General features: G+C 47.2%; 2 protein-coding genes and 2 long non-coding RNA genes across 6 annotated transcripts; all 4 read right to left on the bottom strand.

Moving 5' to 3' along the window:
- Positions 1 to 3715: 3715 nt before the first annotated feature.
- LOC125329861 lies at positions 3716 to 9840 on the bottom strand. Of its 2 annotated transcripts, XR_007205298.1 has the most exons (3): positions 9709 to 9840; positions 8860 to 8910; positions 3716 to 7703 (listed from the first exon to the last, which is right to left on the bottom strand). It is a non-coding gene; the product is annotated as an uncharacterized LOC125329861 (long non-coding RNA). The 2 variants fall into 2 exon arrangements; XR_007205297.1 differs by lacking the exon at positions 3716 to 7703 and having other exon boundaries at positions 8773 to 8910.
- A 38113-nt stretch (positions 9841 to 47953) lies between these two features.
- ROR1 (receptor tyrosine kinase like orphan receptor 1) lies at positions 47954 to 202553 on the bottom strand. Of its 2 annotated transcripts, XM_048313260.1 has the most exons (9): positions 202384 to 202553; positions 102871 to 102942; positions 83750 to 84037; positions 82273 to 82303; positions 60099 to 60226; positions 58748 to 59065; positions 57683 to 57928; positions 53729 to 53940; positions 47954 to 50904 (listed from the first exon to the last, which is right to left on the bottom strand). In XM_048313260.1, exons 1-9 carry the CDS (start codon positions 202484 to 202486, stop codon positions 49480 to 49482), a joined length of 2823 nt encoding a protein of 940 aa, XP_048169217.1. In that variant the 5' UTR covers positions 202487 to 202553; the 3' UTR covers positions 47954 to 49479. The 2 variants fall into 2 exon arrangements, with proteins under 2 accessions (XP_048169217.1, XP_048169218.1); XM_048313261.1 differs by lacking the exons at positions 82273 to 82303; positions 83750 to 84037; positions 102871 to 102942; positions 202384 to 202553 and adding an exon at positions 78297 to 78395.
- Positions 202554 to 204696: 2143 nt separating this feature from the next.
- Positions 204697 to 212097, bottom strand: LOC125330329. The gene is made up of 2 exons (XR_007205464.1): positions 209757 to 212097; positions 204697 to 209443 (listed from the first exon to the last, which is right to left on the bottom strand). It is a non-coding gene; the product is annotated as an uncharacterized LOC125330329 (long non-coding RNA).
- Positions 212098 to 216060: 3963 nt separating this feature from the next.
- Positions 216061 to 235651, bottom strand: PGM1 (phosphoglucomutase 1). The gene is made up of 11 exons (XM_048312302.1): positions 235368 to 235651; positions 226174 to 226336; positions 225744 to 225890; positions 224629 to 224754; positions 223892 to 224082; positions 223367 to 223521; positions 222766 to 222881; positions 219444 to 219579; positions 217746 to 217929; positions 217304 to 217438; positions 216061 to 216303 (listed from the first exon to the last, which is right to left on the bottom strand). The coding sequence occupies exons 1-11, from the start codon at positions 235611 to 235613 to the stop codon at positions 216214 to 216216; spliced, it is 1689 nt and encodes a 562-aa protein (XP_048168259.1). The 5' UTR covers positions 235614 to 235651; the 3' UTR covers positions 216061 to 216213.
- Positions 235652 to 240866: the final 5215 nt, after the last annotated feature.

Below are 240866 nucleotides of genomic sequence, written 5' to 3'. Positions count from 1 at the left end.
AACCCCGAGCACGAAGCCATCCGTCCCCGGCACCGCCCAGCACGGCCTCGTGTCGAGCCTTGGGGAAATGTTTGTCGTGCAACTGACACGGGCAATAAACAAGTAAATGAATGAAAGGAACGGCGGCAAAGCCGAACCCACCCCATGGCACACACAGCTGCACTCCCCGGAAGAGCGGCATGGATAAGACAGCATGCCAAGATACCTGGAGAAACATCCCCTTTGGGGCAGGAAATCAAAGAATCACAGAATGGGTTGGATGGAAGGACCTTAAAATTCATCCTGTTCCATCCCTGCCATGGGCAGGGACATCTTCCACTATCCCAGGTCACTCCAAGCCCCAATGTCCAGCCTGGCCTTGGGCACTGCCAGGGATCCAGGGGCAGCCACAGCTGCTCTGGGCACCCTGTGCCAGGGCCTGCCCACCCTCCCAGGGAACAATTCCTTCCTAATTTCTAATCTAAACCTAATCTTCAGTTTAAAGACATTCCCCCTTGTCCTAACACTATACCCTTGTAAAAAGCTGTATTGATGCCATGTGGACAAGCACACCACAAGCCCTGCATCCAGTGACACGCAGCAGCATACTGAAATCCCAGAATCACAGAAGCAGTAAGTTGGAAAAGACCTCCAAGATCATCAAATCCAACTATGAACCCAGCACTACTAAGCCATGTCCCCAGGTGCCACCTCCACACACCTTCTGAACAGTTCCAATGGTGATTCCTTAGCTGGCCTTATCTTCCTCACCCCTTCCCTCCTGACTGTTAGGAGCAGAAGCTACAGCCTCGGGCTGTATTAGGAAAACTCATACAAGGAATAAATTTTGGGAGTGAAAGCCGAATTTCCGTTGTGCAGCACCTGGAAGTGCTGCCCAGCAACCAGCAATCAAGAAGCCCAAGAAGCCAAACACCAGGCACATAGAAAACACCCTCTAGATTTACTCTTCATTAATTAACACTTTATAATTGTTCTGGTGTAGATAATGTTTAAATAAATCTGGCCTGTAGAGACACAATGGCTCCAATGAGCCACATCCACAGTTAAATTTTTAAGAGTCCTACCAGAGTCACTTGTGTCCTGTAGCAGTAAATTCCAGGAGTTAACAATTCATCCAAGCATTAATGCAATGTGTTATTTACTACCAAGCTTTAATATAACATATTATTTACTATAATCATATCCTATTTCCTTGAAATGTGGTTTCTCTCTGCTTTAATGGTTGATTTTTTGACTTCTCCCAGGTGCTGGTGCCCACAGCAATTCCCCATCCCACTTTGTCAAGGATGGCATGTGGGAACTCATGCCTTCTGACCAACGAATCAATCTGATTACACAGAAGCATCTTATTGTTTAAAACACCCCTGTGCTCACACATCTCACAACTTTGACATAATACCTTACTTATGCACTTTGCTTACTTATACATTCTACCTACTTATACATTTCACTTGCTTATCTTATACTACTTATACAGATACACATCACTCTACTTACACATTTTCTTACTTGCTTATACTTTTTACAACTTCTACATAACACAGTACTTAATGCATTTTACTTACACATTCTACCTACTCTTACAGACTACTCTACTTACACATTTTACAACTTTTACATAATACAGTACATATACATTTTGCAGCTGCTGTGCATGAGAGCTCACATTGCTGGATTGGTTTCTCTATTTCATCCATGAGCTCCACACGCACTTTTCTGAAAATATGATTGGTTCTAACCCAGTGCAGCACAGTCCTTTTTTATCTATTCCCTGCTGTCTTGGTATTTAGTTTTTCAGCTTCTCCTTTCCCAATTCTTTTCCAATTTAGCACAGCTTACCTTTCAGTCCTTGATGAATTCCTGAGGGCTCTAACAGGTGGGGCTCCTGATCCAGGCAAGCAGCATCGAGATGGTGACAGCAACAAAACCCATCCTGAAATCAGCAGCCAAGTTAGTCCAGGAAATGCAAACAACAAGAGAACAAAGGACAGGGAGCAGAAATAAACCTGTCCCACCTCTCCCCTCGAACCTTCAGACTGGAGCTGAAACCGCTCCTGGGGCTGATGTGCTGCAGCTGAAGGTGGAAAGGCCAGGTGAAGCCAGTGAGGATAATTCCAGCCTGGCCCCACTCTGAGGGCTCTGGTAAAAATAACTAAAAATGGTTTGGCTGGGGCACACTATCAAGGTTCAAATACTTTACAACAATGGCTGCTGGGTCAGACCTGAAATTCTCCTCCTGCAGGACAGAGCTATGGCCCTGCAGCACCTGCTGGCATCTCTGAGGGACATCAGCAAAACTCTGTCTCATTGGATTTTAATAAATGAAATGTAATTCTTCCTATGAAAAGCTGCATCAGCTTATCCTTGGCTTTTGTTCATTTAGGTGATTTATGACTCTAATATAATTTTTATTTTTATATATGTATTTTTATTCAGTATTCCTGAGAATACTGGCGTAGCCAAAGCAATCCGAACCCAAAGGATGCCTCTCAAAGCTGCCCTAATTGCTACCTTGTATTTCCATTGCTGAAGCAGCATTTGCTGCCTGAAAGTCAATGATTTTTCTTTCCATCATGCTGAAGCTTCTGGACATCTGTTGGAATATTTCCCTGGGCCCAAATGAGAGGCAAAACCCAGCCAAATTCACTCTTAGCAGTGGTCATTTTCAGATTACATTTTATGTTATTTTATTTGATTCACCAGCGCAGGACAGACAGGTTTTAAATTATCCTGAGAAGCCAAATGGTTTTTCAATACCTTGGCTAAACTGCAATTTTTAAAAATTTTATTTTATTTCTAATGATTGCTGCATGTTTGAAAACTTCATATCTAAACTTTGTTACACAATTAATTATCAAATCAAGGTCACAGCTGGAGCTCAGTCAGTCTCCAGTTGCATTCGGAGCTCCAAGGATTTCCAAGTCATCCCATTCCTGCACCCCATCACAAGGTTAACACTACCAATAGACTTCTTTTTTAATAAACTAACCCCAGGAAATGAATGAGGCAATTGTCCTTCTGCTTCCAAAGCCCCGGGATGCTGCTGGTGGCGAGGGAACCGACTGAACAGGTTTCACATTTTCGTGTACAACCAAAACTCATTGACTGCACAGCCCTGGAGGCAAACCCGGGCTCCTCCTGGAGTTCCCACGTGCTTCCTGCCTCCTCTCTGCCTCCCTGGAGGAGCAATCCAGCCTCCAGCACGGCAGCAGGGAGCAGCGCTCCCCTCCAGCCTGCACGGAGGAGCTGCTCCGGGATGTGGGAATCAGACCTGACGTGGAATTCCAAGCCAGGGATCCACCAGTGGGGCGTTGCTAAATCAGTTGTGCTCGTGCTCGGGGTCACATGACAAAATGTTGAGGGAAAGAGAGGAAAAATCTCCCTCCAAAATGCCATGGGGGAAGAGATAAAGAAAAGACTCCAAAATTCAGACTCTGTGGTCTTTGGATGCGAGTTAAAGCTGCCGATTCAGACAACCTGATGTTTGTCACTTCTCAAACCAGGGCTGGTCTTTCAGGGCTGTGGATTAAATCTGTCTCCTCATTTCATAGAACCATGGAATTGTTAAGGTTGGAAAGGCCTTAACCCTAAGATCATCAAATCCAACCATCAACCAACACCACCTCCATGTTCACCATTAAACCATGTCCTCCAGTGCCACATCCACACGTTTTTTGGACAATTCCAGGGATGCTGACTCCACCACTGCCCTGAACAAGCCTCATCCATGAAGAAATTTTCCCTGCTATCTAATCTAACCTCCCCTGGTGCAACTTGAGGCCATTCCTTCTCATCCTGTTATTTTGCTTTGGAATAAGCCCTGGAGAAGAGGAGGATCGCCCTTGCTTGGCTTGTGGCATCCCAAAATTGGAGTGTGTGCATGCTGCAGGCTGGAGGGGGAAAGGACCCGCAGGATGAAGAGCTGAAGGCTCCGCTCTGCTAAAAGCATCAATAATGCAGCCAGTCCGATTTGCAAAATCGAGGCCACGCTTGGAAAACATCCTTTTTCTGTTAGAAAACATGGAAAGAAAGCTGGAGTGTCAGTGCTGGAGGATGGGAAGAGGAGGAACATATGTCAGATATAAATCCCAGCCCCATGGTGGGAGTAAACTCGCTCTGACAGCAGCACAGGCAGATGCTGACCGGGTCAGTCGGGAAACAGAACAAGTGGGATGGCTCTGGAATAGCTGCAGCGCGCCGTGACCCCGGAGAAAAGCACCATTCCTGTAGGGCATGACTCAGCGTGGCTTATTAATGGTGTATCCCCCCTGTAGGGATCAGGATGTTACTGACAGATCTTCTCCAGTTGGTCTGCAGATAAATATTTCACTTCTAGTCTGAAAACTGGGATGTGACTGTAAGTACGGATCCACGTGGATGCAGAGGTCTCTTGTCTCCCCAGGCTGCTGCGCTTCCTTCACTCCCTGGCACATCCCTGCACTCTCCCAGCAAGTTGGGAGCACCACACATTTCCAATGGTCTGGCCATTGGAAAATCCCCTTAAAAGTGGCACTTCTTTTATGACACTGATCCTCAGGCCTGCAAGCCATACAATAAACACTCCAGAAGGCTATAAGGTAGTTATAAGACAGTTTGGAATAATAAAATAGTTTGGAAGCCTCATAGTTCCAGCCCAATCCTCCTCCCTAACTGGTCATGTGCAAACTGCACATCCAGAAACCCTCGTAGGGATAGAGCAACTCCCAGGCCCTCACCAAGAAAGGAACTGAGGAACTCTTTGTGGCTCTCATCTCTAACCTCAAAGCAAAGACTAACTTTAATCCTTTGGTATAAATCCAGAATAAAAATAGAGAAAATGAACGTTTGCATGAGGCTCCTACTTCTTGCTTTGCTGCAATTCCTGCTCTGTATCATCTCCCAGTTCATGTGCTTGATTTTATTTTCTCATCTGACCCCTTTTCAATTTGCCTTAATTTGATTGTGGTCATCAGCATACAGGCCAAGTCTGAGGGCTTCATTTCCCCATGTTGATTTCCATGTTTAGTTTCCCATCCCTCTCATTATGCCTCTGAATATTTCCTCTGGAAGTTACAGTTTTGTGTTAGTTTTGGCTGCAATTCTTGCTTTCCCAATAAGTTTGATCTTTGCTCACTCCTGAGAGCTACAAGTTGCACGCTGGATTGAACCAAGGATAGCAACTCTCATTCTTGGATTTAGGGTGGAATTTTTTGAGTAGCAATTGATTAATGCATCTGGGAACTGCTCCTCTAAACCTTGTTTTCTTCTGTGCAGATGACAAACCGTGTTATACATCAGAAATAACAGTTCCTTGAACACATTTCATTAATTCCTGATTGGGAGAGCATCTGTATAACCCTGGTTTTAGGTCTGCACTCTCACAAGCACCCATTTTCACAAGTATCAGTGCGAGGACCTTTAAGACTCGAAACTCCAAGTTTTATCTCCTAGAGCAACATCTACCCACTTAATCAGTCATTCCCCTGCAGATTACAGCCAGCAATGAAAATGGAAAAAATGCCTTGGTCTCCTCCCTCTGCAGTGAGTTTGCCTGTGAGAGCGTTCTTTCCACAGCACCATCATCACCAGATAATATATTTAATGAAAGCCATCACGTGTGTGGTGTGGGATTTCAAAGTGAGCATTGTGCCCAGCTGCACAGCTCAGCACTGCGACAGCCTGATGTGAGCACAGAATCACTGCTGTGGTCTCTCATTTTACGTTGAATTTTATCCTAAATATCCCAGGGATGATGGAAGGGAGAAAACAAACTTGGAGGCTTCAAACTCTCGGCATTGCAGGGCTGAAATGTTTAAGCAAGTGTTAAACACGGGGAGGGAGAGGCAGAGGCATCCCTGCCATGAGGAAAAGGCAGGCAGAGGAAAGGGTGGGGTGGGTGCTGGAAGCTGATGAAAGGGCCTGAGGGTCTTGGTTTGCTGCTCCTGCAGATCCCAGAGGGAGAAAGTGGGAGACAAAGCCAGAAACTTTGGAGCCTACTGGTATTCCAGTCAGGAATTTACTGGTATTTTCTTATCTGTCAGTTATTTGGGGTCTGGGCACATCTCTTTCTCCTGGAAAAACACCAGTGTGGGAGCATGGTGTTAAAGCAGAGATTCATGATACAGGAAAAATAATCCTAGGATGGCACAATGATACAATCATATCACAAACAGCATTTATCCCAGTGCAGGAAAGCTGTAGTCCAGCAGTTTGGGATGATTACAACCATAAAAGCAGATGGCATTTTTTAACCACTTGTCCTGCAGTCCTGGCAATTTCTAAGTCATGACCTTTAAATAATGCCATGATTGCCTGAGAGAGAGCCTGTTTGGCTGTGAACAGTTTGCCTGGCACATGTCAGGGTGTTCATCCTGTTCTCACTATACACACCTGAGCTTTGGCTGTGCTTTCCCAGGCAGCAGGAAAGGGTGCTGGAGCCTCTTCCTGAAGCTGTGGTTCCACAGGCTCACCACCTCATCCTAGTTCTAGGCTGGGGAACTTTCCTTACTTCAGCACATCTTCTTTGTCCATAAAATATCTGGGATAACCCCTTTTAGCAGCACAGCCCCCAGTTTAGTGGGAATTCTGTTAGAGCCTGGCAGTTCACCAGGAATGACCCCAAAAAAATTGTGAAGGAGAAGCAAACTCTGCTTGAAACAAGGCTGAGGGAATTCTTGGAATACCCCTGGTTCTGTCCTGAATCAAGGGCATATGAATTATTAAGCATTTTTTCATGGTTATGGGTGAAAGGACAGGTCAATGCTGTGAAACAAAGGATACAAATTTCTAATTCCCATTTCTTCATCTCTTCATTCCTCCATGGTTCTTCTCATTCAGAGTTATATTTTAGCTACTAATGGGTACTTATAAAAAGTACAGACCTAAAAACAGGTACTGGAAAGAGCAAACATGATCAGGAAGGTGCTGTCAGTGAGGTTATTGCTCAAATCAAAGCATTGGTTACTTGCACTTCTTTAATTTTAGGATAATTTGAAAAATGTTTCTAAAAATAGCATTATATACCTTCTTTAAAAAAAACCAACCCAAACTTGTTTTCCATTTCACTGTCATTTTGTACCCTGCACTGGACTGAGGGCACATTTCCCTCAGCAGCAGATGCTCAGGAACCACACATGAACCCTGATTATATATGAGCAATAGTTTTCTGGAGACTCATAATTTGGCTAAATTTGGATTTTCACAGGTGTTTCACAGGACACATTCTTGGCCAGTGTGGCAAAACTTAACCAATCTCAGCTTCTCTCTTTTCTCAACAGAACAGCTTTGTCTTTTTTGTTTTCTATAACCTCCGTTGTAGAAATGGCTGAACCTTTCAGCACAAATATCTCGGAGCCTGAAGTGAAAAATAGCTCGGAGCTTTCCAGCACAAACAGGAGAAAAAGAAACACTACCCAGCCTGGAAAACCTGGATCTTATCGTTGGGAAATGGCAGGCAGCCTTGGGAACAGGCACTGCTACGGGCAAGATTTGTAATCATTCTGATACTCTAATCTCTTTATCTTCCTGCTGCATCTCTGCTTTTATCTTCACGTTGATGCCATGGAATTCCTGGCACCTTGTTTTTCCCTTTTGCTTCATGCTGGAAATTGGAATCACTTCATTTTTATTATTTGGATCAAGCTTGGTGTGCCTTCTGTGCTGTCCCGGGCTCAGGGCTTGGGATGAGGTGTGGTTATCCTTTCCCTGGGCTGGGGGACCACGTCCTGCCGGAGGATGGAACACAAACAGAGCAGTGGGAACCTTCTGAGGACATGAGGGGACAGGAGTGTCACTTTGTCACTGCAAGACGGAGTGGATGGAGACATTTGTGGTGGCAGGGAGAACGTGAGAGCCACCCATCCCTCTCCTGGCTCCTAGGAAACTGTATCTATCCCAGCTGTCCCTGGCATGGGAATTCCTTGAGGTCCCTCATCTGAATGTCCCTCCGCTTGCTGAGCAGACACTTGAATCACGATACAGCAGCTATTAATATCCCTGGCACCCAGGGCCTGGCTCCTAGGGACAGGGAGTAGCTTCTGGACACCTCCTGATATGGATTGTGGAGCACTAGGGAAGCAGGCTGGCAGATCTTTGTCTCCTAGAGCTCCCTCTCTAATTAGGCAGAGGAGGCAGCGTTCCCTGGGAGCGCAGCGCTGTGCCCCCAGAGCCGTCCCCACGCACTTGGAATTCAAATCTCCCAGCTCCAGCATGCAAACAAAGCTTGGGAAGAGCTGTCAGCGAGCAGGGAGAGCGTGTGGTCTGACAGGTTCCACCAGCCTGGCTGGCTGAGGGATGAGGCTGGGCATGGAGGAGGTTGGTGAGGAGCATTCCAGCAGCCAGGGTTGGGTGTTCAGCATCACCTGGGTCTCTCTTTCTCCATCTTTTGCTGTCCTGGGAAGTCCTTTCTGAAGTTATGGCAGGTGGAGCTCCCCTCACCATGCTGGGGCATCACCATCTTCCCAGGAGACACCTCTGGCCACTGGGTGCATCCGCCCAGCAGCCACATTTCCAAACCTGGACACCCAGCTCTGCTTCCCTCCTCTGCATTTTCCATTCAACAGCATCACTTCAGACATAATCCCAAAAAACACGGGCCAAAATCCAGGGCTCTCTCCTGCCTCAGGAATACCCTGCCCTGTGCCTGGCATCACACCCTCCCCATCCTCCTCCTCCTCCTCTGCCCCAGCACATCTGGAATTCCTTAGCCTTTAGCAGCCAGGCTGCAACAGGATCCACACCAGAGCCTTGGGAACACCTTGAGCTGGTTATGGCCTCTGAAATTAGGCAGCCAAGAAGAGGAATTTTCTTTTATTACCTTTTTAGGAGTACCTAATGTGCACCTAAGTAAATGCTTGAATGACACAATCTGCAGGTAGTTACCTTTTCAGCATATCCAGCTCGATGGTTTGGAATTTCACCTCTCATTAGGACCTGCAGAAGTAAAGAAAATGCATATTAGCCAAAAAAAAAAAAAAAGGACTGAATACCTCTATCTTGCAAAATCTGACTGTAAATGTAGGGTTTGCCTTATTCTGGGGGATGCTATCAGAGTGGATCGGTGACAGGCTCTAAACAAGTACCCAAATTTTTTTAAAAATCAATATATTTGTCTTTTTTGGTCATTATTTCTAAGACCACATTGCTCTTTTGTTTTGTGACAGCTTTTACTGCATTTTTGGTACCCCTTTCCTTTAAACCCCTCTAAAAACTATCCCCTATAATATCATCACTCTACTGTGAGTATATGTGACACCTACTTTTCTTAGCTGAAATTATTCCTGCTAATTTTCAGTCCTGTGTTATCCCCCCTAAACTATCCTGTGGCCAGGACTGCAAACTTGATGGAATAAGGGCCACTTTTAAGCACAGTAATTAATTTTATTACCAGATCTGCTAATGGAAAGGTTGGAATGCACCTGAATCCGTGATTTTTGTCATGTTACAAGGTAAATAAGAGAGATTTTCCAGCTGGGTGGAAAATATGAGATAAGAACATGCTCACTTCAGACTTAACATTTTTTAACTGATCAAATAAATGAATATCCCTGAACTGGAAAAAAAACCAACCCAGCCATAGGAGAAAGTGGTTTTTACATCTGTATTCAAACTCTAATTGTATATTCGAAATTGCTTGGCCTGGCTGCTAATTAAGCAGCTCATTTACAGGCTGGTTAAATAACAGTCCCAACATGCCTCTCTGGGATGAATCCAGGGGATCCTGTCTCTTACCTGCTCCAGAAAGATTTCTCCAAAAAGCCAGCAAATGTCCCTGTCTGTCTGTTGGCGTTGGAGACAGACGGCACCTGCGGCCACGCTCCTCCAAAATCATTCCTGGTTCCTTGGGTGTTGTTTTAAGTGCTGCAGCTAATGAGGGAGTAGAGAGAAGAGTAAACCCTGAGTATCTGATGAACAGTTTGTTACTCCACGCCTCCAGAGGTGGTTTTGGCTCGCTCTTTGCCCATTGCTATTTCTGCTTTGCTTTGGAGCAAGGGCCGACAGCAAACTCCAGTCCTGCTGCCGGGACAGGGCAGATCCTCAGCTGGAATTCTGCTCCGACCTCAAGTTAGGCACAGGCAGAAGTCATCAGAGGCTTGAAGCCTCAGTTATTTTGTTAAAGAAAGAGTGGAAAGGAAAATATATAGGAATAAACTGAAATTGTGGACAATCTGCAAGGACTAAAATCTCAGACCAGAGACCATAAAACTTTGTAGTTTTAAAGAGATAAAGGTAGATTTTAAGTAGATAAAGAGATTAGAGCATCAGAACGATTACAAAACTGTTTGAGATTTGCTGAAGAAATCCTCTGGAAGGCTGAAATGGGTATTCTGGGTTTTAAACAGGAAGCCAAAAGGGCAAGAAATGAAATCTCCTCACCCCCATCACTTCTCTGGAGTCAGGGATGTAAAATTCTTCTTTCCTGGCGACCACAGGTGCTGGTGAGAATAACTTTTACAAACTGGGAGGAAAGAACGTTTCTGTCCTTGAAGCTCAGTGCTGCTCTCTTAAGCAACACAGAGCTGCAAATCAAGAGACTTCTTTTCTTTCCTAAATTAAGTCTCTGCTCCTTCTTTTCACTTGATTATTGACATCATAATCAGAACACAATTTGGTAAATATTTCCAGATATTTCCGAGCAGCACAACACGTAGAGTCTAGACTTAATTAAAGAAACAAAGAGAGAAAAATCCCAGCCGGTTTTCTTTTTCCATCATCAGGATTACAATATTTATCAGTTTGGCTCTGCCTTCTGATCCTTATCACAGAGTTCTGCTCCTCCACCACCTAACAAACAGCTGGATGTGGTAAAGAAATAGAACTTTTTTTCCCCAGTTATTCATCATGGAGGTTGGAAAAAAAAACCCTGATGAAAATGCAAAGGTCCTCCATGGCATTAAGGAGAAAACTGAACCTTTATAAGGAATCCTCAGTTAATAAGTGACTGAACTCATCTGAAGGTTTTCCGTGTCTCTGTTGCAGCAAGAGGAAGTTTAAAGGAAAGTTGTACAAGGATAGGTCTGGAATAATGAGGTCAAACTCCACGTGGAGTACTTCAGTGTAGGGGCACCTTTAGCATTCCTGGAAAGGATCGTCTCTGAATTTTCCCATGTTCTGGGATCCTCAGCACAGGGAGGATGTGGAGAGAGTCCAGAGGAGGCCCTGGAGCTGCTCCAGGGCTGGAGCCCCTCTGCTCTGGAGCCAGGCTGGGAGAGCTGGGGGTGCTCACCTGGAGAGGAGAAGGATCCAGGGAGAGCTCCGAGCCCCTGGCAGGGCCTGAAGGGGCTCCAGGAGAGCTGCAGAGGGACTGCGGACAAGGCCTGGAGGGACAGGACACAGGGAATGGCTTCCCAGTGCCAGAGGGCAGGGCTGGATGGGATCTTGGGCAGGAATTGTTCCCTGGGAGGGTGGGCAGGCCCTGGCACAGGGTGCCCAGAGCAGCTGGGGCTGCCCCTGGATCCCTGGCAGTGCCCAAGGCCAGGCAGGACATTGGGGCTTGGAGCAGCCTGGGACAGTGGAAGGTGTCCCTGCCCATGCACTTTTAAAGGTCCTTTCCAACCCAAACCATCCCACAGTTCTACATAAGCTCACTGTGTCCTGCAATCACCAAAGCATCCCAGTGACAATATTCCACATTTTGCAGCCCAGAGGGTTGATCTGCAGAGCGTGGCCACCACAGCCGTGGAGTGGCCTTGTGGCAACCATGAAATCCAGAATGGCCGTGGGTTTGTCTCAAACCCCACATGAAAATAACCTGATTTCATGCTGGGAATGATGAGCTGAATAATGCCGTGTTCTCCATCCCTTCCTGGAGATGATTTTTATCCCAATCCAAACAGAAAAAAGGGGTGGCTGCTGTGTGAGTTACGAGGAGTGGACAGTGTCCAGGGCCTGCCTCTGCCTACCAACAGCAAATAAATGTTCCTGCAGTGGGAGAACTGGTGGGGACTTGCCCCAAAGCCTCCTGCAAATTGGCTGCTAATGATTCATCAGAGATACGAGGAATACGTGTCATGGATAGAATTCCTGACCCCTTTATCAGTGAAACACCCAACCACGCTGCAGAATCTGTCTGTACGCATCAGCCTTATTGGAAATGACACTGCATTTAAAACGAGGGAAAAGCAGAACGCTCTGTTTGTTGTCCTGGGTGGATACAGCTCGTTGGACTCGAGGGTTGTAAGGATTCTGCCTTTCTTTGATCATCTTATCACCAGTGGCCCTCTCCAATCTGCCAGCCATGTGCAGCCCTCCCTCCTGCTGGCAGAAACAAGGCAGAGACAAATGGCTTGCAAGGAAAATGCCCTTTTTGAACAGCAGCAATGAAAAGATCTCCCAGCAGAGCCTTTGGTTGCTTTCCAGTGGGAATGACAAATTAAGATGGGGCACAGATAGCACAGCCTCAGATCCATCAGAGCAGAGCCACAGATCACAGCCCATATTTCAGCTGGCTCTTCTTTGAGCCTGGGTCTATGAAGCCATTAATTCTTTCATTTTTCTTATCTGTTATTCAGCAATTAAGCAAATTGCAATTGCACGTCTCTCTCATGGGAAAGGTAGCTGGCAAAATAGACCCTCGAGCCAAAGGTGCTCAGACAGCAGTGAAAATATTTTCTTTAATTCTGAACAGACCCAAATGATCCCAGGTGAAAAAAAGAAGTCTTCCATAGGAGAAAAGTTTTAGCTTGTGCAAAGTGAGTATATTTTAAATAATTGTGTGAAAAAGAATTAAGTGCTTATCACTGTCTTAAGGATTTGCCACAGATATATCAAATTTACTTTACATTGGCCAAATTATACCAGTGCAAACTCATTAATATTCATAATATCAAAAGCCAAACTGGGTTATTCCTCCTTCACATCACTGATCTCAAAAACCCCTCAGTCAGATTAACTACTCCAAGGCACCTTTGCACTCACTTTGAAATGATTATAAATTAGGTTAAATTACCCCAGAGCTGTGATTTTCTTCCATCAGTTTTGACTTATGAGTCAAATTAGTTCGAACTCAGCAGTAGAAAAGTTCCTCTTTTGATTTTTTGGTGGATTTATTGGAACACTTTGCTTATTTTTCATTTCTCTTTTGGGGTGTCCATGTCAAATACATTTAAAAAAACAACAGGAAAGAGAAGTGTTGAGAGCAAATCCAGCACAGTCTGGGAAATGAGTGGTGATGGTGATATGGGAAAATCACCTGGAATTCAGAGCTGCTGAGAAATGACAGCAAGACAGAATCACCTCAAACACTCTCCGCCAGCAGGAGCAGCCTTCATTTATTCCTTTACAGAATCTCAGGATGATTTGGGTTGGGAGGGACCTTAAAACCCATCCCATTCCACGGGCAGGGACACCTTCCACTATCCCAGATTGCTCCAACCTGGCCCTGGGCACTTCCAGGGATGGGGAGCCACAGCCTGTGCCAGTTTTTCACCCTTAAATGAACAGGTTATCCTTAGTTTTACCCCAACAGATTAAATTAAGCAGACAAGACATTGGAAAAATTGAAGAAATGCATAGAAATGCTCCAAAGGGTCTTCAAAAAGGTTTTGTTCTAGTCATTAAAGGTGAGGAAACACGAACTGGCACAAATATTTAAATAATTTTTACTCCAGTCAAGGGAGACGGAGGTGTAGCCACGCAATTAAACGCTGCCCTGACTTGCTCGGCAGCAACACTTTAGAAATTGAAAATGTGCTTTTTGGCACATGCAGCTGTACACAACTGCAGGAGTCAACCTGGGAGAGAGCCTGGGTGTACATGCAAACAGATGATTCACTTAAAAGGGATGCTTCCCGAAAATACGTACCCAAAGTGGAGCGATGTTCCCAAATCCAGCCCTCCTGGGCAGCTCAGGAGGTTTAAGGAACGGGAATTTGTCCCTGTGATGTCCAAGGGACACTTTATGTAACTGGGATGATGGACAACAGGCTATCACATCCCTCTGGGTATGCTTTTGGGACTGGAATAAGAATTCGTAGGAGGAACAGACACAACAGGGCAGGTGGAAACGTGCCAGGCTGGGTCAAGGAGGATATTGTGTCTGAAGGAGCAAGGAATGCGATACAATATAGAGCTTGGCAAGAGAGGGAGAAATGGTTTGGATTGAAATAAAAGATAAAAAAGACCAAAGAAGGAAGATAGGGAACTATTGTAGCCCATCTGGAGGAAATCAAACAGCAGCCAGGAATATTGATGCAGATGGAAAAGCCTCGTGTTGGCAAAGGGATGTGGTGAGGAGAGTTGGGATGGTGCACGAGGCACAGGGCTCTCCCACCTGCTGGATTTCACTTATTCCCTGATTTTTTAGGCTTTTTGAAAAGTTTCTGACCCCCAGCCAATGTTTCTCCTGCTCTCTGCAGCTCTTGAGGCCACCAGCCCAGAGGACATCGGGCCACCCTCCTCCTCCTTGGCCCTGCCCTGAGGTCACCTCAGTGATCCAGATCCAGCTTAAAACAACCCCTCTGGGTTAAACTTTAAAAAAAAAAAGTGATTAAAATCCTGGTGAATTCCCCAGGATGGTTCAAAGGAGGTGGGAAAGGGAAGGAGCGGCCAGGGATGGAGGTGGTGGGATCACCTTTCTGTGGGGCTGTGGATGATGATCATCTAATCCCACTGAAAATACAACACAGCGTTTTTCCAGAGGAACAGGATCCCTGCTCCCTCCTGGACATCTGGAGGCAATATGGGAGGGGAGGTCAGCAGCCCCACACAGGGGGGAAAAAATTCATTTAAAAATACATGAATAAAGTCCCAACATTTAAAGGTATGTAGCACACAGGATGATACAATTTCATTAAAATGAACTCTGCATTTGGAGCTTTGGCAGCTTCAAAGCCCTGGCCCTGCTCTGTTTTGGGAATAAAAAAGCCCCCCTGGGGTCACCTCCGTGCTGTGGTCAGGTTGGCCAGGCCTCCAGTGCAGCAGGTGCCAGAGGCTCCCACATGTTCCTGGCTCCTCTGGTTGGACTGGAGTCGACTGGGAAGATTTCTGGGTCCTGGCGCAAACAGAGCCGTGGGACTGAGCAAGGCAAAGCCAGCGAGCTGAGCAGGAATTGGATGGGGATGGTTGTCCAGAGCAGCTGTGGCTGCCCCTGGATCCCTGGAAGTGTCCAAGGCCAGGTTGGACAGGGCTTGGAGCATCCTGGGACACTGGAAGGTGTCCCATGTCAGGGGTGGAATGGGATCATCTTTAAGATCCTTTCCAATCCAAACCTCCCCAGCCCAGCCTGAGGCCGTTCCCTCTCCTCCTGTCCCTGTTCCCTGCGAGCAGAGCCCGACCCCCCCGGCTGCCCCCTCCTGTCAGGGACTTGTGCAGAGCCACAAGGTCCCCCCTGAGCCTCCTTTGCTCCAGCCTGAGCCCCTTTCCAGCTCCCTCATGACAATTCCTCCTCATCATCTTCCTGGTTATAGGAAAACACATCCTGCAGAGACACTGAAAACAAGCAGGATCAAAAAAAGGTGCCTGGATCACCCACGGGCCATCTGCTGACCGAGATGGCACCACTGCATGAGGTGACAGTGAGAACCAGCACTTAGAAATTAATTTGTCCCATTTTCAGACAAATTGGTACCATTTTCAAATGGAAAAAAGCCCCACAAGCTTTAAATGATGGAAAGAAGCTGACAGTGCCATGGGAAGGCAGCAAAGCTGCAGACGTGCTTCTCATCAGGATCAGGTCAGGCCCTCTCCAAAAGAGCCTCAAAATTCCCAAAACCTCACAGGCAGGTGCTGCAGATGCATTGAAAATACTCAGCTCTGACTGGCAGGAGGTCAAGAGATAAAAATAGGGAGAGCATCCGGAAGGAGCCACCCCAGGGAGGGAGCAGGAGCAGGAGGGAAGAGCTGTTTGTGTTCGGGAACAAGGCTGGCACAAAGATCATGGGCAAAAACTGGCCAGAGGCATCTGGGACAGGAGGACAAGGCTCAGAGACGGGGGTGGGATATTTATCCAAAAGAATGGATGCTGGGAGAAAAGCTGGATGAGGTGGGCCTTACAGAACCAGGGATTTGGCCTTCCTGAGCCGTGAGGGAACCTCAACCCTCATGGTCCAGCCTCTCATTCCTGTGTTTCCATGGTCCTGGCAACAAATAGCAGGACAACTAAAAAAAATGTACATGAAAATAAAATAAAATCATCCACACAAATAAAATAAAATCATCCAGATAAAAAAACCCACACAGATAAAAAAATAATATATTAAAAGTAAAATAAAATAAAATCATCCATACAAATAAAATAAAATCATCCAGATAAAAAAACCCCACACAGATAAAAAAATAATATATTAAAAGTAAAATAAAATAAAATCATCCACACAAAATAATACAGATAAAAAACCCCACACAGATAAAAAAATAATATATTAAAAGTAAAATAAAATAAAATCATCCACACAAAATAAAATACAGATAAAAAATCCCACACAGATAAAAAAAATAATATATTAAAAGTAAAATAAAATAAAATCATCCACACAAATAAAATCATCCAGATTAAAAAAAATCACAGATAAAAAAATCATACAATAAAATAAAATCAAATAATCCACACAAATGAAAAAAAATCACAGATAAAAAAATGATAAAATAAAATAAACCCATGCACACTTATAAAAATATCATACACCATCCCAAGGCAGCCCCAGTGCAGAGCTGGGGTGTGGAGAACTTTGGGGAATTCCAATCCAAGCCTGTGTGTGGATGGAAACCACGAGCTGGGGCAGAGCAGTGGCTGGGGTGGGTTTGGGTGCAGTTTATGATTATGGGGGAGGAGGATGGGGTTTATTTCTGTCTTGTTTTGGCTGGGTTTGGTGTTGTGGGTTTTGGACTGCCCTATTCCCAGGAGCTCCAAACTGCTTATTTGGGGTTTTGTCAGCTGGGGCAACACCTTCTTTAAGAAATGCCTTTGGAAAGCAGAGCCAATCCATTTCTGAATCCCGAATATGAGCTGACACCACAAAGCCAGAATATTCCATATCCATAATATTCCAGGCTTTGCTCTTAACACCACAAGGAAAGGTCTGGTGGAGGGTTCCCAGGTGGGAATCCACAACAAGGAAAGTCCCTGGGTCAAAATTTGAATTTTGAGAGGGGCAATCCCATGCAGCTCTAAACTCCATCAGTAGGAATTTTTGTTCCTCAGCATGTTGATGCTCTGTTCCTTTCCCTTCCCTGTCTGGTAACCAAACCATGGCTCTATTCCAGTGCCAGGGAAGTTTGCTGCTGCTTTACCCCCTCATCCACCTGCCAGGTGAGTTGTCACACACAATCAGGTAATGTTTTAAAAACACTTTTAGATCTTCAGACATGAGGTGCCATAAAAGTGCAAAATGCTGTTGCTGGTCGGCAGAAAGCTTGAAACGCCCATGCCACGAGGAATCATTACCAACAGCAAGGAAAAATCCACCTTTGTAAGATGGAAAGGTCTCCTGAATTTCCTCGCTGGGGATGCAAATCATCCCTGCAGTGCCTGTACTGAGGGGCTGGAGTGGGTCCAGGGCAGGGAACGGAGCTGGGGAAGGGGCTGGAGCCCCAGGAGAGGCTGAGGGAGCTGGGGAAGGGGCTGGAGCCCCAGGAGAGGCTGAGGGAGCTGGGAAGGGGCTGGAGCCCCAGGAGAGGCTGAGGGAGCTGGGAAGGGGCTGGAGCCCCAGGAGAGGCTGAGGGAGCTGGGAAGGGGCTGGAGCCCCAGGAGAATTCCTGAGGGAGCTGGGAAGGGGCTGGAGCCCCAGGAGAATTGCTGAGGGAGCTGGGAAGGGGCTGGAGCCCCAGGAGAATTCCTGAGGGAGCTGGGGAAGGGGCTGGAGCCCCAGGAGAATTCCTGAGGGAGCTGGGAAAGGGGCTCAGGCTGGAGCAAAGGAGGCTCAGGGGGGACCTTGTGGCTCTGCACAAGTCCCTGACAGGAGGGGGCAGCCGGAGGGGGATGTCGGGCTCTGCTCCCAAGGACAGAGGAGGCAGCTGAGGGTCTGAGCTCTCCTGCTGTGCTCGGCTGGGAGGGAGGGATGGATCCAAACCCTGCAATTACTGCCTGGCCTCTGGAAAAAGCTCAGAATCTCTCCGTCCCTCAGGCTCCCCCTGCTTTACGAACTGCCTGTGACACACCATCAGGCTGCTCCAAAGGCTGGGGTCTGCACTTCTGGCTCGGGCAGCACTGCCAGAGGTCACAGGGAATATTGCCCCTGTGATGAGGGCCCTCTGCTCCTCTGTTTCCCAGCACCAGTGAGGCAAAAACTTCTATTAACACTCACGAGGGTGACAGCACCCACTGGGGATGTGCAAAGCCCCAACATTGGTTTATAAAGTGAAAATTTCGGTGGTGCATAGGGGAAAAAAAAAAAAAAAAGCCATTAATGCAAACGCCATTTGCATTTCCACGCAAATCATCCCTCAAACCCGATTTGAAAAAGGTCTGCACCCCCTCTGCTGGGCTGCTCCTGATGCGCAAACATTTACCCGAAGGCAAATGCCGGAGGGAGAGCCCGGGAGCGGCTCTGAGCGTCCTGGAGAGAAGGAGGAGAAGGAGGAGGAGGAGGAGGAACTTTGCACCAGGGAGCAGCTCCTCGCTGTCCTGCGTTGGACACGAGCACGGGGTGCGGAACGTTCCCAGGGGAGCTTGGCCTGCCGGACACGGGGAGCATCGAGAGCTCTTGTGCACCCACCCCGGGGAAAACAACGGGGAAAAAGGTTCAGAGGAATGGGAACAGACTCCTGAAATAAAGATGGATGAGGAAAGCTGGGAAGCGTTGGCTTTGCTGTGTACAGAAAACACAAGGATAAAGGCAGTAAAAATCCCCAAAGGTTATTCTGCATACGACCATTATCCACTGTTTTCCGTGCCCATGAAGAATAAAAGTAGAAGAAATCCGCTCAGTTCACAGCAAGAGGGATTTCTGTCAGATACTTAGAAAAAACAAGGTAATTTTATACTCAAATACCCCAGAGTCTCCTCCCTAAAAGCCAGTGTGGGATGGAGAACAAACCAGAGGGGTGGACATGGAAAAGAAGGCAGTTCCAGGGCAGTGTTTCCCTAACAAACCTTCCCGTTTTAGTTGAAATTCAAAGCCAAATTTCTGCTTTTAAGATTAAGAATTAAAAATGGGTAAAACCAGGTTTTGCTGAATTGCTTGTACTAGCAATCTAGTGGAAGTATAAAATAGTATAAAATCTAATTTCCACTGGAAAATATTTTTATCAATTGACTTTGCCAACTGAAGTAAAAAAAAAACAAAACCCCAACCCAAAAATCCTATAAACCTCAACCAGTAAGTCCCACTCTGCTCTCCACATCTCATTTGCCCAGAGTCAAACTGATGTCCCCGGGCTGTCAGTGCCATCACTGGGTGTGACCCACACGGGACCCCACTGTCCCTGCTCCAACCCACACCCAGCATTTCCTCACTGCTGTCTTGTTCTTCACCTTACTCCAAATTATTCCAGCCACAACATCTGAAAGGGAAACTCTCAACCTGTTTTTTTTCCCATAGTTTGAATATTCATGGACTTTTTCCCCCCATTTAAATTCAACTACCTTTTGGGGATTTTTCCCCCAGTCCTCACATATTAAATCTTCCAGACCACATGGGTGAGGACCACGGAATGATGTCCCGCAGATGTGCCAGAGGAGGGAGAAGCTGGGATGTGGCTGAGCCTGTCCCAGGACCTCAGAATATGCAGGAAAGGGAGGCGGAGTTGGCTGGAAACAACCTGAGCTTGGCCAGCCAGACCTTCACAAACTCCAGGCAACACACTGGGGTGTCTTAGGTCGTTTTTTGTCCATTGAAATAGTGATTATTTATCCAAGTAGATACACAGCAGTTACAGTCGAGCTACAGTTGCTGGAATTTTAAACTGACCTAAGAGAAATCACCCTCTACATCCACCAAGGGTTTGGAAGCTCGCGCTTGCCCCTTTAGTGACACTTGTGTGACACTTTAATGACACTTGGAGCTTGTATGTCAACCCAGCCTCTAATACAGATCATAACAGGAATATTTTGGAGCTCACACAGCGACACAACCCCCTCTGAACATTTACAGCCTCTTTTAGCAAATGTCTTTGTTAGAAGGAAGAAACGAAGCTCTTTTGTTTGCTGGGCTGAGGAGCCCTGGGTTGCTGACAGACGTGCAGCTGAAGAGCTTTTCTGCTCCACAGAAGTTATTATGTGCAAGAAAACAACTCTGGGTGATGAATCACAACTGTCAGGGATGATGACAAAAATAATTGAGCTCACATTTGGGCTTGGGTGCATCTGCAGAAAAGCTGCAGAGAAGCAGCATAACGCAGAGCCCTCGATGTTTGGCTGCACTCGGGGAGTGGGGCTCAGGATGGGACCAGGGGCTGCGGCAGAGCAGGGATCAGCCAGGCTTCCCTGTGGGGAACGGGATTGCTCCGTGAGGTGGGAATAAGGCAATCTCCAGCCCACGATCCCAGCTCTCAGTGAGGCAGTGCCTGTGGAGAGATCAAATCACTGCCAGGGCACTGAGCTGTGACCGCACAGACTCTGCTGGGGGAGGGCAGCAGCACCTGGAAACACCAGGGGAGCTCAGTGAACACCTTAGGGATCACAGGATAAACTGAGTGGGAAGGGACCCACTGGATTATGGATCCAGCTCCTGCCCTGCACTGACACCCCATCAATCCCACCCTGGGCATCCCTGGCAGCGCTGTCCAAACGCTCCTGGAGCTCCGGCAGCCTCGGGGCTGTGCCCATTCCCTGGGGAGCCTGGGCAGTGCCCAGCACCCTGTGGGGGAAGAGCCTTTCCCAATATCCAACCTAAACGTCCCTGGCACAGCTCCAGCCACTCCCTCTTACCTTGTTCCTGTCACAGAGAGCAGAGATCAGTGTCTGCTCTTCCTCTTGTGAGGAAGTTGTAGGATGCAGCCCCCCATTCGCAGGCACGGCTGCTGACATGCTTCCCATGCCATCCCTCAGCTCCGGGAGCAGAATTCCGTGTGCACCAGCAAACCTCTTGTGTGACAGCATTTGAAGTGCAGACTTAGAAATGGGGATGCTGCAGGTCAGCCTGGGATGAGTTGGATCAGAAGGGAAACATCATTCAGGATTCAGTAGTCGGGGAAAAGGAAAAAAAATCCTAAAATCATAAAGTGGTTTGGGATGGAAGGGACCTTAAAGCCCATCCAGTTCCACCTCTGCCAGGGGCAGAGACACCTCCCACTATCCAAGGTCACTCCAAGCCCCAATGTCCAGCCTGGCCTGGGGCACTGCCAGGGATCCAGGGGCAGCCCCAGCTGCTCTGGGCACCCTGTGCCAGGGCCTGCCCACCCTCCCAGGGAACAATTCCTTCCTAGAAATACGTATAGACATGCTGGCCTATAATATCCCATAATCCATTGATCCAAACCCGACGTATGACACGAGCAGCTACATGTGCATGCCTGTAAAATTCAATTTGCATCATTTATAAATGCAGCCCTTTGTTGTAGCAACTGCTGCTGCATATGTCATGGAAAAATATAAATCAACAAAATAATAGGATTGACTCCCATTCCAAGCTTTCCTATTACCCCCTCATGAGGAGCTAAGCCCTTCCCAAGGGATTTGGGAGGCCCTTTGGCCAGCAAGGCCCTACCATAAAACCTCCAAGAACAGCCTCAAATTAAAGGACAATTTCCCCATTCCAGCACTGCTCCGACCTGCTTGGAAGATGCCAAGCAGCCCCCTAAACCTCTGATTATTATTTCTTCCAGATGCTCCCCTCATGCAGGGGCTGTCTGGATGCCTTTGATCCATTAAAATTCCAGCTCTGGCCATGGCTGAGGGCTGGATCTCTCCCTTTGCTGCTCCCTTCCCTGTCAACATCCATTATGGAGAGCCCAGTGCTCCCCTGGCCACGGGCACCACCTCCAGCAGCAGCAGGATGAAAGGGCTGAGGAATGGGAAGGACAGGAGATGGGGAAGGATGGCAGAACATCTGGGAGAAGTTAAATTTTCATTCATCATGGCTGTGGCCTGCTGACAACAGCTGGGTTCCTGCCTCACATTCAGCTCTTCCCTTGCAGGGACAGCCTTCCAAGGCTGCCTTTGGAAATGGTGTTAACAGATGGATGGAGCTGGAAAAGCCACCAGGGCAGCAGCAAAGTGAAAAGGACCAGGTTAGGATTAATCCTGATGGATTCCTACTGGATCCAGGCTTTACAAACGAGGCCTCGTGGCCCAGGTAATCAATATTGCAGATCCAGCACTCGCCCAGCGCTGGAGCGGTGGGAGAGGAGCTGCTTCAGGAACCAAAGGAAGCTGCAAGACTCCCGGGGTTTTATTCCTCACACTCCTACTGCAAACCATCCTCTCCCAGCATTTCTGTGCTTGGAGGGAAACGTTCTCCGTGGATTCCTGGCAAATGGAATTGCAACGTGTGTGTACCCAATAAAGGATCTTATATCAGCTGCAGCTCCAGCTCTTTTCCCTGACACACTTGCCTTTGCTAATTCCAAGCAATCCAATATAAAATATATCCTGCTCCACTGCTGGGCTGATGGAATAGCCTAGAGAAAGCTTCAGAAAGCCACAGGGCAGGTGGCTGCAGCACTATTTTTTCCCAGGTATTTCATTAATCCAAGAGAAAGCAAGGAGATTTACTGGATTTTAAACAGTTCCTTCAGATATTCCCTAAAATCAAGCAGTGCTTCACAACTAGCAGCGACTCCTGGATTGCAGCTAGCTGTCATCCTCAAAATCTGCTTAAAGGTCCGGGAAGTCTCTTTCTGGGGAGGAACCAAAAGATGACAGGAGAGTATTTCTCAACCTAGTTAGGTTCCACAGGGATTATAAATAATCCAGACATTTTTGGTATCTTTGGGCTCAGGGACTCACTGATAGAGCCAAATCACTTCTCTGACTGTAGCCAAGTACATTTTCTGTGTCCGGCTTTTCCTAGGGATATTCAGGAATGACCTTTAAGCTTTCAGGCTGTATTTCTGTGACCTAGAAAAATCAAGGTATAGCAGAGACTTGACATGTTTGCTCTTTGCAGCAGAACACTGTGGTTGTTTTGTGCTGGGTTCTCCCAGGGTCATTCCAAAACAGATATTCATTCCGAACTGCCTTTTTTCTTCCCAAACTTCACCAAAAATAAAACGTATTTCAGTCTCTGAGGATGGATTTGACTTCCTCACATCGTCCCAACGATCAGGATGTTACCAGCAGCTGTGAAGAGGGGAAAATAAATCCAAGCCCTGTGCATGGATCATCATCACCCCATCAGGATAATCCGCAGGTGCTGGGGGAGAGTGGAGCAGCCTGACATGCCCTGCTGGAGCTTTGGGTTTCTCCTGCCCGGGAACAAAGGATTTCTTGTTTGGTCAGACCTTGCACTGAACTCTTCCACCCCGAAGCAGCCCTGCTCCTCTCCCTCCCACTTTCACCCTTTCCCTGGGGCATCCTCCTTGTGCAGGGAGTCAGCCCTGCTCTGGAAGCAGGCGGGGATTTGGTTTCTCACAAGACATCCATGGTGGATTTTTCCAGACTTGGCTCGATCCTGCTTGGAATAAACATCCAGGGTTGGATTTGGAGCCTGCAGGTATATCCCACGCGTGCCCCTGTGCAGCCTGGGGTCTCAGCAGGTTTGTTTCAGCTTCTGCAGGGCTCCCAGGGCTTGGAATTTTCACATCTCATTGAAACAATCTTTGCTTTTTGCTTTCTTCCTCCACTCGTGAAAACCAAGATAAATTCACAGACCTCACTGCCAGCCTGGGGGGGGGTTTTCCCCCTAAGGATGAACCCGACCTGTGCATTTCCAGCTCTGATATTTCTGACTATTTACATTCCTACAGCCTCCAAAATCAGCTCCTTGCCCTGTCTGGCAGCACTTCAGGTTGAAATTATAATGTTGGGGAAGCTGGTTAATGTCAGGGGCTGCTCCAGGGCACAGTCCCCGTTTCAGGCCATCCCACTAAATTAAAGTTTGTGGGATTTTAGTGGGAGCCCAAGCCAGCATCCTTAAGCTTCAGAAAATGAACATGCCACTGTAACCAAAACCAATTCCCAGGGAAACTCCTCTGACAGCAATGCTGGATACAGAAATCCCAACTGATTTTTGGGGAAGTTGTACCTTTCCAGAGCTGGAGCTCCCAGGCAGTTTGTGCTCCTCATCCAGCCTCTCCAGCTCCCAAAACCCCACAAAATCCCACCGGCAGAGGATTCTGTGAATCTGCCCTGCTCCGTACCTGCTGCTATTCCCAACCTGCAGCACAAAGTGTTTTCCACTCCTGGGATGCAAGTAGAATATCCAGGAATTCTTGATCTGCTGGAGATGGGAATGCACGGATTTTATTTCCTAAATCAGCTGAATTAAATGCCTAATTCCTGGCTGATTAGAGGCACGTGAAGTGAGGAAAGGAAATCGTGCTACTGACAGCAAGGGGTGAGCAGGGCTTTGGAAGGAGACTCCCAGGGGAAAAAGGCTTCATTTGATTCCAGAGTGCAAAGGAGCACATGATAGATTTAGTGTCTGATTATTACAAATTAACCATAAATTGAAAGCCAGACAGTTTCCTGTTAACGGGGAGGAGATGGAATATTAAGCACTTCATGCAATTATGAGGAATTGTTTCCATTTGGCATAAATCATTCTCCAGCCCCCATTATCTGCCTGGAAAAAGCACAAGTGTCTTGGCTTCTCCACATAAATAACTGCCTTGAAAATTCTTCTTGCAGGGTCTGTGAGTGATGGGCTAATCCTGTTATGAGATTTTAATGCCAAATTACATATTCAGCCTGGAATGATATTATTTAAACTCCTTCCCAGACGAGCAGCACAATCAGAGTTTTTCACTGCAGACATTTTTTCCCTAATATCCCTTCCACAGACAGGGCTGTCAGTGGCAGACAATGCCAGCAGTAATCCATGGACAAAGCTCCAGGAGCATCAAACTGCCCTCAGATATTCCTGATTATGTTTTGATATCTCTGCACAAACGGAGCAGGATCTGAAGGAGTGAGTAACTCATCCCCAAGCACAGAAGGGACTTCACCAAAGGGTGATTTCTGTACTGCTTTTGCAAAAAAAAGCCAAAATATTCTTCATTTCCCAGGCATATTCCATTTAGGAATAGCAATGGATCAGAGAGGGGAACTTTTAAAACTGACAATGAAATGTTGAACAGCTGCTCTTGGGTAAAGGCTAAAGGCAGTAAGATAAAACTGATAACCCTGACTTGATCCAACTATTATGCCATGACCTAATCTACCTTTACATTAGTTGCTAACAAATTATTCTTGTCATATTTGACTATTTATGACAACAAACTTCGATTTACAAGTGAGAAAACCCACAGAAATCAGTTTGCTTTACAGCTAATAATAATATTGTAATTTATTAATTAAGTACAACTCTGTATAATCAGTAACATCTGAAAGGTGCAGCTACAGAAGATCTACTTCACCACAAGACCTGATAATTTTTAATAACTCTTTAAATTAAATATTATTTAATAAATAAATTAAATAAGATCCCTAATTTTAAAAAATTTTTGCTCCATAGTTAAAAATAAAACACAGCAAAATGTATAAAACTGGATATAGATTTCTATAAACGTGGCTTTATAATTAAAGCTGGTTAAACCTAGTCCTAGCATTAGCTGGGACAAGATGAATGGCAATTTCCCAGCTCCCTGGCTTCCCATGGGTTTCTCTTATGCCAATCCAGAGCTCAGCTCCCACAGAAGATGATAAATCTCCTCAGCAAAGCCAAAATGCTCCCAGATCTGCCATGGGAAGGAAGGTGCAGCCAGAGCAGTCTGGGGGATCTGTGCAGTGACAGGCGATGGACCATGACAAAGGGTTTCCTTTGGTCCCACACAGATGGGAACCACTGGAAATTCTGATTGCTCCCAAATTCCTGGTTCAGGAGGGGGAGTGGCAGCTCTGGCTTTAATCAAGAGAGCCAGGCGGCCACGGCGAACTCGATCAAAACCGATGGATATTTGAACTGCCAGAGGGCAGGCTTGGATTAGGGATTGGGAAGGAATTCCTGGCTGGGAGGGTGGGCAGGCCCTGGCACAGGGTGCCCAGAGCAGCTGGGGCTGCCCCTGGATCCTTGGCAGTGCCCAAGGCCAGGCTGGACATTGGGGCTTGGAGCAGCCTGGGACAGTGGGAGGTGTCCCTGCCACGGCACGGGTGGAATGGGATGGGATGGTTTGGGCTGTAAGGTCCCTCCCAACCCGGTGTGGGATTCTTGTCTCTGATAATGACAATTAAAGGCACCGAGGCAGCTGAGCTCACCTGGATCCAGAGCCCAGGTGAGGTGGAATAAAGCCCGAGCCTGTCCTTCCCGATGGAAAGCACCCGATGCCGGCTGTGGCAGCAGGGGAGCGCTGAGGGAGCTGCCCACTGCTGCCAGGCTGGGGGACAAAAGCCAAGGGCTGGGGGGGGTGGCTGCCCCAAAATTCTGGTGTTCAGCTCGCAGGACACTGCCCCTGCCCTGCAGGAGGGGAATGAGGGGACCTTTCCCACTTCCAGCCGCACACCTGGGCACAATCTGGCTCCCACTTCAACCAATTTTCCTTCAGCTGCTGATTGCAAAAAGAAAAGGCCTGTGCTTTGTTATTTACTGTTGAGCGTGGGCAGACACGGCAGGAGGGGTGGAGCTGAGTGATCCTGAAGGTCCCTTCCAGGACCTTTTTATTCTGCTGTCCTTAAGAGCCACAGGTGAATCTCCCAAAGCAGAGGCCCAGAGCTGGCACTGCTCCATCAGCTGATGCAGTAACACCAATTAGGGTCCAGTCACTGCAACAGAAATTAATTTTAAAATATCTACCGTGGTGTAGAATCGGGGTTTGCCTGTGTCAGTATCACTGCACAGCAAAAAAAGATGGAAAGATTTAAACATTTAATTTCCTCATTTCTTTTTAGCCTTACACAGGGAGGGAGAAGTTACTGGGAAACTCTTTGGTTTTCTTCTTTAAGGAATTAAGCTGCTGTGGTAAATCAAAACCACGTACCTTGAAATAATTGAATTAAAACAGATAAACGTTAAAAGTGAATCAAAATCTTGGAATTAAATGCTTAATAAAATCAACTTGCACCGAAAGCAGCAGCAGAATAACAGAGTTTTGTAGCAGGTTTGTGTCTATGGCCCCAACTTTCCACCCTGAGCCCTGTTCCCAGTTCCTCCTCCAACACCAGCACTTCCCTCCCAGCATCCTTTGACCCTGCTCAGCTTCACTTCCACATTAAAACTCATGGACAAGGGGACGGAGCCTGTGAGAGGTGCCAGGAGGGTTACCAAGTCTCCACCCAAGGCACTTCCAAGCGTCGCCTAGTGTCGGGAGGTTTTAGATCAATTTTGGGATTATTTTCCTTGCACTTCATCCAAGCCAGGCAGTCTCCAAAGCTGGAGCATGGGAAAAAAAGCCGTGGAATCAGTGGGGATGAAGAGGATTTGCCACCAAGAGCCTGAAGGCTCTGGGCAGGATGATTTTATTCCATTTACCTACAGCTGGAGTATGGCAACCCCTCAACACCACAGCAGCAAACTGGCAGCTCTCACCCCATTTAATGCAGATTTCCCGACCCTCTGGGTTAAGCTGAAACGCCATTTTTCAGCACATAAATTGGTTGTACTGGAATTTCCCTTCACCTTTATTTTCACTGCAGGTAAGAATATTATCTCCTACAATAACACTGAATTGTGAGATGTTTTGAAACCACATGTGAGGCTCTGTGACAAACCCTGATCCCTCCTGTGAGGACTCAGCAGCAGCTCCAGAGCCCTTCTTGTCCTGCCAGACACGAACTCTTTGGAGAAAGAGGAAGATGCTGCCACGTTGGTCTCTACTCTTGATTTACTCCACATCTTATTTGTTGTATTTTTAGGATCACAGCCTGGCAGCTCCTCCCCTCCACTTGCTGTCACCCCAAAAGCAATTCTCTTGCTCTGAAGGGTTCCTTTGGGTTTTACATGGACAATTTTGGCACAGCCCATTCCTGCAGGATTTATGGGATAGTTGCTATTTTTCCAGTCAACATAAATTAACTCCCCTCCTCTGGCTCCAGCTTTGGAGATTATATTTTCCTTAGCAAAGCACCCAGTGTTTTCCTGCGTGTTGCCATTGGAAATTCCAGCTTTCCCTTTCATTTGAGGCTTGCAGGAATTAATAAAGCTTCACTTAAAATCAGTTTAGAACGGCGGGCAAGGCCAAACCGTGCTGGATTCAGCAGCAAATACCTGCCCTGAGGAGATGCTTCTCCTCGCCCCCAACTCCTGCATTTTGCCTTTTCATTTCGCTAATTAATCAGAGTGGTCATTTTGCCAGCCTGGCTCTTCCTGGGGAAATTCCCAGGATGGATGCGAATGGCCGTGGAAGGATCAGGGTGTTTTCTTTCTTTCTTTCTTTCCCATTGTCTTTTCCTTCCTCCCTGGCTGCCAGCTGATCACAGGGAGTGGAGTGTGCTCTTTAATTTCTCTGCAGTGACTCCACCAGCTCTGCCCTGTCACTGCCATTGGTCACAGCCCCTCAGAGCTGGATAATCCTCACAGATCACATTCCCAGGCATTCCTACAGTGCTGGGAACAAAGCTCAAGCACCAAGAAGTGTCCAGAGGAAGTGACTGCCGGGCAGAGAGCACCAGGAATGGAGAATTCAGGCTGACATTGACCTACAAATAAACATTAAAGTTATGGTGGTGCCTTTCGTGCCTCGGAGGTGGGAATAAACCTCCCACTGCCTGCCCTGAGCGAGGCACGAGGCTTGACTTGGCCTTGAGTGGCAGGAGAGGCTCGTGTGCCTCCTTCCAGAGGGAAGGAACGGTGTGAGCACAAATTCCACATTGGAATATCCCCAGCTGGGCCTCACTGGGCAGAGCTGATCCACAGTGCAGCACTCAAGGGAAGAACAGTCCAAATGAAAGCTGACCTCAGCACACAGAGACTTCCCTCTCCAAAAGCTGCCTGGAGAAACTGGGGATGCCCCTGGATCCCTGGAAGTGTCCAAGGCCAGGCTGGAGCACCCTGGGATAGTGGAAGGCATCCCTAACCATGGCAGGGGTGGAACAGGATGAGCTTTAGATTCCCTTCCATCCCAAACCATTCCAGGACTCTGCAGTTGGATCCACTCCCACCCTTGGTTGTGCTTCCAAGGCAGTTTCATTCCTCAATCCTCAACAACACCTTAAGTACTGCTCCATTATTCACTCTACGTCTCCTCTAAACTTTAATACCTCCTCATGTGACCCCTGGCAGCAGGGAAATTAGCATCTGCTCCTTGTGGGAATGTAGCTCATGATCCATCACAGAGTTCTAGCCCAGGAACGACAAGGGGAAGAGTCCTCACAAACCACCACAGGGTGATGACAGACAGCTGCTGTGGTAACGAGAGCCCAATCAATAATTCACTTGATATTGCTGCTGCAATTAATCAGGAGAAATTAGCAGGGCTTTAATGTGGCACTAACACACGTTTCCTGGCACATAAATTGTCATTTAGCAATGAATGCACCGTGGTTTTACCTCACAGCTGCCCCGGCTCTGCAGGCACACGGGATCCATCAGAGCTGCAGCATCCAGCAGGGCTGGAAAGATTTCAAAGGGAGCTGGGAGACTCATCTGCCCAGCTTGGGCTGGTCCCTCACCCTCTCCCCAGGTTACTCAGGGCTGTTCTGACTTCAGGACAAAATATCTGTACGAGATTTGCTGATTCTCCTTTTTCATTCTCCACAAGAAGCTTGTGATTGTTCAAATTCCTGCACCCAAATACACTGGAAAGGCAGCATTATCCCCACTCAGGGGCTGGTTAAATACAGATAACAAGCTGAAGAAGTTGTAAAATTACTCTGAACTCACCCATCACACCAAAAATATTTTCATGACCAGCAAGCTCCACAGAGAAAAGCACTTCTACCTTCTGTGCTCAGAGATGCTAAACTGGGCAGATTTAAAGGCTCAGGGCATCTCCTGCAGAAGGGACCCACCTGTGGAAGGTGTTTGGGGTGGGTGGGGCCCTAAAATCCTAATTCAGGGTGCCCTATGGGGTATCAGTAAATTGTTGCTGTCAGGAGAACAGGGAATTATTCTCAGGAAAACAAAATAAAACCTCAAACTGCTTCCCTGTCATGCCCCAAAATCTGGGGCGTTATACGATGCCCCGTGGAGCATCTAAGGAGAATTCCTGGTTATCTCAGAGCCATAGGAGATCCCAAACTCCCTGACAGTGCTCCAACTTCACATGGTGGTGCTGGCAGAGCCCCCACAGCCCCTCCGGGCTCCACTTCCAGGCAAACCCTCAGGGCTGTTCACGCCAGCAAAACAAGGGAGCTGACCTCGGGATTTCGAGATCGTTCCTTGTTTTATTTTTTATTTAAATTTTTAAAAAATTAAAAAAAAAAAAAAGGAAGAGAAAAAAAAAGAAATCCAAACACAAAAGAGCCAGAGAATGCACTTTGCCTCGGGCATCGATCTCATTAAGAATTGCCTCACACCTCTTTCTCATGCTCAGAGTCAAATGAAAGATTTGTTTGATTTCCTCGCTCTGCAAACAGCCCTCATAAAACTCGTGCCGTTCTCTCACCTCCCTTTCAAGTGCTGTCTTTTTGTCCTTGGATGCTCTAAATTATTAACATATTTTACAGCGTGCCCGAGATAAAAGAGATCTTCCAGCCTGAGTTCTCTCACCCCTGGTGGAGGTTGTTGCTCGCTGGGTACCTTTGATCACCCTCCTTGTCGGATGTGGAGCCACAGGACACCCCTGGTGAGAAAAGGAGCAGGAGGAAGGAGCCTTGCAGCCACCCCTGGCCACCAGCATTTTCAGGCAGCGCTTTGAAGTCACCTACGTGGCCAGGCTCTGGGAGGGGTCATCCTCAGTGCTGGGAAAAGCAGGATTTATGGAAAGGAGTGAACAGCTCCTGAGTGAGTTACGAGGGCAGTGCAGCACCTGTGTTACAGATACTCTGCAGTGGAAGCCGCTCCCAGGAGTAACAAACCTTTTATTGCCTTGTTTCACCGTGAATGAGGTCTTCTCTGCTTCATTAACTCCTCTAAACTGTTTTAAACCTGGCTTTAATAGGAAATGTCGCTGGTTTTTGATTTGGCTTCTTCTCAGGTGACACTATACCTGGTAACAAGCTGAGGAGATGTCTTAGGGGGAGGTTTAGGCGGGGCTTAAACTGGATTTTAGGGGAAATCTCGTCCTGGAAAGGGCTGTCCAGCCCTGGCACAGCTGCCCAGGGCAGAGGTGCAGTCCCCATCCCTGGAGGGTTTTAAAATCCATGTGGATGTGGCACTTGGGAACATGGGCAGTGGTGGCCTTGGCAGTGCTGGAGGACTCGATGGTCCTAAAGATCTTTTCCCACCGAAACAATTCCGTGATTTTGTCATCCCAGAGACTGCTAAAAGCTGAACTAAACCCTTTTGGCAGCTGACACTCCAAGAAGGAGCGGGGAGCATCCATCCCTCCTTCCCTCCCTCCTGCCGGGAGCAGCGGCGTCTCCCAGGCAGGGCCACAGGGCCATCTAGAGGAGAGAGAAGAGGAAAAGGAGGAGGAGAAAAGGAGGAGAAAAGGAGGAGGAGCTGGAGTTTCCCCAGCAGCCATCCTCGGGCAGCCCCGGTGGCACCCGCAGCACCTGGAGAGGTTCCAGCCCTCTCCTGGAATCGCAGCGACTAAACCAGAGCCAGGTCCAGAGGGAAGCTGCGGCTGGGAGGCTTTTCCACAGGTGTTGGATAATCTCCCTGGATGCCACCCCGCGGGACACAGGCTGCCCTTCCCGGAGCAGGGACAGGTTCCACAGATCGAAGGGCGAAGATAAGAGCTCATAAAGAGCTGTGGAATTTAAAGTTCAGTTCCGTGTCCCATCTCCCTGTGCAGGCGAAAATCCGGAGCTGGATTTTCCCTGGAAAAGGTGCGGGGCGTTGGCAGCCGGGGGTGGTTTCCATCGGATGAATGGGATCTCAGCTGCCCCCGGCTTCCCTCGGCCCGGGACTGTTCGCATTCCTGGCTGGGAGCTGTTCCTGAAGAGCTCCATCCGAGGTGTCCTTCCCTCCTGCAGAGCTCCGACCTGCTCAGAGCTGGCTCCTGCTCTGTTTATTCCTTTCTCCAGATGCACGGGCCCAGCTCAGGATGCAGCTCATCCCCTGCTCCTCGCCCAACCTACGGTGTCACAGCCCGGCAGAGATGAGAAAACACACAAAACGTTAACGACTCCTCAAGTATTCCTCATCCTAACGTGGGAATTTTCTTAGGAAAGTGAATTCATTGGTAAATTCCGAGGCTCCTGCCTTGCCTCAGAAACAGCGCAACATTTCCATAGCACGATCCTCATCAGATCTTTGCCTTCCCAAGAGGATCTCAGGCATATCCCACTGGTTGAAACCAGGAAGATCAACAGTGACTGAAGGAAACCAGGAAAAAGGAGAAAGGACCACCCTAAACCGAGCCAAACCACCTTCCTCATTTTAAATGCAGCCCCAAATTTGTCCTGATCTGTGAAACTGCATCTGCTGGGAGCACCCAGGGAACATCAGCTTCACAGGGCTATAAACAGGGAATTATTCGTGCCACAAGTTGCAGAATAATGTCATAAAGTCCATTTTTCATCTACCTGACAGCTCTGCCTCAAGTCTGCCCATGAATCTGAACTCTTTTCCCAAACTCCTCTGGACAGCTGCTTTTGAACCTGTCCCAAATCGAGCTCTGGCCGGCACTGCTGTGCTCCAGGAGGATGGAATGTCCCTCCCAGCCCTGCCGGCGTTATCAGCATTAACAATTCTGTCAGCAGCATCCCCGTTTGCTCCTTTCCAGCTGCAGGGCTCTGCTGTGTGAGCAGGGCTGCCTTTTGCTTTTGTTGGCTAAGCCAGCCCAGATGCTCCAATGCAAACAAGGCCCAGATCTATTGAGAGAAGGGGGCTATTTTTAAATGGGGTTTCTGACTAATTTGCAGCCAGTCACTGATGTCATGGGCCTCGGATGGCAGAAGATCCCAGTGCTCCAAACCACTAAACTCTTGTTTTGTGTACCAAAGTGGGGGAAAAGAAGGGCCTTAGAAAATTTGGATTTTTCACGTGTGGCTGAAATGGTTCAGGTTATGAAACAACAGCCCAAGGAGTTGTGGGGAACTCTGTAGGTTTGGGTTGGAAGGGATCTCAAAGATCATTTAGTTCCAACCTCCTCCTTCAGGTACTGACAAAATCATTCTCATTGTCACCTATTTTCTGACAAAACCAGGATTTTAAGGGGAAAAAGCAGTGGTGGGACAGCGGAACCAAGTGTGGGGTGCTCTCCGTGAACAGCCCCCCTCTCCTGGCCTGCCAACCCCAAATCCTGCTCCTGTTCCAGAGCATGAAGGGATTTTCTGGGCAGGATTTTTCACTTTTCAGTCTTTTCAGCCCATTTTTTTCAGGAGACCACTCAAGTGGCTGCAGGTCCCTGAAGCTGCAGCTCGGTGGTGGCTCCTGGGCTCCTCCAGTTACCCCCGTCCCACCTCAGCTCTGCTGGGTTGGGATCTCCCTCAGAGCCACAGATATCCCACATTCCTGATGATTGCTTGGATTTGGCAGCAAAAAGGGGAAGATTTTCCCCTCACTGTGCTGAGGTTCAAGTTCTCCTCCAGGTCTAACTCTTGAGAAGAAAATCTGCCCCCAATAGTCTCCTTTTAAAATCTTTCCCCTCCCTGATTTAGACATCGAGCCATTTGAAACAAACCAACATGAAGCTATTTGGGTTTATATTTGATCCATTGAGGAAGGGTTGGTTTGGGTCAAAGTAAATTCCATCAGGAATACCAGGAGAATTCCCCTCTCAGGAGACAAGGATGAACTTTGGGGAGCCATTAACAGAGTTCCCATGAGGAAATAAATATTTAAAATCAATGTGTACCAGCGATATTCCAACAGTTTCTCTACATAACTTTATATCTGTTATTTCTTCTACTTCGAAAAAAAATGAAATAAAATTTCAAAGTAAATGATAGAAGTGTGTCAATCACCTCCTGAATTATATAGAACCCAATTCTCCTCCCATTTAAATAACTTCTATGTAGGTAGAGCTTCTACATTTTTGAGCTGATCCCAATTTCTTTTGTTATTAGGGAACAATCCAACCTACAAACCCCAGCCAAATCAAGGTGTAGTGCCTGGGGTGGAGCAGGCCAATTCTCACTGCAGAAAAGGTAATAAATGGTTCACATTTACCCTTCTGAACAGGTCAAAAATAACCTGGGACCCTTAGGATTATCCTGGGGAGCTGCACATGGATTTGTAACATCGCTGAGCTTCCTTCCACAGCATCTGGTTCTGCCCATAATTTCCAAGAGGATTTTTTCCCTGGGTGCAGCACATTAAAATCCACAAATGACAACATTGAAACAGTCGGTTCGAGCCTCCCAACAGCATGAAAAGACAATGAGGTTGTGGCAGATTTACAGTGCTGAAAGAAAGAGGAGGGAATCATGACATGCATATTCATGGAAGAGATTAATTGATGCAGCACTGGCTCTGCCCGGGGATGGGTGCTTTTCCAGCCCTGTTCTCCTCATTTCCCAATCCTGGCAGTGCTGTTTTCCTGGAAAATGGGAGCAGCTGTAAGTAAAACCACGGCCTGATGGGCAAAATCCATTTAGCAGACACTGCTTTCAGGGAATTCTATGTAATGCCCACTCCAGGTGCCGCTGGAAATTCCAAAGCCAGGTTGGAATTGAAGCAGCCTGGGACAGTGGAAGGTGTCCCTGCCCATGGCAGGGGTGGCACTGGATGGGTTTAAGGTCCCTCCCAACCCAAACCCTTCTGGGATTCAAGAGCTGTCACTGCCTGGGCTTTAAGAGGGCATTTTCCTGCTTCCTGGGATATTAATTTTTCCAGCGGAGGAAACACTTCCTAAACTTCCCGTTGTTAATGAGATGTTTAATTTACACCTCCCGAAGGAAATCGGGGAATCCTCGGGACAGAGCAGCCGCTCCCTCTCTTCCCTCAGCAGCCACGAGATGGCAAAAGAGCTTCGAATATGTGATAAAACACCACAGCTCCGGGGTTTTTCAGCAAAACCCACGGCAAATCCTACCTGGCTGTGTTTCCCAAACTTCTGTGGGGTCAGGGAGCACAGGGAGGTGCCCCAGCTGCTGAGAGGGGCTGTTGCATCCAAGAGGGAAAAGGGAAAATCCAGCCTGGCCTTGGGCACTGCCAGGGATCCAGGGGCAGCCCCAGCTGCTCTGGGCACCCTGTGCCAGGGCCTGCCCACCCTCCCAGGGAACAATTCCTGCCCAAGATCCCATCCATCCCTGCCCTCTGGCAATGGGAAGCCATTCCCTGGGTCCTGTCCCTCCAGGCCCTCCCATGTGCTCAAGGAGCTCTCTGGAAATGTGGTTTTCAGTCCCATTTCTGTCCCTCACCATCAAGCCCCAAATTCCCAGTCCATGCTGTAACAGCATCAGTGCCGCTTCCAGACCCACCCCGCTCCCATCCCGTGGTTCTGGGAGCTCACTGAGGGATCATTCCTGGCACCCCCCCAGTTCCCTGTGCTTCACCATCATTTCTTTCACAATTCCCAAGGAAGATGTGCAGCAAACTGCTCCTCACACCAGGACAAATCCCTTGTCCCTGGAGCCTGGCACTAATTAAAAACTGAGTTGGTGCCACTGTAATTAGTGAAGATGTGTGAACTCCACAGGGCCCAGCGCTCTCAGTAAGGTGAGCAGTGTTTTACACCAAGCCGAGCTGGATTTCAAACCTCCTTCACAGAAATTATTGAACTTAGAGACTTCATTTCCCGAGGAAAACGCTCTGGGGTACAAACATTTGCCTTCCTGCACTCCTGAAATGAGGATTGCTGCTGCTGCTGCCCTTCTGTCAGCACATTTTTGGCCTCTCTGCTCTCTTATCCCCTGCCAGGCGTTAAGAGCAGCCTGTGAGCTTTGACCAGCCCGGCGCGTTTCGTGAGCTGCTTGTGATGGAGGAAACAAAACCAACGCAAAAACACGAGGCCCCCCCGTGTTTGAACCTGCAGCCAGTGCCTGTGATGCCTTAGGTTTTAACTTTTCTATTTTCAAATCCTGCACTGCCCAGTGTGTGACTCTGAAGTTTCTTGTGGCCTGTTCATTTCTGCTCTCTCGTGCCAGGCAGACACAACAAAGCCTCTCCGGGCCTGCTCTCCAAGGACACCCAGACCGTCCTAGGCCCAAAATTATAAACCAAAAGCCTCTAAAGGGGGGCAAGCTGAGGGGAAATTACATCATTAAACAGAAGCTTTAACTGGAGAATTAACCCTGCTGTGCAAATGAACCAAACCTATAAAAGTGTGAAGAACTCGTGACCTGTTGTCCATCTTAGGGCCCATCTTGGCTCCCCAGGGGTACCTTTGAAGGCCTTTCAGATAAACACCTGCCTTATTCCCTCACTCCCGTCCAGTCTCTGCTTTTAGGTGGCCTCTTAAGGCATCACCTGGACTTGCCCTTCATCCCGCAGTGATTCAAAGGCGAGGAGGAATCTCCCCAAATCCCGGGATCTGCTGCCGCCAGGTGGCACCGGGATGTTCCCATTCCCCAGCGCCAGGGAACAGCCTCGCCCCCCCTCCCCAAATTCAGAAATTCCCAATTTCCTCTCTGGTTCTTATGAACTGAGTGTGGGGAAAGAAAGTAATCCCTGCCAGGGGAGCGGGCCCAGGCTTCCCGAGCTGCTGGGCACAAAAAGGGACATCCCAGAGGATTTGGGCCACTGCATCATGAAACAATTACCAAAGACATCAAACAAAGGGGTTCTGTTAAAGGACACGAGCCCATGGCAAAGGAAAATTAACCCTCTGTTCTGGGGGCTTTAGGGGGAGGGAAAAAATACCCTGAATTTCAACTCAGGGTTGCTGCCCTTCAACTCCAATGAAATGGTCCCTTCCTTCCTAATTGATGTTGAAAACAAATGGGATTCCAAGGGAAAAGAGACTTTTTAAACTGGTACAGAGTTACCACATTAGAAATAAAGAGGAGGGAAACTCCCCTCCGAGACACGAGGCGGCCTCCTGGCTTTGCAAATTCCCTGATTTTTTTCCCACTTGCTAAGCTACGGGAGAATCCAGGAGTAAAATGTCAGAGCCTTTATCACATCCTCAGCTGGAGGGAGGAGTTTCTGGCCCAGAATAAAGAGAATTTATTAGTTAACACAGGCTCTGGTGTAATTTTCGCTAAAGATAATAATCAGTGAAGGTGATGCAAACCCCTGAATAGTTTAAATATTAACATTATTAAGAGTTGGGAAGCGGCAGAAAGAAAAGGGAGCACAAAGCTCCCTAAGCCCAAGGGGAAGGACTTCCACAAGGACGTGCTCTGTCTGTTCATTACCGCTGTGAAAAGCACAAGCAAAGATTATTTTAATATTCTGCCCTTCCCTCCTCCTCCAAGGAAAATAAAATTCTGTTTAAAATCATTCACAAAGCCAAGCAGAGCCAGGGGAAGACATATTTTAGCCATGAGGTCGAGGTTTGTGAGATCCATTTGGTCCTTTTGCAGGAGCTTTCTGCCTGGGTTTGGAAGTGACTGCACAAACATGGGAAATGAATGAAGAAAAGCGCCTGTCCCACCTTGATTCCTTTGTGGTTCATCCCATCCCACCTGGATCCTGCCTTGGATATGCTCCACCCCTGTGTTGTCTTGTACTAAAACAGGAGAGAGGAAGCACAGCCTGAGTGAGGTAAAGCAATTCCCAGTTCCCTGACAGCCTGAAATAGCCCAACTGGAGCTGCTGTGACCCCACATCCCTCCTGCTTTTATCCACACATTCCTTTCCCTCCCCAGGCTCCACCTGATCCTGCTGGGAACCAAGGGAAGCCATCAGCAAAACCAAAAAATGAAATTTAAAAAGGAGGCCTCCTTGGGCTGCTGTTGGGCTCTTCTCCAGGCTGGAAAACCCTGGGGAAGAGAAGGTTCCAGGGACACATTAGGGCTCTTTCCAGTCTTTGAAGGGGAATTTTAAAAGGGGGAGAACTTTTTACACAGGCAGAGAGTGACAGGAAAAGGGGGAATGGATTTAAACTGAAAGAGGTGGGATTGAGATGGGATATTGGGAAGGAATTGTTCCTTGGGAGGGAGGGCAGGCCCTGGCACAGGGTGCCCAGAGCAGCTGGGGCTGCCCCTGGATCCCTGGCAGTGCCCAAGGCCAGGCTGGACATTGGGGCTGGGAGCAGCCTGGGACAGTGGGAGGTGTCCCTGCCATGGCAGAGGTGAGGCTGAGTGGGATTTAAGATCCCTCCCAACCCAAACCAGTCTGGGATTCCAGGATTCTCCTTTCTGACAGGAGCCACGCTGGCTCATCTCATCCCACCTGGGAGCTCCGACCACCTTCCTCAATCCCACCTGAGAACACTTCTGAACAGAATCCAGAACATTTCTTTAGCAGGATGTTTTTATGGGAAGGAGGAAAATTAAAGATTTTCCCTTTGCCAGCCCCCCCCCCCCCCCCCCCCAAACCTGGCAAATTCCCACAGGATTCATCTCCACAGGGACAACCGGGACCATCCAACCCAGAGCTCTGCCTCCATAAAAATCTTGGGCTGGGGGGACAGATTGAAGAGAAAACAAAACATTTGGGGCCAACACAATTTTATAGATAACAAAGCCTTGAATCACCCCCTGGCTGAGTTCTGACATCCCTGTGATCCCTCTGCTGTCTCATCCTTCGGGAAGTCCCAATGGAAGGCAGAGGGAGACTCCAGGTATGGACAAACGTGGTCTCCTGAGCTCACTGATCAACACTGTGGTCTCTCTGATATCCTTCCACCCTGCCTTGTCATCCCTGTCCTGTGAAACATCAAAAGCTCTTTGCCAGAGGCCTTTTGCTTTTAGCAAAATTGAAATCTGTGCCCATAAAAGGAAACAATTCCATCACAGACCTCATTTTCCTTCCATTCCACACTTGGAATTTGTGGTGAAACCGCTGGAAGTTGTACCTGGGCATCAAAAACACATGAGGCCAACCAGGCTTTGAAGACAAACTGGAGATGTTTGGGGTTTGCAATGGATCTGATTCTCTACCTGAGCAAAAGTCCTGCACTGAAATCCTCATTCCACCAGTGGGAATCAGAATTTAACTCCAGCAGGGCCAAGGTTTTATCCTCCATGTCCCAGCCACATCCTCTTTTCTGAGTCTGGAAATAGCCTGGGTTAGGAACCCACTGCACTTGGATTACCAGGGCTGAGAACTTCTTGTCCTTAGGAAAACTGTCAGCAGGCCAAGGACTGCCAAATTCCAGAGGGAAGCAAAGGCAGCTGAACCAGGACGAGGAATCTGACTCCAGTCACTGATCTGAAAGTTAATTTCGAGAATATTTCACCAGTGATGCCACACACACAAAGAAATGCACCAGAGAAATGGCCCAGGATTTTGTTTTCCTTCGAGAGAATTCCCTGCTTTCCCCAGGCTCTTTATTAACCTGACAAATGCCCTTGGAATATGGATTGCCTGAAATAAATGTCATTGATTAGGGCAAATGAAAGTATCACTTGGCCCAACACTGACAAATTTGCTGGCTGTGCTCCCTCCAGGCCAAGAACTTGTTTCATTTAGGAACAAGAGCTGCTGGCAGGGGCTGGGGAGGGAGCTGCTTGCCAAATGTCTCCGTAGGAAATGAAATAATTGGGAATATTCACTACCAGGGAAAAGAAAATAATTGCTCTCTTCGGTCCATAGACCCAAAGCTCCTGGAGTTAGGCTGGGTTTTCTGAGATGGCGGCAGTGGAAGCAGGAATTTTGTTGGGATTTGTCCCCTGGCACAGCCAAGAGGACTTTTTAAGTGGCTGGTGATGCTTCAGTGGAGAAACACAGTCCTTCCCAATCCCAGGAAGTTCTGCAGTGGAAAACAGGGTCTTTTATAGGATTTCTCATCCAGATCCTACTGGCATGAACAAATTCTGCTCAGTGGAGCTGCACTGGCTCTGTCACACCGGAGGAACTTCCTAGGATCCTTCCTGTCAGAGGATGCTACAAAATTCAGGGACTGTTTTCCCCCACTAAAAAATTAAAGTTGCAGGAAACAGGAACATAAAAAATATCCTCTGCAGGCCAAGAGTGACAGCTTTGGGCTGCCTCATGAATCATAAAATCCTGGGCTGGGAGGGACCTCAAAGCCCACCCAGTGCCACCCCTGCCATGGGCAGGGGCACCTTCCACCGTCCCAGGCTGCTCCAAGCCCCAATGTCCAGCCTGGCCTTGGGCAGTCCCAGGGATCCAGGGGCAGCCCCAGCTGCTCTGGGAATTCCATTCCAGGGCCTCCCCACCCTCACAACATCACCAGACTCTGGACATTTTGTGCCACTGTAACAAAAACTGGGATCCATCCCTGCTTTCTCCCTCTTCCTGTTGGCACCTGCTGAGCAAACTGGGAAGTTCTGTCACCAGGTTTTCCCTCCAGGACATCCATTCTGGCAGCTGATCCCTGTAAAACAGAAGCTCTGGGATCCCTCAGCCCACACACATCCTTTAAAATGCCTGGAGAAGAGAAGGATTCACTGCTGGGAATCCCACGGAGGAACATTCCTGGCTGAAGGACTTCAGGGCTGGCCAGGAAGGAATGGCAGAAATGGGCTTCTCTGGAGGTGGGGGATTTTTAGGGACCTCCCTTTGGGAAAAAAAGGGGTTTTTTTCCTCCATTCCAGAAATACCTGAGCAGGAGGAGACTCTTGGATGAGGGGTTTTGAACTGGCAAAGTTTTGTTTTCTCTTTATTCCCTTAAAATCCAGCTGGTATTTTTGGATTTGTGCTGGGCTGGGACTGGAGAAAGCAGCTGGGGTGTCAGGGAGAAAACACCAGCACTTCCCAAATCCCTGTTTTATCCCAGCTGTGCCCTCCAGCACGCTGGCTCTCATTCCCCACTACAGCTTTCGCTTCCAAAACTCAACTTCTTGTTCATTACAATTAACTCAACATTCAAATTTACAGCCTCAGCAGGCTTTAGAATGGTTTGAGAAGTCTGAATAATTCTTGACATTGATTTAAAAATAATGAATGTGTTGATTTTGGTTCTTATAATATTTAAAATAATATTTAAATATTAATATTTATTAATAAAGAATAATTTTAAAAAGAGACACTGTTACCTTCTGGGTGCAGACTCTTTCAAACCCACTGTAAAACTATTTCCTAGATCAAGTTATGTCATTTTTTCCCCCCCATTTCTGCTCTGTCTGTTCCCTGTATTTTCTGCCAATGGATTTGAAACCATCCCCTAAAGAAACCAGAACACCCAAGGCTCTATAAACTCTCAAAGCCCTGATTTCTTTCTTAATTAGTACGATTACACAACTCTATCTGTTACACTGGCTGCTTTCTGCCCACAATAATCACAGTGGGCTCTTCATTTGGGCATGGCCACGATCTTCTCCCTCCTTTAATTTCCCCCTCATTCTGTTCTAATTCCCAGCAAAGAGCCAGGAGTGACACACAACTCCACAATTTGTTTCCCTCGTCATTAAAATGAAAAATCCTGCAGACACGGAGGGAAATCCTCAGGAGCGGAGAGGATCATTTCATGTGGTGGAAATGAGGACAGAAGGAAAGGCCAAGAGTGCTCCAAGAAAAAAATCTGGATTCCTTTGTCCTAAAAACCCCCAAACCCAACAAAACCAGAGGGCAGTAAAGAACAGAGACCCATGTGGCAAAATAAAACTTTATCACCGATCTTAGAACTCATCCCCACACGCCTGATCAAGACTGGCAATAGGAGAGCCCAGAAAACTTAAAAGTGAAATTATCAGCTGCCTTAAAGCCCTTTTTGAAGTGCAGAGAGCTGGTGGGGCCTTGCCTCTGGAGCAGCTGACTCCCAGGAGATAATGGAGTGTAAATCCCGAGGATCAAAGCAAGCCCTTCCCTGGTGTATCTGGAAATTAGCCCCGGTCACAGCTCCAGCCCAGCCATTCCTGTCATCATCTGTTCTCTGGGATGGAGGGAGCTGCCAGGGGTGCAGGAGGGAACGGGAGTGCTTCCTGTTTGCAAAGGGGAACAGCCACAGGCCCTGCTCATCCCAGCTCGGGAATTTGGATTTTAACACCCACAGCCATCACAGAAAGGAAATCAGTATTTTCTGCCAGAGAAGACACGGAAATCTCCATTTCCTCACCTGATCACAAATGAAATGTTCATTTTCTTCCTGCTTCTCAGAGTCATTGAGGAAGTCAATCCATGGCTTCCCAAACTGATCCATGGCATGAGAGGAAAACATCCAGATGCTGTGTAACTCCAAGATAAAACAGCTTTGTCACCAGGCACTAAGGGACCAGAGGTTGTTTGCCCTGCATCTCTTGTATTTTTAAACAACTCAAACTTTCTATCTCTGGGGTGTTTGCCTGGTTTCCCAGATAAATCCCAATTTTTCTGCCCAGAATAAATCTCTCCTGGCAGAAACTGTTAAAATGTCTCACTTTATCCAAGACTTTTGGACATTTGATGGCCAGGTTGGAACAACAGCTCCACAGTTCCCCCCAGCCTGTTGTACTTCAGCCAACGCTGATGACAAATTCCCTGATAAAATGAACAGCAACATGGAGCAAATCCTACCTGGAAGGTGCCCCTGGGTTCTTATCCTGGAGGGAGACACGGCAGCGCCACCCAGATGACCCAGGGCTTGTTATTCCCAGGGCTTGTTATTCTCCTGCTCTCCTCTGCTCTGATTCTTCAAGAATTCACAAATTCCTCCCTGAGGTTCCAGCTCAGCCCGGAGCAAAGGAGGCTCAGGGGGGACCTTGTGGCTCTGCACAACTCCCTGACAGGAGGGGGCAGCCGGGGGGGTCGGGCTCTGCTCGCAGGGAACAGGGACAGGAGGAGAGGGAACGGCCTCAGGCTGGATATTGGGAAAATTTCCTCATGGAAAGGGCTGTTGCTCGGGGCAGTGGTGGAGTCCCCATCCCTGGGGGGACTTAAAATCCCTCTGGATGTGGCACTTGGGGACATGGGGCAGTGCTGGGGAACAGCTGTGTTTGATGATCCTGGAGGGCTTTTCCAGCCCCAGTGGTTCCCTGATTCTCTCTGGCCTTCACCGAGGCAATGTGCCAAGTCTGGCCTCTCCTCCCTGCTGAGGAGCTTCCACCTCGTGTTAACATCAACCAAAGCGCTCAGAATCCCTGCAGGATCAGACCAACACCTGGATACTCCCAATGTCTGCATTCCTGTCACCCTCTACAGGCTGCTTGGAAAAGTTTTAGGAGCTGCACAAACCCAGCAGGGAATAAACCCCAGAGCCTTCATCAGCAGGAGGGAAAACAGTGGGAGCAAAGCTGGCTCACTCCAAATCCCTGCCAGCTGCTGCAGCAGCAGAACGTGGGAGAAGCAGGACATGACCCATCCTTGAGCACCAGCCTGGGATGATCCAGCATTGCCCCAGAGCAGCTTTTGTAGGATCAGAGCAATCCCAGTGCTGATCCTCCTCTGCAACTTCTCAGGGCTGAGAGGAACCTCAAGATAAGGAAATCAAGACATAAATTACATCCCAAAGGACTTGCCCACACGGCGCTGCTGGAAAGGAGCAGCATTTCTGGGGCAGTGCTGAGCTCAGGAATTGGGACAGGCCGGATTTATGGCTCCTTGTGCAATCCCATGGCTTGGCTGCTGAGGAGGGCGTTTCCTTAGGACCAGAGATTTTGTCAGCAGAACCTAACTCTGCCCAACACAAGCTAAAATTAACTTTTATCCAGTATCTCATCCATTTTATACCAACTACATTTGGGGAAAATATCCCCAATATCTTTCAGGTTTTGACTTATGCAAAGCTATTTTGGAATAATTATTCCATTTCTGCCACTGGTTCCTGCTATGCCATAATTTAGTGTCCAGACCATTTGAATTTTTATTTATCCTGCACTTCCAAGCTGCTTTTCCCTGGATCTGACCCCCAAAACTCCAGCACACAGGACACAGAGTTTTCCAGCTGGGATGAGAGTGGTTCCACACAGTCAGCATCCCACAGCCCACAGGGCTTTTCCTGCTCCCGCTGGGACCTGCTGCCCTCTGAGCAGCCTGAACTCCTCCTGGGAGTTCCTGGAATGATCCAGCTTCACAAGCAGCTCCCAGTGCCGTGGGAGAAGAGGGAATGACCCATTTCACAGGGACAGGGCAGCATCACTGTGTGGAGTCATGGTAAAAATCCAGTTACTCCATTTCCTTCTCCTCCTTGTCCAGCAATGTCCTTAATGCCTTGGCACAGGTATTTTCCAAGGCCGAACAGCTGCCCAAAGGTGTGGAAAAGCAGATTGAGAGCAGAGGTGGAGCAGCAAAGGTTTAGATACGGATCTGTGGGATGGTCATTCTAGCAGCAACCTGGAGCTCAGCATTAAAGCCATTCCCTGTGTCCTGTCCCTCCATACCTTGTCCCCAGTCCCTCTGCAGCTCTCCTGGAGCCCCTTCAGGCCCTGCAAGGGGCTCTGAGCTCCCCTGGAGCCTTCTCCTCTCCAGGCTGAGCAATCCCAGCTCTCCCAGCCTGGCTCCAGAGCAGAGGAGCTCCAGGGCTTCCTCTGGACTGGCTTCAGCAACTCCAACTCCTCTCCGCCCTTTGTTCTGGGATTGCCCCATCCCAGGTGCAGGAATTTGTGAGCAAAGGCAGCTGAGCTCCCATTAAAGGTATTTTTTCCATGGATGGGATGTTTTGCCCATTCCCCAATGGCTGCAGCCACCTGAAGCCAGGGACTGACCTTCCCTTAGCTGTGCTGGGAGTGGCATCTAAATCCCAGCACTGCTCCTTCTATGGGGACCCATCCCATGGCTCTGCCTTCCACAGCTCGGGATGGACCCATCACTCCTTGAGGGGGATTGGGAATCGTTGTTATCCTTGCTCCTGTTAGTGACTGCTCCCAAATGTTATTGGAGTTTTAATAAACTCTGGGAATACCCCACAAACCCATTGGATTTACACAGCTATTCCCACAGCTCCAACAGATGCAGATCCTACTCCCAGCACCACTCGTGGTTTACAAACCCACGTGTTCCTTATAAACCTAACAGAGATTTCTGCTTTTAAGCTCCTCAGAAGAGCATAAAAATAACCCAAATTCTCCACACAGCTGAAGGTTGCAGCACTGGAGAATCTTCCTTTGTGTCTCAAGGTCAAAATTCATTTCCCAAGAGTTGCTGTTCCCTCTGCAGGAGCAGATAAACCACAGGTTTTAGGGTAAAACTCAGCAAATTAAGGCCCAGAACCAGCCCGACACCATTCCCAAATGTGCTGCGCTGTTAAATGGGAAATAAAGGACACCACAGATGCTTCCAATAATTCCAGTTTCGAGTCAATTTTCCTTCCTTTGTCTTAAGGAGCTTTTGATGTGCAGGCCCAATATTGTGCCTCTCTCTGGTTTTAATAATTTTCTATTACCTCAGCCACAGAAACTGCCCTGCAAAGGGCTGGACTTGAATCTGGGGGAGATCAAACAGGCAAAAGTACGAGGGGCTGGAGAGTGACCGACTCAGGGGCAATATTCTCTCTCCTCCTATCAAAGATAGCCCACAGCAAGATAAAAATTGCTGCTTGGATTCCACAGCCATCACATTTCTGAGAGGCTCCAGGCCCATGGATGGAGTTTTTCCATGGATGTTCTGCAGCAGAACCAGCTGCTCATTCCAGCTCCTGACCACAGAACCACGAACTCATAAAGAAACACTGGAATATTGTAACACACAAGAGAGATGCTGCCATATTTTTTCTGCAAATGAAAAAATCGACCTTTTTTTTTTTTTTTGTCCAGTGGAGTGGTTTTGGGAAAATATTGGGGCTTTTTGTGCAAAAATGTTCTTTAGAGCAACTGTGTTCAAATGTCTCTTTTTGCAGGACTGTGCTTTCTAAGTCCTGCGCTCACACCAGAACCACCTGGGAGCTTGGGCTGCACCATCAAATGGGATATTGGGAAGGAATTGCTCCCTGTGAGGGTGGGAAGGCCCTGGAACAGAATTCCCAGAGCAGCTGGGGCTGCCCCTGGATCCCTAGCAGTGTCCAAAGCCAGGCTGGATGGGGCTTGGAGCAGCCTGGGACAGTGGGAGGTGTCCCTGCCCGTGGAATGGGACGGGATTTAAGGTCCCTCCCAACTCAAACCATCTCCTTTGGATGCTCAACCTCCTTGGGAGGAGGCAAAGCCAAGGCTCAGACACCCTGAGGAGGCTGAATCCTGCCAAAAATAGCCAAATTCCTCCTGAAGGATGTGCAGGAACAAGAGCCAGTGGATGTGGAAGGTAAACACACATTCCAGAGCTTTGGATCCAGCACGGGTTTGTCCTTGGAGAGTTCTCCTGCTGTCAGGAGTGGTTGGAGCTGGGTGGGTGTTTCAGAGCTCTCCTGGTGAGCTCATGGGACAAGGAAATGGAATCGAGTATTTCCCAGCCTTCCTGGAAATCCTTGTTCCTGCAAAGCAAGGCACACATTCCCTTCTGACCATTCCTGAATAAACACATCCTGGTGAGTTCTGAGCTTTCCAGCCCCCATTTCTGCACAGGCAGCTCTGGCCTTTACCTCTCGATCCAGCCCAGTCACCCCTCGGTGGGAACAAAGGATCCAAATCCCCACTTCAGGCCCTGCATCGTGCTCTTTAAACCAGCAAATATTTATTCTCTTTCCCAGCAACACAACCAACCTGGAGGAGATGAGATGGTCCAGACTGAAGGCTCAGTTGTCGGGGTCTCCTCCGCCCGCCATGAAGCCCTGGGAGCGCGGCCCTGAGGGGACGCACGGGGTTTCCCAGCCCCTGCTCAGCCTCGCTCCCCTTGGCTGTTCCGTGCTCTCTGCGCGGGAAGGAGCCTGAGCCCGGGCTGTGAGGGCTCCCCGGCCCGGGCTGTGAGGGACCCTCGGCCCGGGCTGTGAGGGCTCCCCGGCCCGGGCTGTGAGGGCTCCCCGGCCCGGGCTGTGAGGGACCCTCGGCCCGGGCTGTGAGGGCTCCCCGGCCCGGGCTGTGAGGGACCCGCGGCCCGGACTGTGAGGGACCCGCGGCCCGGGCTGTGAGGGACCCGCGGCCCGGGCTGTGAGGGCTCCCCGGCCCGGGCTGTGAGGGACCCGCGGCCCGGGCTGTGAGGGACCCTCGGCCCGGGCTGTGAGGGACCCTCGGCCCGGGCTGTGAGGGCTCCCCGGCCCGGACTGTGAGGGCTCCTCGGCCCGGGCTGTGAGGGCTCCTCGGCCCGGGCTGTGAGGGACCCTCGGCCCGGACTGTGAGGGACCCTCGGCAGAGCCCCGGCCATGGCTGGGGAAATAAACATCTCTGAAACATCCACCAACAATCCGTCCATATATACTTCTTTCTACGGGCCTCCTGGTTTGATACACGTTGCAGTATCCCCGCTGTAACACTCAGTAAACAGTGTTTATCCAGAGTTTTATCCCAATCCTCCAGAGCTTCTCAATCCAGCCAAGACTGCTACATTTCCAACAGCCTTGGCAGTGCTCTCTCCTTGAAGAAAGAAGGGATCATGATTTAGCATCTGGAATATTCCCTCTCCCTTTGTTTGCCACAAAAGCAGCTTTCATCCTGTGCCTGCATCCCCACCTGAGGAGTGATTCCGTAATTTCTGGCAACATTTATTTTCCACATTACCTCATCAGTTTCTTTAGATTTTGCTCTCTCATCTCTCTCTGAGGAGTTCCTGCCTCTCTGTGTTACCTCCCTGTGCATCAGGTGTGAGGCCAGACTGTGATTTCAGCCTCAGAATTCCCAGATTTTCCCTGCTGAGAGGCAGGGCAGGGAGAGGTCCTTCCAAAGCTTTCCAGGTGTGTCGTTCAGAGCTGGTTCACATCTAAAAATACTTTAACCTTAAGGACCCAGCTTTGAAATAAAGGAAAAACCTCAAACTGAGCCGTGAGTGGTTTGAACATAAAACCACAAAGTGTGTGAGGGAATATTTTATGATCCCACTGCTGCTCCTTAAGGATTAGGTTATTCCTAATTCCTGATTAAAGCCAAGGATGCTTGGCTGATACCAACTCAGCTTCCCTGGTAACTGGGAGCCAGGGGAGGGAGATCATTCCATGTCCTTCAGCCATTTCAGGATGGAGGAAATGCCGGCGTGTTTATGGTAAAACAATGTTTTAATAAACAGCAGCATAAAATAATCAGTGTTTAATATCATCTCTGGCACGTGAAATACAAAAATGCACGTATCTCAATTATAAAATAGCCTTTGTTATTACATTTTTTTCATGCTTGCCTAATTGAAATGCCCATAATTAATAACTCAATCATCAAGTAATACAGTGATTAAACGCATGCAGTGAAAACAAAGAAAGGTATTTGTATAAGGTAGTGGCTGAGTATCACCATAATATATTTCAGGAACATCTACATCAGGGTAAAAATCAAAAGAAACAGCCCAAGATATAAAATGCAGAGATGTATTTTCACTTCTGCTGTACAAAAAACATCATCACACTTTTGTGCAAAAAGATAAAAATAAAGTCCTATTATACAACATTGTCAACTGAGCACAAGATTGGTTTTTGTGGACAATAAAAATATTATTCAGTACAAAAAAAGAGTCTGTGGAAAATGTACCGTACACAGCACGTGTGTAACTCATTAAAGTGGTTTCAAATGAAGAATCTCAACTGGTTCTACCTGAATGGGTATTTTAATGACACAAATGGTGCATTTCTAAGTGGAAAATCAGCACTAATTCACATTATTAGACACAATTGCTATCGATGGATTTGCTGCCTGATGGAATGTGAGTCTCCCTTTTTCCAGGGTTACTGGAGTCAGAGTCACTGAAATGACACAATAAATACTCCTGGGAAAACTGATTGTCATATACAAAACTGTGGTTTGGCGCTTTTCCATTACACAGTTGCATAGCAACAAAAGGATATAAAATTCCTGCTTGAGCGACTAGATCATGAAATGTTAGCTCTGAAGAAGTTGATTCAGGTTCTGAAATTAAAGCTCTTTAATTTCATTTCCTTTAAGGCAATTCCTTAAGAACTCCAGCTGTCCTTAGCAGCCAGCAGCAGATTGAGGTTTGTAGACTGCAAGCTGATAACTCGAGCATTTGTGCTGTCTCATAAATGACATTTTTTGGTCTGAATCTGAGCTCAGACTCCTGACTAAACCAGAGACCAAAATCCCACCTGAAGTAATTTATTCAGCTCTCAGATCACATATTTGACACACAACCCTCGACTGCAAAATTTACAGATATTTTCCCTATTGGCACTGAAATTGCACACCCAGATCTCCGAATCTTTGCATCTCCTAAAAAAAGAGACAAATATTAAAATATGGTTTTCAGTATTAAAAAAAAGTTCCTGTGATTTAAACCACGCCGGAGGTTTAAAAAGCTGTGAAAAAGTGTTGGATAAAATGTTTTTATTTTAAAAAAAACCCTCAAATTCCCTCTGAATTGTTGGTGGCACTTGGAGAAACGTGGCCAAGGCTGAGGATTCCCACCACGAGGATCTGTCTGGTTGTGCCTGCCCATCCTGGCGAGCAGTGCAACTTCACAGAAGACACTTTGCTGCAATGTCTGTCCAACAACCAGAAGGATCTTTAATAAAATATTTGAATAGAAAAAAAATCTTTCCTACCACTTCCGAGTCTGCGTCGCCAAGAGCGCTATTTACAAAGGCCTCGCCTATTTACAATTCCGCCGAAATCATGGAGTCGCTGGGTCCGTGGATGCTGGAGTCTCCCAACAGGGAGGACTGCTTGGAGTCAATTTTGTAGGGTTTTTGAGTTTTATTGCCAAACACTGTCATACCCATCCCCGCCGGGTGGCTGGGAATGGCCATGTGGGATAGCAAGGGAATATTGGCTTCCTGGTTGGATCCCGACGACGGCAAGCTGGTGACGTGACCCGTGCTGGTGGAGCCGCTGGCGCTGCTGGGGGAGCGGCTCTTGGGAGGGGGACAGTGCTGGATCACGCGGGGAGGGCCCTGCGGGGGGTAGTGGGCGGCGGGGAAGGCGGCGTATCCCGGCGGGATGGGGTATCCGTTGATGGGGATGTAGCGCTGGTTCTGAGGTAAGGGCGGCCCCATGAACCCCGCCATCTGGCCCTGGGGGATTCCCTGCGCCGGGAACATGTAGTTGGGATACCTGGGGTTGCTGAGGCTGCTGACGGGGCTGGCGCTCAGGGAGGTGGTCTGGGTGGTGGCGTTGCCGCCCGAGGGGGTTGTGGAGCTGGTGTGGCTGGAGAGGCCCTCCCAGGAGCGCAGCCGCGCGTGGATCTCCTTGAAGCGCGGCCTGCGGGAGGGCAGGTCGTGCCAGCACTCCGTCATCAGGCTGTACATCCTGGGGGGACAGTCCTCGGAGCACGGCAGCAGCTGGCGCTTCCGGATCATCTCGATCACCTCCTGGTTGCTGAATCCGTAATACGGCTGGAGGCCGAAGCTGAATATTTCCCACAAAACCACTCCGAAGGACCAAATGTCCGAGTCGGAGGAGAACTTGCCGTACATGATGGCCTCGGGGGGCATCCAGCGGATGGGCAGCAGGGACTTGTTCTGCACCCTGTAATAATCGGCCGAGTAGATCTCCCGGGACAGCCCCAGGTCGGAGATCTTCACGTGGAGCTGCTCCCCGATCAGGATGTTGCGGGCGGCGAGGTCCTTGTGGACGAAGAAGTGTCCGGCCAGGTACTCCATGCCGGCCGCGATCTGCACCGCGATGTGCAGGAAGTCGCCGTGGTCCAGGCTGGACTTGACCGTGCCGTCCTCGTCGCTGCTGCAGCCGACGTCGGAGTGCGGCGAGCGCATGACCAGGAACTCGTGCAGGTCGCCCTGGTTCATGTACTCGAACAGGAGGCACACGGGCTGCTCCTGCGTCACCACGCCCAGCAGGCACACGATGTTGGGGTGGTGCAGCTCGGCCATGAGGGACGCTTCCTGCTGGAATTCCGCCCACTGCTGGGGGTTGTTAAAGTCCTTCAGGGTCTTGATGGCCACGAGCTGGGCGTGGTCCATGCCCGGCAGGTAGAGGTGGCCCTTGTAGATCTTGCCAAAAGCGCATTCCCCCAGCTCCTCCATGAAGCGAACGGCAGAGAGGGGCAGCTCCTTGGCTTTACTCTGTGAGAGAAACACCAGTAACGTATCAGGACCGAAACCAGCCTTTTTTAAGTGAAATCTCTTGGTGCAGGATGTGTGGGAGCCAAGGAGACGGGCACAGGAGCAATGATCCCACCCGAGGGACACCAGGACCCAAACGGGATCACCATGCTCCAAAAAGTAACAAAAAGAATTCCTTTCCATCCTCTCCACAAGGTCAGATACAACAAGAACTGGAGCCAAATATACACAGGAGCCATCAGCATCTCGGCATTTGGCCTTGGGCATTTCTGTACTTCCAATTGAATGTGACTAATTTCAGGAATTGAGGCAATTCCCATGCTCTAAGAGGTCCATGCTGAAGTGTTTTATGGGCCAGGGCCTGGAATTTTAGCAGGAAAAAAATTATTTTGTTTTAAAGCCACGGCCTTGTAGCCAATTCTGCCTTGTCTTTGCTATTAACCCTTCCAGGTACAGCAGAGCCTGTTTCTGTTCCCACTATTTCTGTTCCATCCTAAAACCCCAAGAGTGGCCAAAGGAGAAAAGCAAACCTTTTAAACATTTATTGCCCTTCAGAGTGCAGATATTCACTCCTGGGCCATAAAGAACCCATATTATTCCCAACTTCCACTTGTGCTTGTAACACCCAAACCCACTCATTTAGGGCCCTCAGTAAAGCCACAGGTAGTAATTTAAGGTTAATGAGTTTGGGATCTAGGTTCTGTAAATGAGTGTAAACATTGGCATTGGCATTCCTGAAATCATGCGAGGGCAGCTTTCCAGTGGCAATGTGGGAAAAGAACTGACATTTCAAATAATCACGGAAAAAAGCCCTTTTAGCATGAATTAATTCTAACTGTATTGATCACTTCTGACTTTCAGACAAACACTGCATTAATAATCATAATAATGATTATGATAATAATAATAATAATACAGCCATTTAAGCAGGCAGCCCAGTAGACTGCCCAGTGATGGCAGGAAATTAGCTATATTGTTGAGGAACAGATGGTTTATATTACCCAAATCCTTTAGGCTAAAACTTGTTTAGGTCTGGCATATTGTAAATTATATTTTAGTAATGAAAGTGAAATGACCTCTGTCTGACCTGAGCCTGGGTCCGTCTGTTTGAATCAACAGAGTGGAAAACTGGGGAAGAAAATGAAGTCATAAAGTTTTGGCAGGAAGGGCTCGTTCGGAGTGAAGCAGTTGTAAATCTGCTCGGCTTTTGTTTGACAAGTATTTGTCACACACGGGTGTCCGAAAGGTAGGGAAGTGTAAAATACACAAGAGGCAGCAGGTCAGGGGAAAGGGAGAGGGAAACCCACCCCTTCCACCTCTTCTTCAGCTCCATGACAAGACATCCTTAATTTATTATATTTCTGAAGGCAATTAAAACCCCTTAAAACTGGAGGAAATGCTAACATTCCTGTTTATCCAAGCAAACAACTGCCTCAGTGGGAGCTTGAAGTTTAAATTTGTTTTCACCCAAAGCTGACATCATAACTGGCTACGTGATTTAAAAATAGGATTCCACTTCCTTTCCTTGAAAATATTGTTTGAAAGGCCATCAAAACACTGGGGACGGGGAGAGCTGGCTTTCCCAGTGGGAAAATCCCGAATTAGCAGAAATAAAATGAAAATATTCTTGCAGCACATGACTTTCAAATTGAAAGGAAGGAGAATGGTCAATATTTGCAACAATTTCCAGGCATTTCTGCTTCCCTGTGCTGTGTGTGCCAGCAGGAAAGGTGGGAATTGCATCCTCAATAAAAGGATGCTGAGATTCCCATTATCTCCAGTTTAGCCAGGATTGCACCCTTAAAATTCGCAGCAGAACAGGGAGCAAGAAGCAATCCCAAATTTAACAAAATATTCCAGGAGGCTGGATGCAAGATGTGGTTTGGACACTGACTTGTTAAATGTTTTTTGCACTGCTACCAACATTTTGAGATAAAGTTACTCCAAGCTTTACAGGAAAGTTGGAATTGGGAACTTCCAAGGAAAAGGAAGATAAAATCACCAGGCCAGTGTGTATGGGACTGAGACAGAGATTTTTCTCTCTGAAGTGCTTCAAAAGAACAAAACCCATCAAGTTCTTGAAGAGCCAGAAAATATCCTGAGTTGGAAGGCACCCACGAGGATCAAGAGCCTTGGCATGGTGTGAAACACAAGGGAAATGCTCTTCCAGGGCATTCCTGTGCCTGTGGATGGCAGGAGGAACTTCCAGCCCTGCCCTGGGTGACACAGCCAGGTCTGCACGTCCCACTCAGGAAATCAGGAGCACGAGGTTGATCATACTTAAATCTAAACTATTTTTTTTAATTCTTCCTGAATGTGGGGCTGTGGTGAAGCCAAACAGGAACTGGGCTGGCCAGAGCTGCAGGCAGAGCTTTGGGGCTGTTTTGGTCATTTCTCCTTTTAACTGAAAGGATAAACCTGAAAAAGCAAGGAACAAATCTTTCCAGAAGTGATGTCAGCTGAGCGAAAGGTGACAGATGAACAGAGCAGAGCCATGAGAAGCTCTCCTGGGGAAATGCTGAATCACATCTTTACCTACATTACTCTTTCACTTAAATGAGATGTTGTAAGAGATGCTTCAGGAAGGGGTTCCTTGCTTTATCACACAAAAACTCCATCATTTCTCCAGGGACATGGACACACAGGGAATTACCCCCTTGGTCCAGCACACGCTGCTGCTGCTGCTGCTGCTGCTGCTGCTGAGAAAACCCTCACAAAAATCACAGGCTGGAAACCACCTGAATATTTCAGTGCTGAGTTGTTTGACACATTTCCCTCCCTGCCTGTGGAGACAGCAAGTGTGGAGGCAGAAATCTGGGATTACCTTTGGCTTGTAGGCGTTGAGCATGGACATCTCCACGTTCTGCCCCCGGACGTGCTTCGGCTGCCTCTGGACCGGAGGGGATGAGGATTTCTGGTTGTTGCGACAGATGCAGATGAAGAAGAAGAGCAAGGCTATGGCCAGGGGAATGGTAACACTTGGCACCAGGATGTACAGGATTTCCATTTTATTCTTTTCCTTGGAATCCTTGTAATCTGGTTCAGAAAGAAAAAAAACCAACCATGAATGAAGCATCCCACAGAGACAAACACATCCCTGGGCCAACTAGAAGTGTTAAAAAGAATAAAACCTCCATTTTATCTTGCTGAAATCCACCTTGAATGCTGATTCATTTTATTAATATTAAAAGAAAGAATTATTTAGTGGAGTAACAAACTGTCCCTGTAAGGTCAAAGGTACTGATGGGCAGGAAACAGTGGAATGATGTGAGGTGGACTTTGCTTGGGGTGAAATGAAGTCATGGCCTAACACAGATCCACAGAAAAGTGAATTTCTAGAACACCTTATGGAAGAAGCTTGTGGGAGGTGCCCCTTCCCATGGCAGGGAGTTGGAACTAAATGATTTTGAAGGTCCCTTCCATGCCAGGCCATTCTATGTTTCCAAGAAAAGCTCTGGTGGGAACACAAACTCCTTATTTTGTGTCTTGATTTAAGACAATTTAAAGGAGAACACTCTGGGAGCTGCCTCCCTTTAAAGGTTCAACCAATCCCTTTCCAGCGAAAAGGAATGGATATGAGGAGATGGAGTGAAAAAAAGAACAGTTCCCTACAAGCAGAACAGCACCAGGGAAGCTGGAGCAGGGGTGAAAAGGAAGGATCCAGAAGAGCTGGGATGGAGGATGGTGTAACACAGTCCAAAGGCTCCCTGCAATCTTTGCTCCCTCCCAGGGCTCTTCCCAGCCATTAATTTCAGGAACATGATCCCCTCTTTGCCATTGCCTAGGATATCCAGCACTGCATCCCCCTGGCTGGCTCTGGCTTCCCAGGGAATGCTGCTCCGAGGGAAAAGCAGCAGGAGAGGGGAGAGGCTCTGGGAGGAGCTCGGGCAGAAGGACAGATCCTCCATCCTGAGTGCTCCGGGCACAGCGACACTGACGCCTGCCCTGCTCTGCCATTTCCCAGGAGCATTCCCAAGGTTTAGGCTGGAATTACACCCGGATTAACACACTCACTACAGGGGAACTTGGAGGATCCCGGGAGCCCAGGCCGCCCTGGCTGCTTCCGAGGGCATTGGCAATGCCTGAGGCAGCCTTAGGGAGTCTGGGAGGACGGGGGATGTTTTATTATCCCTGCAGGGTCACTCCAGTTTGTTTGTCTGTGTTTTCCAGGCTGGATTTGTACAAGTGCTTAGCGGCCCACACAGATCTCTTTTATGCACTTCATTAAACATGAACTTGATCTGGAGCTTGGGCTTGACTCAAATTGTGGCAGAGGCAAAGTTCAAATGGTTCGGCATGGCACTTTGCATAACCCCTCTCCTCTTTCAGGCTCACGCTGTCCTCTGCTCCCCCCACGCTCCTCTCTGATCATTCCTTTCAGATTAAGTCGTGCTATCGGGTTTTTAATTGAGAGGGGAGGTATCCCAAATATTCCTACAGCCTTTGGGAAACAGGAGACGACTAAAGCACCGTCCCCATGACATTTTCCCTGTTCCCAGAGAGGCAGGGATTCACACACTGCCCTTCCCCTGTCCTTCCAAACCGTCTTAGGCTTGGCTTTGCTAAGCCTCATGCTCGAATTACGCCGTGTTTCACATCTTCCCGCAATCAGGCTGACAAACTTTGATGAAACAAATCTCTCACAGCTTGTGAGATACAGTTGAAGAAAGGAAAAGAAAGCAGCAGCACGAGGCAGAGGGAGACCTGGGCACCAGTTCATCACCTGAGCTATTCCAGTCAAAGGCAATTATTATTCTTATTAAGTAGCAGCCCCCGCAGTGAAGCCTCATTAGGTTAATGGGCTTCTTGGGAGCCACCCTAATTAAATCCATTTCCCATCTAGGCATGTCCTGGTGAGGCAGAATGCACAATACTGATTAAACTGGGCCTCAAATGGCTCTTTCAGCCAGTGCAAAACCGGCAGAATGGGAGTCCCACACGGTATTCTGGTTTTAATATGCAGATTAGCACTTAACAATTCAATTACTGCTCACCTGATCCAGCTCTGTCTGTAGTTAGAATAATAAAGCCACGAACAACGGGTACCATTTAAGGCAGCAGTGAGAGGTTTTGGCAATTAAAACCTTTGTCAGGAATTCTCCAGGGCAGCCCGTATCTCAGTTATTACCAAGCAAAGCTTGAAAATCAGAGACTTAGGCTCCAAAAGTGTCCTGGTATCCCAGATCAGGAGCCTGAGGCCGGCTTGGCATCTCAGAGCCCATCTAGAGGGGACTGGCACAAGAATCTTCAGAATAGTTTTTGGTTATTTCTGTTGAAATAACAGCAGAAGAGATATAGGACTCAAAAAGTGTGGGGGAAATCACAGAATTGTTGAGGTTGGAAAAGCCCTCAGAGATCAGCAAGTCCAACTCTTAAACCAGCACTGCCAACACAGCTCAGGCCTTGTTTAAAAAACAGAGGTGACATTGCCAGGTGCTCTGAGCTGCAGCTGAAGTTTTTACAGAACTGCCCTGGCTGCATTTAGGGTTTGCAAAATGAACAAAAAGGGAGACTCAGCTCTCATTTGATTCTGCTTTTCAGAGACCCAGGGGAAGCAAGTGGAAGACCTGAACAAATGGGTCCTGATTGTTTTATCTGCATGTAGAAATAACAATATTGATAACAGGCCAAGAAAAAATGCAGCTATTTGTGTGGACATGCCAGAAATGTACTCAGAAATGTTATAGAAATTCAAAGTTTCACACAAAATTTCATGTTGCCCTTCAAGTTGTCACAGTAACATTTACCTTTCCCCTTGGAAAGGAGATACCTTTGATGTCCCTGCTCCATAGCCAGAACCAAATTAAATTTTTTCTGGTTATGGTTATGAACATTCCTGCAGTGAGACATGTTCTGAGTCTGCTCCAAAGTCTTTTTCAATTAATGGAAAGATGGGAATCGATGCCAAAATGGGATCTAAATTATGTTCTTACTGAAAGGGTAGATGAGGGGGAAGGCAGACAGTCTGGGCTCTATCATGTGCATCTCAAACCCTCTCCCTGTTTTTGGGCCCCTCACAAGAAGAAAGCCATGGAGGGGCTGGAGCGTGTCCAGGGAAGGGAACAGAGCTGGGGAAGGGGCTGGAGCAGCTGAGGGAGCTGGGAAAGGGGCTCAGGCTGGAGCAAAGGAGGCTCAGGGGGGACCTTGTGGCTCTGCACAAGTCCCTGACAGGAGGGGGCAGCCGGGGGGGTCGGGCTCTGCTCGCAGGGAACAGGGACAGGAGGAGAGGGAACGGCCTCAGGCTGGGCCAGGGCAGGGGCAGGGTGGACATCAGGGAAGATTTCTTCACTGAAAGGGGTGTCTGGCCCTGGCACAGCTGCCCAGGGCAGTGGTGGGGTCTTAAAAAGGACTTAAAAAGGGATTTAACAGCCGTGTGGATGTGGCACTTGGGGACGAGGGTCAGTGGTGGCCTTGGCAGTGCTGGGGGTGGTTGGACTTGATGACCTCGGAGGGCTTTTCCAACCTAAACATTTCTATGTTTCTACAATTTAATTTGGCCTAAGGAGTTGTATTGACTGGAACAACAACCTGGAAAGTCAGGAACACTTGAGCTGGCAGTGCACAGCCATTCCCCAGGAAATTATTTTCATGCCACCACTTTGTCACTGCAGGGGCAGCAAGTGCTCAAAGGTCTCCTCAGAGCAGGGCCAGCCAGCCTTTCCTACACCTCTGTTATTAGGGATTTACAGAAGACACTTTGTGCACTTTTCTCCCACGACGTGACCAAACCCTTCCCCTTTTTGCCCCCAGCTCAAACCCAACCCGGGTCAGGCATTACCGCAGGCCGGGACATCACAGAGCTCCGACTTGAAGTTCTCATCCAAGGTGAAGCACCACGGGGCATCCTTCTGGTTTCCAGGGTTCCTGCAGTAGGAGTGGCCCCCGTTGAGCTCGGGGTACCTGGCAGCAGTGAAGGTGTGGGTGTGGGGGTACTGCGAGTTCCAGGGCTGGCACTGCCGCCCCGAGCGCGTCACGCTCACCGTGCCCCGGTAATCCACGCCCGTGCTGTTGTAGCACTTGTGATCTGCAAAGACAACCAAAAGCCAAAGCCACGGTCGGTGGTGGATGCAGCATCCATGGGGATGAGCTGTTGGCATCTCCCAGCAAACTCCTGCTGGCCCAGTTGGGGAGCGTGGGCTCCCAGTTTGCTGCGGCTGCAAGGCTGGGCCTGCTTTGCATTCGCATTCCTGGGAGGATTTAAAGCTTATGCTCCTGGAATGAAAAGAGCTTCTGCCAAGCGTTTTTAATATAGGATACACAAAGGAAGTCAAAACTCCAGTGGGAACCTGAACTGCAGCCCTTATTTTCGTAGGAAGGTGGAGAACTTGTGGGAGCCATGTTTTATATTTGACTGTTCAGATGTGGAAGTGTTTGGAATAGGCTGCAGCCCAGCCTGATCAAAGAGTGGGCTTAGCCAGAGCCTAAAATTAGGCTGGCTTAGGCAGGACAGCCATGGATCCAGCCCTACAAATGTTCCTCCTGACAAGCATCCCTACACTGCAGCCGTGGTGCTGCTGGAGCATGTCAGGCTGAGGTGGGAGGAAGATGAAGGAGGCAGGGAGGATGAAGCCACCCATGTTCCTCAGCATCCAAACGCTTACACTCCATAGTTTTCTACCCCGTATTAATTAGAAAAGACCTGGAAAAATCCTTCAGAATTCCTGAAAAAATCCTTCAGAATTCCCACCCCTTCTGGACAAGCTGGGGGAAATGCTGGTGCTGGGAAATTCACCTGCGAGCTGTCAAAGCCCAGCACTGGCTCCAGCTGGGATGCACGAGCCCTTCCAGCCGATCTTGGCACAGCAGTACCTTTTCCATGGAGAACCAGACATTTTTCACTTACTTTTATTTATGGGATCAGCCATTGGAATCCCAATCCGGATACAGTTGACAGCCTCGGGGCTGTCAGGCTGGGGCAGATCTTCGCAGTTGGGCAGCTTCAACCTCATCAGGATCATGGGATTAGACCTGGCAAAAATGTACTCGGTCTGGCACAGGACGTTTTCCAGGATCTCACACTCATCCCGGCACAGATCCCGAGGTTTGGGAGCCGAGGAGGTCTCGTCACAGTAGGGGAAGGCGTAGTGGCACAGGGAAGGGATGGCAAACTGGGAGCACTTGTCCGACAAATGGCTGGAGGTGCCGATCATGGTGAAGGCAGCTGGAAAACACACACAAGGATTTGATTTGGGAATGTTATTCCCATGCTGTTGCCTTCCCAGTGTAACCCTCACTTCCCACTGCAGCTGTTCAGGTGATGAACAGGAATGCACAGCACTAATTACACTGGAAGTCATTAACGATGCTGATTCCACTGACAAGGAAAACACATCAGGTTTTCAACATGGGATTAATGCTAAGATCATTACCCAACCCCTAAACTTAGTTATTCCTTGAATTATTCCTTTTTTTCCTCCCAAATAACTTAGAATCATTTACAAATTCATGTAGTATTTGGAAGCCCAACAGGTAAACCCCAAATTCCTGCAGGGTGACAGCACCGGTTCCCTCGTGGAAGGTGACAACTTTCATACAATCCCAAATAACTTTTCTAACAAAATGCTGGAAGATTATGAACTGGTAGCCGCACATTGCCTTTGTTGGGGCAATGAAGAAGCCTTTTTTTGCAATGCTGACAGTATTTGGGGACAAAGGGAGAAGAGAAATTTGAGATATTCTGACAGCAAGGAAAAAAATCTGAATATAGAGATGCTTACCAGGGCTAGGATCAGGCAAAGTTAATTTATATAAAAACTAGAGAATATCATGATATCTATGATGTCTGTGAATTCAACGACCCCATCAGCACATCCCTCAAAAATAATGGTAACTGGTTCTTCCCTAAATCCAAAGGAAAACCTCTACCTGCTGGATTATTTATGCAGCCTTTCCCAGCACCTAAATTATTCCAGGCACCTAAAATCAACTAAGGCGGGCCCCCCTTTGCTTTCAAAACTTGCTGGGATAACAGCAGCCCTGAGTCTCCCAGGGGCTGTAAACACACAGCCCCTTCTCCTTGAAAAATCATTTTTTTAGGTGTTCTGGGGGCAGCTGGAGCAGCAGAGACACCCGGATGAGCTCGTGGCAAGAGGGAATAAAGACCAAAGAAAAATAACGTTATTGTTTATAAAACTCCAGCAGCTTTTTGGGAGCAGACAGCTCAGTGGGGAAGCAGCCAAGGTGTTTCTACCCACCTGTAATCTGATTTTCTATCTCCCCCTGCATGTGCAAGGACTCCATGTAGATGGTTCTGTTCCCAATGAAGCGGGCGCAGGCGATGCCCCTGTAAGGCTGGCAAAACCCATCCTCCTCATACTCATCCCTGAAATCAACCAGAAACATAAAGTTGTGATTGTAAAATATTGAAAACAATCAGGATTATTTCCTTCTATTAGACAAGATCTTGAATGTTTGTTTGTTTAAATACACCCCCTTCATCTGCCTGGTAAAAAGAGGCGTTTCAGCTTAGCCAAAATACACATGGATGTTGTATGAAATGAGTGCTCTCAAGGCTCTGCTCAGACCTACACCCAGCCTTGAGTAGAAGAGAAATATAAACGGCCTGGAAAAACGGGATTTATGTTTATTTAAAGCAGCTAACACATAGTTTTCTATTTTTGAACCAAGCTCCTCCTTAATATTGATAAACACAGCAGGAAGAGTCATGCAAGCAGAATTTAAGGTGTATATAGAAAATCCAACCTCTGCCAGCACCGATACCCTGGAAAGAGGAAATGTTTGCTCAATCTTCCATGTGTGGTAACATTTAGTGCTAAGACAGACCCAAAGCTGAGACAGGAGTTCAACAGACACATTTCTTTCATTAGGTGCTTTCTTTTAGGCAATATAGGAGATATTTAATACAGAAATCCAGATGGGAAATTATTTGCCAATGTTCTTCAAACAAAGCAAGGAAAGGAAATTACTGAAGCTCTGAAGACCAGGGCAGTCCCTGGGTATTTTGTATAATCAGCACTGAACAGGGAGTTTTTGGGGGGTTTGGAGGAGGGGTTTTAGTACATGATCCCTGAAATCCCAACTGCATGAATCAGCCCTTTAAACTCCTATATTTTGCACTGAGATTTTCGGGATGGATTTTCTGGACAGACACCTCGGCTCTGCTGAGGTCCCAGGAAAAGGAGGTGCTTAATGAAAATTTGCTGATATTTTCTTTGTTATTCATGCCCAGCCCGGACAGCTCCTCTATGGCTCTCAAATTCGGATAAATGATAGTGGAATATCCCTAGGGATGATGACAGCCGGGTAGGGAACAGGTTACTTCCTTTGTGTGTGGAATTCTCCCTCCCCCAGATGCCGAAAGCCCAACAGTGGAATCACACTACGCCTTAATAAGGGAAAAATCAGAGCTTTTTTTAATCAACTCTGCCATTAAGTTTAACAAAAGCCACTTTCATCCCCTCCTGAAGACCTTGGCTGTGAGAGCTTGGAAATGCAAATTCCATGGGGGCTCTTTGAAGTCGCCCGTTCATTGTGTGCTGCCTTAGAGAGCCAGGGCCGCTCCCAGTGCCCTGTCACCGGGGCCAGCGCCAGCTAATGGGATTAGTGGGAAGAAGCGCTGGGATCGCCTTCCAGGACGCCCCAGACACCTCCGGGCACTGCCGGGCTACCAGAGCAGCGTCCCGGGATTCACGCAGCGTTCACGGGGAGAAGCCAATCCCCAGGGATTAAGCGCATAATTTATGAGTGTGAAGACGAAGGGGTGGGAAAGAGGGGTGGGAGAGATGGAAACCTCCTCCATGGACATCCCACCATGGGGAAATCAGTGGGAAAGGGTCCAGGTTTCACTGGATGATGGTTCCAAGATGTTCCCAAGCACACTGGAAGCTGGGTTGCAAAAGCACGGCCTTGAACTGCCAATTAAACCCTTCATTAACAACAGCCCGAGGGAAGGTTGAGGTGCCTCAGGTGTTCAGCTGACAAAGAAACCCTGAGATGCAAGCAGGGACACTCAACCACATCCTTGGGTTCCTGCATGGAACCAGCTCTGGTGAAAATATTTTTATTCTGTTGGTTCTTGAACAGAAAAGCTGAAACCTGAGCTGAAAAAACCCAACAGCGACTGCAGGCTCTGGGGTTCAGTTCATCTCCTCATCACTAAATGCTCAGATAGGATATCATTAATTAATCATTTATAATTTTTATATAATTATAGCATCATAAAATCCTTTAAGGTTGGAAAAGCCCGCTAAGGTCGAGTCCAACCATTCCCCAGCATTGCCAAGGCCACCACTGCCCTATGTCCCCAAGAGCCACATCCACAGGGATTTTAAACCCCTTCAGGGATGGGGACTCAGCACTGTGCCAGTGTCTGAGCACCTTTTCTGTAAAGCAGATTTCCCAATGTCCACCCTGAGCCTCCCCTGGCCCAGCCTGAGGCCGTTCCCTCTCCTCCTGTCCCTGTTCCCTGCCAGCAGAGCCCGACCCCCCCGGCTGCCCCCTCCTGTCAGGGACTTGTGCAGAGCCACAAGGTCCCCCCGGAGCCTCCTTTGCTCCAGGCTAAATTTATTATGGAATTTCACTCTAGAAAGGCTCTCCTTTGAAGGGAAGGACGCGGAGCAAGGACTGGGAGTGAGCAGGGACACCAGCTCACCTGGCTGGGAATGCCCTGAGGAGCAGGATTGTGCAGATAATCTCAGGAGGGGAAGATTAGAGTAAAGAGGAAGGGCCAGGATGCCACCAGCTCTGCCCTGGGGCTGCATCCAGCGGAATTCACACAGGGAAAACGGGAGATTAGTAGCTCATAAGGAGCAGGAACTACTTAGGATTGTTTTGGAAATCAGCTCCGTAATGGGGCAGATGGGTGAAACAAATGAAAGGAACAGGAGCATCAGGGTATGACAGGAGGACCCTGAGACTCCGTGGTCCCCTGGACTCTGCTCCCAGAGCTGCTCCGGGGGTCACAGGGACAAAAGAAGGGCCGGGAGGTTCCTCTCTTGACCAGCAGCTCCCTGAGCCACTGCTTCCCACAACAGAGCGGTTTTGGGGTGCAGCCACAGCTCTCCGAGACCCTTTCCCACTGAACAGATGCCTGCCGAGGTGATCACCCTCTGCTTTCCAGACATTCCAGCCAAACCCATCCAGATCTAGAGCCCTGGCCTGACACGGGACCCACGAAAGCATGAAGGGCTCCTGCATCTTAAACACATTCCCCACCTCCTGCTGCCTCCTGGCAGCGCTTTGGCTTTGAGCTCAGCCATTACCAGGTTTGGCTTCAAACACAGCGATCAGGTTTTGGTTTTAAACACACCTATTGGTTTTCGGCTTTAAACACAGCTATTATCAGTTTTTGCCTTTAAACACAGTTCCAGTTTCTTGGGATCAAGGCTGAGCCCGCATTCCTTTCCCACAGTCCACGTTTGGCATCCCTCACCTGCTCTGTGTAAGGAATCACCGCATCCCTTCTCGGATGTGTATCTGCTTCTTGATCCTGATCCCGCGAAAGGAAGGGTCCCTCTGGCTCCGGCAGGACGTAAATTAGGTCTGATCCAGCAATGAATGTGTTAACATTTACAGACCAGCTTAAATCCTAATGATTAAATCCTAACGAACTGGAAGTCGGTCCAAGCCTGGAGGCGTTTCTGATTGTGGATGGGCTTAATCCCTTGTGCAAATTCTGGCTCAAGTGGGGAGAGCAGCAGCCAGCAGGTGGAAAACAGGGATGGCAGCCTGCAGGAACAATTCCAGCCTCACCACAGCACAGGATTTGGGGTCTGGGAGCTGCCCCACAACTCAGTGCTGCTCCTTGCACTGCCTGCACCCCACAAAGCCCCGGGCAGTGTTGGGTGAAGCTGCACAAGACAAAGGGCTGGATTTGAGTGACCAACAGATGATACAGCACCGTAGGGCTTTAAGATGATTTCTTTTCAGATTTGGTTTCCACTCTGTTTTCTGTTTCACTCTGTCAATATTTCCAGCCTGGATGTTTATCTTGGAGCTTGCCCATTGCCTTTGGATCTCGCTGCAGTTCCCCCCATGACAATACCTCTGGCTTGATGTAATAATAGCACCAAGGATTAAATTTACACCATCTTCAGGTGTCTTTGAGCATCTGACTGCTCACAGTTCACAGAAAACCGAGGAACAAAGAGCTTTGAAGGGTGTCCACAGCCCAAATCTCTTTAAGATCCCATTCTCTGATTCCATCTCTTTATCTCAGCTGCTCCTGGCGTGAGGCTCCAGTGAATCCAGAGGCTGATCCACTTCCCAGTGCAGCACCTTTCTGGAACTGGGCAGAATTTCTGCCTCTGCAGCTTTTTGGGCATCCCCACACAAAGCAGGCAGAGCAGAGAAACATTAACCATCAGCTTGCAGTATTTATTTTATTGGTTCCCACTAAGCCTGGAGGGGCTCTGTGGTACCACCTCCTCTGCAACTGGTTCCTAAACACAAACCATCTCTGCAGGGTTCTCTGTCAAACTTCCCAACATCCTGAATTTTCTTTGCCAGTCTTTTTCTAAATTACAAGAAATTGCCCCAATTTAAACAACATTTCCAGCAAATGCCAACAACGAGCCCAGGAACTCAGTTCAGCAAAGCTTTGTAACCGGGCTCTAACGTGAGTTCATTTAGAAGTATTTCGTATATTGACAGAAAAACTGAACCCATGAGATCATGCTGGATTTTTTTTTACAATCCAATATATTAAAAATGCATATTCCAGACATGGTGTCATTGTGTGGTCATTTCTACCACGCCCCATGGATCTTTCTTTTTTTCTTTCTTGTTTTCTTTCTTTCTTTCTTTCCCTCCCTCCCTCCTTCCTTCCTTCCTTCCTTCCTTTCCTTCCTTTCCTTCCTTCCTTTCCTTCCTTCCTTTCCTTCCTTCCTTTCCTTCCTTCCTTTCCTTCCTTCCTTTCCTTCCCCTTTTTGCTTTCAGAAGGATTTGAATGAGTACCTTTCAAGAAAGAATCATAAATACAGGACTAATTTGGATATCTTCAGCAGAAATAGCCAAAGGAGAGAACAGAACGAGGCAAGACAAAGTCCCAAATGCTTTGAGTGTCCCAAAAGCCAGCGTGGATAAAGGTGTAAATGCAGAGGAGGTTGATTTATGGGAATTAACCAAATTGAAGAGCAAAAGCAAATAAATGCTAGATTATCTCCCAGATGTACCAAGTGGAGATGGAAGAGTTTTGGCTCTGGGTGAGGACTGTGCAGACATTTTTTTCACTGACAAAGTGAAAGGCATTTTGTCGTGCTTTAAAAAAAAACAACCTCCTTGCATAGCACTGAACCAGTCAGAGCTGTTTATCCAAATAATTTCTATCCAACAGCAGAGTCCTGATGGGAAAAAAAATGGATTGATGGGAAAAAAAATGGATTGATGGGAAAAGGCAGTGCCTGGTTCAGACAACCAAGTGCTTTCTGCTCTTCTCTTGCAGGAAAAATCAGGAGTGCAGGACAGGAGTGGGATACCCTGGGTCTGGGGACACTCCTGTCCCTCTCCAGAGCTGCACCCAAAGGCTCCTGCTCAACACCGGAGTCTCACCCCTCCAAATTTCCAGCCTAAACCCGGGGTTCTGGAGGGTGCTGCTTTAGGGGAGTTGAGTCCATAATGATGCTGAGAGAAGAAACATGCTCAGGGAAGCTTTGCCATTAATTACTAGGTGCATCAATTAATTATTTTCATGGCTATGCACACACCCAGTGCCCCCTCTCTGGGTAAATTATTTGTACATCATTCAATAAATTCTGTTTTGTTCCCACCTCGTGTTCCAGCTTCGCACAGGATGAAATGAAAGGGTTTGGACTTGGCAGGTCTCCCTTAAAACAAACAGATGAATAAAATTCTCTCATACTTTCCAAAGAGCAAAACCCTTGTGCCTTGCTTAGAAAATGGGAACACGCTGGCTCTGGTTCATGATAATATTTCAGCAACGTGAGGGCTGCATTTCACTTTGCAAAAAGAAGAGAACTGCCCAGACTTCCACATCACTGCATAATATAGGGAAAAGTTCTGGGGAATAAAAGCTACTGCTGTTTGACACCCCTTTAAAGGCACGGGGCAGCCAGGGTTGAAATGGCTCCCTGGGAAAGCAGAGGCAGAAAAGGAAAAAATTCATTATGCTGTGCTTTGACAGAATGACATTTATAGAGTCCCACAGCACCTCTGGATAATAATAATAATAATAATAATAATAATAATAATAATAATAATGAGAGATAGTGGAAGGTGTCCCTGCTTATGGCAGGGGTTGGAATAAGATTATCTTTAATGTCCTCCCCAACCCAAACCATTCTAGGACCCTGTGATTAAAAAATACCAATAATTAAATAAGACCTGCCTAAGGAATTGCTTTTCTTAGTTCTTACCTCACTATTCAGACTGATGGCTGCTTTCAATGATGCCTCCAATCCAGATATGGATAAATAATCCAAAATTCCTGTGGGTTTGGGATGCTGGTTTGAAGGGATTAGCAATGGGACGGCATCAGGGAGCCCAGACTAGCACTGGGGCCACATTAGGGCCACGAAATGGAGCCAAATATTGATCAAAAATCAATAAATCAGCCCTGCGATTCCGATCCAGAGATGGTTTTCTCCTCCCAAACACCTGAAGCGTCCCTTTGCTAACACAACTCCTGCAAAGCCCAAGGGCATTCCCTGCAGGCTGGGGTGGCTCAGCAGCTGCAGCTGGTTAGGGAACAACCTTGGAAGCAGGGTTTGGATCTTTCCTGGCAGATTTCTGACATCGTTATTCAGGATGAACTGCAAATCATGTGCTTGAAGTTATGGGAATGGCAGGAAACTCCTGGCACTCATGTTTTGTTTGACAGAGCTATTTTAAGGTTACGTTTGGAAGGTCGGCTCGGCCAAGTTTCGAAATGCAGAGGGGGAAAAAACGTGAAATGTTTTTGAAGAGCAGTCAAGAGGGATAAGATTACACGTGCTCAACGCTGCCTCCTCTCTCGGAGCTTTGTGCTGCCCAGAAAATCCCCTCCCTCCTGCTGGATCGACTCCCGGAGCCGCAGGGGTCTCACACACCCTTATCCACCCGTCATCGGGAATCAAGCTCCAGATAAGGAGGTTTGGATGGAGGGATCATCAGCTCCACCCCATAAATCTGCAGCTGCTCTGCCCTGAGTGATCCCAGACCCCCTGGCTGTTGGTCTGAGGGGCCTTGGGAGGGGATGGATGGGGCTGGAGCACATCCCATCCACATCCGTGTCCTACACACCGGGCACTGGGCACCAAGACAAGCAAAGGGAAGAGACTTCCTTTAAGAGCTTGGCCACATCCCTCAGTATTTTTTGTTCAAATCCCTCCTAGCTGGGAGGGAATACTCAGAATTTAGGGCTGAATTTTGCACATTTTGGTTAGACTTGAGAAGGATGCCCAGCCCCAAATTCTGAAAATCCTGCTTTGAGGTAAGAACTGTGTAAAAATGGCAGTTTTCTACTCAGAAACGGGACAAATCCCTCCTAAAACACACATTTTATGAGTGCCCTCTGAGTTTATTCCAGCCTGGCGGATGCATCTCCATCAACCCCATTCCCAGCTCTGTACAATTCCCATCCAGCCCCCAGATCCCACGGAGCTCTGGCCTCAAACATCTCATGGCTTTCACAGGCACAAAAAGTGTTCAGGGACCTGTTGGACTGGGAAGCTGAAATTCCCCGGAGACTCTTCTCCATAGGGAAAAGCTCTCCACATTTGCTTGGTGCTGCATGAAGTGTTTTTCCAGTGTTTTTCCATGTAGGAATGGGAGCACAACACATCCTTCTGCCTCTCCGTGTCTGCCAGGAGATGCACAGATAAATCCCATCACCAAGGACATGCTGGAGATTGGAGTCAGTCTCTAGTCAGGGAAAAACCCCCCAAAAATATGGAATTTTTCATTTTTTAGTCACATGAAGGTACAGAGGTTGCTCAGGTTTCTTTGAGGTATTAAATAAATTGTGGATGGCACTGTGCATCTTCACAGATTTCCTCCCCCTCATACAGGAAGGTGAATTTCTGGGACATATTTTAAAAAATAAATTCATTTATATATATGAAAGAAATGCAGCCAAGGTTGAGCCACCTTTCCAATGGCTCAATCTGCACATTAAGAGCTTTATTCCCAAATATTTTCCTGTCCTCCCAGCAGCACTGGATTGAGAAACAGCACCACGAGGGTGCTTTGTACCCCAGTGGGAAGAGGATGGGAACAACAACAAGGTTTTAAGGAACACTTTTCTGTTTGCCTCATATTAAATCTCTTTTGTCAGGAGTCCTTTTTTTTTTTTTTTGTAAGGGGAAAGGAACATTTTAAATTTTGCAGTGATTCCTGTCTCTCCCAAGTGCTTATTCCTGGCTGAGACTGGGAATGCTCAAGCAAAAGAAAGTTTTGGAATTGCTTGCTCCTTGTGACACACTCCTACCTTGGCAAGAGGATTGTCACCTCCTCTGGAATACTGAGGGAAAACCACACGTTTATACATGAGAACATCAAAAATGGAAACATTCAGTGTGAAGCAAATGGTGGTTTTTTATGGCATTAATAAATCACATGGGAAATTATTTTCAAGCTATTTTTCCATCCTAAGCTTTATTTTTTTTCCTTTCTCTCCTATGGAAGAACATCCAACCTTCCCATTCTCCACCAATTACCAGGTTTATTCCCTGATAAAACTATTGCAGATTTTCTTTGCCTGGGAGGCAGTTTTTCCAGAAAGCAACATCCCACTCCTTCCTGGGTGTCAGGCCACTGCAAATACAGCTTTGAACTCTCCCAACCTGATAGAAAAACCTGTAATACTGAACCCCATAAAATGAGTTTCAGGCTTTCTGCAGCTCATTTTATCTCTCCCTAACTCCTTCCTGCTTTCCCTTATTTTCTGGAGTCACAGCTTTATTTCTGCTCCTCCCTCCCCTCTCCTTCCTCCTAACATTTAATTTGTCTTATGTGCCTCAAATAGTTCTTTCTTCTGGTGACCTAATATTTTAACCTTAAGCATGATGAGAAACAGACTTCACAAAGCTGACACGTGAATTAAAAGTGAAACACATGCCTCAGCACAAGTTAATTAAAAATAATACCTATAATGTTAGCTCGTTTCAGCTATTATTCGACCACAAATTTGCACCCATCAATAAAGGGAGTCCACAATTGCTGCAAAAATAACACTAAGCTCGAACTTACCAAAAATGGCTGGTTTAATTCTCTTTTTATTTCACAGATAAAAAGATCTCCCTGACAGGAGGGGGCAGCCGGGGGGGGGGTGGGGCCCTGCTCCCAGAGAACAGGATGAGAGGAAACGGCCTCAAGTTGTGCCAGCAGAGGTTTAGGTTGGATATTGGGAAGTTTTTTCATGGAAAGGGCGATCAGGCATTGGAATTGGGGCAGTGGTGGAGTCCCCATCCCGTGAGGGATTTAAAATCCCTGTGGATGCAGCTCTTGGGGACATGGGCCAGTGGTGGCCTTGGAAGTCCTGGGGATGGCTGGACTCGATCTCAGAGGGCTTTTCCAACCTAAATAATCCAATGGCTCTGTGAAATTCCAGAGTCCTTTAACAAAATGCAGCATGTTTTCCTCAAGAACCTTCCTAGGAGTTAGGCCCGGGCGGGAACACGGCGCTTTCCCCAGCAGTCTGGGATTGTCGGGTTTAGGAGCAAACTTGGGCTGGGGCTAAATCCAAACCCTTTTGAAGCAGCTGCTCTCACTGAATTAGCTGGTCAAGCCTAACAACTGTGAAAACATTGGGAGTTCACAAAAACTGCAGGTCCATCATAAATCCAGCCCCTGCCAGCCACACAGATTCCTCAGCTGGGAATTGCCAGGGCTTTAAAGGGCATCACCACTGGTATCAGACTGGGAATGGACTGTGGAAAAGATCCTTCTGGAGATAAGAAACTCCTTCTTAAGACAACAAACACAGGGAAAAGCTGCTCCAGTGGAAATGAAGAGCTGTCCCTCCGTGCCCTCATGGAAATGGGATAAGGCACGGGGAGAGAACCTGTTTGTTTTCCTTCAAAACATTTTCCCTCTCTCCGGGGGCTGCAGAGACCTGAGTGAAGCAGCCACACTCCAGAACCACCCTGGGACCAAACCACTCCTATTTCAGAAGCTAGGGCTGGAATATTCAAAATGTAGAGCCCAATTTTGCACATTTTGATCAGCCTTGAGAAGGATGCCCAGCCCTAAATTCTGATAATCATGCTTTGAGGAAAGAACTGTGTAAAAATGGCGTTTTTCTACTCAAAAATGGGACAAATTCCTCCCAAAACTTCAGTTTTTAGGAAAAAAAGCAGGCAGTTACTGCCTTTTCCTCCTGTTAAGAGTGAGTATGTTCCAACACACCTTCCTGCCTGTTTTCTGGAAGCTGCATTAAAAGAATTATTAAGTAAATTCTAACCCCTTTTTCTCTTTCTTTTCCTTTTCTCTTTTTTTTTTGTTGGAAACTTCTAATTTTTCAAGGCAAACCAGTTTGAAATTACAAATTTAAATTGTTTGTTTGCAGTTTGCAGAAAACACCTAAACCACTGTCCCTTCACAGCCTTTTTACAGCCAATAATTGGTATTCAAGGTGAAAAAAACCCACTTTTCACCCCTCATAACAAGCACATTTTAAAATTCATGTGGCTGAAAATGCACAAATTTTTCTGGACTTGTCTAAGTTTTAGGATATGGAATTTATTGGTATTTCCCAACACATAAAACGATCCCAATTGCTTTATTTAGTTGTGTTTTATTATTCCAGTGTGCCAGCAACTGAGAATAGGAATCCCCTTGAGGTTTGCATTAGAAGGAATTATGTTAATGTACCACTGGGACCAGATCACAAATTTGTAAGGCATTTTACACATGATTATTTGGGGTGCTTTGATGCAAATTATATTCAGGGTGCTGTTAACATCCAGTCTGCCAGACTTCCTACCTGTGCCACCAACATTTCAGCTGCAACTCTGAAATTAATTTGGATTGATAAGCTCCAGTGCATGGTATGTCTGATATTAATGCATTCCCCAACCAGAAAAATGTTATTTAAGATAACAGACCTGTTTCTAGAACTTTGTTTTAACAACATCTGTCCTGGCACACTCGAGCAGTTGTGCTGGATCAGATTTAAAAGCTGGGTTTTATCTCGGAGTAGGTGAGATGCTGGCTCAGATCAATACTCACTCTTATCGTGGTCTTGTAACACAAAACATGTATTTTGTAACTGCATAAAAAATTAAAGGAGGATTAAGCCAAACATCGTTTAAAAGGCAGGCCCAGCCCTCATCCATGCAGCAAAGCCATTTGGAGTTGAAAATCAAAGGCAACTCTGATATTCCTACCCCGCTGCTCCTTTGATCCAGCCAAGGAACTTTATTTTGGCAAGACCACAATTGCCTGTTTTGTCTGAAATGCCAAGGATGGAATAACAATCCATGTTATTCATGGAAAATACACAGCTGAAACCCATGGAGTTCCTCCAGTTTATCCCCACACAGCTGAGATCGGACCCTGAAACAGCTCCTGATGCCCCAAACAGCTCCCAGTGCAAAGCAAACACTCCCCAGATCCTTCCCTCACATTTAGCATTGCTGGAATAATAATTTTCTCTCATTATCTCTTGCTCCTTCCCAGTCTCCAAAAGATGGGATACTCCTGGAAGGGCAAATCCTCACTTGATACTTGTGCCTGGGCTGCTTTGTACCCATTGAGGAGGAAAAACTGACACCACCAAATTTTAAATAAATGCTGAAAAAATACCATGAGGGCCAGAAGTCAGACAAGGAGATCCCAAAACTATCAGAGCTGCCAGCAGTGCAAACGAGGCTTTGTGATGCTTTCAAGTCCAAGATGAAGAGTTTCTGCTGTAATTCATACTTGTTTATCACAAGAGGGAAATGGTGGAGCTGTCACCAATAACGCAGGGTTAAAGACATTTATTTATCATTTAAATGCAATAAAATAGTTTCTGTTCCAAAAGTAGCTAAAGAAGACACTCGAGAGGAATTACTGAAGCCAAAGCTTTTAAACACAGGCAGGTTGAGGCAATTTCCATCCCAGAACTGTAGAAGAAACCTCTCCATGATCTCTGCAGGGTATCCTGTGCTGTCCATACTCACACACATCCTGGGAAAGCCCAAATCACTCCACTCCTGTTTGCCTTACACCATCCAAGCCAAACCAGTGGAATGGCTGGAATGAAGCCCAAACAATGCAGGATTTGAGGTGGTGACAGAGCTGGGGGCAGTTCCCAGGAGTTTATGGAAAAGAGACCTCTCAGGGTCACTGTGGCAGAGTCAAGAGCTCGGCTGTCCAGGGAACAGTGATTGTGTGTTTAGGATCCTAAAGGGGGATTCTGACCTCACACAGCACGAGCATGATGAAATCAGATAAAATCAACATGAGACTTTTTGTTTTCCAAGGATGTGCCCCAGTTAACTGAAAATCACCAGAACTGAGCCATAACACACCCAGAAGAAGTTCTACAGCAGTGGGGACTGCCATGGTCTCTTCTCACTTTAAGCCCTCCCAATCTCTAAACCAGCTGGGACCCTTGAAAGGGGACTGGCTTGCAAAGTGCTCTTGGTGCTAATTGCTGGGCAGAACTGTGGCAAGAGAATGTGCCCATTCATCTGGAGCAAAATCAGGATGGAGAGAAAATGATTTGTTTAAAGTAAATTCACCGCCACAAGAAATTTGGCTGGAGAGCTATGGCAGGGTAACATTTGTGATTCATTTTTGCTGGGCTCAGGCACCAGTAACAGCATCCAAATACCAGCTCAGATGATAAGTGCTTTCCTTCCTCACCCAGGTAACCACACATGTTTTCCTGTTAACAAGATCAATAAACTTGACACACTCAGAAATGGATGATTAACTCCTTTTACAGTATTTGAGGTGGCCCGGGGTTATTGCTTTGAACAGCCAGAGCTGGAATGTCAGGAGTGGTTTTAATTATCAGGATAAATAATGTAACACCTTATAATCTTCTCCCTCGAACTGCAGGACTCTGTGATGGAGTTACACAGACTGGGAGTGAGTAGTGACTGCACACAGGCTGGCTGAACAGCGATGTTATCCTTGTAGGAAAATTCATTCCCATGGTTTTACACCCTGTTGAAGTCATGAAAGCCCCCTGGGTCAATACAGATTTATTCCTACTTTTAGTGGTCTTACTAGGCTGAATAAACACTTGTCCCAACACTGGTTCTCCTAAAGGCTGCAGAAGCCTGGAGTAAAACCTTAACTCAAGCTTGGGATGGGTTCAAATGGAAAAAGAACAGGTTTAGTGGTGGGATATTGGGCAGGAATTCCTCCCTGTGAGGGTGGGGAGGCCCTGGCACAGGGTGCCCAGAGAAGCTGTGGCTGCCCCTGGATCCCTGGAAGTGCCCAAGGCCAGGCTGGAGCAGCCTGGGACAGTGGAAGGTGTCCCTGCCCACGGGATGAGCTTTAAGGTCCCTTCCAACCCAAACCATTGCATGATCCTATGAGGGAAGGAAGCTCTGCAGCTGCCCAGCTCCCAGCTGGGACAGAGATTTCCAGGAACAAGCTGAGGTCCAGCACTTGGCTCTGGATCCCAGCCTGGGATGTCTCACCAGGCAAAAAGCAAAGGCTTGACACTGAGTCCGTCTGAAAGGGGAGGAGAATCCCAAACTGCCCACGGAAAGAAAGGATTTACATCGAGAGGGAGATGACTTTTCATGTGGGTGAAAGAACGCCGAGGACAGGAAACAAATCCATCCCACAGAGCCACAGACGCTGCCTCTCCCCCTCCCAGTGCCCTGTGCCTTCAAGGCTGTAATTATTATCATTATTCCTACTTTTTGTTCTCCTGAATAACTCCTACCACAAGCAACCGGAGCTTTCACTACTGCAATGTTTGAAATGTTTCATCTTAATTCATTTTCCAGCCCACTGGTAGCAAGGCTGGCAGATAAACCAAAAACCTGCTTGAAGCTGTGCCCAGAGCTGAGCTTTGGATCTGATGAATCTCCAGCAGATCCCTCAGTGCTCCTCCTTCCCTTGGTTCCCCCTCAACACAAAATCAAAAGAGCAGAAGAGGATCTGTTTAAGGAATATCAGCAACAACTGGGCACTGAAGTAAAAGAACAAAACGAGACAGAGATTGAGATTTGCCCACTGAGGTTTTATTGCTGGCTTGTGTGAGAGATTTTACTGCGACCACAGAAACATTATAGGCCTTTAAAGAGGATTTTCCTCATAATGAAAGGCCTTGTGGCACAGGGGTGCCTCGTGCACCTTGGAGATGACCTCAGATATTATAAGTGGGTTCTGAAAAGTGTGAGTAGTTCTTTACTCCACCCTTACACCCACCCACTTCCACGGCCCAGGAAGGTTCTGGAGCAGCATTCAGCCTCCAGATGCTGCAGGGTTGGAAATAAAACAAGGACTTGGAAACGTACTTGTTCCATGTGAGAGATGCCCCATTCCCTCTTTCAGAATATCATCATTAAGTCACCATTTCATTTGCCAGTGTTCTGACTCAGTTACACTGAACTCATGACAGCCAGGCACCATTTTACACCACAAGCACCCAGGTTAGAGAATCATTTCCCTTCTTTCCTCCTCCACCTACAGCCCTTCCCACCCCTTCCCAGGAGTAAAATGCAGGGCAGTAGAGGCAGTGGGGACCAGAGGAACTCAAGCCATGTGTTCTCCTGCAGCACTGAATCCTCAGAGGGACTGTGATCCCGCCACAAGCTGGTGGGCAGGGAAATCAAGGACCTTGCTTTCCAATCCTTTAGATTTTTGTTGTGCTTTGTTTTATAACTGCTTAAGGCAGGCCAGCAAACCCTCAGAACAGAATAGAAAGCTCCCAAAGCCTGGGGCTGAGGTGAATTTTCCATTAGAAAATACAATCCTTGTCCCCAAAACAACAGTCCCCACCTCTGTCTTAGCAACTCTGCAGTGAAAGGCCACTGAAGAAGGAACTGGGTTGGATTTACACACAAATAAAACAACAGATCAATAATTTTCACATCTTGTGTTGTCTGAATTACAACAAAAATCAGGTCTAATCCCACATGAATTAGAAACTCTCTAAAGCATCATTTTTCATTTGTCCTCTTTGAGGACAAGACACATATTCAGGCCAAGTCCTTCCAAACCCAAGCAGCACAAAGCCAGGCTCTGCTCAGCCAGGACTGAAACCTGACCCAGGCCAGGATGACTGAAATCCATTGTTACTGTAATATTGTCAGATCTTTCCTCACAGCCTTCAGGCTCAAAGAAATCCCACTAAGCCACTTAAAATGTCCTTCTGATTAGAGCTAAATGAGATTTTTTTTTGATTAAAACTGTCTTAAAGAGCAAACCTCGCCTCCTGAACGCTGGAATGCTTCACAGAAACCCAGTGGTTTGGCCCAAAGTGCTGCTGCAAGCTTTCAGCAGCTCCATAAGAGATTTTGGGGTTGGCTTCAAAAGAGCTGTTACCTGGAATGACCACATGAAATATGGGAAAACCAGATTATGCCTCTGCTCTGAAGCAGAGCCAGCATCTTCCTCCCCTCAAGTGTTGCTGGGTTAGGGGCTGTGCAGTTTTTATTTTCTGAGACAAATGCCTGATGGCCTGAGCTTTGTTTCAACAAGGAATAAAAGCAAAGTTTGGAAGCTCAGAATGTTTAATCGAATCCAAGAGTTTGTTTCCAAGCAGACTTAGCTGCAGCCTTAACGTGGAGCTTAGGAACACAGGTCCCCCGTCCTGGGGGGGTGAACTCCTACCCAGACAACTTCTGCAGGGAGAGCAGTGGGAAAAAGGCCTCTGGGTGACATTAAGGCATTAATGGGAACAATATTTGGCAGGTTGGACTGTTTGGTTTAACTCGCAAGACTGGGTTTATTATTAGTCAGACCCCGACTGCCAACTGGGCTCGATGATATTTATTATTTTTTACAACAGTTGAAGAATATCTCCATGAACACAACGGCCTGGAGGAAATGATCAGCAGAAGTAATGCAACTTTCCAGCCTTTCCTGATTTATTTTTTGCCTTTCTGTTGTCAAAAACTTCAAAATGATCCTCATGTTGCTCCTTTTTAAATAAATCAGGAAAGTGGGCACAGAGTCTGTAACTCGGGGTCAAATTATGTCATCCCAGGATTTCTTTAGTGCTGTGGAAAGACTGATAACTGGGATATTCAATTAGAGAAAGGAAAATTTATCCTATATCTGTACTTTACTTATCAGTCCCCTTGGAGTCATAGAATTATAAAGCTTGGGAAAAATCCTTGAGTCCAATGAATAACCAGGATCCTGTGAGGGATTTGAGAGTTTCCTGGATCCAGTGTTTAAAAGGGCAATAAGGTCTTGATGGACATATAAATATGAATATAAATAAAGTCATTGATATATAAATAAAGGCAATAAAGATAGAATGACAGCATAAATGCCTCTTTCAGTTTTATCCTCAGCTCTCAGCTCCCTCAGGCTCTGGGATCTGGCCACAAATCCCACGTGCCAGGCCCGGGAATACTGACAGTGCAACTGGGTGTGTGAAAGCCTGGTGGAAATAGAAGCCCCAGACTCCTCAAATACTGACTGCAGCATTGCACAGGGTCCCTTCCACACTGAACATTTATTCCCATGTGGAGCTGCTATGGGTGCTCCCGCACAGAAGGAAAACAAAGCCAGCTCTTCAACAGCACCCTGTCTTCCCTTTGTGCTGCAGAAATGCAGCAGGGAGCTCCAGCTCCCCAAGTCCCAATGCACCTCACTCCCTTCTCCCTCCCTGCTTAAAAAAATATTGACATCTCTGTAATTGATTTGTTTTCAGATAATTCAGCTCCGGCTCCACGTTGTGCTGGGCCTTTCCCCCGTGCCACGTGCACACAGGAGGGGTTTCTGTTTGCACTGCCCGTAGATAAGGGAACACTTCAGCTGAAATCTGCAAAAATATTTATCAGACACCGTTTTAAAAGTCAAAAGCACTTTCTGAGCTCAATCTTTCACCAAACTGCAGGCCAATTTCTTTTCTGTAGACTTGCCACAGCATAACAAAATGCAGTTCAGGCCGCTTCATGGCAAAGAACGTGGCTGTTTGCAGCACTGCTCACATGAAAACCAGTGGGTGATGCAGGGCCACAGCAGACAGGAACAGCTGGATATTGGGAAGGAATTGTTCCCTGGGAGGGTGCGGAGGCCCTGGCACAGGGTGCCCAGAGCAGCTGGGCAAGGCCAGGTTGGACACTGGGGCTGGGAGCAGCCTGGGACAGTGGAAGGTGTCCCTGCCCGTGGCAGGGGTGGGAATGGATGAACTTCAAGGTCCTTTCCAACCCACCCCACCCTGTGATTCCATCCCCTATTTTGTTTCAGGCCCCTCCTGCAATAGTTTGGGCTGATTCCCCCAGACCAGGTGTCCAGAGGCCCTTCAGCTGCACCAGCTCCAGTTCAGGCCCCTCAAACACACCTTAAATCTTACTGTGCCTCAGCTTCCCACATGTCTGGGAGATAAGAGGAGGTAAAGAGGCACAGGACCCTGGGATTCCCAGATAAGGTGTATATTTAGCTACCTAAGTACCCTGAGGTCGATAAAACACCCTGGAATAGGCTCTGTAGCCAATTGATTTCATACAAGACACAACTGTGACTTCCTAAATTCTGTATTACATTTACCCAGAGGTTTTCAGTTCTTTTTGCTTGCTCAGGAAAATCCAAGAACTTGACTCCCAAAAACCTGTGAACCCTGGTCCCTCAGCAGCCCCTCAGCAATCACCTCATTGTCCCCAGTGCCAGAGCAGAACAATCCAGGGAAAAGGTGAGACAGAGGCACAAGAGATAAGTGTGCAGCAGATCAAAGACCCAGTGGAGAGGACAAGGCCAGCTCTCCCTGGAAACATTCCCATTCCAGCCCTGGCATGCTCCCAGCAGATAACCTGCCTGAGCCCCTGGCAGACTGAGGGAGTATTATTTTCCCTGGGATGAAGTCATGCAGCAGGACGTAACATGGTTTGTGTCAGCATCAGCCACTCAGGCTCCAACCTTGCACCATGTGGGGTTTCTTTTTTTCCCCCAAATATATTTATATTGGCCTCTGCACGGAATATCCCACTTCAGGCTTGTGTCTCAGATCCCACAGGCTGTAGGAACGAGCTGTTGCACCAGCACACAGCGGGACTGTAAAAGATCCCGCACCAAAACGCCTGGGAATTGTGTCCAGTCCTCATTCAACATTTCCATCATTGAACAGCAGGAGGGAGTTTCTGAGACAGCCACAAAACGTGGGGCAGGCTGGAATTCCAAGATTCCAGGAGTCAAACCTGGCACCCAGAGTGCAGGGACATCGCTCTCAGGATGCTGCTGGAGCAGCAAATCTGTTTTGGCCTCTTTATTGGCGTTTTTTCCTCTCTAAACTTTACCTTCTGTGGCCAAGAGAGGAAAGTCTCTGTGTTCCTCTTTGAAATCCACAATCACACATGCAGTTGGCCGAGCCTCACCTGGATGCTGGCCAGTGGTTACACATTTTCTTGTTGCAGGAACCATGCTGGCACACAGAGCCACTGCACAAAAGATCTGTTTTACTCAAAAACCCAGATGTGTTTAGCTGAAAGGAAACAAATAAATAAATAAATAAATAAAAATCTCAGTCACTGAAAAAAGAGGATGGGAGAATCCAGGGGGGAGTTGTGGTTTCACAAGCCTTGCAAGCTATTTCTGGGAATTGCAAACCCCATTTCATTTCATGAATCAGATGCTCCTTAAAGTTACAGCCCTCTCGTCTCCTCTTCCCCCTCTCCTCGTTCCCAGTGGTTAAATAAAGAACAAAACAATGCCACATTTAGGATATTTATATATAGAAGAGGCTCCACAAAGAACAAAAGGACTGTTCCAGAGGAATATTGGCACCAGGATGTTCATATTCCACTTGGGAAGTGCCAGTCCCTGCCATACACATCCAGGTTAAACCTCTTCAGAACATGCTCATGACACAATAAATTAATAATAAATACAGAGCATTTTCCTGCACTCTTCCCACTGGGTGACACTCCAGCAGGGTTTTTCCAGCTCGTTTTTACACCAGCCCACATAAACTGACATTTTCCTTTTCTTTCTCACCACAGCTCTTGTGGAAGTTCCTGCTCCACCACCTCTAATTTCAGTGATTTGTGCCCAGGATTTCTCCTGCAGTGGGCAAAATTCGGGACAAGCACAAAGCCAAGGCTCCAGGTAATGGAAACAATAGAGAATGAGACAAAAAGAACAAAAAGATTGGGGACAGAACCCTTTCCCAGGCTTCCCTCATCCCCAGGAATCCGCTGAGCTCTGACCTCATTCTGTTCTGGTTCTGATCTCTGCAGCCAGACCTGAGGTGAAGACCTTAAGGAACCAACCTTGCCAAGGATGATGGATAAAAAGTGAGTTTCAAAGGGATGTGAAGCACAGGAACTTCAAAAATAATGTTAAAAATCGGGGGTTTTGGGAAATTTCGAGAAGCAAATTCCTGGTTTAGTGGAAGGTGCCCATGGCCAGGGGTTGGAATGAGATGATCTTTGAGGTCCCTTCCAAAATGAAACCCTTCTGGGACTCTGGGATGTGTGATACATTTGTGTGCACAATACACAGACACACGCAGAGCAGTGCACAAACACACTCTGCCACATGAGTTAACCACCAAAGCTCTCCCTTTGATCTTCCCAAAGTTATCCCATCCACCCAATCTGCGTTTGCATTGAGAGATCCCATGGATAAAAGACGGAGCTACATCAGCTGAGGGTGGCCTTTTCCAGCCAGAGCTCACTGACCTCCCTGCCCCTCCCAGACCCCTGCCTGCTGTGGAGGTGCCCTTGACACCATCCACGTTCTGGAAACTGTTCCAGAGCTCCAGCTGGAGAGCCTGGAGCTGGCTCCTGGAGGCACATCCGGATGTGGGACACTGGCATTCACACCCTCCCCACATTCCCTGAGCTGCCTGGAGCTGGCACTGCATCTGCAGCACCCAAAGATAAAAGAATGATTTATTTATGGAGCACGGCTTGGGGTTGTTGGGGTTTTTTTTTTTCTGAAAACAAAAGAAGCTTCTCCCAGCTAGGTCAGAGCAGTAAGGCAGGATCATGGAATGTGGTTCCAAGGGTTTTACAGCCGAGCCTTGTCCAGCACAGGAGAGTTAAAGGGAGGATGCTCAGGGCAGGCAGTGCTCCCCACCCCAGCAGTGCCTCGGGTTCCCAGTGTCCTCAGGGACAGCACTGCTGCCTTTGCTTTCCTTTGCCTCAAACTCATTTTCAAATCAGACTTTTGGCTCTAACAGAGCCTTAGGGAAAGCAGCAAGAACAACACACATGAATTGCTGTGTTATCTACCCCTGCCTGTCTCCTTTTCAAGAAATCATCGTTTCACCGTCCCATTTACACGTGGCCCATCTGTTTTGCTGCCATCACATCGGGGCAGAGCTCTGCACCTGTAAATTCTGGAAGGAAAAGTGCTGAGTGAGTGGGTATTTTTAAAAACACCATCCTCAAAGGAAATCTGTAAATGAACAGAACCTTCCACTCGTGGCTGACTGATAAAGACACGGGAAAAGCAGGCCCAGGTTCCGAATTTTATGACCCAGCTTCCAGACTATTCCCAAAGAAAGTGTTTCCCCAGAGGGAGGATGATGAGAGAGGTCAACCAGGTGCTTCATCTCTCACCCTGGAGCTTGAAACTGACACAGCTGGGCTTGGTTTTCACACAAAAAAGCAGAAAAATTAATTTCATTGCTACAAATTCATTTTTCAACTTGCACAGGGAGAAGACATGGGAGTCACACAATCCAATCCCCAGGATTTTCTTTGCATGGAAGGAGCAGCAAACACAAAGGACCAGAATTCGAGGCAATTTCCCTCCTGCATTTCACAACATTCAACTGAAGTGTGATTAAATATCTTTTTTGGTTACAAAATTATAAGGCACAGCTATAAAATCAGCTACTAAAGAGGACATTTCCCTTTCTTTTCCTTCTTTTCACCTTTTCACATCCTTTCTGTGTATTTTAGCTGGTTAAGTTGTGGTCTTTTTTTTTTTTTTTTTTTTGAAGGGCAGCAAAAAACCACCAAAACCCTGCCAGAAAGGAAAAATGGGAAAAAAGGCTCCCAAATATATTTTGTTTTAAAAAAGTGAGGCAATCCTGAGTGCTCTAGACAGTGGAACTCCAGCCCAGCTCTCTGCTTTCTGTGCTCACACTGCTCTCACACGGGTTCTGACCACCAAGGACATGTTGTTTAACCCCACAAATTTCAGAAACCCCAAACTAGGTGGGAGCAGCACAAAATCCCCATTTTCTCACCTCATTCATTAAGCCTCCAAACTGCTGAAGAGCCCAACAGCCCCCGAATCCCACAGCAGCAGGAAACCTCCCTCCCCAGAACACCACAACCACCAAAGAGAGCTGAAATCCCAGCAAAGAGCTCCCCTTCCAAAGCAAACTCCAGGATTCCATGGCAGGCACCTTCACAAGGGAAGATAAAACCACATTTTCGGCTGTTCCATTAGAGGGCATCCTACAACATCCTTTTGTGGTCAGAGGCTTCTCCTCATTTATATCCTCTGCAATAGCTCATGAAAGATCTTCCATAAGGAGCCAGGAAAATTCACATCCCCAGGTTTTTGCATCCTTTGTTATCACATTAATTGCATTAATAGATTAACTTTCTGCTTTAGTTGGTTCTGTGCTCCTCTCCCCTCACGAGGAGAGGTGGATTTTCAATATTCTTCCACAATGTGAGATGTGAATAAACTGGACACAGCACCACAGAACTGCTTCCAAACCTCAGGACAGCTGGAGATCACACTTGAAATAAGGATTAAGGGACTGCAACAGGTGAGCAGGTTTGATCAGGTAGTTTGAAATTAGAGATAAAAGTGAATATTCTCAAAAACTGCCCACGACAGAAGCTCCACTGCCAAAATACAACGTGGGAAGTGCTCAGACCCAGCAGCAGGGGCCAAACCTGAACTGCAGGACACAGGGAGTTGTGGTACAAACAGCCACTGCTCCCACCCACCTACTCAATCTTTAAAACCTCAGGTTTCAGACAGTTTACTAATGCAGGTACAGAGAGATACAGACACAGTTTACGACCCTTCAAATCAGCAAGAAGCCCCTGGGTAGTAAAATCTGCTTGCAGTGATAAATATTTTCCAGCTTGGGCTATGACATGGATGAAGTACCTGTAGGTGCACTGAAATCACTTCACAGACTGAAGGCACCAGAGGATCTAAAGGTAATAATATTGGAAATTAAGAAGTCTGGGGGAAGAAATAGGAGTTGACACGATAACATGAAAATGTAACTGTGAGACAGATAACTCAGTTATAATAAATTACTGACTTAAAGCAGAATGCAAAAGTGCTCCTGTCACACCAAATGACAAATGAACTTCTGACTGCTGAAATGCAAGATTAATGAATGCACACAAGAGACATGAAAGGACTTACGAGGATCCCGGGCTTGCTGTTGGCGGGGGACCTGGAAAAGTGACAGAAGAAAAACAGCGTGATGAGTTACGGCGAGGTAGCAAGCAGGGAGCTTTTGAAAACCTTTTAAAAGATAAAAGCGCCAGCCTGTCATGCTGGCTGTGGTTTATGCAGCTGAACAGAGGAGTGGCAGCCCCTCAGTACCAAAGACAAGCCTGTGTTGGCTGCAGAACACAACATGAGGACAATAAACAGGTGAGGAACTCACCCTCCTCTTGAAACTGCCTTAGGAGAACATCTAATGATGAATTTCTTACCAGAAATCAGAAAACATGGGAGATTTATGAAAAAAGACTACGAAACTCATCACATCCATCATCCTTTGTGTGTTATTTGTCCAGCTCCAAAGAGGATTAACCAGGACTGTGTGCAAATATCTTCATCTCAGTGAATTATTTCCCCCTGACCGTGGAGGAGGAGAAGACACACAAAACCTGTTTCTTGTTTGGAATCTTCTGAGTGGTAGGATCAGCTTTGAAGGCAGTTATCTCAATATAAACTTGCAAGAATGAGTGCTTATTTTCCCTGACAGGTATACATGTGTCTCATCACAGGCCCTCAGTCTGCAATGCCAGCTGAAATTTCTCACTCACCAGACACAGAGGTCACTCAGGCACTCCAGAATAAAGGAGTTTTTCTCCTCTGGTCTGAATCCACCCAGGTATTAATGGGGGGCTCAGCCTGGAGCGAAGGAGGCTCAGGGGGACCTTGTGGCTCTGCACAAGTCCCTGACAGGAGGGGGCAGCCCAGGGGAGGTCGGGCTCTGCTCCCAGGGAACAGGGACAGGAGGAGAGGAATTGGCCTCAAGTTGCACCAGGGGAGGTTAAGGTATGATACTGGGAGAATTTCTCCTCCAAAACTGTTGGAACAGCGTGCCCAAGGCAGTGGTGGAGTCACCATCCCTGCAACTGTTCAGAAAACATGGATGTGACACCCAGGACACGGTTTGATGGTGAACATGGAGGTTGTGCTGGTTGATGGTTGGACTTGATGATCTTAAAAGGTCTTTTCCAACCTGAACATCCCATGATTCTATGGAAGTACAGCTGTTCCTACACTCCCATGGATCCAATTATTTAGGAAATCTGTGGACGGGGTTAAAAGGGCAGAGATCCCAGCCCTTATAGGACAGACAACAGAGTCCAAAGTCTCTCTCAGGGGTTTCCAATGGCTCCTCAGCTCCCCAGACCACCTCTCCAAGCTCCATCCCAAGGAATGTTCCTGCCCTGCCATCCTAACACCCTCCCTGGGAAGCAGAGTTCCAGCCAGCCCACAGATTCCTGGGCTCTCTGCACAACCTGGGTTTAATAGGTTTAACAAATTTGGCTTTTCCATCCCGACCAATTCCATGATACCACTACAGCAGTGTGCTGATTTTCCCAGGACAAACTCTTTCTCCTAAGTAAGAGTTGGAACAGCTGAAGAGGAGAAAACTCACCAAACTTTACAAAGAGCACCCCGGTGGTGGAGACCGTCCTCCTGCCGTTGGTGGCCACGCATTGGAAGTAGCCGGTGTCGGTGGTGTCCAGGTTGCGGATCCGCAGGCGGGATCCATAGGGGGTGGCTCGGAAGGAGATCCTGCGAGGCTCCTGCACCACGGGAGCGTCGTTCTTCAGCCACCTGACCGTGGGAGGGGGGTTCCCAGAGACTTTGCAGTGCAGCTCCGCCGTCTGGCCAAGGGTGGTGGTGATGTTGTTCATGGGTTCATCCAGTGTCAGGAAATAATCTGGGATTGGAGAGAAAAGAAGGAGAATGACGAACTCCAGAGCAGGGAATGTCAGTGTGGAGAAAGTTCCTGCTTGTCTTTGGAAGGGACACAAAGGAAGTGGATGTCAGGCTTCCCTCTGCTGTTTTAACATCTCCTATTTGGCTTCATTCAGCACAGGAAAAACACTGCTTCCCTTTTTTCTTTTCTTTTTCCCAACCAATAAACATGAAGAACATCTCAGAACTCCAGTTGTTCATTTTGATGCTGACCTGCCTCTGCTCATGCTAGAATCCACAAAATATAGGAATATATGAAAGGAATCATTCAGAAGCGAAAATCCTGTTACCCAGAGAAGCTGTGGCTGCCCCTGGATCCCTGGAAGTGTCCAAGGCCAGGCTGGATGGGGCTTGGAGCAATCTGGGATAGTGGAAGGTGTTGGGGTTGGAATGGAATGAGCTTTCAGGTCTCTTCCAACCCACACCATTCCAGGATTCTGTGATCCTGTCTCCAAGCCATTTTCAGTGGCTCACAGAGCAGAGCAGACCATGTTATCCATGATTTTGTAAGCACCAACTGCAGAGATGAGGAATAAGGATCATACTGGGAAAAGGAGACTTTGTTCTCACTCAGTATTTCCAATACTAAGAGTACTGAAGATTACCTTCAATCTGAAATAGGGCTCATGACTGAAAAATCAAATTGAATTAAAATTACGAAGATGAATCTCTCCCAGTCCATTCCTGAGCATTGCCTTCTCCTGTCAAGGGCTATTTCACCGGGCATCCTTCAGGAAGAGGCCCATTCCCAGTTAACTGTATGCACCATTTCATTAAATTCTTTAAAGGCAGCGAGGGAGATGGATTGGGAATGGAATCCTCAGGCTTTCATCTCCATGTCAGAGGTTCAAACCTAATGGTGGTCATTAGTGCCCAGAGCCATTATCAGCTGCTGGCTGTCCCAGCAGGGTGGCCAAGGAATGAGAAATCCCAACTGCATCCGGCTCCTGAACTCTCAGAGCCAAACCAGGAGGTCAAGAAAAGCCAGAACCAGTAAGTGAACTCAGAATCACAGAATTACTTGGGTTGGAAGGGACCTTGGAGCTCATCCAGTTCCACCCCCTGCCATGGGCAGGGACACCTTCCACTATCCCAGGTTGCTCCAAACCCCATCCAACCTGGCCTTGGACACTTCCAGGGATGGGGGAATCCCCGAATTGGTGCTGTGCTGCTTTTGCTCCACCACTCTCAGGTCCATGTGGAGTTAACTCCAGCAAGAAGCCTTCCCAAAAGTGTGAAAAAACCCTCTAGCACGTTCCAAACCAGCTCAGCCACCCAGCCTGCCTGAGTAAGCCACTTCCCTAATTATTCCCGGTAATCTCGGCTTGCCCAGCTCCTCCCTTCATTATGGTTTGTGTGGAGCAGTATCTCTTGCCTTTGTTTTCAATCTGTTTAGCACACAGCTTACCCTGTATTTGCACAGCACTTTGAACAAGGCGTCCCTGTCCTCACCTGGTCCCAGGAGCCATTTGGGACAAACATTTGGCACAGAGGCCCTGCTCACAGATATTTTTTTTCCACATATATTTTTTCAATTAAGTTCGAATGTGCAGGTGTGAAACTGTGCTTCTCTCAGGGAACAAGGGGCAGGATGAGAGGGAACCACCTCAAGTTACACCAGGGGAGGTTTAGATTGGCTATCAGGGAAAAACTTTTCATGGGAAGAGTTGCAAAGCATTGGAACAGGCTGCCCAGGGCAGTGGTGGAGTCACCATCCCTGGAAAGGTTTAAAAAATGTGTGGAAGTGGCACCTGGGGACATGGTTTAGTGGTGAACATGGTGGTGGTTGGACTTGATGATCTTAAAAGGTCTTTTCCAACCTGAACATTCCATGATTCTATGGAAGTACAGCTGTTCCTACACTCCCATGGATCCAATTATTTAGGAAATCTGTGGATGGGGTTAAAAGGGCAGAGGACAGACAACAGGGTCAAAAGTCTCTCTCAGGGGTGTCCGGTGGCTCCTCGGCTCCCCAGACCACTTCTCCAAGCTCCATCCCAAGGAATGTTCCTGCCCTGCCATCCTAACACCCTCCCTGGGAAGCAGAGTTCCAGCCAGCTCATGGATTCCTGGGCTCTCTGCACAACCTGGGTTTAATAAAGCCCTGCTAACAGCCTGGGACTGCAGAACCACAGTTAATTACCCAATGTAACATTTCTGTACTGCAGCCGTTCATACAATTCCTGATAATGTTCTGGAGACTGCCTCCGACATCTCCAGCCTAACAGGGAGAGAAACACAGCCCTGGGATGGGTTGGCTGACAAACAGCACAGTGAGCAGAACGTTTTAAAGATCCTGAGGAATAAAGGAGAGGCAAATAAAGGAGTAAGGATGGAGGGCAGGTTTCCAAAGCCTGGATTTTGATGTATCAGTAGAAATCGTAAGTCAGTGAAAAAGTGTGGATATAACACAAGAGCTATGGGGCAACTTCTCTGTAGGGACCAAGAGAAGTGGCCTCAGCCTCAGCAGCTGCTGTCTCCTCTAATTGTTCTCCACCTTCCTCCATGAGCTGCTGCAGAAACACTAAAACAAAATCATCTGCTAAACTCACCCTAGATTAGTCCTCAAATCCATAAATTTAGCATCTGAATCATAAACCAGATCAAGCAGCTCACCTGAGATGAGATTTAAACAGGGCAGGTTTGAAGCCACTGGGAGCTGTGTGAGATGTTTCTCATGGATAAAGCAGTTCTGGAATGAAAAATGAACTCCCAAGAAACCTTGGATTGCTACAGAGGCACACAAAATGATGAGCATCCCTTCCCTGGCATGCACAAAACTCATCCATCGCTGCCCTTGCCTGGTGTGGAGGGGCTGGAGAGGAGCCTGGTTGTATTTTTATTGTCTCTGGCACCTTCCAAAGCCCATCAAAGGAGAAATTCTGTGTGAATTCTGTGATTCTTCCCTGGGAGGGTGGGGAGGCCCTGGCACGGTGTTCCCAGAGCAGCTGTGGCTGCCCCATCCCTGAAGTGTCCAAGGCCAGGTTGGAGCAACCTGGGATAGTGGAAAGTGTCCCATGGCAGGGACGGAACGGGATGAGCTTTAAGGTCCCTTCCAACCCAAACCATTTCCCCATAATTAATCTGACAGTCTCCTGCCATCCAGCAGCTCTCCAGATGGAGTTGACTCCCTCTGACCTAAAGAAGAATTTCTTAGAAAAAAGACAGTCCTTGTGTACTGGGAATGAACCAGGCTGGTGGCACCGGCCTTTGGAAAGTCTGAGTTTAATCCTGGCTCTGAGCAGTCTTGGGTGAATCAGCTCAGTTGTGATTTTTAGAAGAGCCAAAGGGAAGTAGACACCCAAAGCCAATCAAAGCTCACATGGGATTTGTGCAACTAAGGCCTTTTAAAAACACCCTTAAACCTTTTGGCTCGATGTCTCCAGCCATAAAGTGAGGATAATAATCCCTCTTACATCATGGGGAGGCTGCTGTGTACATTAATGAGATAATGCTCATAAAGCACTTTGAAGGTGAAAAGTGCTATGCTGGGATAAGCACTGTTATTATATTTTAAGTTAAATCTCAGGGTTTCAAGCACAGAACAAAAGCCTGTCCATACTTTAGAGTAGCACGCTATAAAAACATTTGGGAAACGTTTTAATTTACAGGAGTACGGGAGAATAGCCTGAAAGAGTTCTAAATAAAATTTAGCCCACCTATAATTTAATAATAGTCAAACTGATTTTTTTTTAATTTGTAAAAACAATTTACTGCTGGGCCTAGACCCTGAATGCCAAGTTTCAGCCCACAGAGAGGTTTTTTTTTAATGGCTGAGTTATAAACCCTTGAAAAATGCTGACAGCCCCTTTACTAGAGCAGCACTAGCGGGTGCCCTATAATGAACTTTTAAATGACTTGAGATAATATCTGGAAAGCCAAGCCTGAAATATATTTCTGGGTTTGAGCCGTTGCCAAGGCAAATACAACACATCATAAGTCATCCTCCTGATTCTGAGCGCATAAATTGGAGACACTGCATATAAAACCCAAATATTAGGTATTCTTCATGGCCAAACTTTGTGCTGGTTTGATGTTACAGAGCAGCAACAGCTGTGCAAGGACGAAATGTAGAGCGTTGCACGTCTCCAAAGAAGAAAAGTGTCTGTATTTCCACAGCTCTGCCTTGACATTGTTAAATAGGAGCCTGCCCAGTCCTAATAAATCCTCCACTATTCTACTGCTTTTAAGTGGAACCCAGGTGGCTTTCAAAATAAAAGCTCATCCTGGCCGGCCAAGGAATGTTAATCTGCTCTGTGACCACACAGTTACTCTATCCTAAATTACCACAGACACATCTTAGAGCAGTAACACCCTCTTGGCTTGCAGGAGGAGTTTGTTGGCCACAGCGAGACCTTTCCCCCCAGCACCGTGTGTGCTGCATGTTTCTGATTTCACAAGGTGTTTAAAGCACGATGGGGATGCAGGATTAGACCCTGGAAGGGTCATTTTATGAGAAGAGTTGTTGTTTCATTTTTCCTTCTCTTTCTGCCCTTCTGATCTTTCGGAATATTCAAAGAAAAGCTAAAATTAAAAGTCTCTGCTCAAGCCTAAACCAGCTTTAATCCAGGTGCACCAGAGAGGCTGGTGCGCCAAGTTCCTTCCATTACAGGTGGGAAACAACACAGCTCTCTGCAAAGGAACATCTCCAGACCTTTCCTCAAGCAGCTGTAGGGACACCTTTTCCAGCTGCTGGCCTGGAGAAGTCGTTTCATTCTGGATTTGAAGATTCAAACCTGCAGCAGAGAAAGCAGAACCTGACCTGGCTGGAGCAAGGCAGTGGGACGCCAATATTCCAGGCTGCTTGTTGCACTTACGGAACCCTGGAATGGTTTGGGCTGGGAGGGACCTCAATGATCAGCTCATTGGAAGGGACCCTTCCACTAGACCAGGCTGATCAAACCCTGTCCAACCTGGCCTTGAATTCTCTTTGTGAACTGAAAGGTTTGGCAGCTCCCTGGTTCTTTGTCAGTGCACGCACTGGAAAAATGCCCAAAAGTGTCTCTGTCAGTGACTGCAAAGAACGTTCAGTGATTGATAACAGAGTTGAAAACCTTTATCTAAAGGGAAGGAACTCTTGGCCACACCAGAGGGGCTGACACACTCTGTCCCATTTCATGTATTAGCCTGGAAAGCAGCATTTTCCTCCATCCAGAGCCTTGGATTGTCCACGAGTCCAGCGTGGTGCCACACCGGGACGTGCTCCATACTCACAAATATCAGCACCGGCACTGAGCTCAGTCCCTTGGAAATTTTCCACATGGAATAGTTGTCTTTGGAGAAGGCCAACAACACTGGGCCCACCCAGCCTGAAGATGCCAGAGGGGCTTGCTGGCTGCTCCATGAGAAAGAAGGAACCAGCAGGATTTGTGATGGAAGCGTGGCCACGCACAGGGCACGTGTTTCTCTGTTGGGAAAAGGATTCACCATGGATTGCTGGATCTGCCCATAGCTCACAAAGGAAAACAACTCCCCATGGGTCTGATCACCAGACCTTGTTATTAAAAGAGGGTAAAAGGAAAGTGACATTCCAAGGGGGAGTTTATTTTAAATGAATAAAAAAGAGGAGTGACTGTGGGAGGGAAGAGATGCCACACTCAACCCCTGATTTGGCAACTCTTGGAGAGTATCAGGGTTAAAGAAGTCCAGATAATCATGTGGAAATATCCAATGTCAACAGTCTTGAGACAAAAGGAAACCCTCTGCTGCCCTTGCTTGCCCAGATTAATTCCCAGTGGGTTTCCTCAGCGATGCGCAGGGTCAATCTGGGATGCACATGGAAGCTGTGTCCTGGACTTTCCCTTCCCAGACTCCATCCAGAGGGTTCAGTACCACCCAGGATAACTCCCTGAGCTCAACCAGGCAGGGCACAGCTCGATGGCTTTTCAGATCTCCCCATGTGACTGTCACTGGGATTCTCAGAATTAATTGTTATATTCTGATAATTAGCAGCTTAGAGACGGCGCTGGGCTTGTGGAGGGAAACCAGACTTCCAAAAAATTATCTGGAACCTGAATCCCACTGCTTTTAGATGGGAACTGGACAACTCACTGCCCTCCATGAACTCTTGAGATGCATTTGAGAGTCACATCTGCCCCTCCTTTCATGAGTCACCTCTGAGGTTTAAGGACAGATGTCTCAGAGGTCACCTTGAGGGGAAATGAAGATTTTCTTTACTCAGGAACTGGTTTTATAGCCCAAGTAGGAAACCTCTAAACTTTATCACCAAAAAAACCCATGATTTGGAATAGGTAAACAAATGTCCACATCCAGCTATAAAGCCAACTACTGAAAACCATCAAGGGATTTTGTTGTCACTTTGGAAGCTGCTCTGCAGTAAAGAGCCACAAAGAAAAACTCCAGCATTAAAGGGAGGGTGTATGGAAAGGTCTGTGCCTCAAGATTAATGCTGTGGAGTCAAAGAAAAGCTGTTATTTCTGACATCTTGACATAGCATCACTTTAGGATCTGGTTCTTATTAGCCCTTTCTGTGCCTTTTAAAGGTCTATTTTTTTTTTTCCACCAAAAATGTCAGGAAATTTGGAACAGAAATGTACAATAAAACACGTCCCTTGACCCTCTGATCTATCAATCTTTCAAATAAACAAAGATAGCTGGATGAGCCAGGAAAAGGTTATTATATATAGTTACCTTATGTATAATGGTCAATATTCACTGCACACACTCAGATTGTATAAAAAATCTGATGTAAGTGAAGCTTTTTGTGGAAGATTTTTGCCGTGAAAGCCCAAAGTTACTCAGGGTGGTTTCATTTTCAGGCCGCGTTCTGTGACCTTCGAATTTCACACCCTGTATTATTTATAAATGAGACATTCAAGAAACACAAATTCTCAAATAAAAACGTGCACTCTGTCAGTGGAAAAGCAAACAAAAGGAGCTAATGTACTGTGGCTAAAAAAATTTTCAAACAAAGTAGCAGCAATTTACTGCCCTGCTACTAACAGGACCCCACAAATCGAATCAGAACCCTGAGCCCCGTCGGGGGAGCTTGATTTACCCCATATCCCCCAGATAATAAAGGCAAATAAAAAGGTAAATTGTGCATGAATGTGAAAGCTGTAATTCTTCCCCTTTCAGCACATGTATCAAATTCGCATCCAGTGATTTCAAAGGAGAATCTGGAATCTCTAAAGGACCGGGGCCAAAGGCAGGAGGCCTCGATCCACCTGGTTTTCGCCACGTTTGGTTGTGTTGATGTTGTTTAGGATGTAGTTTGCCTAAGAGTCAAATTCTCCCTGGGAGATCACCAAGATTTTCCCTCTAAGAACTCCCAGCCAAGTCCTTTCCCTGCCTGGAAGGACATGTGTTGGGGTTTTAGTTTAGTCTTAGGTTTTCCTGTTAAAGGAATTTTCTCCCATATGCATGTTGCTAGGGGACAAATAGCTGTACTTAAGAAAGACAAAAAGGGGAGTGGGGCGGGCCTGGCTACTCCTTTGTCTACACCTGGGTGTGGGGACAGTTCGCTCTGAGCGTCCGGAGAGAGAAGCTGCAGAGAAAGGAGCTGCTGCTGCCTTCTTTTTGGCCGTTCTTTCTTCCTGCTGGAAGCAACGCCGGGACCCCAAAAGCCGCTTTTCCCTGCCCTGCTGGAGACCGAGCTGTGGCTGTCCTGCTCCGCTGCTGCTTCGAGCTTTCGCTAGGCTGTAGCCCTGCTCGCCCTGCCTGCCTGGGCCTCCGTGGTTTTTTCCCATCTGGATACATCTCGTCTGCCACCCGGGATTTGCGTTCGTCCCTGCCATTCCAGCCTGCTGTTCCTGAGAGTCCGGGATCGGCTGCCCAGCGGTTTGTGAAGCCTTTGTTCCATCCCTTCCCGGGATCCCAGGGCACCAGAGCCGCGGGTTTCCCGAGCTCGCTCCGGAGCGCCCCCTGCAGCCGCGGGGGAACCATCGCACCTGCCCTGCTCACCGGGAGCCGCCAGCGCCCCTGCCGGCTGCGAGCGGAACTGCACCCGAGGGGAAAGGGCCTGACAGCCGAGAAGGCTGGCACTGGGTTTGTGATTGCTGTTACTGCCATAGTTGTTGTTGTTTTGTTTGACTGGTTATATACATATATATATATAGTAAAGAACTGTTATTCCTATTTCCCACATCTTCGCCTAAAGGCTCTTGATTTCAAAATATAATAACTTGGAGGGAAAAGGGGTTATATCTGCCACTTCAAGGGGGGCCTCTGCCTTCCTTAGCAGACACCTGTCTTTCAAAACCGAGACAGATCTTGGCGCCCAACGTGGGGCCTGAGGGCATTAAGAGATAGAGGTGAAAAAGGAATAACAGTTCCTCGATAACTTTATTTTGTGTGCTGGATATTGGAACCTTGTTAGGCAGCACTATGTGGTCTAGTTTACCCTGGTTTGGGTGGCATGTAGCCGTGGCTATATTCTTCCCCTTTGCAGCTCCTTACTTGAATATGGGTCCTCTGACTAAGGCTACCATTGCTGTTATCCAGCTTGCGTTATGGGTCGAGAAGGTGAGGAATTCATGGGTTTTTAACTTCCTCCGGAATGTGGGCACATGGATAAACAGCTATCACACACTGAGCACATGTTTTTGGGGTTATGTTAACAATGGTACCTTCTGTGAGGAAATGACACCAGGGGAAGTTTTCTCCCAACCCCTCAACCAGTTCTTTGGGCCCACCCCATCAATTTTCGAAGGGTTTAAATTCCCTCTGAATACTAACCACCTGCTGCTGATAGGCCTACTCTATTTAGCATTCAAGGATAAGTTGAGATTGGCTTGGATATCTACCCGGACACCAGCCCCAGAGACTAGAGATCCTGCCCCAGAACCTGACATGGCCCCAGAGAGTAGAGTTCCTACCCCAGAGCCTGATCCTGCTCCAGAGCCTGACACGGCCCCAGACACTAGAGATCCTACCCCAGAACCTGACACGGCCCCAGACACTAGAGATCCTACCCCAGAGCCAGAGCCTGCCACAGCCCCAGACACTAGAGATCCCGCCCCACAGACTGATACTGCCCAACAGTCCACCTCAGAAATGGACTACCCAAACTGGGTGGGGGTACTGGCAAAAGGGATGCAGGAGATGTGCCAAGAGATGGGTCAGGTGCGCCAGGGGATATGCCAGGAGATGGGTCAGGTGCGCCAGGGGATATGCCAGGAGATGGGTCAGGTGCGCCAGGAGATATGCCAGGAGATGGGCCAGGTGTGCAAGGAGATGTGCCAGGAGATGGGCCAGGTGCGCCAGGAGATATGCCAATTGCTAAGGGAATACACCTCCTCAGCTAGTGAAAAACCCTCTCCCTGCCCCAAAGAGGGTGAGTCCGATGGTGCAGCAGTGGAACCCACGGATGTTACAACCGTCCAGGCTTCAGCTGAACCACAAGGACAACCACAGCCAGCAGCAGTCGCCCCTGTGCAAAGGAGGAAGTATAAGACCAAATCAGTACGACCAGTTAATGATGATGGGCAACCAGGGCCCTCACAACCAGCAGGAGAGCCAGAGCCAGAAATCATTACTGAGTCCCTGTCGCACGACAGTCTCCGTGCTATGCGAAACGACATTGTGCGAAGGGGGCGTGAGCCTTATACCACCTGGCTGCTTCGGGTTTGGGACCTTATGGGCACAAGTGTGCAACTGGATAGTGGTGAGGCAAGGTATCTGGGATCGTTGACCCAGGACCCAGGTGTGGACCAGATATTTGTGAGGGAGCCAGGGCCTCTCTCTCTCTGGGAGCGGCTCTTAATGAGTGTGAGAGAAAGGTTCATTCACAAAGAAAGAATGCAGGAGTATCATCATAGAATGCAGTGGAAGACACTCGAGCAAGGGATCCAACAGCTAAGAGAGGTGGCAATATTAGAGGTACTCTTTGGGAAGGATGGACAGCATGATAATGACCCCGATAAGGTCAGGTGCACAGGACAGATGATGTGGAACCTGGCAAGGCTAGGGCCATCGCAATACACCACCTTCATTGCAACGATTGATGCTGACAATACCCGAGAAACAGTGGGCTCTGTTGCCAACAGGCTCAGGCATTATGACAGCATGATCAATGGCCCGCTGAAAGCTCATGTCTCTGCTGTGGTCCAGGACCTCAAAGAGGAGATGAAGGAGAAGATGGAGGAGATGAGGGAGGAGATGAGGAGGGTCAGTGTGGCACCAGTGCGAGTCACAGGCCCCCAAGTCAGAGCCCGTCGTCCCCCTGCTAGAGAGAGAGGGTACACCCCACGAGCTGAGCTGTGGTTTTTCCTGTGTGAGCATGGGGAAGACATGAGAAGGTGGGATGGGAAACCCACCTCTGCCCTGGCAGCGCGGGTGCGTGAACTCAAGGAGGGAGGCACTAACCGAGGGGGTTCCGCTAAGGTGAAGGTAGCCTCAGCCTCCCGTGATCGAGCTGCCAGGCATTACAGAAGGGAGGATGATATGTCAGATCCCCTTGAAGGTACCTCGAGCATGTACGCCCAGGGAAAGAATGATAACCAGGGCTAGAGGGGCCCTGCCTCTAGCCAGGAAGAGGCACGGGAGAACCGAGTTTTCTGGACGGTGTGGATCCGATGGCCTGGCACATCAGAGCCACAAAAATATGATGCATTGGTTGATACTGGGGCACAGTGTACTTTAATGCCATCGGGACATGTGGGGGCAGAACCTGTATCCATCGCTGGGGTGACCGGGGGATCACAGCAGTTGACCCTTTTGGAAGCTGAGGTGAGCCTGACTGGGAAGGAGTGGCAAAAGCATCCGATTGTGACCGGCCCAGAGGCCCCGTGTATTCTGGGCATAGACTTCCTCCGGAATGGCTACTACAAAGACCCAAAAGGACTCAGGTGGGCATTTGGGATTGCTGCTGTGGAGGCAGAGGGCATTAGGCAATTGAACACCCTGCCTGGACTATCAGAGAATCCTTCTGCAGTTGGGCTCCTGAAAGTGGAAGAGCAACGAGTGCCAATTGCCACCTCGACAGTGCACCGCCGGCAGTATCGGACAAATCGAGATGCTGTGATCCCCATCCACAAGATGATCCGCGAGCTGGAGAGTCAAGGGGTGGTCAGCAAGACCCACTCACCCTTCAACAGCCCCATCTGGCCTGTGCGCAAGTCTGACGGGGAATGGAGATTGACTGTGGACTATCGTGCCTTGAATGAAGTGACTCCACCGCTGAGCGCTGCCGTGCCAGACATGTTGGAGCTCCAGTACGAGCTGGAGTCCAAAGCAGCAAAGTGGTACGCCACTATTGACATTGCCAATGCATTCTTCTCCATTCCTCTGGCAGCAGAGTGCAGGCCTCAGTTTGCCTTCACCTGGAGGGGCGTGCAGTACACCTGGAACCGACTGCCCCAGGGGTGGAAGCACAGTCCCACCATCTGTCATGGACTGATCCAGACTGCACTAGAAAAGAGTGAGGCTCCAGAACATCTGCAGTACATTGATGACATCATTGTGTGGGGGAACACTGCAACCGAAGTGTTTGAGAAAGGAGAGAGAATAATTCAAATTCTCCTGCAAGCTGGTTTTGCCATCAAGAAGAGCAAGGTCAAGGGACCTGCCCGAGAGATCCAGTTCCTGGGAGTAAAGTGGCAAGATGGACGACGTCAGATTCCCACTGAGGTCATCAATAAGATCACAGCAATGTCTCCGCCGACCAACAAGAAGGAAACACAAGCTTTCCTAGGTGCTATAGGTTTCTGGAGGATGCACATTCCCGAGTACAGCCAGATCGTGAGTCCTCTCTACCTGGTTACCCGCAAGAAGAATGATTTCCACTGGGGCCCTGAACAGCAGCAAGCCTTCGCCCAGATCAAACAGGAAATTGCTCACGCCGTAGCCCTTGGCCCAGTCAGGACAGGACCAGAGGTGAAGAACGTGCTCTACTCTGCAGCCGGGAACAATGGTCTGTCCTGGAGCCTCTGGCAGAAGGTGCCTGGTGAGACTCGGGGCCGACCACTGGGATTCTGGAGCCGAAGCTACAGAGGATCTGAAGCCAACTACACTCCCACCGAGAAGGAAATCCTGGCAGCTTATGAAGGAGTCCAGGCTGCCTCAGAAGTAATCGGCACTGAGGCACAACTCCTCCTGGCACCCCGACTACCGGTGCTGGGGTGGATGTTCAAAGGAAAGGTTCCCTCCACGCATCACGCCACCGACGCTACTTGGAGCAAATGGATTGCCCTCATCACGCAGCGCGCCCGAATTGGAAACCCAAGTCGCCCTGGGATCTTGGAAATAATTACAAACTGGCCAGAAGGTGAGACTTTTGGGTTATCTTCTGAAGAAGAAGAGGAGCAGGTGACACGTGCCGAAGAAGCCCCACCATATAACGAGCTACCAGAGAGTGAAAGACAATACGCCCTCTTCACTGATGGTTCCTGCCGAATTGTAGGCGCTAGCCGGAAATGGAAAGCCGCTGTATGGAGCCCCACACGACAAGTTGCACAGGCCACTGAAGGAGAAGGTGGATCGAGCCAATTTGCTGAGCTCAAAGCTGTCCAATTAGCTCTGGACATAGCTGAAAGAGAGAAGTGGCCAAAGCTCTACCTCTACACCGATTCATGGATGGTAGCCAATGCTCTGTGGGGTTGGCTGGAAAGGTGGAAGGCGGCAAACTGGCAGCGCAGAGGAAAACCAATCTGGGCTGCTGAAGAGTGGAAAGACATCGCCACTCGGGTAGAGAAGCTATCCGTGAAGGTCCGTCATGTAGATGCTCACATCCCCAAAAGCCGGGCTAATGAAGAACATCGTAACAACAAACAGGTAGATCAGGCTGCGAAAATAGAGGTGTCCCAGATAGACTTGGATTGGCAACATAAAGGAGAACTGTTCCTAGCTCGATGGGCCCATGATGCCTCAGGTCATCAGGGCAGAGATGCCACCTATAAGTGGGCACGAGACCGAGGGATGGATCTAACCATGGACAGTATCTCCCAGGTTATCCATGACTGTGAGACATGCGCTGCGATCAAGCAGGCCAAGCGGGTGAAGCCTCTGTGGTACGGCGGGCGATGGTCCAAATACAAGTATGGGGAGGCCTGGCAGATTGATTACATCACACTGCCTCAAACCCGCCAAGGCAAGCGCTATGTGCTCACAATGGTAGAAGCCACCACTGGGTGGCTGGAGACCTACCCTGTGCCTCATGCTACTGCCCGGAACACCATCCTGGGCCTGGAAAAGCAAGTCCTTTGGAGGCATGGCACCCCTGAGAGAATCGAGTCTGACAATGGGACTCATTTCAAGAACAGCCTTATAAACACCTGGGCTAGAGAACATGGCATAGAGTGGGTGTACCACATCCCTTACCATGCACCAGCAGCTGGGAAGGTTGAGCGGTGTAATGGACTGCTTAAAACCACCTTGAAGGCACTGGGTGGGGGGACTTTCAAAAACTGGGAGATGCATTTAGCAAGAGCCACCTGGTTAGTTAACACTCGAGGTTCCACCAGCCGAGCAGGCCCTGCCCAATCCGAACCCCTACAAACAACAGATGGAGATAAGGTTCCAGTAGTGCACATGAGAGGTATGCTTGGAAAAACTGTTTGGGTAAAGTCTGCCTTGAGCAAAGACAAACCCATCCGTGGGGTTGTTTTTGCTCAGGGACCAGGTTGCACCTGGTGGGTGATGCAAAAGGATGGAGAGACCCGATGCTTACCTCAAGAGGACCTTGTTTTAGGGTGAACTACCCATGGCTCTGCACTTGTATCAATATCAGCATGTATATTTGTATATAATTTGGGTAATGCATAGATTTATATGGTTAAAAAAAAAGTTAAGTTTCATGTAACATGTTAGTATGGGAAAAAATTCGGGGTGGATAATGTTGGGGTTTTAGTTTAGTCTTAGGTTTTCCTGTTAAAGGAATTTTCTCCCATATGCATGTTGCTAGGGGACAAATAGCTGTACTTAAGAAAGACAAAAAGGGGAGTGGGGCGGGCCTGGCTACTCCTTTGTCTACACCTGGGTGTGGGGACAGTTCGCTCTGAGCGTCCGGAGAGAGAAGCTGCAGAGAAAGGAGCTGCTGCTGCCTTCTTTTTGGCCGTTCTTTCTTCCTGCTGGAAGCAACGCCGGGACCCCAAAAGCCGCTTTTCCCTGCCCTGCTGGAGACCGAGCTGTGGCTGTCCTGCTCCGCTGCTGCTTCGAGCTTTCGCTACGCTGTAGCCCTGCTCACCCTGCCTGCCTGGGCCTCCGTGGTTTTTTCCCATCTGGATACATCTCGTCTGCCACCCGGGATTTGCGTTCGTCCCTGCCATTCCAGCCTGCTGTTCCTGAGAGTCCGGGATCGGCTGCCCAGCGGTTTGTGAAGCCTTTGTTCCATCCCTTCCCGGGATCCCAGGGCACCGGTGCCGCGGGTTTCCCGAGCTCGCTCCGGAGCGCCCCCTGCAGCTGCGGGGGAACCATCGCACCTGCCCTGCTCACCGGGAGCCGCCAGCGCCCCTGCCGGCTGCGAGCGGAACTGCACCCGAGGGGAAAGGGCCTGACAGCCGAGAAGGCTGGGACTGGGTTTGTGATTGCTGTTACTGCCAGAGTTGTTGTTGTTTTGTTTGACTGGTTATATACATATATATATATAGTAAAGAACTGTTATTCCTATTTCCCACATCTTCGCCTAAAGGCTCTTGATTTCAAAATATAATAACTTGGAGGGAAAAGGGGTTATATCTGCCACTTCAAGGGGGGCCTCTGCCTTCCTTAGCAGACACCTGTCTTTCAAAACCGAGACAACATGCCAAGGTGGCAGCTTCAGCATGGGTTTGTCAGTGAGGGTGGCACAGCTTCCCCTGGGGAAGGCCCCAGAGCTCCATGAGCAGCCAGGCTGCACCCCAGGATGTCCTGCAGACCTTCCACGGCCTCCTCCTGTGCTGCAGCTGTTGTCCAGCCCTTCCAGGGAATATTCTGCCCACACCAGGATCTCCAGGAAGTTCAGGACACGCAGTCCCAAATGCTGCACCTCTCCCATCTCTGGTTTTGACCCTCCACTGTCATTCTCTGCTGCGGATCCCCAGACCAGCCCAGGGAAGGGATCCTTGATATGCCTTTGAATGTTAAGGATAAATCCCAGCTGGACCTCAAACTGTAAAATCCTGACTCCTGCTGCCAAGCTCTCCAGGGAATGTGGAAGGAGCACCATGGGACTGGGAAGTGCTGCCACACAAGCTCTGTGCCCCACAGAGGCAGTGGGGAGCTCAAAGCCTGGGCTTGGGACCATGGATGTCTGGAAATGGAAATGGTTCCCAAGCTCTGACCCATTCCAAAGCTTAATACGTGTGTGCCAGAGCTGATAGGCCATGAAAGGAAAAGGAAAATAGGCAAAACCTCACAGTAATGGCTTTCTTTGGAAGCTGAAAGACCAAGCTCCTGGGAGGAGGAGGAACCAGCAACAGGAAATGTGCTGCATCCCAGTCCCAGTTGCCTCAGCTCCAGCTCAGCCACAGCCAGGACACATTCCTGTGCCTCTGGAGGAGGCTGCAGGTGGGAATGGGGGCACTGGGAGGGCTGGATCAGGGGAAGCTGCAGGGACAGCACCGTTCTCTTACCAGCCCTGCAGAATGAACGGCCACTGGAGCTGAGTCCTACCCACAGGTAAAATAATATTTCAAAGCTGACTCTTTCCTGGCAAAGACTCCAATACTACCTTTGCCTAAGGATGAAGAGTTCCCAAACAATTCCTCCAGTGTAGCAGATGTAAATAGGCTCTCATTCCAATCCAGGCCTATTTCTCTGTAAATAAACCAACATGGGATGGAAGGAGGAAGGAAAAGCCTCTCCTTCCATGATCCCTTTTGTGGGAGAGGAGCAGCTGAATGGAGGGCTCAACTTCACCTTCGTAAAGAAGGAAAAGAAGATGGGAAATTGGGAGCTTTCCCAAAACAAGAGCTGGAGCAGGAGCTTGTCCCTTGGTGTGAGGGGAGAGAAGTGGAGGCAACACACAGGGAAGGAGAAATCCAAGGAGAAATCCCTGTAGGAACGCACACGGAAGAGGCTTTCCCCAGCCTCTTGGAGCAATGAGCCACTGTCCCCGTGGGACATCTCCCACCTGGGGCTGCTCCAGGCTCCCCCAGCCCAAGGGCATCTCAACTGGAAGCTTGGGAGTGAGAAGCTTCACATGCTGCCACCAGCTCCCTGAAATGGGGCTTTTCCCACCACCAGAGCCCCCCTTTTCCCCCCAACTTCCCTTATTTCTCCTCATAGAATTATTTATGGGATCATATTTTCATTTCTCTTTCTCCCTCGTGGCATTCCCTCTGCACACCATGGTTTACCAGTAGGAAAAGAGAGAGAAATGCTCACAGCTAAATCTCCCCCGTTTTAAAAGTGATTATTTTTTATTTTTTATGCCCAGTTTGTTTGTTTTTTTAAGGTTTTGGTGAGAAACCACCTCCTCCCTCCCATCAATCGTTGCTTTCAACAGCTCTTCACGGGTGGCTGCGTCTCTTTTAAATTCATTTCCTGCTAAAAAGAATAAACAGGCAACTATTTAATGCTGTCGATTTAGCTTATTTAATAGAAACTGAAACCTGAATAGGGCTCAGTTGTAAGATAATCACTGCAGAACTCACCCAGCGAGGCAAAGCACCAGATTAAGTCATTATTTCAAAATGCAGAATATTATTATCAAGCTGTTCCTCCTTCCCCAACACAGGGCACACACTGGAGGAGGAGATGCTCATTTCCAAAAGGCAGCAGGTAGAGCTGGAGCCACTTAGAGCGGGCAGGGATTTAACTGGGAAATCTAGCTGGAAACCACTTTCATGTGGTGAACTTAACAGGCTTTCAAATGAGTTTTACTGGGACGCCGGCGTGACCTCCTGGCTGAGAGCAGCCAAGACAAGTGGATGTTGACTCCTTGAGATGCAAAAGAAATGGGAGCCGAGCGCACGCCTCATTTTCTCCTCTGAGGTTTCCACTGCCCAGCTCAGCGTGTGCTGCCGAGGGCTTGGCTTTATCCAAGCCGGAGTTTCCAAGGCTTTGAGGAGAAGCAGCAGCTCCCACATGAAAGCCCCTGTTGGTGCCTGGGACAAGACAAAACCTGCGTGCCTTTGCTGGCAGGAGCTCCGGGAGAAGCCGCCCCTCTGACTAAGCTTTTCGGGCACAAACGCCTTTTAATCCCGTATGTAAATCCGTGTTGAGGTGTGGGAGCTGCCAGCACTCTAAATGCTAATCAGCTCCAGCAAAGGGGCCGGTAATCCCCCAGGAATGCGGGATTCAGCCCAAGCCGTGCTAATTGCGGCATTCCAGGTGGATTAGAAGCCGGGAACTTCATTTTACCTGTTTCTGACAATAGCTCAGAACAGGTGCCGTGGAGTTGGTGGGAAATGGTTCAATCACCAAGGTCGGGGTCGGGCTCGGGCTCAGCGCTGGCACAGAAATCTCAGCTCTGCTGGGACTCTCCAAAGCCAAAGCTTTGCTCTCTCTGGCATTTCCAAACTTTTGAGTGGATTTCTGGCCTTTACTTTCATTTTCTAGGCCACTTAGTTATTTCCTACTTTCTGAAAAACCAAAGAAAGCTGCCAAACAAGGAAAGAAACAAGGAATGAGAGCAGGTTTAGACGGGATGTTGGGAAAATATCCTTCCCTGGGAGGGTGGGCAGGCCCTGGCACAGGGTGCCCAGAGCAGCTGTGGCTGCCCCTGGATCCCTGGCAGTGCCCAAGGTCAGGGTGAACATTGGGGCTTGGAGCAGCCTGGGATAGTGGGAGGTGGGGTGGGACTGGATGATCTTTAGGGTCCTTCCCAAGCCAAACCAGTCTGTGATTCCATGATCCTGCCTGGGGGAAGCACCAGCACTTCCCCACAGCTTTGGGATGTTCCCTGAGCACAGCCCAGGCCTGCCACGAGCACCTGGATGAAGCCCTGCAGTGGGATAAGACATCCCTTCTATCAGCGCCTTCCCGCAGCAATTTGCTGGGATTTGGGAATTCTCTGCTGAATGACCACAAGCTTTTCTCCCTTTCCCACCAACCCTTTGACTTTCATCTTCTCCACAGTGTCCTGGATCACCAGAAAGTCCTGCTCCTTCCCTGCTGGGAAGGCAGATTTGAAAGAATCAACCTAAAATCCTCAGAATTACATATTCTCCTCATCCTTAAGCACAGAAAACATATTTATGCATAAACATCAAACATTATGAACACATGTTCAACAAAACATTAACAAAACACAGCCAAAAACAGTTGGGAAAACCATCTGGGGCAGAATTCCACTATGGGAAATTTCCATCTCAATAGTTAATGGTTGGCAAATGAAAAGAGTGGTTGACAAATTGCCCCATGAGGGTGGCTAAGAGTATCCTCAAAGACAAGTTTGACTCAGGAGCTGCAGCCACTGCCTTGCAATGAGGGAATCTCAGCAATTTGCCTTAAATAATTAACAAGGCTTAATTTACAAAACGAAGGGGAATGAGAAATCTCTCCGTTTTTTACAATATACACCCTCTGGAGAGCTCCAAGTCACACATAATTACCACCTGCAAATATTTTGTATTATTAAAGCCTCAAAATTTCGTAATAAAACACATCAGGGCAAACTGAGTGCCTGATGCTTGTGAATTTTGAGTTCAAATCCCAAGCTCCACCACACAAAACGTGTGACAGAACATCTCGAAATATTTTTGCCCTGTGGAACATTTTCCTGGTACAAGGAATGAACGCAGCAATCTCCAGAAATCACAGAACCATGGAATTAAATGTTGAAGGATCCCGAGGTAAATGAGGTTTATCTTAAATACGTCGACCCCCTTTGTTTGCTGATTTGTTCAAGTCAAGAAAAATTGAGATTTTAAAATCTGATTTCAGGTGGTTTGGGTTTTTTTTCTGCCTTCTTACCTTTATCTAATTCACTTGAGATGTTCCATGACAATGTGGGCATGAAATCAGCAACAACTGAGGAATTCGCTCCTGGAAGGGGAAAAGAGAAAAACCAAGAGGTGCTGTTAATATATGGATTCTATATCATCAGGAATCGAGTTCCTGTCACAGGAATAAAATGATTTGATGCTCTGTGCTGGCAGGCTGACACATCTGGGCAGCAGAAGCAGCCAAGGGGGAAAAGGCAGCGGGCCAGGGCTGGAGTTTGTTTTGCAATGCTGTTCACTGGGAGGCCTCGTGCTAATTAAGCAGCCAATCTTTGGGATGGACTTGACCCACCCTAAAACCTCTCCACAGGTTTTATAGAGGTAGAATGACTCTGCAGTGGAACAGCTGAGGGAAACACGGTGCTGAGAGGCTGCTGAAGGTGTTATCTATCAGTATTTACAAGCCATTTGAATGCTGAAAACCCATGTGCATGAGAAGGGATGTGATTTATGTGCTGAAGTTATCAGGGCTACTTGTATGAAAACTCCTGGAAACAGGGACTGGAAGGACTGATCTGAACCCCAGCAGCACCTGCTCATTGCTGGGAGAATTCTTTACTCTTCAAGAAAAAGCTGAATGGGGATTTAAGTCTTTGCTTGTATCTTTACCTAATTTTAAACAGCAAATCATGAGGAGGATGGTGTTAAGCCAGCGTGCCCTGCCTCAGCTCTAGGTCATGGTAGAACATTCCCTGTATCCAAACGTGGATGACTTCACCCAGCATCCAGGATTCACTGTCTCCCTGTAACAGCAGATCCAGCCTGTGAGGCTGCTCAGGCATCAGGGAAGGCTTTTGGAGTCATCCCCCAGGGATAAATAGACTTTCTGTGAGCCTTAGTGAGTGCTGGTGGAAGGGTGGGAAGAAGAGGTGAGCACACACATTCCATGGCATGGGAAAGCAGTGCACCTCCTAATTCCCTGTGTCCACCCAGCCCTGAGAAACCTGACCTGGAGAAGGAGGAGAGCAGTGCTGGGTGGGAGTGTTCCAGCACTGATGTGGGAGAGGGAATGTGAAACAAAACCAAGCAGTGCTCTGGGTGCCAGTCCTGGAAAGATTCACTGCAAATGAACACCCCACAGCCCACTCCTGCACCCTGGAGGGACCTCTAGTGCTGGATGATCTCAGAGGTGCACAGGGAGGGCAGAGTTGGGATGCTGCAGTCAGATGAGAAGAGGAATGTTCCAAGTGTCTTCATTTCACTTTGACACCACCTTTGAGCTTATTCCCAGATTTCACTCATAAAACACAGCCTGCAAGGACATGCAGAGATGTTCTGCCTTTATTTGATGGGTTGGTAACTCTTCTATTCCATTAAAAAATCACAAGAAACTGCAAACACCAGGTCACACAAACCCACGAAGCCGTTTGCTTCAGACACAGCCAGTGCCCTCTTTATAAATAAGGCCTGGCTTAAAAGCCCACCTGCTTATTCAACACTCTGCCAAGTATTCCCAATGTAAACACGGAATTTGAAGGTGTTTTAACTCCCCTCCGAGCACACCCTGGCTCGTGCAGATCCCCAGGGCAGAACCCACTGCTGGGGACAGGCCCTGGGCACAGGGAAGTGGCACAACCAGAGATGGCACCCATTGGCACCAGCTGAGATTTTGGCCCACTGAGTCCATCCCTTCTCATTCTCTGCTTTTAATTAACAGCTGAGCTTATCTAACTCACATAACCCTTATCTAACCCTAATTTTTGGGACCACATGGCTTAAACTTGCAGGGTTTAAGGAAAAAGTGGATCCAGTGCCAATACTGCTGTCATGGTGACCATGACAGGGGGGGTAGGTGACAAATAACCAGTGGCCAAACACTGACCAGGAGCTGGTGGGTGTCAGGCTGCACCAGAGGCTGGGATGCTTGGTTCCCTGTCCCTCCTTACCCTTCCACCTCTCCTAGACAAGAAATGGGACAACTCCTGTGCTAAAACCCCTCCAAGACTGGGATCTGAGGTGCTGCTGCTCCTGCTGGGACCAAACTGGTTCATCCCTGTGTCCACAGGCACAGCTCAAACCCACAGACAATGGGTTACCTCAGTCACACACTCGTGCTTGGCACTCCACAACAGATTTTCTGTAGCCACTTTGGCTCACATGGAAATATTTTAGCATGAAGAGCCCACAAAACAACCGTATTCCGCCAACAGGTAAGACACATGAACCAAAATTAAACAGAAAGTACTGACAGCACTACAGCCACACGCAGTATTTGTTATTTAAAACTCCAGAGTGCTCATATTGATGTTTTCTTAACCAGGCTTTGAAAACATGACCATGAATCTCACAGAGCAGACACCCAGCAGCTCATCTACAGGAGAAACCACGTTAGAAGACCAAACTTCCCTGTTTGTGAGATAGTTCTGCAGGCTGGTGACTGGTGATTTTCTGATATTCCTCAATGAAAGCCCCAAAGAAGAGCAAAGCATCACTTTGGATCTCACAGAGCAGCTACACCATGTAGGAACAACCACCCCAATGCAGGGAAATAAAACATCCCAGGAAAAAGGTCCAGGAGACATCCCTGAATTCTGTTTCTACCTGTGATGACTCAGGATTGCTGTGCATGACAGTGAGAGCGGTGACACCTCCCCTTGGAACATCTCTGTGGTAACTCCAGAAGGTGAGCTCCCAGCCAGCCCTGGGAAGGGATGAGTCAGGGATTTGCTCACAGGGGCACTGGAACAGACTTGCCCATTTGCTGTCACCACTTCAAAATAGGGGGAAAAAAATCTGCTTAATATCAGATCACAGAATCCCAGGATCACTGAAGCTGGAAAAGCCCTCCAAGGTCATCAGTCCAAGCTGTGCCCCATCTCCATCTTGTCACCAGCCCAGAGCCCTGAGTGACATGTCCTTGTTCCTTGGACACCTCCAGGGATGGGGACTCCAGCCCTTTCCAAGGCCTGACCACCCATTCCATGGAGAAATTCCTCCTGATGTCCAACCTGACCCTTCCCTGGCACAGCTTGAAGCCGTCTCCTCTCGTCCTGTCGATATTGCAACTGAATTTTGAATGTGGAGTTTAAAAACTAATCCTTACTTCTTAAAAGTCCCCTCATGCCCAGCTTTAACTTGAACAATCAGATTTGTTTGGAAGAAGAGTCAGCCTGAGAAATGTGATCAGCAGACAGAGCCATTATCCCGTTAAGGTTGCATTCATCCATGGAATCATTCCAGATGGATGATGACTCTTCTTCTTAACACTGGCAAGATAATTATCTGCTCCAACCTATTAAGAAACATTGGGTTTAAGTTAATGAGAAGTCACAACAGGCTGTGAAAAGCCAAGTAAAGTGTATTTAAACACACTCCCCACAGAAAAGTTGGCCAAGATCTGATTTTATCACCATATTGCACAAGTGTGGAGTGAATTTCACACGTCAGGCCTTGTAAAGCCTTTGTGATTAAATAAACTTCAGTAAGGTTTACAAAAAGCTGTACCTGCATTTGTAAGATGAACTAGAGACTGTAAGTCAAAAAAAAAGGAGATAATGGAGATAACTTCAAGCCCAGAAATAATTGAAGGTTTTAATGGGGAATAAATCTGTACAGAAAAAAGGAGAGAGCAAAATAGGTCCAGGAATGAGGATATCCTGCTCACCAGACTCTAGAGCACGAGGGATGTGTGGATGCTAAGTGGAGGAATGGACACATCCAGTGGAAGCGTGGCCTGGGATGGACCTTCTTTTTGGGGCACAGAGATGGAAATCCCAGGTCTTGCAGGAACACATCTTTTTAAGGTGGAAGATAAGTCCAGCTAAAACATGCAAACAAAAATCCCAAGTGTGTCCTTAATGGGCACCCTTTGTATCACACCAGTGGCTCATTCCATAACCCAATTCTATACCCTATTTATACAATTATTCATATAATCAGGAGTAATTTATTTCTTCTGACAGAAAAATGAATATGATTGCAATTCAGATCTCACTGCAGGATATCCAAACCAGCAAAAAAAGAACAAGGAGGTGTTTCAAGAAGAAGCTAGAAGTCTGAATAATAAGATAAACTATTCAGAATTAATGTTCAAACTACATAAAGAGAAGTTTTCCATTTGCAAGCCTCTTTCTGAATCTGAGCAGAAATCCTTCCCCAAGCACGCCTTGTTATCCTGTGAAGGAATTTGCCTAAGGAAGTGATAAAAGCCCAATTTCCCGAGACATTAAAAACAAGATTGGGCAAGACATGACTGCAGACACCAACAGGGAGTTATCCCACGCTGGCAGCAGGGTCAGGGCAGGACAACTTCACAGGGGACTTAGGCACAGCTCATTTTGGCCAAATCACCCATGAACATTTTGTAGCTGCAGATCTACCAGAAACATCAAGCCCCCCTTAAAGAGGGGAATAAAAATCTCCAGCAAACAGGCTCCTCAGCCATCCCACTTGGATAGAACTCCAGGAAAGCAGGAATGGCAGAGAAACTCATACAGACTTACAGAAAAGCTAATTATCCTAAGTGCTCGGTATTTTTTTTGCTTTTCTGCACATTCCTGACCAACACTTCATCTTTCCCTCTGTCTGGTTCCTACCTGACTGATCCCTTCCAGGATCTTCCCACAGATCTGCCTCCTGGCTGTTTTTTCTCTCAGTCCTATCTCCCTCATCTTCCTTTTCTGCCTTTTGCATTCTCTGTTCCACTGATCCTTTGTGAGTTCCCCACACGTTTCCATCTGATCTCCCCAGATATTCCATTTTGCAATCAGCCACTTTTCAGCCTCTCCACAGCCCACCCCGGAGCTGCTGAAGGAAATCTAGACAGACTGCAATGGATAAAACCTATTATTTACTAATTTTCTTGTCAGTTTAAAGCTGGCACCATCCTGAAATTTCTATCATATATCTCAAATTCTGCTCATACCTTTAATGTGTGAAAGGATTTTCATGACATCGGGATCTCTCTATGTCTGCATTAGAATTCTCCTCTTTCCAAAGGAGGTGGGAATTGGGAATACTTTGATCAGTTGAATGAGGGAGAAGTGCAAGAAGATGGGGAACTGTTGAGCTTTTCTGCTCTTTGAGTAAGGCAGGTGTCTCTCCAGGAGAATCTACTGCCTTTAATAGTATGTGATACCACAGGTCAAACCCTGTGGATGCTAATCCTCATCCCACAGGACAAACCTTCCATGGATTATTTAAAAAACCAGTCCATGTTAAAAATATATTCCTGCAAGGAGCCTCCACCTGCCATGCTGAGGTGAAGTTGCTGTTTCGAATATTTTGGAAGACAAGAGCCTCCAAGGATACACAATAAAATCTGCCCCAGAACAGACTTTTAAAGATGTTCCCGGTGAGGAGGGTGAAATGCTGCATGGTGGCATTTTCCCAGTTAGCTGTGCTCCCCCTGCTTATTCCATGGCTGGAAAAACAAAGGGAAAGCTGGTTCTGCCAAAACCTTGCCTAGGCAGCTCCAGGGGATAAGAGTTTATCAGATCACAGAATCACTGAGGTTGGAAAAGACTTGAGGGTCACCCGAGTGCCCGAGGCCCACCCTGCCACCAGCCCAGAGCACTGAGTGCCACGTCCTTGGACACCTCCAGGGGTGGGGACTCCAAACCTCCCTGGGAGCCCCTTCCAATGCTGCCCACCCTTTCCATGGAGAAATTCTTTCCAATATCCAACCTGAACCTCCCCTGGCACAGCTTGAAGCCCTTTTCCCATCCTGTCAGGGAGTTGTGCAGAGCCAGAAGGTCCCCCCTGAGCCTCCTTTGCTCCAGGCTGAGCCCCCTCAACTGCTCCTCACAGGACTTAAATGATTCCTCCAGAGTTCCAAACAGTCATCACCGTGTCCAAAATGCATTTTCTGCTGGGAAAGGACCCTCTGGAGCTCTCCAGGCTGCTCCATGCAGAGATGATGTTGTGGGGTGCTAATAACCTTTAAATGGTTAATTTTGTTCCAGCTCTTAGAATGTGAAACTCCTGCACATCTCCCTGTTCTTTATCTGCTGTGTTACCATTATTGATAGCCCTGGGCAGGTTAATAATTGGCATTAGATAGGGAAATTTTCAACACCAGTGAACAATTCAGGCTCTGTGGATTTCAAATACACGAGACATTAATTTCCAGCTTCAAAAGGGAGACGTGCAGAGGGATGATTTCATTTAGTGCAGGACTGGAAATTGTTAGGAACTTCATTCATATCCCATCTCTTCCATCTATCAGAGCCCCTCATCGCTGCTACTGGCACTTTCATCAGCAGGACCTCTCTGCCTGGGAGTGTTTCTAAATCTTCGAACTCCTGAGGGCTGGAGATAAAGGCAAGGATTAACCCATTTAGGATGCACCATCAGAAAGAATCCCAGGGCCCTATTTGTGGTTTCAGGGAGTGCTTCATGCACCTGACCCCTCTGCCTCCCCTTTTCCTGCAGATCTGCTCTGTCCCAGGAGGATACAGCAGCTTTTGGCTCAGAGGGGGGCAGTCACTGGGGTTTCCAATAAAACCCACCCCAAAAGGCTACTGGCAAGATTAAAACTCGTTCTCAAAAACATCTTTCTTGAATGGCAGTGTCATCAGAAGATGATGTGATTGCTATGCTGGAGTCTCTGCAAACTCTTAAAATACCTTTAGATGTTTTGGCAGCAGCCTGGTGCCTTCCACAAGTCAGTACTTTTAGTAACTTGCTCTTTGGCTAAGGTCATATCAGTTAAAATTTGTTTTCTTCAGCGGGATTGGAGACATCTCTTGAAAGAAGAGGCTTTTAAGAGGCTCATTTTATATGCTAATACCTTAATCCTAAATTTCTAATTGCCGCCCTACAATTCCTTTTGATTGCAGCGATTAATTACAGATTATCATTAATGTTAGATGGATTTAGAAGTCACTGTGGAATCTGGGTGCACTTTACATTACTCCAAATTGGGTCGTTAACAGTTCCACTTAAGAAGAGCAAAACACTGCACCCTGGAGCAAGCCACAGCTTTAATGACAGGGAATGAAGAAAAGAAACGGCCACTTGGCCGAGGGCCAGCGTTTCACAGCTCACAGTGGAGCCTTTGTGCTTCTGAGCTGCAGAAATGTGGCCACGATGGCACTTCAGGGCACTTCCAGCAGACCTGGAGCACCACATTCCTGGGATGACACCGCTCAGGTGGGTCCGGAATGATCCTGCACTGCACGAACTCAAAGAACCTCCAAGTTTTTCTAGGAATAATTAGTTGTACTCTCCTCAATCTGAAATATGAGGGATGTTGGAAGGAAGATATTGGAGTGACACGGTGTTTTCTTGCCCATAAAGAGAGGTTTTACTGGATCTGGATCCAGAGTCTGGTGGATCCTTGGTAGCTGTAATACTGGAAGAGGGCACAGCAGAGCTGCTTGCCAGGCAGATTTACAAAGGTTGGAAAATCGCATAATAAATGCACATTTCCCATCTCTCCAAACAGACCTGGATTTTTTTTTTCCATTTTCCATGCCCTGAGTTCTTCTGGGCATCTCAGACTGGTGAAAAGACAGAAGAGAAAGTGGAAGTGGGAAGCACCCAAAGAAAACTGGATGACTGCAAGAGAAGGAAGCAAAAAGCTGACAAAAGCAGGAAGAAATTCCTGACTGGGGCTTGTCCAGAAGTGGATGGGACAGAAAACAGAGGAGTCACAAAAACCCATCGGAATATCACAAGGGAATGGAGGAGGAGGAGGAGGATGTCCTGGGGCACTGTTAAGTGAAGATGCTTCAGTGCCAGGAATGGTGAAGAAGAGTCCAGGGAGGGATGGAAGGAGTGTTGGCACAGCAACATCTGGGTTGTCTGAGATGCCTCCCAAAAGTCTCAGAGTCTGAAAAGTGCCGAGATGCCTCCAGAGCCTCCCTTATGAAGCCCACACATCCTTGTGACTCCAAGTGATCCACAGCCCGCATTCCCTGATGGAATTTGCTTTCCTGAAGGCACCAGCGCCATGCACAAGCATTCTGGGGGGCCTGCCCCTCTCCTGCCACAGGTTCCCGTTCATTTCCCTCCCCACCAGCCGAACGAGCAGCGCGTGGTGGGGACAGACGTGTTTGGAGACGAAGGATGAAGTGGCCGGACTGGGCTTTGCACTGCACCTGCTGGCTTGTCCCTGGCTTCCATCAGTGCCACTGCACTAAATCCACCCACAAAAGCTCGAAAGAAGGCAAAGGCAGCCAAGCCCAGGGAGGGCAAACAAGAAATCATTTACATCCCCCATAAATCGCGGCACGCCGTAACTCCTCGCGCCTCAGCGCTCGGGGGCCGCGGCTGACTGCAGAGGATAAGGAGACCAGCAAGCCACAATTAAACCCTTATAACTTGCGAAGAAAATTACAGCAGAAGGCTGCCATGTGCAAATCCATCACTATTTTTTCGAGCCTGATAATTATTTTTGTTGCAGCGACGAAAAACGGGCCTGTGTCAGCCGATGAATTAATGGGAGGGCCTGAAACAATTACTCCTTAAATACACAGAAGTCTCCCCAGTGTAAACACGCTCCCTTCTCTTGCAGATCCTCGTGCTACGAGGCAGACGTTGCCCCATGACTTATTGGCTGCCCATGATGGAGCAGTAAATGCTGCCTGTTTGATGGCTGCAGCCTCATGCCTTGGATTTTACATGGCTCGATGGTGATTAATGCACAAGCTGCCAACTGCAGCCAGAGGCTGAAACACAAGGCCACACTGTGAAACCTATGCTAATAGAGCACAATTTATATAAAAAGGGGGGAATGTAAATATTTAACTGATGCCAGAGCTGGATGCTTTGGCTGAGCTGGGACTGAGCTACATTGATTGTTCAGGAGGAACTTACACCCTAAAACCCGCACAAGCCTGATCTCAGACAGGCTCAGAAGGTGGATTTAAAACTTCGTTTCTTCTGCTAAAAGGCTGTTTTCTTAAATTTACTTCAAGTCGAGCAGATGCCACTTGTGAGAGCTGCTGCTTGTGTGTGTGGAGAGCTGGCCTGGGCTCAGGTCTCCCTGGGAGCACTGAGGGAAGCGCTGGCAGGCGGGATCCTGACCCGGATCCCTCCGGCTCTGGCGCAGCAGGCACAGCATCCTCGAGACCAACCCCAAACCAAGGCTCTCCAGCTAATTTGTGTTTATTAGCAGCCTCTAGAGAGGGCAGGGCTCTGGGAGGTGAAGACTGAACTCCCTTCTCATGGCTCTGGGTTGGGTTTCAATCACAGCACACGACACAGGCCGTCCTTGTCCTGCCCCTTGTCCTGCCCCTTGTCCTGTCCTCGTGGCACTCCTGATCCAGGCTCTCATGGCAGCCAACAAAGGCAATTATGCAGGTAATTAGTCTGCACAAAAGGTTTATGTCAATGCTTCAGAGGTTTCTTTTTAATCCCTTCATTGATGGAACGAGTTAATTGATTTAGCCACAGTTACAACTTATTTACTGTAAGAAAGTTTCCTAAATCTAAGGTTCAGCAGGATCTTCTGAATTCAGATACTCACTAACATCACGAAAAATCCAAACTTAACCAAATTTATTTTCACTGCTGTTTTTGGGGGGATCTTAAGTTTCATCAGCGGCTGAAGCTTGGTCTCCCACTGTATTCCCACGATTTCCAAGGATATTCCAGGGAATCCCACCCCATCCCATCCTGGGCATGCAGGAGCACTGCGAGCCCCATGCTGGCAGCTTAACAAAAGACACCAAATCCAAAGGTTTGACAAAATCAATCTCCTGAATCCTTGAATTCTGCAGCAATCCTTAGGCACTTCCCAAAGCTCAGCCAGGGCTGTTTTTATCGGTGCAAAAGAGCCACTTCTAAAAAACACAATTAAGACATCGCGAGCCTTCACCTTAATTGCACCCAGCAGCACAAATGTCTGTGGGCTTCGTGACCCCGTAATGGCTTTGCCACAAAAACCCAGCCCACAATCTCTAAAAGTTAATAGCCTGTACAATGGAAAATCAACAGGAGCAGGGCAGAGTCGGCTTGTTCAGCCCTAACTGCTTTAGCAGCCGCAGAAGCCTCACGGAAGGATAAACCACTGATGATTTTTTTATTAGCTCGACAAACAAGAAGCTCAGCATTTGGTGTAGTGCTACTGCAGAGCCACAGGGATTAGGTTTCAAAGCCGTGGCAACTGCCATGCTTTAAGGAACTCGTTAGGCTGGAAATGGATATAGGCTCCCTCTGGAAGGCAAGGCAATCCAAATAAACACACTGAGCACAGCAGCACATCCAGATGAAGTTCCAGGGATCCCCTTGTTCTCTCTCCCAGGAGCAAAGCCCACAGCAGTGCCAGGGTTTATGAAGTTCCAGGGATCCCCTGTTCTCTCCCACCAGAGCAAAGCCCACAGCAGTACCAGGGTTTATGAAGTTCCAGGGATCCCCCTGTTCTCTCTCCCAGGAGCAAAGCCCACAGCAGTGCCAGGGTTTATGAAGTTCTAGGGATCCCCCTGTTCTCCCTCCCAGGAGCAAAGCCCACAGCAGTGCCAGGGTTTATGAAGTTCCAGGGATCCCCCTGTTCTCTCTCCCAGGAGCAAAGCCCACAGCAGTGCCAGGGTTTATGAAGTTCCAGGGATCCCCCTGTTCTCTCTCCCAGGAGCAAAGCCCACAGCAGTGCCAGGGTTTATGAAGTTCCAGGGATCCCCCTGTTCTCTCTCCCAGGAGCAAAGCCCACAGCAGTGCCAGGGTTTATGAAGTTCCAGGGATCCCCCTGTTCTCTCCCACCAGAGCAAAGCCCACAGCAGTGCCAGGGTTTATGAAGTTCCAGGGATCCCCCTGTTCTCTCTCCCAGGAGCAAAGCCCACAGCAGTGCCAGGGATTTGCGTGGCTGCTCCCAATCCTTGTTCTCCAGGCCAAAGGAGTGCAGCAATCTCAAGCTCAGCAGGTGAGCAGAGCAAGCGGCTGCCAAAGTAAGCCCGGCCTAGGGATGGTGCTGAGTTCAAATGCTCCCACAGTCATTACAGGGCTCCATTCCACTGCTGCTTCATTCCCATCACTCAGCTCCAGGAGCATCCAGGAATATTTTGTATGGACTATTTACAGGGCAAGGAAAACACAGCTTCTCCTTGAAGGCTCTGAAGCAAACATGACACCGGGAAATGGAGATGGTGGAATGGCCCGGAGAATTCTCACTCATTTCGCAGGGAATATTTACAGGCTGCTCCTCCAGCTTTTCTCCACTCATTTGTGACGAGTTCCCAAACCACTCCTTGTGGTCAAGCCATATTTTAGTGCTGTTTAGCTTTTCAAGTTTCCTAAAGTTCATTCCCAGGTCCTTTCCCCACGCTGCCAGGAGCTTCAGCCTCTGTTTTGCCCCACTCACCATCGTGTGCAAGATCCCATTTTACCAAAACAAAGAAAATCCTGCAGGATGAAGGATGGAGGGAGACCATTCCCAAGTGCAATTCTGATCTTTTGAGGGAGGATTTTTGGGAGGAGGATTCCTGCCTGAGAGATGCAGGGCACTGACTGCACAAAGTCTAAACACCCCATCGGTGATAGGAGAAGTATGTTGGAAATACGCATTTTTTATTCTGGCAATTCCCTTATCATGTTCAGGATTCTGCTCAAATATCACAATCTACCCACCTGTTTAATTTAAATTAAAGTGCTGAAGTAACCAAACTCCTTCCCCTGTGGCATTAAAAGACTCAAATCTTTCCACTGTTTAACACGTGGATGTTCGAGGAATATTTGAACCTAATCCAGATTTTACTGAGATACATGGAAAATCCAGCACCAATTAATGATTTTGGATGCTGTTTCAGGTTTTTGCATTTTTTTAATCCTCCTGAAGCACAGCACTGCCAAGTCATGTATTTTCTCACCCAAATTCCCAAATGAATTGACTCTGACAAGGGGTTTGTGTGCTGCTGGTATCCACAGTGTTTCTATAAGGCCAGGGATAACAGACTGGGGTATTACCATAATCTTTTAAAAAATTAGCTATTAAAGCCTCAGGAGGGGCGTAAGAGAAGAGATTTAGAAGAGAGCAAGTTTAGATTAGAGGTTAGGGAGAAATCCTTCCCTGTGAGGGTGGGGAGGCCCTGGCATGGTTTTCCCAGAGAAGCTGGGGCCGCCCCTGGATGCCTGGAAGTGTCCAAGGCCAGGCTGGACATTGGAGGTGGAATGGGATGAGCTTTAGGTCCCTTTTAAACCAAATCTGTCTGGAATACTCTGATTATTTTCGCCCCCTGCCATGGGCAGGGACACCTTCCACTAACCCAGGTTGCTCCAAACCCCATCCAACCTGGCCTTGGACACTGCCAGAGATAAAGAGTCCACAGCCTGTCATAAATATTCTCAATTTATACCAAAGGCAGGGTAAAAAATACCTGCAGTAGGAGGCATATTCACAAAGAGATGTGAATAATCCAGGACTGGATTCCACAGAGAGGAATATCCCGGGTAAAGGGATCAAATTATTCCTGCCACATCTAGGGCCACTGGGATGGTCCAAAGCACATCCCACCTCTCAGTGCAAATGTAGACAAATTGCAAATATCAGTCATGCAAAGTGTCTTTTTTTACCCCATTTCTCAGCAAATTGGTTCCTGTTTGGAATGCCTGGGCTGGGAATGCTGAAGGTGGGAATTCTCCGGAGATGTGGTTCCCTCCAAACCACGGAGCAAACCTTGCCCTGTGATTTTGGTTTCCTTGCATTAATGCCTTCGTGCTTTGGGAGCATTTGATCCCTACCCAAACACATTCCCACAGACACAGTGCACACACAGCCAAGCAGAGCCAGGTTTGGGGTTGGGATAAAGGATCTGGGATGTGACAGCACATCCCAAACATCTCCCCTGTGATAATTCCCAGTGTTCACTGAGAAGCATCTCCTGTGCCCAGAAGCTCTGACTACTGACAAAGTGCATTTTAATTGCAAGACTGGTGCAGAGAGTGTGGAGGTTTTACTCATCACAGCTTTGCTGCTGCTCCCTCAAGCTAAAATTGGTTTTGAAAGAGGAGTTACTGCACCAAACTTTATCCAGTTCTACCCGAGCCCTCCAAAGACAGAGTCAGCCTGGAGTTTTAGTCACCTGCAGTGTCATATCCAAAGCAATAAATGTTATTTATTGTTAGAGATGAGCAGAACCTCTGCTATCCCCTTCCAGGATGGAATTCATTAGTAAATCTATTTGGGCAGTTTTATACTAATGCAAAGCTGAGCCCAGGGATGTAAGTGAGCAGTAATTTTTGCAGGGGGGTGTGTGAATCCGAGAGGCCAGTCTGGAAGTGAGCGACATGAGGCGACAGAGCTGCTCCCTGTGCCAGCAAAACCAGTCCCCTGTGATCCCTGCACACTGCCCACCCCAGTGTCACCTTACAAGAAAGAACCGAAACTCCTCTGAATATTTTACTGTGTTTAAACATGTAACAATCTTTGAGAAGTGGAATCAGAGATGAGCCTGACACCTTTGTATCTTGCCCGCTTTGTATCAGCCCACAGATGAATTCTTACTTCCCAGGAACGGGAGGAGATGGAAGTGGGGAATGGGATGAGGCACCAGCAAATTTTCCAGGCTCCATCTGCCCCTTGCAAGAGCTTTCCCTGTGTATCTGAGGCTCTGTAAGTGTGGCAGAGGAAAAGAAAAGCTCTCTACTTGTTGCATTTCCACACCATGGCACACGAACAGCAGCACCCTATAGACACTGCTGCTTCCTCAGAACAAAAAGCTGATTCCTTTTCCTGGCCAACCTCCAGACATGAGCCCAGGTGACCTCGTGGGACCAGGGCCACCTCACCAGCTCTGGGTGCAGTGCCACCAGCTCTTCCACAGGAGCTCCTGTCCATATCCACGTGGTGCTTCCCAGTTCTGGGAGGGTTCCCACTGTGGTCGAGGGAGTTCTGACCAACAAGCACAAATCCAGGAGTGCCCCAACTTTCAGGATTTGGCTCCCTGAGTGCCATTCTCCCTGACTCTGTGCCAAGCCTGGAGAAGCTGCTCTCTGCTCCAGTGGATAAACACTGAGCTGCAGACACAGGAGTCCTGGCGACCTCGGCTTGTATTTATGGAAAGCAGTGCAGGTGGGTTTACATTCCAAATAAATAAATACAAAAATACTTCATAACCCTTGGAAGTCAGCAGAGAGCAGCATGGTGGGATCAGCTTCTCATGTACTTCTCAGTGGTACTGAGTGTCACTGTGATGGGAAAGAGCCAGGCTGGAGAGAGGCCAGGAGATTCCCTGCCCTGAGTGGTTAAACTTGGAGCAAAACCAACAGACAGCAAGAGAAAAGAGGAATTCTCCCAGGGACATGTTTGATTCGAAGTAGGGATTTCTCCTTAGCAATTAACTCTGAACAACAAATTAATATTTGTGTCTCCCCCACCCTGAGCACAGCCCCATGGAAAGGAGTGTCTGGTGGCACTGGGATCAAGCAGACATTGAGGAATGTGCTGGAATTGTAGCAGTGTCAATTATCATTTACGAGGCTGCTGCCTTCACTCTGTGAAGAGTCAAACAGAACTCCAGGGAAAGCAGTGTGGTTTTTCAAGAGGCACTTGGGCTCGCTGCTGCTGCCATTGAAGCCTCCAGAAAAGCTGCCACCAAATTAGGAAATGCTGAGCACTTCTGAGAGCCCCACAAGTGCAGCAGAAGTGCCTCACAAAGCCATTAGCTCACAACTGCTCTACAAGCTACAAGCAAGGAAAATAAAGCCAGCAAAGTAAAAGCAAAGAAAGGCGCAGAAATGTTTGAAAGCCCTTCCAAACCATCACGGGCTGACAGGCTGCAGCCCCTTTCATCTGCTGCAGGCCACTTCAGCAGGCTCCAGGATTTAATTAAATGGAATGTTTATTTACACAGCTCAGGAGAGGGGCTCGGCAGCCACCAGAGCCACCTCACCGAGGTTTATGGACTGAAATAGTTGGGAGCTTGGCAGACTAGGACGTGAAATAAGGCCAGGATTGATGGAATTCAGACTGATCTGGGCTGGTGGCATGGGCAAGAACCAGGACTTTGACTGACTCTTGGCTGGGAATTTTCTGGCACATCAAGAACCTCCTGCTGTGACCTAAGACACACAAGAACCACGAGAGCAAAACCCAGCAGCACCCGCTGACGCAGGGCACGAGCCAGAGGGGCTGATCCCATTCTGGACTTTGTGGGGAACGAAATGGAATGGACTGAAATGAAATCCAAGGCCACGGAGTTTGCTTGGTGGCACCTTGATAAACTGCAGGCCCCTGCAGAGATTCTGAGCTCCTGCAGCAGCTCGGCCCCACCAAAACGTTCCCCCTCACGCGAACGCCGAGCAGAAGAATTGCTCAACTCCAGGATTTGCTTTGGCACGGGGCGAGGACACCGCGGCACCGCTCGTGTGTACTCAGCAACTTTAGAATCCCAGGATTTCTCCTGGAGATCTAATAAGAGCACTCGGCGCAGTTTCTGGCTGCTTACAAAGCAGACAAATGAGGAAAATGAAGACTTTTGTTTTCACTGGGCTGTCAGGTCACATTGAGCAGCAGGGCTCGAGTTCCCTTTCTGAGGGTGCTCTGCTCCATCCCAGTTATTACGTGGAAAATGACTCAAGGTGCTGGGATTGAAGCAGAAACTCAGCCCCTAAGGACCTTTTATACACAAACTTTTGTATTCCTCCAAAGGTGGAAGGATGGGAATGAAGGAGCTCTGCCTTGAGACAGCTCAACCAGACTTCAGCTGCCAGAGGACACACAGAGCTATCAGAGCTCCCCAGCCCTGGAGCTGCAGCCCAAATGCATTTATCCATTTAAAGATTCTGCCTTCGTTGCCTCAGATTGAGGGAGCTGTGATTCAAAGGGCTGTTCTTCACTAAACCTGGCTTTAAGGTGCCCAGTGGTTGGACCAGAAGTTACACCCTGGGCTAAGGGAGGCCCAGGGCTTGTCCAAAAGGCAGCAGAATTGGTGCTTTACTTCACTGAGTGACTCCTTCACTCAGCTCTGACAGGAGAAATATCTGGAATTACTGCAGAAAATCCAGCATTCTTTGCTGCCCAGAATACAGAAAAGAAGGATGGATTTGAGGAAATCGTTTCAAACCCAGGGAGCTGCTGTACAAGAACAATTATTGTTGTACAAGAGCAATTATTGGCTATTTCCTCGTGCTCATCTTCACCTTGAACTAGAAAATTCCTTACGTAAAAGCAGACACTGGAGCAAAGGTTTTCTGTCTCTTTTCCAGAGCAGAGTCAGCTGGTGGCACAGAGAGGGGGGATCTGTCATGAAGAATGCATTAAGTTGCATGGTGCAGGCTCTGGAAAACCCTACGGAGACTTTTTTTCTTGAAAAAGGTCAGGGGGGAAAAAAAAAAAGAGAGAAAGCTAATTCTTGAAAAATAATCTCCCAAATAAACAGAGCAGCCCATGGAGAAAGGATCAGCACAGAGTTTGGAGGGAACACCAGAGACAGCTTGAGAATGATCCTTTCTTTAACAATATGTGGCCTTCCACCTTAATTCTTTCTTTACTAATCACTGACTTTGTGTCTTGGAGAGTGGTAAAAATGGCAAATACCCCCCGAAATAAAGGCAAACGGTACTTGGGGGGGGGGAAATAGAGATGAGACCACAGCAAAATAGTAATTTCAGCAAAAATAATCTGCCCATCATCTGGGTTGAGGAGTTGTGACCCTGGTTTTGTGTAAGCAGCTCTCACATGAAGAGAACTTCACCCTAAAATATCCTTCCACAGCCCCACAATCCTTTGAAATCTGGTTGCACAATCCCTTACTAACACAAGCTGTTGGGAATATGTATTTTAAATCCTGGGAAGGCAAATCAGTGTTTCCATCTTGCACGCTTCTCCAAATTCAGAAACACGGTGAGTGATACAAAGAACCAGTGTAAAACTGGTAATTGCAGGTAAGGCACACAAAGAGAGGGGAAAAAACCCAATAAAAACAAGTCCAAAATTGGAGTGATAACTGCAAATCTAAACAAAAAAGATGTAGTTCAAGATGAGAAGAGGGAAGAAAAACCAACCTGCAAACCAGATCATGCAACTTTTGTGCCAAATGCCTCATTTTTGAATTAAATCAGCACGGACTGCTGAAAACCCTGCACGGTCCAAGCCCCAAGTGAGCTCCAGAGATATCTGGCACCCTGATTCCACAGCAAGGATGATTTATAACCTTGCTTTGTAATTGCCCCCTTGGAGTACGGCCCATTTTGAACCCCTGCCTAACGAGCTGATTTGGGGGTGGAGTTCTCCTAACGCTGCCTGACAAAAGTTGGACGTGAAAATCTTTTAAAGTGTTCAATTTTTAAAAGATTTACTGGGAACATAATAGCAAATATGGTTGGAATCAGGAGCCAAAGGGGTTTTTTTCAGCCTGGAGAGAGCAAATAGTCTGTTGTTCCTTACATCTGGAACAGTAGTAATCTATTCCTTAAGCCTGAGCAATCAAATTACTCTAATTTTCTGTTGTCTTGGCTTGAATAAATATTTTCAAGACAAGTTATGTTAAAAATATGCACACGCTGACTGCACAGTGAAATGTGCTTAACATCTGTGCTGCAGTTTAGTGTGGCAAGATGGAAAGGTATCCCAATGGAAAGGGACTGCAGAAAAATCACTCCCTTTCCACTGGAATGAATAACCTACTGAAGAATAAGTATTGGACAAAATAGGGGAATTTAAATGAATGATAGAGAAATATATATATATATATATAAAATAGAATATACAGGACTAGGGAGAAAATGGGTATTGAAACAGGGGGGTAATTAGGGAAAAATTAGACTAAAAGGGAGGCTGGAATTCCTGTGGCAGCTGCACAGGGATAAATCTCAAAGGGGTGGTGGGCTGCAAATAACAGCTTTCCATCATTTCATGGGATACAGCTCTGGTTGGGCTGATTGGACAACTGGGGGAAAAAAAGCAAGTGAGAAAAATGTGGGGTTTTTCTGCCTCTGAAATCCCCTCACAGCACCTGCAGGTCTCACTCCCCATGTGAGGAAGAGATTTGGGTTGTTGGGGAAAAAAAAAATGGAAAATTGGGACTTTCTCATTTTGTTACCAAGAACTGAAAACTTCTGAGATGTTGAGTGAAAAAACCAGGGACAATAATAGTAATTCTTGTTCAATGATAATTAATTCTGGCCAAAAGTAGCAGGGAAATGCTCCCACTTTTCCAGCAGATGGGAAGGCACAAGCTGCAAGGCTCCTGCCTGCAGAGCGACCCTGAGCACCTCCCAGGGCAGGGGATGAGGGGAAAACTGTGTCAGATTTCGGATCAAAGCCCCATGTGCTTCTCATTTTCCCCCTCTGCATCAGGGACAGGCTGACAGGCGTTTCTGGAACTGCAACAGCACTTCCAGTCTGAAACAGGTCACTAAAAGAGAAGTTATTTCTCATTTCCAAGGCCCCACTTACACTCCAACGGAAGGAGGAAAATGAAGGCACTTAACTCTTTTTCACTACAGCAGGTTTTCCCTCCCATTACTTCTTCCTGCAATATTGGGCGACGGGGAATAGATCTGGGATGACGATCTTTCTCAAAGGATTGTCTTCTGCCATTTCTCATTCGAAGAAATCACACTTGGCATGGTTTTCCCCTAATGGGCAGTGCCTGGCAGAGTGGGAAGCTCTGGGTTGGAATGCAGATGTGCACATCTGTAGGTATTTATTCCTGCTGTGCAGGTTTAATACAAATAAAAGAGTTGCTGGTTTCCCTTCAACTTCAAATCTTCAAACTGGTTTGAAATCTTGGCATTTTGGAAGCTGCTGGCCTCTCCTGCTCTCCCCGTCGGATGTTTGAGCTCCCACCACAATTCCAAGCCCACTCCTACAAACACAAGCGTGGTTTTGCTGTCACCTTCTGGACCAGCATTCCAGCAAAACATCAGGAAACCCAAAATAACCCTGGAGTAGGGACCCTTCTCATTGATGTCTTTGCTGCTGTTCAGATCCACATTCCTGGTGCCTCCGAGCCGGAGCAGAGGGAGGGGAGGGGATGAGGAAAGCCAAGAGCAGCAGTTTTTTTTCTGTGCTTTGAAGAGAGAATTATGTCTGTTGAGATAGAGAGTAATTGATGTTGAAAACGCACCAATAAATTAATATCACAGCAAAGCCGAATCCTGGGATTTATGGGAATGCAATCCAGGCCGTTTGGTAAACAGATCCGAAGTGCAGACGAGCGGGGAGGATAAGAAATACAGGAGCTTGGTTTGCTTCCAACTGAGCAGATTAATGTCAATATTTAAGAAAGCCCCAGAGGAAAGGGAAAAAAAATTCAGCCATCTGAAACAAAATATTGGATTGTGCCGGGGCTGTGGGATTATCCAAACAAAGCAGAATTTCAGCCTGCTGCTCTTGATGTGTTTGAGTCCATCAGATGTCATGGAAGTGCCCCTCTTTGGGAAAAGTGAGACTGCAAGTGCTGGAGAAGCTCGTTCTTATTTTATGGACAATTCTGTGCCGTGGAGTGTCCACAGCTCCTAACTCCCCGTGAGGGGCCACGGGGAAGGGTTTGACAACCACTGGGAATGCTCCATGTGCCACAGAAATCCCGTTGAGAGTAAGATCATGGAATCATGGAATGGTTTGGGTTGGGAGGGACCTTAAAGCTCATCCTGTTTCACCGTGCCATGGGTGAAACCTTCCACTATCCTGGGCTGCTCCAAACCCCGTCCGACCTGGCCTTGGACACTTCCAGGGATGGAATAACTTCCCTGAGGTACAGAGGAGGCAGAAGATCTCCCAGACCTCTCCTTTCCCTCCTCCACTGGAAGCCAGCCACCATAAAGAACCTTCCCAGGACCTTTTTTCCATCACCAAAATCCCTTTTGATGCTCTTTCTCCCTAAAAGCAAACTCTGAGGGACACTCAGATCAATCAAACACATTTCACTATGGAAGGAGCAACTCGGAATGATTTAAGCATATCCATCCTCGTAACTCCTTAGAAATACTCCGGAGGGTCAAGGGTTGAAAGGCAGTCCTTTGAAGAATCCCATACTGATGAACATTTTAGGGAATCTTAGCAGGAATGTTAATTACCTGGAGTCACTCACGGGATACAATGTGTGTACCCGGTAAAACTTCAACAAAAACCCTCAAATCCATTTTTCCTGAACGTATTCCAGGGCCCAGGTCAGCAGAGATTTTAAGTAACTTTAGTTAAGTTTAGTAAAGTTAAGTTTAGTTGAGTTGAGACTTAAGTCTGTGCTTAAATACTCTGCTGTAAGAGGGTCTGTATCACAAAAGGACTAGAACCACAAAAATCCAGCCCGAAATGCCAAGGATACCAGGTGATCCCAAATCCCTGAGCTCGAAGGGAAGAGTTATGGTGAAGTCCTGTCCATATTTACCTGTTTTATGAGCAGCTCACGGTGTATTTGTTACGCAAATGGACCATGCTAATTGAAAATGTTAACGCACAATAATCTGATGAAAATGTACTACCCATCCATCAAAATTGTAGAATAATAGTGGAAGGTGTCCATGCCCATGGAATGAGATGATCCTGAAGGTCACTTCCAACCCAAACCATTCCACGAATCCATAATCAGCGGTGAGAAGAGGCAAAATTCCACATCAGCCCTTGGAAGCACATTCCAGTCAGGGCGCATCAAGTGGCTACTTCCAAAGGGCAGCAAAAGCCAGGATTTCTTTTGGGTATCATGAAATTGTTCCAAAATGCTTCATATTTATAAATATGAATTATTTCCAGGTTCTTGTTTATGTCAAAAAATATTGATTATAGGAGAACTTCAGACAGTTTGTCCTAGAAGTTCCTGTTTAAATTCCTTTTCCATTAACAATACAAATACTGCTTTTTCCCTTTTTTTTTTTTTTTTTTTTTTGAGAAAGAAAACCATGAATAACTAAACGTTTTCACCATGTGATTAACACATCACCACCTTGAAAAGGCTCAAACTTTCCTCAAGGTATATCAGCAAAAGCAGACAAAACATCCTGGAGCTATTTTTCCAGAGGATGGTCGGAACTGGCGCTGCAGTAAATCCCAAATGCCAGTGCAGCCGTGCTTATCCTCCTTTTCAAGTGAAGCCAGCTCGGAAACTTGGAAGACCTTTTGCTAGACAGCCCTTGCTCCAGCTGCTCCCTTCCCAAGCTTTGAAGGGAAGGATTATCAGGATGTGTCCAGTGAATTAATGGAATGATGGCACCAGCAAAAACAGTGTCTTCAGCTGAAAAATAACTCGGAAAAACTGAAGGGAAGCGGCCACATCCAGTGAAATGTTTTCCCTGGGAAAGCCTCGGTGTGGGCTGGACTGACTGCAGGCTGGGAATAAGATTCCCACTCTGTTCCAGAGCTTTTGGTTGCAAATGCTGCTGGTGAGGTGTTGGTTCTCTGTGAAAACCAGGTGAACGTGGAAAACTGGGATTTCCACCCAGATGCCAGAGCAGGAGCCCCATCCATGAGGACAGAGCAGAAACCTTTCTTGGACTAAAGAGAAGTTCCCAATAAAACCACAAGTCTTTAAATGGGAAAAAGTGGGAGAAGCTTGGTGTGGGGCCCCTCACAATATTGCTTTGGCTCATGCTTGGTGATTCTCCACAGGCCCTCTGGGATTTATTCCACAAATTCTGCAATTCTCTTACTTTTCCTGCTGCTATCCCTTCATCAAGATGTTCGAATTCACAGGCTCATCAATTTTCCAATACGATTCCATCAGCTCTATTCCTGCCACCCCAGCAAACAATCAGCGAAGCCCTTGGAATTGCACCACTCTCAAATTTATAATTAGAAATATTTTAATTGCTGTCTCTCGTGGAGAGAAAGATAACTTATCTCCCCTAAAAATAAGCAAATCCAAATGGAAAGAATTCATTCATAATTAAATCATTCTCTCCAGAAAACCTACAAGCAAGATGGATGATAGAGGGGAGAGATAAGAGGATTATAAATGTAATTTTAAAATTGTCTTAAGGGGGAAAGTTTACACCCACAGGAGTTAAATGATACCCAGATCAGTTACAGAGAATTAGCTCAGCTCAGCCCCGATTAAATGAAGATATTAGCAAAATAAAACTAGAAAAATGACATGAATAGGTGGCAGCTTTCAAAGCTGCAGAAAGGCTTAAGAAAGGAGAAATCTTTTAAGAAATTCCAAAGGTTTTAAAGTGGAGTTTAAATACTAGAAATAATATTTAAATATGTCCAATTTTTTTTATCCTTTCCACGCTTTGTGAAACAGGGTATTAAACTGTGTATCAAAACAAAATATTCCAGGCTGAAAAGTTGAAGACAATGTGGAGCAGCCAGGAACTGAAGGAACCTGGGATAAACGCAGGAATCCACACGACAGCCGCTGAAAAACTGGGATGTGGGAGCTGGTTCTAATGAAGAGCCCACTTTGGCTTTCATCAAAACCTTGAAACTCACCCAAGCTGTGCCCAACACTGATGGAATTTGATTCAGTGCTCTGTCCTCTTTGTCTCTCAGCACAATTGGATTTTGGGATGGCAACTCCAATCTCTGAAAATGCCAAAGGCTCCTGTTCTCCCAGTATTCCAGCCTTGCTGGAAACGGGAATTGCTGTCATCCAGCAGACCAAAGAAAGCTTAATCCTGAAGGATTCCCAGGCCAAATTCCAGCCTCAAAGCGTTTGATATGCTTTGACAGGCTTCCCATAAGCAACTGAAGTTCTGAGTGCTGGAATGAGCTCCCTCCTGGGATCGTTTGGGGTTTGTCTGGATTATGGATGTGCATCCACGCTGGAGCAGGGGCAGCCCAGCCCACGGCACCGGCACTGCCTCGGGAACAGCTGGAATCCTTCCCTGTGAGGGTGGGGAGGCCCTGGCACAGGGTGCCCAGAGCAGCTGGGGCTGCCCCTGGATCCCTGGCAGTGCCCAAGGCCAGGCTGGAGCAACCTGGGATAGCAGAAGGTGTTCTGGGGAATTGGAACTGGATGTGCTTTAAGGTTCCAAGCCAAACCATTCCAGGATTCCATGCTTGCCGTGCCAGCTCTCCCTGTTGTGCAGCCCAGCACAAGGCCAGGGATGACCCTGTTTGCTCCCACACTGGGAAATAATGAAAGGAAACCTGGAAATCCTGAGGAGCCCCAGAACTGAGCACTGGATCCAACTGGATGCGGGGTAAGAACTGGAGGCTCCTCAGCCCCTGAGCAGTGACTGCAATGAATGATTTGGGTAAGGGACAAAAGGAGCTGCACTGTTCACCTGGAGCACTGGATTGTCCCATCCAGACTCCTGCTTTTCAAGAGACAACTTATCCATGAAAAATCATGAGGAATCTTCTCCTTTTCCCTGCTGCCAAGAAGCAGCATCAGAAACGATCCAGATTCGAGGAGTAAAAGGCACGGACAGGCACTGCTGCTGTCAGCACCGGCTCGCCCCGAGATGTCCCCTTTTCCTGGTTGTGAAATGTGCTGGTGACACATTTACCAACAGCACCAACTGCTCTTCCCCAGGGTATTTACAGAGTGTGGGATGGTTTGAAGCCTTTGCTGCCCTTCCTGCTGTGATGTTGTTGGCACACATGAGCCAGCTGGTCCCTCTCTGCCTCCGCCTCGGCCGTCACTGGTGCCCTGCCCTCTTTGTCTGATCTCTTCTGGAAAGCTTCCAGCATCCCTTGGTGACTGGTGTGACTTCAGGAGAGCTGGGATATGAATTACATTTTATTAAATGTCATGCTAAAGTGCTCAGGCACTGATGCACAGCCTATTAGTAGCTTTAAGATTTCAGTGTTTTGGTGGGAATGCTTCGAAACTGAAGTATGTTTTCTTTGGCCGAAGCTGCACCATTAGATGCAGTTTCTCCTGACATTTCCAGAATTGTTTTATGGCTGTTTCCATGGAGGTCGAGAAGGAAATGACCGTTCCAGGAATGCTTCGATAGCATCCACAGCAACACAAAAGGCTGAGTTATGGAGCTGCACTCTGGCCAGGCTGATGGTGTGATGATTAACAAGTTGTGCTGCCACCAGGGCCCTGAGCTGGGAATGCTGCTGGGAATACCCTTCCTGAGCCCAGCACTGAGCTCCAGTGATTGATACAGCATCTTCCACTTCATACATTTCCCTGCATGCCCAATTATCAGTTTTTCTTCCTCTCCATTTCATCAGTCACAGTCATTATTTGCATTGTTTCCCTCCCAACTGCCAGACATCCAGAGATCAAACGATGAAACCCCCCCTCTTTCTAAATTTTATTTTAAAGAAAGTGACTCTGCTTAAGACTTCCCTACGAATGGGGATTGTAAATTTATTACCTTCACTTGCTCTGAGGAAGCTGTTAAAGGCATCAGGAAGCAGCCAGATAACCAAGGCCATAAAATACTTTAGAAATTAATGAATGAAAGATGGGCTGAAGCCACAAAGTGTGGGTCTGGTTCTGGTTTTTGAACTTGTGCAGAGTTCACAGATGCTCACGGGCACGGCTTTTATTCCAGAGAGTAAAGCACCAGTGCTCAAGTTCAGAGCAGAATCAAACTTTTTCCAAAGCTCAGAGTTATCCCAAATCCTTGGGTTTTGTTCTGATCCATGGCTGAAACGATTCAGAAATGCTGCGAGCTGGGAACTGCTGCAGCTGGCTTTTGTCAAGCATTTCCTGAGACAAGGCTCGAGAAAATATCCCTGGTGCTGCTGCCACCAGGAACTGCCTGCCTGAGAGACCATGCTGAGAGAGAATGGGATTCATCCCTGCTTCAAAGCATCCAGGATCTGAATGGATAAACCACAAGAAGGAGAATGGATGGAGCAGTGGTCAAGCAAAATGTTGGATTTAAAAGCACTGCCCACCCTTTAGCCCTCCTGAGCTGAGCCCTCCAAGAGCACAGAGAGAGGTTCATCACTCATCTCCCTCAAAAACAGGAGAGAATTTGAAGTCTTCCCCAAGTTCTGCTGATATCAGAGAATTCTCTACTGATTTCATAGAATTAGAGAATCCCACACTGGTTTGGGTTGGAAGGGACCTCTAAGCCCACCCAGTCCCACCTCTGCCAGGGGCAGGGACACCTTCCACTGTCCCAGGCTGCTCCAAGCCCCAATGTCCAGCCTGGCCTTGGGCACTGCCAGGGGATCCAGGGGCAGCCACAGCTCCTCAGGACAACAGTTTAAACAGATTCCTTGAAACTGAAATCCGTATTTTTCAAGCTGGTGCCTCTATCGACACCTTTGGCTTGGGCAGGGAGAAATAAAGTCTTTGTGTCCCTCCTTTAGCACTCAAAAAGAGAAATACCCTGGAAAGGATGGGGGATGAGAGAGCTCAGGGCCACCCCACACCCACAACGTGTCCAACCTATCACACCTTCCCTACATTCCCACCTCCTGAAGGTGCATTCTCTCCTAAGAAATGAACACTTCCTTTTTTTAGAATATAACCTTTTTTCCCTTCTTTTCCACACCATCCCTTTGACATCCACAGCAGCACAACGAGACTCACTGTTCATTCTTCTTGCCCAGTTCCTCTGTCTCCATACTCTACTGGCTAACTGGGAAGTGTCCACTCCAGAGGCGCCCAGTTTCCCTAGGCACAGCCCATGGGACCAGCAGAGATGGCCATGGACCACCCACAGCCCAACAGGGCAACTAAAGCAGTTTCTTACACACAAAAATAACGTTCCAGAACTATCTGATGTATTTTTAGCCTCTTTTAAGGCGCTTCAGCAGCTGGGAACAAGGTGGGAAGCCAGAACCATGGGCCAAGATCCAAAATCCATTGAAAGCATCGGAGCTTTTCCATGGATTGGCTTTGGATCAGGATTGTTCTGGCCAGGCTGCCACCCATGCACAGCTCAGAGCTCCTCCCCTGAGCTGGTTTTGGGATTATATTCACAGTTTCCTTCACATTTCATACATGAGCTTTACAGAATCACACCCAACAAGCATTCTAGGAAATGAAGATTTATGGAGGGGGGAAAAAAACCTGTGTAATAATAAATCTTATCCTTAAATGTGCAGTGCAGAGGATGGAGATGAGAAGAATTATTTTACACTTTATAGTGCTTTGAGCTGTGATTTTATTTATAGCAGCTATTTGAACTGAGATTGTCCCAGAGAGAGAAAAGGGCAGCTCAGCTCCAGCTTTAGATAATAGGTCAGGCTTTCCAAGCACTATCTGAGGCTTCTTGGAATAAAATTAAGCACCAGACTCCAATCTGGCCCTCCACACTCTTTAAGAATAATTACAGAAATAAAGGACTTTTTATTAAATCGCTGAACTTTGGGATACAAACCTGGGGAAAAACTGTAAAAGTAAAAATAATTCAGATGAAACTAAAAATCACATTTTGAATGAAGCTTGGATTGGGCTGCAATATGAGAGTATTGAGTATGAGGGTTAAAGGGGATATTGGGAAGGAATTGTTCCCTGGGAGGGTGGGGAGGCCCTTGAATACAATTCCCAGAGCAGGTGGGGATGCCCCCGGATCCCTGGAAGTGTCCAAGGCCAGGTTGGAGCACTCTGGGACAGTGGGAGGTGTCCCTGGCCATGGCAGGGGTGGCACTGGATGGGCTTTAAACCCCTTACAACCCAAACCAATCTGGGATTTTCAAATCACTCATAAAGTGCATTACGGGCTTTCTGGAATTATTCTGATTTCTTTAATTGCTGTATCGATGCAAGGCATCCTTAGGAATTCCACTCTCACAGTGACTGGTCATTATTCCAAGCGCTTCCCAAATTTTCACAGCCAAAGCAGAGCCCCAGCATTAACTCCAGCCATGTGCAAGACTTCCAGAAAAAGGAGCTTCACCATTTTCTTAATAGTCAACAGTCACTAAAATTTGTGAGGCAATTCATCCCCAACCTTAAAGAGATTTCCAGGCTGCCCACACCAGCAGCACAAGAATTCATATTTAGGGGAAAAAATTCTCCTGAACTAAGAAGGATGCTTACTTTTCCATCTGAAAAAAAAAAATAAAAATGGCTGTGAGAATGAATCAAGTGGTCAAATGGTTTAGCAAAAGTTGTTCCAAGAAACCACCTCCTTCAGCTAATTCCTCTCTGTGACAGAAGCCATTCTAACACTCCAACAATGAGCTTTCTGGCAGCACACGCTCTGGAAATAACTGTCCGTTCTCCTGACAGCCTTCTTCCTGGATTTTTTCCCTTAAATCCCATGAATGAAGGATTACCAGGATTTATGTAGCTATTTAATACCTCCAGGAAAGAAAAAGCACACGGCACAGGAAGAGAAACAACAGGTATAGAATGGATCTATCATAATTTAAGTCCAGCTCGCCAATAAATTTATCCTGACATTGACTGATAAACGTTGAGGCTATTTGAACTTGTTTCCTGCATTGTGAAAATTACCCTGCAGCTGCTTCCTCTGGCTGCTCCAAAATGCTGGGTTTTAGGGAGTGTGGATACACTGCTGAGGGAATCACGGCAACAAAAAGGACAAATCAGAACAGTTGATACCAATTCATCCCTTTTGCATCACAAAAAGTTTTGATTTGAGTTTTGAGAGGTCAGGATTAAACACCACCTGTCTTGCTGGATGTTCATACCCCTGGATAGTTCTTTAAAATATTTTAATGTCATTTTAAAAGGTAATTCTTGAAATATCTTGTTCAGGCAACCAGTTAAAAGTTAATTCGTCCAATTTCTGGTTGAGTCACCCAGAACTGAAAAACCTCAGCTATTTCACACTGCACCTTCAGGATTGGATCCACTTCCCCGAGAAGAATCCCAAACACTGAATGCTCCTTTATCACCTGACTTAAATCCCCCTTTTATCCAGACTAACGGGACCCATCCCACTCATGCAGAGGACGCTCTCCCTTCTCCTCCCTGCCCACCAGGAACACCTGAGGATGTGCTAATCTACCCCATCCACTGCAGCTCTGCCTTATCAAACTGGGGAGGGCATTAAGCAGCTTCAGCACAGGAATTCGGGAGCCTCTGTGACCCTCTGGAAAGCCGGAGCCTCGGGGAACAGTGGGATCAGTGTGCCCAGCCCGGGGCTCAGCGCCGGCCCACCCCACTGATAACAAGGCTGGTTTTGTCGGGATCCCAGCCCGGCAGGGTTGGAAGGAGGATTTCTGGAATAGCTCCGCAGATATCCATGGGCAGCTCCTTCCACGCATGAGGGGATAGGGATGGGAACACACAAACTCATTTGTTTGGGAATTTAATGAGGACATGATGAAGGCTGAGCCAGCAAAGGCAGGGCCTCCCCTGCTCAGCCCAGGAAATGTGAGAGGGAACAGAGCAGGCTGGGCTGGAAGGGGAAGGGGACGGAGAAGGGAAGGGGCTTGTCTTGGATGCAGCCAAGGAAAGCACATGGAGAGAGGATGGAGCTGGGCAAAGCGAGGCTGAACAATTTCTTTTTGCCATCCTGCAGCATCCCAGCCCCGTTTAACCCCTTCTGGGTTGGCTCTGTACTCCCCAAGGCCAGAAGGACCTTCTGGGGAAATTCCTGCCCGCTGATATAAATGGGTGGATGAAGGGGAGAAATCCTCCATGTGCTGTGACAGAAGTGTGAGCTCAACCCTGACAACCAGCCCAGAGTCTACACAGAGGCAAAAAGTGCTTTTTAAACGCTCCAGATGTGAAAAGGGCTTTCCATTTGAGGCTGCAGTAGAGGCCATAGGGAATAAATCCTAGGAAAGCAGGCTTCCCTCGCTCCTGGCTCATACTGGGTTCTATTTCACACTGCTCATGCTGCACAATTCCTGGGGGAGAGAAGAGTTAAACCTGGCCAGAGCTGCCAGGGAAGAGTGGAGTGCTCCAGCAATTCCCCAAACCCAGCAGGGGATGGAGGATGCTGGCTCCAGAGGAGGCCACACTGGTGTCCTTGTCACTGATACCTGCTGGTGCCAAGGATTTCCTGGAGAGCAGGAGCACAGCAGAGGACAGGGGAATTTGGGGTATTTTTTTGTTCCTCCCAATCCCATTAATTCCAGCGTTGTCTGTCAGCCTGTGCAGATCACGAGGAGCACAAACCTCCACGTGACAACCCTCCTGTCTCCATATTTATAGATTTTTACAGCTAATAGACGTTTTACTCGTCCTGTCTAGCAAAGAGAGGGATGCTGGAAAACGTCCCTCTGGGTGTCATCTGTGCCTGGAAATGATGAGAGATATGGAATGATCAAACACTGGGATCAAAGCACAGGGAAGATGGATGCTGGTTTCATTTCCCTACAATGGCCACGCTGTTCCAGAGAGAACTGGGGGAGAGAAGGAGCCTGTGTCACATTCCCTGCCTCCTGCCCTTGGAGGAGCTGGGCTGGAGGTGCTGACTTTTGATGTCCCAACGGGGCTTGGAGCAAGGGTTCAAACCAGCCTTTGATCTGCAGGTCAGGGCTCTGCAGCCCCCACTCCACACGGGTTTGGATGCTCCACAGTTTGACTCCAACATCTTTGAAGACTGGTTTTTGCTGGCTAAAGAGCTCATCTGCTTCTGGTGCTTCTGGCTGAAGGCACTCCACCTTCAGTTGACAATAACCTAAAGCCAACAATGCAGCTCTGCCTGGCACAGGCATTGTGTTGATTCTTCACTGCTGGGGAGTAAGAGATGAAATCCCCTCTCCATTTTAACACTGGATTTTAACTAAATCCAATGCTCCTGGTTAACATTAAAAAAAGGAACGGGCATGCTGCGCTCTAATAAATTTTTCCTTGGCTCCCTTCTCTTTCAATCCTGGGGAAGGGGAAGAGAGAGAGAGAGATTAACTATTTGGGCTGAGTGCCTTTTAAATTGTCAAAAAGCTTCTAAAATGCGTGAGCTTGCTGTCCTGCCAGTCCCAGTGACGCAGGTCAGACCCTCAGGGTCTCTGAGGCTCACATCAGCCCATCTGCACAGAGAAGGATGTCAGAGTCTCATTGAACACCTTATAAAAAGCCCCAAAATGGTGACATGGGCAGCCCTGGCCAGAAGAATGCTTTTTAGTTTGTTTAATCAACAATTGCTGGTTAACCTGGCAACAAGCATGGAGTGAAATCATGTTGAGACTTCAGTGCACCAGTCTGAGTGTCTCACTTTCCCCTCTTCTGCTGGGAAATCACAGCAACATTTCCATCTACTCCTGCCTCGTCCCTGAGCAAAATTATTCCCTCCTGCACTCTGAAAAGTTTATTTCATGTTCCTGCAGCTGACCCAAGCACAGAGTTCCCACCACTTTTATAGTTAATCCTCAAGGCTACCAAATTCTGCAATGAGGATTTTTCATTCCTAACTCTCGCTCTGTATTTTCCATTTCTCAGTTTCACGCAGCATTGCCTTGGACTATGTTAAAACAGCTCCTCTCTTCCCTTGGTTTTTCCCTTTCCTATCCAACGCCACCAAGGGAATCAGCACTTCCCACAGAGCTGAGCTTGGAAGGGAGAACGTGGCATCTGAAATGACACCGTGTGGTAACCATTGGCAAAGGCTGAATCGCAATAATTACAAATATACTTTGAGGTAACACATCCCTGTACATCCCTTCCCACTCTCCAAGTCCTTGGAGGGCTGGAAAACTGCGTGTCCTTAAGGCTGAGGGACAGGTGTTGATTTTTGGGGGGGTATTTTCTTCATCCAAAGGAGTTTCTCTGAGCTTCCAGACAGATTTAGGAAGTCTTTTAAGTGATTTTAAGGAAAAAAAGAAAAATAGGTTTTCTGCAGCAAATTTCAGGATATTTTACATGCAGAATCAGGGAATATCCTGAGTTGGAAGGGATCCACAAGGATCATCAAGTCCAAGCCCTGGCCCCGCACTGACACCCCATCAACCCCACCCTGGGCATCCCTGGCAGCGCTGCCCAAATGCTCCTGGAGCTCTGGCAGTGCCCAGCACCCTCTGGGGGAAGAACCTTTCCCTGATCTCCAACCTAAACCTCCTTAGCACAGCTCCAGCCATTCCCTTGGGTTTGTTTATTGTTTATATCTATCACTTTATTTAGGGTTTAATTTTATTTATAGTATAGCATCACTCCAAAGCATGAGAGCATGATGGGAATAGATTAGCTCCTGTTTATTTATAGTTCATATGTCTCACTTTTGAGCATGTCTAAAGGCATTAGTAAAACTAAAAGATAATCTCCTTTTTCCTTCCTTCCTGCAGAATTTAGCTTGGAAATTTTGGTGCTCTCCTGTGTGATCCCTGTGCTCATCACCCACCTGCTGATCCAATTCCCAAATCAAGGCCTGGCACCTGACCAAAACACAGCAGAACTACAGGATGTTAAAATGCAAAGTGTTACAGGAGGGGAAAAAATATTAAATGGTTGGAATCCCAAACTGTCCTGCTCAAGTGGCCAGAAGGATTCCTACAGAACTCCCAGGAAGAGAAGAGGCTCCATCACCCCATTCCATGGAGAAACAAACACAAAGGATGTGCTGAACCCACGATGTCCTAAACCAGGAATTCAGGGAGTTAAAAACCCACTGGGGCAACAGAAGCTTTCATTCCTGGCTTCCCAAATCCTGGTGGCCAGGAGCACAAAAAGCTCATTCACCTGCTCACTTCTCAACAGAGTCTAATCAAGAGGGACTGCGGAGTGGCACAGCCTTGCTGAGAGAATGGCAGGGGAGGGGAGAGGGGGCTGAATAATAACATTTAATAGCTTTGAAACTTGAGAGTTACCTACAGAATAAAGTCATGGCTGGGAACAATGGTTTTCCAGAAGCTCCTTGCTGAATGACTGAATGCATTGTTTAAATGCATTGTTTAAATTGTTTAAATGGACATTTTATTATAAGTATGTGGTGGTGGTGTTCGGTAACGCAGAGGTTTGAAAAGTCTCCTCAGTGGAGCGATATTGTCGAAATATTTATCTTCCACTATTTTTTGTATTTTAATTCTAATACTGTGTTTAGCTGACAAATGAGATTTGAGGTTTTCAAGTACAATAATCCAGAGTATTCATCTCAGAGGTTTTCTTTTACAGCTTCTCGAGCCAGCCAGAGCTCTCCCTTTGCAGGATCTGTGAGGGACGGATGGAAAACAAATGCAGAAACCTTGGGAGTTAACAGCCACCTCAGCCACCCTGTCTTTATCAAGAGTGTGCATTTTGGGCTATGCCAAGTGTTAATAAAAACAAATGCACACCTCCAGGCTCTCTTTAAATGCAGAGTTTAAGAGCAAAAGTAAACTGCAGCCACTTACGTTATCTCTGGGGTGTCACACAAGGCTCTGAAATAATCAGAATGAACCTGGAAGGTCTTAGAAGTAAAACTGCCTCAACCTAATTCAACAAAGTGAAATTACTGCCCGAGATTGCTTTAAAAGTCGTTACATCCTTGCGGATTTCAGCCTCCTGCAAGGCAGCATCCCCATGCTGAGGCTCCCAGGGTTCATTTCCCTACAAGTCCTAAAGCTCCTTCAGTCTGGGATCACGTTACGGGGTTGTGTGGTGGAGTTTGGACCGTGCCAAGAAAATGTCTTCAGCTTTCCTTTTACAAATATGGCAATGATCAACCCCAAGCGTGATGGGGAGGTTGATTGTATTTAAAGCAATTTAACATGTTGCAACAACGTGGTGCTTAACACTGCTCCGTGAAACCATCCCGGGATGCGGCGGCCTGGAAACATCGGGGCTGTGGGCCTGGCCACAAACCTGATTCACATCAGCAACGTTCACCTCGTGAGTCATCTCCCCGAGGTGAAGATAATGGATGAAAGGGAAAAACTGAGAGGCTGCTTACAAAACTTGGCTCCGGCAGCGCAATTCAGCACTTGGGGCTTTGCAGTGCGACGGCAAAAAGCGATGCCCAACCTCAGCTGCAGCTCCAGGGCTCCAAATGCTTCCATGTTTTCAGAGATTGCTGCAGGACACCAAAAAGGGACTATCCTATTGGTAAATTCTGCCAGCGTGATTCCCCCTTTCCAAACATCTCCCTGCAGAAGCCACGTAGAGCCACAGCCACCACTCCAGAAGATTCCGTGAGTTGGGGCGGAGGATTTGGATTGAGCTCCCCAAACACTTCCACTCCAATGACTCCTGCACAGCAGAAGGACAAACATATTCCCAGAAATCACCTTCCCAGGCAGCACTTTGTGTGAGGGGAGTCCAACAGCATCAGATCAGAGATGTGATCAGCCAGGATTTATTTGCATCACGGAATCCTAGAATGGTCTGGGTTGGAAGGAACCTTAAAGATCATCTCCTTCCAACCCCTGCCATGGGCAGGGACACCTTCCACTATCCCAGGAATCGTTTGATTACTATTCACTCCTGGTTTTTTTCATATCCGGGACACATTAAAACCACAGAAATGTAGTTTACAATAGGGAGCAGTGCAATACAATAGCAAAGATAACAGCTTGGGAATAATTTGTAGATCACCGACCACAAAAGCTCTGCAAATAACAGCTGCTGTATTTACATGTCAACAGATTGGATATTCCCTGATGATCGAGATAAACAACTGCACACGTCTGGGAAACAAACAGGCACGTGAGATGCAAAGCAAACAAAACCGCGAAAGACCAAAGGATGCCAAAGGGAGCTCTGAAGGCATTCCCAGGGCTGCCGGAACAGGTATTCCAAAGGGAACTTTCCAAAGGGAACTTTCCAAAGGGAACTCCAGCGTTCACAACAATGTAACTGCTCCAAAGCTCTGTCAGCAGCAGTGTCTGTGCCATGCAAACCCCACTCACACAGAAACACCTGGGACTTCTCAGGGACAGCAGAGGACTCCCCCTCATATTCCACAATATTATAAGAAGAGCACAGCAGTAATATTGTCACTGGAAAAGTCATTTTCCTCGTTTCCAGCCATGCTGGTTCACAGAGGACATTTCTTATCACTCAATCCATACATTTAAAGCTGTGGATTCCAAACCTCGTTGTTACTTTCCAACAGGTTTCCTTGGACCCTCTCCATCAAACTTTTTTATGGACAGATGCAACAGCAACAGGATTCCTGAATTCCTGATTCCTCACAGCCTCCCTCTGTACTACAAGTAGGGTTTGCTGACAAGTTGCTCAGAATTATCCACTTAAAAATCCAAGTCAAGGTTCCGGTCAATCCTGACAGTGGTTTCAGTTTTTCAGAAGATGAAGCCAGAGAGTTGCACCAGGGACAGCAATTCCTGCTGGAACCACAGCCTGTGTCCTGAGGAACCACAAACCAGTTGAACACACTTTGATTCTGGATTGGAAAACCTATAAAAGCAAGGCCAGAGGTATCACCTGGACAGGGCTGGAAGGGTTTTTTTCCACTGCAGTCTTCAAACTTTTGTTTGGAGCTGTGAATTCAGCGGGTGTGTAGCACAAACCTTCCTGAAATCAGTTTAAAAAGTGAGCAGCCCTCTAAGAAACAACCTTTAAACTACGACTGCGGATACATTTAAATCATTTAAACACATAATTGTCTCTGTTTAATGTTTGAAGTAAATAAAAACAGAGAGGGAAGATGTCACTCCACCATTAACAGGACGTCTGTGTAAGATGCTCACCACCTTGGGGGTTTAGCTGACATTCAAGCACAGCCTAAATGTCACTACAAAAGCCAGGAAGATTTGTAGGTGAAGTTTTATTTTCTCTGTCTTGATTCTGCAAATAGATTTTCCTCAAGGAGTTCAACATCTCTTTGGAGATATAAAAGCTCTTTTTGAGGGGAGGAAAAACATAAAAGCACAGCCTGAGAGCTATCAAAGTTGAAGTTGAGCTTTGTACTGCGAGGATCTGACCTACTCCCTCGGTAATAGACCTAATCAATCTCAGTATCTCTCACCACAGATCCATCAGAGCAGGGCCTTATCTCTGCATCAGGCAAGAAGAAAGGCAGAGGTAGCTCTCAGGAAATACTTTCCCTCTCCCTGATCCATGTGCTGTGCATAGCTGGAATACCAGCACTGATAATAAGTTGGACACTCGTGAGTCCCATGTACACTTAATCACTCATTTCCTTCCCTGACTAAGAGTAATACCGGGATTTACCCCCTCCTTCCTCCCAGACATCTGGCACACAGCCAGGGAGTGCCACTGCTGAAGGAGGACCTCGGAGGGATGGGAGGGACGGCAAAGGAGGGCTGAGGGCTCTGGAAACGATGGGAACATTATTGCTCCCTGCACAACTGATGGAGAGGCAACTTCCTCCAGCTCCAGCGGGATTTCGGAGCTGGGGAGGCTCCAGGAACTCGGCATGACCGGGGCTGATGGCCCTGCAGAGCCAGCCAAGGCTCTGGCTCCGTGTTCTGCTGCAGCCAGGCTGGCTCTGTTCATCCAAGTCATGCAGGGCCTAATTCTCAGTCCCATCTGAATCCTTGCAGAGCTTGGATAATCAGAGGAAAAGCACATTTTCACCTCCAGTTTGGCTGGGAAGCCTCACCCCTCTCTCCCCTGCCAGAGGGAATTTTGCTGGGAACAAGGATGTCTCAGTGTCATCTCTTGGTGCCCAGGCTGGCCCTGGCTCTCCTCCTGCCGCTGTTCCAGGCAGGGATGCACATCTGGCCAGCTTCCTGTGCCAGACAGATGTGAGGTGCTGGGAGCACCCACCCTGATAAATACAATACCTGCTGGGGACATCATTTCTCCACAGCTCCAGAGTGGGGGGTTATCCCTGACCCCAATGACAGATTTGCAGTGCCCAGAAGTACCACAAGTTTGGGGAGTCTCCCCCCATATGTACAAAATGCTTCTTCCACCATCATTTAGTCATTACTAATTTCTCAAATGCAAAGGGACACACAGATATTTGTCACCTGGAGGACACTTGTCACCTCACACCCACTTTCTGCTGGCATTTTCTGAGTGCAGACACTTGACTGTGGCAGCTCAAAAGCCATAAATCACCACCAGCTACTCCATCCCAACCCACTGCTGACCATGTCCCTTCCACGGTGAGCAGAGAGCGAGGGAAACACTCCACACCTCTAGCAGTATTTTATTTACAAAACTGACACTTTCACAGTCTCTCCCAGAAAAACCAAAGGTTAAACCTAGAGCTGGTTTATCCCTGATCTCACCACACTGTGTTTTGTGCACGCAGCCTTCAGGAATACTGTGTCCCATTCCATCATTTCCAAGGAGGTGGGACATCTCTGGTGATGCAGGTTCCATACAGGAGGACTCAGTAATTGCTCTGAATAAATCAAGAGTCCTGAGCACTTTGGGTGTTTTACTGCTTTTACTACTGTGTGCACCTGCACAAGCCCAGCAGTGCAGTCCCTCAAGGCCCAATACTCAGATTTATACACTCTTAACACATCTTAAAAGTTAAGGAAATGATGCTTTTGTTCTTTTTTCCTCAGAAAGATTTGATTTCTAAAAATCCTCCAGACCTGTTCACTGTCACTCCTGTTATTTAGGCAAGAAAAGAGGTACAAACTGAGTGGTCTGTGTTTAAAACAACAGACTCTTTCCACCTCTGTGTGGAGAAAATACTGACAAAACTGTATTTACCCATTTTTGTGCCCAAGATACAAATCCTGGGCTGCTCCCCTGCCTGGCTTCTGCTGGCATCAGCTCACAGGAGATGTATTTCCACTTGCTGGCTCTCTGAAAACCATGGGAATGGGAATTTGAATTGGGTCTGGCCTTGTGCAAATGAAATTTAGGCCATTTAAAAATTTCTTCTGCTGTTTTCAGAAAGAACATTTACAATTAGTTTACAAACACCACGAGGGTGTCTGAAATCTTGTTTAAATTACAGAATGTGAATTCCTGAAGCACAAACACCACAACAACTGCTCTTTCCGTTGGTTTCCTAACCTTTTCCGTGCAGTGACAGGAAAACTTGGCTTTTCCCCCTGGAGACTTCACACAAGTGTCAGCCCCAGTCAGTGCAGTTTTACAAGACTATAAAGTTAGCAGCCCCTAACACCCAATTAGCAGTTCCCTATATAAAGGAAAACCACTTCCATACCATTGTATTCCCAATAACCTGAGGCCCACGGCATCTCTTCCCCCCTCTTGCCTCAACACCAGCTTCCAAGGCATTTTCCTTAGAAAAGGGAAGTAAGAAGGATTAACACTCCTAATAACCACTGACGAGATGAAACTTCATAAATCTGCCGTATAAAAAAAAAAAAAAAAAAAAAAAGGAAAATATTTCGATGTCTGCAGCAGGACCGACTTGGGCTGTTCAGAACACGCAGCTGAAGTGTTTGACACTGAACAACTCAGGGCGTTTTCGGCTCATCTCCGAAATATTTGCACAACTTTTTGTCTTTGTTGCTGTCACTTCGGATCAGTCTGTACCTGAGGATCCCTGCCGAAGCCCTGGCCACTGTCTAAACACATTAACAGACAATTCCCAAGCTTGCAGCCTAATGGACGGTACAAAGAAAGGAATGAAGGGTCATTAGCAGGTTTGCAGATGCACCAGAGAGGCACAGGAAAACCAAGACCCTTCCCCAGGCCGCGCAGTGTTTGCGTGAGGAATGATAGAACTCCCTGCGGTCAGCATTTAATCCAAAAGGTCATTTTTCCTCAGCAGCTGAACAGGCTGATCTTTGTTGGGCATGGCTGAGCGTGGAACAGGGCCCCAGAGAGGCTGGAGCACCTCCACCTTCACACAGTTCTTACACCACACAGGACAAGGCCCCGGGCCAGGCGAGACCGCTCTGAAGTCAGCCCTGACTGAAGTGACCTCCCGTGGCTCATTCCCACAGAGACATTTTTCCATAATTTCTGCCTTCTCTGCATCATTTTATTACAGAATCACAGAATCAGGAAATGAGTACGGTTAGAAAAGACCTCCAAGATCAGCCAGTCCAACCTGTGCCCAATGCCCACCTTGTCCCCAGCCCAGAGCACTGAGTGCAACATCCAGGTGTTCCTTGGACACCTCCAGGGATGGGCACTCCAAACCTCCCTGGGCAGTTCCAAGGCCTGAGCACCCTTTCCATGCAGAAATTCCTGCTGATGTCCACCCTGAACCTCCCCTGGCCCAGCCTGAGGCCGTTCCCTCTCCTCCTGTCCCTGTTCCCTGCCAGCAGAGCCCGATCCCCCCGGCTGCCCCCTCCTGTCAGGGACTTGTGCAGAGCCACAAGGTCCCCCCTGAGCTCCTTTTGTCCAGGATAAAGGTGCACAGGTTAGACAGCAACAAGGTTGGGGTGACAGGCAGGTCCCTGAGCAATGCAACACTTTTGTTGCCACTTCTTAATCCTCCATCACTGTCCCAAAGCAGCACCAAGGTTTGTTTTCGGGCCTCGGACACTGCACAGAATGCCCAGTGCCTGGCACAGGCACAGCTCACAACCACCGATTTGGAATGTGTGTTTGTGTGAGAAGGAGTTATCCCCATCCCACGGATCTCTTTCCAGGAGAACAGCTCTTTCAGCTGAAAGGATCTCCAGAAATCCATTTCAGTGAGCCCTGTCGCTCTGGCAGTGTATGGGAAGATCAGCTTCCAGAGAGCTCCAGGGCTGACATCCCACACAGCTTTCAACAGCAGGAGCCGGCCAAAACTTTCCAGGGGAAGGGAAAGGGATCCATGCAGCTCCACATGTGCCTCCCTCGGGCTGGCTGTCACAGCGGCTGTGACATCAGCTGGCCCCGTGTCACACACTCTGACACCCCAGGGAGGTTCCAGTGCCGTGTTTACTATCCCGAATCCTTTGTGTGTAATCCCTGGAACACCACCTCAGCACAAAGCTGCGAGCAGCCACCCAGCCACATGCCCTGAATCAGCAGCTGGAGCGGGAGGAGGCTCCCCTTTCCCGTTCAGCGTGTGCAAGCTGAGACACTGAACTGCAGGCCAGGAGAACAGGAGGCAAATCCCACCCCGGGAAATCCAGGATAAAGCTGGACCCTTCGTTTTACCTCCTGGCACCACTTGAGAACCCATTTGGGAAACAGTCCTAAGGAAAATCATGCTCTATATGCACCCAAAAGTACGATTCCCTGCCTTTACCTTCCAAACAACAAACAAGTAGAAATACAACATATCCAATAAAATGTTTCACACAAAAGCAAATATAAGACAATTGTTTTAACTACAAACCTGTCCTAGATATACATTTATTTTTTTACAGGATAAAACCAGCCAGACTGGTTTAAAAAGCCAGACTACAAACCTATATAATTTATTTACAAAAATAATTTAAACCACATTATTTTTTTTTCTCATAAATTCACATTTTGAATTTTTTTCAAGGTGGAAACACACTCATTTAAATGATCCTATCTTGTAAAAATAAAGTTGGATTATTTATCCTTAGGTGTGGGGATTTATCCTACCCTTTCTTTCCCCTGGGACTGCTCTGTTGTGGTTTTGCCAGGCTCCCTTTTTCCACACATCTTTCAGCACTAAAAGGAGTTTCTTAAGCAGGAGCGAGCCCAGCCCAGCTGGTCCCTGAGGACTCTCAGGCTTTTGCCACAGAGGATGACTCCAGGTGCCTCCCCTCTGTACAGCCACAGTGTCCACTGGGTTCCAGCACAGGAAATCCTTGGAAACAGGGGAGGGAGGAACGGGATGTTGGTGCTATCAGGGTAACAGCTCTGCCACATCCTGCCCCGAGCTGCCTCTCACTGACCTGCCCAGGTGAGCAGAGCTGCCTGAGCTGTGCTGGGAGCCCAGTTTGGAAGCACATCCCTTTTTCCCTACAGCCAAACTCCTTTCCCACTTGGCGAGCGCCCCGCGGGCCCCACCCAGCCCTGAAAACGCCTTCCCAAAGTTAACGAACTTCTGCTGCTTTTCCTTGGCAAGTCCAGCCCCAGCTGCGTAACTCCCCAATTACTGACTCAGCCACCAGAAGGAAAAGTTGCCTTGTTTTTGTTCTGACCTCACAGATCCAATGGAAAGTCGGATTTGGCCACCTGGGAAGTCTGTATGAGCTGGAGGAAAGATAAGAAGCCAACTGGGGAAAATAAAGCGAGTTTAATTGAAAGGGAAGTTTGGAAAATGCTGAAGTAAGGATTTATTCCCAGACAGGATTACATTCCCAGGCAGGATTACATTCCCAGGAAGGGGAGATAGGTCAGGTGTGAAATATTTGGGAGAGGTTCCTCACTCTGCACTGTGTGAACTCCATTCTCCTTCCCTTTCAGGCAGGACAGGAGCATCCAAGGGTGGAGTCCCCATCCCTGGAGGTGTCCAAGGAACACCTGGAGGTGGCACTCAGTGCTCTGGGCTGGGGACATGGTGGGGATCAGGCACAGCTTGGACTTGGTGATCTTGGAGGGCTTTTCCAACCTTAAGTAATTCTGGGATTCTGTGCTCAGACTCCACAGCCCCACTTGTCTCCAAATAATTCAGGCTCAGAGGTGACCACACAATCATGGATGTTCTGATGAAAATCAATTCCTTTGCTGCCTTTTAGACCTAAAAATTCCCCTGATCTACTGCTCTTGCACGTGCTTTAGGCTTCCAGGATCCTCTACCCTAAACCTCTGTTCCACTGGAGCAACATTGTCCTTGGACCTGTGACAAGTTTTGACTGGGGAGAAGAAGGGAAGGGGGGAAAAAAGTAAAGACATTTTAGTCTCTTCTGAGAGTTATGAGATGAAATTTGTGCCAGCTTCAAGCACAGTCCGTGTGAAGGGTCGGGAAAAGTTCACAGCTTTTTTTCATGGATATAAAACAGAATGAACTTCAAAATTTTACTATGATTTCTGCTCCAAAAAAAGCTTCTGGGAATATCTGGATCAGCCTGATAAAAAGCTAGAGCACAGTTCCCATGGTTCCTGAGATTCTTTCAGTGTGCAGAACCTGCAGAGCTTGTTAACAAAACCTCTTTTGAAAGAAGATGGGCACTGCCACAAGTGAGGGGCTGGAGAGCAGCTCCAAGCAGCACAGATTTTCCCTAGGAATGAACACTGGGTTGAAAGAAACGTATTCATAATTTTCAGGATTCTTTGAAACAGAGATTAAACATAAATCTAGAATAAACACTAGAAGCATTTAACCTCCAGGAAATAATGACTGCACATAAAAGCTAAAAAACATTCAAAGGAAAATCAACGGGAGACATCTATGAAAAAATACTGCTGTTCACTCTGAATTCTCCAGTTCATTATGATTAAAAAACCCCCCAAACATCTTTGGCTGGGTGAACAAATATTAACAAAATGAACAATGAGAAATAACACAGAGCGTGTTTCCATGCCCATTTTAGAGCAATAAAACTTATCTTCCCCCAGTATCTGTGGGTGAGATTAACCATGAGCATTATCTGAAACAAAAGCAAGCCAAACTCTCCAGTTTGGTGTTTCTTTGACACATTGCTGACTTGGATATGCAACCCAAACAGAACAGGTACTGGGATTTCAATTCTGCCTGCAGAGAAAGTCCTTCAGGGTGGGTTTATGGAACCAGGAGGGGGAAAAAGCAGCTCAGGGGCCACCACATGAATTTCAAAAGCTTTTGTCTTTCCCATAAGTTTAGCTGGGACTGGCATGAGAAATGACCTTTTGCAAAGGCAAAACTTTAAAAAACTTTTTCATTTTGCTTAATAGAAAAGCAAAGCTGGGGAGGAAGGAATTTTTTGGGAGTCTAGACAGGACTCCAAACAAACTTCAAAGAGCAGCCCACTCCCAGAACAGCTCATCCAGGGAGCAGATGGGCTGAGAGGGGGGAAAAAGCCCTCCAAGCCCTCTCAGACATCCTGGCTACTGCTCCAAGGAGGTGCAGCCCCGGGACAGACCAGATAATATCCTGCTACTTAAGGCTTACAAAAATAACCTCCAAGAGTTATTAATTAATTCCCAGCTGAAGGCAGAGCAGGCAGTGAATCAGAAGAGCCCACATTTCTCACCATTTGCCCTGTTTTCATTAAACAAAGCTAAAAATCTACCAAAAAAAGCCTCTTTGGGATGTGTCAGGCAGTCGCCACCTCCGAAGGGAAGAGACTCCATGATTTCCTGCCATTATCCATGGGAGACACAAGCCCGAGCAGGATCCAGCCTGGCCCCTCATCTCTTGCACTCCTCCCTCCATGAGCTTTGCTCTCTAAACCCACAATTTGAACAAGAGCAGCATTATCGCCCCTTTACAACTTGGGAGGGGGAAGCTGATTTACAGCCACCCATAAATCTGGGCTGGTGCAAAATAATCAACCCACATCTCTTGGTTTGGTTTGAACAGGATTTTTTTTTTCTATTTTTTAAAGCAAAAACACATGTTGATTGATGACACTTTTTTTTTTTTTTTTTTTTTTTTGCAGGTTCATGTTGATCTTAATGAATTGTTTATGTAAAAACAAAAGCTTCATACCATTGTGAATCCTTTTTAGATGGCTTCAGGGGAAGAGTCATTATTTCAGCTGAAGTGACCTTTCATTTCAAATTGCTGAATACAATTGAAAACTTAAAACAGTCAGAACCGAGCAAGATGGTTTGGTTTTCTCTAATAAAATACTCTGAGTCAAAGTGAATCTTTTTTTCCAGTGTTTTAACAATTATTTTTACATTTTCCGTTGGTTCCACACTCAAAGCTTTACATCTCAAAAAAAGCTACCAGATGCCAGCTCTCTGAGTGCTGTGCTCAAAGAAAAAGATGAGGGATCCAAGCTGAGATCCAAACCTCAAACTCCACAAGTGATTTGTTATTGTAGCTGCATCCCACCACAGCATCCTTCGGCTGAGCCACTGCAGGGAACAAACAGGAATGGAGGGAAGGAGGGCAGAGGGAACGGGGAGCGGCCTGGAGAGAACCATGGAATCACAGAATGGTTTGGAAGAGACCTAAAGCCCATCCAGTGCCACCCCTGCCATGGGCAGGGACACCTCCCACTGTCCCAGGCTGCTCCAAGCCCCAATGTCCAGCCTGGCCTTGGGCACTGCCAGGGATCCAGGGGCAACCCCAGCTGCTCTGGGCACCCTGTGCCAGGGCCTGCCCACCCTCCCAGGGAACAATTCCTTCCCAAAATCCCATCTAACCCTCTTCCAGTTTAAAACCATTGCCCCTTGTGCTGTCACAGTCTGCCCATATAAAAATACCCTGAACTGGGGTTGACTGAGGACAGAAACTTCAGCACTTGAGGAACACTCGGATTCATCAGATTGTTTTGTGTGAGGAACACCTGAGCCACATCCACCAAATGATCCCTGGAATTTCCCCTCATGCTCACTCTGGAGCGTGTCCAGGGAACGGAATAGGGCTGGAGAAGGGTCTGGAGCCCCAGAAGAGGCTGAGGGAGCTGGGAAAGGGGCTCAGCCTGGAGCAAAGGAGGCTCAGGGGGGACCTTGTGGCTCTGCACAAGTCCCTGACAGGAGGGGGCAGCCGGGGGGGTCGGGCTCTGCTGGCAGGGAACAGGGACAGGAGGAGAGGGAACGGCCTCAGGTTGGGCCAGGGGAGGCTCAGGGTGGATACTGGGACAATTCCTTCCTGGAAAAGGTTGTCCAGCCCTGGCACAGCTGCCCAGGGCAGGGGGGGACTCACATCTCTGGAGAGATTTAATAAGCCCCGTGGATGTGGCACTCGGGGCCATGGTTTCATGACGACCACGGTGGTGCTGCTGCTGGTTGATGGTTGGACTTGATGATCTTAAAGGTCTTTTCCAACCTTAACAATTCTATGATTACATTTATAATTACTATTATTATTATTACTTTACTTAGTGTCTTTTTAAAAATAAACTGAGAAAAGAGAACAGGGATTCCAAGAATGCAGAGAGCAGGTGACTGCTCCAGGACCAACCCTAACTCCAAATCCCAGCAGGGCCACGAGCAGAGGGTGGAGATCCAACACATCTTCTGCAGATGGTCCCCAGGGCAGCTGTGGAAGGGGAGCCTGAATCTGCTCAGGGCATCCTGGGCATTCCCAGCCCCACTGGGATATGCCCTCGGAGGCTCCTGAGAGCAGCAGGATTTCGGGGGATTTGCCACAGGGAAAGCTTTAACAACCCAGCAAACTTCTCACTGCTTCATTTGATGAACATGGCATTAATCTGGGATTTCTTTCTATTTAGTCTGGGCAGGAAAATGATAAAAACCAGACCTGGCAACCTCTGATGCAGGAGGGGACTCTACCTCCTTGGAAAAGGAGCAGCTGCAGCCTTTGCCTACAGCCCTGCCCATGTTCCTGTGATGCCACATCCCCTTTTCACCCACACAACCTTGGATTTACCTCACTTTCCAAAGAAACCACAGGGAATTCCAGGCTTTATTCACCTTTTAAACCAGAGATTGGACAAATCATTTTCTCCTGCGCCAGACAGGATTTTTCTGAAGGAATATCCAATATTTCATTATATTTTGCAAATAACTCAACTCCCACGGCTCTGCGGTGGCTGAAGACCTGCACACTCATGGTGTTTATTTGCATCACAAATAAAAGCACCTTCTAGTGGTGGAATCCCATGAAAAATAAACAGTCTGGGAAAACTTGGCTTTTCAAACTGTCTTGTACATTTGGTTCATTATTGTCCTTCCCCAGCTCTTATCCAAACAGTCCTGACAGCTTGTTTATGGAGAGCTCTGCAGAGCTCTGCCTACCCTCGGTGTGCTGGGGGCAGAACCTCAGGGAAGCTCTCACTGTGCCCTGACCTGACAAATAATACAACAATTAACAATAAATACGTAAAACAAACTCACAAGAGTAAACTTTTTCATTTGTGAACACCACTGGAAACCATTCTCTGGTGACTTGCTGGCAATTAACCAGAATTTCTACCTGAAATGCTACATGTGACATCTTTTAATTTGATATTATAGCACCAAAAATATCAGGAAATCTAAAATTCACCCTTAAAAACTTCTGTTTGTGGGATTTTTAGGTAGAACTCAGGATTCCTTCTGCTGAAGCTCCATTAAAGCAGCAATATAAATGTTCATGTATTCAGTGAAGCACTGAAGTCCCATGTCTTTATGTTCGATATAACAGTCTATATATATTTGTATAACAACATGCACATGTTGTTTTCTAGACAGCTAAATTCTTTTTTTTTATGAAGTTTGATTCTGGGAAACTGTTCAGTCCATTTTTATCCATGATAGATTAAAAGCACAAGTTGCAGCCGTTCAGCTTTGTTAAGTACTACTCCATTAACATCCTCAGTTTTCCCCGGGAAGGCTGGAAGATGAAAGGGAGCTCCATTTCCAGGCCTTTTCCCAAAGGAAATGCTCAGTGCCACATGGCCATGGGAGCTGTTTCAGGGAGCTATGGAATTAAGAGAACCCCAAAGTCACTTTAGCTGTGTCATCAGTCACCCACAGGAATTGGGATTCACTGGCAGCTCTGGGCTAGACTCATCAGCCACTTCCCAAAATCCCATGGCAGCCCCTCCAAGGTGTTATTCCTCAGGGAAAGCTCACCCGGACACTTCCTTTAACAACACTTTTAAACACAGGTGTAAGCACAGAGTGAAATCCTCACCTTGCTGGAATTCCTCAGTAATTCCTATAGACCACAGCATGGAAACATGGTTATTAAAAGTAATAAGTAAAACCAGCTTTTTAAAGACAATTTAGGGGCTTTTTAAGAATTCCACATAAAATGGAGCCTTTGAAATGAGATCATAATTTATAGCTGAGCACCATGATAACGAGCACACGCCACGACGTGGAAATGTTGTGCTGAATCCACATTAAATACAGTGTTAGAGCACTGCTGCAGGACTCCAAGGAACTGCACCAGCCAGAGAATTCCAGAGCTCAAACTGTGCCATTAATTCCCCAGGAATGTGATTTACCTTTGCTTCCTGCCTGTTACCCAGCACTGACCTTGCCTTCATTCCTCCTTCATCCCTGGAGCAGCAAACCTATCCCTCCCCATGAGGATGCAGCAGAGGGCATCACCTGAAAATCATGGAATTGCAGAGGTGATGCTGCATCTGGAATTGATTTTGCAGCCCTGTGAACAAGCAGGGGAGCTATGAAAAAATCCAGGTTCCTTTTTCAGTCGGCGGTGGTTTTGTTGAGCTCTAACAAGCTCAACCTTTCTTACGCCTTTAAATTTTAAGATATGATTAAGTGAATGTGAATCCAAACCTGATCATGGGGAGGAATGCTGGAAAAGAAGCAGGTAGAGAAGTGTTTGTGCCTTGCTAGACATGGATCAGCTGTGCCCTTGTATTAGTTGGATCCGGGCAAAAGCTGCTGAGCTCAGCTGGGGTTCAAAGAACTTTTGTTGCATCTTCTGCACAGAAAAATTGTGATAAGGAAAAAAGGCTGAGAGGCAGCTGAGTGGGCTCTCCAGAGAGAGGAAACAGGGATAATGCCTTTTCCTGGGCTGTTCCCTCTCAGTCTGAGGCAGACGGGGTCAGGCAGTGACCCGTGACTCCTCGGAGTCGGCTCCTTCCCGAGGCTGCTCCTCAGGGACAGCAGGAACAGCAACTGCTCAGCACGAACTCGGCCCTGACCTGAGAAATCCCTCCTGGCCCAGCTGGATGAGCAGGGAGCTCCTCACAGGTTGTGTTTAGCCAGAGGACATTCAAAATTCTGCACTGCAGACCTGTTTTAGGGATTTTTCTAAAGGCAATTAGTTGCAGTCTGTCACACCAATGAGTATTTTGGGAGTCTTAAATCCAGCATCTCTCTGGCTGTTTGGGACTCGCAGGAGTCCCAAATCCTGATGAAATGTTTGCTGAAAAGCAGGAATGCCAAGAGGCTCCACAGAGGAGAAGACAGCACCTCAGCCTCATGTTGTTTTCCCTGTCCAAATTATCCAAGAGTCCCTGCAGTGAGGTAATTGCCTGGAAAACTTTTCCTGAAAATAACCCCATTTTTTGTGCTCCCCATGCACAGGTTGGCTCTGGGGCCACCACTGCCAGCATTTTCCATCGCCATCTTTCCTTTTTGCTGGTCATAAACAACAAATCTGCAAGTCCAGGGTTAACAATTAATCTGCAAGCAGTGGGACATCTCTTCCAGGATGCCTTTGGAAGCACACGATGGATCCTCACCAACTGCTCTGCTAAATTTAGTAGCACCACAACAATTTATGTTCACCACCCGCTTCCATGTCCAATGTTGTCCCAGACTTGCAGATTTTTCCCATCTTCTTCTGAAATTTTCTTTTCACAAGGTGCCAAACAAAGCAATATTTACTCTGTTGCTAACACAGGAAGCATTGTTATCCAACAAGCCAAAGAAGCTGACTGCACTATGTTTTTTGGCTGAAGCACACCAAGTTTAATTGCTGAAATACCCTTAAAATTTGATAAAAAGGAAAAATAACATTCTGTATTGCTAGAGGAATTTCAAAGCATAAAAAAAAGGCTGTAAAATAACATTAGAGGCTCAATTTCAGAAGTGTCTTTCAAAAAATGTAACCCCAAATGTCAGCTCTGGTGAGCCCTGCCATTAATCAGCTTATGCCACTGCTTTCCATCAGTTGTAAGATCTAATACTCTGAGTAAGGACAGAGAGGGCACTTCTCCCTCAGAGACAGGGAAATCACTGGCTGGAGAGAATTCTCTATTTTCTTTAGACACTAAATAGCTCCTACAGTGCTGCAGCTGGCAGAATAGAAAGTAACCAGCAGGATAATTTTGGGAAATAAAAGCTGGAGAGCATCTGTCTCATGAAATGCCACCTCACAGGCACTTCCACTTGCCATTTACCCTGACAGGCTGAAATGTGTTCAAGCCCCCCAGGAGAGCCACCTTCCCCAAGAGGGTCCTGATTCTCGGTTATGAAAGGTATGAAATAAATAAATAAAGCCCAGCCTACATCTGGAATAAATATCAATCAACAAGCTTTTTTAAAAAGGCACTTGTATCAACCTTTTAAATTCTCACTTGGTTGTAGAGGAACACACAGAGTGAAGCAATGCAATAAAAATGTCTGGTCCCAGATATGGGATTTAAGGGTTAAGGGTACAACCTGTTGATTGCTTTCCCTCACCTAAAACATATGGATTTGCACTTTGGGGCAAACCTGCAAAGGAACCCAGTGCCCAGAGCGTGTGTGGAATTCTTGGAAAGGTCACTGGAAGGCAGAATGTGCCTAAACAAGGACTGCAGACTCTGTTGCTCCAGGGAGCAAAGATTTCCCAGCTCCACAGGCTCTGCTAAAGCCAGAGTCTGTTGCAGAAATTAAAGGGGTTCATCTATCAGCAAAGGACTGGTCAGTAATTGGTTTACGAGTATAAAAATCAGCCAAATACTCCGTTTTACCATTGGTTTCCAACATCTTTTCATTGAATAATAATGAAGGAAAGGGTAAGTAAACAATAATCAGAGCAGGGATTATCAATATGCAAAGACCCAGACTGTTCAGTGCTCCACAGTACTCCTTTCCTCCCAAGTGAGCTCATTCCAAGTGCAGCACTCAGATTAATTCTCTCCAAAAATGTATTAGGAAGAGCAGGAAGGAACAAGAAAAAAGCTCTTCATGATAAAGCATAAAAGTAGAGTTAAAAACCTCCAGGAAACAAATCTCAATGAAGTTACCAGACAAGTATGAGAAGGTTTAAACACCTTCCTTTCTCATGTCAGAAGTTGCTGAGTGCTTTATAAATAAAATTATCCTTTTTCTGTCGGACATTCTTGCTGAAACTCTGACCCTAAGGATCCTTAGGAAGCAGCAGGACACCAGTTTGTGCAACTGGGAGAGTTGCACTGGGAACAACCCAGTTTGGGGTTTGGCTGGAAACTCCTTTGCCCAGAGCGAGGAACAGCCGAGGGTTTGGACAAGTCCCACCACAGACCCGGCACCACTGGGGGAACTGGTGCCAAACCGGTTCAGAATTAATGCACCCACAGACCTGAGGTGAACAGGAACCACTGATGCTGCATTTTATTCCTTGGGTGATGTAAAACAAAGCACGTAGGAGGAAGAAATTATAGATGTTCTGCTTCTGTACAGATTGAGAAATGGACAATCCCGTTTCTGTAACTTTAAATTCACATTCGTGCTTTTTTTAAACTTAATATGATAGCACTTACTAAAGCTAAATATTTTAATATAGTAAAATAAGGTGGGTAAAGAAAGACAGACAAAGGAATTCTATCACTGGGATTGAACAGAAGTTTGTTGGCAACGCTCTCAAGCGCAGCTTGATGGAAAAATCCCTGGATTGCCCCATCCCTGGGAATCCAGTTTGTACCTGGATTGAACTCCATGAGTGTGATTGAGTTCCACCTCAGTGTCGCCCCACAAACACAAAGTTACCAGGACATGATGTAGGGGCAGGGATTGCTGGGAATTACTGCTCCCAGGAGAACAATTCCTCCCTGTTGGGATTTAATTGGTGATCATGTTGATACAGTTGTCCACAGAATTAAACCTCATATGGACTAATTAATTAATGCCTGAAAGCAGCACTGGTGCCATCCCAATCCCACACTGCTGGATGCTATCCCTGGAAACTGCTTCCAAGGCTGGAGGTCACCCGCCCAGGCACTGAAAAGGACTTCCAGTGCTCTACCAAAATATGGGCATTTTAGAGCAGAAATCATTTTGACGTCTAATTAAAAGGACATCCCTCCTTCTTCCTTGCTAAGCTGGAACATGAGCAGTTTCTGTGGTGAATGTTTTGGTGAATTTGAGAGATTTGTGGATCTCTGCAAAACCTTCCTGCACTCCAAGGGGAAGAAAAAGCCAAACCAAGCAGGTGTGACAGAAAAAACCGCCCATGTCATTATTCCATGGGAGTTCTGACAGGAATGAACCAGCAATGAAAGATCAACTTACAAAAACCAGACAAAGAAATACATTTTTCCCATGTAGTCACCAAAAGGTCTCTTGAAAGTGCATAATATTTACCTTCAAACAAAAAACCCCAACATTTCAATGGAAGACATTAAAGCTAATTTGCACAAGCATGCCAAATTCAGCAGTTAAATTCACATCTCACATTCCTCTGCGCCGGTCTCCACACTGGATGATGTGGTGACAGATGTGGAGGAGTGAAATCAGAGCACTATCTCTTGAAAATTGCCAAAAAAGTGATTTCTCACCAGATGGAACCTGTAACAACCCTGAAGTGTTTCAACCCTCTTCCACTTGATTGCTTTTCCCCTTGCCCAGTGTGACACAGCTGAAATCCCCCAGCTCAGCAGTTCCATGGTGATATTATCCAAAGGGGTTTTATCTCTACTCTGACACGAAATTAAAAGCTGCGTTAATAACACCACCTATCAAGATGATATAAAAAAATAGTGTACTTAAGGCTGTTTAATGTTGCTTCTGGCCAAGCCTTAAAGCAGAACTCACGTCTGGAAGTTTTTATCTGAGAATTCCTGCCCCAATAGCACAATGCTGCGCCCCAGCATTAAAAGCCTCAGCTAAACATCCTGAAGACCATCTCCGTATTTCACCATTTTCTACGTCTTCAAGTCCCAGCTTGATGTTTTAACCCTTTCCCAGAAGCAAATTATTCTCCTTGATTCCTCTTCAACTGGGCTCTTGTGCTTCAGGATCCCATTGGCGCAAATCTTTTCCCCAAGAACATTTAATGCCCAAGATAATGTGGGAAAGAGCTGGGTTTCCAGCCCAGTTGTCCCTTTCCCAGCAGGATTGTAGGACTGTGCTTCTGATTCACTGAAGGAAATCAGAGACCCACAGCATGGTGGGATTGCATTCCCAAAAGAAACAAGTGTTTTCCAGGGCAAAAAGCACGCGGTGATCCCGCTGTTTATTGCAAACCTCCAAAATTAATCATTTCTAGCATTACTTTATCTAAATCCGCGCTCAAGGAATCTGCTGTTTATCATGCCATGATCTCACTGCTGTCAGCTTCATCACAAGAGACTTTACTGAAGTTTACTTCTCCACAGAAATAGTAATATTTAAAAAAAGGGGGATATAGGATAGGACAGTAATGAAAATGTTGTCTACAGCACAAGATTAGCTGGCAAGTTCCATTTTTGAGGTCAGCAGTATCACCATTACATGGGAATTTATGTCCTTCAGTGATTTGCTGGATTGGAGAGTTTGTCTGCCTCTCCTCTTGGAAGTTGGACAATCATTACAAACTGGATTTGGAGACAACCTAGTAGGTTTTATGTCATATATTTCTCCAAAGTTAAATTGTCTGATTTCTTCTGGCTGGAAAAAATGAGAGAAGCGCAAAGATCTTTGTACTTAACCCTTCACTTTTTCTGGGATGTGTAGCCCAGAAAGTGAGCCCAGAGCTCACTTAATGCAAAGCCCCTATTTATTGTTACCCTAAAATTCAGACATTCCCTAATTGTGGAGGACAAACCCAGCAGTGATTAAGAGCAGAGGAGGAAAACGAGGCGTTGTTTGAGGTTTTCTCCCTGGATGTGCTCAGTTAGTCATCTTTTCCTGCTCCTTATTTTTCATGGCAAGCTCAGAATTTTCACCTGGGGTCCATCAAAGCCGTGCTCAGTTTTGTGTGTACAAAAGGAGAGAGAGGATGATGAGGTTACTCTGCCTCCTGCTCCGGAGGCAGCTTTGGGGTGGTCTGTTTAGATCCAAGAAATTTCTTAAAGGAGCAACAGCGGCACCAGGACTGACTCCTCCCGGCGGAGTCGGGATGCAAAAGCTGGAGCGGGGATGGGAATGGATGAATTCCTGCCCAGGGCAAGGCTGAGCTTAGGCAGCAGCCCGAGGAAGCCTGCACTGGTGGAGCTTTCCCAGGCTGTGCTTACCCTCCGGGTAAACACAGGACTCCAGACTCCGCTCTTGTCAACCCAGCGCCTTTAACGAGCACGGAGCTCGCTCTGTGAAAGGAGGAGAAACGCGCATTTCCATCACTCCTTATAAAAGAGCAAGAAAATGTCAAACATGGAGGTAAAAGTCATATTTCACGAGGGCTCAGGCCCAAAGTCGCTCTCCCTCTGCACCTGCAGGGTGAGGAACATGTGCTGGACTGCTCTGTACTGGCTCAGTGCTCAACATTTGAACTGGAGCCGCTCCAGCTTCTGAATAAATATCTCTTTGGGGGGAGAGGGAATTGCATTCCTTACTCCAAACACAGTTTTTCTTCTCTGAAATTCTGAAAGAAACGTGTACTTGTGAAACATTGGGAACTGAAATCCCTTCTACCTCCAACCTGGGCAAAGAGCCCTCCCTGCTCCTTTGGCACCGCATCCGTGACCCCCAGCCCGGCCACGGGGCCAGCCCAGGTGGGAGGGCTGCACTCAGAACGGTGTTCCTGGGGTTTTCTTCCTAAGGAAGGATGATTTCCAACAGGGAAAGTTTTGGGAATTATATGAGAGGAATTCAGAGGGATAGGAAAGCCCATTTGGGATCAAGAACTGTGGATTCCCCCATCCCTGAAGTGTCCAAGGCCAGGCTGGACGGGGCTTGGAGCAACCTGGGATAGTGGAAGGTGTCCCTGCCCATGGCAGGGGTGGAATTGGATGATGTTTAAGGTCCCTTCCAGTCCAAACCATCCCAGGATTCTGTGATTCTACTCCAGTATCAGGATCTTGCCAGTGCAGTTGGCTCCACACAGCAGCAACAACAGATGCTGGGAAAAGGGAGCTGGGAAAGGTGCCTGGGGAGCACCAGCTGCTGCTGGAAGCCCCCTCAGATGGTCACCCTGTCACATCAGATGTGCCCGCAAACTCTGTTTGTACAAGTGGTGGTAGAATTGAGATTGGGAATAATAAGAGCAACTTTAAATTCTACAAAAACCCTTTACCATCCGCATTTTAGGTGTACTGTAGAAAGAACCCGAGAATTACCATATCTGAGAACAAAGAGAGCTGTGGAAAAGCATAATGAAGGAAGCTGAACAGAAAAGAAGAAAGGAACAGATGTCAGATCATCCCTAAACAAAGTTACCAGTTTATTTTCCCACTGATTTGAATATCTAAAATATACATTTTTGCTGAGGCAAACAGGTGATTAAAATACATTAAAAATCCCAGTGAGCAAAGGGCTACACTTGCATTTGCCTGACATTTGTCAGCCATTCCCCAAGTGTCAGCACACGCGGAGCAGAGCAATAACAATATTAATTTTACAAAGGCTGACTGTTTAATTGCAATTAACTGTGGCCTCACAAAAGGCAAGCTGCACTCTGGAGTGCACATAAGCCTCATTTATCCTGCAAGGACAGCGAGATGAAGCTGGCATGAAATATTAAGATCACAATTGCTGTTGGCAAACCTTCTGACGGGAAGCTGCTGGCTTGGATGAGCACAGATTACACAAAGGAGCAACGAGGGAAAACACAGCCGTGAATCAGCCCACAAAATGTCCTTTCACTGAGGAGCATCAGGAGCGGGTGGGCTGCTGGCAGCAGGGACAGACAGGATGCTGTGGACGGCTGGAATGCCAGGGAGTGCCAGGATAACCTCTGGAAGAGGGAAGGCTGGAGGATGTTGGGTGGCTCAGCACAGTCTCCTTTATTGCAGGCACTGCTGATGAACTGAACCAGCGCCATCATCGAGCTAATTAAGGTTCTTGCCCAAACTTCTCCTGTTGGAAAGCTATCCCAGTGCCTCACAGCTCTTCCACTTGGAAAACATGAACTCAAAGCTACTGATGGCCAGTTTAGACAAATTTAACTTTGCATCAGCATTACTGTGTGCCTCGCTTGCATTGCCTGCCTTCCTGGTGTTTATGAGGATAAACGCTGTGTTCGCAGAGCAGGAACATTCCCTTGGCTTGACTGAACAAGCCCAACCTGCAGCCTCACCAAGGAGCCTGGCCAGATCAGCGGTGGTCTCCAGAATCATAAACCACAGATGTGCAGAGAATTCCAGAGATCTTTCCAGAACCTTTTACATCCCTTGCTCCACTGTTTTGCCATCAGTTCCCTGATATACCCTAGGACATCATTCGCCTGTTCATCTACCTGCCCACAGTGATGATTCCCAGTTGCTTGGTCTACACTCCCATTTCCCTTCCTTTTTCCATGTTCTCCATGTGTGCCAAAATGGAAAAAGCACAGAGGACCTTACCTTCTTACCTTAGAAGAAATCCAGCAAACATTCCTACCTGGAACAATAAGTGGGAACTTTGAAGTATAAAAAACTTCTTTTAGAGGGCCAGAACTGAGACTGGACCAATAATTTCCATCAAGAATCACCAACTTCCATGGTGGGCACAAGTAGGAATTAGAGCTTGGTTATGAGGAAAGGAAAATCAGGATGGGCACTAGAAGACCATGAAAGGAAGAGAGGGATTGCTAAAGGAGAACGTGTGAGGCTGGACAGGGCTCAACAGCCACACACGAAGAAAAAAAAGCCAGGATCATAATGTTGGTGCTGGAAAAGGAATTCTGCAGCCTTGGGAAGTCTGTCTATCCCAAAAACAAGCACACACATTCTGTGTTAGGAGTTTCCTAACTCCTGCACTGGCTGAAAAGCCAGCAAAGTCCCTGGGAAGATGTGAGCATCCCTGTGGTATGAACTGCTCCAAGAAATATCCTAAGAACGTGTTTGTGTGTTTTGCTAACAGTGCAGCTGTTGTGCAACGTGTTTATCCAACAACTGCAAATAATCAGGAGGTCCTGGAATACCAGTTTGTAGAGGTTTGTACAGGTAGTGGTTTGCCCTGGATCCAAGGGGTTTTTTGGGTTTGGGGTTGGTTTTGTTTTGCTCTCCCCACTTCACATGCAATTTCTTGATCTAATGACAGGTGGTGACAAGCAGTGCTTCCAACACACCTTCCAAGTGAGGCTGCATCTTCTCTAAGATCCAGTCAGCACATTTTAAAGGACTACATTCCATTATAAGGAATTTGATGACATTATTAGGGCCTAATTTCTATTTGTAGTGTTCTGCAGTAAAGTTAATTTGTCCCGAAATTTGTCCTGACTGCTGTGGGAACCAGGTATTCCCCATGTTGTAGGGGACTCAATTTATTCTCTGTTGTAGGAAAGGTGTATTTAACACCCTCCTGGACATTTGCTACGGAAAACTAACCAGAAATCCCAAAAAACAAACAGCAACAATGGTACAAAGGAAGAAAAAAACCCCAGGTGATTGAAGTGCTACCAAAGCAAGGGTTTAATCAACAGAATTAATTAGTTTGAAAAGGGAAAAAATCCTTGGATTTTAGAAACGCTGACCAGAAATTCTTTCAGAGAGCGAGTTTCCACTCGAGAATGCCAAAGCTGCACAATCCAAACATTACCTGGAGAGGGCTCAGCGCTGACACATTCGCTGCAGACCTTCCCTGCTGACTCCAACCCCCCCCAACAGCACTGTGAGGGTACCTGGGATTTGGGGTAACTGGGATCTGGCCCTTCCAGTCCCCAGAGCTCCCAGTTTCCAGATGGCCCCTCCAGAGCTGATTCCAGGGGTGTTGGGAAGCAGGGCTCTGGCTCCCCATGCAGAGCTGCTGCAGAGCCAGAGCCTGCAACCCTGGCTCAGCCAGACACTTTGGAGCCGTGGCTCCTAAGATTCCCGGTTTCCTGGCTTCCCTTCAGCCCACCTGGCAGATTAAAGGGCAGCCCAGAGCTTGGAAGCCTCGTTCCCAGGCCTGTGAGTGTCGGAAGGAGCCCCAGCTCTGCAGGCCGATGGCTCCACACGCCCCGGGCAGCTCACCCCGAGTGAGGGCCCCGTTCCCGTTACAGGGAATTTCACAGGTGTGGCTTCCCTGCAATCCCAAACAATCCCACAGCTCTGCAAGGCTGAGTCCTCCCTCAGTGGAAATCATCATTCTCTGCACAACTCCCAGTTTAGTCCTTTAAAAACACAAACAAGTTTCATCCATGGGGGAGAGCAGGAGCCAGCAGCTCCCACCGATGCCTTGCCTGGAAACAGAAGCCAGACAAGATTAGGAGAATAAAAGCGGGGATTTATTGAAGGGCCTTCAATAAAGGTACACTATGGGTACAGAGCCCTAGGGCTACACCCAAAATGGACCCTGGATCATGGAGTTTTCACACTTTTATAAGTTTGGTCCATTTGCATATCAGGGTTAATTCTCCAGTTACAATTTCAGGTAGTGATATCATTACCCCAAGTTTGTTCCACCTTTCCCGAGGCTTAGTTTACATATTTCAGGGCCTTGAACAACGAGGTGTCCTTCAGGCCCAGAGAGGATTTGTTATGTCTAACAGTAGCTAACAGGCTATGTGAAGTTTTAGAGTTACACACTAAACCAGTACAGGGCCTGAAAATACAAAAGCTAAATCCTAAGGCATCACCACTTTTGGGGATTACAGAGATTCCCTGCTTGCGTTTGTGCCCCTGCAGATTTCATGGAGCTGCTCCCAGGATGTGGATACAGCACTGCCTGTGCTGCTTCCCTGCTGAACCCCTGACCAAGAGGTGCTGGGACACTCCAGCAATGCTGTGCTGCCCTGGGAGCAACAATTTCCACTGGAGCTCTCAGGAGTGGAAAAAGATCCAGGAGAGAAAATGGTGGACGTACTTTTGCAGCTTTCTAACACAGGTTTGTATGAAACAAAGAATGAAATTTGGAATAGTTTGTCCTTTGAAACGAAACAAAACTTCGAAGCAGGAAAGTAGCCCTGAAGCAGCTTTAAAACTTCATCCCACAAAGCTTTCAGATCAACCCCGAGGTCTCCTCTCTAGAGGGATGCTCTGTTAAAGCAGTTTAACTGGAGCCCTACAGCTCCATCAAGACATCTCACCCTATTTTTTTTTTAAATTATCAGCCAGAGCCCTGTGCACATCCTTTGAAGCCAATGGATGCAGATGGGCTTTAACAAGATTCCCTTCAAAAGGACAGGACCCATCAACTGTCCCTTAGAATACGAAAAGAAAAACACAGGTGTTCCTCTGGCCCCAGGAAGAGGAAATACCACACTGATTAAAACTTGAACCACACTCGACAGGACAGACCTGAACCTCCTCCCACCCTCCTCGAGCCTCCCCTCCCCAGTTCTTCCAGTCTGATGAACGGGAAAATGGGAAAACATCATCTGCAGCTCAGCTCAGGATCTGCAGATGTAATTCAATAACCTCTAATGAGAGCCAGGGAGAGCTGGGCAGGAGCGGGGCTGGCCCAGAGGGATGGGGTGAGAGTGGGGCATCTACAAAAATCACAGTTCTCCATTTCATGTCAAAAAAAACACCTTAATTATAACATTAAAACATCACCCAGATTCCCAAGACACTGCTTCTTATTCCTAGACGCTCTTCCAAAACCCCCTTTTCCAAGTCCTTCCTCTTCCAACAAGTGAGATTTCATCCTGCTCCCTCTCTCCCTTCCCTTTCCCTACCCAGGCTTCATTTTTTGAGCAAGGCTGAAACACACCCTTGAGCACTTCAGAGCTCTACACCCTGGTTTATATTAATAGAGAAACTACTTAAAATATCCCAGCTCACTGTTTCCAAAGGTCTTTTCTCCTGACTGGGAGCTGCTGGGGATTGCTCTGAGCTGGGAGAGCCAGGCACTGCCTCAGCCCTCAAAGTCTGGAGCTCTGATCTGCTGGGAAAGCCACGGAGACAGAGGGAGCATCCTCTGGGAGCTGAGTCAGATCTGCTTTTCCTGCTGCAGCAACGCCTTTTGGAACAGGAGAAGAAGCTTTGGAGCAGGAGGAGAAGCTCTGGAGCAGCAGGAGAAGGGGTCATGTGAGGGCTCTGCCTCCTCTGTCCTCTCCAGACACTCACAGATCCCAAATGCACCATGGTGTGCAGAGCAAGTGTTAAATAAGGAATTCTCTTAATGCTTAAATCTCAATGAAACCACAGCAGCTTTTTTTTTTTTTTTTCCCCAAAATCAGGCCCACCAATGCTTGCTTTCTTTAGGAGCCAAACAACATTCTTGGAGAGCAGCTCAATATCTCCAGAGGTGTAAATCACCACCCTCTATCTTATTAGAAACATTTGAAAGAGGGCAAGTGCTTTCAAAGCCATAAACTTGGGATTCCATACATGTTCCAAAGCTGCAGCGAACACACATTCCTGACTCAAACTGGTTTTAATTTGCAGTCCCTTGAAAGCACAAATGCAAAAGTCTAAATACTGAATCAACTTCAATAACAATAACAAACCATTGAAAAAGTTGTCCGTTTGCAACTTCTTAAAATAAACTGGAAATAGGAATCACTCAAATGCCAAAGGCAATGCTGTGGCTGTACGTCCAGTGCAAAGGCAGTGAGAGCTCCCAGGAAAATGCAATCCCTGCTCCACCATGGATTATTTATGGTCACAAGCCTGACAGAGCATTGGAAACTAAAGCACCAATTCTCTCTGCCTGCTGCAGAAGGCTGAAAATTCACAATGAGAACAGTGGAATGAAAACCACATGAGAGCTGAAGAGAAAGGAAAAATTGCCACAGCCTTTGTGAACACGAGTCCCGAGGAGATAAACCCATACCTGGAAGCACAGGGTGGGCAGCCACAGCCCCAGTTTCTGGGGACTGGCAGGGTGCCCTTTGCTCTCCAGCAAGTCTTTAATTAAAGATATTCATATATCATCTCCAACCACAATCGTTGTCCCAGTGCTCCCTGAGGAAATCCCAGCACCAGCTTTGGAATGAGCGGAGCTTCCAAATACACCTGAAATGCACAAACCCACCAAAACTCCTGCTCCAAGAGTGCACAGGATAAAATGCACTCCCTGGTGCAAACATCCCTCATTAAATACACCAGTCCTTTGTGGAGATCCTCAGGGAACAGGGACTACTGTGGAACACGAGCTTTGGGAATTGGGGAAGTGCAGGTTTAAATCATAACTGGGAAGGAAATGCTTTTCTTCCCATATGGAAACTGCAAAAATGGAAATACTTCCGAATACTTTTCAGTACTTGATTAGAATTTAAAATCAAAATTACAAACTTTAAAGGAAAAATGGAAAGGAAAAAAACCTGCCCTTAAATGTGTGATTTCCTACGAAACTTTGGTTTTAATAAAGAAGTAGACTTTTTCCCTGAATGCAACACTTCAGGCAAGTTTATCTGTCAGGCATCAGGAATTTACAGTATTTTACCAGCTCAGCTTGCTGCTCTGCATTCAGAGAAAGCACCTATTGTCAGCAGCTGGGGAAGAGCTGAATAAAGAGCACAGAGTAAGCGTCATTTAATCACTGGGGAGCTGCCTTTTCTCCCTAATCCATTGTCAGGAGAAAATGCTGCATTATGGAAAGCTGATTAGGGACAATATGGACTCCAACTGGAACATGGGACACATCCAGAAGCTTTGCTCCAGGGCACCAAGGGTTCAGGAAATATTATTAACCTCAAGTGTTGTCACTTAGCAATTGGATTTTAGCCCATAGACAGAAAGTATTCAACCTATGGGCATCCAAAAGTGGATCCTCATCCCTGGCAGTGTCCAAGGCCAGGTTGGACAGGACTTGGAGCAGCCTGGGATAGTGGAAGGTGTCCTTGCCCATGGCAGGGGTGGAATGGGATGGGATTTCCCATCTTCCAACCCCAACCAGTCTGGGATTCAGCCTCAGTTGCTCTGTGATTTTATGTTCATTCCTCAGAAATCTTTAAAGACATTGAATATATAAGAGATGCAAATCACAGGTCTCTAATAACAAACTTTCCAAACATTGCTCATCAGTTCAGCTTGGTTTAACACAGGAAAAAAGCAGTGGAACTATAAATAAGGTGTCAGAGTTAATAATGCCTTGCAATTATGCATTGCATCCATATATGTGTATATAAAATATATTATCCTACATATAATGATCTCCCACTGGCCAGCAAACATCAAGAGGCAAGAACAATAAGAACAACTTCCAAGCAGGCTTTAAAATCCTGAGTTTCCCAACAAGTTGGAACAAGGAAAAACATGCCATGACCTTACAAACAAAGGCTTGTGCTTCTCTGAGTACCCAGGGACTTATAAAAATATGCCAAAAATACTGGAAGATGAGGCAATAAATTCTGTCAAGTGAATCTTTATTAAATCCTCATTGCTACCCTTGGAAGCAAAATTAAGTCATTTCCAATTATTACCTCTGAAATGATGAAAATGTGGTGCTTAGATGGAATTAGTGTGGAAAAAAGAAGCCAAGTATTTTTTTCCAGTAGGAAAAACAAAAGCATGGCACAGGTGTTCCTGCAATAGTAACACCTGAGGCTGTGATGTTTTCGGGTCAGAGGAGGTGACAGAGGTCAGATCAGGGCAGTGCCTTGATGGGAGACCTCCAGGAGAACTCAAAATGCCACAGGGAAGCCTGATGGAGATTCCCTGAAGGTGACACAGCACTGGGAGCAGCTGAGGAGGTTCAGGACTCGAGGAGACCATGGAAAAAGCAAATCAACAGTGGAGTGAGGGACTTGTGTGGTTCTGCAGGGGCTGCTTCCCAGGGGAGACAGGTCTGAACCACTTGTGGTTATTCCAGAAGCAAGGAGGGAGTTATGAACTCAGGGAAATGGAGCGTTTCATTCACAAAACAACCCCAATGCAAAAAACAGCGAAGCAGAACAAACAAAAAACCACAAAATCTGAGAAAACCTAGGGGAAAATCCTCTGAGGAAGCAGCAGAAAGGAGGAAAACCTCGTCAGGATCCAGACACAAAACGAGTCACTGCAAGGTGAACCAGGAGGGGGGTGCTCCCTGGCAGGAACTGCTCCTGCCCATATTCTGATCCCCCAAAATGATGAGGAATTAATTCCCTTGTACCTCACCCCTCTGGACTGAACTCTAGGCACAGCTTGGATCAAAGGCTCTGTTATCTGCAGCAAAGGAAGTTTCCGTGATGGTTTCCATCTCCACTCTTCAATCAAAACGAGGAAAAGCTTTCCCGAGGCAGAAATAAAATCAAATCCTCCTACAGAACTGTGCCCTTCTAGTTCTGCTTTTGGTGGGTTTCTCACCACCCCACCCCTTACATTTTTCTATATTATATCCCAGTTTCTGTGGTTTAGTCATGGGATAAGTCTCCCAAACCTGTGGATTAGCAGAGGGATGAAAGGCACTGGTACACAGGAATTAAAGACCTGGTTTGCCCTTTGAAGTGAGTGACTGAAGGCTGCCAGCTTGGAAAGAGGAAAAACACTTTTCCCTTGTATGACAACACAGCTCCCATGGATCCCTTCTCATGAGGAATTCTGCAGGCAGAGTTACTTACATACATATATTATATAGTTTTTAAGATATATATATATGTATCAATATTTTATTTCTATTTTATATTTCTATTTTAATATTTATTTTTACTTTAATTTTTATATATTTAATTTATATATATAAAACTTATAGTGTGTGTATATATATATACACATATATATATATTATATATATAAAACTTATAGTGTGTGTATATATATATACACAAACTATGTGGTCCATGTATAAATGGAAATCCAGGCCACACCTGCCCTGTATGACACCTCCACACTGCAGCTCTTCCCTGAACACCCCAAAAGAAGATGATGTTATTATTATTTCCAGGAATAAATCGGTTTTCAGGGATTTAAATAAACAAGGAGTTTCTATAGAGTTAGAGGAAGTTACCCTGAAACAGGACATGAAATCCATGAGAATTTGCTAGGCTTTAGTAAGACTTCCCACATTTCCCAACCAACAGCTCAAGCTTTTCCCTTTTTTTTCACAATAAGACATTTTTAGCAGACAAGTTTTGAAGGAGAAGCACAGGAATGGTGTCTCCATGAAAGCCCTGCAGCACAGCAGGGACACAGGCAGCTCTGGAAGTGAAAAGACAGGAGTTCTTTTCCCTGTTTCTGCCCTGTGTGCAGACACATTTCCTCTGGATATTCTCCATTATGCCAGAACCTGCCCTGCACGTGACTTTGGCACAGGATCCCAGTCCGGGAGTTCCTCTGGGAACTTTACAGGAGAGAAAGAGAATAGCCTGGAAATCACTTGATAAATTATGTGTTACTGATCAAAACCCACTGAAATTCAATGCCAATCTCATGCTGACCCAGCAGATTTCAGGTCAAGCTCAGCTTGTAAACCCACACTTAATTCCAGTGTTGGAATTTGGAGTGCCTACATTTTCAGTAGGAAAATACCCAATTTCTGACTTTGCTGGAATCTCTGTTTGGCTCAGGCTGGGAGAGCTGGGATTGTTCAGCCTGGAGAGGAGAAGGCTCCAGGGAGAGCTCAGAGCCCCTGGCAGGGCCTGAAGGGGCTCCAGGAGAGCTGCAGAGGGACTGGGGACAAGGCATGGAGGGACAGGACCCAGGGAATGGCTTCCCAGTGCCAGAGGGCAGGGAGGGATGGGAGACTGGGAAGGAATTGTTCCCTGGGAGGGTGGGCAGGCCCTGGCACAGGGTGCCCAGAGCAGCTGGGGCTGCCCCTGGATCCCTGGCAGTGCCCAAGGCCAGGCTGGACACTGGGGCTGGGAGCAGCCGGGGACAGTGGGAGGTGTCCCTGCCCATGGCAGGGGTGGGAATGGATGAACTTTACAGTCCCTCCCAACCCAAAGCATTCCAGGATTCTGTGCCTCCAGTCACATTACAGATTCAAAATTTATAAAGGATCAAAGCTGAGACCAGATCCAGCAAGGAAAACACCTATTTATTTCCAAATGGAAGAAGCATATGGAGCAATCCTGGAATACCATTGCCATGAGAAGCAAAATCTGGAAATTTGCTCGAGCACTGGATTACCAGCAGGTCCCAGAGCTCCACTTGAAGCCCATTTTTGCTGTGCCTGGGCTGGAGTTTAAAGCCAGGCCTGCCTTGCACAGGGCCTGGCAGGTGCCTCTCATTTCTCCATGCGTGGTTACAGAGCACAGCTCTCCCTGGGCAGTCAGGTGCATCTTTACAGCACATTTCACTCCATCCTCCAGCCACAAACGAAGCAATGAATGATTAACTTGTTGAGAAATTAAAACCACCTTTCTCTTGAGCAGGATGGTGCTTTCGGTGGCTATTTTTTTTTCATTATTTCCACAAAAGATGGAAATAAAACATAACACAAACCCCACCATTGCCTCAGCACTTTGCTGAAAATCATGGGAATTGCCAAAATATTCTGTGTGTTGTACAGAAATAGAGGAGCCAGGTGCTGATTACTGGAGGCCATAAAGATTCACTATGTACAGAAATAGAGGAGCCAGGTGCTGATTACTGGAGGCCATAAAGATTCACTAATTAACACCTGCAGCAAACGTGGCCCTATCAAAGCAAACACTGCCAAAGACAAGAATTACAAGAACCAAATGAATTTAAATCAATTACCACTGTTCACATACAAAGTACCCAATGACTGGGTCACATTCCTAGAAATCATGCTGCTCATCCCATGGGAAAAATGATTCCCTCCAGCTACGAGCCCAGCAGTCACACACTGAATTATCGCAATTGTTACGTTGCTCATTTATTATAATTTTCAATAAAAGCAATCAGATTTTTAGCCTCCAGTTTGCAAATGAATCCCCACAATTGATTGAATCCTTCCAATTGAATCCTTACAATTTTCTGCTTAAAAATTTCTGCGATCAAATTAGAATTTGAATCTTCGCATTTACGTCGCTGTCACAGAAGTAGCAAATAAAGACTTGGACAAAATAAAAGTTTGCCAACAGTTTCATGCACAGACTGAATAAAATGGGAATCATCTCTCAAGCCCAGCAACCTCTCACAGTGACCACATGGGAAATAAAAAGGACGAACATATCCAAAAATCTTTCCCACATTTAGGCAGGAGACAAAAATCTGCCTCCTACCCCTCCCAGGTGCACAGTCCAGAGGCCAACATGGGCTGGTTAAAGCGAAATGAAAGATAAATAACATAAATAAACCCAGGGAATGGCTGGAGATGTTCAGCCCAGTGTTGAGTGGAGCAGGTCTGTAAATCCACTACAGCACAACCCCCCAAAAATTCTGTATTTAACTAAAATATGGCCAAAAGTATCCCCTGGAAGTAAACCCAGCCCGGGCTGCACTTCAGGGGCTCACCTGCTGTCCAGAACTTTTCCATTAGGAAGCAACTAAAACCCAGGATAACCCCACTGGAAGTTGAATCAGTTTCTGTTTTCTGGGTTTTTCTGAGCACTCAAGAATCCCCTCTACATTTTCACCTTTGAGGAAGGAACTACTGAAAACCAAATACCAAACAGAGCTGTTTCAAAGCTTAAAAATGAGAACAAGCTGCTGGTCAGAAAGTAAATAATTTAGAATAGATTCAAACAATTAGGATTAACCAGCTTCAGTTCTATTCTTTTTTTAAAAAAGACTGCTTGATTATTTTGGGCTCTGTTTTGGAAACCATTTCTACCTTGTTTTTCTTGGGAAAACAATTTCACGCTACAAAAAAGGCATCGAGCGATGAAAAGCATTTGTTTCTTTCTAGTTCTTAAGTAAAACCAGCAATGTTGAACAGGTCAGATATAATAAATACAGCTATTTCAAGGCAAAGAAAAATGTTTTCCTGGCCTAACTTTGAGTGACAAGAGAAAATTTTTCCCAGCTTGCAACTCCACTTTATTAAAAGTGCTCAATTTTATTTAATTGGATATATATGGGTATGTTATATTGGGCTGCTTTGTTGCATTTTTCAAATCAATCTTCCACCACTGAAGCAACATTTTCAAGTGAGCGGATGTTCTGGACACCTTGAAAAGTTCTGCTCTGTGGCAGCCACAGCCTCCTAGCCCATATTTTTGAATTTTGGATACTTGGATTACCCCGGCAGGAAGGCGATAGGCCTTGAATGGAGCTTTTTGTTCAGCCCTCTAATCGCTTCCAGCACTTGCCCCAGCCCACAAGATCCACACCAAATTTAGTCAGACATCCAGGCCAGACATGAGGGATTTCTCTGCAGATCACTAAACTCCACCCGTTTAACAATTTCAGCTTCTTGAGGGCGAGGAGGAGACAGCAAGGCAGCTTAAAAGTTAATAATTCTGGCTACAAACCTCCCCAAGTCGTGGGAATTTGCTATTTTTATTAAAACAAAACAAGAATCATCCATCCGTAGCTGTTTCCAACCCTGTATCCTGGGAATGAGGGCTGCTGGAGATAGACACAGAAACACAACTACTTTTAAGTCCAGTTTGCCACATAATAATCCTGGAGCTCAAGTGCTCTGTGTTTCCCCATGAAGACACCAAAACATTTCAGTCAGCTCGAAGCAACTCCTCTCTTCCCCCGTTTGTCTCAGATTTGTTACCAAGAGTTTAAACTTAATAGAAGGAGCTGGTAGGCAATTTGTACTCTTGCATTAAATTATTGTGGTTTAAACCCACTCAGTTTGATCTTGTCGCACTGATCCTCTCCCACACACAAAGGGAATTATTTCTATTCCCCAAGATGATTTCCCAGTTGGAAAAGGGCAGAGGGGGTGGTGGAGGATCCCCCAAAGAGAGCCTGGCCTTGCCTCGTGCTGAAGGCGCAGGACGGGCGCTCCAGGCGGGAATCTCCTGCTGGGTTTCTCCTTCCCCACCCTCCAGAGGGTTGGAGATTTTGGAAGAAGCTCTCTCTGGGATGGGCAGTGCCTCGTGGGAGAATCTGGAGAGGAACAAGCTCTGGGTGAAACCACAGGGCTGCCTTGGGGAGCGCAGGGCCTGCCGGGAGCCCATGAGAACCGCGCCGGATTCCAGCCCCGAATTCCAGCCCCACGCTCCTCATTTGGAAGCAATTGCCCTGTGCAATCCATCAGGAGGGGCCACAGAAGATAGCTTTGTGAAGTGGAAAAAAACGAGTTCTTAATTTATATATGACAATTAAACCAAATTGGATTGATTTCTTTTTTTTTCCTTCTTTTTTTTTTTTTTTTTTTGGAAGACTTTAAAATGAACTCTAAGTCAGAAGATCTGCCAAGGCTCCCTTCCCTAATTAAACACATAACTAGTATTAAAAACCTTTTTAACCCAGCTGCTGAGAGCCTGTGGAATTGTGGAGATGTACAGTTTGTGGGAAACATTGTGTTCCTTCTTGGATTCTTCAGCTTTCAGAAAAGACAGCATGTGAAAACTTTCCATAAATACAAACTGGGGTTTCTAATTAAACTACCGTCACTTCTATAGAATAAGCGAGAAGCCAAATGAAAGCTTAGACAAATATTTTTAAAGTAACCAGCTTCAAATGAAATGCACAACTTCTCACTGCAGACATACCTTTAGTAACTCAAGCAACAGGTTTTTTAAAATAAGTAATAAAATATCCCTGATTTAGACACGGCATTGCCACCAAGAGTCTGCCAAACACCAAGGGTGTGGGTAATAAAAGAGGTAAAACTGAACTTTAGAAGGAAATTCCTTCTTTGGCTCAGAGTTCAGAGCAAGATGACAGAAATTACAGAAAACTCCTTTTTGCTCTCCAATTTAGGAGTTTATTTATCAGTGTTGATTATTGGAGAAGAGACACGACGAGTTTGATCTTGAACTCCCTCCATCCTACTGGAAGGGCACAACAGGAAATATTTTATACTTGCCCAAGGAACTGAAGTGTTCCCTCTGCAGCATTTGCTGGTTTATTGCTCTCGGATCGGCTCTGCAAGAACACAGCTCTGCAGGTATTACACGCTCAAAGCTCTCCAGCTTAGAAAAACAGAGCAACTGAGAAATATCAAAGGCCTAATCCTGTGGAAACAGCTCTGTCTTTGAAAAATCCAAGTGTTTGCAGCCCTAAAGTAGCCAATTTAGGGTACATTTGTAAGGCCCCGCTGGGGTCAGGCTGACTCACACTTACATCACCTCATTCCCAGGATCCCCAGTCAGGCTTTGTCAAACATCTCCTTTGGAATCCGGCCCGAGCCATTTAATGCCTTGTGCAGAAAATCCTTCCTACCTGGTTGGGATCATTTTAAATTAATGGATCGGGCAGCCAGTGGCTCCTGCAGTCCCCCAATGCCCATTTCCCCCTTTCAGCCCAGCTCTGCTACAATAGGTTCATTGTATCTCTGCAGGGTATCTTACACCGAATCTCAAAATTAATAACCTGGTTCCAGCTCCAGGAGTTCCGTGCCTGAACCCGGGAGGATCCTGTTTCCCAGGTGGGGTATCCTGGCCATCCATCACCAGAGCCACGCTGGGCAGTGACACTCTGGGGGCTTCCCGGTTCCACATCCACCCCATCCACAGGGAAGAACGGGTCTTTAGCAGGGAATTGGCTTTGTCGTTCACTGATGTGGATCCGGGTGTCTGCCGCTGTCCCAGAGTTATCCAGAGGGGTTTTCACCTCTTTTCCATACCAGCTGGAGGCTCTGAATGCCCCACTGTGCTGCACTGCTCACACCTCTGGAAAGGACGGCCCTAAGGGGAAATGGGCTCTTCATTCCCATTAACACCTCCGGGCTCTGTCATGGGAGCACCTTGGCACCTCTGTACTCACAAACCCGCCGTGGCCTCACCCTGACAGCAGCAGCAGCAGCAGGTGGCTGTGAGGAGCTCCACCAGGGCCTTTGGAGACCTGATCTGCTCCCTTGATCATAGCTAAGGAATTAAAATGACGTTATGGCTTTTCTGTTTTCAGCAGGAAATCCCCCAAACTGCCTCCCAGCTCATCTCCCTGCACAAGAGCTGGGAAGATCCTTCCCATCTTTCCACGCTTCAGTCATCACTACACGACCTGAAGCCTTTATCAGAGCAGATTCCCTATGGAATTTTCATAGTCTCAAAGGGATGTAGCAAAGGCTACTGGAAATCTCTGGTGCAGGAGCTGCTGTAACGATTCTGCAAACCTCAGTATTTGTTTTAAAGACATCTCTGGAGGTGAAAAATGGCTCTACTTCATTGTTAAGAGACAATGTCACAGGCAGTTAATCTCCACCATTTATTTTATATCATCCAAACCAAAATATTGATACATCTGGACAAACTCAGTGCAAGGAAAGAGCACATTCCCAAAGCATTCATGAACACAAGCAGCAGATCATAAATTGTAACTATCCAGAACTGACCCCAATTAAGGAATCTGCCCAGGGAGGAGGTAGGCAGCCGCTCTGGCTGGGTTCATTCAGCACGTTGGTAGAAATTCAGAAGGTTAAATTAAAATTATCATCAGCTTGTCGGATTGGCCTCTCCTGAGTCCCAGAGTTAAGACAGTCTGAGCTACAATAAACCCCCCCAGCGTAGGTCAAATATTTATTCAACTGTTGTGCCCAAGAGACTCCCACAAACTCAGGAAAAAACATTTAAATGTTTCACTCGGACTCAGCTCAGGATTGCACATTCACAGGAGGCTCCTGCTGGGATTCAGTGGCAGGGAAATTCAGGATGAGTCCCTCCAGGAGCTGTTTGAGTTATTCCAACCACTCTGCTGCTCATGGTGAAAAGGTGAGTTGTGCCAATCCTTCCTGAAGGAAATTTGTGCTACAAGGCTCAGAACTGCCAGCTGTGCACTGGGAGTCATGTAAGATTATTAACTCCTGTTTTAAACCCAGAAATATTTGAAAGATAATGAAAAAAAATTCCTAACAACAAAAACCAGAAATATTTTTAAAAAATCCTCTACCACCTCCAAATTTTTCTCTCCTGTCCCTTAAAGAAATTCAGCCAAGTTGATGACTGTGAGATTCCTGGCTCTGAAAGCAGCAGGATCAGTGCAGGAAGCGATCACCCAGTGCAAGACAATGAACATCATCACTATTTCAAAACATCAGAGAGAAGGAAAAAGAAATTTCTAGACAGAAGCCTCCAGCTGAGCTGAAATGTCTCCTGCATGGCAAAGACAAGCACACGAGTAGCACAGCATTTCAGTTTATCCTCTCTACACCTCTAAATTACATTAATGGAAACCGTGACCTTGACATTTCCATTGCAGTGCTCTTTTAAAAGGCAACAGAAAAGTAGGAATTCATCTAGCTTATCTTTATTTTTAGGAAAATACTTCTTTGCCATCAGTAACAAGATCTCACCGCTGTCTGACCTCAAAAGAAACCTAAACAATGATTTCTGCACCGTTGTGGAAATTATAAAAAAACCCAGTAGCATTCCTTCCCATCATGTCTTATTTTACAATAAAGAGGTACTTTCCTGGCATCAAAAAACCCCTCAATATTTAACATTCCCTTTAAAATATCTACAGCAAGTCACTCAACCTGGACATAAAAGTTGGGCATTAACTGACTTTAGTCATCTTCCTTTCTCTGTAAATGAACAAAAACAACCTCTGAGTGAGGAAGACCCCATGCAGCTGAACTTTACAAATTCAGATTTTGTGGCTGCTGGCTCACACAAAGCTGTGTGTGCTACACAGACCTTATCTGTAATTAATATCAACTCTGGATTTGGTTATTGACACAAACAGCCTCCAAGGAAACCATAGGTAATGGTTAATAATTAACTACAAGCATCTGGAACAACAAATTGATAGAAAAAAATCACATCATTATACATTGAAAACTCAATCTGAATAATGTAAGGAAAAATGCTATCTGAAAGCATCAATTTGTTTTATTCAAAGAAAGAGAGGCATGTCCAAGGCATTCTGTGGATTTCATCATTCTTACCACTACTTTTTAATTGAAAAAAATTAGGAAAAGCACAGATAGTAACCCTACAACCAACTTCAGTACTAGTTGTAGAAATATTAGGGTAAAAGGCTCAAATAGTGTCATTCCTTTCATTGGAAGCACCATTTTAAAATACTGCCTTTAAAAACTCGGAGTTATTTTTTCCCACTGACACAACATCAGCGAAAGCCACAACGTGTGACATTTAATGCCATTTAATTTAATATCATTTACCTACATCTTCATACAGACATGCAGGGAACTGCAGCATTTCTACCCCTTAGGACTTCCCAGTTCAATACTTTGGAAAAAGTACTGGGAGAGTCCCTGGGGAGGGACATGGCTTGATTTTTATAGGAAGCCATTTGAATTTCATGTGCTTACGAGCTCTTGCCACAGCCCTGTGCTCCTGACACAACAGCTCAACTCAACGAGCTCCTTGGGAACGAATCAAGTTATGAATCAAGTATCAAGTTATGAATCAAGTAACAAACGACTGTCCCGGTAGCTTCACAGATCTTATCACTGGAAAATAATGCTTGGAATGTGCCTCATCCCAGTGCCCACATTGCAGCCCCTCCTGACTCCCTGCAAGCCTTAAAGCCCGGGCAGAGCTGCACAGGCAAACAGGGCTTTGACCCGGGCACTCACTTGGATGGAATCAGATTTATTCTCAGCAATTACTGGAGCCGCTCGCAGCTTTCAGGCAGCAAATAAAGGAAAGGCAAATCCATAGGCTGCTGGAGTGAGACTAATGATGATCTATGCCTGACACTGGAAGTGCTAAAACTGGGCTTGTTGGGCAATTGTGCCCTGTGCCTGCAGTCTGGCCACTGTCTCTGCAGCCAGGAGCCTCCAGTTGCTGGAGCTGCTGCTCACAGTAATTTCTTTTGTTGCCCAGATTTTGTTGTTTGGCCAAGTCCTTGCTCAGCTTCTGCTGTGCAGAGAAGAGGCCAAGGCTCAGCCACCATTCAGAGGTCATTTGGCTTCAATTTCTGTTTGCAACAAGCTTTATAAACTCCAATCTCACCAGGCAAGCCCTTGGATTTATTGCTCTGACACCTGCACTGCAGCCAGGCAATGGCAGAAGAAAAGAACAGATCCCAGGGCCATGACATTTTGCACAACTTCCCTGACACAAGCACAGCAAAAAAACAAAAAAACCAAAACCAGTCAGTACTCATGTTCATGTTCTTGCTGGGTTATCCAGAATATCCACTGCTTTCTTCCGTAAAAAAACAGCAGAGGAAAAAGCTGTGGTGGGCAGGTGCTATGACACAAACTCTGCTGCACAATTCAGAGGATCACTTCAGTGACCAGGCAGAGAAATGAGTCTGCAGCTGGGTGATTTCCCACTCCAAGCAGAGAAAAGCCACAGTTACCCACAGATATGGTCTCCAACAGCAGATCCAACAAAAAATGAGCAGGACAAACATGGAGAAAAGAAAAGAATCCTCACCTTTTTGCTACTTACCTGAATCAAATTACATGTGTTTTTCTTGATCAAATTGCAGTTACTTAAAAAAATATAATTTAATCTAAAAGCAGCTGACCCAAACACCCCAAAAACCCAGCACTGAGCAATGCATCCAGCAGAACTTGGGAGAGGAAGTGTGAGATCTCAGAGCCGCTGGATACCTGGACACTGTGTGCATTCAGTGGCATCCAGATCTCCCCTCTCATGGACTTACAGCTGTGCAGTGTGTGGATACCAGTCCAGATTCCACATGTTTCAAACAGATTTAAAAGGTAAAATGCCATGTAAGCCAGCAAGAAGAAGACAGGTTCTTATTTGCTCATTTTAATACCAGCTTGAAGGAATTGCAGGTTTTACAAAAAGCAGGTGTGGGGAAAGAGAACAAACTGCAGATTTTTCCACAAAACCCCAAAGGCTCCCACCACAGAGGCCTTCAGTGAGGTGTCCTATCATAGGACAGGCTGAGTTGGAAAGGACCCATCAGGATCAGAGACCAACTCCTGCCCCTGCACTGGACACCCCAAGAATCCCACCCTGAGCAGAGAACATAACAAATAACAGCACTGAGGAATCACAACTAGAAACCACAAGTCTGCATTAAAGTATTTCCCAAATTAAACATGTTATAATTTAAAGAAAAGGAGAAAAGGGAGTAACCACAGAGGCCTGAGCCAACCCGCTCTGCAAAGGCCACTGGAATCTGTGCTCCAGTCCCTGAGGTAAATGGGTGACCTGGTCACTGGGACACCACTACAATGAGGAGTCAGTCACACCGTGTGAGACTCGAGGAGGCTGTTTGATTTTTGTTGTTCCTTTTCAGGAACATTCAAAAGCTGCCACCTCCAATCCATTCCCTGGAAAACACGTTTGCTGTTCCCGCACTTCCCTCTACCCCATTCCTCCCCTGGCACGTGAAGGGAGAGTGACCTAAACACCATCCCATGGCCATCACTGATTAGCAGCAGCCAGGGGCCAAGCTTCAGCTCGAACTGTTATAATTACAAGACAAAAAGCCCACCAGCAACAGAACCACCACGTTAAAGCCATACTCTGCTCCCTCCCCGAGCAGCCCCAACAATGGTCCCATTGTTCCGCAGCCTCATCTCTGCCCAGGGCCACCCACATCTTCCCTGCTCCAGGGAGAAGTCAGAATCTTCCAGCTCAATAGACAGCCAGGGAGAGGAGAAAGCATCTTTACAAGGCTTGTTCATTTTTCTTGGATAAGAGGAGAGCTCAGCCTTTGCCTCCAAGCAAAGGCCTTGAAAGGAAGAGAATGAGTTTGAAGTTTTGAGGATGGACAAGCCTTCGACACTCAGAAATTCTGTATCACACAAGACTGATCTCCTCCGAGTACAAGAGGCCTCGGGTGAAAACGATCCCTCACAGCCCCGTGGCCGGGAGCCAGCAGGAGGCTGAAACACAAAGGAGGCATCGTGCTTGCCTCAAGATGTCAGGAGCTTTTGATAAATTCAGATTCATTCTGGTAAATGAAAAATTCCTGGGATCTTTCCTTCATGTTAACATGTGCAGTAATATTTCAAATTTATATAAATTACACAAAAAAGAGTAAAAAAAAAAAAAAAAGTCAGTCCTTCTCTCTCTTTTTTTTTTTTTTTAAAGTTTAAAATATTCTATTTCTTTTTACCAGGCCTGCTATAAGAAAGGAAAGCTAAATGCAACCAGCCCTAAAAATGCTGGAGAGGAAAACAATATAAATAACATATCATGCCAGATAAAGTCCAAACAAGCTCTGTCCAAAATCCAGGTACACAGTACCAAATACCTGCTGTGAGCAGGGAAACAGAGCAGAGCCTAGGAAGTTTTAAGCCTTTTCAGGATTCACCTATAGACCAAAAGAGGCTGTGGAAATAAGATTTGCCAGATGTCCCAATATAAATCAGGATTTTTAATATTCCTCCTGACGTCCCATTAACCTCACCAACATTTCCACACATGCCATGTGGCAAACTTGCTATAAAATTCAGACGCACATGGGCAGAGCAGGACGAGGGAGAAGCCTGAATTCAGCTCCTTCAGTTTTCCATGCCTGGAAGAGAGGAAGGAGAACAAGGAGACAAAGAAAACCAGGTTGGATGTAAAATAAAGACAGAAAGAGTGAATGCAGCCCAGATGGATGAGGTAGCACAGATCCTGCAAGGCTGCTCTAGGAGAAAAGCTCAGGACTCAGAGCTTGCCTAGAGGGGAAGGGAAAAAAGGATATTCTTTTATCATGCTCACTTCAAGATAAACTTTCTGTAGCCTAAAATAAGCCCTCCTGTTGAAGTGCATTCAAACACACCACAAATCAATGTTCTGATAAGTCTCATGTGGAAGGGACACAGGCTTGTCCTGGATGTAAGGTCACTGCTATCCAACAAAATAACTTTTCCTTACACTAAAAACAAGATCCCCCACCATCTAATCAGTAAGCACTTGGCCCTCAGAAGAAAGCTTTTTCTTTTCTGTCTTTTTTTTTCTTTGTAAATGAGAATATTTACAACAGGTAATAGGGAAACTTAATCAGCCCTTAGGAAGTATTTAGGTATAAAGGGGTTGCACAGAGTCATTGCTCTCTCCATTCCCCAGCAGAAACGGGATATTTCTGCAGAGCTGAAAGGGATAGAGTTTATCATGTCCACTGAACACCTGCCTCCACTTAACCCTTTGGGGACTTTCTGCTTCAGCTGCTTTTTTCAATGGGGTGAGTAGATCAACAGGGCTCTAAATTCTTCAGAAACTGTTTCCCCCTGCCTCTTTTCAACAATATCTTACCAGACAGTCTTTCAACACAGGGTCTCCCTCCTTATGGTTTTCCAAAAGACACCAACTGAGGGATCACAGAAAGTCAGGACAAGGCAGTTTTGTTTCTGCCAAGTATTTGAGCTCAGATCCCCCTGTTCGTTGTGTCAATCACTTGTCTGGGCTGGGTCAAGAGTTACTCCCAGATCCAGATGCAATCCAGGTTTTTGCAGTGACTGTCTCCTTGTCCTGCTCCTGAGCCTTCATGCTCTACACACTGCTCCATATCCAGGCAATATATTCGTGCAATATATAAAGTTATGCAAGTGTATCACCAATATTCAGACAATTCATCCTCATCTCTATATATATGAAAACTTTCCAGCTGATTTCTTTGGGTACTTCTGTTTCTAAAAAAAAATGTTCAAAAGCAAAGAGTTTACTGAGGAAAAAAAAATAGGGAAGACACCACAAAGGAAAATGAGCCTGGGGCTTCATTAATACAAAAGTCAAATATTTTGTCTTTTATTGGGAGGTTCATGTAAAATACTTGAACGAAGTGAACAGCAGCAGCAAGAAGCTGACAGCAGAAATCAGCCCCTCTGCCTTTCCCGTTTGCACAGAGCACCACGATACCAGAGGTGCTTTGAAGAGAGATAAAAATGACATTCACCCCAATCAAAACTTGGATGTTTCCCTTCTAAAGAAAACTCGAGCTAAGATTAACTCAGCAGCATTATCTCAGCACACAAGTGTAAGTGTGCCCTATTTATTTACACACTCTATTCTGAAACATATTGAATGTTCTTAGTTGCAAGCAGCAAAGCTCCTTTCCCCCAGCCTTGTTTAAATAAAACTGGTATTGTTACAGATTATTTTAATTTTTAAAGCCTAAATGCAGTGTAGCTGGAATTGGAAGGATATTTGTCTTTTGGAGCCGAGCACTACAGAAATCTGGCATCAAAAGTACAATAGAAAACAGAGTTTGGTGGGAAGTTCAGTTGCTTCACTACCCTGCTCTGAATAGAGCAGAAAACTTCTATTAATTCCCTGCTGTTCCAGCCAGGGCAGGTCAATTCCCTCACCACCAGCCTGGAGACTCTTCCAGCGGGCTCGGAATTAACCCTGTTCATGCTGCTCAGGAAGTCCCCGAGCAGCACTGCCAGGAAGCAATGCGGCCTTCCAAAACTAAATTCCAAACTCTGGAATATAGACAGGCCAATTGTTCTGAAACCTGGGCTAGTCTGCAGCTTCTCAGGCCCTGAAATCTGACCACTATCAGCACGAGCAGTTACAGGGACAAAGTGTGGGCAGCTGTGTCAGAGAGGAGCACAACCTGGACTTCCACCCTGTGCTGGCAGAGTGGGAGCAGCTGAAAACTACTTGGAAAAATTCATTGCAGAACAAGGCATGTGAAACACAAAGTTCTCAAAACAGGGACACTTAACCCAAAATACATGAAAAAGCTGCTTCAAGCACACCCCGTGGAAAACTATTTTATAAACACCAACTCAAGTCTAACACAAGGTTTTTTTGCCATATCATATTTAAAAGCTGGATCGGGTACCTGGCACTTTAACAATGGTATCAGGGCAGGTATGTGCTAAAAGTAAAAATATGTTGCTGCAAATTCAAGGTTTCCAACTAAAATCAGATTTATTAAGGGAAAAGAAATACAATAAAAAGTAAACCCAACTCATTTGTCAACTAAACATGTGGATGAGGATTTCTTAACAAAAGTTTGAACCCACCCTGGAAGGTAGCAGGGATGAGCTCCTTGTGCCTTGTAGAGTTTGGAGGAAGGGGAGAGCAGGAGGAAGAAGCTTTACCAGGAGGCAAAAACTTTCCTTCATCCTCCTCCTCTGCATCCAGCACTCCACAGGCTGGCAAACCTCTGCTCACTGCTGAGTTACCAGGTGTCAGCCTACACAAAGTTCTTTCACTTGCCTAGGTGATCCATTTCCCAGCTGTGCGATGGGAATAGCACTTTTTGCCTGCCTAAGGAGGAACATAATGAGGAAAATGACATCAAGGATCATAAGGTTTTGGGTACTTACAGTGGTAAGAAATGTGAGGACCAGAAAATAGGGGGAAAAATGGTGTTTTAGTCAAAAATCAGCATGGAAATCACTCCACAGTGCTTCCAAGTTCAGTTCAGCAGCAATATTTAATAAAATGGATGGATATTTAACCATCTTCATCCCTCCTGGTGGTGTCAGCAATCAAATACCTGCACAAAGAGAGACCTGCCCCTGAACAACACCTCCTTTCTGGGCTGAAACTGAACAACCCCTCACTTGGCTCATTTGAGTAAAATCATGGCATCCCAGTGCTCAGAGATGCAGAGCTTTCAGCTTCCCAAGTGCCAGCCAGGGGGATGCACACACAGAACCTCAGGAAAATTTGAAATGAGTGTACTGTGCCCAGCTAAAATCCTTTTCTCCCTCTCATCTCTCCTCAGTGAAGACAACACTCCAAGCACATTTAATACCCAAATGTGTCTTTCCAATGGAAAAAAAAACACATTTAGAAATGCTTAACTGGCTATGGGAAAGAATTCATGCTCAGGAGAGGATCCAAAAGGGTGGCCACAAATGTGCCCCGTGGATTTGGGCAAGGCAGAAAGAAGAAGGGTCCAGGCTGTCTCCCTTTCTGTGCAGCTGCCCCGTGCTGTGCAAGGACTGAAAAAGTGTCTTCCCAATTACCACAGAAAGAAGTATGAAAGTGGCAACGGTGCCAAAGCTCAGAGGATGACAAAGAAGCCAACAAAACAGAAAAAAAAAAAAATCAGTTGCTATTTTCATAAACAATTCTAGGAACACAAATATGGTTTTATAGATTAATTTTTTCTTAATGGAAAAAAAACTACAAGAGGGCTGTAATACCAAAAGTTATATAAGCTCCAACAAAAGCTGGTTATTAAGAGGGAAGCTTTAACTACCTAAGGACCAGATTTTTATGCCAAGAAGCCAAGTGGCAGGCGGCTGCCATGTGCCAGCAGAAGGAATTCATGGATCCATAAGGAACTTGCTCCATTGTTTAAGCAACTGATTTGCTGAAATATGGGCACTGGAAAATCTAAAGGGCCTGAAAGTTCCCTCCAGCGTGGTGGCTGCATCCAGGCACAGGCATCCCACCAACTCTTATTCTATTAACTACAGATGGCAGGGAAATGAGGAAGGAAAAACACGATATGCCACAGCTCTTTCCCACTGAAGAAGAGTGAGCAATATCAGGGGATCCCACTGCGTTATTTAAATCTGGGAGACTAAAAATACAGCCCTTTATTGCTCTGGAATGTGAAGCCTAAGAGCAGTTACACAATCTGAGGTAAGAAACCTAAGGATGTCCCACAGTTCCTCCCCGTGCCCTGGGTTTGGTGTGCATTATGTTGCTGCAGACCTTTTCCCCTTAGTAAAACAAACAAACAAACAGGCAAGCACATGCTACTAATTTTATTTACATTACACATTATCGACCAAATCTATATTTGGGGTTCTTTCCAGACCACCAAGGCTCTCGTTACAGGGACTTTGCGCTAAGCAGAGAAACAAAAAAACCCAGAAAAATCTTGTAATCTCAGCATTAATGAAATAGATGCAGGTTAAGAATATGTTTATGAAAATCCAGGAGGGAAAAAAGACACATTCCCATCTCAAAAGGAGAATGTTTATTATCCATATATTAAAAAATACTCAGACAGCAGACTCAGATTATTATATAGTGACAGCAAATTTGGTCCTATCACTCATCCCCTCCTCCAGCTGAGGAAACCTGGAAATCTGCACCGACATGTAAATCTGACAGAGATGCCAGAAACAGCAGAGACATCTTCAGTCAGCAAAGGGCTGATCCAGGGCGAGCTCAAAGCCTTCCATTGACTTCCAAGGGCTGGACCAACCTGTGCATCCATCCCAGTGCCAAGCAGGACTTGCTGCCAGGAATATAATCCCCCCCCCCGTCCTGCCCTGTCCAATTTAAACACCTCCAGCACTGTGGCTTCAATAACCTCCCTTGCACGATTTTTCAGTCCCAGAGACTTGACTTGTGGGAAACCCTGGAATTCAGCTGAGGTTTCCTCGCCTGCATCGGCTCCCTCCTATTCACAGTCATGCCTTCCTCTAAATAACAGCCCTGTCCCTGCTGGGAGCACAAAGATGTGCACAAAACATCATCCTCTTCACTGCAACAGGTCTTCATTTTACTGGAATGAAAACACAGAATAGATTTTGAACTTTTTCCTCCAAGACTTCAGCCCAGTTGTTGAAAACTTTCCCCAGCTGTATAGGATATTATAGGTGTGCTCCCAGGGCAGCGCAGTGACAGCCCCTGACCTTGCTGCTCCTGTGTTCCTTCGTTTTCACATTCATTTCAGTCAAACAGCAGAAATCGGGTTTGGGGGATGTTTTTATAAACAAGTATCTATTTATCGCTGCCTAAATCCCTTTTCCTTCCTTTGTGACAGAACCATACAGAAGGGAAAACAGGCAGAGGTTGGATTCCAAGGCAGAAGTTGGAAGAGGTGACCCCAAGTCCCCTGGAGTAGCATTACAAGGATTCCACAATTTATAAAATTCAGGCATTCTGCATCCTGGAAAACAGCAGGGTTCTGGCACAACTGACTGACACATTATACAGGACACAGACCTCCTTACCTAAAGCCTGATTAATAAATATTAAAAGGCTGAGTTTGATCTTTCCAGAACAGCAGCAGACTTCATAAACAGGGTGATGTCAGATGGAGATTACTGGGGCAAAAAAAAAAAAAAACCCTGCTAGGGTTTGCAATGGAAGGAAGGAAAGCTAAACACAGCCTCAGGCTCCTGAGATTACAGGTCAGCCCATTTGAATAAAAAATTGAGTATTAAAAAAGGGGTGGGCAGTATGTATTTTGGGGGGAAGGAGGAAGAAGGAAGGGGAAAGTAATACTCGTTATTTGAGCAGGGCATGCCTTTTTTTCTTGGCAATCTCTGCCTTCTCTTTTCAACAGACACATCCTTTGGGGCCTGAATTGTGAGTTAGACACATGTCCAGAGAGAAACGGGCCTCTGTTTTCTGTAGAACAACAGACTACTTATTTTTCAGTACAGACAACCCCTCCTATCTGGTATTTAACTTATATGTAAACTAGTCCCAGCAGAGCTACCCCTCTTAATGGCTCACACAACCCTGGAAAACAGATTTTTTTTCTGCTCTTGGACTGGACTCATCACTGATGCATTAACTCAAAACGACAGTGAACCCAAGTCTATTCAGTTTTGTGGGCTGGTGTCGAGTGATGAGGCTTCTTAGCAGACTTGAACTACTTGGGAAGGCAGAAGTGAATCAAAGACTATTACACAGATACAGCAAAAACATTAGAGAGATTCTGACAGACTCAATCCTTGCAGAATGTTTGATGTTCTGCTGTTCTCAAGTGACTCATGTGATTAATAAAGTAGATATATTTGTCATCTCCTTGGACAGAACTAGAAATGTACTTTGCTAGAAGCAAAAACAAATAGGCTTTGAGAGAAACACCACAGGTGAATGACTACCACCCACAGCACCAGGGATGTGCACTGCAGAAACACCCTTTTTTATGGGAATTCCCAGGAGCAAGGACAGTGGAAGATTTCAGGATCATGTAGTACAGTTTGGGTCTGAATCATGTTTGTTGTCTCTGAGTGTTCATATCAAAAACCATTTTCTACTCCATCAGGGCTTACAGGAGAAACAATTTAGGTATGACACTATTATTGCTTTAATTAATGAATATATTTGTAAAGGTCTGAATAAACAGGTGAGGGAAATATTCACAAAGACTAAATGGAAGCTACAGTTTCTCTAGGATCCCTTTGGAGTCACCAAGATATCCAGGGTAAAATAGATGGATGAGGCAGAGTCCTCTGGCCATGCCCTTCCCTGTGTCCTAACAGATGTACATCTAATTTCTTGTTAAATCACAGCCCTCACAGCTTCCTAAGACTGTGAAGGGCTTTATTCTCCTCACCCTGACAAGTTTTCTCTCTCATATCTAAATTAAGCTTATTCTGCTTTAAATTAAGTCAAATATCTTTTGTCTTAGCAATCACGGCCATTGGGAATAAGCTGTTCTCTTCCTCTCTGTAACAGCTGATGTAGCAACAACTCACAAAATATCCTTTTTTTTCCCTTTTTCCTCCTTTTTGGTGATGCAACCACAGCTCATCCATCCTTATCAATGAGGTTTTCTTCTCTCTATGATTCTTGCAGTTCTCCCTGGACGTTCTCCAGCTGGTCCATGCTGATCCCACTTCCCAAAGCCAGTTTTCCTGCTGCTGAGGTCTCTCCCATGCTGAGCAGAGGGACAGAGATTTCTTATGCCCCGCTGGTTGTGCTGCTGCCTGCACAGCCAAAGACAACGCCTGCCTTCCCCTCACACTGCAGCTCTGTTGGCTCAGCTCCCTTCCACGACAGCTCCCAAATCCTTTCCCAAGAGCTGCAACCCAACCAGCTCCTGTTCTGTCATTTACACAGGTGACTTCTCCTTCAGGAGTTTGATACATTGCACTCATTCCATCTCATCATATTTCTCCTTTTTCTCCCGTTTAGCAAGACCATTTTGAAACTTGCCTCTTATCCCATCTACCTGGTGTCCTCCAGCACAACTGCTGCTCCCATTCCCAGTTTGCTCCGAAACCATCAGGCCCAAGGCTTTCCAGCTATTTAGAGGTTCTCTGTTTTCCCTGCATGGAAATGACTCCAGTGCTGCCTTTACAAAGAGTTTCACTCAGCCTCCGTGTCTGTCCCCGCCATCACAAGTTGACACCAACTCCAGACACGTCACCGTGTCCCCCGCAGGGTTTGATAAGCTGCTCTAGGGGGAAAGGAGGTTGGTGTGACAGGATTTGGCCCTGACAAAACCATTTTAGCTTGCTATTTATCTCCTTATTATCTCCCAGCTGCTTGCAAATACTTTATCTGTTGTTAAGCAGATTGATGTCGAAATCCTCACACTCATTTTTTGCTTCCTTCCCAATTTTTTAGGCTTCCCCCCATCAGCACACAGGGTCTCTCACTCCTCAGACTGACCTGGGCTGAGCAACTTCCTCAGAGGTTGAAGAACTGACAGGAGAAATCCTAAAACATCTAATTTATCCAAGTATTCCCTATGTGTTTTTTCTCATTTCTAGACTGAGACTGCAGTGCTGATGTCTTTGCATTCCTGGTGTCTGCTGGGTTTTCAGGGCAGGGTCAAAAGCAGTGCAAAAAAAGAGCATTAAGGATTTCAGCCTTTGGTTTCACTCTCCAGAACATTTCCTGTGCACTGAGTCACAAGTCAGCATTTTCCCCTGGCTTTCTCTTTCTCTGCTCCCCTCATTATCACTTGGAGCTTCAATCCCGTTCTGTGCCTCAGCTTTTCTGACTTTGTTGCTGTGTTTACCCTAAACTCTTGTACTTACCTCTGGCAATTTCATTCACAGATTTAAAATACCTTCCTCTCCTATAACCAGGGCCTCTCTCTCTCTTTTATTCATACCCAGCATTCCCAAATCAGAAGTATAATAATGTTCTCCATAAGTAACTATAGAGTCCCTTAAATACTTTGACCTTTCAGATTTGCTTCCCATAAGATCCTACTTAGGAACCTTAGTCTAACAAATCACAGTATTCTTATATCATCCCTATTTCCTAAGGAATTTGAACTCCATCATCCAAAATTGTTCATTAAAATATCTCCCAAAGTCACAATAGCAAATTTATGAGCACTCTGTTATTTTATAATTGAGAAAAGAGCATTTCAACCCCACATTGAGCAATTTCAAGAATTACCACAAAATGCATTCATTTTATGAGGTGAAGGTTAGAAGTTTTGAAATAATTACCAAATCCAAAACCAAACTGATAATGATTTCTTTCTGTCAACATCCCACTGCCCTCCCCAAATGCACCAACCTGGGCAGCTGGGAATGGCAGGAGGCTTTTGCAGGATTGGGAAGGGCATGGATAGGAGGCAGTGGTTGAGAAGCTTGGGCTCAGGAATAAGGATTAATGTATATGAGATGATTGCATATGGCACACATAGGTAGGTCCCACACTACTTTAAAATAAAGGAATAGATAAAAATGCTTTGATCTTGAAATTTTGGTAAAAGAGGCATCCCCAGCTTTTATTCTCACACCTGCTAGGGATTCTCTTTCGGGATGTCAAACAAGATTTAACCTGCACTCCTCTACATGTATCTAAAAGGAAAAAATATATAACCCACAGCAAGCCACGGTGAAAAATTTAAAATTGTTTGTAAACAATTTGATATGAGCTTCCTTGATCAAAACAACTGTTAAAAAAATTGGTAACTTCTGGATACTATCAGCAGAGAAATAAAAATGGAGTGCACAGTATTTCTTTTTGATGGAACATTGAGAAGATTTGCTTTTTTCTGATGCCTGCCAAGCTGCAATAAGAACCATATTTTCTGCATGAAATTTAACACCCAGAAGAAACTGTAAAGGACCAGAGGGTCTCCTGTCCCTCTACACTTATTACTGCTGTAAGCTCCATGAGCATATGGAAAGAACACGCTCTGGGTTGCCTGGAGATGATGTAAATACAGATAAGTGCATTCATCTGTTTAAAAAATGAATAAAAAGAAAAGAAAACCTACAGACCTTATTTAATAAGTTATCAGAAAAATATGAAAGTACATCTTTGCAGTGCATCAGTCCAGGCACATCATTTTTTACTTGTTTTATATGCTTTGGGTTTATTTTATATGCTTTAGCTGCACTGTGTATTTCTCAGGGCTCAGGGAAAAAAATCAACCTAATATTCTGACACAGAAAATTTATTTGAGTATTTCCCGTTCTGATTCAACACATATCAATGGCCTAAGCTACATATTATCAGCCCCAAGAATATCATTCAAGAAACGACAGCAAAGGATGACAGGTGGTCAAAACCTGCTTTTTATCCTTCTTCTTCTTTCCATCATGAAGCTTTTCCTACTCCAGCCCCCCCCAAAGCCAGGCAAAGTGAGTGCAAATATTAACTCTAATATAGAAATTGTGCACATTTCTCCACGAGCAGCCCCTCTTCCATCCCCGGATCCCTGAGACAAACCAGCTGCTCCAGCCCAGAGCGGGGGAAATCCAAACAGATTACACTCAAGTACTGCTTTATGGGAGATTTAGGAGAGACCACAATAATCCTAAATCTGATCCCCTGCACGACACATGCCACAATTCCCTATATCCAGTGGTTCTTGCACACATCCCACTGCGGCTGTGAGCACATTGTTCCCCAAGTCAGCCCTGATTTAAAGGCTCCCAAGTGATGAAGAGCCTCCCACGTCATTTGACCATTTGTTTTCCACAAATAGCTCCTTTCAAAGTGAAAAACTTGCAGAAGAAAATGAAGTTGGCTCCCCTTAATTCAAGCTGGAGATTTAAGAGTTTGTCCCCGCTGCAAACCGCACTGAAATGGAGAATTCCAGGAGCAAAGCTGGGAAGCAGAAATGGGGCACCAGAAGGTCCACGTGGGGAAAGGGCCTGGCCTGAAGCATCATCAAGTACAGAGAGCCTGTGCCAGGCACCCAAAATAAATGATGTGTCTTCACAGCAAACCAGTCTGATTCATTTCTGCTGAGTTCAGTCAGGGTATTTAAAACAAACTCTGAACAAAAATACCTCTTTTGTTTACAAGGCTTTGCTTTCCAAACTCTTGTCTCTAAAGATGGCATTTTCCAGACAGCTCAGGCCTCTGGATGCTGAGGAATCCTTTGGGAATGCAACTGGGTGGCTTCAGGACTTTCAGAGACCTCACCCTTGGCACCCATCCTTCTACTGTGCCCACGGATCCCACGGAAGATAACTGCACAGGGAATGTGTTTGTACCCAAAGAGCCAACTCCAGGATCAGACCTCAGCCTTCATTTTGAGGTGCTTTACTGGAAAACTACACAGCAAGATTAAACCTGCAGCAAAACGAGGATTAGTCCAGCCCAAGAAGAGGTAAGGAAGGACAAAAGCTGTTCTCATCCCAGAGAACACCCTGTCAACCACCTTTTCCCTGATCTCCCTGCCTGCCTTTATGAAGTTTGATCAAAAATTACATTTTGTTATAGCCCAGTCTTAAAAGTCTGGATGAAACCAAAAGAAATCTCCACTGGGCTGTAGCCTGTTAATGATACCGTGCTCTCCTCTGGCTCCCTGCCAGAGAGTGAACAGTGCCAACATTTGCAGACTTCCAACAGGAAATTAAATAACTGCCCTGTTGGAAATATAAACCCATTTACAGTGGTCAGGCTTGCATTTTCCAAAACAACGATACAGTTTGTGCACGTAAAGCTCGAGGAAAATTTGTCAGAAGATTCAGCCAAGCAAATATGAAACAAAGCCTTATGAAAAGGTGTTTTACACAGGTCTCCAAATTAGAGCTTTGTCAGGTGTATTTCCTGCCCTGAGGCTTCTGGAGGAACAATTCTAGGGGCCTTTTAGTGAGTGCTGCACACACATCCCCCATGGCTGAAGATTAACAGAGGTCCTGCTTTTTTCCTAATTTTCTGTATTATTTCATTTACTTCTCCAGAAGTGTTTTGGGCAGTTTATAAAGTGCTGCTGCAGGCTTGGGAGAGCCTGGGCTTTATTTTTAACCTCTTTTGTGACTTCTGGTCAAATCTCTGTCCCACGCTACGCTTCATCCTCACACACTTCATCACATAGAATCATGGAATCCTGGAACGGTTTGGGTTGGAAGGGACCTTAAAGCTCATCCTGCTTCAACCCTGACACCTCCCACTGTCCCAGGCTGCTCCAAGCCCCATCCAGCCTGGCCTTAAGACACTTCCAGGGATCCAGGGGCAGCCACAGCTTCTCTGGGCAACCTCTGCCAGGGCCTCAGCACCTTCACAGGGAGGAATTTATTCCTAATATCCAACTCAAACCTCCTGTCTTTCAGTTTGAAGCCATTCCCCCTTGTCCTTTCACTAAATGTCCTTGTAATAAGTTTCTCTCCATCCTTCTTGAATATATATTGAAGGGAGAAGCAAACTCCTGTCCCTATTTTAGTCACTGGAGTTTCACCACTGCCATCACCACCACCGAGATCTACACTGGGGAAGTTCCAGAGAAAGCAGTTTGTTCCTTCCCAGGAGTTTTTACAGCCTGGACTGTTCTATAAACCTTGTCCAGGCCCCACAGATACAACACCCAATAAATATTATATTCTGGAAGTATTATTGATTAGCAAATTTGACTTTTATCTCCATTTTTCTTCCTCACCCAGCTACTGCAATGTTTTTCTTCTGCCACCTCCCCTTCATCTCCCTGCTGTTGCCATTAGAGTCAGGAATGACACAGACACACAATCCAGGAGGAGTTCAAGAGGTAGGCAGAACATTCAATATATATATTCAACAACAGGAATATTCAGCAGGAACAGCAGCAGTAGAATTTCCACACTTAAGGGATTAGAAAACCATCCTGCACGTTTTTGCCAGTGCTAAGAGAGTGACAACTGTAGTGTTGTTCTTGAATATTATTTCTGTTCAAAGCAACACCGTGCATGAGTGCAAACCAGCTACATCTCACCTATTCATTAACAAAACCTTCCCTACATTCACTGTAAACAGTCTAAAGTTGCAGGTACAGAATGCCCCCCTCCCCCCAATAGTGTTACCTTGTATTTTTGCACAGTGGGGCCTTTCATTCAAGGATCTGAACTTGTATTACACAGGTGGGTAAACATTATTATCCAGCTTCACTTGGATTGTTTCAAGTCCATGGCAAACCGGCAGCAGAGTCATTCCCTGAAGGGCACATTTCCCTGGAGCCAGCACTCAGCCCTCTGGAGTAAAGACAACTTGCAGAAGAAAGAGTTTGTGGGATCAACCCACTAAAGCAAGTTCCTCCCACTAATCAAAGTCATATGAAAATAATTGCTCGAAAAAAACCCCATTTCCTTAAGAAACTCTTCTAAAATGGATTGAAGATTCACAAAAAGGTATTACCTACATTTGTATTTTCAAGCCTCACCTCAAGTTTTATGTGTAGTTCCATAAAACTGAGAACTGTACATGTATTTAATGCCAGTAAAGTAGAAAGACACCTCCACATCACTGCTTTTATTGCTCCTTCCGTGCTCTTCCACCACCCAAACTGGGTTGAGGCCCTTGAAAAACGTGACGAGTGACACCACTCCCCAGGCATGCAGTGAATGATTTGCATCTTTCAGATTCCCATTCTGCCGAAGTCGTTGGACTTGGACGCAGGAAAACAAGCGAGGAAAAAGCAGCACGTTTGCAAGTGGCAGGAAAAACAGCAGCAGGGGCAGAGCCCTAAAAAGCCCCTGTGAGCTCCTGGATGCCCCAGGACACCACTAAGCACCAGTCAGGTCTCACTTTCAAGTCTCACTCCTGTAAATGAAAAACAACTCCAAGTCTCACTCACTTAGGCCCTGCTCCAGGAAGGCACTCAGGCGGGATCTAACGTTAAACACAAAACTGGGCCCGTTTAAATCAGCTGCACTGTTTACAGTTCCAATCTATGGGTAAGTGCTCTGCTGGACTGGGGCCTTGAGCAGTGATTGTTATTTAACACTTTCTTTAAGTTCCCCTGCCAGTTCCTGGTGCCTCAGCAAACTTCATCTCTTTCCCATCCGCTGCATCCCCTGTTGTTCCTTGAACAAACACAGATGGCCCCAGTTTGAGCACTGAGATTCTGCCACCACAGCCATCTAGGAACCAGCAGATATTAAATGGAAAGGGGAGCTGCTATTTTCAAAGTTTTCCTCAAGACAAGAATAAATCAGCACCATTCACTGGCAACAGAAGAAAAAAGGCAAACGCAGGCAGTGGGGCAAAGGAGGCTGATAGGAAAGGGGAAATCAAACCAGCCCCGAGGAGGAGGTAACAGCTTGGGGTATTTTCCCTCCCCACAGCCACTGCCTGGGGAAGAAGATCAGCGGAAGGAGTTCTCACTTCTTGCTGTGGCTGATAAAACTCCAGACCCTGCCACAGGATTTGCCTGCTGGGAACCACCAGAGACATCTGCAGCAACGCCATTTTCCAGCTCTTCCAGCACCAGTTTGCCCAGAACAGCCTCCCACCAGTCTCTCCTTGCCAAGACTCATTGCCACAGCCCCCAGCCTCGGTGACAGACCAGGGATCCCAAGGACATCCCAGCTGGATAGGACATAACCACAGTAGATGGACAGAGAAGCACCAGCAGCTCTTTGGCCTCTTCCCCATCTCTGCCACCACGAAGACACCAACAGAGAGCAGTGGGAGGATTTCAGTAATCAAAGGGAACCACTTCTTTTAAATCAAGCTGAAGAAACTGCTGAAATGGACCTTGGAATAGTCAGCAGGGGATCCCTTTGAAAAAACAAGACTCCCAAGGACCGTGAAGAAGAAAAACCACACTGGAGAGCAAAGATTAGAAAAGAGGAAGAAAACAGCATGAGGAGGAAGGAGTATCATGTGCTCTGCTAACTGCACCTCTTAATTAAGAGAACACAAGTGTGGCTCAGTGAAACAACATTACTGCACATCCCTGCTACAACACACATTTATAAAAGGGATATATTCCCCTTCTTCCAAACGCTGAAGGGTTTCCATTCATCTGGCTGCAGCATGTCACAGAACTGCACTACAGCAGGATTATCTCTAGAAAGCCTGGGCTGTTATTCATATATTGAAACATAAGTAAGATATTATTGGTTTGGAAGCTGTCAAGACACTTCTCTGCGTGCTGCAACAGAAGTCAGAACGAGACATTATCCAGCCCCTACCCAAGGCTTCCATTGGACACGGGAAAAATCAAAGCCCAGAAATCCTTTGGGGTGTTGACATTATTTTCTAAACTAAATCATCACCAGTGTAGTTCCCGTTCACATAAAACTAATTTTATTTGAGATATAAAGCTTCTAATATAAACAAAGTTTCTGAAAGAAAAACAGGTCAATCATTGTAGCTGCCATGGCAAATAATATTGCTGATTTTTCAGCTGTTAATACAGTTAATACACTACAGGGTCTGGGCACGTGAATGTCTGTAATCCTGGTCCCCAGTACCTTCTCCCCTGAAAAAGTAAAGTGGTACAGATGGATTTTTTTTTTTAATAACCCTAGCCAGTAAAAACTGGAAAATGAGAAGAAAGCATTGGAAAGTGCATTGTTATTGGTGTGCCTGTATTGTATTAGCCCAGACATGTCTGTGCTTGGAAACAAATTGATTGCATCTCTTGGTAAATCAGCCCCTCTGTGGATAACGTACCAATCTCTCCCCAGATTAAAGAAGCAGCATCTGCTTATAAACACAAACCAACTGAGGAGCTGGCACTGCTGCAGGACTTCACGGCTTGTGTTTTCTCTGCTGTTCTTCATGTGCATGTAAGGATTGAAGTACAGCACATCTCTAACACCACATCAGGGGCTTCAGGTAAACCTCTAATTGCCCCATGTGTACCAAAAATGCATTTAAACAGAATTTTTAAAAAATAAAATGCATGCAAAGTATGTGATGGAGCACTTACCATGGACTCTTTAACAATTCATTACCAGCATCAGGTACAGGATGCATTTATTCTGAATTTACATGAGTGTAAGGAAGAACAGGTTTGGTCAAAATATCCTCCTGTGGCTTTAAAGATCCAATTAGGCAAAGCACGTTCCCAAAATGAAAGGGATGTTAATAGAAAACATCGAAGCAGTTGTTGGCTGACACAAGAATCCACTGAAATCCAAACAACCCCCCAGGACCTTGAATTGCCAATAGAAATGATCCATCAGAGCAGCTCAAAGGCACAGTCCCAAGTGTGCTCTGTTCCTCTGAAGGAATGTGAGTGAAAAAGCAGCTGCACTGTGGGATGGTGCCTTCAAACCTCCCAGCATTCCTGAATTAGCCTTTTACCAAAGACACAGCAAATCCCAAAGTTCAGTGCACGCTCTTTCGCCTCCAAAGCTCAAACAACTCGGTCCCAAAGAGGGCAAGTTTGTCATTAAAACACAAAAAAACCCCCAAAAATAACAAAAAATCCACCCTGGCAAGCAGGCACTAACAGTGAATTTCCAAATATTTAGTGCTTGTGTTCTGCACAGGTGAGATGCTTGTGCATCTTCAGACACCCCAGTATCCAGAAATGAGACGGAAACCCCCGAAATATCTTGGACTAAAACTGGCCGAGGTCAGAAGGTGTTGGTGCAGGCCAGAAAAGGGCTGCCAGACCCTCCCCTGCCAGGTGCACCCCTTTTCCAGCACATTTGCACCTGGGCTTATGTCCAAAATAAACCACTGAAGTCCCAAATCCCAAACATCAAAGATGAATGAGCACAAAGTATCTAAAATGTTTCCTAGTTTGGCTCAAAGTAGGAAATTCTGCAGAACTCAAGAAAGGATCAAGCTCTGCTCAACAGGAAAGAGACACTTGAAGCTGCCTCCCCTTTCACTTCATCTGAACAAATGTTTGATAGATTCAGGCAAAACAGAAAAATCCTGAAGATTATAAAATCCTTTCTCTACATACACAAAAATCACTCATTTCAGAACTCTGCAGTGATAAGAAAAGTAAGAAAAGCCAAAAAAACCATGCAGAAAGACTGAAACAGGAGTTGCTTCCCAGTCAAAATTTAAACACACAGCATTAAACATTTCCTTTTTTATCTTTATATTCCTGCAAAGTGTGAAAAGTTCTTGCTCAGAGAACTATTGCTCTCCTTGAACCGCACATGAAATTATCAAATATAGGTTTCAAGAACAAATATTGTCTCAAGTTGCAACAGCTTTCACCAAGTACTGCAAATGTTCTCCTGACACACAAATGGAGTTAAAATTTGGAAATTATTTCAAGTCCCACATTCAGTCTGAGAAATATTCCTCACAGAAACAGTGTCTTTTCATTAGGACTTAACTGAATTCTGTATTATTTATTAGCAGACAAATGTATTTTGTACAGCCTTTTGTATTCCTAGTACACATTTCTGGGAGGAAAACTTGGGATTATTGTGGTTAAGGTTGGTAGAGAGCATGAGAACATATATGGAACAAAAAGTGCAACCATTTGCATTTGGCTGCTCATTTGAACCCCGTGAATATTTTTGGATATTATTTTGTTTGGAGAAATCCAATCCTCCCTGAGCAGCTCTTTTCCTGTATGCAAAGCCCTGGCTTTGTCCTGCCCTGGGCCAGCCATGGAAGAGCCGACCCCGCGTGCTCCCACAGCCAGCGCTGGAAGTGACACTCGTCTTTCATCCCTGCAAGCTGAGCCAGCCCCACAGCACACACAGATCAAAACCATCCCTTCTCCCATGGCATTTGGTGCAGGAAGCAAAGGGAACACTAGATCCTGCTTGAAGACAAAATCCCAAGTATTCAAGTTTCACACGTTCTGCAGCGGGTATTTCCCAGCTCTGGGAAAAGGGCAGCGGCACAACCCCAGGACAAAAACCCACAGGACAAAAACCATCTCGGTGGTACCAGTGTCCAATTGGACACCAAAGATGTTGGGAAGCATCCATGAGTTGTAGCAGTGTAATGGAGCAAAAACAAAACATTTCTCCCATTTCTTTAAGCACCACGTGTACTTTGAGTGCAACAAAGTCCATGAGAGGAGCTGCACTTCCCTGTTTTTCAGGATAAAATATTCCAGAACACTCTGCACCGGTTCACTGCTGGATGAAAAGTGTCTGGAAACAAAGCAGCAAAAGCATTTTCTAGGGAAAAAAAATTTGATTTGATTCTAAAAATAAGGAAAATACATCAAAGTAAATTTTCAGTGTACTTTCTTTGTGTGCTAGTAACAAGTACCATCATTAGCAGGACTGAGTTCATTCTTTGGGGTTCTTTTAAGGCAATAATATCCCACACCAGGGGTGGGCACATCGTGACTTTCACGTGGAAAGCCTGTCTTCCTTTACACAGGAAATATTTCAGCTGGCTGAAAGCAACTGCCCACTAAAGTTAGTAAAAGATTCATTACATGCATCCTCTAAAGGATTCTGGCAGAAAATCTGTCAGGCTCTGCTGCTCAGATTGACTGTCTTAATCAGCACTGCTGAATGACTGAGCCATAACCAGGATCTTTAGGATCTTGTAGGATCTTTAAGACAGCAAAGCAAGTGGAGATCAAAAACTATTTCCCTGCTGCACCTCAGTCATCTTCAGTGTAATCCTCAACATCTCTGGTGTCAGTAATTCCCAGTAAGAGCAGCAAACAGCAGGATAATATCAAGCCTTGAGACCTGATGAAATGAAAGCTAAATTAGCACAATAATCCCTCAAGAACATAAGTGCCTTCTCAAGGAGCCTGACACCAGCTTATACAGGCAAGAGCAGAAAAAAGCCTATAAAACTCACTTCAGTGGGATAACGCAACAAAAGCTAAAGAAAGTTGAGCCTCCTATCACCACACATCCATCCCTTGCAACATTTCAAATGATTTTACAGTTCTTCTGACAGATCTGTACATAGACACCTCTCAGCAAATTACATGGAATATATACACACTTAATCCCTCCTTGCACTGTCGAGACAGAATTCTTCCCCTCAGGCCTCGTCAGTTATTACAATTAGTCCAGGTGAAGTTACCCTTGATAATCTCAGGAGATAATAACTGGCAGGAGGAATAGGATAACAGAACATCCGACAATTACAGGGTTTGGGTAGGGGATTTCTGTAGAGCTGACAACAAAATAAACAACACCTGATGTACAAACCTGTGCAGAAGCCTGAACTCTGATTTTCCCACAGCAAAGGCAGTGCCAGCATTGCTGTCCCTGCTGTGACCCTGCTGGATGGGCTGTGATGCCTGAGGCCACAGCTTCACTCATTTACTGACAGAGAACAACCCCAGTTAAGACTTTGGTGCTGTGCTCTGTCAAAACTTTCTGAGAAGTTGGCTGTACCAGAGGTGCTCCACCATAAATATAACAGAGACCGAAAAATTCACCCAGTGTTTTAGAGCTCCAAGCCCAGCGTCTTCAGAATGGCCTTGGATAAGAGAACTGACCAGAATTGAGTCTTCCCTCTTGGATGAGAGAACTGAACATGCCCCACAAGTGACAACAGAGCAACCTTAAATGATCAGATTCCCAAAAATCCTTGTGTAGGTGTCCTGTTTACAGGAGTCGCTTCCACCACAAGATATTGTTACCCAACCAAAGGCCTCATGGCAAGGAAAAGCTGTCCATTTGCAGGTGGTTTCTCCTTCTTTATTGAAGAAATTCCCTGAAAATTCACTTTACCTGCTATTGACACTGAGACCACCTTTTTTTCCTTCCCCCAGTACCAACTCTCAACTTTTGAAGTTTTCAAGACAGATCAAAGAACTTCCCCAGAACCATTGGGACCTACAGAAATGCTGAAAGCAGAGCCACAAGAGTGATCAGTGCCAAATGTGGCTCCCCAGCGAAACCAGTTCAGGAAGGAAGGAATGGGCCAGTTCACTTAATGCCCAACCTATTCTGTCTCACCCTGAACAGTTCAACCAACAAAATATTTATATTGACATTCCCTGGAGGTGTTCAGCCTGAAGTGTGAGGGGTTGGTCATACAGCTCCTCATATCAGGACTATCTTTGCTGCTGGGAAAAGTAGGAGACAGATTTCAAGAAAAGATTTCAAGAAAATTGTTCAAGTTCTGCACGTAAAATACTCTCAAGTTTGTGAACATTTTACTGCTGCTCAGGGTTCACTACACAGAGTCAGAAATACTCATTAGGATTTAAAAAAAGATCAATCACAAACGGGGAATGTAAGAACATAAATCACATCCTACAACAGGCTCTCAAAAGGAAAAGGGAAAATCAGATATCATCTCTCCCTATATAACACAAGAAAATCAGGGCAGTATTTTCTTTTAATCCCTGATGAAATACAATTTTGCTAATGATGAAGATTTCCCTATAGTGAGAGGATGCCTTTACAGCTTCTTCCCTTGCCAGGGCCTCTTTTTGGAGAATTTCTGTAGCAGAGGGGACTGAAAGAAGCAAAAACCCTTTAAAGGTTTTCACCAGGGTGTCTCAGGGCCTTCCTAAAGCTCTCTGCTGTACTAAGAATGCAGTTTATAAACACGTAAAATGCTACTGTTCTTAATATACTGGAAAACGCTTTTTTTTCAACATGGAGCAACAAGCCCTGCACAGAAAAGATAACGACAACATCCAGCTTATGGGAATGACCCAAAACTCAGGAGAAAAGGGGTCTGGAGCTCCAATGCTGCTCCACTGCTGCATCCACTAGAATGCATTCTGTTATCCCACAGCAGGTTTCAATTATTCATCTCTTAATCAACTTCAGATTGACTTATTTAAAAGGATGCAATTTTAACAATAAATCTCATGGACAGTGTTAATTAAAAGCTAAATCTTGCCCTGAGCTGGACGCCCAAGGTCTATGAGAATGTTCACAGCCCATTTATTTACTCCAGCATTGTGTCAGTTATTGAATTACAGTAAATTAAAAACACAGTGACAGAGCAATAGCTGAAATAAGTGAGGCTTGTTGCATCTCACTTACAAAGGTTGCCAGACTTGGGCTCTGTCAGGCTGCCAAGAAAAGTGAATGTAAAAGTCAGGGGCCCTCAGTTCAGAAACATCCTCTGGTGAGCATGAAGTGTTGCAGCCTCAGAGATGCCAGCAGGCAGAACCAAAAGTCCACCACGAGCTATTCCTTGGCCTCCTGAAAGCATTTAATGATATAAATCCATCTTCCTGACAATCAGCTGGGAATTAAATGACCTGTTGCCACTGTAGGTGAGACACACTGAAAGCAGAGCTCAACGTGGTGCTCTCTCCACTCAGCACGTTCTGGAGAAAAAGAGATGTCTCCATCATGCCACAGATTTTCATTAAATTCACAGAGAGATAATGTGTTTTATAAAAAAAAAAATCAAAACATATGGAATGAATAATTAACATATACCAAAAAAAAAAAAGTAAAATGAAAACACACAGAATGCTTGTTACTCATACAGCACATCAAGTACTTCAGAGTAAACAAAACAATTAAAAAGACACTTCCTTTCATTTGAAGCCAAGTTAATTTTGGAGAAGAGATGTTCACCCATGATAACTGACCCCTTACAGGAAAAACTGGGAGAGGCAAGAGCTGTTGTAAATACAGCGTAGACTGCACAGGGCTCAGATATACATTAACTCTATAAAGGTGTCACAGGTGAGATATTCCCTGTACAACGAGGATGATCCCCCTTCATGAGGAGAAAGGTTGATGGAGGTCTTGCAAAGAGGACCTCACTTGATCAAAACCAGATCTAATCTTAGTTCTAACATTGATTCTATTTTTATATCATTTGGCCAAGCTTCTGTCTTCTCCTAGAGACCTCTGTGTGTTCACAATCACACTTATCTTTGAGGACAGAATGACTGAAACAGAATTCAGGGAGAGAACAAATCCCCTTTACAAGTTAAATGTTCCACAAGAGTGGATGTCAACATGGTAAAAGCTAAAGGCCCTACAGAATTTTGAAATGAAGGCCACCCAGACCCCAATCCCTCCTTCTCCAGCACATGTTCTCACTCTGCAGGAGTGGCCATGGTGTTCTGTATGGACCAGCTACACTGTGGACACCCCCAGGCAGCTCATTACATTTACACCCTCCATCCTTTAAAGCTCGGCTTAGCGTCTTCAGGAGGGATTGGGCCACCAGAGCAGCTTTGCAGAGGAATGTTCACACTGTGACCGTGGAAGTGCACATCCTTCCAGGGCCAGTCTCAAGTTCCCAGGGTAGGAAAACCATCCCCTGCTCTATTTCCAGTCTCTGGAGGGAATGTGTGAGGAGGTTATAAAGCTGCCGAGTGTTTTTCCCTCGCTTATCTCTGATCTCTCCATTTCCCATGGCCTGCTGCTGTGCTCCGGCTCACTGCTCCACCATTCCAGCTCCTTCCTGGATCTGCCTGGAACAGATGTTCAGGGCTCTGCTGCAGACAGACAGAGCATCTGGGAATGGGACAGGGGGATGCACCAGGGACAGCCCTGGGAGGGAAGGAGCAGAAGGTCACAGGAAGCCCTTGTGCTGTATCAGTTTCAGCACATGACCTGAGCAGCTTGAAAAAAAGCTTTTAATAAAATGCAGGCTTTGCCCAGAGCCTGCACCAACTTTTCTCAAGAACTCAGCCAGTTATGAAACTTTACCAGTACATTTTGGGATGGCAAAGTCCTAAGTTAAAGCTAGTCCCAAATCTCTGAGAGTGAACGACAGCACATCCCTGTACAGCCCAGAGCATCAGCAGGGCTTAGACAGCCCATGGAACATCTGCACAAAGTTACCAGCACTTCTGCTCCAGCTCTTGGGGACAGTGGCTTGCCTGTACACACAGGGACTTGCCTTATTTATTATTTCTTTTAGCTTTCCCTGACAGAAAGGGCAGACAGATGTTCTTTGCCTTCAGTGTTCCCGAGGCACAATAAATACGCCCAGGATTCATGTCTCCAACGTGACATCATAGAATCAGAGAAACCTGAGCTGGAAGGGACCCAAAAGGATCATCCAGTCCAACTGCTGGCCCTGCACAGACACCCCAACAATCCCACCCTGTGCCTGAGAGTGTTGACCAAACGCTCTTGGAGCTCTGGCAGCCTCAGGGCAGTGACCATTCCCTGGGGAGCCTGTGTCCTGCAGGAAGAACCTTTTTCCTGATATCCAACCTAAACCTCCCCTGACTCAGCCTCAGCCATTTCCCAGAGCCCTGTCGCTGGTCACAAGAGCAAACAGATCAGAAGATCTCAGCAGGGCCCAGGTGGGTTAAGCCAGGCCTGGACCAGAACCACAGAACTGGCACATTCCAGCCAGCAGGAACACAGTACCCAGCCCCCACCAACACCATGATACAGGACATGTCCTGCAAGGGCATTTTTTGCTGTCCTTTACCCTCTCTGATCGACCAGACTCCATGCACCTCTCCAAAGGGGTTTGTTAGAACAGGATATCAAGCACAAAAACTCCAAGGAACTCAGTGAAGCAACAAAGCAGCCTTGACCTGAGCTTTCTTCTGCTCCTGCCTTGTGCATGAACTCCACGTAATGACTTGTTGAGAAACACCAGGGAAAACGCAGCTCTGTACACGGCACTGCTGGAACACAGCCCTGGCCCCACAGCCCATTTATCCCTGTCAGCCCCTCCTCCACGGCAGTGCCGTGGCTTTCTGCTCTGGTGGTGACCACTCCACACTATTTTTTCAGGAATCCTACCTAACAATCATCCTCCAAATTTGTGTCCATCCTGGCAACATGAACCATGGGATTCCATCCACAAGCCACCAGGCACTTCCTTTCATACACTGCCCTGCAGATTTACGTGGAAACAGTGGCACTCCACTGTCTCCACTTCAGGAGGAGATCCTGGAAAGCAATCTTCCTCACCCCGGGATGCTGGCATGGAAGCAGGCTGAGGAGCCTGGGTTATTGCTTTCCTCACTGAAGGGGTTCCTTTCTCAAGCTACTTCTTTTCCCCAAGCTGCCTGACTTTGGCAGAGCACCATTTTCAATATCATATTGCATTAGATTCCAAATATAGGCAAGTTCTTTTACTTTACATTATGTTCCCTGGGGGACTTCAAAGAACTTTACTATTAAATAATAGTAATATTTAGAGCTTTATTATTACATCACACACAAGTGATATATATTTAAGCTGAAATTACTCATTTTTTCCACCTTGGCAAACTTCACTGTCCATCCTGTCGTTTCAGCCCAATTAAATGACATTAAACATGTCCAAGCCTCTCACATGCCACACTCCTGGCAAGGGCAGCAGCGACTCTGCTTGTAAACAGCCAGAAAAAAAAATTGTAACTTCCTCTGCAGCACCTGACCAAATGAAACTTTAAACCAAATGTAGAATTTCAGGAATTTTAAAGCACTTCATCATAAAGGATGTAAAACTGCAATCACCACCCCCACAGAAGGATCCTTCAGCTAACACCAGTATTCTGTTGTTATTTACAAAGAACCATAGACAACTGCTCTCATTTATTCATTTCACTGTTGTTCCATTTATAAATGTGCAGATTCATTGACTTTCAATATCTCCTTGATTACAATGAAAAAGAAACCAGGATGACAAAAGCCCTATGAAGTCACTTTATTATTCAACTGGAGCAGCCCCAAACAACCCAGAATTTCTTTGAGCTCAGCTTTAGGGAGCTGGTTTCAAGACACAGCACGGGGTTTGCTAATTTTTAAAAGCAGAAACCTGGATCAAAGACAGCATCTTAGCAGTAAAATAACTTGATTTGATACTCGTCTAAGTGTTTCAATACGGAGCAGGCTGTCAGAATGCAGGCTGGGTTATCACCGTCACACCTCCACCTCCGCACGGCCGGGTGTGAGACTCTCCAGCTGTGCCAGGGCTGCCGCGATTCCTTCGGCTCCGGGAGCGGTTTCCCCTGGGAAGCACCAGCACCCATCACCTGCATACCCACAGCAAGGTGAGAACATCCCACCGAGACAGCAGAAAGAACCTCAGTCAAGCAGGTTCCTAGGAACTGTTTGAGATACAACATTTCACTCAACAACTGTGTGAACATGGAACTTGCAACTGAGGATGACTGAGGGTTTTTTTCCAGGGCGTGGGGAAGGAAAGGTTTACGCTTTTTCTTTTGTCTGAACTAACTTTCTACATGTTGCTGGCTTGCAAGACAATCGCTGTGTGTGCAAAGCAGCTGCATTTAGTTAGAGACTTTTTAAAAGAGTTTTCAACTCTGAGGTGCTCTTTTGAGTCCCAGCAGACTGCTGGATTTCTACATCTGTTTCCAAAGAGCGGGATCCAGTGTCACACCTCAAGGAAACTCTTTTTTCCCCCCTCGCTTTGCCTACTTAAATCCATACACAAGCTTTAAAACACTCCCCCTACCCAACTCTCATTTGCAACCGTTTAAATCCCTGCGAGGACATAATTAACACAGCAGTTTCAGTAGAAGTTAATTACAGAAACAAAGAAATGATGTCCTGAAGATAATTTGCTGCTGCTTCAAGCCACTTTTGTCAAGAAATACAAGGCTACAACCTCAAACAGTGACATCTACCTTCATCCTCTTAGAGGCTTAAGGCAACAAAAGCATTTTGTTTGTTTTTAAACTCATTCCTGGATAGTGGCTGAAGCAGCAGCCTGTGACCCAGGGATGAAACAATTAACCACAGGGACTAATCAAGAGCTGTGGAACTTTATCTCACAACTTTCAAGGAAATCAGCAGCACCCCTACAATCTAAAACACAATCTGGAGATGTGTGGGTTTACTACACGCTTTTAAAATGTTTTTCTATTATTCACGCTTCTGTCATTGTGTCTCCTCACAAAGTTACATGATCTGGAAGAACAATAATCAAGCTGAACTGGGAATATCCAGAGCCACATACTGCAAAAAATATCCAAGCTGGAGAGTTGCTGTTCCTTAAATTGACATTAACTTCGTGCTTTTATTTGGAACACTTGGGCCAGCCCGTGAGCACCCTTGGGGAGAGCGCAAGTTAAAGGCAGTGAATGTACAAAGCTTTTGGGCTTGTTTTGCTCCCTACAAGGAAAGGTCATGGACAGAAAGGCAGCAGCAGGAGACAGTGGTCCACATTCTCCTCTTGAAAATGGCAGGGTTAAAGGGTAGGGACTGAAGATTCCGTATGGGTTGGGTTTCTGATGAAGCAAAACCTATTTCCCCAACCATTAGAGTTACCTTAAAGAAATCTGTAAAACATTTTAGAACTGGCTTTTTCTTTGGTTTTTTAATTAGTGGTGGATGTTCAGGTTCCCTTAGTCTTCCACAAAATTTAGTATGGGGGAAAACGTAGTATGTGGTTGAACATGTGATAGATGTCTATCTATATAAAATAAATAAATCACTTGATCTGCCCGTGAATCCACACTGCAAGCATTTGCCAAAGATAGTATTTAAAATGCAGAAAATACTTCACTGTGGAAAGTAACTGTACATAATCACAGATCACAGTCCAGGCTGGAAGGAGCACCTGGTCCAGCCTTTTGTGGGACAGGGAGCCTGACTGAGATTATCCAGTCTCACCTTGGAAACCTCCACCACATCCCTGGGGTGGTAATTCCAGTGAGTTATTGTTCTCACTATAAAAAAAATTATTTCTTATGTTGAGCTGAAACCCCTCTCTGTGTAACTTGTACTACATGACCTGTACTGTAATGACTACATTAATATATTTACATAAAGGTGAATTCATACACTGATAGATACTTCCCAGCAGAATCCACAGGAAATAAGAAATGGTCAGTTTTAGACCCAATGTGATCAGTTGCTTTATGTTAACAGGGTTTTATTTTTCCCCTTCCAGGCTCTTTGAAACATGCAAAAAATTCATATGGCCCTAAAGCTTTGAAATGATCTGAAAAACCAGGGGGGAAATGGCCTTTTTTCCCCTTTTAAAAATACAGCTATTTGTTAGGCACACAGAGCATTCCCTGGAGACACTAGAAATCAACTTTTGAAAATTTTCCCATTGAGATGTCAGGAAGAATTCCGACCTCAAGCTAGAACTCATCCAGCCATTGAATCTGCACCACGAGACTCCTGTGAGGCGCACTGGGACATCGGGAAGTCATTCCAGCACATCCACTCCCTCACACACAGTCCCGGGAACGGCATCCTTAGGGACACGCTGCAACACCGGGAGAAATCCAGGCACAAGGATGTGAGTTAGATCTGTTAGCTACAAGCAACTTTTTAGAGGCAGTTATCCCACAGTATTTACAATTTGGGTTCAATTTTGGCTTTTTCATCAACTTTTTCTCTTTAGCATTCACTTTTTTCACTTCTTTAAATATAAAATACAGGCATATGATCAACAGGACTTCTCTGAGGTGGCTTGTGATTGAAGTACCCACCACAAAACACTTCGGAGGAGCCGGAGTTCACGTATATCCAACCCTCAGTGAAATTCTCATGCAGGCGTCCAAAAACACTGCTCACTTTTTACTGACTTGGCCTGAAGGACTCAGTCCTTGCCCAATTCCAGCTATCCCGATTCCAGGGTCCCTTTATGCCTGAGCTACGCTATGTTTTACACGTAAATCACTCGCAAAAAGGCTGGAATCAGAACCCTGATAAAGCAGAAGGATCGCGGGATAAATATCACTCGCTAACAACAGAACGGAGACGCTTTCTTTTTGCTGAAAATAAATAAATAGATAAACAAACATTTTTTAGGAGTACAAGGGGGGTGAGATGGCAAAACATGCCCTCAGAGCCGGATCTGAGGGACAAGTCCCCAGTGTGACAACACACCTCGGGCACCATCAATCACGGACCGCAAAGCGGGACCGCCTGGGAATGGTTACGCTGGGAATGCTTACTGGCCCCAACACTTGGAAAGAGCTTTTTTACGAAGCAATTAAACACAGACCGAGTGTAAACCCCCGAGTTCGTTAACGGGAGGCGGCGCGGGGACAGCGCTGGAGCCGCCGGGCTCCCCTCAGTGCCGGCCCCGCTCCTCTCATCCCACCCCGGCACCGCCGTGTCCCCCTTACCTTGCGTGGCGTCCCCGGGCTCGGCGCGGCTGCCCGCGCGCAGCAGCAGGAGCAGCGGGAGCAGCAGCGGGAGGCTCCCGTCCGCGCCGCCCGGCTGCTGCATTCCTGAGCCGGCGCTGCTCCCGCATCCACCGCGGAGCCGCCGCTCCTCCGTCCCGCGCTGTGCCGGCGGGCGGGGAAGGCGGCGCGGCGGGGAGGGAACGGGGCCACCGCCTCCCTCAGCCCTGCCCGCTGTCACCGCCCGCCCGTGCTGCCCGGCCCCGCAGCGCCCCGGCGCGGCCGCCCCACAGCAGCCACCGCCGCCATTTTGTCCCCGTGCAGGGCCGGGGGAGCCGCCCGCCCTCAGAGCCGCCCCGGGGCGGCCCTGGCGGAGCTCTGAGGGCTGCGGTGCGGGGGTATCCCTTCCCCTTCCCCTTCCTCTTCCCCTTCTCGAGGGGCAGCCCTTCATACGGTCCCTGCGGGATTGTCGCATTTACGGGGGGAACGCTTTCCACAGAATCGCCTCCGGGATTCTCGAGTCCAACCTGGGAGCAGACACAGAATCACAGAATCGAGTTGGAAGGGAGCACAGCGCGTTCTTTGGTCCGGCTTCCCTTCTCCATCATCCCGGAGCACGTGGCATGGGGCTGTATGCAGAGGGTTCTGGAATATCTCCAGTGAGGGAGATTGCACACCCTCACTGGACAATCTGTTCCCGTGCACGGTCATCCACACTGGAAGGGTTTCCATCCCTTCCCCTTCCCAGGGGTCTGCCCCTCATACAGTAAGCGCACTTGGAGAGGAGCAACTTTCACAGAATCACAGAATTGTTGAGGTTGGAAAAGACCTCCAAGACCACCAAGTTCAACCTGGGATAGATCCCCACCTTGTCAACAAGCCCAGACCCCAAACATGCTTTTCCCTCTTTCTGGTGATCAGAAACTGAGATTTTGGGCAGGAGAGTTGGAGTTCCCTCCTGCCCAATGGTGGATAACATTTTTGCTGGAGTTGGAGGACACTGCCAAAGCTGGTTGAAGCTCCGAGGAGTGATAGCTACTTTCCATCCAGGAGAATGATCACATTCCTAGGATGCTTAGATTGGGTTTAGGATTTCAAAAGTCGGCAACTGTTTAATAAAAAGCTCATAAGTAGAGTGGAAACAAGGACAAGATTAAAGGAATTTCCTCCTCACTTCCTGCTAGATCAGATCCCTTAGGCTTTTCTTCTGCCATATGAATCTTGTATTTCTTGTCAGACACTAATAGAGTTTCAAGAGGAGGAAGAAATCCAGATAAACATCTGGCAGCATGTTAGGGAAGGAGCTTGAGGTCTGGAACCACCTTCTCCTCACACATACAAACATGCACATCTTCCTCCTCTCACCAGCCAGGACAAGGACAGGAGATTATCCGCTTCCTCGGGAAAACTGACCAATAAACAAACATGGAGGAAATGGACAAGGCGAGCCAAGCGTGATGTGTTTTAGGATCTGGCGTGGCTCATGGAAGGGACTGTCAGCTGCTGGGACCTGGATGCCCGAGTTTCTGCCAATTGAGGTCCTTGAAGCACCGCCCCTAATCCAGGTGAACAAGGCAGGCTTGTGATTGAAGTAGGTGAACAACTCCAGCCAAGATCATCGGGCAAGTTCAGGGTGGCGAGGCAGGTCTGAGGTCAAGCTGAGAATCACCAGCAGCTCAGGCGCCATCCCTCAGGAGCCATTCCAGCAACAGGCACTGGGACACAGCGCAGGTCTGTAGGGATGAGGCAGGTCAAGCAGGGAAGTTGGTCCACAGCAGGGCCTGTAGCCACACACAGGGATGCTGCAGTGACAGGCTCTAAGGGGGGCCAGGGCTGATCTTAAAGAGAGCCGCAGGCAGGGTGGGGTGGGTTGCAGTCACTAAGAACGATGAGTGCCCTCAGGGGCCTGACACTTCTCCTGGAGACAGGGAATACCGGGAATACCGGAGCTGTGCCAGCGGGAAGGTTAGGCCGTGCAGCTGGGATTGCAGTGCTGCGGCACCAGCCCAGGCTTGCCTGCCCTGACCCTCCGAAGTGACATTGCAGGTTACTTCTGGCTGATCTAACAGCGAGCTGCCCTCAAGGAAACACCTCCTGTGTTTTCTTGTGTTCACCCGGGCAAGGGCATTCAATGAATGCTCTGATGAGAGCAAATGGGAGCGATGTTCCCCCAGATCAGCCAGCTGGGTCCAGTTCCCCACAGCTGCTGGAGTCTTGGATCCTGCAAAGGTGAGTGGGACCCTTCTCCAGGGTCTCCACTGAACCACTGCTTTTGGCAGCAACTGCTGCTACACCTCTTCAGCTGTAACACAGAAGTGTTTCCTTCATCTCTCTGTTGTGTAATGAAATAACATGTCCATGAGATCCATATTCCTCTGAGCTGGGCACAGGGATAACCCACTAAAGATACAAAAACATTCTGTGGCAGATGCAGGAACTAAATGCAGATTCTCCAAGTTCTCATTTAGCTTCGAAGTTTAAGCTCCATGCAGCGTGAGAGGATAAATCATTTATAATTAAAAAACAAACCACTTATTTTTAGCTGCAAATCTACCAAAGTGCATGCAATTAGCAGATATAAATCACTTCCTGGCTCGCAGACTGCTCAGCACAGCACATAAATGAAAGTTAAAACATACGTTTGGGGAATACGTGGTACATCTGCTCTCAATCTGCAGCATTTGGAAATCAATACAAATATTCTCCCTGCTTTAACATGCTGCAGTCTGTCATCCCACAGTGGAAAGGCTAAAAATATATTAAACAAAGGAACTGGAGTGGACACAGCCCTAAAGACCCAAGAAGGGATATCACAGAGTATCCACAGTGATCTGATGGCAAGAAGAATTTGGGGTAGGGGTAAGCTCTGGCTTGGGAGGACAGTTGGAGTTTCTCCTCTGTGGTCTCAGGATGCTTGGGAGATGAAGTGCACACATAAAGCTTCAGAAGGTGACTCTGGGGAGAAGAATCAACCATTTGATACATGTCCACATATTTTAAAACAACGACAAGCTTGTAGTCAGTATCTTTGTGGAATTAGTTCCCGCAGGGAAAATGTATTATCCACAAAACTTTCTTCTTCTTTTTTTTTTTTTTTTTTAATGAAAAGATAGCAAAGAAGCTGTCTGGGAATGATTTGTAAGTACAATAAACCTCACAAGAGGATGATAAGCAGAGTATTGTATGAGAATCGTGTCAGAAGTACGGCAAAATAAAAGAGAAACATTACACATTTGTAGTTACTGACAATGTGTGTTCTTAAGTATCATGTCACATTAGAAAAGAATCCTTGTTTTCCTTTCCAGCTTTCACTAATATTCCTATTAATCTACACCAGATTTTCTGGTTCCACCCTTTGAGGCCATATCAATCATCCTTTGCCCACTTGAAATTCAACTGGAATTACACCAGTGTGTTCAGGCTTCCAGAGTCTAAGCTGGAAGTGAGGTTAGAACTTCCCTGGATTCCTAGAATCTGTGCATCCATGGAAAGACTCAGTGTAAATCTGATTTCACCATGGATTTTTAAACCATAAGATGAAAAACAATTGCTGTTCCATTAAAAGTGGAAGATTTAGACGTAACTTATACTGAGTTCTTTAGGAAAGGAATTCTGTCTAACTCAGGTGAAAACATTGTCCACTTGATGCCAGCTTTATTTTCTGGTGAAGTTTCAGGAGCAAGTGCAGCACAATGTGTTTATTTAAAAGGGATGGGAGGTATGAGAGTAAGTAGTTTCATCCTGAAGGCAGCAGGTCAGGCCAGTGAGGAGGAGCTGATTTGTGCCAGTCTTTGCAACAGCTCTGTCTCCTCAGGTGGAATCTTTCCTTTGCTTTAAGAGGAAAGCAAAGGCTCAGCAGCACAGGGAACAGGGAGCACTGTGGGGCTCAGGGGACAGGGGGAGCCCTGGGGAATGGCACAGGGAGCATCAGGAGGTGAAGGTCAGCCTTGTTCAGATAATTTCCTTCAGTCTGTGGTCTGGGAGCACTTTGAAAATTGGCAGAAAACTATGGAAAAGATGAAAGGAAAAGCCTTGAAACAGACCACAATTCTTTCATGTGTGTATTACACTGGAACTTTATATATGTGAATAAATATACATATATTTATATCTCAGGAGAACTCTGTTCTTCACATCCCTGAATGACGTACCTCCATAAAACATACCATCACCCTTCTGGGAAAAGGAGGGTGGCAATGGGACACCAGCACCAGCAACTACTTAATAACATATGCAAATATTGGCACGCTTCTTACAGATTAGTTTTGTTGTTGTTAGGACTTTGTCCTTTGAACTGACACCCCAGCCTTTCATTCCATTTGACATCCATTGTGCTGGGCACTTTGGAAGTGCTCATTTAAGGAGCAGACGGGGTGCAGTCAGTGGGAGAAGTGTGTAACAGTGACACTTCCAAACACTCACCCAGGCTGGGCATTCACACTTCAGGTGCTGGGCTTTGTAGTTATCCTTAGGGAGGAAACTGCAATTATTTTATGTCTTTCTCATTAACTCCAGAAGGGAGCGTGGAAAAGAAGGGCATGGATTCACAGCTCAGTTTGGGCATGACCAAGTTGTCCTTTTGCAAAACATCTCAGGTAATTTCAGGTGAAACTGCTCTGTAACTTCCAAGTTCCTCACACAGAGTTTGTTTGCTTCTTCCAAAAGGAATCAACCAACCCAATCCTCAAAAAATCTGATTCAGAGAGAAAGTTATTAAGGCAATAGTTTGGAAAACTGAACAAATATTACACCCAGTTGTCATAATCCATCACTTCCCACCACTTGCAGGGAGCCCCAGCCCTTCCTGCCAGCAAGGACCACAGCATCTTCAGGATGAACAAGGAGATTTCATCACCACCTAAACATTCTCATCTTTGTGGCCAGGCATGTGAGGCAGTAAAATACTTCAATCATTAGAGGAAGGAGAACACCACAATTTTTGCAGGAGAAAAAGAGATTCCAGGGCTGGTGGTTTGACAGGTTAATAAGAAGGCCCCTAGTCAGCCTTTACAATTTATTTACTTGTAAGTCTACACAGGGATTTGGCACCTTCAACAGGTTTTTATTCCAACAACATTTCAATTCACCTTTAAGACTTCCAATTAAGACAAACACTGGGGATCCACGGGTGGAATTTGCATGGAAGTTAGCGGGGGGTTGGCAAAGCCCTGAGAGCAGGGTTTAGGTATCAGGTTTATAGACTTGTATTGTCCTATCTACCATCTCGTGTTTTCCACTCATTTTGCAAGTAAAACTTTTATTGCTATCAGCATGAGTTTAGCACAGCAGTAACCCAGAGATGTGCCCCACCATGAGCTGAGGTACCCCGTTCACGTAGAACAATTTGGCTGCACTAAATCTTCGCGGTGAATGTTTGGTTTAGTTCCCCCATAAACCTCGTCTGCCGGATTTATATATTTTGGCTCCTTTTATTTTGACTCTGGTGGCTGAATTTGCAGTGGGCTTAAGTGATTTCAATCCCACTCCCAGCAGCAGCAGAGCTGCAGCACAGAGGGGATTTCTCCTTGTGTAAATACAGGGCCTCGTCTGGCAGGATGCTGAGGGCACTGCCGTGGTGGGGTTCCAGTGGGATCCCGGAGAGCTCAGCACCTCCACGGAGAAATTCCAGCCCCTGCAGTGGCCAAGGCCCCCAAGAGTGTCTGTGGTCCCTCTCTATGGCCCTTTGTCCCAGTCACAGCACACAATGCATCTGCTTATCTCCTTGTGAATCACAAACACTAAAATGTTTGTTTTCCTGTGTTACGAAGGCACACTTCTATCTGCAACAAAGAATTATGTCAATTATGAGGATGATGAAGACGTTTTCTCCCTCTAAAGCTCTGTGAAATTTAACTTTCTCTCACATGGGTGTGGGGGTTTTAAATAAAGTAGTATTTCAATAATGGCTTCAGTGGGATTTTTAAATTATTTTCCTCTATTTAGAGTTGATTTTTTTTAAAAAATCCATTTCAATTCCAATGAAAATGTCTCTGATCTGATAAAGGAGATGAAGTCACTGCACAGGCTTACTATTTTATTTCCATAAGGTTTGAAAGTTTTGTTCCCTGCAGTGTTTTGGAGCCCAGGAGTATTCATCTGTTTTGTAAAAGGAAAGTTCTACGGAACAACATTTGGTCACTGTTGTCTGAATTTCATTATTCTGTTCTCCAGACTAGCAGAGGGGAAAAGTGCAAGTTAGCTGGGTCACAGTCTGAAATGTGAGAGCAGTCAACTTTTTCTGAAGTTTATGGGAATGAAAGGAAATTTAATACTGTTCAAAAGAAAGATTTAAAGTTGCATCATGTGAAAACAATTGGAGAAGTTTAATCCCAAGGTCTTGGGTTATTTGGTAACTTACATGACCATTTGTCAGCCTGCAAAAGATGGAGTTGGCTTTGCCTCTGTTAACAGTTGGCCTCTGTTTTGGAGTGGTTTTGCAGTGCCAAAGGAACAAACAGGAGTTATAGTGGGTTTATAGACCACTACTCGTTCTATTCTTCTGCAGCCTTTCAGCTCCTGACATCCTGCTCGGCTCCTCGGGCTGCCGGCGCGGCTCTCCCACCGCTCTGGGAACACGTGCTGACAAGCCTTTCATGGGAGAGGGGCTGTGGGGCCTGACAGCTTCTCAGACTTCTCAAAAAGCTGAATACATATCCATAATTTAACCTTTACCTCTCAGCCTGCTCCAGGCCTCATACATTTCATTGTATGTGGGATAAAAGCCATGGGACCCTGGGATGTAACTGAATAGTTAATGTTTTGTAATGTTTCCAGTGTATCATTTATGCTAAAAGATGTTGATTGAAGCATTCTTTACATTCAGATCAGTTTCTGTGGAGCAAATTGAAGTGAAAATCTACAGAGCTTTGAATGCATAAAAATTAAAGAACTTTTTTTCCAGAGGGCTCCAGCACAAATTCCATCAAATAACTCTTAGCAAAGTCTCTTGCTGTTGAGAAGATTCTCAGGAAATGTAGCCTGAGCCTCCCTGTGTCATCTGCTTCTCCTGCCATGGATACATCCATGGATTTGGCATCAGCACCTCCTGTGTTTGGCCACCACTCTACGGATATTTAAAATAATGGGAATCATTATTAAAGGGGGAAAAAACGGTGTCAAAACAAAGACAACTTGGTTTTGAAGGATGTTTTAAATATTGGTTTGAGGGAGTTGAATCCCACAGGAGTAACTTTTAAGAAGATCTTTGGGGTGTGCACAGGGTCGTGGCTGTGTAGCTGCCGTGCAACTGGACAAAGCTGAGGTTTAATCCATTTAACTCAGGATGAAGCCTCTTTCCCTGTGTTTCTCAGTGCAATTAATTTATAAATTGCTTTTACCAGCTCTGAAAATAGGAGTTTATGTGGTTTGTTTTTCACCTGATCATTCAGTGACTCCTCAGACATCCATGCTGGAGCTTGTGAAGTCTTGTGCTCCCCACACAGAACTGCAGAAAAGAAATGAAATCCAGAGAAGAAAAATACTGTATATGGAGAAGGTGGTAATGTGGAAGACTGTGAAGGAGGCTACAAAGGAGGAAAAGCTGGAAACAAGGGGAAAAGGAGAGGAAAAGAAACTCGTGAATGTAAGATAAAAATCCAGTGTGCAAGCACTGAGCTACAAACCCTTGTGCGCAATTGTGAGGAACTAGTGCACAGTGACAGGAATCTGTTGCACTTCCCTGGACCTAAAAAACAATTCCTGTGAACCCCCAGTGGCATTTTGCCGTTTCCATCAGCCCAGATGTCATGGCAGAAGAAATCAGTAGGAGCTGAGGTGTTCTGTACCTTCTTCCACACACAATAAACTTCACAGACGTACACGGGGACATTCAGTTACTTGGCGGCTTTTCAAGCCCTGTATCTAAAATTGAGAAATGCAGCTCAGCTGTTTTTTTAAGACATCTACAACAGTCACTTCAAAGCTGAACGTACAAGAGCTGCTTAAAAATTGCCTTTAATTCCCCCTGATGGAGAGCTCACCAGTGCAGCCAGGGAGCTGAAACCACAAATGTCTAATGTCACTTTTGCTGCTGTTTAATTCGAACTGATCCATCCCATTCTCTTCTTTTTTATTGAGAAAGCAGCAAAATAAAATGTCTTACATTGCTCATTCTGCCATAAATGTTATCAACAGTGAATGCTTGAAGTGCTGCCAGGAGCTGCCCTGTCCCACCTGCTGCTGGGAGTGAAACACTAATTAACAGCCCTGGACATTTTTACTTGGCAATAAATTAAAAAATAAACAGCTTCAATTTACAGTCAATTTCCCTACTTTCCATACAACCTAAATATTCAACTTTCATCACAGCAACAATTTAATCAGGAAGACACTGAAAGCTAAAAACCAGTAAGTGTAGGGGGAAGCTCTGACCTCTTGAAACTGGAGGGAGCTCGGGTACTCTTGAAAAAGGCACTGAACTGGGCCAAATGCATTTTAGCATTCCAATAAAATCCCATTTAGCTTTTTAAATAACACCCACATACTAATTAACTTCTTCAGCCTAAGATGCACAGAACTGCTTCTTTCATTTTGCTTTGGAAAAGGCTGTGCTTCACCCTGAAAGTTGTAGGTATTTAAACTAGGCAGGACCAGCATTTAAATTCATATATATGTATTTTTTCCTCTGTCATCCAAGTAGTCAAACTTTCAAACAGCTGGAACTTCTTGTGAAGGGACAAACACCTCTAAGCTGCTGCTGAGTCAAATTAAACCCCAGCATTGTTTAAAAATCACATTATTTCCTTTTGTAGGAGCTGAGCAGCTGATTAATGTCCGCATAAAGCATCTCCTTTGAGGCTGACTGAAATTACAGAGTATTATAACACTTTTCTCTTTGGGCTGCACTGGCACAGGATGGATTTGTAGTGTCTGTCTTTGGTTTTTTACCCCGAGAGGCTCTTTGCAGACAGGCAAAGCTCCCTGTGCTGCTGCCTTGTCCGGTGTTCAGCTTTGGTGCTGCCAGCAACAACCATCCCACTCATCCCTGCTGGACCTGATCATTCCTGAGGGTCTCCGAGCCCCAGCATGGGAGGTTAATGGCATTGTGAAGGGACACAGATGACTGGGAATTTCGTGCCAGAAAAAACACAAGCACTCTGCTTGTGAACTTCCTAAACTCCTCCGCTTCCCCCCAGCTCCCCCCGCCTCCCCGGAGCAGTGGATAAACACGGAGTCAGATGATTCAAAGCTTTGCACACTCACTCGCTCTGACATGGGGCTTGCTTGGCCTTTTATTCTTTCCAAAACTTACCTTTTTTTTCCCCCTTCCTTTGTGCTCTGGATGCAAGGAAGGACTGGAAATAGCAGAGGAGGGACTGTGGGGATTCCCCAATGTGGAGCTTTGCACCATGGCAGGAGCTGCAGCACATCTGAGAGTCACCCAGGGGCACCCAAACGGGCACCTCGAGGGAGCAGGGCTTGGAAGGTCCTGCCAGGTTGCTCTCACAGAGGAGAAGAGGGAGGTGAATTGAGCTGAATTGATGCTAAGTCTTTCTAAGCCATGTCACGATATCAAATATAGCCATGAAGTGCAGCCAAACTCCTCCAGTGTTCAGCTCATCCCTGCTGGTTCCAGAAAGTTTGAAATTATGGCAAATTAAATGTGCCACAGGCAGGATTTTTCACCAGCCTTTGCCTTGCTGTAGTAGAAGGGACCTTAAATCTCATCCAGTTCCTGCCATGGCAGGGACACCTTCCACTGTCCCAGGCTGCTCCCGGCCCCAATGTCCAGCCTGGCCTGGGACACTTCCAGGGATCCAGGGGCAGCCCCAGCTGCTCTGGGAATTCCATCCCAGCCCCTCCCCACCCTCCCAGCCAAGAATTCCTTCCCAATCTCCCATCCAGCCCTGCCCTCTGGCACTGGGAAGCCATTCCCTGTGTCCTGTCCCTCCAGGCCTTGTCCCCAGTCCCTCTGCAGCTCTCCTGGAGCCCCTTCAGGCCCTGCCAGGGGCTCTGAGCTCTCCCTGGAGCCTTCTCCTCTCCAGGTGAGCACCCCCAGCTCTCTCAGAGCAGAGGGGCTGCAGCCCTGGGAGCATCTGATCCCCATCATCATTCAGATCCATCCCAACAGCTGCAGCCTTGGCTCCTCTCACACACTGTCACACGAGGAGCCTGGATGCATTTCAGACCTGGACTGTTGCTCCTCGCTAGGATTCCTCATCCTAATTAAAACTTAATTTGTTCCCTGCAATCAAGCTGTACGTGTGGAGCTGAGTGTTCAGCCCAGAGGAGAGTGGGAGTTTACAGAACTGAAGTGCAGGTGGGGTGCTGGGAGCAGCAGGGTCAGCACTGACCTGGAAAGCCATTTCCCAGAATGGATATATCCCTGTTATCCCTGTTGATTCTGGCTCATAATCACAACCTGTGGAAACGAAGGCAGTAAAACCAAATCCCTCTCTGTTCTGGAGCTTTTATCCCTTCCAGTCTCTGTTTATTCCACCCCACTGCTCCCACCTCCACCCCAGCACCACATCCTGATCCTGTCCCATTCTTACCATGCTTCCCTGACCTGCTCCTTCACCTGCAGTCATTGGCCCCAGCCAGGCCCTGCTTTTTTATGGTCCCAGTTCAGCATTTCTGGGATCTTCCCAAAGCCTCCCACAGCTGGGGAATGTGAGGGAATACCAAGGGAAGGGATGAGACAAGCTCTTCTGATGGTGGTGAAAAAGCACAGAGACACAGGAATGTGCTGATGGTCCCACATCCCTGCTCAGTATCTGAAATCTCAGGGAACAAATGAGATTTTATTTGATTTGATGTAATAATTGTTTTAGTTCATCTGCTGCCACTTTCTCCACCTGAGCCTGGGCACAGCTGTCAGTGCTGTGATGGGGACATGCCAAATAACACCTTTTTTCAGTGGTACCTGGAAATTTTGCCCAAACCTCTGCATGCTGAGGATCTGGGGATTAGATTTTGGATTTATCACATGGAACTACTCCACCAATGGCAGCAGTGTGCAGTGTTTGCCTGAACTGTTTTAGGTAGCCTCAAACCTGTGGTTTGTGCCAATATTTCGGCGTGGGAGCCCATCCTTGGGGACCAGCTGGGCAGCCTGTGCACTCACCAACGCTTCAGAGATGCAGGAATTGTGACTGAATCCCGGGATTATTGATGAAATCACGAGTGAGGTGTGGTGAAATCCTGCCTCAGCTGGACGTGGCCAAGAGACTCTTTACCAAAGCTGCCACCTAGAGAGAGACAGTCCATCTCCAGGGTGGAAAATCCTGCAGGAAACCAAGATTTCAGAGCTTTTGTGCCTCAAGCACAGGGGTTTAACCATCCCCTGTGTGCTGGGGATCACCCTGGACACTGGTTCCTGCCAGCTCGACTCCTGGCCATGGCACCGCTGCGTGACCAACCAGGCTGGGACAAGGAATTCCGAGCACAGTTTGGGCCTGGGCTGAGCTCTGCTCTGGGCTGGGCTGGGGTTGCTCTTCCCAGGAAGCTCTTGGGATGTGTTTCCATCTCTGTGCAGTGCAAACTGCGCCCAGAAATGAGATCCTGCCTTACGTAAAGGTTACAACGCTACGACTGCTGAGACATCTGGATCTCATCGGGCTCCTCCGGGACAGGAGTCCTGAGCTTTGGCCTGGAGAGAGGCAGAGAAAGAGCAGGAGTCATTTTTCATGCAAATCTCCATCTGCAGAGGGTCTGATTCTCTGCAAACTCCTCCATGGTCATGGCTTTGGCAAAGGCAGATCATCAAATGCTGCACAGACTGACCGTGCTCCCCTGTTCCTGCCCCTGACCTGGAAGGGATCCACCACGATCCAACCCAGGGGGAAAAGTGGATTTCCTGAGAAAATCAGAACCTTGGGAGTCTCCTGTACCCAGACCTGCACCAGCTATCCTGAACCACAGCTGCTTTCCCTGCATGTGCAGTGTGGTCAGGGATGTGCTGGCACTGGGGCAGCTGCCAAGAGCTGCATCCTGCTCAGTGACCCAGCGGGGAAATCCACCCAGGCTTCCCCAAGAGGGATCTCTGGCCAGCAGCCACAGAGTCACACAATCATTGAGGTTGGAAAAGCCCTCCCAGACCATCGAGTCCAGCTGTTCCCCAGCACTGCAGATCCCACCACTAAACCACATCCCCAAGTGCCACATCCACGTGGCTTTTAAACGCCTCCAGGGATGGGGAATCATCGCTACCCTGGGCAGCTGTGCCAGGGCTGGACAGCCCTTTTGGGGAAGAAATTTTCCCTAATATCCAATCTTGGCACAACTTGAGGCCATTTCCTCTCATCCAGTTGCCTGTATCTGGGAGAAGAGCCTGACCCCTCCTGGCTGTACCTTCCTGCCAGAGAGCTGTAAGAACATTTCCCCAATCCCACTCAAGGTTCCCAATCCCATGAGCCAAACGGGCAAAAGCTGAACAGGCACCAGTTGTCACAAGGAACAAGCAGCAGAGGGATCAGTTTGGGCTCCACTTTGCAGCTCTTGTAGGTGTGGTGGGAGGAAGCAGCTGGAGGAACTGAGCTGAGATAAAGCCATGAGAGCACAGGAAGCTTTGCCTCTCATTCTGAAGGTGCTGAAAGAAGTCGGGAGGCCCAGGAGAGGAGTGCTGTGTGTCACCAGAGAGCTGTTAGCACCAGCCAGCACCAGGATGGGCAGAGAGCAGCTTTTAGCACGGTTTGACTGAAAAGCACTCACAGTTCCATTAGGAGGAACCCAGGACTGACCTGCTTTAACAAGAGGCCAACCATAAACTCTGGGGTCACTTGTTCACACAATGCTTGAAAGGCAAATTAGAGCAGCCAAGTTGTTTTTCCCCCACTAATCCCAGCTTCCTGGTTTAGTCCTCTGCAGCCAGCCGTGAGGGAAACCTCTGGAAGCATCTTGCCAAGGGAAGCACTGGGCAGGCGCAGGACCATGGCATGGAAAACAGCTCTCCCAACCTTGGGCACAAGCTTTTCCTGGGTCCTACCTCAGCTTTTTGACTTCTTTTAATCTCATTTTTGAAGGTTTTTATCCATCCCACAGCAGAGCAGCTCCCCCACCACTGTCAGTGCAGACTGAGCAGCAGACACACCTCACCTGTGCACAGGGGAGATTAAAAGCCTTTTGTCAGCACATCCAGTCCCCCTTGGAAGTGGTGCTGGCAGCTCGGGATGAGGGTGGGATGTTCCATGTTCCTGGATAATAGAGCTGCTCCCTCAGGCCTGCCCAGGGACCCAGCCTGAGTTTCAGCCCTGGCCAGAAGGTGAGATGGGACACAGGGATTGCAGGATTTGAGTGACAAAGGCAAGCAAACCAAGAGGGGACAGGGCCTAAACTCATCCCACTAATGTGAGTACATCCAGGAAAAGGGCAGGAGGGTGCAGCTAACTTCAAACAAAGCTACAGCTGTCTCCAAAGTGACCCTCTCTGTGCCCTTGGATAAGATATTGCACATTAATTCCTGCAAATCTGATTATTCCAAGGCTCTTACTGTCCACATTCAACCAAACAAGCCCATCCAAACCGGGATAAAGTATTTGTGCTTCTTTCCCAGGAAAGTTTCCAAGACAGAAAAAAAGCCTGTGAATTATTGAACAATTCAGTATCTCTGTTATTCCTAGAGCCTTTTGTTTAAGGAAAAGCCAGGAGTCTACGTGCTGCCCCAAAAGTTGGCTGAGGAGCACCACACCCAACGCGCCAGCAGCACTGGGGACGCAGAGAAGCAGCCAAGGGGACAAGGGGTGCTGAGGGCTGGGGTTTATTGACTATCCTTAGCAGCAAAACTGTGTTCTTAAATACAGGGATAAAATCAGTATTCCTCTTTTAGTGACAATTTGACAAGGAAAGGGGCTGGGCTGACTCCCTGCCCCGTGCACACTCCAGCACAGGGTGGCTCTATGTGATGACGGTGGGCCCGGAGCGGCCGGTTCTTTCATGGAGCTGGGAAAGTTTCAGTGCAATGGAAATGAGAGGTGCCAACATCACCTGCAGGGAGGAAAGAAAGTGCTCAGAACTGCAGAGCAGCACATGCAGCCTTCCCACGTTGCATCCAGCCTTCTTTAAGCATCCAGGTCAGCCTGGGACAGCCAAAGCTCAGCTCTCCTGACCAAAGGACTGCTTTGGGCTCACAGCCTGAGCTCTGGGACCAGTGACAGGGACACAGCGCTCAGAGAAAATCCTAAGCTCCAGTGGTGATGCTGCCACCCTCCCTGTGCTGTATCCCAACCTCCACTGCACGTCAGCACAGGACAGGTAAATCCTAAGTTCCGTTTGTTCCTCTCAGAATGGGGAATTTTCAGTCTTTTTGTCAATAATGGCACAGTAAGTTATGCACAAAGAGCTCACATTTGCTGGGGAATACAGAATCAGAGAATATCCTCAGTTGGAAGGATCCCCAAGGATCACGAAGTCCAACTCCTGGCCCTGCACAGACACCCCAACAATCCCACCCAGTCCCTGAGAGCGTTGTCCAAACGCTTCTGGAGCTCCAGCAGCCTTGGGGCTGTGACCATTCCCTGGGGAGCCTGTTCAGTGCCCAACTACCTTCTGGATGAAAAACTCTTTCTTGATATCCAAGCTAAACCTAAATATGAGAGGATTCTTCTCCTCCAGTGCCTACAAGAGCTCAGCAGCATTTGTAAAAGGTGCTGTAGAACATGTGCTGAACTCAGCACAGAACAGGGCAGTGTCAGCTCAGGTACAGCTGAACCTGTGATCCCATTTATTTGTTTTAAACCAGCCACAGGTGTAACACAGGCAGGAAAACTCCTGTGCTGTGGCAGTGGCAGCTGTGAGGGATTCCCAGTGACACTTGCTCCACACTTGAGCTTTTTTTTTTAATAAACCTCTTTACACTGGGATGAAAGATACCAAAGCTCTGGCTCCCCAAATTCCTGGCACCTCCGCACAGCTCCGAGCAAAGCAAGGCTAAGAAAGGGCTCGGCTCTGGGAGCCAGCAGTGGAAGGAGCGAGCTGCAGCACCCACCTGTGGGTCTTGGTTTATCTTCTGAGCATCCTTCTCGTAGCTGTCGATGTAGAGGCGCACGGTGGCCCCGGCGCTGCCGGTGCCGCTCAGCCGGAAGATGATGCGGGAGCCGTCAGAGAAGATGAGCCGCAAACCCTGCTCGGGACACGGGAGGGAAGGGCCTCTCAGCTCTGTTGTCCACGATTCCCAGCATGGCTGTGCCTGACCCACACCATCCCTCCTCTTCAGGGAGCCACAGAAGGCTCCTGTGTTACCCTCTCCCCGCTCCCAGAGGGATTAATGTCCATCCTAACCCATTCTGGAGACCTTGCTGGAGCTCTGAAACTCCTGAAGCTGAGCCAGGGACTGCCTGCCAGATGCAGCATTCCCGACACGCTGCTCTGCATGGAAACAGGACATGAAGAAAACACTCCCAGTTCAGCCCAGGGGAGGCTGTGCCCACCTGATTCTTGGAGACGCTGCCATCCACGGGGTCGTTGTACTCGAAGTTGTCGGCTTTCTCCACCGTGTAGACTTTGTCCCCGCTCGACAGCTGCTTCCCCACGAAGGAGCGGTCGAACATCACCGTCTCCAAATCCTTCATCATTTTGTTGGCAGCATCTGCATCCACCTCCTCGTAGTCATACCTGCAGCCAGCACCACACACAGGGATTAGGGAGGGGAGGATGCAATGAGATGTGATGGTTTGGGATGCCCTTTTTGAGCTCTGTGGGTGTTCTCTGCTCCCACGCTGGAGGGGAGGACAGGCAGAAAAGGCACATAAAAGCACCAGAACACATTGGCCAGAGACGCTGTGGCTGTCCCATCACTGGAAGTGTCCAAGGCCAGGCTGGATGGGGCTTGGAGCAACCTGGGACAGTGGAAGGTGTCCCCTGCCCATGGCAGGGGTGGCACTGGATGGGCTTTAAGGTCCCTCCCAACCCAACCCAGTGTGAGATTCCACGAAATGAGAGGAGGATCTGTGTGCAGCACTACAACTCCACCCACACAGATCCTTGGGACACAGCACAGCGTATCACAGGCGTTTGGTGCCAGGAGATGAAAGCACAAAGTGCTGTCTCGCACTGAGTGTCACAGACCGAGGGCCAGGGCCAAGCTCCAACTGACTGCCAAGAATTTCCTGTAGTTCTGCCCACAGCGCCCCACCAGATCCCTCATGGTTACTGTGAACACCCTCAGAGCATCCCCACAGCAAACTGCTGCTGTGACCGCACCAGGAAAACATCCAGTGCCAGCTTTGATGTCCCTGCCCGGGGAAGAGAGGCAGCAGAGAGAGGCTGGAGCCCACACCAGGATCCCAGACTCTGTATTCCCACTGCCAGCGGGATTTGTGCCGCTGTGTTTGCCGCCTGACCCGCCTACCCCTGCACTCAGCGTGCTCTGCACACATACCTCGCATGCTAAAAGGCTGCCTTTTTATCCTAGACTTTGGCATTTTTCCCCAGGTTTCCATGCCTCAGATGTGTGCTGGCTTTGTGGTGAGTAGGGGGGGAAAAAAGGAAGAAAAAAACAAAAGAAAAGGCAAGTTCTTTCATTTGGCAATTTGAGACGGAATTTTCATGTAGACCTTCCAAGCTGAAAGATCTGTGCCTAATGCTTTCACAGTGTTCCCACCTCTGCTTGTGTGCAGGCTGGTTCTCACTCCTTCCCTTGCCATCTTCCATGTCTACTGCAGGTTAAATTTGAGTATTTGGGGACTGGACAGGAACTCAGCCAGGTAAATAACAGCCATGGGGCTGGGCATCCATTCCATGAGACACTGCTGTCACTGAAGATGTCACAAATTAACTTGCGATATGGGGTCTCAAGAATATTGATCTCATGGCAAAAAAGACTTTTGGAGGAAAAAATCTCCATTAAAAGTAAGAAAAGATACCTTGTGTGTATAAAATGTCTAGACTTTGGTACCAGATTTATGTCTGGAGTAACAACCCAAAGCTGGACACCACAAAGGGTTATGGTGAATGCCCATTTCGTGGCACCCAGGAATGCTGCAAACTGCTCAGGGAGTTTTGAACTACTACAGGACAAACAGCAATGGAATGACACAGGAACAGCCCCATGCTGACACAGCGGTGCCATCAGGGCTCTGCTTTGACACAGAACAGGGAATGGGAGGTGTCAGGAGCCCTTTCCCCACCTGGTGAAGAAGTTCCTGCCGTACTTCTGCCAGTGATCCTTCATGATGTCCTCCACGCTCTGCTTGCGGGCGGCCAGGATGGACAGCCAGGCCAGCACTGCCCACAGCCCGTCCTTCTCTCGGATGTGGTCAGAGCCTGTGGGGAGCCACAGCACAGACACAACTCCCAATCCTCTCACACCACAATTCCCAGTCCTCCCCACCTTGTCTCCTCTCCTCCATGCCCCTGGCAGCTGCACAGCTCACAAACGGGAAGCATTTCCAGAGCTCCATCCCTGCTGCATCGTTAAAGCAGGGCAGGATATCATCTGCTCCAGCTCCAGCCCAAATAAAACACTCGGCATCTTTTAACACACACATTCATTGTTCACACATCTTTAACTCTGTTCCCAAGGAAGGAATGGGGAATGTACAGTAAAAAGGGCATCAAACAAGAAAACAAAAGGTGAATGCAAAGGAGCAGCTCGGCAAGAACATCAACTCCTCAGCAGCTGTCCCGTCCCATCTGTCAAGGAGCACCCTGGGATCATCTCCTGACCCAGCACCAAGGGGAATGTCAGCCCTCCTGGGGAACCAAACCCCAATGACCCCAAAATCATCCCAGAACAGGGAGAGGAGCAGTAGGGCAGGGAGCACCAGCCATGGGGCTGGCAACAGCAGGGCAAGGAGAGGCTCCAACCACCTGCAGAGACCAGGAGAGCCTCCACCCTGCTCTCATGGGGGGCTGGAAAAGCCCCTCTCTTGGCTACAGGAGCATTCACAGAATCCCAGAATGGGTCAGGTTGAAAGGGACCACACTGGGGCAACTGGTCCAACCTCCCTGCTCCAGCAGGGCCATCCCAGAGCACAGGATTTTGACTGTCTCCAGTGAGGGAGACTCCACAGCTCTCTGGGCAATCTGTCCCACACAGTAAAGAAGTTCTTCCTCATGTTCAGGTGGAATTTCCTGAGCTCAGTTTGTGCCTGTTGCTTCTCGTTGTGGACTCCCCCAAAGCTGGCACTGCAAGGAGAGCAGGAAGCAGCCAGGGCCAGCCCAGCCTTGCCCTGGAAGCACAGTGGGATCACATGGCACTGACTGACCCCTTGGGAAACCCAAGAGGTGCTGGACCTTACACAGCCCCCAAACAAAACGGGATCAGATGGCCCAGAACACACCCAGCCCACACTCGGTGCCTCTGGCACACCAGTTGGACCATGTGCCCCACAGATGCAAAGTTTTCTCCTTCCCTCTCTGGAATACCTCCAAACAGGTATTAAAGAAACCCCAGGAGCACTCCAGAGCTGCCATGTCACCCTCTGAAGGAGTGCCAGAGTGGGAATCCTCTGGGAAAGGGCTGGGGGCAGGGCAGGGGGTTACGTGGTGCTTTGCACAAATCCCACTATTGTGGATGTGGCCATAAATTATCCCCACGGTCCCTCATGGCAGAGAGAGCTGGGCAGAGGTGATGGAGAGGAATGCTAAATAAACACCAGTCCCATGTGATGTATCAACTTATTGCTGGAATAAAATACCCAAGGAAGCAAGCAGGAATTCTGTCATGTCGCATTACTCTAATTGCTGCTGGCCTCCAGTCCCACTGCCTCACAGTTTGTTTCAATTTTTACTGGGTCTTTTGGCTGCTCCTTCACCTCTCTCCCCTTCAACACTCCCATTCTGTCCAGCTCCAAACAACTCCTCATTAACTTCCTACCAACCAACCCTCCTCACTGCTTTTCATTCCTTTTTCCTTCCTAAGTGCATTTGTCAGACAGACAAACCCCTCTGCATTGTGGGGGGAACCCAGCACGCCTGGGCCCTTTCTCAGTCTGCTCCCCCAAACTGCTTCAGCTCCCACCACTTGGATGTCTTGCTGCCTGGCCAAAACCCCAAACCTCTCTCTCAACCCCTGCTGCCACTGGAATCACTTTGGTTTGGGAGGAAGTCCCTTACCTGATGGGGGATGCAGAGAAACTGAGCTTGTTGTTCATATAAAGGTGGAAGCAGTCTTGGGGAGCTGCTCATTTGAGATCATCTCCCATCAGCAGCTCCCGGAATGTGGTTTTATTTATCTCCTGAAGCACCAGTCCCTCTCATTAGCCAAGGTCCAGGATATAAACTCAGCACATGCTGAAATCACTCAGGGCAAAACTCCAGAATCTTTCTTTACTCACCATTTACTTCAAGATTCCTTCACAGGGATACCAGTTTCCTGAAATTCCCCTTTCCTTCCAACACACAGCCAAATCCCAGTCCCACATATCAGAGTAATATCTGACTGCAAAAATATTGCTCCTGGAGACTGCCCAGCCCCACAGCAACCTGCTCTCCCCCAGAGCTGTGATCCCATTTCCTCAGCCACAGGAAAGCTGGGGTAATCCTTTCCTGTTGAGCTGTGCACCCCAGCTCCACAAAGAACTTCAGTCCAGGCATTTGGGGATTTAAAGCACCCACACACAGGCTAAAAGGTTTTTCTGGGGTGGTGGAATGAAAACACACAAGATTTGAGTGAGAAATTCCCTCAAGACCCTGTGCCTTGGATATGCCACCAGAGATCCTTAGAAAACAGGAAAAACATCTCAGGAAGAATTCAGACCAGATAAAACTCAGCCTTTGTGCAGGTATCAGGTGCTGATTCAGGGCCCTGCCTGCAGGGAAGGTCCCATTTCCACAGGCAAGACATAAAACCACATGGGAGATGCCAGGGAGAGCTCAGGAACTGCCAAGGCCTCCTGGGAATCCTGAGTGTCCTGAACACCCCACAACAACCTGGAGCAAATCCTGCTCCCGTTAACTTCCCTGCACACCCCCAGTAAATTCTTTGTGATGTTCACTTTGTTTCTCAGTAACCCAATAACTCACTTAGACTGTTCAAAGGCAAGTGTTAATTTAAACTTTATAAATCATACCTTGTTTTCAGAACAGGAAAATGAGGGCCCTATTAAGCCCAGAGATTTAATAGTGACCTGAAACCTTCCCTAATAAAACTCCGTGCTCCAAACCGTATTTCTTTCCAGAAATGAAAACACTGAGAAGGTTTTCCTGGCCACCAAGAGTTGAAAAATACATTTAGCATTGCACTTAATCCCCACAGACTCAGTGACCGGGCTACTAAAGAGGCCCCCAAACTTCCTGCCTATCTCCACGTGCCTTCCCGGAGAACTGGAGAAGAAGGAGCTCCTGCCTCACAAAACCTTTAAATTGTGTTCATTTCCACACTGATTCCTCCAAGCCTTTCTTATATCTTACTATTTTACAAGTATTAACAACTGCAGATGAAAGATAAATCCCAAATTAAAGAATAAGGAATCACCATTATGGGTGATATGGGGAATGCTGACTTACCAGTCCCAAAACTTTCCTCTCCACACAGAGACAGTTTGTTTGCATCCATCAAGTTTCCAAAGAACTTCCAGCCCGTTGGAGTCTCATACAAAGCAATCTTTGTAGCCTGGGCCACTCTGCAAAGGTAAGAAAGCCAAGTCACATCGCTGAATTCTTGGTGCTCTCATGGGAAATGGGATCAGCATCTCACTGAGGGCGGGGAATGCCACAGCTTTGGTACAATCCCTCTGTTTCATCCCAGTGTGACCTTTGGGAAATGAGTGGGATGTGCATTTAAAGAACAGATACAAACCCTCAGGTCTTCAAATCAATTTTAAGTTGCAGATTTCAAAGCATTTCACCAAGAAAGCATCAAATTTAAGGAAAAAAAGGGCGGGGAGAATCATTTGTTTGGGCTTATCTGTAGGGAAGACAAAGAGCCAAGAGCTCAGCCCAGCTGTGCCACATCCCCAGGCAGGGTTTAATCCATTAAACCTCACTGCTGTCCTGGCTGGGCAGTCTCACCGGACCGAGGACAGGGAATTGATCCCTGTGAAATCCCAGGAAAGGGGCATTCCCTGCCCTCAGCAGGGCTCCCTGCCCCTGCCCACGGGGGTGCTACCTGTCGAGGGCCCCGCTGGTGGGCATGCTGCGGGCAAAGCCGCGCACGCCGGTCTGCTGGAAGTACGGGATGCTGAAGATGTTGGCGGCGATGACGGCGACGGAGTCGGAGGGGTTGACGAAGAAGCCGTGCTTGCCCAGAATCATGTTGCGATCCTGGGGGACACAGCACAGGCACAGCTCAGCTTCCTGCTCAGCTCAGGGCAGGAGCTGGTCCCTGAGCAGGCCCAGCCCATAAACCCAACAATTCCCAGCGATTTTCTGAAATAAACACAGAGCTCTGAAGAAGTTACACAGCAGCACCTGGATACCGTTTCACCTTTCTGCTGAATTTTCACAGCTTTAAAGTTATTTAAATACAGTTTGGACTTATTGACGCAGTAGCCAACTATTGCTGTGGTGGCAAACTGCAGCCAGTGCTTCACTTCACTCATGACTACAGAGGAGAGGGAGAGAGAAAAGGTGCACCTCAGTCCCCCAGAGCTGGTTAGAGGGAAAGAAGGGGAATTCTGAGCAGCTCCTTTACCCCATCTCCATCAAAGGCAGCTCCAAAGTCGTACTCTCCCGTCTTCATGGTCTGCACCAGGTCAGCAGCATAGGTTAGGTTGGGGTCAGGGTGGTGGCCCCCAAAGTCCTCCAGGGGGGTGCAGTTCACAGCTGAATTTGCTGGGGCTCCCAGCTCCTCACACAGGATCTTCTTCACATAAGGGCCCACAACTGTCTCGGCAAAACAGAGAGGAAAGACTTGGCTCAGCCCCCAGGCAGCTCTACACCAGCCACAGCACCACCCACCTTGGGCTGCTCAGTTTGGGTCAATTTAGGTGCTTTATGGTTTAGGAGCTCACATCAAAATCCACCCCATCCCTGCAAGTGTCCCAGGCCAGGCTGGATGGGGCTTGGGGCAACCTGGGATAGTGGAAGGTGTCCCTGTCCATTGCAGGGGGTGGAAAACGAGCTTTAAGGTCCCTTCTAACCCAAACCATTCCGGGGTTCCATGAAACATTTCACAGAATCCTAAAATGGTTTGGCTTGGAAGGGACCTTAAAAATCAGCTCATTCCAACATCCAAAACACAACACTTGACCAAAAATAACATAAGGCATAAAAAGTTTGCTCCCAAAAAGAAAAATCTGGTATGCTACAAACCAAAACCAAACTTGCAATATAAATTCCAGAGAAAATCTTCCTGTCTGAAGTAGGTGGCAAATCCCCAAGGACACCCTGGGCACCCGCAGAGAGCCCCAAGCCCCCAGCCCTGCGTACCCCCGTGCATGGCATCGATGCGGATCTTGAGCTGGTTCTTCCCTGAGAGCAGCTCCTTTAAGGCATTGAAGTCAAAGATATTCCTCAGCATGTTGGCATAGGCTTCTACAGAGTCCACAATTTCCACTGGAAAAGAGAAGGAAACAGGGATCAGCCCTCACAGCCTGAAATGTTGGTAACCAAGTGCTGTTGCTGTGCTGAGGGTCCTCAGAGCAGAGGGCCAGGGCTGAGCACAAAGCTCTTGAACATCCCAGAGAATCAGTTCATAGGGACAGGAATAATGGGGCTAAATTGGAATTTAATTACAGGCTCTCTCTGCTAATCAGATCACAAATGGACCAACAAAATCCTTAAGGCAAACTCTGTTCCTAGCTAGGGCTCCCTGGATTCCCTTTGAGAGGCCTCAGTCCCACTTCACTTAAATTAAAAAATATATCTATAAAATCAGATCTTTAAATTCCATCAGAGTCATTGGGAAGTGTGAACTTAATAGTTCAAAAAGTTACACCTTTGCAGCCAACAGGGAATATAAAAACATAAAATACAGCATAAAAATCCCACTACACAGAAATGGGGACCGAGAGAAATATCAAATTTTATCATCTTTTAACTTATTTCTTTTTTAATTACAAGCACAGGTCACCAGGAGATGGTAAAAAAATACTTGCAGTATTTTTAAAAAGTCTTTTTAAAATTTATTTTCATATTTCACTGCTGACTGACAGAAGTCACATGTGAAATGTAACAGCTTTCCCACTCACAGGGACAACTTTTATATGTGAAACCATGGAAAAAAAATCAGTTGAAAGATTAAATTCTGTAATTTTTAATAATGAAAATGCACTTTAACTGCATTTCTCTGTTTTGAAGTACACGTTTGCCTTGCAGCAAAACAGCCTTTGATTTTAGGGAAGTTTAATGGATCAAGATTTTGCAACTGAAGTAGAAACTTCTGTGGGACAGAAAATTCTATAAATCAAAATCAACAAATAAATAAATGCCAGGATGCCAGGAGCAATGTCCTCCTTTGGATTATCCCACAGATGAGAAGGAGAGGTCAGAATGGCCACAGAGACGCCACAATTCCCTTGCCAAGGGGAAGAACATTTGTTTACCTGTAAATGGCTTAAATTTGTTCTCCAAGTCAAATTGCTGCTTCCCAATGGTGCCCAAATCCACCTGGAGATCTGGGCAGATTGCATATTCCTCAATTTTCTTGCTGATTTGGAAAATTTTATCCGTGACGGCTTCAGGAGCAGGACCTGCAAGATGAGATGGGCAAGGGGGAAGATATTAAAGAATCCAACTGCAAGAGGAGTGAACTTCAGGAATACAGCAAAGACCTGGACTGGGAATACCCTCCTAGGAAAGGAACGCCAGGGAATGAGGGGAGCAGAGCATCACTTGCTCCATTTAGGGGAAACCTCTGCTCAGGGCACTGATCCCTGGGATATGAACACAGAAATTTCAATTCTCAGGTCAATACAAGAAATTAATATTAATAATAATAAATAATAATAATACTGCAGCAGAAAGTGCCCTGACCTCCATTGGCAATGTTGAATTTGATGCCGAAGTCCCCGTTGGGCCCGCCGGGGTTGTGGCTGGCGGTCAGGATGATGCCCCCGATGGCTTTGATCTTGCGGATGAGGCAGGACACGGCCGGCGTGGACAGGATCCCGTTCTGCCCGATCACCAAGCGCCCGATCTGAGAGTGGGAGAGCAGAGCAAACCACTGTGAGGCCAAATCCCAAACCCAGCCCAAACCCCAAACACTGGCAACAGGTAAAGCACAGCCCTGTTCCTGCCAAAGCTCCCCACGGTGCATCCAACCCCGCTCTGTTGTAGCATTCTCCTCCATGAATGCTGCACATGGATGCACTCAAGGCCTGAGCTCTCCACAGGCATTAAACACCATCAAAACCCAGCATTCCCTCTGGCTGTGGCCTCAAAATTTGCTTTCAAGGCACACAACGGGGCAGAGAGAAGCCAAAAGAACACAAAACTTGAACATCCTGGGAGCAGCTGCAGATTCTTCCTCGCAGCAGGTAGCACACCTCCTTCCCATAAATCCAGGGATATCACTGAGATTGGATCCAGAGCAATACACCACCATTAGAATGTCTTTGCTGGAGTCCAGACAACAAACCAGAAGGTGAATATTTCTCTGGAAGAACTCCTTCCCACACCCCCCAAATGAGGTGACAGGATTTAAAACCACACCAGACTCCTCTGCAGCAGTCGAGGGGGTCAGACCCGTAACAGACTGGGAAAAGAGGAGGGATTTCATTCAGTCACAAGCTGAAGCAGGAATCAAGAGGAGCATTCCCAGCCCGTGGTGGGGGCTGAGCCAAGGGCACGGGATGGCTGTGATTCCTGTCCCCTGGCACTGCCAGGTGCTAAGCTCCAGCATCGCTGCCCATCAGTTATTGCATGGTCCAGATGTCCAGCCCAGCTGCTGGCAGAGCTGCACCTCTAGCAAATAACAGCATAAATGTGAAAAAGCACTTTAAAAACCCAAAGTGAGGGCCCTGCCTCCAGCTGGCCACAGCAGCTCATACTGGAGCCCTCACTCTGCCCACCCACCTACTGATCACACATTTATTGCACCTCACATTTCCTTTGAAGCAGCCAAACCTCCACAAGGTTTGCTTTTTCCCCGTTCTCAGACACACTTTGTCCTGCGCTTTATTCCAGCCTCCAAACCTTGCTCCTTCAGCTTCCCTGAGAATTCACGAGACCTCCAGGAAGCTCCTCTCCAAAACTTCCCCTCCTGCTCCCCAGTTTCCCTTTGAGGGTCACGTTCTGCACCACCCTGTGCATCAGTGCCCTGCACACAGCCCCAGGAATGCTGCAGACAAAGGGAAGACAAGGGATTTTCCCTGCCAAAGCAGACAGCAGCCGCAGGAGAGCTGGATGACCACATCAAATCCCCTGTCCTCGCCCAGCCTGTCCTCCCTGCACACCTGAACTGCAGCTTATCCCCACAGAAGGAAAGGAAAGGGAAAGGGAAAGGGAAAGGGAAAGGGAACTGATTTCAAAGGAAGATATTAATTTGCAATGCCAGAAGATTTTTTTCCCCCAAGATGGAAAATATGTCGATTTTAAAAATAAATGAATAAAATTATCTCCTCCTATTCTCCCCTTGACTGTTAATTACACTGTTCTAGTCAGGTTTTTTGTCAAACAAATTCCCAAAATCCAGGTCCCTTTGCACAAAGTTTACTCTGCACAAAGAGATCTGGAACAGACAGCAGAGTCTTTTCTTCTTAAAAAGCAGAAGGAAACAAAGACAAAAGCCCAGTGCGTGAACCATGATCTACCACAAACACACAAGGCTCTTGCTCTGCTTCCAAAATACTGAATTCCAGCACAACTGAGCTCCCTATAAAGGCTGTCACTCACTTGCTAACTCTCATATCAATTTCCAAAGGCTTCCTGAGCATTTATCCCACAGCCACAACTTACACCTGGTGAGAAAGGCAAAACGTGGCTGTTTCTGTTCCTTTGCCACTTTGGTGGCTCTCCCTGTTACTTCATTTCTGAACAGTAGCAGGGGTTTATATTCTTGTGGAAAGACTGAAAAATCCACAGCTGCCAACAGCTTGGGGCATGTCAAAGCACAAAACAAGAACACACAAACCCCAGGCAGAATTTATTTCCCTTTCTCCGTGTGTATTCTCTGCCCTCCTGCATCACTTAGAGTGAAAACCCAGCAATTTCTGTACTCCCCAACTGATTTGCCATTAAAACCATCACTATCAGCAGTTGAATAAACGCCTTTGGGGAATTAAATCTCACAGTGCCTAATTTCTGATGGATTTCTGCACTTCTCAGCCACACCCCACAGGAATTGAGCCGTTTAACATTTACCAACCCCGTTGGCAGCAGCCATTTGGACAATCAGTTCCACTGCAGACTTATTGAGGTACCTCCCATCACCTCCAACCACCAGAGAGGCTCCTTGGCGATCTCTTAGGTCTATGGAAAAAAATATACTCTGGATAAAATTCTGCAAATAGTTCATCTTGGATTCAAAGTAAAAGGTCTTCCTCCGTAATCCGCTGGTTCCCGGTTTCTGGTCGCTGTAAGGAGCTGTTGGCACCGTCAGCAGAGGCAGGGGAGCGTCTTCCATGTCCGTTTCTCACACAAGTGCATTTAAAAAGTAAAATATGGCAAAATTAACCCCCAGCCTTGGCACAGCAATGGCCCACCTATGAGACAGGAGTTCAGGGGAGCTGCTGAACACCCAAAAATAGCTCCTTGCACCTTCTGTAACCAAAGCCGTGTCCTCGCACTTGCGGTGGGGGATCAATGTCACGGAGAACGCACAATTCCACGCTGCCGGCCCTCACTGCAAGGCTGGGAAAGGATTCCTGTCTTCTCTGTCATCTCCTGGTTGCCACAGGCACTGCTCCCGGCCATCCCATGGAGCCCAGCAGTGTCAATCCGTGTGGATCTCCCTCGGACAGGGAGGTGGGAGCACCCCAGCCCCGCTCGGATGCGCCACTCTGGCGTTTTCCCAGATCTGCAGGGCAACGCCAGGCCCGGCCGCACGCTGGGGCTCCGGAGGAAAACTTCCAGCAGGATCCTGCTGCAGCTATTTTGCAAAGTCTGGTGAGTTAAAGGTCACTCTTAAAATGGAAGGGAACAGATCCGTTACCTCCCGTTTGCTCATGCGACTCCTGCCCTACAACCTGACTTCCCACGGGCTCCCTCAAACACAGGGAGATCTTCCAGCAGGAACAGCGGGTCAGCCTTTGGCTGGAAAGCCTCATGAGCCTCAACTGAACACCCGCAGCGAGTCTCACCCAGATTAAAACCACAAAAAACTATCAAATGTTTGGGAAAACTGCATCCCATAACGCTGTTCATTGTGGGAAAGCCTAAACGCAAACAGAAGAGACTCAGATATCAAGAAACTTCTGTGAAGCCTCATCTTCCCAAGCATAGGGAAGGTCAATGAAGGAAGGGAAGATTGTGGACTCCCCATCCCTGGAAATGTTCAAGGTCAGGGTGAACAGAGCTTGGAGCAACCTGGGATAGTGGAAGGTGTCCCTGCTCATGGCAGGGGGTGGAATAGGATGGGTTTTAGGGTCCCTTCCCACCCAAATCTTTCCAAGATTCTAAATCAGCCTTTTCTCCAAGCCTCTTTAGCAATGCTCAAAGTCCTCTGCCTGAGCTGCTGGAAACAATTTATAGATATTACTGGAGCAATTAAAGAGCTTGGTAATGACTCTGTTTGTCCTGCTATTAAAAGCAGGAAAAGGAGATGTGCACACAGCTGAATTGTGACAGGTATGAAGGCGCTCAGGGACTCTTTCCTGCCATGCTGATTCTGTCATTGCTCCAATAATTGCTGTATTTTCTTCCAAGGGAGATCACAGAATCATAAAGGTTGGAAAAGTCCTCTGAGATAATCCAGATAAACCCTGCCAAGGCCATCACTATCCATGTCCCCAAGATCCTGATTTATCCATCAGCACATAAAAATGGAGTTGGATGATCTGTGTGAACCAACACATCTTTTGCCCCAACAGTGAGACTGCCTGGGATACACAGCCAGGAACAACTGGTTTGGGTTTTATCCACCCACACTATTCCAGCATCCTGCAGCTGTCTTTATCCCCATGCAAAGGCCCAGGTTTCCCTCTAGTGGCACAGAACCCAAAATCCAGCTCCCAAAATTACACCTGGCAGGAAAAGGCCTAAGCAAGCTCTTTCCCTTCTTGCTGCCCTGGGAAATGCCATGGCATTAAGTGACAGGAGGAGGGTACAGGACACCCACCAGCTCCTGTGACTGCACATGGATTTACTGGCAGGGAAAAGGCCTAGGGAGTGTTGGAATTAGTGTGTGATTCAGTGCATGTTGAGTAGACAGAGGAATTAAACTAAATTAATCATTAATGCAATGTTTATGTACATAAAATGAAACACATTCTGTTATTAAATGAAATATAAAATAGTGCATAAAAGGCACAGGGACAGATACACCAACCCCACTCTTGGGGTGCTCACCTGCTCCCAGGGCTTTCCTGCAACACCTGCACCACCACTTGGGACAAACTGAATCACCAATAACTGGCCAACCAGGACTGGTCAGGGGCTGGGGATCACACGGCTGTCAGAGCATCCAGAGGTACAAAATGTCACCAAAGGTGGGTGCTGAGCACATTTGCACTGGGGCAAGGTCATCTAATCCATGACGTGGGAGGCGTTGCTGGGGTGACTGATCATTACCAATCACTCAGCAGGCCAGAGCTGGTGCAGGATCAACTGCACCCAGGTTTCCTCCTGGAAGTTGATAAAACTTATTCTTGGAATCTTTTTCTCCAGGTAAGCCCTGCCAGTACATAATTAGCCTTGCAGCTGGAAGTGCTTCCCTACAATCTGCTGGACATCTCCCTCGCTTGTGGTTTAAGCTGAGCTGACACAGCAAGCGAAGAGATCATAATCCTCTTCCTGACAACTCCTCACTGAAAAATCCTTTAGCATTAGGCTCTGAGTGCCCTCTCTGCTACAGCAAACAGCCCCAATCTTGTGTTCCTGAGTCCCTTATTCCCCATGGCAGGTGGAGGCTGGTGAGGGAATCTCCCTCCCCCAACAGCCAACCTGGCACAGACAGGGATATTTGCTAACCCAGCTCCCCTTTTCCTGACCTGCACTGAAACATACAAGAACTATGAACTATTGATTTTAATGATAGAAAGACAAACAAGACTATTCTGAGAGGGCTTGAACTCAGTAAAACATTGCAGAGCCACAGCTCCAACCTTGGCTTAATTAACCCACCATGGAAAGGCCAGACTGAACAGTAATTCCCTGTTCCCATCCTCTGCTACACTCTTGGGTCAGGCTTCTCCAAGCTCCAGGATGCCCTCTCCTCCTCTTCTCCTTTCCTTCCCATTCCTCCCCCAGGTCTCTGTCCCAGTTCTGAGGGCAGATAAAGCCAATGTCCCCTCTGTGAGGCTGTGTTTAGCTGTAGGGATTTTTGACAGCAAGCAGCTGGTGACAGGCATCTCCTTCTGCTCCTTTTCTGTACTCAGTCAAGAAGACACTCAGCACGGAATCCCGGGCAACAAATGGAGTAAAACCACTTTACACTTCATCTGTGACTCTCCTATAAGACAGAATCCCATTCCCTTCACTCCTGCCCTCAGGAAAGGTCCAGAGTCGGTGCTGTCCCTGCATGTTGGCCATAAGAGGGTGCCAAGAGCCCTGGAAAAGCCCCCTGAGCAGCTGCCAAAACCTGGCACTTTCTGCCGAGGATGACTCTGGTCCAGGCAGCCACTGCATTTGGGAATGCCAGGACAAGTGGAGCCCAAGAAAAAGAAACAGACTGCAAGTGTGTTATTAGTCATACAAGGAGTGCTGCCTCCACTGCAAAACGCTCTGTTTCTATTAAGAATTTGAGTTTGGAAGTCGCTGTAGAGATTCCAGAGGGACAAAAAGATACTTGGCACCATCTCAAGTGCACTCACGTATGAATCATTCCGGAATTAAGAGACACTGTTCTGTTCCTCCCACAGCTGGAGAGAAAAGTTGGGTGGCAGAGACAGAGTCTGGCAGGGCTGGGAATGAATCCCCATCACCAGGTTTGTCCCCCCAGCAGGGGCTGAGCCTTCCTTTCCCAGGGAAGTACACACTAGCCACCAGCATTGAGAAACTTTCTGTTCAAAGGTCAGCTCCTCAAAGCACACCCAAATCTGCATTTTATCTCTGCTGTCCTGCCCCTGCACCAGGAAAAGGGGAGGGATTCCAGCTGGATTTCCTCAGTGCTCCAGGATTTCTGGCCACAGCCTGCTGAGATAGAGCCCCTGGCCCTGGATCCTCTTGGAAACCCAAAAAACACCTTCCACTATCCCACATTGCGGGACCAAGGAGTGGCCATGCAGAACAGCTCCGGGAAAAGTTTGAATATGCACAAAGAACAGACCGTAAAAATGGTCTAAAAAGGACTCACCTCGAGCATCAGGCGTGCTCTTTCACTCTGCTGTCTCCTAATTGTCCCTTTTATTAAACTTTCCTTCAACTTTTACAAAGAGTGAAGCTCGTTTTTCACAGAACCAAGGGCACAGTAAATTTGGGGAACAGCAGGTGACAATGGCACTGAATCAGCCTGGGGCTGGTTCTATGATCACACCTGGATTTACACTTTCTGTCATTTTGGACATTAAATTATTGCCCGGCCACGATTCTACTGCTCAGTGATGCTTCAACAGGACCCGTGAAGATCTTATTTGTGCCATTAAAGAGTCAGACTCACCCTGTGGCAATAATGCCAAGGAAAGCTGGCCCACGGACCAAAACAAAGCTGGTAGGCTACGCTGGATGTCAAATGGGACTGGCAAATAATCTCCATTTCAGCTTACTTACAGAAACGCAAACTTAAGAGAAACACCCCTTAATCTCACAACTACAAACTGAGTTGTTGCTAGTCAAAAGGAAAGACTTCGTTGCAGCATACAAACCATTCCAGGTGGAGACAAAATTCAAACTCATTTTAGCACCCTTTCCTTTCATGTTGTAAAACTAAAGATCATCAGTTGTGGTGCTCAGGTCTCTCCCGTGGCTGGAGAGCACCATTCAACCAGATCTTAACACCACGTGATCTTAGAGCATTCCTCAATCCCATCGTAATCCCCAGGACCAGAAATGCACTTTTCCAGCACTTTTCTTGGCATTATCCAGCTTTTCTCAGGATGAGGCCACTGAGGTTTCCCCCAGACCTGGCTGCAATCATGAGATGTTCAAGAGTCCCAGCACTTGGACAAACCCACAGTTGCAGCAACAAGTTTCCATGTGCTGTTCCTGTTCTGCAGGGCACTTTCTTACCAGGAATGAAGTTGTCCATCCTTCTCTTTGAAGGACAGCGAACTTCCAGTCACTTCATATTCACTACAAAGAAAGAGGATTTTCAGAGACTTTTACTCAACTACACTGTGGTAACCACCAGGGAACTGATACTTGCAATTACAGAGAAACCCCACAAACCAAGCATCCCTTAAGCACTCCAAAACAAGGCAAACACATCAAAATTTATTAAAATCCAGTGGTTTGCATTTGCTAAAGAAACCCTCTGGTTTTAGTCACCTCCTTTCTTGGGACCAGAGGATTTTGCTACTCGGGATTTTGGCAATGCAGTTCTCGCACTGCTTTCTTTAGGGCAACACTGCTAAAATGTAGCAAATGTCTGGAATCAAGTTTCCAGGGGCTTTGCTCTGTAGATCAACCCCCTGGATCTCGGGTTACATAGCCAGGCTTTACCTGCTGCTCATTTACTACCCACATCTTCTTCCACACGTTTCTCTCCTCCACCTCCCATTTTCCCTGCCTTTTCAGAACATTTTCTGACTTGAGAGCCAATTCTGTCCTAGCACTTGGAATTCCCCTGGACAAAATGCTCCAAGGCAAATTCCTGCTGGCAAGGGCAGCCCTTGGGACCCGCTGCTGCAGCTCTGGCAGCGAGCTCAGCTCTGCATGGACGTGAGGGACTGCACGATCCAGGGCAGGATCCGAGACATTCCCGGCCCTCCATGCTTCCCAAAACACCTCATCAGAGCCCAGTACGGCTTTACCCCCAGGCCTCTGCTTCTGGGATGGAGCTGAAGTGTCAACGATGGAGAACTCGGCGCTGGAATGCTGCCACATCCCACCAGGCCCTGGGTGCACACCCAAAAACCTGCACAAATGAACACTTCGTCCCAGGGAACAAGTTTCCCAGGCTGCCTATTCACAGGGATCCACAGGGATCCTGTTGTGTGTGCACTCAGGAATGCTGCATATTCCAACTCCAAGCCCTTCCTAGAACAAATTAATAAACCAATGCCTGCTGCTTTTCCATCAGGGAAGGCTGCTCTCTCCATCACTTTCAGAGGTGCACACAGCATCCAGGGATGCTGGCAGATGGAATCAAAGTTGAACAGCTGCCACACATCACAAAAGACCAATTTCTACATGGCTTTTAAAAAATCCCAAACCAGTTCTTTGCTCCTTTATGCCCTAAGAAGGCAGCAATCCCAAATTATAATTTTCTTTTTTCCCGAAGAAGTTAAGATATTTACAGGCATTGGGGCACCTCCGAATTTGAAATCGCTTACTCTGAGGTTCTACCCTAAGCACCAAGCACCCTCAGCCCCTCTCTCCTTCATGGTCCGTGAGGAAGAAAGTTTGCTACTGGTGGTGGTGTCCCAGGGGAAGAGAATATTTGACATTTGGAAAAGAGCAGATGTAGGAAAAGCCTCCCTTTGCAAACTCGACTTCAGCACACCTCTTCCGACCAACATCACATTCCCTGCTGGGATTGCCTTGGGCTACCAAGTGACAGGTGCGGGACGAACCCACGGAGGAATCCCCCAGCAGTGAGATGCATTCCAGTGCTGTGGAAGAGAGCGCTGCTCCCCCCCAACACCTCACCGCCTCCACGCTGTGCCCTTGCTTTGCGATTGAGCTAGAAAAGCCAGGGATGGGCAGAAGGAAGAAGGAGGAAGTAGAGCAAAGTCGCGTTTGCTTCCATCCCTCCGCCCTGGCCAATAGCCATTCGCTCCCGCAGGCAGGGAGAGGCTCCCGGGGGGCTTTTCCTACCTGCACCGCGAGCTGTCCCCCGCCAGCCCCGTCAGCTCATCGGTCCCTCCCCGCGTTCCTTCCCCGCCGCGGACACGCCGAGCGCCAGCGATTTCCGCCGCCGCTGCCGGCGGCCGGGGAGGGCATCCCGGAGCCGCGGAGCGCCCGCTGCTCACCCCGTTGGCGGCGGCGATGCGGACGATGAGCTGGATGGCGTCCTTCATGTAGAAGCGGCCGTCGCCCCCCACCACGAGCGTGGCGTCCTGGCGCTCGGCGGGCGGCACGGTGGCCAGCGTGCTCTGGATGAAGTTCTCGCTGTAGTTGGCATTGCTCTGGAACACCGTCACCCGCTTGCGCAGCCCGCTGGTGCCCGGCTTCTGGTCGCCGTAGGGCTTCGTCTGCACGGTCACGATCCGCACCATGGCCGCTGCCGGGCGAGTTCCGGGAGCCGGGGGGCGACCGCGGCCACCCGGCCCCGCCGCCGCCCCCGCCCCTTAAAGGCACCGCCCGCGCTCCCGGCCGGGCCCGCAGCGGCCGCAGGCGGCAGCAGCCGTGTGCTGCTCTGCCCTGGCCTGCTCTGCCTTGCCCTGCTCTGCCTTGCCCTGCTGGCACTGCCCCGCCCTGCCCTGTGCTGCCCATGCTGCCCTGCCACAGCCCCGAGCACCTCCGTGTCCTGCTGCTCTGCTCCATCCGAGCCACTGCCACGGAACTATGGAAAGGTTTAGGTTGGGAAAGAGCTTCAAGATTGCCAAGTCCAACCGTTCCCCAGCACTGCCAAGGCCACCACTGCCCCATGGCTCCAAGTGCCACATCCGCACGGCTTTGAAATCTCTCCAGGGATGGGGACTCCAGCACTGCGCCAGGACCGGACACTTTCCCTGAGATCCAATTCAAACCTCCCCTGGCCCAGCCTGAGGCCGTTCCCTCTCCTCCTGTCCCTGTTCCCTGCGAGCAGAGCCCGACACCCCCCGGCTGCCCCCTCCTGTCAGGGACTTGTGCAGAGCCACAAGGTCCCCCCGGAGCCTCCTTTGCTCCAGGCTGAGCCACACCAGCTGCCCCTGGTGCTCCAGAGCCTGCCTGCCCCTATGGCCACCAGCAGGATGTCCCCACAGGCCTTACAGACAGGCCCTGACCTCAAGTGACCACCCCACACAAGCAGGAGCCCCCCAGTGCTCCAGTAGCGGGGTCAGGGAAGGTCAGCATTAGCAGTGCCTTGAAGAAGCTGAATTTTGGCACAGCTCTAGTTCTCAAATGAATGGGAACATTCCAGAAATTCAAATTACCTCTTACAGATATTTCTTCTCCTAAATGTCTCCCCTCCAAGAAAAGAAGCTGCTACCTCTGTTCATACCCCTGTTAAAAAGAGAAGCTGGAATTTTTCTGTCTTGGTGATACCTGGATTTGGAGCAAAATGGAAAAGACTCTGCACATACAACCAAGATCTCTAATCTCACCTCCTCCAGGGCAGGAAAGGTAGAACTTGCTATGGAGAGTTTGCCTACAAAGTCCCCGCTTAAAAAACGGCATCATGAAACCCTTCCTAGCAGCAGCAGGATCAGAAAATAAAGGAGGTTCTCTGTGTATTGCTGGGCCATGTTTTGTACCTGCAGCAAACCCAACTCTTTCCACGCGCAGCGATTTCTCAGCTAAGCCCTCCTCTCAGCTTTAACCATTCCTTTCCTAAAAGGCAGAGAGAGTTGCATATGAATTCCTGCCACATCTACAAAGGCTGATTTTACAAACAAAAGAACTCTAAATAACGCACTGCTCAGTTTGTAGTGTCTATTCCACACAGAGTGTCTCATTTCCCAACTCCTTCTTAGGCAAGGAGCTGGGAATTTCTGAGTTACCCACACCTTGCCTGAGGCAGCACTGGCAGAGCTCAGTCAGAGCTAAAAATCACCAAATATGTTTTGGGGCCTCCACTTGTTTTAGACTGTTCTGAAAATGAAAACAATACCTGTGGTACTCACTAAGGAAAAAATACGGAAAGCTAGAAGCTCCCCAGGAATCCTGCCCCAGCACCAATGGCTGCAGTGTGTAAATCAGAGCCCAGCTCTCATTTTGCCACTGACATTTACTTGCCCAGTGTAAGATGACAGCAGAGGAACAGCAGAGAGCAGCAGTTAGGGCAGATAAAAATAGCTTTGCAACACTACTTGCTGCCCTCACACATGAGCTCACATACATTTCATGGCTATTTTAAACTCAAACAACTTTTTAAGCATCCAGTGGCCAGGGTGGCCACATTTTTTTCCACATTAACAGATATTTAGAGAAACCAGAAAAATAGAATCAGCTGAATGGTTTTAGTACCTCAAAGCTGGTTTTCCTTGCTGTTGCAGCCTAAACTTGGGGCACTTCAGTCTTCTTCTTTCAGCCACGTGGGAAGAATTAATTGCTGTTAACAGTCAAGAGCCCAAGACAAACCTCAGTTTTTCTCAAATGATGTTATTTCCTTATTGCATATGAAAAGGCAGACTTTATTGTATATAAAAGAGTATAAAATCAGGCAGTCATTACAGAACAAGTGGAAGATGAGGATTATCAGCAAATGACAAAAACAAAGGGAAAGAAGCAAATCCTTTCTCAGGTGACAAAATCAAATGAGCCTCACCCCTTTACACTTCTCACATGCAAACCACAAGAATGTTTAATGAGGAACCCATTCAACAAAGTTTTTCCTCAGTGAGGCAGTTCCAGCCTGCGATGGAACTCCAACTCATGGCATGGAAAACAAGAGCAGATCTAGGGAGAGCAGCCTTTATGAAGCACAGTTCTATTACAGCTGGATTGCTGAACAGCACTCATTTTTATTGGGCCTCAGTGTTTTTGTGCCCAGATCATCAACAAGTATAAAGCCAGTATGCCAGCTTCTTGAGAAGGACAAGACTATAAATTGCCTAAAAGCTGCCTAAAGCCCTTCCTGGTTCAGTGTGGCTGCTCCCAAGCCTGGCACTGGCAGGTTTAACATACGAGGGATTTACACAGCTGTAAATCCACTCTTCCTGCTCCTTGAGGGGCATCGCATGCTGAGAGACCTGGCACAAGAGAAAGCAGAGGTGAAAGAGAGTTCTCTTTCTTGGAAAACTCTTACCCAATGTGCTGTGCAGGCAAAATGTTCGGTACTTGTAGCACTAAATGATAAACATTCATCAGATACACTGACAGCTGATATTTAAAAACTACTGTTGAACTTGACAGCAAAATATCCCTGAGGATTGAGCCTACAGTTTATACTGAATGAAGCCGAAATTCAAATTTAAAACCACCTTACAGGATGAGGCTATGGATATCTAAAGTGTCTGCAGCAATTTAAATAGGGCCTAGCCTTGCCTGTGTCATGGGACTGCTCTGTTGACAACAGGTTTGAATGAATCCAGCCTGGAAAGCTGGGAAATATAAAAGAGCTTGGATGCCTCTGCTTTTAAACAAAGAGAGTGTTTCCGAGGATGACAGGTTCTGCTGTGCTGGGAATGCAGCACCAAACACAAAAATCCTACTGCAACTCCTGGATCCCACAGCAGGAAGGACATGGAGATTCCCAGTGGGAATCAGGGATGCAGGACCCGGCTGTGTTCCCATCACTCCCTCAGGAATAGCCAGGTTTAGCTCATTCTGTCTGCCCAGAGAGGGGGGATTTGCTCCTGGATCCCCTGGAATGTTCCAGGCCAGGCTGGACACTGGGGCTGGGAGCAGCCCGGGACAGTGGGAGGCGTCCCTGCCCGTGGCAGCGCTGGCACTGGATGAGCTTTAAGGTCCTTCCAAGCCCAAATCGTTCTGTGAGTCTTAGAGCCCTGAAATTCTCATGACAGAGGTGGAACTGAGAGAGCTTAAGGTCCCTTCCCAAAAAAACCCCATTGCACGACTCTGCAGCTTCTGGAGCCCGGGGTCCATGGAAATGCAGTTTCAGAGGAGCTCCGAGGAAATGGTGTTTTGGGGAGAGCAGAGTGGCTGGAAGAGAGGAACAGGATCGGTCTCCTCGAGCGAGCCCTTGTGTCTCAGGGAGCGGGATCGGCTCGCTCCTAACGCACCTGGTGACTCCCAGAGCGGGGGATGGAAACGCAGCCCTGGTCCGAAAGAAACCCTGCCCGAGAAGGCGGGCTGGGATTGTGAGCTGGCTGCGGGAACTCGCTGTTAAAGGCGATCTTTTGGCTGTAAAGGTGCGCCTTTGTCTCTGTGCGAAGCACCCGGCCGTAGCGCCCTTTGTGCTGCTGTCTCCTGATTTCCTTCAACTTTTATTAAACGGTCCCTTTTCTTCAACTTTCCTTCAAATTCTACAGAGCGAAGCTCGTTTTGGCAGCTGCGCGTGCGCGGATCCTCGCGCGTGCGCAGATGGCCGGGGTGCGCGGATCAGTGCGCATGCACGGGAGGGGACGCATCACCGCTGATGCCTCCGCGGGCAGGACCGCATCACAAATAGTCCCTCCTGGCGGATCACTCCGCCTGCGCATGCGCATCACCGCGGAGCCCTCTGTTCTGAACGCTATTGGGATGTTGGCTTTTCGCATGTCCCGGAATTGTTATGGATGGATTGTGATGTTGGTTTTTTCATGGTCTTTAATGTGAGAAAAGCTTTGCCTGGGTTCTGTCATGTAACGCTGTAGAATGGCCGCAGTTTGTGTGGCCAGTTTGGCAAGGATGGGGGGGGTCTTCACATTCCTGGAAAACCTTATCAAAAGAAAAGAACCCGAAAGCAGACGGATTGAAGCCAAGGAAAAGATAAGGCTGATAAGATGATACTCAGCAACTCCAAAGAATTAATGAATGATGCATGACGGTGATGAATAGGAAATAAGCAATGCACTTTTGAAGCCGATCTTTTGGATGTAGAGTTGTGCCTTTGGCTCTCTGCCCAAGCACCCGGCCGTAACACCCTTTGTGCTGTTGTCTCCTAATTGTCCCTTTTATTAAACTTTCCTTCAACTTTTACAAAGAGTGAAGCTCGTTTTTCACAGAACCAAGGGCACAGTAAATTTGGGGAACAGCAGGTGACAATGGCACTGAATCAGCCTGGGGCTGGTTCTATGATCACACCTGGATTTACACTTTCTGTCATTTTGGACATTAAATTATTGCCCGGCCACGATTCTACTGCTCAGTGATGCTTCAACAGGACCCGTGAAGATCTTATTTGTGCCATTAAAGAGTCAGACTCACCCTGTGGCAATAATGCCAAGGAAAGCTGGCCCACGGACCAAAACAAAGCTGGTAGGCTACGCTGGATGTCAAATGGGACTGGCAAATAATCTCCATTTCAGCTTACTTACAGAAACGCAAACTTAAAAATAAGAGAAACACCCCTTAATCTCACAACTACAAACTGAGTTGTTGCTAGTCAAAAGGAAAGACTTCGTTGCAGCATACAAACCATTCCAGGTGGAGACAAAATTCAAACGCATTTTAGCACCCTTTCCTTTCATGTTGTAAAACTAAAGATCATCAGCTGTGGTGCTCAGGTCTCTCCTGTGGCTGGAGAGCACCATTCAACCAGATCTTAACACCACGTGATCTTAGAGCATTCCTCAATCCCATCGTAATCCCCAGGACCAGAAATGCACTTTTCCAGCACTTTTCTTGGCATTATCCAGCTTTTCTCAGGATGAGGCCACTGAGGTTTCCCCCAGACCTGGCTGCAATCATGAGATGTTCAAGAGTCCCAGCACTTGGACAAA

Source organism: Corvus hawaiiensis, chromosome 9 (genome assembly GCF_020740725.1).
Source record: "Corvus hawaiiensis isolate bCorHaw1 chromosome 9, bCorHaw1.pri.cur, whole genome shotgun sequence".
Classification (NCBI taxonomy): Eukaryota; Metazoa; Chordata; class Aves; order Passeriformes; family Corvidae; genus Corvus; species Corvus hawaiiensis.
The sequence above is the reverse complement of the archived record's forward strand: the minus strand, read 5'-3'. Positions and strand labels throughout refer to the sequence as shown.

Bases quoted from the DNA above. Each gene is read 5' to 3' on its own strand.
- ROR1 (XM_048313260.1), bottom strand. From the start codon at position 202,486: ATGCAGCAGCCGGGCGGCGCGGACGGGAGCCTCCCGCTGCTGCTCCCG. The intron at 57,929-58,747 runs GTAAGTGAAAAA...TTGTCTTTGCAG, and splicing joins GGCTGATCCCATAAATAAAA to ATCACAAGTGCTACAACAGC. The intron at 50,905-53,728 runs GTAATCCCAGAT...TTTCTCTCACAG, and splicing joins TCAACGCCTACAAGCCAAAG to AGTAAAGCCAAGGAGCTGCC.
- PGM1 (XM_048312302.1), bottom strand. From the start codon at position 235,613: ATGGTGCGGATCGTGACCGTGCAGACGAAGCCCTACGGCGACCAGAAG. The intron at 223,522-223,891 runs GTAAAGGAGCTG...TGTGTCCCCCAG, and splicing joins CTGCCTTTGATGGAGATGGG to GATCGCAACATGATTCTGGG. The intron at 217,930-219,443 runs GTGGGGAAAGGG...TGCTGGCTGCAG, and splicing joins GGCAGGAACTTCTTCACCAG to GTATGACTACGAGGAGGTGG.